The sequence below is a fragment of the Tauraco erythrolophus genome, chromosome 1, assembly GCF_009769465.1.
Source record: "Tauraco erythrolophus isolate bTauEry1 chromosome 1, bTauEry1.pri, whole genome shotgun sequence".
Lineage (NCBI taxonomy): Eukaryota > Metazoa > Chordata > Aves > Musophagiformes > Musophagidae > Tauraco > Tauraco erythrolophus.
The window spans coordinates 40,318,063-40,606,420 of NC_141465.1; the positions used below are offsets into that span (position 1 = coordinate 40,318,063).

The following is a 288,358-nucleotide window of genomic DNA, read 5'->3' on the forward strand; positions in this document are numbered from 1 at the left end:
TGCAAGACGCAGCAAGGACTACCATCCTTTGCTGTATATTTTCATAGAGGAATAGAACCATATGAAAATAAACCCCTGGAAACGTTGAACTCCATTGTTCACGTGCTACGCAGCAGATCTATGCACGTGTTTTAAAAATGTCAAGGGGATTCAGACGTCTGGCATCCTGCTCAGATTCCTAAGTCTAAAAAGAGTCTGCAATAACCTAGATATACATTAGCTCTAATCAGAGCACAGAGAAGCACGGGAGTAGCAGATAATTGTTAATGTTCACCACGAACATCTAACAATAAAGCTTCATTATTATAAATCTCTCTGGCTTCACTGATAGTACATTAATCAACACAATAAAACTGATATTAATGTGTTTTTTATGAAAAGACTAGCAAAATGAGTTGTCTTACTTTCAGCTAGCACTAAAATCAGGTTAGTAAGGATATCTATAATTCTAAACACTTGAACAGCTCATGAGCTCCAAGAGGGCCAACCATACTTTTAAGATTCTTGCTGAACTGGAACCTAATTCACAAAGTAGGACCTAATACAACCAGAATATACTGTATTGCATGCTTTTTCCTTCCCATACTAAACTTGGAAGTAAAACATTGATTTCTAGCACAAACCCTATTCCTCCATCATTGATGCAGCAAGATCTCTGCTGAAGTGTAAATGATCACTGAATTATTGAAACCCTTGTGATTTTGTAACGAAAAATGTTAATTTTAACAAGAGACACACAAAGGCCTGCAAAACCAACAAATCAATCGTAAGTGGGTAGATAAACAAATGTACTTTTATTTTTGTTTCAGTGATCTGTGTAGCCCAGCAGCAAACTCCGATTTTGAAAGGAATTAAATAATGTTTTGCAGCTGGTCAGAAAATGTAAATCCATTTGCAGAGTTTCAAAAAAATCACAGACATTGTTCCAGTCTTATAGCAGTAAAAAAATCCACAGATTCTTGAAACTAATTAGAAAAAAACAAAAAAGGTGTTATTTAATAGTACTCAAAGCTTTACCTGAATTAAACACACACATCCAGCCATCATAAAAGCTACAAACATCATAGATCTCTTTACTACTGAGAAGGACTAGCTGAAACGTACACCATGTTACAGTGGCAAACAAAATGCAGCAAATTCTTTCTGCAAAGGAGCTGTATACAGTTCCATCATAAGGTGCCTCTCATGTTTGCTTAGAAATAAAGAAATAGAAACTTGCTTCTTTAGCCGAAATTCTGTTTAGGGAGTGAAGGTCTAGGGAAAATGGACAAAGAATGAACCGGTTCCTTCCAGCCGTCTTTCTCTGCCGCATCCAACTCTGCGGAAGCTGTTCTATTCCAATTCCGCAACAATATCCTCCTGTGCCAGCCCACAGGAATGTCATGGAGGAAGATAATGAGCACAAGGTCTCTGTATTTTCTATGTCAAACAGGAATGGGATTTGGAGGTTGGCTGGAGAACAGGAGCAGGAGCCACGGTGCCCAGGAAGTGCAGGCAACCAAGGCAAAGAGTAATGCACTGCTTCTCTGCGCACACTCCATGAGATCAGCAATTAAATGGACAGGTTTAGGGAGAAGGTTATGTCTGTCATACTACACTATACGAGTTCCAACACAGCTATGTGTAGACTATGCTATGCCTATGATGCTGGTAGAGCCAATCATTAAAGTACAACCTTGGAACATTTCCCATGATGCTGATCACTAGAAAGCATAGCAAACTTGGAGCAGCGAGATGAAAAGCAGCTTTTGCAGTGGTGTTTATTGTCTTGAACATTTTCACGAACGTAATGCAATATTATCCAGCTAACTATATGGTTTTATTAAAGAATCATTCATTGCCTTGATCCCTTCTGAAAAAGATGTATGTATTTGCAGACCAGAATATTCTGCCGATGAGGGATATTTTTCTCTTGGCAGGAATCCAAGCATCAAAATGTAGGCTTTTGTAGCTGCGGTGAGTAATCTGTCAGCAGGGAAACCATGACAGCCTAGAGGAGGAAGAAAAGAAAAAATCCAATCACATTGGAAACAGATACTCCATAAAAATAAATAAGGGGGAAATATTTTCCAGCTTTGAAGTCTTGTGCTGAAAATTACTGTCCTGACAAAAACTGCACATTTAGATTTATTTGCTAGAATTTCTGATGATGAATCAGGAAAGGGCTGAAAATCAGTTAGGATGTTCTGTATTGTAGTTGATAGGTTTTCTCAGTGCGAACAAAATATATTAACGGACAGCCTAGGAGAAACTCGGAGCATTTAGATCAAATGCTGAGGCCTTTTGGGCATCTTATATTGAGTCCTCAGCTACTGCTAGGAGATCCTGTAGGGATCCAAACAGCACATGGGCTTGCTTGTGGATTTCAGCAGAACTTCCGTTAGCATCAGTGAGAGCCATACTAGAATAAGACTTTGAAATTTATCCCTGTTTAGCTATACTTTCTGAGGTAAAACATGGAGAATCCTCACGGAGGTTAATAGTGTGTCACCTCCCCCTCCTGCCCTTCCCTAGTACTTCAACAAACCTTATGTATGGCTGTGAAATGAGAGTAATGGGAATGTCAGCTCAATAAAACATGGTGTTGTGGCAGCTCTGCTGTTGTCCCCACACCAGTGTACATAACAAGCCCCGTGCTTGTTTCGTTTTGACAAGGTATTACCTGGTTCACACTGTTTTCACAGCAATATCTGACTGCAAATTGTTATTTTGGCACACAACTGGATTTACAAAGGTTCTCCAAGGGTTGTGGTCTTGTTGTCTGTCCTTCTTTTCCCTTCAGCACTGCTCAGTATGAGAAGCTGTCCCAGGCACACAGTAGGGACTGAACATGCAGCTGTGCAGTCCCTCACCGCTACCCATGACGTAGCTACACTCAGCCCTGTTTGGAACTGTAGCTGAGCAAATAATTTATTTCTCAGTTTGTTGTCTGAGCTGAAAGCGGTAGAAAATAATATATACATTCATTATATTTATAACTTGATAAAAAACAAATATGACATTTTTCTTACCCCAAAAAATGTGCAGCGGGAACCCAAGGTAAAAGGTTTATTTTAATTTGAAAAACTAATACTTAGGGCAATTAGAAACATTGCAAAATTAAAAATATGAGCACTTTTGGGAATTTTAAGGCCAAAACTATGAATTTAACACAAATTTGTTAACAATTTTGACCGTGTCCAAAATCTGAGTTTTTGGAAAATAAAATGATCATACACTTACTCACCTGGAGCACATCTAGAGTTCATCTGAGAGCTATGACAATGTCATTTCTGTGGGTTTTTTTTCACCTCTGAAAGTTTTCACTAGCTTTTGTCAACATGATGGTTCTAAAGCTGACGATAAATGACAGGCTACTGAGATCTGGCAGTAATATTCTGAAATTCTAGGAATGCTGAGAGGGGAGTTATAGTTTATGTTAAATGCCAAGTGTCCTCTCATAGTTCCCATGGATCACACACTATTACCCACACCATAACTTTTCAGGGCCTTTCAAAGTTTTGCTTTTGCAGCACTTTCTCAGGGAAAGTTCCCATTGGTGTCAGTGGCAGTTTTTCCTGAGAGGAAACTGCAGAACCTAGCTTTAAGTGTTTGGGAAATTGTAATTTCTAAGATCAGACTCTGGGACCTCAGCATTAACATGTTTTAAAATTGAGCAGCTGAGTTAATCATTAGAGTAAACCCAGTGATTTAAATACCAAAAAATTACAGTTTATATTGTAAATTTCACTTAGTGATAAAAATTGGGTCAAGCAACAGCAGATTATCATCAAAATAGGTCACATTTGTGTCCAGAAGTATTTGTGCTACATAAACATGCTGCCTATAGTCAAAATTGTGGTGTGCTGTGGGGTGCATTTGAAACATATGTATTAACATTTACTATTTAGTGAGGAACTAAGCTGAATCCAACCCTGTAATGTAAGACAGAACAGAAGCTGACCCTAACTTCTAACTACTGTTATCTTCCTTTTTTACCATAATTGTCCATTTTCTGTTTTCAGCCTCCTGGAAAACCAATGACTGTGGAGAATAAAATACTTCATCATCAACTTCTTCAGGTTTTCTGGGTAAACAATGTAAAAATGTCCAGTTGGAAGCAGCAGATTTTGCAGTCTGTAGATCAAAAAGTATATAAAAATAAAGAAATATGTGAGGATATTAATAAAATCTTTAACTAGTTAAAAGATTAACAAATTTTGTATTAGCTCCCACTCTAGTTACTTGGATGATGAACTCAGAAGAACTCCACTGACTTTGAAAGAATTCCTCATCTGTAAGTGAGATGGCAATATCCCTATTTAAGTCAGTAAGAGTTCAGTGCTGACTTCATAAAAGTCAAATATTTAGTCCTATTTCTCTGCCTTTAGTAGGGGAGTAAAAACTCCAGTGACCTAGTGTATCAATGAAGTGCAATCTTTATTTGAATGCCATTGACTAATATAATACTATCAATAACTGCAACAAGAACATACTAAATCATGATTTAAAAGGCTACATTTTTTTTCTTTTGATATTGTCACTCATAATATATTGATCTAATACGAATGAATAATGAATTAAACCATTTTAGGCCAGTTCAGAGACATATCCGTCAATAGTATTTTGAGAACTTACGTTAAAACACATTTAATTAAATCAGTAATTCTTTCAGCAAGGAAAGTGTCCTTTTTATCTTGGACAATTAATAGTTTACGACTTTAAGTTTTCTAACCGATTTTGGGCTGATAAGCATTTTAACTACATTATTTTAAAGACACACATTTAATGCTTTATTCATTGACAGATACACACGAAATTGCCCCAAATGCTGCCCAGGCATTTAAGAGTTAATCTGTGAGCTGCTCATTCTAAATAAAATATAGAGGATCATTTGCTGTAGCAAAGAGGAAATGCAAAGTTAGAAATAGTTTTTAGGTCATAAAAAAGTAAAGGGATAGCTCTCCTGCATGTGTTCTAGAGTTAGATCTCACTGGGAAGCTCTGAAAGAGGTCAAGCCATGTGAAGTGTATAAGATAACTCAAATTTTGTTATCTTTGTGAGTTTTTCAAGCTGGAGGGAGGTTTGCATGTGGTTGTTTCATGGCCCTACTCAAAAAAATACCAAACCCATGCTTTGCTGATGTTGATTCTTATAAATGCAAACTGTAAAAGCATCAACAAAAAACTCAATCTCAATTTTTACCTGCATTGTAATCTGATAACCTTGAAATGCCTTTAGTCTTTCTTTCTTTTCCTCTTCTTGTCCCATACTTATCCACGTATCTGTAACTAAGACATTGGCACCATCTGCAGCTTCCAAAGGATCTGTCGTGAGGAGTAACTTGGTGCCATACTAACGTGAATAAAATCAGGAAGATCAGGAAGACAAAGAACTCCAACTCTGTTCATAACAAAAATAAACTCTATTCAAACTACTCTACTAGGCTATTTCTTAGGCTCCTACCTCTTTGGAGTACTGTTCAGTTATTTCAGTTATTCTTGGGTCTGGTTCAAAGCCCTGCCAAAAGAGATGGTAGGTAACATATCATGGAACATATATAAGATCTTTACTGATTATTAACACCAATTAAAAAAAATACTGATTGAACCATTTCTATGGGAAGAACAATGTCTTGCAGAACTCTAAAACTTGAGGAAATTATGTTGATTTTGTTGAAAGTTTATTTTGGAGATAAACTGGTCTGATAAGGTAAGAAAAGTAAATTTCAACAGTTACAGAATGAAATGCCTATATATCATTTAATTTTTTGTTCTAAACTGATACTTTGTTTTATATTTTATATTGTATTACAATGCAGTATTAAAAAGCTGCATCACCAATCTGAACCAGCCAAGATCCAACACTTCCACCAATCTGAAACAACTTTCAAATTTTTTGAGGGGGGAGAGGGCATTGGATGACTTTGTAACACTTTCTCAAATGGAATTATCATCCCTCGTAATTTATACTGCAGTCATGAATTCCCCTTCTTAAGTCAGACTCAGTAGAATTACTCCTGATTTGCATCAAAATAACTGAATCAGGATTCTGAACCTTGGCTGGCACTTAAGATACAGGCAAGCACCACTAGCTGAGGCCCTTGGGAAGTATCCAAGCAGCTGAGACAAGAACATGCAAAGTTTGCCTTCCTTGCTCCATGCGCATGGCTTTCTTACCTTGGGAGTTGCAATACGCAGGTGCATTCCCAGCTTTGCAGCACTCATCATGATGGAGTGGAGGACGTTGTTTCCATCCCCAATCCAGGTGACAGTGAGCCCGTTCAGCTGGCCATAGTGTTCCTGTCGAATGGATCAGACAGCCCTGGGGTTATGTTCCAGGTGAGCTGAGCAAGCTGATGCCCTAGGTAGGAGGGGTTGATCAGATGGGTCTGGTGCAAAGAAGGCTGGCCACCTTCAAATGCCAGCTGCATGGAACCACACCTTTAATTGAACCTGCTGCAGCGACAAGATGGTCAGGGAGGGAAAGCCTCTCGTGTTTTACATGAAGACCCAAGTGCTGCAGCTCTCTCCAGTGAAGGACACATTGACAACTATGCCATAGGGTGAGGCCCAGGCTGAGAGACACAGCGCCGGACACGCAGTAACTTTAGCACTGAAGCTGTACAGCTGTGGATTGGTGCTCATACATATCAGTGAAAGGCAGAAATTCTTAATTTAGAGGCAGTCCTAATGCCTAGGACAGCACTTCTTCCAGCTCTCCTCCCAATTGTGAAAATATCCCTGTTCAGTTTTGTTCTGGCTTGGTTCTCTCTACACGATGTCATGTCTCTCCCTGAGGCCATGGCAGTGGCTGTGCCCGTAGAGTGTATTTTAACCATCACAGCTGTACAGGACAGCTACAGGATGTCCCTGCCCATGGCAGGAGAGTTGGAACTAGATGATCTTTGGGGTCCCTTCCAACCCTAGCCAGTCTATGATTCTGTGATTCTATGACAGCAAGGAGTAACACTTTGAAAGCAGCTGTGCCACTCATGGCATGCAGGGTTTGCTCTCCATGGAACAGTGCAGTGATTTCTGTAACATATGGATCACCCAAACTTGAAACATCACTACGGCATTAACTGTAGCTTTGCCTGACGGTACTGACAGTCTGTACATGTTCCGCTACTCTGGCCCTCAGCCACAAACAGATAAGGCCTGAGGAGGAACAAGAGTAACAGGAGTTTCATGTTTCCAGAGCAGGACAATTTAAGGCGCTTCAGTAAGCCTTGTTTTAAATATGCTTGTTTATAGGTACTTAAGGTGATACTAGGAAGTTTGCAAAGGCATAAACAAATACTTCTGTATGGCTGCTCTGTACAACTCCACCTCATGACTTGAAAGACTAAAGACACATCGGAGAGCCTTTTATTCTTAGTTCAAAACTGGGCCGTGCTACAATTGCATTGTAGTAGCTGGAAGCCAAAGAGTGTTTCAACACTTTGTGTGACATGATTCAATGCTTGTCAGAGAGGATAAGCACCCACATTGTAGAGCTGTACTAACGGGCAACCTTGCAGGCAGTCGCAGTAAAGATACCAAAAGACCGACCAGGAAAAGGGCTGAGACTACCCCCTCCTCTCCTGGCAGCAGTTTCTCCTAAACAAATAGTTGTGAAGTTGTTCCAGAACAAAGTTATTGGCAGTTCTGCCAGTGACCACAATTTTGAGGCAAAAATAGCAGCACTTGAAACATTAAACGACACTAAAATGTCGTTGAAATCTAAACCTAATGGAGTACTAGGCTGCCTACAGTTTAAAGGCTAAAACTGTGGTTTTGTGAAACTATTGCTTTTTCAGTTGAAGTTTGTTAGCAGCAGGCTCATTGGCAGATGGTTGGTGCAAGCGCATTCACAGGACAGCAAATCAGGACTTTGTGGACATAGAAGTTATTTCAGTATAACAGCTCTGCAGGTCTCTAAGGATCTTTCAGACTCCTTCTACATCTCCTAGCAATGGTGCTCCTAGGAGAACGCCAAACTAAAGCATTTATTTAAGAGCTTGTTTCCAGCTAGGTCTTAGTGATAGCTGAGACATGAACCCACAGTCAGGAGCAAATGAGACAGCCCTGAGTTCTTTTGATCTTACTGTTTAAAAATAGACATTGCAGCCTCTAATGCTCAAAGCACTGACTAGTGAGTCACAAATATACTGCTATGTTAAATAACTTACACCTTATTACCAGCTGCTACTCTGCATTAAAAGAAGCACAGTGCATACTAAATACTTTTCTCTGTTTTCGCAAGCTACTAGCTGTTACAGATAAAATACGAAGTACTGGAGATGTCTGTATAATGACCCTCAATATACACTGCCAATTGCAAAGCCACATCTGCAGTGACTACTGTATAGAGTGGACATAGCTGAGCTAATCTTAATGAAGATGTTTAGCTAATGGAAGAAGTTGTAGACAAGGCAGAATCAAGCTAGTAGAGCCCATTTTATATCCTGTGCTAAGCTTTATGCTGCCACTGGTAGACTGCTGCTGTAACTGAAACCTCTTCATCTAAAGTCAGCTCACTATGACTGTGACTGTTCTGTTTATACACACACATCCTCAGCTTCCAAGAAAGATGAGAGGACTGTGTTAGTCAGAAGCAGAAAGCTTAGAGGCAACACAAAAGCTAATGAGATATTTTTTATGTATACTGCACAGAGAAAATCCTGCTAAAAGTGTTTTGCCATGATGGTAACTCTCTAGGTTAAACCAGAACCTTTACAACACATGCTGATCACCTGAGCCTCTGAAGATATTTTTCCCCTTACATTCCTCCCTAATTTTTCCAAACTCTTGTTATATTGATGTAGGCTTTTTACCTGCTTGGGTGTTCTGCAGTTTCCCTTTACATTTGGAACCTGACTTCAAAATATTTATACTCCTAGTAAAGCCATACAAAAAATAACATATTTAAAAAGTCTACAGCTCTTCTCCCTTATGAATGCCTCTTTGGTAAACTAGTGATTGCTGCCGTAATGCCACAAAACTCGGCTTTGCTATTATCGTGAAAAATCCCTGCTAAATAATTAATGTCAACTTTACAGTCAACTTTCTGATCCTCATGCTGCTTTTACGATGTTTCATTCTGTTCTTATCCATGGTTGCAGTGTATCACTGTGTCAAACCCTGGGAAAAAATAAGCACGCTTAGTGATTTAGTACTGTTGCATGTTTAGAGAAGACTGGTTTAACTAACCAGGGACATTCGTGTCTGCCTCTGTCTGGACTTGCTTCCAGCTAGGCTGAAACTTTGACACCTTTATAGATTATCTGAAATGTTTGACCACAACAGTCATAACAACCCTCAATTAAAACAAGCTTTTTAATAATGAATCAATAATCTGTCAAAATTTAAAATGGAAAGCAGGGGACCAGTCAAAGCTTTAGTCCTTTGGGAGACAGTGCAATCCAGTAAATTAGAAACCAGGCAAACTTGGATCTACTGTCTCTCAAACTGAGCTGAAGACAGATGCTGGGCCGGTTATCTTTCTTACTCCCACATTGGCTTTTGTCACGGTTATTGAAACAGTATATTCTAGAGGATCAGTCCAGATCTTAGCTGGGATTTCTAATTGTTAGAATAATGATGACGATAACAATGGTGATGAATTTAAAGACTACAATAAGTTGAGGTCTTTGGGTCACACATCAAGGAGTTGAGAATATATGGCAGTCTTCTTCAAGCTAGGTAACACTGTAATTAGTTAGGTTTTTAAGAAGGAATCACTGGTGGATTTCTTATGCCAACAATTGCTTTCTGAAAAATACATTTCCCTACAGAGCAGTGACAAAAAAAGCTAGTGGCATATGGATCCACTCTAATTATCAGTCTGGCCATCCTGCAGTCAGCTACAAGCTAGCTGATTTGGCCAGTGACATTAGTATCAATTGAATCAATGTCAATACCCGGTTTGTCCCCGGAATACAAATTGTGTGATGCTGCCCTTCAGGCAAGCTTTGCAGAGCAGAAGCTGTGGCTCACAGCTTCTTCCCAGGAGACTGAGGGGCACCGGGTGGACTCAGCAAGTGGCTGTTACATGCCTTCAGCACAGAGAAGTAAAGTGTCTCTGTGCATGCCCAGTACCAGCACACAAACTCATAGTCTTTAAAGGTCAAATCCCCAAACCTTCAAAATCAGGTTGCCTAATGTTTACAACTGTTTCTTGTGTGTTATAACCCAAGCACAAACTCAGCTCAATCCAACTTTTAAGAGAGTAGCACGTATGCTGAGAAAAACATCCCTCTCGGCATAATAGAGGGCACTAATCCTGACCACAGTATTGAAGGGCAGAGCCAGCTTAGAAGTCAAACACGTGAAGGGCTTCAGGTTGCTCAGGAAGAAGGCATCGGGCGAGAGAATGTTGAACCCGAAGAACCTCACTCCAGTATTCATGACAGGAGGGCACTGAGATCTGACAAGAACATCCTGAATACAGAACAAGAACTGACAGCCCTGAAAATAAACCACTCACATTGTCCAGGGAATGCAACAGACTATACTAAAGTAACCACACTGAAACGCACCTGTGAAAAGGGAATCAGAAGCCATAAGCAAGAAGACATTCTCAAAAACAAACCAGAAAATTAGGCAGTTTCAGAGCAAAGAGAAAGTGCTAGAGCAGGATTCAAGAAGGCACATGACAAAATTATTAGGATTTCGAAAGTGGCAGAAGAAAAATGTGCGAAGCATGAAGAGGGCCAGAGTGCATGTAGTACTCCATTGGCAAATGCAGCAGGAGAAAAAAGAAGAGAAAAAAAAAAGTACATTTTGCGTATGTACTGACAGCAGGGAGGAGCAGATACAGGCAGGAAAATATTTACAGAGCTAAGGAAGAGACATTTTTAAAGAGAACGAAGCTACACAAATTCTGTAGTTACATTTAAATATAAGAGTAGCGGTCTGTGCCACTACCGTAGTTTACATGTATGTGTAAATCAAATAAAGTGCCTTTGCATTGCAGGAAAGCAGTCCAAATGTTATATATGAACTTTCAACTCATTTAAAGAATCAGTAGTACTACTCAACATCCCTATATTAATCTTCTTGCAGACAGCACTCGGATAATATCTTTTTTTTACCCTGCTGCAAATCGCACAAGAAGCTTGATTGTGGTAAGTAACAACTAGATCCTGTGGCTCACACTTCTTCAAGTGTTAATTCTACTTCTGTGACCTGGTAAAGTTCATTATATGATTAAAATTCTGTTTCATTACATGCTACTGGCTATAAGACCAGTCTTCTCCACCTCAGTGTACTGTGAAGAGAGGAAAAAAGGCAGCAGACGGCCAGGTCAGAAAGGGAAAGAGCAGCAGTGCCAACACCCACAGCGCACCGCTGAGAGCTCCCCTGTGCCTGCCCCCTCTCTCCTGGGTAAGAAAGCAAGAATGGAAAGTGGGTCAGAAACCAGTGGCACAGCATGCCCTTGGCAAAGCGGGGCAGCCACCCAGCTGCCCTCTAAAGACCTCCTGACAAAATCTGGGCTAAGGAACATGCTGGAAAGACTGAGGGAGAAACAAGCATAGTTAGAGGAAACAGTGCTCTGCTTATCAGGCTGACTGGGAAAGTGCTGCAAATTTTAAAAAGCTTCCATGGCTATCCAAAAGCTGAGCCTTTCCTTGAGATCTCTGTAAGTGCTTACTTTGTCGTGATACCTCTTCATGTCAAATGTTTCTTTCATTTTAGCATCAACTGTTATGGTCTTGTTTCCTCATCATGTAAAACAGGCAGGGACACTCTCTCCAAAGATGTCCTCCCCAGTGCTTGATGCAACAAGGACACCCACCTGCTGTTGCTGCTGTGCTAGGTATTCAAACCAAGGAAAAGTCCAGCCTGTGAGCTCATGTTCACATGGAGCTTCTACCATGGCTGCACTACACAAGGACGCCATGGAGGAGGAGCAGAGGATGATCAACAGGGCATATGTTCATTCTGCTCTCTCTAAGACCAGTGGAGAAAGAGATGCATCTCTAGAGGGTGACTGAGAAGCTCAGTGATCTCTCTTCATTGACTTGAGATGGAGTACAGGGCAATAGCACTCTTAACTTTGGTGCCAGAGTCAGTGGCCTGGATAAGATCAGGTTTAGGGGCAGAGATATCAATAGTTGTGTAGACTATGAGTCACAGATTATTCCCGAAGCCCGTTATTCACAATTGATAAAATGCTAATAACTAAGGTGTTTGCAAGATAGAACGTCCCACAAAACACAACTGTACGTTTCTCCTGGTTTACAGTTACATACAGGGTTTAAATGAAATTGTGACATTTAATGATTGATGACATCCTCATTACAGCTCACTGTCTTACGTAATTTGAACAGTTCATTGAGCCCTGGCTTAATGAGATCTCGCAAATGCATCTTATCCTGAGGTATGTAAAGCATTTTAGTCTCAAGTTCACCAATTTTTGCTGGCATCTTCACTTTAAGTATTGACAATTTTATAAAAAATACGAATCAACGTAAGGAAAAATTAATTTTCACTAAATATGAGTCTTTCAGTATTTAAAGTTTAAGGCATAAATAATTTAATATTACTCTCCTTAGATCTTTTCCACATACTGAATGTCCCATAGCAAAGTCTTTGACAGCTAAGAAACACAGCTGAATGAATCAGGAAATTATTCTGCCCTCCCTTTTTCAAGCAGTGTGATTTTTATTCATTCAGAAAGTAAACAAGGTCAGAGGAGTTCATCATAGTTGTCAACCAGCACTGCAGTATAATAATCTGTTTTATAAGCCATTTCCTCAACTGATTGTAAAACAGTATAGTCCTTCTGTTCACAGTTAAACATCTGGTATTCTACGTGTAAAATATTATCCTGCTGTCAAATCAAATATTTCATTAGATTAAACTATAAAATATGATCTTTTTTAACTATTCTTTGATGTAAGAAAAGTTTAAACAGGTTTAAGTGTCTGAACACTAGGTGATTGCACTGGTAGCATTAACTGGCTTTTCAAAAAACATTTGTTCAACCAATTTTCTAAAACATGGATAGTGATTCCTTTTGAACTGTTCGTAGGTTAGTAGTTCACAAGAGGGAACTACTGAGTTTTTTAAGTCAGTGAAAAGACTTCCACTGGCTTTGGCTGAGCCAACATCTTACCTTTATCTTAGTATGTAAAACCTCTTGCACATTTTTTGAATTGCGGCCTAATTCCAATGAAGTACTTAATTATATGCTTAACTTCAGTCCCACTACAGCTGATAGGACTAGGTAATTGTTTTAAATTAAACAAGTTCTTAATTATATCGCTGGATGAAGATCTCTTTAAATAACAAGTGCCATGTAATTACCACTTAGAAAAACCTAGGAATAAATTATTTTGAACTTCCCAAAATACTTACCAAGACCAAGACTTAGCAAAAAAAAAAAGTTATGAAACGGGGATTATATTGTTACCTGAAGAGTTAGGTAATCAGCTAAAATCTGGAGAGGATGGTATAAATCGGACAATCCATTGATTATCGGGATCGTGGCTTCTTTTGTCATTAGGTCCAGATCGTTATGCTTATAAACTCGAGCCAAGATTGCATTTGTCATGCTCGACAGCACCCTAGAGGATGGCAGAAAATACCCAAGTCAAACATATAAACATATCCCTGTTGTACTCTTCGGTGTGCAACACATAAATATTAATGAGAAGTGGTAATGAATCAAATTTTTTCAGCTCTCTGAATAACTTATCATGCCTGCATAACACACTTAAAAGCAGACATTTAACAAGCTGCTAATAAGGAAGCAGTTTTACCTACTAACAAACTATAGTAAGCAAATGAAAACTGCTGCTGTATTTTAAGCTTTTTCTCTTTAGCGTTGGATTGTAGCCGCAGATGTAACATCAATAAACGTTACGGTGTCTGAACTAAAATAAGAGATTGCGTGGCACCGTAACATTTGAAGAATTTGATAGCTTTAGAAGAGATAAGGTATAAGATTTCTGGAGTCTTTTAGCAAAGCGCAAAGGTAGCATTGACTGAATATTACAGAGTATCTGTATATGCCTGACCTTTGTGAGGATTAGGAATACAGATCTGTCTTAGATTACCACAATAATTTACTGATTTTAATGAACACGGAAACAGGAGGCCAACAAAAGCAGCCTGTTCTTTCTCCTACCTACACACCTGAGTACTGACACATATGGTATCAGCATTAAAGTAATGCCCAAATTTTAAACTCAGTTTACGGATAGGGGCATGCAGGAGTCACTGTACCACTCTGGCCTTAACCTCATTTGCCAAGATGTGAAAGGCTCAGAGATTAGCATAGTGTATTAGCATAGTATACTCGATATGCTCTGAATTCTTTAGATAAATTAAATATGGATTGGAGCTCTGCATTTCTCTGCATTTCTGTGTTTTAATCAGGCCCCGAAGCCTGACTTTGAAGTAGCATTTTGTGTTTTCATGCTATCTCTAATAGGACCTTAAAACAAAACAAGGAAGAGACTGAATAGAAGAGTAAGAAAAATCCTTGCAGTATCTGTCTTCCTGATTAGCCATGGAGAATTCTTGTATCACCTCTTGTAGAAATACAGCTGTTATTGCCAGAGCCTTTACATAGACAAATCTCCTGATGAAGTCAGGAACAAGTATTTTCTACCAACACCAGTCATTCCTCACACAAGCAGAACTCTTATAAAATGTTACAACATTCCCTGTAGAGCTTTCTCTGAAGAAAAGACTGCCAATAGCAGCTACAAGTGAAAAGGAGGAACTGAACAAGGCACTTACTAATTGCAAGGTATTGGAACAGTTGCTGTTTGTGCCACTATTTCTTCTTAGCTCATGAGTTTCTTCTCTTTGTGTGTGTTTATTCTAGCATGTGACTGTGGAAAACCTGTTGTGTTCTGAACTAGTCATCAGGGAAGGGATGCATGGTCCCTTTTGTTAGCCATCTAACAGGTGTCCACCCTAAACATGATACAGTCAGTCCCACCAGTCAAGAAAAGAGGCAATCACACTGGGAAACTGCCCATTTTTCTCACACTTTTTTTTAGGATGTCAGGACAGCCGTTTCCTACCTGACATGACTGATAAAGAATTTTAAAAAGATGGTTCCTTTACAGGGTATGCCAACAGAGGAAATTCAGTCATAATCAATTACTAACTACTGAAAACTGCTGGATTTTCTTCTTTAATCTCTTGAAAGTAGATACTAGATTTATTGGACACTTAACAGCAAGACATCAGACAGTCGTTCTGCCAGCATTTCTAGATGTCATATCTTATAGCAGGGAACCCAAGTGGAAATTGGGTTTATCCTTTGTGAAATCAAAATCAAATTGAACTCAGCAAAAAAAAAAAAAAAAAAAAGAAATAGACCTCATCTGAGGAGATGAAGTCTCCTGTAATCAAATCAATTTAAAGGAAACCATGTAAGTCCAGGATTGCGTAGGAAAAAAGACCCAGCTAAATAAGAGTCTTTAGTAAAGGTGAAGTTTTGGAAGGTGAGGGGGAATAACTGCAGGCTTGTCAGGTGACTTTTCATTTAAGATTCCTGTATTATCACCATCTACAAGGTCTTTTTCTCTTTTTGATCTTTTTGTAAGACTGTGAGCCTATAAATTTCAAAATCCCAGAACCTGGAAATATATAAGTGTATCTTAATGCTACGTATCTCTTTTTTTTTTCAAAATAACTTTTATTTCTACAGAAAATAGCCAGAATTTTTTACTCAATTGTATCCTCTGAGGAATCCAAAATTACACACAAATGAAAGTATGCCTTTTTGGTGTGGCTGATCTCTGCATTTGCAAATGAGGCATTTGCATATATTTCAGGTGGAATATTGCTATCCAAGGTAGTTTTGGGTTTGTTTTTTTTTTGAAAGAATGTATCCATTCAAAAGGTTTAAATTTCTGACAAGACTACCTCATTGTCATTCATAGTCTTACAAGGGCATATGGTAGATGTGTTCTCAGTAAGCGGTGAGAAGTAAACCCATTCCCCATAGATGCAGAGATTCATCCCCTAATAATGTCAGTGGACTGGTAAAATCATCCTGTGAGTTCTTCAGTGCTGTCACTGAACCTTATGGCCACTGAGCTACAGTGGTGCACAATGGAACTGCTCTACAGTGGAAAATACAGATACAGCACTTGTATTTCATTTCACGTAATATATCAGACATGCCAAACAGCACTGAAAGGCTTAGAGCTCCTTAATGGGTGGTAACTTTTTGCTACTGTGTCAGCGTAAATGTAAATGTCTTGTGAAGCATAGAAGAACTGTATTATGAGCAGGTAATAAGTCACTAAAAATATGTTCACAGCAGCAGTCCTTTCAACCCTTACCTGCAGCAATTCTAATAAAAACTGGGACTTATATAGATCTGTGCCCCTTTTGCTTTAAGTCTCAATCTGAAGTACTTCTAAGGCCTTCAGAGCCCTAGACACATGGCTGTAAATATTTGAAATACCCTCTGGGTCTACTACAGGCATTCTTTTTTATTCTTGAATGAGGTTGGCCTGTTGTCCTTCATTCACAAGAAATGCCAAGGAATTAACACTCAGGTTGTTCTTTTGGGTAAACTGCTCAGCCTTCATTAAGCAAAGTCAATAAGCAGAGCATGTGAGGCTCTGTAAGGACTTGGGAAAGCCCTCACTTCACTGTAGCAGGCAAGTGCTGCAACTCAGCAGAGGAACAAAATCCTCAGGTCAGGGTCATAAATAGGGACTTGACCTGGAAGATCAAGCAGTGACAGAGAAAAGGAGGGCTGAAGGTTTGCATGAGAAGCAGATATTGTGGGAGCTTTCTCCACAGAATGCGGACTCCGCCAGAGTGACTGGAAGACTTTATTGCTTCCACTTTTTGCCTTTTTTCTTGTAGCTTATTGTCTTTCTTTTTCCCTTTTGCTTGTGCAAACAGGTCATTCAAGAGACTGAACCAAAGATTTAATGGCCCTGTATTATCCTATTTGGGAAGAAGAAGAAATGAAAACCAGCCTATACAAAGCATGTCAATTTGTGTATCAGAACACACCTGGATTTTCTGCAGAGTTGGCATCTGAATGGCAGCGAGCCTCCAGGGATGGAGGCTTATCTCACCAGGGATGGTGCTTGGAGAGGTTATTGCAAGGGAGCACTGCATAAGGGTTTTGACCACATCCTTCCCCTCCCAGAGGTTTGGCTGCTGGGGCTCAGAACCAACTCCGTAATAGTGCAGCTGAGGGCACGCTGATATCGGGGGCAGGGGCGGGGGAAGAGGAAGCTCCCAGACAGCACTGCAAGGAGCCTCCACCAGAGCAAACCCCCTTCTCTTGAGAATCTGTCATAGTTTGATGTGGAGGGGGTGGGGATTCTGGTGGCAGGAGAGGGGTTTTGCTCCCTGCGACCTCCCCAGTTTTGGAACCGGGTTAGGCTTAGTTCTGGCCACCAGATCAGACTGCCATCCCCCTCGGGGTTGAGCCAATAGGGCGCCTCTGCGAATTGCCCTATTTAAGTCAGGACAAAGGAACCGGAAAAGGTGCTTTGCCCAGGATCGAGCAGAGAAGGGAGGAGGGCACTGCCCCCGCTCCCTGGCTCCCGGCCGGGCAGCTGCCTGCGTCGGGCCGGCGCCGCCCACTGAGGATGGCAGCGGCAGAGCCAGCTGGGGAACTCGGGGGCACCCCACTCCCGGGGTGCCCCCTGGACTGAGTTCACCTGGAGAGGACTGAGATCTGAGAGAAACAGCTGCATCGACAGCAGGTCAGTGAGGATGGAGCGGGAGGAGGTGTGCCGGAGCCGTTTTCCCTGCAGCTGGTGGTGAGATGGCAGGCGGCCCCCCTGCAACCAGGACGGCCTCAGTGGAGTAGAGACCCACTTGCAGCCCGTGGGGAGAAGATGCCTGAGCCTGAGGATGGTCGTGTTGGGATACACGACAAGGCAGAGAGGCATCTGGAGTCTGCGTGACGACCCACGCCGGAGCGAGTGGCTACAACTCCCTAAGAATCCGAGACTGTGGTAAAGCCCACACCGGAGCAATCTGTGGGGAAGGATTGTTTCCAGTGGGCTGGACTCACACTGGAGAAGTTTGTGGATTTTTCCTCGTGGGTAGGGGATCCACTGGAGCAGGGGAAAAGGGTGTAAGGACTCCTTCTCCTTTAAGAAAGAGGCAGCAGTAACAGCACGGAATGAACTGACCTGCACTCCCCCAGTCCCTGCCCCCTGTGCTGCTGGGGGGAGGAGGTAGAGCCGGGAGGAAAAGGAAAGGGGGGGGGAAAGTGTCGGTTTTAAGATCTGGTTATGTTTCTTTCTGTCCTCTCGAGTAATCGGTTTTGTTTCCCTTTGTCCTTCTAAGTAACCATTAATAAACTGTTTTGCTTTGAGAAAGCCCTGTCTGTTTTGCCCGGGACCATGGTTGGTGGGTGCTCCCTCTGTTCTTGTCTCAACCCTCAGTCCCTTTGTTTTTTTTTTCTCTCCTCTCTACTTTACTGGAGAAGGAGAGACTATGTGAGTTTTAGTTGCTGGATCAGCCTAAAACCACGACAGAATCACACTTGTGCTGCGCTGTAACCATGCCCATGCTGATCCTGACCTGGACCCCCACCTGCAGGCTGATGTTGCAGCTTCGCCTTGGCCCACTCCCATCCCCACAGAGATGTCCTGGGCTGTGGTTGCTCTGAGCTGCCTCCTGACTGCCCTGCTCCCTGGCTAGGGGCAGGGGAATGGATGCTGGCTGAAGAGGCCCTGCCCTGCCTGACCCAGGAGGAGCTCCTGGCACCTCAGCCACCAGCCGACATGGCACCCTGACATACTGCTCTGAAGACTCACAATTTGTCCTTCCCTTCCCATTCACAAGTACAACAGTGCAATTTCACACTGGCCCTGGTAAATCAGCCCTTTCTTTGTCTTCACCTGCCACCTTTGGTGGCATTGTAATCCTTGCACATAATTTTGTCTTGGAGTCTGAAGTCACTCCTCCCCAAATGTGACACCTCTGCACTTTTTCATTAATTAATTAATTAATTAATTAATTAATTAATTAATTCATTCATTCATTCATTCATTCATTCATTCATTCATTCCCCTCTGCTCTGGTGTGTCCCACCCCTTCCCAATTTCAGTTTCTTTAAGTTGATGTAAATAGCTGATCTTTGTCTTTCCAGCCTAACGTGCCAGTACTCCTGCTCACCATGTCAGGTTTGGTCTCTTCAGCCTCAATCTCTCAGCACCAGCCTCCCATCTCCCTCCTACTGCGCCTGCTGTCAGCATCCTCTCCTCCTCCCACTTCTCTGCTGAGAAGCTCTCTGCTTACAATGATCCAGTAAGAATGGAAGAAAAGGCAAGACGTTTGGAGAATGATACTTATTTACATCAGTGTGAGGGATTTACCTTTGATACGTTTCCCATTCACCTTTAATATCATATGGTAACCTATGTATGTTTGACTTGACAAATCCTCCATCACGCCGGTAGAACTGTAGCTGGGATACATGCGCTCTGAAGCATTTAAAAAGCACACTTTGATGAAGCTACAGCTGTCCTGCTTAAACAGGGGCTATGTCTCATGATGTATGAGGAATTTCTTTTAAGGGGATGTATTTGAATCTCATGGCAGTGTATGAGCTCTGCTGAACCGGGCATAGCAGCCACTGGACACAGTGCCCTAACGTACCTCAGACTTGACTGTTAAGTTTCAGATTAATTTGCTCACTTTGTAGGCCCAGAAGTTTCAACTATTTTTGAGTCTTTTAAACTTGTAGTTACTAAAGCAAGGCAGTGGGACACACTTTTGTTGAAACATCTGAACACTATCGTTGCAGCTTACTTTGATACTGACAGAGTTATGTATCTAGCAGGGAGTGAGAGCTAAGTACTTTCAAGCTTCAAGAGACTGGAATTTCGACTTTCTACTACCAACACCAACATGTCTTCCACTTCAGTGGTTAAAAGTAAGAAAGGAAAATTTTAAATGTTCAAATGTTTGGCCATTTCCTTACATTTTCCTTAGATTTCGTCACAGAGAGAACAGCAACATAGTTCTCAAACAATCTCTCTGACTGACTGTTAAAATTGTAGTATAGAGAAGAGGCAATGCAACCTCAGCTGGCCAATTGCATATTTTGAATTGAGCCTGACGAGCTTGATACTGCGCATCTTTCACCAGAACAAAAAGGTCCTTTCAGACACTACTAACCTTCCAACAACTGAGCCAGACTGAATCGACCTCAGGCTGCAAAAGGGCTGCCTAGCAAGCAGTACAATACTGAGGTTGGATGGGTCTTTAATACATGAAGTGCTATGAAAAACAGCAAGAGTAGCAAAAGATAACCTCATGTTCTGCCTCCTTTCTGCAACATCGGAGGGAATCCACTGGAGAAAAAACCTTGAGCTCAGTCTTCCCTGCTATGGCTATAGGGATAGGCTGCCAGCTACCCATCCCTGCAGGACTGGGCATGACTAAGATCTTCCAGGGATGCCAGTAAAAGAACTAGCCCAGGCTCCACAGCAGTCCTGACAGTGGGTACAGCTGTGGAGGAGGGCACGTGAAATCAGAAACTGGCTGCAGAGTGTTGGTCAAGTTTGATGCTGCTGAAATAGTGGGACCAGAGTGGTCTTCGGTGCCACCCTGTCATTGCAGCTAGGTTAATGTCTATCTGCCCCGGCTTAACTAGGGTAGATAAAGTCTTTGCTTTTTGATTTTCCAGTCAGCTGTACTTCTAGCTCCATGAGGAGCAACAGGATTGGAAGGTTCTAGTCTTGTTTGAATATGTCATCAGCGGACCTATATTGCTAAGGTTCATAAAATGTTTCTATTTGTGTGACTGTCACTCTCATTAACACTCTACATGCCAAATTTGGTAAAAAATCTCATTGTGAGATGTTTTAGAGAGCTAGAGTGGATGGAATGATCGTGTACTGAAGTACAGATTCTGTGAGCTGATCACTAAATATTTAAGAAATTTGGAGTACCTTCTGACATTTTCCAGAAAGAAAATATTAGCTTCCAAAATTCTGTAAAATAGGTTTCGGCCTGATCAACTACCAAATACAGAGTAATCAATCAAGTGACATTTTACCAACCTTGCTGTATCTGTGAGACTCTCATTAGTGCCTAGATGTATGTCTTGTGTTGTAAGGAAGGAAGGATGTCCTCCAAGGAGAGCAAGTCCTACAGTGATGACAAATAAAAAAAGAAATTAAACACCAGCACCTCATGTTTGCAGCCAAGATTCAAAATCTTTTTCATGTAAAAGACATTTACAGCAATAAAAGTAAAACTCAGCAGGGCATCCAAATGTTTCAAACACTTAAAAGTCAGACACAAAAGACACAGATAAATGCATTTTGGAATAAAACCACTCAAATGTGATGCTTTGCTGAAATCCTTAGGCATCCGTTCTCATCTGTGTTCATAGGAATAGTCATTCAAGCTGCAAGGCTACATATTGCCAAAAGCATCACTGTGGCTCCCTGTTAAGAGATAGGTAATCTACTCATCATGCTGAATTTCTACTTCAAGGGACTTAGCACCCTAGAAGGTCATCTGAGTCACTAGGTGTAATTCCCCATCCTTGCAAGAAGCTTCAAGTATATTCACTCAGATAGAAAACCCTAAGTCTCCTCATACACTGTAGCAAACTTGAGCTATGTCACAATTTTTAAGGGCCTTAAAAATTACAATGTGACAGAGAAAAGGAAAGATCTCAGGAACTGCCAGCATCCCTCCACCCTGCAAAAGCTAGGAATTTAGAAGGTAAGACAAGAAACTGGATGAATTAGGCCTGAAGAATGAAATCCATTCCTGACCGGGAAACCATGGAAAGACCTGAGCATCATTTAAGAATATGAAACACTTCGGAGAACTTAGAAGATGTCTGGACAGTATTTTGGATAAAGACAAATTACATGCTAAGGGCAACTCTCAAATTCTGTCCTGCCTTATTTCCATTGCACCACCACTAGAAAGCTACCACAAGCAACCAGCTGACACAGACAAGGAGGAAGACAGCATTTTTCACCAGCACTTGAGTCTCCCAGCCTTTGCCTGGCTTAAGTCTAAAGCCTTCCTCCACTCAATCTCAGTGTAAAGTCCATCGTGGGCATGTACTGGGAGGATGAGGCCTGAGGGGGGCTGTTTTATGAACTGTCACAAATGGTTTAGCACAATCTTAGCATAGGACACAGAGTTCTACAACAGGGCACGTACAAAGTGTAGGATTTGAACTGGGCTGTAGGTAGCCCTGTAAGGCATTTTCTGTGTGCTGGGGAAGATTTTCTGCATAAGAACATCTCCCTTCTAGTAGAGAAATTGCCAGGGAGGTCTTGCCCTGTCACTGATATCCATGATGAAGGAAATTTCCAGAGCATGTCGGTGTGGAAAAATCAACCCTGTTGACAGAATGCTGTGAGGGAAGGAGTCTTTTATTGTGACAAAAATCTAGAAGGAAGCCCATCTTGTTTTTATTGCTAGGAAAAGAAAGGCTGCATACAGCACAAAAGAGCAGAGATTCCTCTTCTCTAACAAACCGTGATCTCTTGGAGGTGCTAACAAATTCCGTGCTGTCAAAAAAAAAAAAAAAAAAAAAAAAGAGAGAGAGAAAAAAGATTTAAAAAAAAAAAAAAAGATTAAAAAAAGGAGGAAGGTGGGAAATAAAAGAAAGGAAAAAAGGTTCCAAGCTGCTTGGGCTGGTTGTAGCCAGTAGATGGCACTGCAGACATCGTCAGGACTGCAGCCTCAACACGATGTTTGTACCAGCCTTCCAAAGGCGAAAAAGTTGATCCCACAGCTGCACTTCGAAAAAAGATTAAACCAGGAGCGAACACTGAAACCTTTCACCAAGGTGAAACCAAGCAACTAGGTTCAGGCAGCAGGCCTGGGCCCCTAATACAGAGCAGCCCTTAGTAACTTCCATCCCATGTGGGCAACAGGGTTGAGGTGAGGTCTTCCACTTCGCACCAGTTCAGCCAGTCTCTAGACTTTAAAATGCAACAGATAAAAATACTCTAATAAATACTCTAATAAATTCTACTCCATCCACCCAGTGTATACTCATTTTATTGAATAGATCTGATTTTAGTTTTCCTTTGTCATCGTTAAGGTTTGCTCCAAATCTCAACAAGACTAGAGACAGATACATCAAACTTTTAAGAATGAAGCATCACTTATTCTACTACTACTATTTGCTGTTAGAAAAGCACTACAAATTTGCTGGTTGCTTTGCCCTCCTTTCTTGGTTATTCAGAAGCATTTTTGTATTAAGGCAGGAAAAATACTTAGGTTTCCTCAGATGCTTCCACATCCTCTCTGCAGCTCAGACACAAACACTGTATCTTTGGGAATGTGTGTGTAAACTGTTGCCTGGACACTACAGCCTATCTATTCAACACAAGTTTTTTAAGTCAAGATCTCAAAGATGAAATGCCATTTGTAGTAACTTTGCCTGTCCAGCTTCTTGGTTGGTTGTTTGGGTTTTTTTTTGAAGTCATATACAATTATGTCAGTGATTTATCCCCACAAGTTCTGCACAATAGAACAGCACTGCATTTTAGGCTTCTAAATACGTACTTTGGTAGATGTTTCACAGTCTGGACAGGCTCTCATGGACATGTTCTGCTTTCTATAAATGATGTCCAGGTAGAAAAAGAGGAATCTGGCCATTTATTCAGAATTGCCAGATGTCAGGCAGCCCAGTCAGAGCTACCACCTGGAGTCTGTGTACATAGCAGAGTCCTAATGTGTTGGGCTTTCTGCTTGTGAACTGGCCATCTGTGCAGGTCCTGGGAACATATTTCTATCCCAAACTTTCCATCTGGAAATACAGGAGCTCTGTGCCCTAGCTTTGTATATAGTTGCAGAGGAAGAATCTAAGCTTCAGATTCTTTCATCCAGACTACTAGTAGAAAGAAAAAAATGACGACTTTTGAAGATATGCAGGCACCAATTCAGCAAATGAGCACACATTGGAGTGCTGTGTTAAACTGGAAGATCTAATCCTCTTTGTTGTCACAAGCTGGTCATATCCAAAGCCACATGCTAAGTGTTTATATGAATCTTGGCATCTTCAGCAAACTATATTAAATGTTCATACTGCAGACCCAGAAAAAATTATTACCTCATGTCCACAATTCTTACTACTGTTAGTTTTAAAAGTGAACAGTTTTATGCCTCAGGACGTAGCACATTATTGAGCCCACTTATGCAAACTCTTTCGTGTAGGACATGAGTGCTGGTGGTTGCACAGACATAGGTTAAATCTCCATTCTAGCCTGCTACATTGGGTAAGTAAGTGGGCCAAAGTGAATCCTCTAGTTCACACAGTTGTGCAGCTATCCCGTCATCACCAGGAGACATACACTGCCATCTTCTCAAACTCAAAGGAAGGATCCTTTTTCATATTTCAAGACATCTGGATTTGAATTTGTTAGTTTCCTCACCGTCTGCCAGGACTTAAAAACTAGAAAGCATTTTTCAGTTTAGACTGATAACAAAGAACTCTTCTAGGCAGCAATTACGGGAATATTCCTAAAGTAGAAACTTAAAAACTGGTAAGCCATTTTTTAAAGCTACCCCTCTAAGTGGAGAGTAAGCTAAAAGAGTACTCTCTCCCCTCTGTAATGTAGCCATGCTAAATAATACTAGCCATTCCAATAAGAACCATACCCTGTATTCCTGCCATGCAATACCATCCCCACTATATTAGAACATATGAAGTGATGCAATTATTTCTGTGACTGTACGTAGCAGTCTTCAGGCATGGATATCATGTTCCTCTCACTCCGCCGTGTAAAAGGAGTGAGCTGGGAGTAATTCCACTAAAGCCAGAGGCAGCGAATCTCTGTAAAGCTGTTAAGACCTTGTATATTCCAGTGCACAACAAAAGAAGGTATACAGAGCTTTTCTGCCTGTGCTGTTTCATCTCCATTTCTACCCTGTGAAGTACTGTCTGCATTCAACATCTGTGAAATGGTTGGATTTATTTATGACTTGTTCACTAAAACATAACTGCAGCTGTATATTTTAAGAGAAACAGTGACAATCAGAATACTTCACATCAAAGCTATAACAAACCCAGGGCATTCACCTTTATGCCATGCCCAAGGATGTTATTTTTACAAGTAATATATGAACATGTGGAATACTTTTGTTTTCAAAAAATATGCAAGATTTTATGCAGAATGAGTATGGGATTCTGACTGCAGACAGATGACATTTTCCAGAATAATAGCAGAGATGTCACATTTTCCAATATAACAGTCAGTGACAGCAATAAATCTAGTAGGCTCCACAAAACTGGATTTACTTTGCCAATACTCTACGGAAGTTACTTGTAGTTCATTAAACTTACAACACCACTACTACTTTTAGAAATGGTAAAATAATACAGGTTCCAGAAATTAGGACAAGATTATATTTGTTCAAGAGAGTAAAGGGACAATTTATTATATCACAAGGAGCTGTACATTATCCAGTACAGTTGCAATGTCATCAGAATAAAACAGTTTAAAGGTATAGTAAGTTGGAAAAGCCACAAACGTCAACTGTTCTCTTATAATGCATTATAAAGTAATGTTTTGATAATCTTTGATCAATCATGGTGACTGAGAGAAGTGCTCAAAGACTGGAGGAAAGCAAATGTCACCTCTACCTTCAAGAAGGGCAAGAAGGTGGACTCAGAATTACAGGCCAGTCAGCCCCACTTTGATTCCTGGAAAGGCGATAGAGCAGCTAATCCTGGACACCATTTCCAGGCAGATTAAGGACAAGAAAATCATCAGGAGTAGTCAGCATGGCTTCACCAAGGGGAAGTTATGCTTGACCAACTTGATAAACTTCTATGATGAAATGACTGACCTGGTAGATGAGGGGAGAGCAGTGGGTATTTTCTACCTGGACTTCATTATGGCCTTTAACACTGTCTCCCATGAGATCCTCATAGACAAGCTGTTGATATATGGGCTGGATGAGCAGACAGTGAGGTGGGTTAAGAACTGGCTGAATGGCCAGGTCCAAAGGGTGGTGATCAGTGGTGCAAAGTCTAGTTAGAGGCCAGTGACTAGTAGTGTACCCCAGGGGACAATACTGGGTCTAATCCTGTTTAACATCTTCATTAATGATCTGGATGATGGGGCAGAGTGTGCCCTCAGGGAGTTTGCTGATGACACAAAACTGGGAGGAGTGGCTGATACACCACAGGGTTGTGTTGCGATCCAGAGGGACCTCGACAGGCTGACAGGAGCCCCATGAAGTTCAGCAAAGAGAAGTGCAAAGTCCTGCGCCCAAGGAAGAACAAACCCGTGCACCAGTACATGACGGGGGCCACCCAGCTGGGAAGTAGGTTGACAGAAAAAGACTCGGGGATCATGGTGGACACCAAGTTGAATATGAGCAAGCAATGTGCCTTTTCAGCAAAGGTGGTGAATGGTATTCTGGGCTGCAATAGGCAAAATATTACCAGCAGGTGGAGGGAGGTGATCCTTCCTCTTTACTCAGCACTGGTGAGGCCATACCTGGAGTGTCCATAGAATCACAGAATCATAGAATGTTTTGGGTTGGAAGGGACCTTAAAGATCATCTAGTTCCAACCCCCCTGTCATGGGCAGCGACACCTTCCACTAGACCAGGTTGCTCAAAACCTCATCCAGCCTGGCCTTGAACACTTCCAGGGATGGCTCACCCTCAACTTCTCTGGGCAACCTGTTCCAGTGTTTCACCACCCTCACTGTAAAAAATTTCTTCCTTTGATCTAATCTATATCTACCCTCTTTCAGTTCAAAGCCATTGCTCCTTGTCCTATCACTACACGCCCTTGTAAAAAGTCTCTCTCCAGCTTTCTTGCAGGCCCCCTTTAAGTACTAGAAGGCTGCTATAAGATCTCCCTGGAGCCTTCTCTTCTCCAGGCTGAACAGCCCCAACTCTCTCAGCCTGTGTTCATAGAAGAGGTGCTCCAGCCTTTGGATCACCTTCATGGCCCTCCTCCGGAACTGCTCCAACAGTCCAGTTCTGGGTTCCTCAGTATGAGAGAGACATGGACATATTGGAGAGAGTCAGTATGTCTGTGTTAACAAAGGGCCACAAAGATCACTAAGGGACTGGAGCATCTTTCACATACCGAAAAGCTGAAAGAGCTGGGACTGCATAGCCTAGAGAAAAGAAGGCTCAGAGGTAATCTTACTAATGTGTAAAAATACGTGAGGGTGCAAAGAGGATGGAGTGAGATGCTTTTCAGTGGTGCAATGGGCACAAACTGAATCACAGGAGGCTCTCTCCGAAAAATTACGAAACACTTTTTTACTGAAAGGATGATTGAGCACTGGTATAGGTTGCCCCAGAAGGTTGTGGAGTCTTCATTCTTGGAGCTATTCAAAAGTCTTCTGGACAGGGTCCTGGGCAACTGGCTTTACATGACCCTGCTTGAGCAGGGGGGTTGGATCAGATGACCTCCAGAGATCCCTTCTAACCTCAGCCATTCTGTAACTCTGTTTGTTTATTTTTCAATAATGGTGTTCTTTATAGGCATAGGGACAGCAGGACTTCTGAAAAGACTTTCATGGTGTTGTATATGGCAACAATCTCCTAGACACTGCACAGAGCAGATTTTGTAATCAGTGCTTTCGAAGTCTCTACTCCTTCATAATGAACCCATTGATTTTCATCTAGTTGTTCCTGAGAGCTGCAAAGTTTGTTTAGACTAATCTCATCACCAGAACCTTCCCACAAGTGACCTCTTCGAAGATATTGAAGGTGCAACTTGTAGGAAATGCTATTTGAGATGACTCGGGTATTTTATAAACAAACAGTCTGCACCACTTCAATGTCCACTTTCAGTGGACATTAGAAAATTGGTATTAAATTAGCTTATTTAGCTAAAAGGAACACATGCGACCCCACATTTTTTTCGAGTTAGAAATTCCAAGAGAGAAGCCATGTTTCTTAAAAAGCAGCTGAAATGTATAGAGTTTCCATGGACAGAAAAAACTTGAGTCTGCCTTTGAAACAAAGTCTTAGGCTTAGGAGACTTAAGACCAATTAACTGGAGGTGTGAAGTTAATGCACAGAAGTTAAACTGCGTTAAACTCCCTTGTGGAAGTTCTCACTCAGAAATAAATTGGTTTTATTTCACTGGAGCTTAATCCCTCTTGGATGAATTTATGTGCATTAACTCCCATCCTTAAATTAATTCATTTGAACTTTCCTGAGCTTCCCCCTTCCATTAGCCTTCAAAAGCCAAGGACTAAATAGTGCTTCCCTCTGAATTTAGAAGCATGAAGGATAAACAGATTTAGAGAATTTGTCGTTACCTGTCCATTCACCAGTATGACAGGCAACTAGAAACTGGACTAAAAACTCTGGAACTAAAAGGATGGTGGTATTCACAGAGAGGGAACACACAAGAGAAACCCATTCACAAGTCCTGCTTATCTGGAGAAAACAGAAAGCAACAACAAGTCTACATGAAGAGCAGGATCAGCAGGTAAATGTCTGTGCCAGAGGATATAAAGGCAAATTCAGAAATGCTTGCAGTTAACATATCTGCTTCTTCCTTCCATTATTTTTATCTTGTCCCTTACAGCTTGTAAAGAAATGTGAACACTCAACAAGTTTCCTGTCCTTTCAATAGGGAGAAGTCAGCCTAAGGGATGCTGGGTCAACTTAAGCATGAGAAGGTCAAGCTTCTCCTTCCTTGATGGGTCATCAAATCATGGTTACTCCTTGTTAACATGCAAGCACATGAATAATTTATTTCAGCAGTCCCACTGACTTCTGAACAATCAACATGTAGACAAAGATATGTATGTGTTTCAATGTTTGGAGGACTGTATCCTAAAAGAATAATGTTGCAGTGCCTGATCTTATTAGGCAAATACCCTGGAGTCTCCATGAAGTTATCTTCCCCTGTAGGTAACCATGTTAAATATTTTTTTCCCCTAATTTATATGAAGGCATTACTATGATTCCCAGCCTAAACACATAACTTGGAAATGTGACAACGGTAATGCATAATACATTGGAAAAATATTTCTTAGAGCTTGCACAGAATTAAATTTGTGATGCTTACTAAAATCTAAAATAGATGTTAGGAAATGTGCATCTTGCCAGTACAACTATGAGCTTACACTAGAAATACTTACTTCTGCCTGTTACTTTATTTCTGATCTATCATGTTTTGGAATGATCTGGTGAAATTTCAGTGACCAAAAGGATGTGCTTGTGACATTAATATGCAAGGTGAAACACAATTAGCTACCATTCCTTTCCTATTTTTGCTTTCAAACTTTAGGTTTCTTCTGAGTAGAAATTGATAGATACAAAATTATGCAGTGTTTTTCAGTACATACTCACAGTATACGATTTCACATAAAATCTGTCTATGCCATCGTTCAGACCTACCTGTTTCTGCAGATAATCTTGTTCTTGTGCTTCTCTTCTCAAAAATCATGGCCAAAGATTTTCCTTGCATCAAAGGCAAATACTGGAACATCAATATTGAAGGCATTTCAATTTTATAGTCATTATACACTTTATAGTGTGAAATACTTCTTTCACATTTTAATTCGGCATTGGAAAAGTTACACAGGTGGCTTTTTAACAGTAGCTTTGTTCTCCTGCCTTTCAAGGAATTTTTAGCAGTAGAAAGGTTAAAGTGAAAGAAGTAATGCTAGAGGCAAAAAGCAACTGCATTTTGGCACTCAATTTGAGCTAGCATTAAGGAGAACTCTGATACTAATTTAGTCCAACGCAGGGAAGTATCTTCCATTTCCCTCATTTCATGCTGCATGTACACCATGTGTTGATGGATGGTGTTAGCGGACAACAGGGAGTTAGCTATGCAAAGCTGTTTAACTTTTTCACTTGCAAAGTCCTCTGAAGTATTTAAAGAATATCTCTGAACAGTTTACATGAAGGCTCTTTGATTTGCAGCACAAGATTTACAGTATTTAAGAGCTCAGGTGATGTTGTTTAGGACAAGTCAGCTGAACAGCTCAATACCAATACTCTTCAGAACAATATTTATTCCAACATCTGAGTGACCTAAATGACAGTCAAAGCATTTTACCTCTCCATTGTGCTTTATCCTTTGTTTCAAATCTGAGGCCATCCACAGCAAATACTTCAGCTCATCTGCTGTGTAGTTCTGTAGAGTAAGGAGGTCACGACCTTTCAGATGAACATTCTTTTGAGCTGGTGGCCCATATCTGTGTCAAAAGAGCAAAAAATATAAGCTTTTTTGTACTCTAATGCTACTAAATTGTACTCATGCTAAAGCCAATGAGCAAGCAGCTGAGATCTCTCCCACTCCCTTCACTTGACCCAGCTGGATCAGCTTGATGGCCTGTGTTAACTTTTACTGTCAGAGACAACATGCCATTACACATTATATGGGCCACTACTCAATCTCAAACTGTATTATAAACTGTGCATTAGATGTAGTTTCTTTTTCTTTCAGATATGCACGTGACTTGACTGCATGCTGCCTAATCAAATAAAAACAAATGCATAAATGCATTCAGAGCTTGGTGAAATGGTTTATGCACAGACCGCAAAGCTGCCTTTTGGGGGCACAGAATACAAGGAATGGATCTTGGTGGTCTCTCTCCCCTCTTCGTGCTTTGTGGATGGTAGACACTTGCCATACTCCACCTCCCTTGACAAAAATTGTGTCATTTCCATGTATGTGTATGAAATCTCTTGACTACACTGTGGAAGAGGGTAAAAAACCCCAACAAAATAGACATGTGCCCTTCTCCTACCACACCAGAAATGTTCCGGGCATATGAAGTGTATTTATTCAGTGTATTTTGGCCTCCAGCCAGATTTACAACTTCAGAATCACATGAAATTGGATATTGATAATCATCCGCGGAAGTTACATGATCAAATCTCCTCTAGCTTAGATGAGATGTCTTAACAAAAGTCACATCCAAGCCCACGTTTCCACAGGCTTAAGATTAGCTTAGCCCCTTCTCTGGCACTCTATCTACAGCCCTCTTTAGCACAACACAGCCCGCACTGTACTCTTGCTAAGGTTTGGATGGGTACACACTAAACACGTCTTCTTAATTAAAGGCAGCATTTTTAGACTGATCTGATGGAATAGAGACCAAAGCAATGCAAACAAACGGACTGAGTGCAGCTACTGGTTCTGTACTTCCGAGTAGGCTTCCTTTTAGCTCACCTTTGAGGCCAAGCTCAGTTACAGCACCTGTCAATTACCAAGCCCTGGAACTCACAGATAGGAAAATTCAGGGGGAAAAAAATAGAATTTCTGTTCATTCTTCTGTTAATTCCAATGAATAAAAGCCCTGGTAGTGGATACGTCTATTATGGCTTCTGGAGATTTTGGGTTTATATTAGTTAAATCTGGAGGGGAAGACTTTTTCTGCAGAAGTTTATGGCATAGGCTCCAACTGAAACTGGAGGACGAGAGCAGCTCTTAAGGGAATGGTACCGCACATTATTACTGTCCATTTGGCATCACAGTACAAACTGCATGACTTTAAAATCATGTAGCAGAATATTTTATTTAAATGAAGATATCTAAACGGTGTGTGTTTTCCCTCTGGACACGTTAGAAGTGCTTTAGATACACATTATACCACAAGCATTACTAAGACTCTTTTCACAGTGGAAAGGATTACGTGTAACAGCAGAAACATGGAGATTATATGAAGAAGTAGCCCATGCAGATGCTCTGCAGATTAATACTGCTGGAACTCAGTATATACTGTCATAAATCAGGGCAATGTGCTCCAGAGATTATGCAGACTGCCAGAGGATCCACCACTAAGCACCACAAAGATTCCCATCAATGTGCTCCATCAGAGTCTGGTCTCTGCACAGGCCCCCAGACTGCAGAAGGGCTGGACTTTTCTGTAGCACTGTGCAAAAAAAGGAGTGGATTCCTTGTTTTCTAAGTTTAGAGTAACGTTGCCTGTGTATTTTCTAAGAGTGTCTCTGAAAAATGATTACGTGAAATACAATGTAAAGTGTATGTGTGACTTAATAAATATTTGTGGCAGTACCATTTAAAATAATAATGCACATTTCGAAGCCATAAATACTAATCTTCATAACATTACTATCATCAGTAAAACAAAGTTGCATATTTTGCTATAAGTGTTATCCTTCTGTCCCCATGCTCGCCCCTCCAATCTGAGGTAAACAATCTAGAAACACTTAGGAAGCACCCAAATGGCCCATTTTTGAATTCAAAGTGGGTGTTACAGAGCTAGCAAAATTATCTTCTGTACTTCTTTATTCAATAGCTGCAGAATAGAACATACCTGAGATTATAAGAAAGGCTGGGCATTTGTGGGTCAGGTAGCTTCCACCATAACATGAAAAACAGCCTAGCAAGGTAAGCTCCTGAAATCCAGCCCTGAATATCAACGCTCTCAGTTGACATTCAAGGGATTGGCTCTAACTTCAATGTGTATATTCTGAAGGAAATTAGTTTCATAATGCTGAGGTTTCTATTATTATTTTTCAAAACAGGAATTTGCTACTCTATCCAGTTTGGGGGAACAACAAAAAAAAACCTGTCCTGTTTTAATATCTATGCAATTGCTTCTTGCTTTGTCACTCTACTCTCCTTCCCTGCATTGTTTCCAGAGCAGCTTTGGTGCTGCTTTTTGAGCTTCTAATTGCAGCCTACAATTCCTTCCAAGGAGATAGATATTGTCTAATCTCAACTTGCCAAGCAAGAACTTCTGTACACTGGCCTTGTTTTACCACCCAGCGTGATTGAGAAGTGGACAGAGAAATATTCACCTCTAATTTCTGCACTGGTAGATAGTGAAGCACTGAAATTGGTTACCCAGAGAGGATTTGGAATTACCATCTGTGGAGATTTTCAAACGTGGCTAAGTAAGCAAAACCATAGCTGACCTCATATGCTGTTGTCAGGCTACAAGCAGAAACTTGGACTAGAGGTCTGCTCCTGACCTCTATGCTCCCGTGATGATTCTGTTTTATTGCTATGACCTTCAAGAACTGTGTTCCCTTCCCTGTTGTCCACATCCTCTGAAAGAGAGGCAGATGTGGACAAATAAATTCCACAGAAGGAGCATGAGACAACATACCAAAGTTAAAATGTAACAGGCAGAATTGCAAGGTCAAGCAGTTGCCTTGTTCCTTGCTGAGCACGGTCAGCAATTACTTTGGCTATTAGCACAGACCGATAGATATTAAGTTATCCTGCAGTATAGCTTAACTTGTGTGCTTAACTTGCAATGCTCATAGACAGTGGTGACAGCTTATGCCAACATTATGCTATAATGTTAAAAAACCCCTAAAAATAATTAACAACATTATGTGGGAAGTTTAACAAATCGGATTACTTTATTGGAAAACCAGCTTTACTGCAGTTGTTTTCCGAATTTGCTTTTCTATCACCTCTGCTGAGCAGAGAAAGCTCCCACTGATTGCCAGCAGTGAAAATCCAAAATCCTTTATCAAATTATCACCCAGGTTTCAGGATCACTTTAAAACTGTAGCAAATAAATCACAGAACTTGGAAAACATTTGTTTTTCATCTGATAGAATGTAGATACAATAAATAATAATTATTTGTTGCATATTAAGATTCCTGTGAATGTGAAATTCTCGTATATTTTTTCTTTAGCACTAATCATTTGTTACATAATGCTGTTAATGTTATTCTTACTGGCACCAACATGAGAACATAGGCAGATATGGAATTAAGTTTCAAGTCTTTAATTTTAACCGGGTTCTGGAGACGTGACAAGCATGAGAAGCAGCTTACTGGAACACTGTCATACAGGTGCTTCTCTGAAGGCATGTGGGACAGGTGCATCTACGCAGCTGAAGAACAAACCCAAAACCACATCACAGAGCCAGGTCTACCTGGTTAACTTCAAACCTTGCACCGCATCATGCTTTTCTTGCACACCTCCAGTCTATATAGAAACAAAAAAATACCAAAGTGGAGATTCACCTTGCAGCTTCGAGGAGAGAATTTCTTCCTCCAGTGTTGAGCACGATAATTGCCTAAATGCATAAGAAATTCCTGCACTTTATTCAGATAGTTATTTATTGGTTACAGTACTTGCAGTGTACACTGACTTCAAGAAGAAACATTCCTTCTTGACTTTGCTGTTAAATCCCACAGAAAGAATTAACAGCATTTCACAAACATTAAAAGGGAAAATCCTCCAGTCTCTTGAAGATACAGAGCCTGCTGCCTTGGCAGGCAAAAGGGCGCTAAAAATGAGAAAAAAAAGTGCCTTTCTCTGAAACACTCACTCCTTCACAGGATTCAGCTGCTTTGTCTCCAGGTTTCTGACTAAATGGCACTGAACGTCAGACAGAACTAAAGGATAAGCTCACCGAAACTGTCGCAGCAGCTGCTTGCTGGTCCCTGTTAGTTTTGCAATGCCGAAGAAGTTCCTCGCCTTAAACAGCATCTCCCGTTCGCGTTAGGCTTCTCCCAGTCCCAAAAATTGAGTTAACAGAAGCGGAGGCGTATGAAGCAGAGCACAGGCTGTGCTGCTGTGCAAACGAGGGAAAACCCAGAACCAAAGTCTTCACTTTGGCTGTCCCTGGGCCGGGTGGGGGTTGGCACTGGAGCTTTTCCTTGGTCAGACTCGTCTATAGACAAGAGTTTTCTCACAGGTTCCATTGCACCACTTGCAGTTTGCGCTCTTCTCTGGGGGCCCGTCATGTCGTACCTGTGTCAACACCCTTTCAGAGCAATTTCATGTCTGTTAAATATTTGTACAGGAGCATGAGCTAGTAGAAAGAGGCAAAAGATTTGTCTACCTTCAAATATAATTGTCAGATAAGACTTTAGGCCACTGACACTGTGGGTAGCTTTGAAATACGACCATTGCTTTCTATTTCCTCCTCTGTGTAAGGAGAAGTGTACTTGTGTGAATCAAGGTGATGGCATATCTGTCAGAGAAGGTGATATCTTCAAATTGCAATGTGAGGATCAAATAATTAAAACACATAGAAAAAAGTTTGACTTCCCCAGAAAGAGAGACTGCCGTGAAAAAGTCATGCAGAGTGATAGCTCTTGGTGGGATTTGTTCAGGACCAATCACACCAAACCAGCCCTGAGATACTTGGAAAATGCAGCAGTTGCCAGGGAAAATGTCAGGTGGAAGCAAAATCCAACAGAAATTAATGGGAACGGAATGAAAGTTCCAGAAGAGCTGCACATAGAAAGGAAAGCCGAACCATGGTTTCCCTCTTGATTGCCCTTCTCTGGCAAATGACTCCCATGGCCTTCAAGCCCGGCTCCTGAAGACTGAGTGTGTGTCACTAGTGGTATCGGGGAGAAAAGACAGCAGGGAAAGGAAAGGTGGTTGAGGTGCCAAGGCCCCCAGTCTCATCCTGCAGCCCTGCAGGAAGGGGGCAGTGCCAGCACCCCTTTGTCAGGTCACCCCTGAACAGGGACTGCTGGACCTCAGTTCCCAAGTGGATCAATTTCCTCGTAAGCTCCTGTGAGTGAGCAGCAGTGCCAGGCACGGGAGGAGAGTCAGACTGGTGTCAGCATTGCTGTTGGTGCGACACACTTCTCTGACATTTGGGGTGACAGCAGCATCTCTCAGCACAGAGCCCCGGAGCCACTCTCCATTCCTGCTAGCTGCCTCCTGTCTGCCAGGACTCAGTGTGCTGCCATGTGAAAAACTGACCCAATCGTCTCAACACCATGAAATGCTTCTGAAATCGGGATTGAATTGGTTTGGCATATTTCTATATTCCAGGGCTTGGTGTTGAAAATGAAGTAATAGCATTACATAGGTTGAGACATGAAGAGAGAATAATGTAGTGTAAGAGAAAATTAAATTAGGATAAAGGAATTATATTGATATGCTAATCTAATATGAACATAAGGCCTCCCTCCTCTCTGAGCTGACAGGAGACTGAGCCTTGACACCTCCTTTCTTGAGGCGAAGCAGCAGTCAGGGTAGGAAAAGGCAAGAAAAGTATTTATGCAGCAGTGGCTGTGGGCTGGTGCCCCAAGAGCGCCCATGTGGCTTCCTTTTGACCCAAAAGAAATATCTTGGGAGGTCAATGCCCTTTCACAGCTCATCCGCTCCCCGGCCTCTCATACCAAGGAAGCGCTTGACCTCAGTGCCTCTCTTTTGCAGAGTGAGGCTTCAGCAGCAGGGGCACCCCTGAGGCAGAGCAGCTCCCAACCCGCTGCACCCTGCCATGCCCACAGCTGTTTCTTCCAGCAGTACGTGTTTGTTTGGATAACTGGGGCAACATGGCTTAACTGAACTAACTGAATCCCTGCCAGCATGACTTCCACTTCATCTGCATGCAGTGGTCGTCCAAAACTAAATGCCCACTGTATAAACAGCCTTTCCCATCCATCCTGCACTCAGTGGTGGCCAATGAAGACTTCCAGGAGCTCAGTGTTCAGCCTCTCACAGACGCTGCTGGTAACTCTGTCTGTCCTTTCCCTGTCAGTCTTGTTCAAAGACCTCCTTACCAGGTCAGCCAGAGAGATACATGCCAGCAGAGATACATTTGTCCCACTTTGCAAGGTGGTTCCCATCTCTCCCAACTAGACGTCGATCCTCAAATAGGATCTCACAGTCATAGAAAGCAAAACCCTGCTGCAGGCCCCTTCTTCCTGTGAATCTTCCTAATAGTTTCATAACCTATAATCTTGGCAACCACAGTGTCTGATAACCACAATCTCAGGCATTGGCTTCGTGGAACAATGTTTGTTCAGTTTCATTTTCAACAGCTTTTGTTGGATATCCCCTCACTCCAGACTTAAAAGAAGCAGTTAGGGCAGAAAGCATCAGAGGAATATTGGGATTCAAAGAGATGAAATCCCTGCCTTATGTAAGGGCAACAATCACAAGCACTTTGTTCCCTCTTGAAAAAGTGGCCACTCTTTGTGTGTACTTAAATGCACACCTCATCTTATGCACCAACAACTGTATTGATTAAACTCTGCATAAAACACAGCTTAAACTGGTGGTTCAGGCTGCCAGCTGCAGCCTCTATTGCAGTGCTTCATCTTGAAAGTGTGATCTTTTTCTTTGGTGATCTAGCATATCTGAAACATGCAGGAATAGCAAGAAAATGGAAATCCATAAACGACCATAGATTTTCTGGAGGGGGGAGGGAAAAGCTCCACTGGGATTTTGGGACCGCACATTAAATACGGTTAAAAGGCTACAAGCCCCTGGACATATTCCAGTGGGGTCTGCACAATTGCCATCACCCAAGTGTTCCTGTCTGGGTGGATGATTGAACACCTTCTTGTGCAGCCGACCAGAAAAATTTACACAGACATCTTGGTGAAAGAGAGACCATCAAACAGAGGAAACTTGTCTTTTGGGACAGCAGAATCCCAGTGGTGACCCTTTCCTCTCTGAAAGGGTTGTCAGCCACTGGAATAGGCTGCCCAGGGAGGCGGTTGAGTCCCCATCCCTGGCTGTGTTTAAGAAAAGGGTGGATGAACTACTTAAGGATATGGTTTAATGGGAGATTAGGGACAGTTGGACTGGATGATCTCTAAGGTCTTTTCCAACCTAGAAATCTATGAAAATAAAGTTTCTGAGTTCTGTGCTGTTCATCCGGCCGAGGCAGGGCAGCCCCCCCAACCACCCAGCAAAGCCAGCAGACGTGTCAGGAGCCTGGCTCGGCTGAGCAGGGGGTTCGAGGCAAAGCCCCGGTGCGAGGTGGTTGTTTTGGTAGCCGGAGGCACTGGCAGGCTACGGAGGAGGGAGACAGAAACGACGCCCGGGCACATAGGGATGGTGCCAGGAAACCAAAGCTCTGCTGGAAACGAGACTCGCACGGGGCCTTCAAGGTGACTCCTGCCTCCTTTCACCACCCGTGAGCCCCTGCCCGGCGTGCTGTGACCGATCTGCGCTCCCCGCACGCGGAGCGGCCCGAAATCGCCACCGGCTCGATGGAACTTTGAGATGACGGGACGGGAACCGGAGGTCCCCGCCGCCAGCCCCACCGCCGGCCGCCAGGGGGCGCTCCCCGCCGCCGCTCACCGCCCCCCCCCCGCCCCCCGGCCGAGCCCTCTCCCGGCGGCGGGCCGCGGCGGCGCCGCTCTCTATGGCCGTTGCCCGTGGCAGGGCCTCTGTTTACTCCGGGCGCCGCGGCACATGGGGCGCGGCCGCCCGCCGCCAGCTGCCATGGCCGAGCCCGCCGAGGAAGACGAGCTGCCGGTGCCCGGTGAGTGGTGGCGGTCCCTCATAGGGGACGGAGCTGCGGGCCGGGTAAGGGGGGATCCTCGTCTGCCTGTGGCGGTGCCCGCCTTCTTCCCCCGCCATCGTCGGCGCCCACGGCGGCCGCCTCCCTGGCCCGGCGTGCGGCTAGGCCCCTGGCCGCACCGCTCCGCTCCGCGCCCGGCGGCTGGCTCCGGCCGGCCAGCGCGGGCTGCCCGCGGCGCAGCGCCGGGCTGCGGGCCGCCAGCCCCAGCCGGTGTCTTCCGCCGTCCGGGGAGAAATACGTGTGCTGACGTCAGAGATTAGACGGGGGCAGCCTCGCTGCCGTCACCGGCATGGCGTAGCGGTGCGGTGTTGAGCAGACAGGTTTTTTTTTTCAGTTAGCGAATGAGTTTCGGTCCGTGGTGTGACCTACAGTAGTTTTGAAACGTTCGCTGGGTGCCGAGGCAGCAAAAACCTCATTTAGGCTCTGCGGGACTTAATTTCGTGAGTTGGTGGGATTCGGTTTCCTAACTGGTGTCTGAGGTGTCAGTCGTGAAATGGATGAAATACAAAGGGCGTTTGTGAATTGAGTCACAGAATCATAGAATGGTTAGGGCTGGAAGGGACCTTCAAAGGTCATCTAGTCCAACCCCCCTGCAAGGAACAGGGATATCTCCGACTAGATCAGGTTGCTCAAGGCCTCGTCCAACCTGGCCTTGAACATCTCCAGGGATGTCTCCAGGAGTCGTCTGCTTTTTGTGTACATTGAATTAAGACTATATTTGTGTTTTCACGTCAACACTTGCGAAATAAAAAGAAATGAACCAGAGAGGTGTACTTTGACGTCATCGCCCAAGAGATCACTGTGAGCGCGTTCAAATGTGCAGCGTGGCTGTTTGGCTGTCTGGCTGAAGGTTTAAACCTAGAGTTTTCAGACGCCTTTTAGCATGTCTGTGGTTGTAGTTGTGTCTACATAAAATGAGGAAAAACAACCCTTTCTTTAAAAATTTATTTGCACAAGGCTTGTTTTTAATATAACAGTAAAAAACGCATCTAGAGATGTAGTAAATACAATTTTATACATATCTGCTGAAGCCGATACATAAAATAACATGTCATTTGCAAATATGGGAAACTTCTGTATTAAAGAATCATTTCAAAATGAACATCAAATTTACAGTATAAGAACTTCGGGTTTTGGAGCTGGGGTGCAGACTATTGATGAGATTGTATTCATTGAAAATAACTGCATGCAGATGACTCAATGTTGCTATCAAATTATGTGTAATGTTACACGAGCAGTCTAGTGTTACTATGTGTATTTGTGTTATCATAGCTTACATATTAACAAAAAGTCTGCAAGGAAAAGTTTTGTTCTCTTTTCCAAAAAATTACTGTATGCTTAAAGTACAATGTTTGACGTTTTAAAATAGGTCTAATTGTGCTTTGCCACATTGTCTGCATGGCTTTTGGCAAAGTATTTAACTTGTAAGTTCATTTATTTTCCTCTAAAATTTAATATTTTCTGTGTCAAGCCACATGCTTAACCAGAAGGGGAATGAATAGTTAACATCTTATGTTTTAAAATAACATTGCTGACACTTTTGAAAGGGGGAAGAATTGAGAAAACTAGACAGATTACAAGGGCAGAATAGCAAACTGGACTTTATTTTGGGTTGAGTTTCTTTTGGTCATGGTCTTATGATCAAAGACAGTTGTGCCAACCCATGTTTCGAAGGCTGAGAGTTTTGATTTTAGGGAGCCATTTTTGGAGCACATGTACCTTTTCAGATGGATGAGGAAGAGTGGTCCGTTTGGAGCCTGTCACCTCTTTACAGTGTGTGTCTCTCTCTAATCCAATTTGGAAAACCTGTTTGAATCCAAGTGTAAACGTAAGTGAGAACTCTTTGTCTCGACCTGCTTTCAGGATGAGCTTTTTATTTTACTTTCTGCGGGCAGTTTTTCAGAGTTCTTTATTCTTTCTTTTACACACCTAGTAGTTTCTGAGAGGGTAGTGAAGAAGTACGTTAGTGTACTTTAAAATAAATTACTGTATCCTCAGAACACAATATTCCAGCAACAATACCTATTCTATTAGGAAATTCATGGGGGCGAAGAAGAATCAGAAGGACTAAAATGTGAGCCTGAAAATGAAGTAGTCTTGATGAAACAGAATAGAAGAAAATGCTTCAGCCATTTTTTAAAAAAGAAAAAGATAGGAAACTAAAATGTGCAATTGAATTGATAGGAAATGACTGTTTCAGAATGTATGAGGCAAAGTTGGTTTTCATTAAAAAATTGATGTTATGTTTTTGTGTTTTAGAATCAGGTGCTGTTTTCACATTTGGAAAAAGCAAATTTGCAGAAGATATTCCTAGCAAGTTCTGGTTCAAAAATGACAAGCCTGTGCTTATATCATGTGGAGATGAACATACCGCTATTGTTACAGGTCAGTATTGGAAATGGACTATATGACAAAACGTTATGTAGTTGGACTGCTTGGAAAGTTATGAGTCTTATTTGAATCCTGAGGTAATATATCAAATGAGATTATGGAATGGAGAGAAGACTGTTCTGTGGGAACTCTCGGATGCCTTTGAAATTAATGCGAGGTCACTGAAGGTTTTCACAACACATGCCCAAGAACTGTCATGAGGGAATCTGTAATAACTGAATGTATCACACAGGATTTAAAGTAAGCATGACTTTGTTCAACTTGAACGTTTCTTGTGAATCTAACAGTATTTATTAGGCAATCTTAGAGTTTTGTATTGTGGAAGTAAACAGTATCTGTTGAACACAGTCAACAAGTTCACTAGGAATTTGCCTGAAGCAACAGATGAAATTGTGTCTCTGAAATGAAGATTTGGATTACTGTTAACTGTCAGCTGAAAATAACCCTTGAAAGAGCAACTCAAAAAAACTTTAGAGGATCCTACTAAAATCAGAAATAAATTGCAAAAGCATTGAAAGAAGCTCAGATGCAATAGAACGAGCAGTATTAATGTTTATTTTCATTTCTTTGAAATTATGGAAACAGTACTCATTGAAGAATTTGTTCAATTTATTTTATGTGGAAGAGACTACTTGTTTGTTGATGAGCATGCGTGTTGATTGTTTTGACAACAACTGCTGATAGATAATAAGGCTTTGTTGTTACAAAATTTATATGCATGTTTTCAGGACTTTTCTTATTGGAATGTATTTATTTCTTGTCAATGTCCAACTGGTCATTACTTATTAGATCATCTGTTGAGGGTTTCTTGCTATGTCCCCAAGCACAGTTGAAGATGCTGGATTTTTAGAATGAACTATTCTAGGCATGATGAAAAAAGCTTACAGATTTCATGGACTGCAGAACATTTTGAGGTGAAATTATACAATTAATTTTTTAAGCCTAGCTTCATAGAGGATGAATTATCCATGAATAGTTTATTTTGAACAAAACTTGACACTTTTTCTTAGATTGAACCGGTTCTATTAAATTGCCTGTTGCATAAAATTAATCAGAATATAACCTGGGGCACTGTAAAATTTTCCTTTTGAATATTTTTTTTTTATTTCCTTTCATATGCTCACACCCAATTCGAAATAACACTAGTATAATTCTCAGTTTAGACTAGTGAATTTAAATTGCCTCCTTGAGTTCCCCCAGCATGTGCCTGTGCCAGCACTGTTACCCTGATCAGCAACAATCCCCTAATTTCCATGTCACTGTAATAGTGGCCCCATAGATAAAGCTTTTGAAGAAGTCAACTTGGAGAGGTGTGCATGCAGCACCATTTCTCTACTATCTCCCCTTATCCTGATTATTTTAATATATATAGCGTTTCAAAAATGTCTGTGTAGCTCGCCCTTGCTGTTATAGTGTGCAGATACATCACCAGGGAAACTTCTAGATAATCAGATATTATTTTCTCAAAGCTTTTGAGGAGAAGGAACTGTAGAAGCAAGAGTACAAAATTTATTTGATACCAAAAGCTTTTTTGGGACGTTGTAAAGTAGAGGCAAAAGTGAGGGTGAAGTACTGATCAACGACGAGCAAAGGTAGGGAAACTGCAAGAGTCGTACAAAAAAGTGAAGAAGGGAGACGGAAGACCTTTGTCCCTCATTTGTTCTTCACACCCGTGCATGCCCGTGTGCACCTCGCGTTTCTGCTGTTAGATGGAATTGGATGATACAGTGGAATTGCAGCCCTTGGTGAATGACACTGAATTGCAGTAACACCTGGAATAAAAGCTCCAGAAGTGCATGTGGATAACAAGTTTACTGAGAAGGGTACAGGCATTGTGGGAAACCAGGAGCTTCTTGAAATCCAGTTGAACCTGACCTGGAAGAGATAAAAGACAAACACCACTGAGGAGGAAAAGTATCTCAAGCAGGTGTGTGTTAGTGCATGCTTCATTTTATTTTCAGTCTTTATTTACAGGTCACAAAAGTCTCCCCTCCTTTTTTTTTTTTTTTTTTCTCTTCTCCCACCCCCTGAAAGAGGTAGTGGGACCTATGTAAATAGGGGACAGTGGCAATATGAGGTAGATTCAAATGTAATAGAAATATATCAGTTTTACACTAACATGTCTTAATGGTCATAAGTAAAACAATCACCCAAACTGAAACAAAACATTCCTTAAAGCTGGTGTTGAGCAGGAGAGACAGCTACGTCTTGCACTGAATCTTGACTGAATGCAAGTGAAGAAAATGTACAGCAACTAATATTTAGCATTCAAACAAAATATTCAGAAATTTTCAAATACTTCTTTCATCTAATCCAGCATCAATATTCCCATATGACTTTTAGGAAGAAAAGTGTAAAGTAAATATAAAAAAACTGTTCTTTGGCTTTCTAGGTCAGGAGTTGAAGTCCAAAATTTTATTTACATACTATGGCTATATGTTGGAATAGAAAGGATCAGTGATAGTTACTTGCTGACTTTTGAGTTGGTTTGCTGAGCTAGTTGGAGAAACATTTCCTTCTCCAGTTTTGGAGTTTGGGATCTAAATTTGTATTTCTTTATTCATTTGCTCTCTACCTTTACCACAATCTTCATTAAAATGTTCAAGCAGGAACTTTTTAAGTGATTGTCTTCTTTAGAAAGAAGTAAGAAGTGCTTAGAAAGCACTGAAAGCACTGGATACTCTGTCCAAAATATTACATTTTATGTTTTCTTCAGATGTAGCTTCTCAATAGAATCTTGTAATAAATGCTCAAAGACTGTACATTGTCTCCCCATATAATTTCCTTTCCACACTAATACGATTTAGAAAGCAAGGAGGGGAATATGTAAAACCTACCTTTAAACATGGATGAGAGGAATACTTGACTGCCTGCTATGATCATGAAGCATGTTGAAGATTTCAACTGGTATTTCCCAGCTGCTGAATGAATGTCTTTAGTAGCACTTAATGAACTGGGGGATCACATGACAGATGGAGTTCCCAGGAATCACAGTTGTGATAGCAGCTATTCCTATGAGAAACGTACAGTGTTAGGAGACACCCTCTTCCTGAAGTCTCTCACAAAATCTCTGTTCCTAAAGATGTAAACATCCTGTGGCTTCCCTAGTAGTCCTGAATTAATGTTGGTGAAAGATCTGCCAGTGATAAGCCAATGCATGCATACTTTTGAGAAATACTCCAGTCTTGCATCAGGATGAAGGGGGAAACTGGTGTAGGAAGTATGTTTTCATCACCAGAATAGTCTGAGTAGTCCCTTTCTTCATATCCTGTTGTTTCCCTTCTGTTGCCCGCAGTCATAATCTTACTCTACCGGACCTGTCTTCTGCCAGCCATTCCAGATGGCAGATGGCCGCGGTCTCTCTATTTCAGCACCAAAAAACCCCCGAGTTTGCAAAGTTTTGAAATATGATCCTTGCCTATTTGTTTGCTGTTGACTTAGTTCTCCCTTCAGTGCGTCTGTGGTGATGACTGGAGTTATCTTGGTATGCGATTGTGAAAATAGAGCTTTTGGCATGCAGGATTTTGTTATGGCTCCTGGACAGCTTAGATTGCATCATATCTGTTCCAAAACCTGATTTGCTGTACAGGCTCAGAAATGTTGCTTCATTACAGGCATTTGTTTATGTTCCTCTGTAGTGCCTGTTAGTTTTCGTTCACTATCTGAATTACCTGCTTCCCAGTTTTCTTACTTTCTGTTACACTGCTGAGTGTTGGAAGCCTGAAATTACAAAAGACTGTCACTCGGTTGTAAAAGAATTTTAAAAAATTCCTCTCATCTATTAAGCTCCTTGACTTACAAGGCAATGCCTGAGAATATAAAGGCTGCTATAAGAAACAGCAGATTATGGGATGAAAAGCGTGACCTGTCAGAGTTTTGAATGGATAAAAGAGAATGTACTGAAATTTAATTACGGCAGCTTGGCATCATATTCTCACAGGAGTACTACTGTCTTGTAAAGGCAGTTAAAAAGTGTAAACCAAGGATACAGGAAGCATATACCAATATAGGATGCCATTTACTAATAAAAATTCTTTCTATTGAGGTGCGTTTTGCTCTCGATGACAGACAGGTCTGTGTGTGTTTTGATGTGATTGCATTATCAAAATTGGGATGATGATACAAATGCTATTAGTAAAACATCATAAGTATAGACTTGACCTCAGACTTTCTTCCCTTACAACTTTCTGGGAAAGACATGATATTGATACATAGCCATATGTTCCAAAAATTGTCAAATCTAACAATTTGTTTGGGACTTTTGATACTAGTTGTTAGTTGATGGTGGTTTGTTTGTTTTTGTGGTTTTTTTTAACTATGTGGTTATATTTAAGAAAATAAATGGATTTTTTTAACAGAGTAAGTATTTTTGTTATATTTTAAACACCTCAATATTATGTTTCAAAGCCTCTGTAAATCACATTCAGAACCTTAACTGGGAACACTACTGAAGTACAAACAGCCATAATATTTTGGCTTTATGATGTGGAATTGCTTTTATGTGTTGCTGTCATGTGATAACTGTTGATGACTAGGGTGACAAAGTTTATTTACATGACAGCCTTGTGATGAAGTCTAACTCACAAAGCTCTGCAGACCTTAATCAAAAGTAAACAAACTCCTTTTAACAGTTGTAAAGGTGTTCGTTTTTTTTTTTTTTAAATCAGTTTCTATTGTTTTGCAAAGATTTCTGTTGGAACTAGGGTGTTATCTTTGGGTGTGAACTTCACAGCTTTACAGAAGTTGACAGTTTGAAAAATGAAATGAAATGAAATTTGTTCATTTTAAGGTATCGTCAGTCGTCAGTTTTGTCTGTCTGATTTGCATACCCGATGACAAAAGTTTCATCTGTTCATATACCATCCTCTTAAAAAACCACTAGATATTTGGAATCACAACAGTTCATTGTTTGTAGTGGTCAAACCTGCATGTTCAGTCATACCAGTTCCTGAAATACGATTCTAGCATTGCTTCTGTTGACAATTTGTAATCTAATGTTTGCGTTTAGGTTTACGAAACTCCCTGACTATGTGGTGGTTTTGCGCAATCCTTCTTTATATGCAAAGTGACATATCGATACAATTTGTGAACACATTTGAAAATTTATCACGAACCGTATTCTGTAGAAGTGCAAATTTGTAATTCATTTTAAGAGAAGACATTTAGCAGTAAAAGAAATAGCCTCCCCTAAACAATAAAATAAGCTGAATATTGCAAATTTATGTTTATATTAATCATACAGCTGCGTTGTTCATTCCTGTCTTTGGGGTAAAAGATGTGGATGCTCAGTTAAATGTGCTGTTATTTTATAAGTAGGCCTGTAGATACTGTGGTTTCCGAACTGCAGGGTCTGTCCAAGGGTGCAACACTTTATTTTCTGAAGAGCACTTTATTTGTGCTGTAATTAAAGGAGAGGATGTTTGTTCTGCTTTTTGTCCCTTCTTCTGGCTGGGAATTTGTTACTTGAACAATGCAATTACTACTTTGGTACAGAAAAATTGCAAGAATATTAATTATTGTTTACACTTAACTATTGAATTGCCTAATCTTAAGCCTTACATTAAAAATCAAGTAATAAGTAGCATGATGTGTGAATGACCGTCTTGTCTCGTATGAGGTATTCAGACACTTGTATGGATTCTGACTGTGGTTTTTTTTTCAGGGAATGGTAAACTATACATGTTCGGCAGTAACAACTGGGGCCAGTTAGGACTAGGATCAAAGAACACTGTCAGCAAACCAACATGTGTTAAAGGTTTGTTTACTTTTTCTTTTTTTTTTTTTTTTTGAAAGGAGATCCTTGTGAAAAGGTGCTTTGTAAGATGCAATTCCAAAATAACTGATTCTGCCTTCTTTACTCATCATGTGTAGCATATTACTACACAACCTCATAAAAGCAGCTTAAAAGGATCTCTGATTGATTTTCCATTAGTTCCAGATTCTGGATCCTTTTGCATCTGAAGATTACTTCAGATACAGAGGATCCTGTGTTTTTTGAGGGCTCTCATTTTATGCAGCATTTGCCTTTTCTGTCAAACCACATCTTGTGACTGCAAAGACCTTAATCAGATGCTTGGTCTCTACAGTGTTGTCTGTGCATTAGAAATCAAAGTTCCAACAGCACTGTGTAACCTTCATATCACTTTCGTCTTAGCACCTTCATAAATGAAAAAATCTATTAGAAGCTTTCTACAAGTACTGCTACATTTCTAGCAAGTATAAGCAGTGCCTGAGGGGGCATAAATGTTAATATATTTGTGTGAAGCAGTAAAATAAATGCCTATATTCTTTCATGTGTTGTAAAATATGTTTTCATTGCAGTTATTTTCTTGATCTTTCCTAGCCAGTTTTATCTTGTCAAACAAAACTAAGTCAATACTTTTTCCCTATACCCTTACTTATGCCAAGTCAGTTCTATCCCATTAACACATTTCTTTTCACCATTAAATATTTATCCTCATCCTTTCTGCCAGCAGATTGATCTGTTAGCTTATTGTTAGAAACAAATTATCCTGCTTGTTCAAACTCTTTTCTTCCTGATTCAGTTTATTTTACTGTCCTTTATCTGCTCCTCTCTCTATTTTACTTAAGAGGGAGAATTCAGCTACTCTTAGGTTCACATCTTCTGCCAGCCATGTGAGAGATTGGTTCTTACCTTGGCTTAAACGGATTGGTTGTCAGGTGTTGTTTTTACTGTCAAATTGCAATGGAGAATAAAAGACGAAAAGAAGATGACAGCAATTCAAACCAGACCTGGTATCTATTGGAAAAAGTCTCAGGGAGGGTACCTTTCTTCTCTTGGCAGTAGACAGCAGGAGAAAGTCCTGGACCTTTTCTCACTAGCTTTCAGTTATCACTTGGCTTTGGGAATGGGCTTGCAAGGACACATTTCGGTTTCTGCTTGGGGCCAAACGGTTGCAGCTGCGTGTTTTCTGGGAAAATATCTTCTGGGACTTGACTAGCGACTGATGAAATTGGTTATGAAAAATTGCCAGCAATGTTATAAATATAGCATGGCTCATCAAATACCTTTGATTAGCCTAGGTGGGAGGAAGGTTAGGGAGCACAGGCTTCTGAAGAGCTGATTAAGATCATCTCTGAAGTTGGAGGCAGAGTTTTGGGATATAAAGCAGCAAATTAAGATTGTAGGAAGAAGCCAACACTGGAAGTGTTCCAGCCTGGTGGTAGTGGTAGATTTTGGATAGGATAGGCAGGAATCCGAATTTGGACAATTTATATTTGTGTCTGTGCAATGGTCCAGAGACAGTTCATGCTTAAGTAGATGGATTTATTTGGTGACTTGATAGAAAGGACTTTAATCTGACTGTTACGGAGCTGATGAAAGTTGATTTGGAAGGACTGAAAAAGGATTTGTGAAAGAGATGGCTTTATCATGGACTAGTGCAGTGGAAAAGCAATTAAAGATACATTATGTAAAAATAATGCTGGTTTAAAAGTGCTATATGGAGCACATGGACATGACTGAGAGAAGAGAAATTGTTGGCAACGATCAGTAATTGGAGAGAGGATGGAAAAGTCAGTGAGACTTTTTCCCTCTGTTTCTGAAATGGAGTGTGCTTGCCACGGGAGAAAAAGCACCTCTGTTTTCTCTCTTTCCCACCAAAATAACTCTTGACTCCTCTCGTGTACATTCCCAGTCTTTCACCGTGACCAGACTACAGAGAAATACATGCAATGGGTGGGTGTGACTGAGCTGAAGCTGAAACAGGATTGTATATGCAAAATTTTAGGCGATAGTCCAAATGGGAATGTCCTTAGCAGTTGAGTTTGGGATCCGTAAGAGGGCAGTGCAGAGCAAAAGTCTGGCAAAAAAAAAGTAGCTGTGCATAACAGAGGAAGGTGGGGATGATAAGGCAAAAGAATGGTATGGTTTTAAAGATTCAAGATAGGGGGAAAAGCCTAAGAGGGAGTTACGAGTAGTGCTGTTATTGAAAACTGAAGGCAGCTTTAAGCGTGCATTTTGTCCTGCAGCTTGATATGTTCTTTGCAGCATTGTCCCATGAATGGTAAATTCTGGGGAATGTGGCATTGGGATGAAGGAGCCAACACAAAGTTAACCTGAGTAGCAGCTCTAAGTTTTTAAGATCTATATCTGTTTTATTGTCTTGAGGGAATTCTGATTTAATAAGTCATGTGCTAGGTTCAGATGGGCAACGAATCTTGTAATTATTCTGTTGGTAAAAACATGAAAAAAATCAGAGCTCCCTCTAGAGCATAGAACATTTTGTTGTTGAACCAACTATCAGCTTGTTTATAACATTTCCCCCTGCTTTGGCTTTAATTCATAGCTTTAAAACCAGAAAAAACAAAACTTGCTGTTTGTGGAAGAAACCACACTTTAGTTTACACAGGTATGTAACCTATATTATATACATATTAAAGATAGATTGTTTTCTTTGCTTTCATGCAAAATTACATTAGGAATCCCAGGAGAGTTGAGGAAGGAAAAATAAATGAAAATGGGACTGATAAAACTTGGGGCTTTGATATTCAGTTCTTTGAATGCTCGATTTATTCTGAGCCAATGCATTTATAAAGCAATATTCTGTAGGAGTTTTCTAGCAATGGACAGATAAAAAAATTTCTTGCTGGTATTTGAGGTGTGGTTAGCAATTATCAACATTTCCTGTAAGCCTTGTGAAGGTATATAAGTATTTTTTATATATCTGTACTCAAATTTACCTTTGACAAGTACTTTATCTTTATTAGTGTGAAGTTATATATTTGAGTAAATATAGTAGAACTGAATGTTTTTGAGTCTTCAAATGTTGTTGCATTTTGGTTAGACAAGGTAGTCTGCTATTTCAATGACAAGTTGTTTTATTAAGCTATAAATAAATAAACTGTAAATTTAAACTAAAAAATAAATTTTTAGAGAGGCAGTATACAGAGAATTGATGCAAATTCTTGTCATGCTTCTAAAATTTATGTAATGGAATATTCATTTTTGTGGTTGCAATCCTTTCGCTTGCAGTAATGTTATAAAGACGATTGTTTGATTATTGGAAGGTTTATATATGTGGAGACCCTGAGCGCTGTAAATAAGACTGTTAGAATAAAACAGAACATTTTAATAACAGTTGAGGATGCAAGACTGCACAGGGTAAATATTAGTCACTTTTAGTGTACACGCTGGCTAGATAATTTGTGGCCATTTATATAGCTAGGACCATTTATAAATTGTATGTCGGTTGCTTTTCACATTTGTGTCTGGATTTGTGTTATTAATGGGCCTTATCTTTTTCATCATAGATGAGCACTTTGGATATAAAACATATAAAATTAAAAATATAAATCTTAAAGTTCTCTGAAGTTGAAGGTATCAATCATCAGCTTTAACTTCAATTTTAAAACAAAATAAAGACCTAGTTAATTCAATTGAAGGCGATTTAAATATTTAAACGAGTAAAATATTTCTAATGAAAACCTAAGCAAAAGTATATTTCATTCACAGTACTTAAAACTATCGGGTTATGCATCTCTCAAATTTATGTACTAATATGACATCAGTTTTTTTGCTTGCGACATCATTCACCATTTTCCTCCTGCTTTATCTTAAAACATACGTTGTTTGGGGAAGGAGCTGCTTTTGGCTGCCAGAGCTACTAGTAGTCATTTTCTCCGGACTTTTGCAGAGCTTCAAATTGTAATTAGTTTTTAGATCAGTCTCCAGAATGGTGGGAAACGCAGTCAGTCGAAGTACATATAAGGCCCTTAGAAAGTTCCGAGCCAAGCGTATGCAGGAAAGCCTTCTTGCTAGCTACAACAGAAACTGCTAATGTCAACTCGGGAATATTTCAGGGCAGCAGACCCCGACTTTTCTATAGTGTTTTTCCATTGAAAATTAAATTACGTGCTCCAGTTTCTCTGACTTTTTACCACTGATGAGAATGTCTTCATTCTATGTATTACATGTGCTTTTCTGTATGCAGAAAAAGGAAATGTGTATGCTGCTGGAGGTAACAGTGAAGGTCAGTTGGGATTAGGTGACACAGAGGAAAGGACCACATTTCATTTAATTAGTTTTTTTACCAACCAGCACAAGATCAAACAGCTAGCAGCTGGATCATACACCTCAGCAGCAGTAACTGGTAAGAGCAACCGCTAATAAAATCTATTTATGTGTGTCCAGTGTGGTGTTCCAGGGAAGCATTTATTCCAGCATTCTGTCTGCGTATGTGGGTGTATTTTCTGTGTCACCCTGTCTTCTCTCTCTAGTAACCATAGTCATTTTTTGATGTCTCATTTCAACACAGTCTGGTAAGGTGTGGCAGTCTCATTAACTTCCTACAATTTTTGTGAAAGTAGACCTTTTCCATGAGCAATGGCCTGCAATGGGAGCTCAACCTGTACTGCTTTAGTAGGAATCCTTACAAAGGAGAGATGATATGAATACCCTCAAAATGGGAAAAAATCTTCAGTTCATTTTCAGGGAAGCAAGCTACAAAACATGAATCTTGGGAAAACTAAGTTTCTCTAATTCCATTTCCTACTGCAACTGTTTTGGTCTGCTGGTACAGGCTACACAGCTGTGTCATTAGTAATTCTGAGAGAGGTCTAACCTATGGGCTCATTCCCTGATGGCAAAATTATACAATTGCAACATGACAAAGTCCACACAGTTGTAATACTTTCAGCCGTTGGGTGATTGGTCCTTTATTACCCTACAATGTAAATTCTCAAGTTTTGCTATAAAGTAGCTGTTTCTGTACATGTTTAGGATAAGTTATTGAGGCTGTCATTTCAGAACGTGACACAGAGCGTAAGAATGTGTGAGAGATGCTAGCGTGCTCGTTTGGTTTGTAATTTTTTGTGACAATTACTAACGTTCTCCTGAGATTTGTAAGTCAACTTTGAATGATTTTAGTTCCCAACAGCATCTCAGTAGCACTGTAGATGGTATGTTTTTTTATTCACAACTCATTTTCTACCAATAAGAAATACGCATAGAGAAGACATCTCTTCTAGAAAAAGCTAGAGATTTTTCATGTTGTTCACTACCTTCTTTTATTTTTTGCTGCTGCCATTGGTCTTTGTGTCAACAGAGGCTGGTCTTAATAAACCTGGAACAGCTATTGTGACAGTTTAAGGAAAACAAAATGAAGCTGGGCAATATAATCACGTGTAAAGAGAACAGAAATATAAGGCAAGAATAAGTGGCATGTGCACCAAAGTCAGAACAGAGAATAAGTTTGGAAGAATGAGAAAGTGGTGACTTGCTACTAGAAATTAGAAGATGCTTTAAATTCACTGTAAAATTTTCATACTGACCTCTGGCAACTGAATTGTCTTATACGCTCAATCTTCCTCTTTTTGAAGGGATGTTTTTACATAGTACTTTTCCTGTTGCTATTTATGGTCTGACATCATAGTTGATGACTAAACGTTCTGTGTCACTTTTGAAAAGCTTAAGGGATACCCTCTTACTTCAGACTGTTTTGTTGCGTTGTGCTAAATACCATTTTATGACCCTGAGATCATTACATTTAGTAGTATCATACACAGAGTTTATGAAATGCTCTTAAATGGGTAGATTAACTTTTTATTAGTTTTGGTTCAATATCTATTAACTATCTGTGTCTTTATTTTAGAGGATGGGCAGCTTTTTGTGTGGGGTGACAATTCAGAAGGTCAGATTGGCTTGGCTCAGGAAGCCTGTGTCAGTGTCCCTTGTCAAGTCGATGTTGGAAAACCTATTTCCTCTGTATCCTGTGGATATTATCACTCTGCCTTGATAACAGGTAAGAGAATGGGACTAGCAGTTAGTTGGAGACAAGTCAGTGGTTCTCAGATTGTCTTTGTAAAGGTTGCTAATGAGGCATTCATTACTTCTGAAACTAGATATGCCATACTTGTTAAAAACTGCCATGTGGCAGAAAGTCATCTATGTAGTTTTGTTTCACATTGGGAGATTTTACCAGAGGCAGGTTCTTCAAAATGTGATTCTAATTGATTTATTTGTTTAACTTGTATGTAATCTACTATATAATTGTATATTATTGTTGAATTAACAACGCTGTGAGAAAAAACTGCAGTTAATTTTCTGCATTTACACATTGTTGTGCAAAAGTATGTTAGAAAGAATGACTATCTTGCCACACTTGAAGGTTATAACAAATGTTGTTGGTTAATATTACAGTTTGAATAATTCCAACTTTTCTTGAGATTATTAATTTTTGTGATGATAAAATAATAATCTTCATCTTCTCTAGAAATATAAATATTGAATAGACTTACTATGTTTTGAGGAAAAATTAATCTCATTTGTTAGCAGTGCAAGATTGTTGTCAAAGTTCAATGTTATGTCTTAAATTTTAAGATTTGAGGTCAGTTAACCAGGCAGTATACAATATGAGGAGAAGCATACACTGCAATGAGTCGCTGTCGGATCTCCAAACCAACCCACCTTTCTGTTGCTTTCCACCTCTCTCTTTCCACCTCTCTGTTGGTTTCCAAAGTAATGATGCCACTCATTTTTTAATAATGCCAATACGGGTAAATTTATCAGTCAGTACCGGTGGTATTATATATGAGCAGCCATGAATTCCTCTCAGCCGTATAGATTTACTTTATTAAGCTTTACAGTTTAGTCCCCTCAGAGTAATTAAAGATTTCAAAGGATCAATAGTTGTAAAGCCTTTAATGGATACCCAAGAACTGTTCCATCAGATACTTTTCTTAGGTTACTTAATAAATGTTACTTTTCCACGTTGTCCTGGTTTTAGCTGGGACAGAGTTAGCTCTAACTTCTTTTTAGCAGCTAGAAGAGCTCCGTGTTTTGGTTTTACCCAGAGGCTCTCTCTGAGAAGGATGTTGATAGCAAGCTGATGTTTGTGGTTGGAAGTGAAACTCCAAGGACTTTTCAGTGTGCCGTGTTCGGCCGGAGTGCAGAAGCACGGCGGGACAAGGGGGGAGCATAGCCGGGACAAGGGGGCCACGATTCCCCTTGTGATTTGTGGTGGAACTTAAGATTGAGGGCCAAACTGGCCAATTAGTATCCCATATCGTGCAGCATCATGCCCAGTATAAAAGTGAGGGTCAGCCGGACAGAAGGGCTTTTGCGCTTTGGCTCTTTTGCCGCTTCTGCTCTTTTGCGCTTCTGCGCTTTTGCTCTGTTGCCTTTTTTCTTCCTCTCTCTCCCAGTACTCCCACTCTCGGAGTACTCTCTCTCTCTCTCTGCCCCTCTCTATTTTGGGGCCTCGTGTTCGTCCAGAATTGCAGCTTCAGGACGAGACGGGCTTTGCATAAGAGGGGGTGGTGAGCATCTACACTGTGTATTAAATCATCTGTATTAAATTGTTCTTATCTCAACCCACAGGTTTCCCGTTTCTCCTTTAATTCTCTCCCTCATCCCTGGGGCTGGGGGAGGGTGAGTGACCGGCTCTGTGTGGGGTTAGGTTGCCAGAGCGGCTTAACCCATGACACACATACAATATCTATACAGCTCCCTGAGAATATGCTATTAACACAACGAGGGCTTCCTGTGGTGGACAAATACTAATTAGGTGTTATATTGGTAGTGTGCAACTTTTATTACAGATGTTCGATTATAGTAGATGAACAAAATACCTCTGACCAATCAGGAGCTCAGCACCTGTTAGGAAATCTACAGCTTCCTGAACTTGAAATAAATGGGGGAAAAAAAAAAAAGGAAGATTCTTACTTCAATGATATAGTAAGGAGGTGTGTATTTCTGCCTTAGAGCCAAGAGCTGAAAATCTGACAAGACTGCAGTGGGATGTGACAAAAGTTCTCATTAGAAGAAGGGTTGACGAGCATCTAAGAGCAAGGAGAGAACAGTGTGTGCCAGATGCTCTAAGGAAGTGGAAACTTTTAATGGAGGGGAATGAGAAAAAAGGATTAGAGTAGCAGCTGCCTAAGAGACATGGAGACTCTTAAAATATTAATAGGAAGATGAACTGGTTATCACCTGTGAAAATGGAGAATTGTTGAACCTGCTACTGTTTAAACAGGTCTGGGTGTGAGATGGAAAATCTTAATTTTCGGCTGTAGTATCTGCAAATTCTGCACAAATTTGGCTTCAGTCTATCTTGCTGAAACTACTGACACCAAAGATGACCTCTTTTGTGCTGAAAGGAGAAATATTTTTTGATTGTTTTCATATAGGCACTTGCTGACAGTTTTATTTGACTGATAATTTAACTACGACAAAAATTTAGTGTTGGACATCCAGGTACTTTTACTGAAATGATCTTCTGTTGTACTAGCATCAGTGTATATCCAGACAGTGTTTATAAACAAAACTTATGCATTTAATCTAAGTGTACCATAATCACCCATTATTTTAGCTGTTAAGTTAGCCATTAAGTTATGAATTTTGAAGTTCTGCAAGGTGAGTCCGTTTCAGTACAAATGTTACTTTATTTTTCTTACAGCCCTGTTACGAAGGAAGTCAAGGCACTATGCTGTTAAAAGATTTTGCTTAAAAAAAAAATAGATCATTCTTTTAGTATTATTAGGATTCTTTCTTCACTTATGGAAAACACTTACCTGTAGAACTTGCTAGACTGACTCAGAACAGTGGTTCTTATCCTCAGTAATCTGCTTCTGAGGGTGGTAGAATATAGCAAACTAGATAATTAAGGAGTATTTGAAATATTCATATTGCAGGGATAGGAGTTTTTTACCTCAAATTGCCATTTAGTCATTGAATTATGCCTTGAAGTATGTTTAAAAGTTTGCCTAGCACAAAGAGTTCTCCATGCATTTTTATTGTATGGTTTTGTCTTGTATACTAGAACTTAAAGTGATTAGTGTAATTTTAATATATACTTTTGGAGGAAATATCTGGAGAAGAAAGTGCTTCTGTATTTCCAGAAATAAAATTTGAATTATTCAAGTAAGTGTATAATCTGTATTAATTCTCTCAACATCAACAAGGTATAGCAGAGAAACTTTTTTAGGTTTTGCAAAGAAACGGGAGAAACTCTTCTAATAGAAAGCTTTCACCACCTGTAACTTACCAGTTATTAGAATACTATAGAATTACTACATTTTGACTTTTAAACATGACTTGTATATAAAAAAGCATCAAATAATAATCTGTCCTTAATACATAGTTGCAAGATGTAGGACTTGATACATGTTGCCACACTGAACCTATGAGCTTGGCACCATATGGTTCCCTTTCTTAATACATTTACGTTTGACATAAGTTGTTTACTGGCTAAGCAAACTGCTAGAATAACAAGCATACCTGGGTTAAAACTAAAAGGTGGTTAATGAGGATACTAGAATACATAGTGTGGTCACAGAGTGCCCTCTCCAGGGCAGGATGTTCATTAATAAGAGACTAGTGAGAGAAAAAGTGGAGAAGTATGGATTCCAGCATTTTTATTTTTAAGCTAAAGTTGTTAGATCTTTGAAGCAACTGGTTTTATGCAATATTTTTAGTAGGCATTTGGCTTTAAGGTGTTTAACTTCTATAAAGCCAAGTACAATGTCAAGGAAAAGTAGAGTGGAACCCTGACACAAACCTTTAGTAGATAAAAGCATGTTTTATGGAAATGGTACAGCATTCAATCCTCTGAATTTGTACTTCAGTTCTACAACTCTCCCCCCACCCCCAGAGTTTCTCAAATCTAGTAGTTCCAGAAAGATGATTTGTCACTTTTCTTACTTTTGCTTTTTAGAACACCTTCTTTGCAGATGATAATTCAACTACTAAACATGTCAGAGTCACTTGTATTGTACCAGGTACACGTGGGCCCCACTGACACCAAAAGTGGTTGTACGATAGAGGAACAGAATATATCTTGAATTATTTTTAATAAAAAACACTTCTGAAATAGAGATTAGGCACGAGCATAGGCAGTGGCTAGCTCATTTCCATATGCAAATTAGGAGGCTGGTCTGGGTACTCACTTCATGTTTGAAAGACGATTGTTTCCTTTCCTTTCCTCTCACTTTGTACTCTTCAGAGTTCCACTGGAAAGAAGTTTATAGTTTCCTCTTAAAGGCTTGTTCCCAGTATGTTTGCTTTCCTTTCTTTTTGCAGACTTGGGATGTTAGATCCCCGTATTAGAGATATGTCTCAAACAAAGCAACAGAGAAGGAAAGAGCTGAAAGAGTGTAGGAACAATTTTGAGCCCATATAGAGATCTTTACTTGACTACTCTTTGACCACATTCACTCAAGGGGGAACAATTTTTCCGAAAGTATTAAGCTTGGCAAGCGTATATAGCTCATTTGTCCACTGGAGGAGATGGAGGGCAGGAAAACCCAAAGTATCTAACCAATAATCTGGCGTCTGCGGTAGAATTACATTCGTGAAGCCAGAAAGGAATTGAATATACTAGACCACTTTTGGTGTTTCCCCTGCCTGAACTTTTGCTGTAAGCAAGGTAAAGATAGATTCTCACTGAGAAGATATCTTTTCATAGAGCGCTTCGCAAGTTCCTTGAATTCCTTTTTTTAATGTAGAGATCGTCCATTTCACAAACACTTCTGTGCTCAGAATTTCAGTACATGAGAATATGACTCATATGAAAGGAGAAAATGAAATAACCAGATTCCAATGTGAAAAGAATGTCCTTAAAATGCAGGTGTGCTGCATGCATGCTGTACTCAAAATTTATTTGGGTTTGAGTGGATTCTTTTTATGCTTGATAGCTATTCTTCATAGTTTTTGGACTACGATTTCCCTTAAAGGGATGTGTAATGTATTCAAAAAATGCTTTAATAAATGGGTTTATCTTTGTTAGCTGGATTATTAAGTTGAAAAAATGTAATAAACTTGAGTAGTTTGGGAAGTCAGTGGAAGCTTGGCCATTTGAATCTCTAATCCTCTTAATTAGATTGTGATTGGATTAATATTTGCAGTGCAGTAGTGTTCTAAAAAGAAGTGCTGGTCTCTTCAAAGAGAACTGCGTAAGTAGTTAACTCCCAAGTGCTTTTAGTGGTTTATAAGCTTGTTTCTAGAAATATATGGCAGACCCAAGAGTATTAAAACAATACTTACCTTCTGAAAAATACAGGGCTCTTTTTGTTGTGGGATTTTTCTCTTTCTTTTCACTAGGAATCCCTAGTAAAATATCTTTTTTGTCAATGGAATGTTTTGGTTGTACAAAGCCTCCCATTGCAGTTGATTTTTTCATTGTTAATTAGGCTACTGTTTTAGAATAGAAATTTGATGCTGCTGCAAATAACTGCAAAGTATCAGCCTGTTCAGAGTATTTCTGCACATAGGTATGAGAATAAAGATCAGAGTTAAAACAGAAAATCAAACCGAACAGAGAAGCATAAACACAGTCCATAGTTCAGAAATGAAATGAAATATACTTTTCTGCAGCTGAGGTAATTTGCTGTTTCTTAAAAAACACAGACAGGTTGAAATGACTGCAAAACACCTCTTAGAAAATAAGAGTAGAAGAATGCAGCAAAGGTATTTCTGCACAGATATATGAAGGTAAATGAGTGTTATAATATTATTTGTGTAGCTTGTGTGTGCAGGAAAGAAAATGTCAGAATGACAGAAAAAGTAAGGACAGCTGGGAGGATGGATTACATCTCTGGTGATGATAGCTGGGAGATACAGCTGCTCTCCTGTTTCATTGTCTTGCAGAAGAGAACGTAGCTCTGTGAATAGATTGTGTGTGGCTACTTTTGATAGCCTCAGCCCTGTGAAACCTTGCAGGAAGCTTGACATGGAGTAAGACTGTATTATTGTCATTCCCCAATTGCCTCTCTGTGCAGTTAGAGCATTCAATAAACATAAGAAGTCCAGTTGCTAGCCTTAGTGGCCCAGGAGCATGGTACTTGAAGAATCTGTGCTGTTGTGAGTAGAAGTGATCTTGGAAAATATAGAAACCATATAAAATAATCTGAGATTTCTTTGACTAAGGCAAAGGCTAAATTTCTTAAGTCTTGTAAACTTTACAAATAAATATTGTGCCATTGAGGTTCAGTTCTAAATCTTTGGTGGAAGTGCTGGGTTGCAACTTCACTTAGAAACCATTTTCCATTTAAAGCAGGAATTTAGCTTTTATGAAAAAGTCCTTTTTACAGTTTTTGGTCTTTAAGTATGTCATACATTTTTTTCAGGATTTTCAAGTTAAGTTATAAATCAATGCATTTAAATAAATTTGAAGCTGAGGTATCTTAAAAAATGTGTAATATCTTTTTTTTTTTCTCCCGACTGAACTTTACCATAAAAAAGAGAAATACTTCAGATTCTCCCTATAGTTAAAACTCATTGAAAACCTATCCTCAGGCTTTCTTTGAAGAAAACAGACAATAATTTAGACCTTTTTTTATTTGCTTATTGTGGACTGTGCGTACCAAAGGTAAGATACATCACAGATGAGCATGAGTGCTCCAGAATTACTTCCTCTGAGAGGATGGGAGGAGGCGCACTGCTTTATTAAAAGACATAGTAGTTTAAGGGTTTTCAGAATGAATCAAAGCCCTTCTGATTGAGAGTCCTGGCAAAAGCAGTCTGTTTTGCAACCTGAAATTCTTGCTTAGTTTTTGTTCATGCAAAAGGAAATTTTAAATGAGTATGTTGCCAGAGTAAAGCTCAGGAAGATTCAACAGAAATGACACATTTCTTACTGACACCAGTTTTGACTTTCTCATCATTAAAAAATCAAAAAGATAAAATGCCTTTCCTATCTTGGCTCGGTATGCCCAAATTTTAATAAACTTCAGTTTAGAATCACACCCTTAAATCTTTATTAACTTGGTTTTGGTAATTTGGCTGATCTCATTTATTTTTTAGAATGCATATGTAGCTTCATTTTTTTCTACTTCACATTTTTATTCATAGGTTTACTTTACCTCTTCCATATATCCTATTTCTGTCTAGGCTTATTTTTTTGGTTGTCGCCATTGTCCTTAAATTCCTAAATTTTAATTTGTGGCTAACAAGTGCGAGGAAAAGGCAACAAATGGGGGAATATTCACAGAGGCTAACAGAAAACTATTAATAAACTTGTTTTCTTATGATCTGCCTGTGTTCAATGGAGAGAGGGATGGACTTCTCTAATGCCTAATCCTGAACACCTGAATAAGGCTTCAGCTTTGAAACTTTCTTTGAGCTCATCTGTTTTCATTGTCTGCGGGAAAGGACAAGCATTTCTAAGGTTAACCCAACTTTCATATTGTCAAGGAATTAATCGCCTTTGAATAAGAATCTCTCAGATACTTGAGCATCGTGCAATAGTAATGTCTCTAAATGCTGTAAATTTGTGAACACTAGACGTAGCCCTCTGAAAACACTGTATGTATCCCTCTGAAAGTAAAAGTACATTTTGTACTGAAGTACAAATCTGGATGTTTCCAGAAATATTGTAAATGGGTGCTTCTGACGACTGAGCTTTAATAATGGAGTATTATGTCTGGGGTTTGTTATTATGTTAATTATGTAACTGTAGCTATCTCTTCGAACTTCCTTTAGCAGAGAGCTCCTACACTAATTTAAACATTTCTTTATCTTGGACTAGCTCCGTGTGAGAGTTTTGTTTATCCTTGTGCTTTGTTATATCCAGCTGGGATTATAAACTAAACTTTTTTTTACATAATAATGTATAATGATTTTTTTTTGTAAGTAATTACAAATTCCGATTGTGGGCCACAATTTGCTGTGAGGACACTCCTCCACAGATAATCTTTTGAGGAGTGGAGAACACTCAGCCATTAACTTGAAGCTTTCCTGGCAGTAAGAAAATATTTTCTACCTAAACTTCACTCTGACCTATTAGAATAGTTGGGGGCCCTTTAGCACAGAAAATCAGGAAAGTAGAAAAATAGTAAAAAAAAAAGATGTAATGTAGATAAATGTAAAATGTAGTTAAATGTAAAAAAAGTAGATAAATGTAGAAAAATTGTAGATATAGCAATGGAAAGTGCATTTTACATGTTCCATTTTTAGCTATGATAGAAGGATATACAGAATGCTGTCTTGAATGATAATTCAGACTTACATAGCAGTGAAAAAGCAAAGGAAGTGGTTGGAAAAGATAAAGCAAAAGAAACTTGAAAGTAAAATGAATTACTCAAATTTGGGATTGAACAGGTTTTGAACTTAAAAGTCTGGGTGAATGAGAAGGGTCTTGTATGATTATGTAAAAGATCAGAAAGAAGTTACAGGAAGAGATCTGTAAAGACCTCTCAGTATTTTTTAAAACTTAATTCTGGTGAAGTTACTGCTATGGAAGCACTGTTATATTCCTGTTGTTAGATATATAGCTCTCTCCTTGCTGTCCAGGCCACACACAGTTTCATGTTATTTACTCTGCTTTTTTCATTTTTCTATATCTTACAAGAAGAAAGTGTGGATTTTCCATCAAAACTCCATGCAAAATGATTTTCTGTTTTAATTGAGATTCTTACAAGCAACTGCAGTTTACATAAATACTGATTACAGAGGGAATTACAACCTCTCAGAAGCAGGATGTATTTGGTTTTTGTTTTCCCTTGGCTAGATTCCTTGCAGGCTAAATTTTGCAGTTCTGGTCTTGGAGAGGGGCTAAAATTTAGCTCCATCTCGTCCCATTAAAGCAAACTGCTTTGCACAGCTGTTTGGTCTTTGTACAAATATGTTTAATTATCCTGTGCTGTTCATATACTTTTCTTTCTTACTGATTTGTGTCTGCAGCAGTCTTGATAACCCAGTCTTCCTTCTGAGTGCATGCTGGAAATCCTGCTCTGTTCTGTATTTTCACAGGAGATGGTGAGCTCTATACTTTTGGAGAACCTGAGAATGGGAAACTGGGATTATTGCCTGAACAGCTGAAGAACAATAGAGTCCCACAGCCTGTACTGGGAATTATGGAAAAGGTTAATAAGGTTGCTTGTGGTGGAGAACACACAGTGGTGCTGACAGGTATGCAGTCTAACTGGCTTTCTTTACAGCCCTGTAACTTAATCTGTAAATTCAATTTGCTTCATAGAATTTACAGCCCGTTGAAATGTAAGGTGCTGTGCTGATCCTGACTGGAAGAGCGTTGTACATCAAGGAGATAGATATCCACTGAACAGTTAACCTAAGTGCAGGATTGTGCTGTGCTGTGCTGTGCAGCACGTATCTCCTTGCTGCAGGATAAACTTTGCCAGCTACTTGTAACAGGAGCTTACAGGCGGCTCCTAATTGGTACCAGTGGTTACATCACATGCGTGTCCTTGCCTTTATCTAAAACCTCAGCAGCAAGTTGCCACGTGAATATCCTTTTTACTTGACAGTATAAATGTTGAATAGAGTTGTTTTGCTTGTAAGAAAATCCTGTAAGAGCTCAAATGACCAAATGTGGCAACCTTCCATGGATGGGATCTGCATAGCATGCTGAACATGGCTGGTGGTCTGTTCAATTCCATACAGCTCAGGATTCCCAGCATCTTAAGGGACGTAAGATTATTGATACTATCTTCTTTTTCTTTATAGTTTCTTTATATGTTAGCTCCAATAAATAGCATTTTAAGAGATACTTTACAGAATCTGAGTGCCCTTCTCACTGGGGTTGTAACGAGCCAGTGCCTCCTAGCGCAACACAGATGATCGATGTTTGTTTCCTCTGAGGAGCTTGAAAGTGGTGTTGGTGTGTGTGTGGGGGGGATATTTTAGAGGAAAGCTTTAGTTCTGTAGTAAATTTAAATGACCCTGAATATTTAGGAAGGTATTTAGGAAGTCACTTTTTAAGTAACTGTCTGTTAATCATGATGAAGATGCACAATCTACTGAATGCCTACATGGATTAAATATCCAAATATCACAGAATTTGCCTATGACTTTAAGCAGAATCTTTTACATGCATATAAAACTAGTAGAGATACAGACGTTCAACATACCATACAAGTTATAAAAATCATCAGATACAACTGTTATATATTAGTTCACAGGATTGAATGTATAGTAATTGGAAGATGAAGTATGGTGTCTGTTATTGTACTATTAAATGGTAAATTAGCTTTTCAAAGAGATATATGCAAAGCATTGCTAGCTATTTATATCCACAAGTTCTATCCTGAACTATAGTAGTATAGAAGCAGGAAAGGGAAGTTTGACTTTTCCCACAGATGATTTAAAAAATACCAGCTTTGGCTTGTAATGAATTTCACAGCTGTATAATATGCCTGAATTAATCTCCTACCAAAATGCAAAAGCTATAAAAACAAGTAGGATGTATAGATATCAGTCCTTAAATCTGTGTTTTGAAAATACTAAAGTCATCTCTTGTCAAGTCTGGTGGAGTGCCTTCAAGGTTATGTAACCAAAATTTCTAAAATGTAAATTGAAAATGTAAATAAGGTAGATTATAAGTAATATGATGTGGTGGTGTACTGCATGCCACTATAGGGAGTAGAGGTGGAAGTGATGTGCTGGTAAAGGTTATGTGTATTGATGAGTCAAGCTGCAAAATTCTGGCTAGGTTAAAACTTCTTTGGGAAAACTATGAAGAGGAAATAACGGTGGCCAATCCAGGAAATAATGCAAACATTTGTCTACATTTCAATGCCTTTGTCTCTCTTCTTCCACCAACATACAGTCTTACTCTGGCAGTATTCTATGTCATAAAGTAAATTTATTTACATGAAATCAGATTATCATTATTGGGAAAAAAATTACCATAAATTTGGGGCCAGCAAATGTATAAATCATAACATTATTTTATAGGTTATAAGGTGAAGTTCTGCAGAAAGAATTTGATTATCATTATTGATTGTTTTTTTAACCATAAATCTGAAGACAACCAATAGATATTTTGCTTTAGTGGTATTTCATGTGATAAAATTTTGTTATAACAAATGACTGTTACAGAAATTTAGTAGGAAGATGTAGACCTGGATGACATCATCATTATAGTGAAATCTATACAAGAGCTAGAACAAAGAGGCAAAATATAAATGCCAAGAAAACAAATACAGTGAAGAAAACACTGTAGTAAATTGTTGTCTTAGTATGTAAAATTTACTTGCCTGTGGAAATAGATTTTGTAGTAGAAGGCAAAAAAGACATTCAGTGCTGGCTTAGCTGGCAGTTGATGATCAAATTGTTGAGTGCCAGAAGATCCATTTGAGTCAAGAGAAGAGGAATACAATATTCTCCAACAAAAGACATTTTCCCGAAGAATAAGAGCTGTTGTGATACGAGTGAAAGGTCAAACAGATGTTTTTAAATGGGATTCAGCTATTATTGCTTAGGCTACAGCTAAGAATTTCTGCCTAAGACACACTGAATGAAAAAGTAGAGGATAATGGAAATACTGACTCAAGTGAAAGATACTTTGTCAGGAGTGTTGACACAGGAAATTTTTCTGACTCCAAACAAAATTTGGAGAATAAATTGGAAAAAGAGATCGATTTGGACACTGCAATCATTTAAAAAGTGAGTGTAGCATACACACATTACAGGCTTTGCACCAGAAACTTAACTTGAAATTAGTACTGAGGTGTATATTGCATCTTGAGATGAAGTGATGTGACCACAAATTGAGAATTCTGATGAGGGATGCATCTTTAAAGAGGAGCAGAATAATTAATGCCTCTTTTAAGCTTATTTTCCTAAATTAAGAAGGTAGTAAAATTTTGAAGAAATTCTGAATTTCATGTGTCATCTTCTGTGAAAATGCGTGCTTCTTGGCTTTTGTAACACAACATATACTGATGTGGTGTTCATTTTTTTAGATCTTTACAGTTTTTCAGGGTGTGTCATTTCAGTCTTAAAAAATAAAAAGTGAGTGTGTGACTGTTGTATATTCCCCTGTTTCGTCTATCTCATTTAACATAGGAATAGGATCGGAGAAAATGTCATATGGAGAAACTGTTGCACATCTTGGCCTGTTTCTTGTCATCAGTTCTACTTAGGGTTTACCAAATTAGAAGAATACGTAATCCAGTTATCTTACTGAGTACAAGGAGAGCTTCTTCCTGACTTTCATAATTAGACTATTCCAAAGGACTTCATTTGATTTCTTTTTAATGACTGTCTTATCTATTCTATTGGCAATTTGGTATGGTAAGAACTACTGTTATCTGGGTAATTAAATCAAACCACTGTTTAGAATCTCTCCAGCAAGTATCGAAGTAAATGGTAGAAAGTATATATTAAAATAATTTTTTTTTCTCTGAAACTCCAAAATGGGAAACTCAATTTTTTTTTTCCCCCGGAGAACAAAGAAGTAAACTGTTGAGAGGAATGATTTAAAGATACGAGGTTTTATAAACGTTGAATATGGCATTGGAAACCATCTTCTTCACAAGTCTTATTGCTACTTCTGCCTTTAATATTTGCAGTTGGTCTAGAGTATAAATAGAAATGCAGTTAAAAATTCTATCATGCAAAAACTTTCTCTTACTGTAGCAGCACAGACCTGTTCATTTCATGATAGTCTATCATCCAGTTCAAGAACATCATGTTCTCATCACAGATGACTTCTCTCAGAGACTAAAAAAAAATGCATCCACTACCCACAATGCTTGCAAATGCTTCCCACTGAAAATGAAAGCTGTTGTTATCGTCACTTGCAAAAGAAATATGAGAGCAGCAATCCAAATTTGCGTACTATTTCAATGAAGCTTTTAAAAATGTAGAATCACAATAACTTGTGAATCTAGAAATGGGAGAAGAAACAGATGATTGGAAGTGGCCTTAATATCTTCCATTTTTTAAGATGATGACAGGTCCTCTGGGAATAATCCTCTCTATAAAAGGATATATTTACCTCTTTTTATTTTCCGAAGGGAGGGAAAGCAAAGATATATCTTCAAAGGAAAAAGTGAAGCAGTCCTTCGAGAATAGATCATTTGACATAACAATACAGCACATTAGTGTGTTAGTATGTAAAATGTTGGATTTTTTGTCTTCTGTCTCAAGGTCTTTTTAAAAGAAAAGAAAGTCAAGATACCCTTTTGACAGAGAATGAAAAGAATGAAAAAGCTCTACCTTTTCATGACAGAAATGACTGTTCAAACCGTATAGGATTGTTTTTGCTGAAATCCCCGAATCTGATTGCTAGCTCTTGTAAAACTGAGTATTGTGTTAACAGCTGGTTTTTACAGTAACATTTTTCAGGATAACCTGTTTAAAAATAAAGCTAAAGTAAAAGTGAATAGCCCATTAGCATAATAGTAGTAGTAATAATAATAATTATAATCATAATAATAATTATGTTTAAGGGAAATGAATCTATGTGGAGAGATATAAGGATATAAGCATACTTGTGTGCTTCTGTTTTTCTTCCATGGATTTTTGTCTGTAGACTTAAATATAGAATCATAGAATCATAGAATGGTTAGGGCTGGAAGGGACCTTCAAAGGTCATCTAGTCCAACCCCCCTGCAAGGAACAGGGATATCTCCAACTAGATCAGGTTGCTCAGGGCCTTGTCCAACCTGGCCTTGAACGTCTCCAGGGATGGAGCATCCACCACCTCTCTGGGCAACCTGTTCCAGTGTTCTACAACTCTCATGGTAAAAAATTTTTTCCTAATATCCAATCTGAGTCTACCTCCCTCTATTTTAAAACCATTACCCCTTGTCCTGTCACAGCTGGCCCTCTTGAATAGCCTCTCCCCATCTTTCCTGTAGGCCCCCTTGAGGTACTGGAAGACCGCTATAAGGTCACCCCGGAGCCTCCTCTTCTCCAGGCTGAACAGCCCCAACTCTTTCAGCCTGTCCTCATAGGAAAGGTGCTCCAGCCCTCTTATCATCTTCGTGGCCCTCCTCTGGACCCTCTCCAACTGGTCCATGTCCTTCTTATGTTGGGGGCTCCAGAACTGGACGCAATACTCCAGGTGAGGTCTCACGAGGGCAGAGTAGAGGGGAAGAATCACCTCCCTCGACCTGCTGGCCACGCTCCTCTTGATGCAGCCCAGGACGCGGTTGGCCTTCTGGGCCGCAAGAGCACATTGCCGGCTCATATTGAGCTTCTCGTCCACCAAAGGACGAGATTCCTTGCTTCCATGTAGCAAGGAATGCATGGATCTTTAAAACATTCTTGGAGCTCACTCAGTTCTTTCAGCAAATAGTATGTGTTAAAAAAATTCTGAAGGCTATATAGATTTTTGTCTAGGACTATTTTATTTATAGTGACAATGGTCATGGAGACTAAACAGCTGTTATGTACTCCAGAAGATTCCTGCAAAAGTGGAAGATACACGTTTACAGGGAAATATCCCTGTTCTTCCGAAAAAAGAAAACGTAGGAAGTAAAGGAGAAGCAGTCCCAGCACTCAAGTGCTGGAGGTCACCTGGAACAATGAAGCCATTGGCTTCTGTGCGAGCTCTGAAACCATTTGTCTTCATCCTTCAGGGGCCCTTCTCATGGGCTGCTGCTGTGGAGGCAGCAGTTCCTCCCTCGAGGCCAAGACAGGACTTGTGCTCAGTTTCTTCTGGGTCCTATTAATACGGCTGAGCCTTCCTTGTGATTCACTGACGCGCTGGAGGCAGTGCTGCGTCCCTCCTGCCGCTGTGGCCATATGTCCTTCGTCTCCCCTTGTACCGCTCTGGTGCTGCCTTGACCATTCCACAGGAAACTATATCAGTAAAACCCCCCGAAGCCTGGCTTACTGAGCTGAGCTGGCTCACCACGTAGCCAGGTGGACAGCAGAGACAGTGCAAGTGGGGACTGAACAGAGAGAATGGAGGAGCGAGATCTGCCCTTTTGCTGGCAGTACGTTTCATTTGTCTCATCCAGCCGTATCCTTGCTGGGACTGAGGACAGTAATAAGGTGACGGTGGGGCTGTATCTGCGTTTGGATTTGTGCTGTCAGCAAATTCATTTGCAAATTCAAGCTCAGAATGATGAAATTCACCTCTTGTCATTTTATCACGAGGTCTATGGGGTTGCTTTGCCAGAGAGTTCTCTTTCCATGTATTTATAAAGGCAAATTGGAGGAAATACCTCATTTCTGCTAAATGAGATTATTACTGTGGTTTGGCCTCACTTCTGCACCAGAGCAATGAATCATTTAAGAAAGGTGCGAGGTTTTTGTCTTCCTATGCCTTGATAATTGACTAATAAGCAAATTTTAGGAGGAGCAAAATTTAGGTGCCCCTGGTCTATAGGGGCAGTAGAAAAAATAATTCTTCTTATAAAGGCTCTCTGACCTGGTTTTGGATTGGCCCGTTCCCCTCATTGTCACTAGAAATTGGGAAGAGAAAATTTCCTGTGGTTTTAAAGTCATGAATTGAGAACATCTCCCTCTAAACACAAATGCCTTTAGAGGTCTAACTTGTTTTATGAAAAAGGCATTGCATGTTTCAAGTTAGGAATAAAGATAATAAGAAAAAACTCCAACTTCACTCAAAATAATTATGCTAATCAGATCAATCCATGAAGTTTGAAAGTGACAAGATCTGCCTATTTCCAAAGAAATATTAAGACAAATGCAGTGCTTTTAAACAGTTTATGGACTAAGCCATTTACTAAACGAGAAAGCCATTTACTAAAATGAAGATGAGACTTTGGTTCATTTAGAAAAAGCTCCTGTCTTTCAGGAGTAGTTTCCTGATTCTTATGCAGAAAGTCTATATATTACAGAATATTCCGTACAACTTGCATTATTTGGATCCTGAGGTGGTGTTGCTTTCTTGCACTGAAATTTCCAGCAGAGGGAGCTTTACTATTACAGTTAGTGAAAAAAAAAAAAAACAGCTTTACTGAATATTTTTCAGTTACAACCTGAAAAAGTGTGAGCCCATTGGGATTTTTTTTTATGATATGAATTCATGATATCATAATATGGAACAATTTAAAAGGGGCAGAAAGGGCAAACCATTTCCTAGAAAGAACTTTTCCATACGTAGTGTTACAGTATTTCATTGTGGTTCCTTTGAAATCAGAAAGTTCAATGTAAGTTGGTAAGTGTACTATGGTAGCAATGTGGAATCTGGTCTGTTCTCTGCTTTCTCTTTCGCTGATAGTAGTGATGGATTAGCTTGAGGGAATGGTAGCATAATTTGGTTTTAATACTACTCCAGTTTGTGGCTGCTCTGAGAATTTGGTCACATAGTATAAACTACTTTTGTGGCACTGAAACTTACTTTGCTGTTCTGGTGACTGTTTTTTTCTTGACACAAAGAAGTGCTCAAAAAGCAAAGACCCTCCATTGATTGTCGTTCCACGCATTCAGCTGTGGATACCCATTCCACTCTTGCATTTGAAGGTGATAAGATTTTTGACCTGACGGCATCTGTGCAGCAGGAGCAGGCATGCTCTGCACCATGTTCCTGACAATGATGTAATGATTTATTGCTCCCAAGTCTCAGTCGTTTTTGCTTGACATTGAAATTTTTTTGTCCTTCTCAAATCTTTCACAGATTTTCATCAAAATTTTTCAAGTTTTAATTAGTACTTCTCTAGCTTTTCCTTTGTTGCCTACATGTAGAACAAAAAGGGGCAGGGAATAAAATTCCAGGAAAATGTCTCCTTTTCCCAAAAAACTTGATCTTTGAATTTCCCTTTTCAAGTGTGATCTCATCAAGATTCCCAAGCTTAATAGTCTTCCCCTGTTGTGATGGAGTGCCAGGGATGAACACACCAAGAATCTTTATTGCTTTGGAGAAGCTCTCTTTCTTTTTCCTGGCACAGACAATCTATTAAATGGACAAAGTGTAAATGGGGAAAGATGATTATTCTGTCACAAGATAATGCAATTATAGTGTTCTCTGTATTTAATGCAGGGCTGATTTGGTAGCCGAACAGAATACTGAAATCTATTCTGTTATCGTTCCAGTCTCTTCTCGCAGACAAATTAGTACTGGTTTAAAGAGGTGCACTCTATTAAATTTAAAGTCATACAGTGTACATGCAGATAACTAGAAATTAAGATGAGACTGTTCTACTTGAAAATGCACATATATGTAAACACGGTGGTCTCAAATTAATGACAGTATGTAAACTCCCATAAATTTTTTGTTAGCTGATGTTTTGTGTACATGTGATCAGTGGATTATTTTGCAGTTGTGCTAAAAAATATATTGCGTATTGAACCATTCAGAATTCTTTTCTGTATGTATTTTAGTGCTTCATTGCCTGTTTTTTTATTTTTTTTTTATTTTGTTCTTATTTGATAAATTTAATTGATTAGTTGGTACATTTTTTAATTGATGAAACATTGCTTTTTTGATGTTGATGTCATTTGACTTTCACTTGGCTAACAGAAAGCAGGTTATAATTTATATATCAGCATATTCGTTGTTAACTTTGCCTGTACATTTTCAGACACAGATGTATATACTTTTGGACTTGGACAATATGGGCAGCTGGGACATGGTACTTTTATTTTTGAAACTTCAGTACCAAAGTCTGTGAAACACTTGAGGAAGCATAAAATATGTAACATTACATGTGGGGAAAATCATACTGCTGTAATTGCAGGTATGTAAGTGAAAAATTCTGAAATGCACTTCCAGTGACTCTATTATACTGTAAAAGCTTTATTTATAAAAGGAGCAGTTAGAAGAAGACGTATGGAGACTTACTAGTTCTAAAGGTTAAGTGAGCCAGTAAGAAAGCCGGATTTGATATTAGGAATTTTGATTCACAGCCATGACATTTATAGTCCTGTACATGGTATCTTGTGGGCAATTATAACCTCATAATCATGCCTTGCTAACAAGTATTCTTGTTAAGAAGCCTTTGTTTTGCTATGCAATTTCAATCTTAGTGTTTTGTTGTTGGTTCAGTTTTTTTCCCCCAAAATTGTCTAGACTAACTCTAATCTCTGACAGTACTTTGTCTGAAAATATATATATTTTTGGATCATATTCATCTGTTGAGTATCTGAAAATAATCGTTCAGGATTTGCTTTTGGAAGAGAAGTATTCCTTACTCGCATGGCCTGTTACTTTGTTTGTAATGATTTTGATGATTTTGTCCTGGTTTTGTACTGAATCTCTGCTATTAATAACATCCTGTTTTTTGTTTTTTTTTTTCTTCTCTATATACAGAGAATGGCCTCATGTTTACTTTTGGAGATGGACGACACGGCAAGTTAGGACTTGGAGAAGAGAATTTTACAAATCAGTTTGATCCCACTCTGTGTTATAATTTCTTGAGGTTCACAGTCCTTTTGGTAAAACTTTTTGTTCATGTTTCTCAGACATCAAAATGTTTATATTTTTATGAAACACATTATTAATGAGAGTTGAAATCTCCTTATAGTAATTTTTTTTTCTACAACACGTAATTACTAGACAACACAAACTGAAAGAAAAAGGAAATTATATTTCACACGTCATTTAGTTTAGAATGTACTTGGCTTGGACTACACACGTAGACTGTTTTTTAGACTTTTACTCAGTAGTGTTGTGCTATAGTGTTTTGTTCTATAGATTTAGTAGTAGCCTATAAAATTAAATATTTGTTGCTCTTAGATTGTTTGCAGTAGAGAGGAAACTAATATCTGTTGTGGAAATGGTTCACCAGAGTGACATCTTTTTAATTTTAACAATTATTTGTACAGTGGAATGTGTATTAAATCTGAAGAAAATTTGAGGAGTTGCTTTTTGGAATGCAAACGGGATGAGAAAGGAGAAATACTCTTTTCTTTTAAGAGCATTGTTTTAATCTATTTCCTGAGCTGTTTAAGAAACAAATATCACAGAATTGCCAGCATCAGAAGTGCAAACATGACTCAGGATTGAGCAATATTTGGGACTCACTTCTGTTTGTTTACTGGACTTAAACTCTAAGGAAGTTTTGTCAGAAGTGGTAAGGGATTTAAACTTTTTAGGAAGTGAAACCTCTGATCTTTATATAACTATACTTTGTCTATTGGAAGGTGTAGGACTTTGCTTTACATTTTGTGGATTTTGTGATAAAATATCTAGGTTTGTGTCACTGAGGTTATCGGTATTGCCAGCGTTTGACTTTCATCAAAATAATTAGCTCCAATCTTTTCAAAATCAGTAGAAATACCTTTACTTTCTTCTGTCTCGATAATTTGATAGATCTTGTGTTCTGTTCAATACAAATATGTCATATTTAAGTAAGAAGAAATTAATCTAAATCACTAGTCATTAGTAATTGTAGTCATATACTTTTATCTTGCTAACATCATTAGGAGCTGAATTTGAAGCAATTCAACATCTCTTACTTTTATTATGTTTTTCTTAGAATCTAAATCCCTAGAGATCCTTGTATTGATACTTGCAAATGAAATAAGCAGATCTTTTTTGGCACTGTAGGTTGCTTGTGGTGGTTGTCACATGCTAGTTTTCGCTGCTCCAAGATCTGAAGGATCTGAAGAAATACTCTTGGAAGATTTATGTGAGAGCCGTTTGACTGCTACTATCTCTAAAACGAGTGGAGACTCACTACTAACAAACACCTTACAACTAACATCAGCACGAATACGACGTCGAGAGAGGGTAAATTCTGAGCTGTTTAGAGTTGCCATACTTGTTGTAGGAAACAAAATAACTTTTTAAAGTAAAATCACAGCATATACCCAGCAGATAAATATATCTCCTTAAAATATGTGTTTAATTTTAGTGTATAAAAAGAAGAATGTATGTGTACCCTGGTCTCAAAATGGGTGCACATAAAAGGTAGATATTGATCAGATTTTATTTATTTCTTTCTATGAAAAAGACTCAAATTGGCTTTGTATTTTTTTTACTCTAAAATGTAAAGCCTGTTCCTTTGCATTTTAAAAAATATTTTAGAAATATTAACAAAAATAAATAAAATCTGACTCTTTTTGGTGTTCTCTTTGAGTCCTTGAATAGATTAAACAAATTTATAGTTTATAAAATATCAAAGGGGAAAGTTTCACAATCAGCTTAAAATGATCCTAAGATCCTGTAGCTACAGGATTTTCTCCTGTAGCTCCACCTCTCCTTTCTCTCCACTACACATTCCATGTGATTTCTTTAGCAGCACAATGAGTTGAATTATTTTACTTACCTCTCTGAAAACTAGCTCTACCACAAAACCCCATTTATTTTCTAAAAATATATTAATGCTGTGGATTAAGTAACTTAGAGTTATTTGAGAAACTAGTACTTTAAGTAAAAATCAAAATTCTTTTTATCCTTTGTCTATATTTTAAGATTGCTTGAGATTATTGTGTAGAAATGACCTAAAATATCTCACTGTATCTCTCCACTTTTTATAAATATGAATATTCATAGATTTATATTTAAATATTTTATAAATAAAATATTAAAGAAATGTTGTTTATGCTTTGCGTACAAAGTTACAACACTGCATCATCAACTAAACGAAAATACCGCTGTTAGGTGTGAGAGGTTGCTTACATTTATTCTTTTATTCTTCTACTCTTATTCTCAATAATTATTTTATTTTAATCTTCTAAAGGAAAAGTCACCAGAACAGTTTATTCGAATGGCACAAACTCTGCCTCCACTGGGAGAAAGCTTCTTAAAATCTTCATTGCCTGTGACTAGCAACACTAGCCCACTCTGTTTTTCTGCAACAAGTCTTCCTAAAGCTCAACCTATGAAGCATAAAGACCATGAAAAAGGTGAAGTTTCCTCACATCTTGTTGCTGTTTTCTTAGGATTATCTAGTTTGGCTTTCATCATTCATAAACAAACACTTAGTTTGGACATGAAAGGAGATTTAAGTTCAGTCTTACCTCAAGAGGGTCTGGCAAAATACAGACATGAAAATTGAGGAATGTGTACAAGAAATTGCCTCTCACTTCGTTCATGTTTGGAAAATGTGCCTAAAGAATTAGAGGAGGGTTCAGTGAAAGAAAAACAACTTCTGAATTGTACCTGAGGTTCCTCAAGCCTGTAGAAATATGACTTCACAAAAATATTGTAATATTAGTAACCACATTCTTCATGTTCACAAAAAAACCCCCAAGAATTACAGAAAAAAAATTTTTAGGGATAGTCATAAAGACAAAGGAAGGCCTACCTTGGATAAGAAAAGAGGTCTACTAGTTCTTATAGGAGCTTGCTTCTTCACTTGGAAATGCAGAAGTACTCTTCACTCTATGTTATCTAAGTTAATAAGGATTTGCAATATTCTAGCTAATGTAAAAGCCTGGATAACAATGATACTGATACAGTGCTGGACTTCTGCACAGATTCTCTAGAGCAGTTCTGGACTTCATCTGGGTTCTTGGGCATGCGTGGTTTTCTGGGAAAAGCAATGCTGAAGAGTGCAGAACACAGTGATTCTATATAAAAGTCAGCTCAGATTTATTGGACGGTCAAATCCAATTTGAAAGTAATTAATTCAGTTAGAATTAAAGTAACTGTTTGTAAAGCTGCCAGCACGTCCATTGACATTTCTGGTTCCAGGAAAGCCGTGCAATGAAATTTGAAATGCCTTTATTGTTTTCTGAGGCCTAAAACCTCAGTTTTGTGCCATATGAAACTGGTCATATACCTGATGAACTCGAGATGAACCTGAAAATTATGTAGGTACGTTTTTATGATGCTACATTGGAGTTAAATTCACTGTCACTCCATCCATTACACAGATAATGTGCAATGTAGCTAATATATAACTGCAGCTAATTTAGACTAACTTGTACACTAGTATTAAAGAAGCTTTGTCTCATGTAGTAGCTATTCTTTGAAAGCCTGCAAAAATGGTCAAAGATTTACAGTGCATTGAGGCCAGATTGCTGAGCTACCTCTAATGTTAATACTGACAAAAAGGAGGTGGAAGTGTTTTTGCTGTGTCTTAGGCTGGGGAATGAGTAATCTCAAGACTTCAGTCCTGTGTCAGTAAAATAGAGATGATCTCTATTTTCTCTATTTTACAAGAGTGGGGGTTCTGTTTCTATATATTGCTGCTTCTTATGGTATTTGTTTACTTCCCCTATTTTGCCTTAAAGAAAAGACTCATCAAAAAGATAAACCTGGTGAAGGTCCTGCAGAAGAAGATTCAGATAGTGAAAATAATGACAGAAACCTTGGAGATACAACTGACATCCTAAATATGGTAATATATTCCACTAATGAATCTGTGATTCAATCGGTTTTACGCAGGGCCAGAACAAAGCAGCTAAATAATGTTTCAAATTCTAGTACAGAACTCCTGGCTATCCCAAAACTTCATATGTGGCATCAAGAAGTACTGACATACTGTTAAATGAGCATGCATTTCATATCGTCGTTATCTGATGATAAAATTTGTTTTCGTTTTCCAAGTAATGTTGTAGTATGAGATTGAAGCAGTCCAAGTAGTACAGCCCCTCCCAAAGCTTCAGCTCTGGATATCAGAAAGAAAAGGAGAAGGACATTGGGTACCACATGGTGATTTCTATCTCTGACCATCCTCATCTTGATGATTTCCAAGAGAGAGAACTGCACAGGAAATGAAGCAGAGAGCTGTCTTTTCCTGTTCCTAGAAAAGCGTTTTTGGTACAGATGGATCATATTAGAGGGAAGACCAAAATGCAGACATTTTGATTATTTGGTGATCCCCAAGCATGTTCCTGCGTATTTCTTTTATTTAAAAAATACGTTCACCTTATGACTTGTGCACCTTTCCAAAACATTTTGTTCTGTTGGCAAATAGGGCATGTCCTGACCTTAACACAGTGCGCTGGATAGAGTATTGTATTTTATCTTTTTTTGAACTTCAACAGTATGGAAACAAATGAGCAACTCACTGTGGACTCAGCTCAGGATACATTGTCGGTTATGCTGGAGGGATTGCAGATGTTACAGGAATTATTACTTGTTTGTACTTAACAGTACTTAGTAATTTAAAAATCTGTTTGTGCATACCATTTATTTAACAGTTATAAAACTTAATTTACAAGAAAATATTGTTTTCAGATATGATGCACAATGTGACCTTCATTAATTTACTGAGGCATTATTTATAACATCTTGCACAGTTTTTGTGTTAGACTTCCTTCTCCTTTTTGTTATTGTAGCCATTGCAAATCAATTTTAAAACATATATCAGAATGAAACAGTAACTTTGAAAAAAGTCTGTCAGGCAAACTTGTCAAAGTACAAAGAAAAATGATTACTCTTCTTGAATCTGAATGAAAATAATCTTACAGCATAGTTGTTTCAATTTTTCTAAACTGTGGTAACATACATCGTATTGACAAGTGTGACAAGAAGAGGAAAAAGCTTTAATATCTTATTGATGATACAAATTCGTGGGTGTCAGAAAGCAGAACTGTCCGTGCTCACTGTGGTGAAAAAGAATGTGGTGGTTAAACCATAAGCAGTTAACAAACAGTAGCAGAAAACGTGATCTTGTCATTTGGAGTATATGGGAAGGGATGACCCAAATCTCACTGTACTAGCCCACCTAGTAGTATTCTGCATTGCCTTGCCTTTTGGGTTTTTTGCATTATGTAGAAGACATAAAGGCATTCATTCCAATGAAAATTTCTGCTGTCTAATACTTCTTTGAACATGTTCTTTCAAGGCCATGGTATCAAACTGGATGTAAAGTTGAAGGTTGTGATGATAAGGGAGTAAGGTGTTAACGTTTGTAGCCACAACTTCACAGTGAGTGGAAGGTGGATCTAAAATGTGCTTATGGGCGGAAAGAGTGGGCATGTAGCTTTCAGTCTGTACAAACAATTTAGATGTTGACATCTAAGCTGGTTACTACTCTCTCTCTTTGAAAGTAGTATATGAGGGAGTGGAAGTGAAATAGGTCAGTTGAGTGATCATACAGGTTTGTCTCAGCCTGACTGTGCAATAATGTTAAAATGTTCATATAATAGCTCTGTTTAGTAGAACTGGGCTTGGATGCTTCTTTCCCTATTAGTTATATTTATTTTTTTAATAGAGATCTTATTTTTCGCAGACACATGCAATGAAATTGAATCCCAGTGACCAGTCCTTAAAATTATCACCACTCCAAAAGCAAAAGGTACTGTAACTAATTATATGTATACTTCTACTGATGTTTAAAAGATCTGTAATTCTTGTATTATCCTTGTACTTTATTGTTTTGCTTTGACTTTTAAAAAAGCTAGGCAAATTTTATAGACCTCCTCTTGCTAATCTTCTAAATATTCACAAGGTAAAATTCTAAGAAGCTGACTGAAGTCAGAGAGAATTTGTGCAGGCACATAGAACTCATATCAAGCATAGTTTGAGATGAGAGTGTATAATACTTCACCAGTTTAAGGAGCAAGAGACTATCATCTACACTTTGTCACTTAAGACGATAACAAAAATTTCTGCTGGTTTGTTGCTATTAAAGTATTTTATTTGACTCTTGGGACACAATGTAGGTAAGGATTTTGTTTACCGTGGAGTATGTTTAAAAGAATGATAATACTGATTTTAATTACGAAATTAAAATACTTTTGTATTATCTTTCTATTTCACTCCTAAAGTGATCCCAGCATTTTGGCATATATCATTATAATTTTATTTTATATTTAAAAATTATTCTGCAGAATTTTTTAAATAAGTGTGAAGTTTAAATCAGAAAGCAGATTTTCAAACTTATTAGAAAAAGCCTAACAGTGAGTGCGTCAGAAGATTTCCTAGGGGGAAAGCTGGATGAAAGTTTAAGAGAACTGTTATTTTTTGTTTTCCGTCTCTTCACACAGCCTCACACTTTCCATGTGCTCTGGCTTATGGGACATGATACTGGCGGCACAGTTCTTACTGCATTCACTTTGAGTGCTTGGATAGTGAAAAAGACATAGTAGTACATTTACCATCAACAGAATGTGACATTGTTCTAATATGTGCACTTGTAAATTCATTTTGTGTGAAGTACTCTACCTCTTATGTTGTCTTTTAGTCCTTTCACACAAATGGTTTCTTTTCTTGTTCAGATGTTTTTGTAACCTTTTTCTTTTACTGTCATTTGTCCTTAACGCTTTCCTTCTTTCTTTTTAATTTTCTGCTTCTCATGTGGAATAGAAGAACAATAAAAATGTGAAACTGAAAAGAGATGGTAAGGGTGGGTTGAAAAACAAGGATTCTGATTTCATGAAGGAGGGCTCAAAATTAGACTCTGGCTCTTTACAAAAGCAGTCTTCACTTTCAGAGTCACTGGTACAAGATTTAGAAAAAAGTAGTGCCTTTGTAGGGAAACCTGTGGTCAAAAAAAATACAAAGAAAGGTAAATCTGAGCATACACGAAGTGTTAGTACTTTGAAAAGTGGTGTTCAACAAATTGCTAGAGACAAATGCAGGTTAGTTAAAAGGGAAAAAGAATACGCGGAAAATCCTGAATTTGTCGGAAAGAATGTAACTTATAGTCTTCCCACTGAAAAACAAATTCTGACTGAAAAAACAAATTCTTCCAATAAAAAGTCAGAACATGTTAAATCTAAGCAATCCCTTAAAATAGAAGTACTTCCTTCTACATCCAGTGATCAGCCCCAGACTGATTCATTAATTGTACAAAAATACAATGCTGTTAAAAAGGAAGAAAATCAAGAAGCAATAGAAAGTCAAAACAAAAAAAGAGATATTATTAAAAAATCTGATAAATGTGAAAGAATATGCATCAGAGAAGAAAGTAGTGAAGAGCAGAGACGGTTTAAAAAAAAGGATCAATTTTTGAAACAAATAGCTGTAACTGTGTCATCATCTTCAACTGAGGAAAGCAGTAATGATCTTACAAAATATGTACTTAAGTGTAGGGAAAAAGAAGGGGACTACTATGAGGGCAGAGAGGTCCAGAAGGCAATGAAAACAGTAGAAAAAGTGAGAGATTTGGACGTAGAAAAAGAAGACAGTGAGATTGAGGAGATCCAGGCTACAAACAATGAAAAAGAAAATGTAGAAGAGACTGATATAAAAGGCCTGAATGAGGAAGAAACAAACTCTGAAGCTAAATCTGATGAAGACAGGCAGTTAGAAATTAAGAATGAGGAGGAATCTAATCAAGAGCAGGAGAGTGAAGGCAGTGAAAAGGCTGAAAGTGAAAAAGAAAAACTAGATGAAACAGTTGACAGTGAAGGTGAACTAGGAGAGGAAGAAGAAGGGAGTGAGGTTAAAAAAGATAGAGATGAAGCTTCAGTAAAAAGAGATGAAGAAGAAGGGAGTGAGGTTAAAAAAGATAAAGATGAAGTTTCAGTAGAAAGAGATGAAGATGAAGAGGAAAAAGATAACGAGGAAGAAAATAAAAGAGAGGAATCACAGACTGAGAGAGACAGTGAGAATGAGAGTTCAGAAGAGATTAATCAGGAAGAATGCAAAAAGCAAGGAGGTGAGGAGTGCAAGTTGATGGAGGAAGAAGAAATGCTGAGTGAGGGAGAAAAGGAGGATGTGGAAGAGGAGGAGGAATATGCAAAAGGGGAAGACACTGAAAAAGAAAAGGAGGAACAGGTTAAAAGTGAGGGAAGAGATGAGAGTGAGGAAGGAGGTGAAGATAGAGAGGGGGAGGAAGAAAAACAGGTAGAGGCAGAAGAGGAAGGAGAAGATGAAAAGAAAAATGAAGAAGAAAACAAAGAAAGGGAGAATGAAAAAGACAAAGAGAGTGAAGAGGAGGAGTTTGAAGAATCATTGGCAGGGAGGGAAGAAGAGAAGGTATCCGAAGAAGAACAGGAAGAGGAAGATGCAAATACGATGACTAAGGAGGTGAGGGAGGATGGAGTGGAAGAAGGAGAAGAGGAGGAGGATGAAATGGAAGAAGAAAGAGAAGACGGGGAAGAGGAAGGAGCAGAGGCAGAAGGGGAGGAAAAGGAAGAAGATGAAAACAAGGAAGAAGAGGAGTGGGAAAATGAGGAAGAGGAAGGTGAAGAAGACGAGGGAGAAGGGCTGGAAGAAAATGAGGGAGCAGGAGAGGAAGAAGAAGAGGGAGAAGAGGGAGTTGAGGAAGGTGAAGAAGACGAGGGAGAAAGGCTGGAAGAAAATGAGGGAGCAGGGGAGGAAGAAGAAGAGGGAGAAGAGGGAGTTGAAGAAGGTGAGGAGGGAGAAGGAGTGGAAGAAGAGGAAGAGGAGGAAAAAGAGGAAGAAGAGGAAGAGGGAGAAGAGGAGGAAGGAGGAGAGGGAGAAGAACAGGAAAAGGGAGAAGAAAAAGGCGAAGAGGGAGAAGAGGAACAAGAAGGGGAAGAGGGAGAGGGGGAAGAAGGAGAAGAGGAGGAAGGGGATGTGGAAGAGGAGGAAGAAGGGGATGTGGAAGAGGAGGAAGAAGAGGATGAGGGAGAGGAAGAAGAGGAAGAGGAAAAAGCAAAAGGTAAAAGACAAAATTATAGTAATAAGCTGCCACAAAATAAAAGCAAAACCAAGAAGCCAGAGAAGACAGAAGGTGCTGCTTTACCAAACAGCTCCAAACAGAAAATGAAGTCCAAACAGCATGTAGCAAATGGTTTACATAATTCAGAACAATTTTGGAACAATGTGCTACCTCATTATTTAACACTAAAGTAGCATAGACTACTGGAGATGTATTTTAAACCTATTCAGGAAACTTTGGAACTATGGCAGGTTGATTTTTAGTACTTTTTAAAAAATATAATTAAAATATATTATTATGCATGTATTTTAAGTGCCAATTTCTTGTAAAAGATTGAAGAAAATCATATAAATTGTTGATACAGTCGTTTACACAATCATCTTTATCACGAATGACACAGATTTTAAAAAATAATTTCTGAGGAAGCAAAATGTGTTTACCTCTTAATGAAATTATGATGTCATTCTGACAACACGAATTATACATGGTAACAGTGCAATCTTCTTTGACTTTGAATCAGATATCTTAAGGTAATTCATCAATTTTAGTTGCAAGATAGCTTACTTGTTAATGTGCCTTATATGAAAGGAGAGTCAGTAAATTACCAAAGATACCTATTTTATAATTTTGGTATCACTCCATGTTCATTCTCCCTACTTTTCTTCTGTTTATGTATTGGTAAAATGAGTACTCAGTGTAAATTGAGGAAAAGACAAGTTGCCAAATTTACATGGGTTCAGTAGATGGGAAGTAAATGGAAATGCAGGCCTGGGTAAATGGTGGCCTCAGCTTTTTCAAGGGCCTTAAGATTCACTTCTTATTTTGGTGTCAAAAATGCAGACACAAGTCTCAGAATCTGGCCTAGATTACATTAGAGTCAGAATGCATCTGCTTAGGGATAATTTTTGAGATATAGTTAAGAATTTGAAAATATGCACCTGTAGAATGTTATTTACTTGTTTATACTGTGAGATACACAAAAGACTGTATCTGCCTACGAAAGACTACATTACATTAGTCATCTAACTCTAAGGTTCTCAAGGAGGGGAATATATTTTATTGCAGTGCAAAGTGTATATATGTCTTCAGGATCAGAGCCTAAGCTTCTCCTCATTGGAGGAGATTTGTGGGTTTTCCTCCTAAAAATCACATCTGTGATCTCCAAAAAGCGGACAATATTGTAAACCAAGAAGCCAGATGGAATAGTAGAGAAAGTGGCATGAAAGTCTGAATTCATTTTGGAAAAGACAAAGTATGCTAATACTTCTGAAGTTTCCTCAAAGTACACAAACAAATCTTGCAAACTATTTTTTTAAGATATTGCATTAATGTTTCAACTATTAGTGGTCAAACTGGCAAAAGAAGGGATAGCGACTCATCATACAGCATTATTACTTAAGTACTATGCTAATAGGTGGTCTGAGAAATTTTTGTAAACAGATTTCAGTATTGACATTCTCTAGAAAAATAGTTATTTAAATCCTATTTGAAAACAAGGACAAGAGAAAAAATGAATCAAAATGAGAAAATGTCATTCAATAAAAATGTTAATTGAATCAATACTTATGTTGAGAACTATGAAACATTTTTAATGTTGTTTTGTAAGATACTGGCATTAAACTATCTTTGACACAACGTCTCCAGAATTTATTTGCTAAAAAAGACTGTAGTAGATTAATAGTTTGCCAGTAGATTCTAGTCCAGTTCAGTCCTTCCTCCCCCAGTCACCCCTGCCACATACTGCATTTGAAGGTAACATCACTTTCAGTCTCGTGCCGTACCGAACTATAACAAAAAGTTAGTCCAGTGACTGTACTTTGTTCCTGTGACATTTGTTTCAAGCTGTGGGATTTTCTGGAATACATTGTCTTGACATCAGCATGTGTAAGTCTTTGGAAAAAGGTAAGTATCCTCGTATTCTGATACAGTGGAATATTTTAACAGTTGAATGCACTTCCCAAGAAACGAGCGCTCTCTCTAACAACAGAGTCCTTGGTTATGTCGCAGAAGTGCTGCGTTATCACTGAACTGCTGTGAAAATACTTTTGAAACCAAGTGGAGTTAAGCTGTGTTATTTTATCTTTTTTCAAAAAGATTAGGATGTTACTGTGATTAAACTTAGAGTAATATTGAAAAGTATTTTTGTAGGCCTAAAACCGTGTTTCTTGGATGTGCCATCTACCTATTTTAAAGCTGATTTTAAAATTCAGCTTTGGAAGACCACTGTGCTGTGAAGGAAATCTGTTATTTCTTGTGAAAAATATTTGCTAGAGTGAGTGGGGAAAAAAGTGAGAGCACTTTGAAGCAAGTGATTTCCAATTCCACATAGGAATGGCTCTTCATTCACTGTTTGGCTATAGCTTTTAATCTAAATCCTTAGGCAAATGGGGACCATTTGTTATTCCTCTCTTAGCATGCGCTGATAGCATAAGGCTTCCCAGGAGAGTAAAGGAAGCCAAATTACGGGCATCCCCTCTTCTTTGTTTTGTCTGGATGAAAATTCATTGAATTGAGAACTGATTTTATATTGGTTTGTGGATCATTCCTGTGGTGAGGGAAAAGCAGAGCATTACTCCAGCACTTCTAAGGGTTTTCCACAGAATCATTACATAAATTATACACTGTGCCAACTTTTCTGGGCTTTGGGGGGGACTTTGGAACTCCATTAGCGTAACGAGTGGAATTTTATTTAGTTTGACTCATACTGGTTTATGAAGTTTGGTGCTTGTGGTTTTGTGGAAATTCAGTATGTCCTTGGTATTTATTATGGGATACAAAAAGATTTATGTGCAGTGCTTAATCAACATGGCAGAAATACCCCTGAACTAGTTTTCAGTAGAGAAAAAAAATCCTGCAATAGAGAGAGAAAACAAGAGACAGCTGTTCAGACCAAAGGTCTATTTAGTCCAATATCTTTGTTCTACTAGTGGCTACTGGTGAGTGTCTGGCAAAAAAATGCGAGAATGCAAACATATAGTGTTACTTCTTCTCTGTAATTATTCACATTCTCAGTATATCAAATATATTCATTACATTGAATAATTTGTGGTTTAGCAGATGTATCTTATATTCAACAGCCATTTTTCTTCCATGAATTTCATTCAATCAATTTTTAACCCATTTAGCATCCAGTACATGTTTTGGCAAACAATTCTTAGATGACTTGACATGTTATTTGAAGAAGTAACTCCTTTTTTGTCTTGAATCTATCTTTTGGTACCTTCATTTGCTGTCTCTGTATTCTTGTATTAGAAAAAAGAGCATTTATTCCCTTTTTGTAATTTATTCCCTCATGATTGTCACATGGAAAAACTGTTCAGCTGTGTGGTTTAAATCAAATCAAGATTAGTTTATTGATTTATTAATAACAGTTAACCAGCCATCAACCAACTACACAGTCAAGATCAAGAGCAGCAATACAGTGGGTAATAACACCACTAGACATCCATAAAATGTTGATGAGCACTTGCAAATTTCTAAGCACCGGCAAGTTTATAAACACCCTTCTACAGCTAATCTCAGAAGTTTTAATCCCTCTGCACACTCTCCTATACATATTCACAGAATTATATATGCACATATTGCCTTTTACAGCAGACCTGAATCACAAGCATATATCCTATTTTTGGGGAGCAGAGTGCAAGTCTGCTTTTGCCACACAGCTCCTGTTGGAGATGAGGGTGCTCTAAATTATTTTTGAATATGCTGTAGGACAACTCTTCTCTTACATCTGCAAAATTTCAGCAGGTAAATTTTTCCATTATGTCTGAAAATATCAAACTATTTATTTAGATAAATTGCATAATTGACACTGAATAACAAAAATGTCTTTCTTGAAACTACAGATCATGTCTGGTTTTCATTTACTATTTTTTGTCTTTTATCTTATCTGTCTGGATAGGTACATGGTTATTCTTTAGAATAGGGCCTTTAGGAAGCATGCAGAAAAGTACATTTATTTTTGGTTTCCATTGTTTTTAATTTTTTTTCTCTAGCTTTTCTTAGCTTTAGCTGTCTTTTAAGATATATTTTAGCTTAATTTCTCCAAAGATGACACTACACTCTAGATCTTACCTCTCAGAATGTCAGTCTTTTATTTTTATTAATTCAATTCATGGTTTGAATCTAGTTAATTAACAGAAGTATTGTTAAATACTCTAAAACAAATGTGAGTGATTAAAGGCAGACCATCTTTTTTTAATGCAATCTGAGATTTTTCTCACATAGGCTGGATTTATCAACTGTGAACTCATCTGAACTGTTGTTTATTGTAAATATTATGGGAAGCCGAATCAAGCTCAGAAAAAACCTGAGCTTGCTATAACTGTCCAAATAATTCTTTGGACAAAAGAATGTTATCAGATCTGTAAAAAGGCAAAAAAATGGCAAAGTAAATGTAAAAGGGCAAATTATCAACTCCTTTCTAAATGTGCAATTCAAATAAATAACAGTGTTTTGTACTGCGGCGTTCTATGAGCAACTGAGCAAATATTTTGCTTGCACAAATGGCAAACCTATAGTTTTGTCCTCAGCGAAGTTCTGAGTGTGTTCGTGATCTGAAGTCACTCACTGAGTTGTAATATTTTTATACATTTTTTAATGTATTTTAATGGAGAGAGGAGAGGCTGGCTTTTGAATATTGAAAGGATTTTGGAGAGAGAGCTTTGGCATCAGAAAATTGCAGTTCTGAGCTACAGAGGCTTTATTTTTCTCTTGCCAAAAGAAAAAGCAAGTACACTTAATCGCTGTCCTTTTTAAGGATTTGTGATGATGCCCATTGCTTCTTTGCCTGACAACCTCATGCTATAATAATTTAAAGAAATATTAATACCATTATCTCAAAACCCCATACTTTGTTACGAAAATATTTATTATCAGGGCTGCGAAATGTCAAGTGTAGAGATATTTACCGTTCTGGCTTTCGTAAGTATCCCAACATTGAAATATCAGCCATGACTTTTTTTCTGTCTGAGGTGGGTTGCAGAGCAGTCTGCTGCAATGTTCCAGGTTCAACATTACAGGTTTAGAGCTTTATAATTTGTCGTGAGTTCCCTGCCTTTCCCACAGAGTTGCATTTGTGATTTGCATGAAACGTTAAGTATTTGGGTTTCATATTGAGAGCGCAAGAGAGAGCTAAACATAGCTAGCTCTAAGCAGAATTTTACGTTAAACAAAGCCTTTACTTGCACCTATACCTATAAGGATATAGACCACAGTAGTATTGAAGAGTAATAATAGATCCCACTCCCTGTGTACCAGTGATAATACAAGAGCCTGTGCTGTGCTCTTCAACTGGACAGTCAACAGTAATGACCAATCTAATGTGAGTTTGGGATTGTGAACCACCACGGCAGAGGCTGGTTTTCTTATATGAAGTTTAAAATGCTTACTTTCCTTCTGTCCAGCATCTAGCCAAGGCCTGAAACGACTCTCATAATTAGAAATGCGGTAGCAGAAGTGCTGCAAAATTTAGCTTCCTTTGCTAGGCACTTCATTGTCATCTCTGAGGAGAAAAGAACAAAGCAAATCTGCTTTGATACGTGTCCTGTATCAAGAGTATAGAAAGAAGTTAAACCGCGCTTTAAAGCTGTCCATGCAATAGCTGGAGTAGAACTTTCACAAGTGCCAGCATCATCTGAAGAACAATTGCGTGGGGAAGCTGGTGGGACTTGTGTTACTAAGTTGAATGTGCCTTGAAAAATCTACCCGTACAAGATGAGAACGGGTTTAAAGATTATTGATGGTTGTACAGAGATTGCCACTTTTACATCAGAGTATTTTGAAATGGGGGATCCCTCCTGAGAGACCCAGTCTTGCAGGCTGTGGAGATTTTAGGAGGGACTCAGGGGGCATCCCTTTCAGGAATGTATGGAGAACAAAGAATCCTGAAGAACTTTCCTGCATGCTGTAGTGTTCTTGGTGAAAATTTGCCTTTGCCCGTATTTTTATCTTAGCACTGAATCAGCACAATCAGGGCTGGATTTCAACGAAAAGCACAGGATTTTGGAGAAACATGCAGTACTCTAACCTATGTGGCACAATAAAAGCAGAAAGTAGTGACTGTCCTCATTCACTTGCAAATATGTGGGAGCTCCATGACAAACTCCAGACACTAAAACTCTTTTCTGTAAGAATTTGGAAAAAATGCACAAACTGCATCCAAGTATGGGCTAATATTCCCAAGTTAGTTTTTCTCTGTGTCTGTTAGCATTAAGAATTAATTTTATGCAGCATAATATCTTCCAGAAACACACTTAAGTTTTTGAGGTAACATCAGCATACTCTGATTCCGAGTTGCTCATTATATTTCATCTGTTTTGCCTAAGTGTCCAGGAGTTATTTTGGTATGTTATTTCCAAGCGACTGAATATTAAAGGGTATTTATGTTACTATGTAAAATAGCTCATAAGAGATTATGCTTGATGTAAACAGTCTCCAACTTGTTTTATGATTCTTCACAAAACACCTTAAAAATTCTTTCTGGTTCTATAGAGAGGGGGTGTTCCCTTTTCACCTTGGAAACTGATATTATCTATTTGTTCTCCGAAGAAAGTAAACTTTTTTGAGAAGGTAACAGTTTTGTATATGAAAGCTGTAGTACCCCTGAGCTATTTCAGATGTTGATTTATCTTGGAGAATAAATAATAAAAATTTGTTCTGAGTCGCTGGAGAAAGATAATCCTTTAGAAAACTGTATTAAAATTGGTTTTGTAGTGAATAATCAAAATCTTAAAACTAACCTGAAAGTACAAGTACTGTCTTTTTTAGAATGTCATTTTACATTAAAATTTTATACATTGTTTAGTAGTTATTTTTACTCAAACATGAGTCTGCTCAATCAGTTTCTAACAACATTATGTACAGCTATGTATTCACTATTTTATTCCATTTTTCTCAGAGTGACACCATCCTGTTGGAGGATGCAATTGAAGTATCAAAAGTACTATTGTGATCATTAGTCATCACATATTCAACATAATCAGTGTATCACTAGGTGGGCATCTGCTACTTTGAAACGTTTTCTTCCATCATGTTTACAAGAAGACATAACTATCTTCAAAGTTTAATTTTTGCTTGACATGTAACAACAGAAACTCATGCCTGACATAAAAATTATTTCCAATTGTTTTGCTGTCTGCACCACGTGCCTGAAATGATGATTTCAGCATTGCATTAGTATTCCAGGATGCTTACATGACAGAAGCATTAAGGGACTGTTACAAGTATCAGGCAATCCATCAAGTGCTCTTGACATAGAATTGTTCAACTAGGAAACAAATATAACCTAGTGGAAGCCTAGATGTTAACTTTTAGACAAGTTACAGCAACAGGCTTGGCTTTTTACTGAAAATTCTTTTAAGTGTATTCACCTGAGCTCTTCTGTTTGTCTCCATGACAATATGTAAGGAAAGCCTAGTTTGGCTTGTTGACTGCCTTACTGCTTGTAATTGATAGAATAAGTTAAGTCTCTCATTTGAGTGCTTTTGTTTGAGTGCTTATGTCTTTGTTAGTTATCAAACTGGACAGCTCTCTCTTTAGTAATCATTATAGTGAAAGATAGTTCTCTAAGGTTTAGAGTAGTTGAGCTAATAACTTTTCTATGTTAATAGCTACAAAATGAAAGCCCAGTTCAAATTCCTGATGACAAATGGCTAGTACTATGTGGATTTTAAAATGTTAAGCTTTCACTGTAACTGCTAAGTGAGAAACTACAAGGTATGTATCTTAGCTTTACTAAGACTTTTGTCAGGCAGAATTTCCAGTCACTTCACGTTAGATAACTTGACATCATGACAAGACCAATACTAACAAAATGTTACATGCCTACTCATCCGTGTATCTCCAACCCACAAAAGATAAACAGAGCTGGAGCGTGTCCAAAGAAGGGCAACAAAGCTGTTGAAGGGTCTGGAGCGCAAGTCTTATGAGGAGCAGCTGAGGGAACTGGGGTCCTTTAGCCTGGAGAAAAGGAGACTCAGGGGAGACCTTATTGCTCTCTGCAATCACCTGAAAGGGGGTTGTAGAGAGGTGGGTGTCGGTCTCTTCTCCCAAGTAACAAGTGATAGGACAAGAGGAAACAGCCTCAAATTGTGCCAGGGAGATTTAGATTGGATATTAGGAAAAATTTCTTCCCAGAAAAGATTGTTGAGCTTCGGAACAGGCTGCCCAGGGAAATAGTTGAGTCACCATTCCTGGAGGTATTAAAAGATGTGTAATTGTGGTGCTTAGGGGCGTGGTTTAGTGGTGGACTTGGCAGTGCTAGGTTAACGGTTGGACTCAATGATCTGCAAGGTCTCTTCCAATCTAAACTACTCTGTGATTCTATATTTTTTTTCCTCTCATCCACATGCAAAATCATGGTTAATATTGTTACTTTAAATGCTGTTTTAGTAAAATGTTACCACAGTGCATTTTCCTAGCATGGACAATTCAGGAGTGACATTGATGGGCACTAGTATTTTGGAGAGCAAAACATTAGCTAGTGGAGGATATGATTACCTATTCCTCTTCAGTCCTGCATCAAATGAGAAGGATGCTCTGTAGAAATGTATTTTGTAGTTGTCTTTACCAGTGCTGTACAAAGGGAGTGTTTTTCAGTCTCATATGACAGCATTATGCTCATTGACCTACCTCCTTAGACCTGATACCTATCTACTAAGAGTTTTCTACTTCATAGTGAAACTCCTACTAGATATGTATTCCATTCAGTTGTGGTATAGGTATGTAAGAGAGCCATGGCATGCTTTTGGGCATGTAAGGATAATGGACTGGACAGGTAATGGGAGAAATATGTTCCTTAACTGATGAAAAACTCTACTAAGCAATTGCTGGTTTTTGGCTACTTGGCAAAACAACACCAAGGAAGAAGCATGTAGCTAACTACCTCATTCTCAGCTCTCTTTAATAATCTTCTCTGTAGATTGTTAACAGTTTCCAGGGCAAATAGAAACAGAAATATGTTTTCTGTAAACCAGAGCTTCCTAGAACTCCATTTCCAAGTGGTATACATAGTAATTACAGATTTCTCTTCTTCACGGAGTTTTCACCAGATTTTTAAAAGATCTGCAACTGAATTTGTCTCATCAGTGGTTTTGAGATTTTCTTCCTTAGAAATATAAAATGGTGGTGGCAAACATAAAATATTTTGACATCTTGAGGAGGCTTGGAAAGATACCATAAGCCTTTCCTTCTGAAATGCTAATTATGGACAGCCTGTCTGCCAGAGCTCCATTTCCATAAAGTACACATGAGTGATCCACAATGAAGTAGTTACAGCAATATAGAGAAACCTACTTCCCAGTTGTCATTTGAGCAAGGTCTACCATGAGACATATCTCCAGTGTTCAGTGAAACTGTCTTTCAGCCAGAGCTTGACACCAAGTGAGACAACGGTATGAAACAGAGTGAAACTTTTTCCACTCTCCTGTAGACATAAGACCACATTTTTATAGAGCATTCGGAAAATGCTGATTGTGCTCTGCTTTTTTATTCAAGTATTCTAAATATATGTCCACCTGATTCTGCTTACCACATGATAGGCAAATTCTAGAATGCTGACAGTAATTTTGTACTTTGTTAAAAAGTTGTTTTATTCTTAGAATAATGCTATTCTAAGTCCCACCAATCAATGTTGGCTCTATAAAGAAGAAGAAAAATGGTCTTTTTTGATGTTATTCTATGACAACTTTCCTTGCCATTTGGAGCATTTAATTCTGATGAGAGATCTTCACAAAATTTACCAAAAAGCAAGCGTTCTTGTTTCCTATCTTTTTAAATTTAGGACTAGACTGTGCTTCTAGGGAGTATTTATGAACAGCAAGTTCTGGTTTTCGTGGTTACTTTCAGTAGATTTAGCTGCCAGCACTTAATTTGAGTGCTGTTCCTTGTTAGAGACCATATTATCTATGCAGAAGGAATGGCTTTGAAAGAAAATAAGGTTTGCATTTCATAAATTAAGATTTGAATATTTAGATGAGGAAGCAAACAGTTGTCAGTGGATAGAAAGCTGGAAATCAAGTGTGCCTAGAGATGAGGCTAGAAATATGGGTCATTTCTGAGATTGGATTATGTAATTGAAAAGGTGAGGCTTGGAAGAGCTTTTTTCATATCAGTTTGACTTTGGGACTGATTTTCATGTGTCTATGACATAGAATCATAGGATTGTTTAGATTGGAAGAGGCCTTGAAGATCATTGAGTCCAACTGTTAACCTAGCATCGCCAAGTCCACCACTAAACCATGTCCCTAAGCACCACACCTACACGGCTTTTAAATACTTCCAGTGGTGGTGACTCAATCACTTCCCTGGGCAGCCTGTTCTGATGCTTGGCAACTCTTTTGGGGAAGAAATTTTTCCTAATATCCATTCTAAACCTCCCCTTGTGTAACTTGAGACCATTTAGACCATTTCCTCTTGTCCTATTGCTTGTTACTTGGGAGAAGAGACCGACACCCACCTCTCTACAACCTTTTTTCAGGTAGTTGTAGAGAGCGATAAAGTCTCTCCTGTGTCTCCTTTTCTCCAGGCTAAACAGCCCCAGTTCCCTCAGCTGCTCCTCATAAGACTTGTGCTCCAGACCCTTCACCAGCTTCGTTGCCCTTCTCTGGACGCGCTTCAGCACCTCAACGTCTTTCTTGTAGTGAGGAGCCCAACACTGAAAACAGTATTTGAGGTGCAGCCTCACCAGTGCCGAGTACAGGGGAATGATCACTACCCTGGTCCTGCTGGCCACACTGTTTCTGACACAAGCCAGGATGCTACTGTCTTCTTTGCCACCTGGGCACACTGCCAGATCATATTCAGCCGGTTGTCGACCAACACCCCCAGGTCTTTTTCTGCTGGGCAGCTCTCCAGATGCTCTTCCACAAGCCTGTTGCGTTGCATGGGGTTGTTGTGACCCAAGTGCAGGATCCAGCACTTGGCCTTGTTGAACCTCATGACTCTTTGCTATGTAATTAAGAGAAGTTCCTGCTTCAGAACTGAAATCCTAACTACTTTTATTGCCCATGCTGTATGGAACATAGGTATTTTTGTTGTTGACTAGTATCTTGACCAGTATCTCTATATCAGCATAGGTAGAGGTACTTACATTTGCCTATAAAGTGAGATAAACATTTTCAGTAGTTCAAAGCTGGAGTAACTCTTCTTTTACATTTAACTGTCGTTACACATTTTGCTGTGTTTTGTAGATGCATGTTACATAGTGCAAACGTGCCCTACTAATCTTAAATTTCCTTCAGTGTGAAACGGCTAGGTTGAATCTCTTCTATAGGCAATAACTGTGCTGAACATCTTTGAAGACTGTCTTAATTTTGAAGGAACTAAAAATAGAAAATTCTGGCTTTCTCACAGATGTCTAAGTAATTCCATGTCAATCTGATATTCCTCTGGAAGACTGTGTCAGTGTTTTATCCAGTGGAAGGTTTTTACATTTTTTTACAAAGACAAAATCCTGTGCATGTGTTACCTCTAAACACTTTTGTATTAAATATTGCAGTGTGCCATTCAAGTCTACAGATAAACTATGCCAATGATAAATAACTCCACTTCCAAAGGAGTTTACATGAGAACATTTTCAGGTTTTATTGTTCATTGTTCCTTAGATACACTGATATGTAAGAAGCAACCTTTTCTCAGCTCCAAGAAAGGTGGAGGAATTATTAGCTCTTGCTTTCTATCATAGATGCTGGAATGTATTATAGAAGAGTCAAGTTTGTAAAGAGTTTGTCATGTTTAGCTTCATAGTCAAGTCTTCTCATTAGAACAACAACAACAAAAAAATCAAGAATGTTTCAAAAAAGGATCATACTCTTCTGAAACTTGCTGTCATTTTCTTCCTAGCTGTTTACCTGTTGGAAATGCTAGGAGACAAGATTCTTCTAGTGGTTGCACTTGTTCTCAGAATGACTTTCCACTATGTGGAGCCCCCAGGACAGGACAGTGGGATCTCCACTGGGAATCTTTGTGCGTTACTGTCAGGAAGCTGCACAACAGTGTGCAAGGGCACATGATCAGATGGTAATATGAAACGGTGTGCTCTACCCTGAACGGTATTGTGTGTGTCAGCACTGCTGCTCAGTCTACTTGCTGTGCAAGGAGAAATGAAGGGTTATCAAGCATTGGAACAGGCTGCCCAGGGAAGTGGTTTAAATACCTCCTTGGAGTTATTTAAGAGACATGTAGATGTGACTTTTAGGGACATGGTTTAGTGGTGGACTTGGCAGTGTTAGGTTTATGGTTGGACTCAATGATCTTAAAGGTCTTTTCCAACCTACAGGCTTCTATGATTCTATGATCTCACCAAAATATTTTGCACTTAATTTTCTTTTGTTAGAGTTGAAAGCAGATCGACTTGTTCATTGTTTGCAGTGAAATTCACAGTTACAGAGACAGACTGGAAAAGCCTCTGTTCAGGAAATACTGGAAGATACCTGCTAGGAGGTCTTTTATCCAGTAGTGTGAGATGAAGTGAGATCCCACCTGGAGTACTGCATTCGGCTCTGGGATTCCCAACACAAGAAGGACATAGAGCTGTTGGAGAGGGTCCAGAGGAGGGCCACGAAGATGATCCGAGGGCTGGAGCACCTCTCCTCTGAAGACAGGCTGAGAGAGTTGGGGTTGTTCAGCCTGCAGAAGAGAAGGTTCTGGGATGATCTTATAGCAGTCTTCCAGTACCTAAAGGAGGCCTACAGGAAAGCTGGAGAGGGACTTTTTAAAGAGTGTGTAGTGATAGGACAAGGAGCAATGAAAGAGGGGATATTTCGATTAGATATAAGAAAGAAATTTTTTACAATGAGCGTGGTGAAACACTGGAACGGGTTGCCCAGAGGAGTTGTGGATGCCCTATCCTTGGAAGTGTTGAAGTCCAGGTTAGATGAGGCTTTGAGCAACCTGGTCTAGTGGAAGGTGTCCCTGCCTGTGGCAGGGGGGTTGGAACTAGATGATCTTCAAGGTCCCTTCCAACCCAAACCATTCTATGATTCTGTAAGTGTTCATCTGTTGCAAAATGCCGGTTATTTGGCTCACTGTTGTGCTATGCTAGAAAAGGTGCTTTCTGCCAATGGCACATGGTGATTTCTGCTTTGATTTCATTCCTAAGATTTCTAAAGCTGGAATATGTAGCTGGCAATATAATATACTACCAGGGTACCTTCAGTTTCCCAGGTTCTCTGTAGCATCACTGTGCGTGGCTAATGTGTAGCCTGAACTCTGTGCCGGATTCGTCTTTGCTGCTAGCCCATTTCACAGCGGTTCTCAGAATGTGGTGTGTGCCACACAGGTGCTTGGCACTGTGGAGAACTCCCACGAACTGCTGCACATGCTGGTGTGCAGAATGAGGCTTCTTATCCTAAGTTTAAAAATTTGGTCTTCGAAGGTGCGAAGGGCACCAGACAAGCCTGTGGATAATGGGGCAAAAGAGAACAATGAAAGTGGTACAAGCTGAATGTCTGTGGTGTCATTGTGATTCTTAATTACAGGTGTGCAGTTCTGCTTAAAGTGGCAGAAAGCTTCTAAGTAAGGTCTAAAAATACTTTCCTACACAGTTAACTCACCCAGAAGAGTAAAGGCCAGGAAACAACTAACCTGTTAAGCTTTTGCATGCCTCTAACCTTCTTAGCTAGGCAGCCTTGTGTTCCAACCTCTAGAAATAATAGCTAATTGTCTCCTCCTAACTAGCTAGTTACCTTCTGATGAGAGTAAAAACAGTCATTGTGGAGACAACAAGCAAAAATTCAAAAAAGTAAGAGAGAGTAAGGAAAACATTGGTAAAAGATAGGAGACAGCGTTTGGACCCGAGTATACAAAGGTTTAGAGTAAGACCCATTCCTCTAACACACTTTCAAAAGAGCATGCAGATTGTTCACTCCAGTTCCCATCCTGACCTAGGCTGCAGTGGAACAGAAGAGTTTTGTTGCTCAGGTTTCTTTAACATGAAATACTGCTTCAATACCTATGTTCCAATGATAAAAGAAGTCAGAAGAGTAAGAATGCAAACATGTAATAGTACATCTGGGCACTTAAATTGAAATTATAGTGTCTATATCGAAACATATTAATCAGAACATTGTATCTGGTATCGTTTTATTAATTTTCTTGGGAAATAGATTTTAATGATTTTTTCAGTGTTGGTATTACCACTGATTATGTCACTTATGCATATTTCAAACATTTAAAATAAGTTTTGTTTAAAAAAAAAAGTTTATTTTCATTGCTTTTCCATGAAGAAGACACGATAGCAAAACATTAAAGTCATCTGTGCTCCTCATGTTCACTGGAGGTCTGTTTTTTTAAAATCTATTAAAATTGGCAAACCTTGAATGAGGACTCCTGTCTTTGTCCTTATTCTATCTACTCCTTGGAACATTTTCTTTTGAGTTTTCCTGTTCTTAGTCAAATTATGATGTATGATGAACTGGAGTAGGATGAGGACCTCATTGTGCAGCATGAGTTTCAAAATTATGTTTTGGCCATTTTGTCAAAGGAACAAAACTTGTCTGGAGATGAAGAGACAGATGATGATGATGAAGAAGAAGAAGAAGAAGAAGAAGGAGAAGAAGAAGGAGAAGAAGGAGAAGAAGAAGAAGAAACAGAAGGAGAAGAAGCAGGAAGAGAAGAAGCAGGAGGAGAAGGGGAAGGAACAGAGAAAGAAGAGGAAATAGAGGAAAAATATGAAAAAGAGAAACATAGTAAAACACCTGAGGGCGAGAAAAGCAGTAATAGCACAGTGGAAACTGTAGAGGTAAAAGCATTTACTCCTATTAAGTTATTGGTCTCTGAAAGAATTTGGTTCTATAACTTACATTAGTTTGAATATATGTGTAGCTATCTTGGAAATGCAAAGTTGTTGTTTGGGGTGGTTTTGGTGGAGGGAGGAACAAATAGGTAGGTTATTTTTTAATAAGTTTGAACATAGAGATTTCATTGTTTTGTCCCTATAGACAGAAGAGACTACTCAGAAAGAGACCATCATTCAGCAGGGTAAGAATGCAATTTCTAAGAACTGGACCATTATGGACATTCTAAAAAAAAAAAACCCACCACATTTCAAAAGATAAAACTTTCCTAAACAATCTCTATTATAAAAATACTGAACAATACAGTTATTGTCAGAAGCTGATAAAGCAGTTCTGGAGAGATGATGAAATTTGAGAGGCAAAACCCCATTACTAATTGTTAATGATTTGAAAGAAGAAAATACTTTTCCCAGTTATATCTTGGAGGAAGTCCACAAGAAGGACTTTCTCTTAGCAGGACTGTATCTTACTTCCTAAGAGCAGTTACAGCTGTGTGATGACAAATTTGTAATAATTGTATCATCTCTCAAGCAACTTGTTTAGGTGCCATGTTTCTTCACTTCAACAGAGAAGCTTGTCAAAAGTCTTTCTCATCTCTCTCAACTGATGTTTGCTCTTTACATTCATAGACAGATTATTTTAGGTGAAATGTGGTAATTACTGCAAACTCTACAGAGATGCTGAAGATGGAAGTCTAGATGTTGCTTGCAGTTCTGATGACAGTTTGAGTGAACTGTATATTCCTTTAGAAAAGCTGGGGAGCATGAAGTTGGGTGCAAGACAAGTGAAAAATATTTATTTTAGAAATTCTGAAATAATACATAATTGTTCTTTTGAAAGAAAATAACGTGGTATAAAAAAAAAAAAAACCCACTGCATTAATAATGAAGAAGCTATGCAATTTTTTTTTCAATATTATAATGGAAATAGCTTGTCCAGAATGGATGCTTAAATATTTTTCCATCATCCAGGGATCTGGAAGTTTTGATATTAAGTTCTAAATTTATATCATTCATATAGAGAGTATAGGAAAATTTAAACATAGGAACATCAACTCAGATGGAAAGTTTTTCCTTTCCCAGAATTGTTTCTATGGAATAAAATTCATGCTGAACCATAACTCCTGCCCTAAAAGTCAGCTTTTCCAAATTAGAGTATACTTTCAAAATCAGTGTGCAAGACATTGTCTTCTGTCAGCAAGAGGAAACTATGAGTGTCAAGTCAAAACATTTTATATAATGTCACAGCCGTAAGTGTTCTGTTATTGAAAATCAGGCATCTGGAGAATAACATAAGGACAATATGCAGAGAGGTTAAAAAATAAAAACATTCTTATCAGGCTGTGGGCATCACGTTGAACTGAATATTCTTATGGCTTTTTTTTTTTTTAAGATCCACGTTTTATTAAGTGACTTTTACTTGAAAAATAATTTGAAGAACAGTATTTTCTGCTCTTACTTTGCAAGAATCAGAAGGAAGTAAATGTAAAGGTTTATATTATTGTAGAGAAAGAAAGCACTGACAATCACACTGTGAACAATTCTTCAGAGAACACTGATGACCAAATAACTGGAGGAATCCTTGGGAGAAAAAAGGTACGTGGCCCGATTTTTCCTTCTGGTTTTATCAGTGACCGAGAAGGCAGTGGGCAGTTACCAAGGTGAAGCAAATACCCCAGTTTACCTGATCTGAATAAACAATTAAACTGCTGAGCAACCTGTTCCTTCTAGTTAAGACTTTATTTTATTTTGTGATAAAATAACTTAAAATTATCCAAATAATTGCTCTATCAAAATTAATCATAGTACTTCTGTCAGTAGAAATGAGATAAAGCGCATTATCACCTGTTCATGTATAGCATGCCCTGAAAAGACAAGTTGTTAAATCACATCAGATTTTGATGAGGTGAAAATTTAGGACTTGATTCCTGCAGGACGTTATCTAAAAAAAATTTTCCACCATTTCTCTCTGAAAGCAGCAGCTGAGCTAGTTGATCTTGTATCTATTTCCAACATGCACTGATTTAAAGATTGTGTGCATCCATATATATATATATGCATGTTGTGGAGTACCTTATACGGAATTTCTTACAGGTTTAGGATCCAAGGGCTTCTGCAGACTGGCTGCTGTGTTTCCTGGTGAACAAAGACCTTAAGCACCAGTTAACTTCGAGCACGTGTGTAGTCTCACTGACATCAAACCACATTGTCATTAACTTTAATGGGACTACACACATGTTTATAAATGAAGCATCCTAAGCATTTGCTGCTCTGGGGCTTTGCAAATCTGAGCCTGTATTTTTGGACCTTGCCTCAGACTCATGTTTGAAAGAAATGCAAATAATCGCACCACTTGCAGTATTTTCTGTGTATTCGCTGCAGTACAGTGTGTAATTTGACAAAATGCAATCATTTTAACTCTGATTCATGTGTGCTATTTCGACACATTTCAAATATTGCAGCAGAATGTTTTTGATTAACATTTCTTAAGTAGTCATTTTGTTTTGAAAAAATGATTTATTTTACCGAGGAGGAACTTGTGACCTAAGTTGACCTGGGTATATACAAAAGGCTTTGTGTGTTTTTTAACCTTGAATTTCACAGCTAACTGTTTTGGGCATATTTACCTGTTTTTTACTTCAGTTTTCCCTGTTTAAGCGAAAGCCACTGACAGGCCAGAAGAATGTATGTAGCAGAAAGGAAGATGAGTCTGGAAGGCCAGTACAGAGTGAAGAAAAAGAAAACGAAGATTTATGTGGTGGAGACAGTAAAGATGAAAACCAGAATCACACATTGGAGAATTCCAGGGAAACTGTGACTAACCAGGACAGAAAGATGAAATCTTCTACTTGTATATTACTCTAACACTGTTGTAGTTTGTAAGAATGTGACAGTCTTAAAGCACATAGTGCAATTTTTACTTGAAAACAGTTATGACTCACTAGAGATGTTGATGGTTGCTTTTCTGACTGATTTGATTGCTGTGATTTTAAACATGCGGACAATTTTCTTGATATTTATTGATAATTTTAATAGTTGCAATTAATATGCTTATCAGCATCTTGCTGGAGTTCTGTGGCCTTAACTGTTAGTGTTGTAAAACAAAATATATTTTTTTATGTGAAAAGTTGAATGCAGGCATTTCATGGGTTTTTGCTAAATAATTTTATTCTGTTTCAGTCTACAGAGTACCACTTTCAGTATGATACTCTGCAAAATTATAATCTTTGATGTAAGATATTATTTGGTTTAACAACCTAGGTAAGAATATTGAAGTTCACATTTTAAAGAGGATATTCAGATACTTACAAATACATATGCCTCTTTCTGTTTTGACTTTGAAAAATAGCAATAAAACTTTCAAGTTGACGTGTAGGCCATTATTAAGGAAGTTACTTAAGTACGTGCCTAATTTCATATATGACAGTAGTTCCATTGGAAACAGTACCTAAGAGTAGTGTAAGTATACAAATAAGTATCCTACTAAACTGGGACTTGGAGGAACCTTTCATTGCTGAGAGATGCTGAAGACCTTCACTCCTGCTGAAATCAACATAAGCTGATGGGACTTTCTCCTCGCAGAATCAGGCCCAATGAAAACTGGACATCCTCACTGGTGTTTCAGTTGGATTCTAATCCTGTGTTCTTTGAACATCCATACCTTAATGAGTCTCTAGTGAAGCTTTTCTTACAGGAAAATAATGTAACCAGAGTTACTATGGAATACATTGGTATGAAAAACAGATCATTTTGGGATACATATTCATGTTTTTCTCAGGCAACCTGGCTTTTCTTCAGATGGCGACTGACCAGCAGGAGTAATGAATCCCATTACTGGTATGGATGAGCAGAATGTTTGGGGTTTTAATTAGTCTAAGAAGCAGAAGTGACAAACCCACTATTCTAATTACCAGCATTCCTTCTAAATAAAATTTGATTTCTGAAAATTTAGTCTAGGCGAATAAGAAATATAACCCTTACCATGATGAATCTGATCCAGGATCTGTGTTTGCCCCTAAACTGAAAACTAAGCATACTAAAATATGCTTAGATTTTATGAATATACAGAAGCTTTACAATAAATATAAAATAAAGAATTATTTGTAAACTGAGTACTTTTCAGAATACTTTACAAGTGACAGATGATCTTTGTGGAAAACCTAGGAAAACGTTACTTAATTTCACTCACATACGAACACATTTTAATATGCCTTTGGCCATATTTTGCATTTGGATTATCAGTTTTCCTAATTTCAGAGTTGCTGAAGTTTTGTGTCTGGAGTTGTATTCGACCTAGAAGTTGATTCAGCTGAACACTTTGTCCCTGTAAGTATGACAGGTGCCCACATTCTTTCATGGGACCTCCTCTGTGCTACAGTAAGCATCATACTAAAATCCTGGATGCTTGGATCGTCCTTTGATGGAGTTAATTAAGATCCTTTTATTTCTGTTATTTTTCTTTGGGCTACTCTTGTAGCAATGAACATTACGTGAACTATTTTTTCTGCCCATGTGCATTATATTTACATGTTTTCTTGTTTTCCTGAATGCACATGTCATTTCTGTTCTACTTGGATAGTTGGATGTGAATAGTAAAGAAGTGGAAAAGGAGAAATAAAGTAAATACTGTCCTCGTTAATTTAAATAAGCTTTAATTATTTTAGTTGAGATCAATCACAGAAATTGTTACTGTAAAGACAATTTCTTTTTTTAAAATGTGAACCAATTTAGTGAAAAATATTACTTTAAAGTGGGAATTACCCTTAAACCTAATGCTACAGAAGTTTATGTAAAGGAATCTAATCTGATGTACTCCAAAGGAGTTTCAGGGACTCGTACATTTATATAGTCCATACACTTTGCATAAGAAGAAGCAGGAGCAAATTAATTCATTCAGATGTCTTTTTTACATGTCTTCCTCAGTAATAAAAAAGATTAAACAACTAAAACAAGTTACATGGACATGTTTATTAATTTAAAGGTGGGAGTTTTTAACAAATTCACAGCCCTCATTATAAAAGTGTAAGGGGGTTTTATTTATTTCTGAAAGGCTTTCATCAACTGATGAGTAGCAAAAAGTTGTAGAAACATTTATAGTACTTTTTTCTCTGTTTTTTCTTACTTTGCCAAAGATAACTGTATCAACTTACATCTTTATTTCTAGATTTCACAGCTCAGTCATACAACTGAGGTTGTGCTCTAGAATTGCTGGTTTTCTAAAATTTCACCATCGAACCTACCAGTAGGTGGAGTTTGTGCTCTTCCAAGGTGTCACTGTCTCATCCCACCCAGCCTCGGGAGCCAGAAATTTTCCTTCCCCTGGGCCCTGAAAAGCAGTTGAAGATATTTACGCTGCATCAAATTTTCTGATTCAAAATTCTCTGAAAACTTAATGTTTTCTGGTATATCACTTTTGGTGTTAAAGTTTTAGACTATATGTATTTGTAAAAATATAAAGATAGAAAAAATACAATTACTCATGTATTTCTTGAATACATAAATAATACTAAGTCTAGGTATACGTATTTGATCTAAAAAGAAGTGCTGTTAGTGCATCTTGCATACATATATACGTATATACACTGATACATGTGTGTTTATATATATGAAGATATGTATACATGTATAGACGTATGTATGTGTGTATGTATATGAATGATCAAACGTGTACCTGACCTCCTGAAATTTCCATTTCATCCATATATTTACATATGTATGTTTACTGATTTCCAGAAGCACAGGGTTCATTTGTACAGCTACTGTTCCTGTGCAAGGTCGCGGTGACTGAAGTAGAAAAGGAGAGAACATGCTGTTTAGACAGTGTTTGGTATACCCGAAGATGATAATAATATATCAAATGAACTTTGTGCAACTTTTTCCTTTTTCTTCCAGGAAATGGTTGTATAATATGCAAACTACGTCCAATCTTTGTCCCTGGAGAAGATTTGAAGTCATGCTGTTGACATTAGAGTAGTTGAAGTAAATTGAATTAATATCGCAACGGTAAACCACTGTAAGTCCTGAAAAGCATGTATACACACACTAATCTTACATGACTATTGATGAACTAGGCAGGGGTTCACTTAAAATGTACTCATGAATAAGGCATTAACTTGTCCAGCTTTTGACAACATCTAGCATTTTTGACATTCACTTAGTGTATCAAAAATGCTTTCTTGCACACAAAACCCATTCTGTACTCAATTTCTGTTGAAATTGCTGGCCAGGCTCCTTGCTGACCCAGAAAGGGGTGGTTCTTAAAGCAACATGCTTACTCTCCACTAGCCATGCTACTATCACTACTCTACATCTAATACCCCCAGGTGAAGGAGTAGCACTTCACTCAAGTTTATGACATGCACCTAGGAACACAGATGCTTAACAACACAGAAAATAAAAAATGTTCCAAAAATGCCTAAAATATCTGAATTAGCAATAGAAAGGAAATCTGTTTGAGTTAGATATTAAAATCCAATATTGAGCACATTTTAAAATACCCAAAGGTTGTATAGGAAAATGATAAACATTTACTGCATCTCTCTTTAAAATATAAATAAACTATCTCTAAATCCCCTCTGAGTATTTTGAAGAGCTATATTATTTATACTATTCACTTACAAGGGTTTCCAACATTTTCACACCCTGTTACATCTAAATTCATTTTAGAACTTAAATAGTGTCCTGGTTAAGAGTGATGAGGCCAATATTAGTGGTGAGAATTGGAGAAACTAATGCTTTGATAGTGGGTCTACTTTGCTCAATATCTCATACTGATGAGAACTCAAACTTCACACCTATTTGCCTTCTAAGACTATGTTGGAATTGCATTTTAATCACATATATAATTACCAGTCTCTTTTTCGGGACCAGATAGTAACGACTCAACAAAAGCATTGCAAAATCAAGATCTGGCTAAGTTGTTTTTCTTTTATTTGTACACAAAGAAGTCTTTCATTTTCAAGACCATTCATTTGATGTTGAAACAGTTTAGACACAGCTGTTTCCAATCACACTCATCAAAAGCTGAAGAGATACTAACAATTAGAATTTTTTAAGATGTTAACAGCTTAAAAAAAAATAGAGGTTTTGTTCTTTAGTATATCTGTTAAACATTAAACCCTATATCTGCTGATATACCACATACTATTCTTAAAAATGTGTATGCATCAGTCAGTATCTAACTAAGAATGCAATATCGTCTCCCCCCACAAAATTTCTTGTTTGCTGGCTGCCTAAGATGCTCTGTGAGTAGCACACATGCACCCCGCCAGATGGAAGGGGGGAAAAGGCAACTGGTGTTCTCGAAGACTTGCTATGTATGTATACTATGCATATGCTATGTATGCGCCTGACTGGGACTTCATCTTGAAATTTTCCATAGCAAGGTTTTTGGTAGTGGAGGAATTGAGGGAATGTTAGTCTAGCCAGCCTCTTTATGCCATTGCTGGAAGGGAAGGCGTGAGGCCACCATTAACCGGAAAGACCCAAGGAGACTTCTTCAGATCACTGATGTAGGGAGCATGTAAGTTCTCGGGGATGGAACACATAAAGAGTGCTGCCCTGAGGAATATCTTTTTTCCCTTAAATATGTTATTTCTACAGCCAGGGCAGTATATTCTTTTGTATTTTTGTCAAAGAGCATACTATTAAGGCTTAGGTCTGACCTAAGAAAGAGAATTATTACGATATCATTTAAGATTGTTGTTTCACACAAGAAACTATTTCGTGTTTATCTCTGTTATTTAAGCTTATAGAACAAGAATTTCCATTGGTCTACATCCTTCTGACGTTTTTAGCCGGTGTTGCCTCCTTGTTAGGCCAGCCTCTGGTGTTTCTTTTCTCTCTGTCATCTTTGGAAAACCAGCTTTCTATTAGAAAACATGACTATATCACTTAAAAATGCAAAATGAGCAAAGTCTCTGACAGGCACGCTATCTGTGGCAGAGGTGCCTTTTGAAAACGGCACTGATGAAGCTTCTACACTGCGTGAACCCATGTGCTGGCAGCAGGGTTTCACAAGCACATGCCAACAGCAGCAGCTTGGTAAGATTGAGGAATCTTGTCTGTCATTCCCCAGACAGTATTCTACGTGACACACATCCACCCGCCTCTTTCTGACCACATCTTCCCCCGACTCTTTTTAGCCTTTTTTCCTCTTGGCGCCCCCAGCTCCTCACCACAGCGGTGCCTACAGCAGAGCTTCTCTTCCTGCCCATTATCTCCGCAGGTCAATCCCAACCTTTGCTTCCATTTCAGTCTCCCTCTCCTGGACTCTTTGTGGGAGCTTCAGAATCGGCCCAACACTGCAGTGCTCTCCACCAGCCTGCAAGCAGGCAGAACACCTCCAGAGCGGGATGCAAACAGAGACCAGTGTCCTAGCAAAGTTCATACGCAACAGGCCGACATCCAGAGGGAAAAAAAATTGGCCCCAGGAGCTGGCAGTCACAAGCAGCTGGAAGGAAGGTCTGATACCACCAAACATTGAAAAACAAATAAGTATTTCTAAGTGTTGCTGTCACTGAACATCTTAAGAAAGTAATTAATAAACTTCAAAAATTCTAAGAATTGTACAGAAGAATTCCTTTTTTCAAATTATTATTATTTTAGGAATATCTCTATTTCTGCAGATATTTACATGAGTAACTTTAAGTATCAGAGCATTCTCATTCAGTAAGGCTATTCACCGGGCTTAAAACACTGTGTAGTTTGGATTGGGCCCCCTGTTTGTCATCCTCTTATCGTGACTAATCAAATCTTAGTTGGGGCTTCCAAAATTTAATTACGCACAGCTGGGTTGTTGGGTTTGTTTTTTTTTTTCCCTTGTCGTTCTTTTACTATTTGGAGAAAAATTATTAGACTGTTAAACATGATTAAAAATTGTACTTTAATTAATTTCTCCTCTCCATCAAAAGCTGTATTTTTATTATCACTGTAACTGTAGTTATATTACAGCTATTCTGGTACAGAGTAATAAAATTATACTTCTGAACTGCTACTAAAAAAAGCATGAAAGAGAAATTATGTGCTGAAATTAACTCCTTGGCATAATAATATATCTTTAAGTCTCCAACAGCACTTATCTTCACTTTGGGTGTTAACTGTTTTTTCAACTAAGACATTCTCACACACTTTCATTCTGTACTGTTGCTTAATTACTATTTTGAAAGTTTTCTTTCTTTAATCTGGGACTGCACTTCATTTACCTCCGAACAGTCAAAACCTGTGAATATTCAATGAAAAGCACACTGGTCAATTCTTGTGTTACGCCAGTAGTGCCTGGAACTCCAAATAACCACAAGCTTAAATATTTGGAATTTTTTCTATGAAAATTGAAAGCTCAACTGTAAGGAAAAAGTGACCAGGAGAAGGCTTTCAAATTCAAGAAATGTGACATTTGTTTAATACAGTCCTAGTTCCAAATGCTTTCTCCTATTAAAAGATCCCTTTAAAAAATTACTTTACAAAATCTCATTTATGTTACAAATTCGAAAAAGTTTTTTAAAGATGACTTGAACTTGTCTTTCAAGCCCCAGTCTTTTGGCTGTGTAAAACCGTCAAAAAAATGACAGTTTTACACAGCTGTCGTTCAAACAAGGACGTGCAATAAGGGTTACATTGCACAGAGAAACTCCAGAGCCAACGTGCATCCAAATGAAGGCACACCTCAGTATTGGCGTGTTTGCAAGGTTAATTTCAAGCAGTCCATGAAGGATACATTCACACAGCTAGTTATGCTTATACTTGCATGTAAATTTGAGTTGTAACTTGCAGACTGTGTAAACTCTTAAATCTCTTGCCTTTCTTAGGGCAGCTGGAACACTCCAGGAGTTGGATGCTAGAGGAAGACCAGCATCCCAGGCGAGCTCACGCACAACATACATAGTAAACTTTGCAGAAACCCATGCAGTCAACAGCCAAGACATAGCAAAAACTAGCCTGAAAATACTCGTAGTTAAGCTATTTGAATGGATGGAATCGTGCCTACACAATCAGGAGCAACACAAAAACAGTTTAGAAACTCAGCAATTACAGTGAGTCAAATGGTTTGCATGCCTGTACTAGTTTGGACACCATAGTGGCAGTTAACAGATGGCACCTATCATTGATGACTTAGCTCCTCACACAGACAGGCTGACCAGACAAGGAGGGTTTCTCACCACCGAGTTTCTGTACGGTGGTAATGCAGTTTTAAATGGCCAGAAAAAGCTACTGAAGAAGGGGACTGTGACCTCTATGGTTTGGATGATATTGGGACAGCTGATGGAGAAGCTTGTGCTTGCACTGTCCCACATGACATCCTTGTCTCAAAATTGGAGAGACATGGATTTGATGAATGGACCACTCAGTGGATAAGGAATGAGCTGGATGGTTGCACTCAAAGAGTTGTGGTCAATGGCTCAATATCCAAATGGAGACCAGTGACGAGTGGCGTTCCTCAGGAGTCAGTATTGGGGCTGGCATTGTTTAACATCTTTGTCAGCAACATGGACAGTGGGATCAAGTGCACCCTCAGCAAGTTTGCTGTGATGGACATGCTGGAGGGAAGGGATGCCATTCAGAGGGACCTTGACAGGCTTGAGAGGTGCGCCTGTGCAAACCTCATGAAGTTCAACAAGGCCAAGTGCAAGGTCCTGCACGTGAGTTGGGACAATCCCAAGCACAAGTGCAGGCTGGGCGGAGAATGGATCAAGAGCAGCCCTGAGGAAAAGGACTTGGGAGTGCTGGTGGATGAGAAGCTCAACATGAGCTGTCAATGTGCACTTGTGGCCCAAAAAGCCAACCGTATCCTGGACTACATCAAAAGAGGCGTGGCCAGCAGGTCGAGAGAGGTGATTCTGTGCCTCTGCTCTCGTGAGACCCCATCTGCAGTACTACATTCAGCTTTAGGGACCCCAACATAAGAAGGACATACGTCTGTTGGACTGAGTCCAGAGGAGGGCCATGAAGATGATCCAAGGGCTGGAACACCTCTGCTATGAAGACAGGCTGAGAGAGTTGGGGCTGTTCAGTCTGAAGAAGAGAAGGCTCTAGGGAGATATTCTAGCAGCCTTCCAGTACCTAAAGGGGGCCTACAGGAAAGTTGGAGAGGGACTTTTTAAAGTGTGTGTAGTGATAGTATTATCCAACAATGAAAAAATTAAATTTTTTGAAATAATTGAATGAAAGGCTTAGCAGGCCGTTTTCACATATCTAAAGACAGATAAGCTCACAAGGTCTGAGAACAGGATGACCATCCTTGAAGTTATAAAGAGTGACTCATTGAAAAACTCCCTATCAAGAGTTTGCCGTCCTTGAAGGGGGAACATCCCAGAAAACATATAAACTTTGTTATCATGTTTTGGATTGTCAGCATGTGCAGCAGTAACTGGGAGAAAGATAATTCCAGCAGGGGGAGATCGCAACCACTGACTCATGGACAACTCACCCTAAATGTACCCCAGACTCAAAAGAAAAAGGCAGAAGCAATGGACTGAGCATGCGAAGTAATTTACATGCTAGGCAAGAGAAAATTAACCAATTATTTAAGAGAACAACTCTGAATATGTACAATTTTGGGGAAATGTTATGAATATAGAATCATAGAATGGTTTGGTTTGGAAGGCACCTTAAAGATCATCTAGTACCAACCCCCTGCCATGGGCAGGGACACCTTCCACTAGATCAAGTTGCTCAAAGCCTCATCCAACCTGGCCAATATGTATGATTACAATGTATCACTAAGAGTCTATCCCAGGACCGTCTGTTCATGCTAGGTGGAGATATCCCCCATGCACTCAGTGCCAAATAAAGTATTCCCTGCTTTCTAACACTACAAATTGTGTTGGAGAGTTTCTGTCCAGAGTTTTGGTGACAATCGGACAAGGGGTAATGGCTTTAAACTGAAAGAGGGGAGATTTTGATTAGATATAAAAAAGAAATTCTTCACTCTGAAGGAGGTGAAGCACTGGAACACGTTGCCCAGAAAAGCTGTAGATGCCCCATCCCTGGAAGTGTTCAAGGCCAGGTTGGATGAGGCTTTGAGCAACCTGATCTAGTGGAAGATGTCCCTGCCTATGGCAGGGAAGGTTGGAACTAGATGATCTTTAAGGTCCCTTCCATCTCAAACCATTCTATGGTTCTATGACAAGCTGCAGCTGCATTCAGACTTTTACTGGCAGCGGTTTCTCGTACAATGCTATCATATTAGTATAGACCTTATATTCTCAGGAAGACTATCTAAATGAAGGCCAGTGTTTTGAAAATAGGTACCTAAAAGGACATGCACAAAGAGAAAGCAAGAGATGTCTAACCTATTAAGATCTGCTTCAGATACTTCTATTGTTCCAGCACATTTGAGCACTGAACTTCTACCAAAGCCTTGCAGCACCGATAAACCACAGAGATTATCACTATTTATTACAGATTTCTAACATTCTACTTTAATCTTTTCTATGATATCTGTGCCAATAATAATAGCCTAAAGGACTCATTTTTCCTTATTTTCTACTTTCAAACAGATTAATGTTAGTCTTTTTAACCTCTCCTCACATGGAAATCTAATCTTTCCTTAGGCTGTTAAACTCATGGCTCAGATGATACTCCTTTAGGTTTTGTTACTATCTTTTTTTTTCTAAAACAAGGTAATCAAACCTGAGCATTGAAGCCTAGCGTACTGAAGCTGAATCTGCACTGGGCAGAGCAAGATCAACTTGGAGAAGAGTCAATGCTGAGGATCCAGTACCTATCCAGACCCATCCAGGTATTTTACTCCAGAGGAGCAACGAGCCTGGCCCTGTGGGTGCAGGAGGTGCACTCACTCTGGGGCATGTTTCAGTCTTGGACACCAAAAGTAGTGCATTTGAGTGGGGAGGTATACTTCAAATGCACTCCTGATCCAAATGTAAACTCTGATAAGAAAATGTTTTGGAGAAAGCTCCCAAACGCCGCACCCACCCACCCAGATTTTTATTCTACTTACCAGCAAGATCCCAGTTCTTTCTTAGGCCACTTTGGTATAGCCAGTCTCAGAGGTTGGCAAAATTGGCACCTCTTCTTCTTCTGTTTCCAAACTAACATTTCCCCTTGAGATGACTATCCTCCTTCTGAAAATTGGTGTCCCTTATTTTTAGAGAAATATTCCTTTACTTATTAGATTGTATTTCCCTATTTGTCTGTGATGGGTGGGACCCTTGGAACTCCCTTGTGATCTCTGCCCCTTACTGCCCCAGCATGCAAACTCTTTACAGTAAAGACAGCATGCTGGCTGGGGCCACTGCTTTCCTGCACTTTCAGCAGTTTATAGTGTCCATTGGACACTACCTTTAATGGTGGAATATTAAAAAAAAATAATTTCCAAGCTGTGGTCAAGCTACAGCGTTGACAGATCTCAAACTTTAAATTTGATTCTCTGCCTGAAGCCCTTGCTTCTGTAGGCTAGGAGGGACTGGCGAATTTGCTGTTGTCTGGAAGGCGGAAAATCAGCCTCTAGTCTTTGTGGTTATGGAGGAAAGCCTGAAAATGTGACCCCACAACACCCTAGCAGCCCAAAAAGTTAACTGGGAAATGTAAAGACTTCCAACTTTTTTTCTTAACCTCATGACTTGAGGATCTGACTCATGATTTTTGAACACTTAAGGCTGGCCATCTGCAAACTACTGAGCAACCAGAGCAGCTCATCTTGAAAAGCGCAATCTGCTTCCCTGCACTGCTGCCCGCAAAACTCTCCAGGCCTGCGCCAGCAGCCACTGCCACCCTGGACGGGACGCGAGCTGGCAGCGGCATACCTTCCAAGCGTGGTCCCACGTTGCCAGAGAAGGGACCGAAGCGAGCGCAGCTCTCCCTCCCCATCACGCCCTGCTCAAGCGGAGTCCCAAGGCTGGCACATGCGAGAGGGTGCAGCCAGGGCTGGCTCCCTCCCGGCCTTGGAAGGAACGCTGTCCCGGCCAGCTCGGTGGCCTGGCTGAGGGTCGGGAGAGCGCAGCAGGTCAGGGCACACGGCGCCGGGCCACGGCACTACCGGGCGGTTCCTGCAAGCCACGTCGGGAGGGGAGCTGTGCCGCCGCCCGCCCGCGGGCGGGCAGAGCCCTTCGGGGAACAACGGCGGGGCACACCGACACCGGAGCTCCGGGGCGTGTGGGGCAGCGCGTCCCTTTCAAACGCCCGGGTCCCTTCCCGCCCGCTGCCGGTCCCGGCGGGAGGCGGGGCGGGGTGGGCGGCCTGCCCCGGTGGCGGCGGGAGGAGGAGGAGGAGTCTCCGGCGGCGCCCGGGAGCCCGCTCGGAGAATGTCTCCGTCCCACTCCTCCTCCTCCTCCGCCTGCCCCTTTGCCGCGCAGCCCTCAGCCGGGAAGGGCCGCCGCCGCCGCCGCCGCGCAGCATGGGGAGCTGCTGGCTGCGCCTCGCCGCGCTGCTCGCCCTGGGCGCTTGCCCCAGCCTGGCGTACGAGGGTAGGGAAGGGAAGGAAGGGGAGAAGGGGGCGGCGGGGGCCGGGGAGCCCCCCGCGGCGGGGCAGCCGCCGGGGGCGCGGGGAGGGAGCGGGGAGCGCGGCGGCGGAGCCGACTCCTCCCGCCGTGCAGGGGCGCGCTGGCCGCCCGCCGCCGCGCCTCGGCCCGGGGCGCCGGTGGGAGCCGCGGGGGGAAGAAGGAGCGCCGCGGTGCCCCCGGCCGCCCGGAGGGCCCTGAGGGTCGGGGTGCCCCTTGCTGCTCCCTCGCCGCCCGAAGCGCTTTGTCTCGTCCTGCGTCTTGTCCGTCCCTTGGCTCTTCCCGGGGCGGCCGTCAGCTCAGAGGAAGCCTTATCCTCGGTTTAGAGTCCCGGGTTATTAGGCGCGATTAAAACTTTAATCCGTTTTGGGTTTAAACATGCAGTGGTAGCCCATCGCGTTTTCGCATGGGGCATCACATTTGCATCTCCATGCCGTTATCCTGGCAAATTTACAGAGGACCGAGAAGAGAGAAGACACCCACTCGAAGTTGCTTAAGCAGAATAGAGGCGCTGTGTTGTGCTTAATTGTAAAGGGAGGGAGAGAGAGTATATGCCTGAACTACCAGCCCTGGCTCCAGGACCTTGGCACTTACAAGTCTTTCACCAGTTTTTGTTGCCCATATGTGATTGCACATGCAGAAAGCTAATCTCAGTTTTCAGTGTGAAAGATGAAAGGTTAAATCTGGCTAGGCTCTTATGCTTCTAGTAATTTTAAAAGTGTGTGCTTATGCTATTTCACTTGTAATTATTTTGATTTCCTTTAGAAAAATTTGAAATAAACTCAAATTTAGGTCCATTTCTGTGGCAAAAGGAAATTGGCATGTAGGTCTGCCTGTTCTTTTAAAGCAGCTGCATCTTGTCAGATTAGACATTTGTGACTTGGCAGACATTGCGAGTAAAGCCAGTGTAAACTGGCATGTAGTGGTGGTTTAACAGGTGTAGTCAATGAAAACTTGTGGTCAAAGCAAGTGGGTATTGCTTCAAATTGAGGTGTGTTACTGCGGGCTGCTAGTGAAGGGAGGCGATGAACAGGTGAGAAAGGTGTCTGATACAATTCACAGCTGTGCATGTGGGGAACCTCCGTTTGTCGATGGTACTTATCTTTTGTATCTGGGAGCCATCCCTGCTTAAGCCATAGTTCTGCCCGTGAAGGGACACAGAGTGGCATAATGATGGCATTTGGGAGTTGGAGTTTGCTTTTCTTATTTTTGTTCGTGTGCTTTGAGTGGCGGCTTTCCAACACAAAAGATGCTGAAACACACGTTTATGTTATTTCTTTGCAAAACACTAAGGTATTGGACGCATCAGTTGCTAAATCAACAAAGACAACAGAAGTTTCTGTCCTGGCATTTCTCTGAGGACTATTGTACTGCCAAACTCTCTTTATTTTCTTAGGAAGATGACTGAATGCTTTACTTTGCGGTTCATGTGCATGTTAGTCTTCAATTAGTTTGCAGAGGATGCTAATATCCTGTCCTTCCCTTTCTTCCTAAAAGGCCAAATATAACTTCTCCAATCTCAAAAATCCAATTTTTACATGTAATCTTCAAGTTGGCTGCACAATAGCCTGCTTGTTTCAGCTTTCGCTCATTTGAAAGTCCAATTTTCCTCTTATGCTTATTGTCAAAGGCTCCAAAGAGCTTAAATCATCAGCAGATGGATTTGTAAACCCTAATATAAAGTTAAGATTTCATGTTCCATTTCTTTTGTTTGTTTGTTTCTAATAGGGAAAATGTGATATTTCTTCAAATCTTTATTCCCAATATGAAATCTAGTGAAACTGTAGATAGGTATCTTTTTTAATGGTACTATGTGCATATGTAACTGTGCACATTAGGTACAGAATGCCATTAAGTAAACTAAAACAGACTTTGAAAAATCTCTGTGGAATAGGTGTGTATGTGGCCCTCTTGAATAAGGGTTATACATGCATATGTGTTTGAGTGAACTGTTAGCAGGAAGTTAACGACTGTTTTGTAGACAAAGCCGAACAGTCCATTTTGCATTCATATGAAACGCTTATTTCAGTAGTAGTTTGTTACCTAAACATGAGAGAGAGCGTAATCAGTTCTTGAATTCATAGAATCATAGAATGGCATAGGCTGGAAGGGATCTCAGAGATCATCTAATCCAACCTCCCTGTCATGGGCAGGGACGCCTCTCAACTAGACCAGGCTACTTAAGGCTCCGTCCAACCTGGCCTTGAACACCTCCAGGGAGATAGAATCATTCATAATTTGATACCACCGAAGTTTTTAGTGTAGAGCATTTGCGCTCTGTAACCCAAAGACTATGGTGAACACCGCACTAAATAGAAATAATTTACATGCTGTAAACAGAATTTAGTGATTGATATTTGATGGTAGGCAGTAAAAATCAAGGCAGTATTCTGTCTGTGAAAATGTCATTGATTTAACTATCTCATTGGCATTAGGAAGGCAATTGAAAAATACCTGAGTGCTTAAGGTTCTTAAAATACTTGAAAGCATTTAAAGCAGCTGGTGCGTTACCTGTAACTGTAGTTTCAAATCTTGAAAGGAAGCCCTTGGTCTTTTTACATTATTCCATTCAAAGCCCGTGATGCACTGATGAAACTCTCTGATGGCACCACTCAGAGAAAAGTCTGTTTGCTCTTCAAGAATGTTTTAGAGGTGCATCTTTTGGAAGTTAAAACAGCCTTAAAACCTTTTCCCTAAGGACTAAAGAGAGAGAGAGAGGGGACTTTTGAGCTCTTTAGTGGCTCTTTCTCATCAGGTTCTACTCTTCCATTCTTTTCTGTTGTTTTTTTTTTTTTTTTTTAGCTGTGAAAAACCAGTGTAGGTCTTTACCCATTTGGGCTTGGGCAGAGCACTGCTGACTGTCCAGTAGTGCTGGGTGAGCGTACAGGTGTACATACATACATATATTCATACAGAAATCACTTGTTTGTTGTTGTGAGTACATGGAGATTAAATCAAGTGGCACTGCCTGGTGTAAGACTTTTATTCGTGTCTTTATGCTTTTAGTAGACAGATGAAAGGAAAAGCTAATCTATGACAAAATTAATGGGAAGTGGTTATACTGTATGAAAAAAGAAACTGAGCCTCAGAACAGGATATTGGTGTGAAGGGACCATGAACCTCAAGAAAGATGTCATTAAAATCACTTAAACACTATGTAATATTTGAAAATATGTATGAGAGTTAAATCAATGAAAAACAATATATACATGTGGAATGCTTGCAAATATATGTATATATTTGGATTAAATATGAGTAGATAAGAAGTCTGTTTGGTTGTGGAAAGGGTAGCTTTTCTCAAAGTTGCATTGTAGAGCAAGGGGTGCATCTGCGGGCGAGACTTCTCAGTGCTGCAGCGGTGCAGAGAGAGGCAGTCCTAGCCCAATTGAGTTTATACTGTAAATAGACAAACGATAGGAGGACAAAACTGAAGGAAGTCAATATTTAGGATTGCTTATAGTCATATGATAGGTTTCAAAAAAATGCAACATTTCAATTTATATCTTGATTCCCACGTGTAGCTCCTATCCATCAGACCAAGCTGTAAAACGGTCAAGAAACAGTCTCCAGGCCCCTAAGCAGCTGGCGTTCCGCACTGCCAAGGGTGGGGCCCGTTGTGTCAGCTGAGGGTTTTTTTTGTTGTGTGGTGTTTTGTTTTTTTTTTTAATACAGCTTGCTCTCTGCCTATTAACCTTAGGCGACAATTTGTGTAGAAGTACACACAAGATCCACTTCTGTGCTCAGTTCTATGTATGCTGGTCCTCTGAAGCTTAGGGCACTGATAGGGAGCTTGTGGTGGACACAGATAGAAGTGTTGTGCATGGTGGCTAAACACAGAACAGAAAGGCAGTGGCTGCCCTCAAATTGCTTGCTGTCCAAGTACAAGACAAAACCCAGCATGTGAATACAAGCAGATAAGTATGTCCTAAGGCACAGCTTTCATAGAGTCATAGAATGTTTTGGGTTGGAAGGGACCTTAAAGATCATCTAGTTTCAACTCCCCTGCCATAGGCAGGGACACCTTCCACTAGATCAGGTTGCTCAAAGCCTCATCCAACCTGGCCTTGAACACTTCCAGGGATGGGGCATCTACAGCTTTTCTGGGCAACCTGTTCCAGTGCCTCACCACCCTCACAGGGACGAATTTCTGCCTTAGGTCTAATCTAAATCTCCCCTCTTTCAGTTTAAAGCCATTGCCCCTTGTCCTGCCGCTACACGCCCTTGTAAAAAATCCCTCTCCAGCTTTCTTGTAGGCCCCCTTTAAGTACTGGAAGGCTGCAATAAGGTCTCCCTGGAGCCTTCTCTTCTGCAGGCTGAACAACCCCAACTCTCTCAGCCTGTCTTCATAGCAGAGGTGCTTCAGCCCTCGGATCATCTTCGTGGCCCTCCTTTGGACTCTCTCCAACAGCTCCGTGTCCTTCTTGTGTTGAGGTCCCCAGAGCTGAATGCAGTACTGCAGGTGGGGTCTCACAAGAGCAGAGAGGGAGAATCGCTTCACTCGACCTGCTGGCCATGCTTCTTTTGGTGTAGTCCAGGATACAGTTGGCTTTTTGGGCTGCAAGTGCACATTACCAACTCATATTGAGCTTCTCATCAACCAAAACCCTCAAGTCCTTCTCCTCAGGGCTTCTCTCAGTCTCTTGCTGCCCAGCTTGTACTTGTGCTTGGGATTGCCCCAACCCACGTGCAGGACCTCACACTTGGCCTTCTTGAACTTCAAGAGGTTCGCACGGGCCCACCTCTCAAGGCTGTCAAGGTCCCTCTGGATGGCATTCTTTTCCTCCAGCGTGTCAACCACACCACACAGCTTGGTGTGATCAGCAAACTTGATGAGAGTGCACTTGATCCCACTGTCTATGTTACTTTATCCAAAGAGTTGTACTTTGGACAGGTTGGCTCCCTCTAAATAAGCTCCAGTTAGCTGGATGGTTGCGTATGAATGAATAAGACTTCTAGCAATAGAGAAGCCTAATAGAAATAACATTTTCATGTGTCCTCAAATGCAGCAGATATGTCATATTTATATCAATCAATATATTGACTCATCCTCTGATGCTGCTTTCATATTTTCTCATGTGAAGTGTGCCATCTTTGTGAGCTATAGTAATTCCCTATGGAAAACTCCTCATGGCTCTAAGTGTTACCAAAGCACTACATTTCTTTCTGAGTAGTCCTTAAGTAATCAGGTCATCACATCCTCCGTGATAGGCCTGCTCAGGCTGCTCACTCTTCAGCAATAGCTGGGGCTTTGGTGCAACTGAAATCTCCAGGGTGAGATCACATAAACAAAATGAAATTAAGAAATTTTTCTGAGGTGCTTTTGATAAGTTACTCAGCTGTTCTTTTTCCTCACCGTGAAATACACCTTGGGAAAGAGCACAGGCAAGCTAACTGCGTATAACGGCTTGGGTAGTTAAGTCTAGGCAAGCACTCAAGATGGCACAGGAGGTACAATAGAACAATCAGTGGCAGTTACTCTTCACGCCTACAAGCTGTTGTATCCCTTTTATTATTGGTCCACTGGAGTAGTAAATGCTAGCAGAGATGCATAGGCTTCCTGAACATGTAGAGTGTAATAACACAGTGTTTATAAAAACTTGTAATTGAGATTGCCATCAGTACAGGTGAGGCTCTCGTCTGTGAAAAGTGTGAAGAGTAAGTACTGTGGTGCTGTACATGAGATTAGGTAGTGTAAGGGTCCCAGGAGCATCTTTGTTGGGACATGTTTCCAAGGATGAGTTCCCCAGCCCACTAGTGTGATTGATTGGAGTGGAGAGCAATGAAGAGGCAAACACCAACACTCCTATCCCTCCCTACCTCCACCGCAATCACACTACTAATTTTTTGGCCAAAAAGCATATCAGTAATCTAATACTTCATTAAATTGTAATGTATACTGTATTGTAATACAGACTGTAATTTAATACTGTCAATCTTTATCTTTCATGGTACTTCTGTGAAGCTTCTCAAAGTAGAAATGTTTTTTCCCAGCTCCAGTAACAAATTACATGTTCCTCTAAATACTTGGCTAATTTTTCTGCTTTTGAAATGGCTGTGTGTTGATTATTTTTTTATTTTACTGTCTCAAGTTATGTTGCATGTTTAAAAATTATGGTGTGCTGGTGATTGTCCGTTTCACAAGGCATTCACTTAAATTTTTTTAGCACAGTAGATGAACAGCTCAGACATGGCTGGCTGGCCAGCACTCCTCTGCCACTATTTCTGACTATTGATTATATTTAAAGGGCACTGTTAAAGTGGTTCAAACTGAAAATTTATGCAGCAGTACCTTGACAGTAGCTCCAAATTATAGGTTTTAACTTTAACAGTTCTGATCTTTCCTGTAACTTGAAATAGCCACTTAAGAGCTCTCTCTGCCAGAGTTTGAAACCACTTCAACTTGTCATTTTGGCATAACTGTACATGAAGAGAGAAAGCATTTTTGTATTTCTTGAGAGACCCATGGAAATAAATTGAATTTCCCCAAGTTAATACATGTGGGAAGCTCAGCTTTGCCAATGTCTTCCTTTGGTTTGCCTGAACAATCTTGACAAGATTGTGTTGTGCTTGAGGAAATAAATGGTGTCTTTGCCATGTATGTAACACACAGAAATGTGGAAGGAGTAGTTACATGGAGAGTAAAGCTCTGTCAAGTGCAACATCAGCATGATAAGAAATCCTTCCCCCACCCACCATTATCTCTGACTAGTGTTTCTTGGCAGCTGCAGGGATTTTTCCCTGAGAGAAATGTCTAAAATTACATCCCCCTCTCCAGTTCTATGAAGATGGAGGGAGAATTTATTTAGTATGGGAGCGCATTAAGAGCCCGCTCCCAGCATGCTGAAGTGAGTCTGTCAAAATATCTTCGTGCTGGGCTACTGCGAAAATGAAACTTTTCTGCTAAAAGGCTTATTCGAGGAGAAAGTGTTGCTCATGGGTTTTTGCTTGTTTCCTAAACAGGAGTTTCTGGACTGGCTGTGCTGCAGTTCCCTGATTTGGCTGGCTAGTCTTCATCACCAACTCCTGGTTTTTATTTTTAGTGCTATTTTTGTGTTTTCTTCTCTAGCGCTTCATAGGTGCTACCTTGCAAAAGCAGCTACTTTGCATTGCTTCATATCCCTCTCAACAGCATCTCTTTTTCTGATTACTTTTGGGAATTGTGCTTTCCCTCCAGGAAACATTAGACAACTGTGACCTGTTTGTGCCCATCACGGTGGACTCCTTGTTCTCTCCCTGGCCGTCCTGGTTTCATCCTACCCAACTGTGCTGCCTGACTCCTGGTGTGTAAGACCTTGGGCAGGGTCCCTCGCCTCGGTCCCTATTTGTTCAGGTGCTGACTTGGTAAGGTCCAGGTCCAGACCTTGGCCAGGGCTCCTGGTCATGTCTGCAGTACAGGAGAGACTTCCAAAATGGCTTTCTCCCAAACCTACTCTTGTTCCTGTTTCACATTGCTGGAAACATCCCCTCTTCTCTCACTCCGGCAGCAATTTTCAACTCTTTTCTACTCTCCGGGTTGTGTTTTTTAACTTATCTCTTGACTTTGAGGTGGGCTGCTCAGCTTCCTCCACTGCCCCTGACTGTGAGTAACGTGGTGGCTTCATGTGTGGTATCACAGTGAGTTGCTGCAAGCCTCTGGGGAGAGGGAAGCCTGCTGGCGAGGCCAAATCCGGACATGGCACTCATAAATTTGTATCTAGGATGTCTTCTTTTACCCTCTTGTGCTATTTGGTGTGAAATACGCACCGAGGGTGGGACACGTTTTATTGCTTTGGATGGTGCTGTCTCTTTCCACTGGCCTTCTGGTGGGTCTTCACTGCCCTGGTTTCAGCTGTCAAACAGCTTGGTAGTTGGGAGAGCTGCTGTCCGCTCCCGGCAGTGTGCAGGGCAAATTACAGGCTGGGAGAGGGAAACACCCCCGGCTGTGCCGGAGCGCTGAGCTTCTGCCAGCCTGTGCCACTCAAGCTGGGGGCAGGTGGATGTTTTTGGCAAAGGTTTTTGCCGTTTGAGCAGATGTGGTTTGTATAACTTCACGCTTTTTGCTTACTCAATGAAACCATGTCTTCATCTGAGAACAGATGACATTGGTGGGGTTTAAGTTAGCTACTTGGAGACATCAAGTTTTGCTCGGCGCATAGAGCTCAAAAAGAAAATGAGAATGCTTGAAATGATGCATGTTCTGGGTCGCTCTTGTGAAACAGGTCATTATGAGCTATTTTCAAGGTGGGGAGGGTGGGATGGGACCTCCACAACCAAAACATGCAAGATGCCTATCATAAAGATTCTTGATTGCATTCAGTTGTTTGAAACTGGTGAGTAAGTATCTATATATGTGTATATAGTCTTTGAATTGTGATACGCAACTGTGTCCTTCGAGGGGGCACAGAAGAAATTTCTACACCTTCACAGCAAAATATAGAACAATACATTTTATGTTACTGCTATCTTTTGCTCCAGATCTTGCAGTGGGTAAAAATACACATCTGTGAGAATAGTCCACATATGCAAGTTGGATGATTTAGAAGTTTGTGTTATAAGGAGAGTTTGTTTTGGAGTTTCTGAAATTACTGTGGTGGTGTTACAGAATGAAACTCTTTTTTTCCAGTCATGTAAAATTTAAAATTTGTCCCAACTCTGAATAGATGGGTTTTCTTACAATTTGAGCAGTGTGATTGAAGACATCTGATTTTATTCTTCCCTACTTCTCACCCTCTTCTTCTTCTTTTCAGGAAATGCCATTGTCATTTAGGGTACTGGATTTAGACATGTTGTATATCCACTAAGAATAGCATTGCAGTTTGAAAGTAGTCATGCATTTGGACTTCTCCAGCAGTCCCTTGTCATGCTGCATGGTTTACCCAAAGCCTACACTTAAACCAGTGTGGGCTGGCAACATGAGTCGCTTAGCAAAGTCTGTCTCCTTTTAGGCTGTACTGTGAGAGTTTTAACCTGCTAGGATCTGTGGTCCATCGTGATGCCCCTCAGAGGTCTTTCATCAGGCTTCCTGACGCTGACTGGCCAGACTGGGGGAGATGCTGCTTCCAGCTCCTGCCTCAGAGTTAAGTTATAAGCCTGTGCCAGTTACTTCTTCAGAGTTGTCAACTTTCGGGTGATGCATTTAAAAATAATTACTTGATTTGAATCTGCCTGTCTTGAGTCCGTCCATTGTGGCTCTCTAGTTACACTGTGTCACTCATAAGTAAAACACACCAAAATTAACATGCCTCTATCCAGCTGTTCTTGAAGATTAAAAACACGTTGGCTCGCAGACATTCACTGTTTTAAGCTGCCCAGGGGCAGATATGAGAAACAATACGCCTGGCACTGAGTTACAGTGGCAGTGAAGTGTTTAAATAAAAAAAAACAACAACCCAACACATAATAAAAAGATCTTTCCTATACTTTACTTTTCTGGGAAAGGAATGGATGTGAGTGCTCCAGAAGGCTACTTGGTGCTGGAAGGGAGTATCTTTCTTACTTGTAGTAAGGAAAAAAAGGGCTGACTGGCTGAAGGTGTTTTTTTGTGAAGCATCTGACAGGTAGTTTGCTTCAACTTTGTACCACTGATTTCTTTTTGTGACATTAAGGCAGCTGGTTAGCCTGTGTCTGCATCCTCTTTGTAAGATGGTTTGTCAGGAGAGCTTTGAGTGAAAACATTCACATCGGAGCAAGTACGATTGCTGCTATTGCACGTGCAGTGCATTGTATTAAGGAAAGCTGCATTGGTGTGTTGAGTTATGGAACTGTTACAGGTTGCTCTTGGGTCTCTCTAAAGCTGAACAGGGGTGACCTGTGCCTGGTTGTGGTTCAGGGCGTACCTGTGCGCTCCTCTGGCTAGTCTTTCCATTGCCCTCGTTACTGCTTCCATCACAGCTTCTGACTGTGTTCCCATTTCAATAGGTCTCAGGAATCACATTTTGAGTGTCTTGTTGGTACTTGGCGTTTATTGTAATTAGATAGGAAATACGTGTCTGTGTGAAACAGGAGATAACCGTATCTGTAAACTTGTTTTGACTTTGAATTTAAGGTCATTTCCAGTCAAATGCATCCAATCCTGAGTAGTTCTGCAATAAAGGAAGGCAACTTTTGTGTAAATGCCAGCAGTGCTGTTGGTGTCACTGACACCTTTTTGTCCTTCCCACCAGCACACTGGAAGCTTGCAGTGGTTAACTGGCTGATAACTTGTCATCTTTTCAGAAAATACAAACATCTGAATTGGTTTTTGGCTCTGTTTTTAAAAGTGCTTCTGACTGGGGACTCTGTGCCTCTCCAACTGAATGTCGAAACCAAGAATATTAAACTGTATCTTTAGATGGCTCCAAGGCATTTCAGACCTCATAGATACCAGTAACAGCGCAGGATGTGCGCTGCAGCCCTGGAAGGTATTTTGGTTTATTCATATCCAAAATCATCCTTTTGCAATATTTTGTCTGCCAGTTTGTAGGGAAATCTTTGATATGTGGCATACTTACAAAATGACTCAGACATTTTAGCTATAACATACATTAAAAAACATATATCGTGTGTGCAATAGAAGACAATCTTGTAACTCAATAGAAAGATAATATGATTGATTTGTAGCTGATTTCCCTGTTGGAAGAGTAAACCATTTTGCCAAAACAGATCAGTACAAAGGAATTGAAAATAGATTGTCCATTTGAGTTATAAAATATTTCCTTATTTGTGAGCCTCTCACAATGAAATGGGGTTTGATTTATTTGCAGTGAGTGAATGTCATCTCTGAAGCAAAACCCTGGTCTCTCTTTACTCTTTTGCCTTTAACAAAGATATTCTTTATGCACAAAGACAATGAGAAGGGATGGGGAACAGAAAAAAAAAACCATATTTTAGTACATGACACATGAGAATAAATTCATATGTTATTAACGGTTTTTGTGGTGTAGAACCTGATGGTTCTCAGGGTTCCAGTTTGCTGGAAGCTATGCCCTCCAAAATGTCCTTGGTCTTTCTTGGGTGAAGACACTTTGGTAAGTGGGACTGTCAAATGGCAAGAGGTGCAAAAGGAAGACATAAATAAGACCTCATGACTGCATAGATTAGTTATTGCACAATTTAAATAAACTTCAGCTGGAAAGCCCTGCACACCAGGGCTGTACTCTTCAGCAGACTGCAGGCTCTTCTCCTCATTATCCTCCTCCTAAGCTGTGGTGAGAGCTGAGGCAGCAGTTTGTTTTGGATTGTATTTGCTCAAACAGTTTTTCTAAAACCATCCTGTTTAGTTCTTAGTCACTTCTAGTTTCCACTGTGGAAGGAGCCATGAGGAATCCCGGCCATCGCAGCGAGATACTCTGTGTGTGTGTGTGTGTGTGTGTGTGAGCAGGGAGGGAGGAAGGCTTGGCAGGCTGCATGATACACAGCAGCTTACAAGTTCATACAGGATTGCATCTCTTTCAGGCTTTTAGTTCTCAGCCGCCTGCAGTGAGGGTTCTCCGGCCCCATAACAAGCTCCTGAATATGTTTGAAGCCTGGAGTGTGATTTACATTGGGGAGCTGGCTGATGGACTGGTCCTGCTAACAGCTTCTTGCTGAGGCGTCGGGTTGTTGAGGGATGCCTGAAACAACCTGTAATAAGCTGCTTTTTCCCAGAAAATGATTTCTGTTTTCAGAGCTGGCTGGGTGAGGGAGTTGGAACCAGGGAGCTTATTGTCAGATCTTGTCAGAGGTTGCCCTTGGCCTGATTTCTTACTGGCAAATGTTGGCTTGTCTCAGGCTGCTGTTGAACTGGTGCCTTTGCAAATAAGAGATGCTGAAGAGCCTGTCCTCTCTCTGCAAAGGGGCAGAGCGCTGAGAGGCAAATGACTGGATGAATTTAACCCCTTGCCTTCTGCTAGGAGTTCATGCTAAATGTAACATCTCATTTTCTTTGATGTAAAAAGGCCAGTACAGGACTATATATAAGCAGTGGAGGAGTAATGCTCGTTGTCTTTTGCACACAAGACGCACAACACTGTGGAACTGATTGCATGGTATGTTTCCAATTTTGCATATCATAGTAAAACTTCATAGGAAAGAAGGGGAACTTTAAATCCTGAAAAGCAATCAACAAAATTGAAAAGCACGGTTTGTAGATAGGCAAGTGAATGGACCTATTGGTTATTATTTGGTCTGTCTGCAGTGGAAATCCATGTGAAATCTTTCACCTTTTTTAATAACATGGGGTCAGATTTGCAAATGGAAGGCCAGAGCACTAAATCAAGGAGCCTGGGCACTTGATTTTATTTTTTCGTCTGAGTGGTCCAAATCATTAAGGCTTTTTCCAGAAGCTATGCAGGCTCCCCACCTGAAAATATTTTTTTTTCAATTTTCTGTGAAACATCATGTTTGGTTGAGAGGCATAGAAAACTGTGGAGTCAGTATTTTTCAATTTTTAAAAAAAGAGGGCAGCTTTCAAGTTTCTCGTTTCTACATAGAGAACTTCAGGGTTAGGGCTATCTTGGCACCATGAGGACTGGCAGAGGGACAGGGTCCTCTCTCAGCAGCCCTGTCTCACTGTGCCCAGAGGCATCGAGCAGAGCTGGGATGGGGACCAGCTCCCGCTGCAGGGACAGGGTGGCTCCGAGGCCAAGCCAGCGGCACCGATGGGCGAGAGGCTGGCAGGGTTGGAGCTGATGTGAGTGTTACGGGGAGATATGTCTCATATGTTTGACCTCCAGCTGGATTTTGGGTTAAATTCCATATTATTTACAGTGTATTAATTCCTAGTAGTGACTTAGGAAATGGTTTCATTTTTCTATGAGAATTATGAGGTTAGTAGTTTTTGTGTAGGTTATTAATTTTTTTTCTCCCAGTGTGTTTGACATGCTCCCTTTTTGCATCCATACCTCTGGTCTGTATGACAGACTTGCAGGTTGTCAGTCGGCATTTAATGCAAGCCCTGAAATCTCATGAGTCAGTTTTTCAGGCTTTGGTGCTTCTATGAGGAGGAAACAGAGGTACGATGGCATCCCTATCCTGTCTTAATGAGACAAAACAACAGATCTTTGCTGTATGCCCCCAGTTTCTCCAAATAGCATATTTTGACACTGAGAAGAAACTTGGTGTTACAAGAATGCAAATGAATCCATAAATCTGTTATTTAAAAAGGTCTATTCTGCTGTGAGTTTGGTTTGCTCTTGCTGAGAGCATCTAGTTACCATCTTCAGGACGTTTATGAAACTTGAGCAATTTTTCGGTACTAAACTGCCTTTGTTGACAATCAAAATTCATAGAACTGGCTATTAAAGGATTGTATTCTAATTATGTTAAGTGAACCCTGACCTTGGTAATTTGAAGCTGTCTGCCAGCATGCTAGCTGGAGCTGGTCATTCTGGCCAGATGTTGTTCATCAGTGCTTGGCATCAGTCTCCCCTTAACGAAAGGGACCCACAGCACGGCCATCCTGACATAACCTAGCAACTTCATATTTTCCTGCTTAACCCTGCTGCTTCCCAGATCCCTCTGTCCTGATGTCAGGCAGCTGGGACTGGACTGGCCGCTGTCAATGGCATGGCAGCTGCAGGAGATATTTCCAGGAGCTGCAGGAGATGGAGCATCATCATTCTTGCTGGGGACCATGGTGCTGGCCACAGCCTCTCAGTATCCGCTCTTGGCCTCGCAGGATGAGAGGGATGGGTAGAAGGAAAAGGGGCGCTACTGGATATTTGGTAATGGTGTGATGCAAGCAGAAGGACAAGAGAGGTAGGCACATATGGTCACTTTCTCTGTTGCCGTGCGCTAGTCAGGGATGTGCTTCGGGTTTCTGCTTCCCTGGTCGCTCACTGCCTGGCTGAGTGGTGCAGGGGGCTCTGCTGAAGCTGGGGCCAGGTTACCAAGGGACAAGGAGAATCCCTCAACACTTACAGAAAGGATTAAGAAAAATCGTGTTTCCACTCTGTCTTCAAGGTCATACCTTTTGAAAAACTTACAGGTTGGCCACGTACACGTTTCTTTTCTCTCCAAACAAAACTTTTTGTTTCTTTCAGGGTCCCGCTTTAGGTGCTCTAGTCACCTCTCCTGTTTCTGGTAGTGCAGTGAATTTTCAGTGCCCCTTTCCCTCTCCTGAAAGAGCAGAGTGTAATTCTGAAAACGTGGCTTCACTGTGTTGGGGTCATTAATTTTGTTGAAGTTACTATATTGCCATTGCCAGATGTCTCTTTACCTTAAACCAATATTTAGGGTTCCAAAGACTGACAAAATTTAATTTTATGTTGATTTATTTACTTTCTAGTTTGGGGCATTTGAAGTTTCTGAGCATTGTCTTTGGCAGTATGGCTATATACCTATATATTTTAATATAAAGCTAATGCTGCTCACAAATCATGTAATTTCAGCAGATATAATTTAAAAGAATCGCCAAAAGATCAAAGTCTATTGGATCAAAAGCCATCAATACAGTATATTTCTTTGTAACACTCTTGTGACTTTTGTGATATGTATGTATCATTAGTGAAACTGGGGCATCTAAGCTAATATGCTTACAAATGACCTTGGTAACCACTCTTTCGGAAGGAAGCTTGTTTACTCTCTTGTTTTCAATGGAATTGAGAACTTGGAGAACATCTTTCCAATTGGGAGTTACCACTGACATGAATATTAATGAAAAATGAGCAAGGGTTTGGAGGGAGTATCTCAAATGTTCCTTTAAAATCTAATCAGCATTATTTTATGCTGGCTGTAGCAAAAAACTTTTGAATCTGCCTTAGGATATGATTAACATTTATTATTTTAAACAAAATGAGCAAGCTAGTTCTCATCAGTTGGTTTATACAACTTCTGTGCTTTTGGCTGTGAACTCCATATTAAATACTGTTTGCTTTGAGGCTATTTTTAATACTAGTCTTCAGAAATAAATTAAACTCCTACCTCCTGAGTCTTGACAGGAGGTGTTTACTTTATCCTTCAATTAGTTTGCTATTAAATTTTCAGTTCCTCTGCACCTCTTGGGTTGGTTGGGTTTTTTTTTGTTCCACCTGTTTTTCTGTTGTCTTTGCTCCGTTTTTGACCTGCTGACTGCCCTACATGGCTCTGAGTTGTTCCTTCAGCTCTTCCTCCCTAGTGTAACGCCTGCTTTTTCTCCCTCATGCTACCCTTGCAAAACACTAGTGAAGCATGAGTAGTCCTGGAGTCCTTAGAAGTCTATATTTTTCTTCCAAGAAGAGCCTCCAGGATTAATACCAACAGCGCTTAATGCTTTTGCCTGTTTTCAGGGTGTTTGCAGGTGTCATAGATAAAATAACATATCTAGAGCAGGGACTTTGTAAACCAATGTTTATGCTTCTAGTTTCTCTAAAAGGAAGCTGCTCACATGGAAGTGGGATGTAAAGTATGCTGTGACAGACTCCTCCTGAACTGCCATTGCATTTATTCGTAAGATGACTAGTGAGAAACTGCGAGCTGGCAAGTTGAAGCTAACTAGAGGAGAAGTCCTGCTTGAGCCAGTTGAGGATAATGATCCGCAATAGAAGATACATTTTTTTTTTTTTTAAAGTGGTGATTTAAGCAGAGAAGGTAAGGAAAAGTTGCGCAGGGGAGAAGTCCTCAAGAGAGCTTGCTGCCAGCATAGGGTTTACAGTAGTTCCATGTCGCTTCTGACACTGTGTGACTCCACTTATTAAAGAGCAAGAGGAGATCACAGTCAGTAACTTTACATTTTTCCACTCCAGTTCTGTTTTCTAAGAACTTGCTGGAGAGTTTCCTATGATTACAGGCAGCTCCAGATGCTCGTTTTTAAGTGTTGGTGTAGTGTCTGATACTTAGAGCTGAGACTCTTTTTCCTAGGGAGCCTTTCTTTTAGTGTCCTCATAAAATCTGAAAAATATTTTTTAAATGGCAGAGCTTCAGAAATAACACATGACTCAAGGATAAAGAGAAGAGAGGAAAGCAGTGTATCTGGTGCTGTAGTATTAGAAGTTAGATACTGAGATGTGCCTGTTTCCACTGTCAGCATTTAAAAAAAAAAATAAATTCTTCCATCTGTCACCAATTCGGAATAGATCAAGATTAGTTTTCAGTCTCTTCCTTTGGAAAGTTATCCCAAAGTCCACTGGAACTTGTCATTAAGGAGACTTTCAGCTTAAATGTTCTTTACTTAGTTAGCCAGTTACTAGTAGTTGTACCTCTTTTTGGTTACCAGTAGTAATACTTTTTTTCAGTTCCTTATTGTCTTCTATAGGTGGCCTTCTGTTTTTCTGCCTCTTTAATTTGTTCCTAAAACATAGGCCTACATTAAAGACCTTGTAATTTCTTAATGTAGGGGGAAAAAAAGCATATTGAAGTATGTTCATAGGAATTATTTCTCTGGACCTTAAAAGATGATAGTCTTATCTATACATGGTAGCGTTTGTTTGCCTTGTCAGAGTCCTAGTTTGCTTTTCTATCTTTCAGCATTCTAGTGCATCTAATGGCGCACTTGCCTGCAACATACCTTGTCCTCCTGTCCTTTCCCATTGAAAGAATCAAAAAACCCTTGTTTGTGTAGGGCTTTGTGTAATTCGGGCTTGATTTGTTATAAATTCAGTTTTATAAATTTCATGAGAAAAGTCTAAAAAAAAGCTCCAAAAAACCTCAACTGCTTCTGCTTAGCATAGAAGGTAGCAATGGCCTGTGAGAACCCTTTGTGCCAGAAGAGTTCGTGCCACAGGTGAGGGCTAGTCCTCAGGATCTGCTGTCCTGATGGAGGTGTGCCCTGCCGTCAGGGATGGAAACCACTGCAGCATCAAAGCATGTTCATCTGAACAGGGTTTCATCCCAGCACCTGAGATAGACTTTCACCCTTTCAAGTAGCCTGGAGGCAGGCTATAGTCAGTGCGGCTGTTGTGTGAGGGTGGCTGTTGACTCCGCTGCTACGCAGCTTATCCAGTTTCCTGGAGGGCTCCAGCCATCCCAGCTCCTAGGAAACTCTGATGAGACCAGGTATGCACAGCTGAACAATGCTGTCAACAGAGCTGTGTTGAGAGCTTTCACCTCACGGAAAGAAAGCAAAGTCCCTGCCAGCACATCATTTCCTCATGAATCCAAATGCACGCGTCACTTTGATTTTCAGGATGTGTAATTAAGATCCATCAACAAAGCAGCTTTGGAAATAGAGTGCCTCTGGGTGCTGGTCACACGTATCTCTGGGGGGGGTCACGTGGTCTCCAAAGTCCTGGCAGAAAGGAGGGGTTGCTATTAGGATGGAGGTGGGCAGTTCTCAGCTCAGGCTGCTAAACCACTGTGGAGGAAAGGGTCAAACATATGTCAGCAGCAGAAGTGCTGTGAGAAGCTAGCATAGAAAATAGGGCAGGTGGACATGTGCTGCAGGGTTATAAAACAGCTGAAATTGCCTGGAACTTTGTGCTTAGGTAGATGAGGCTACTATAGTCCATTTGACCAGTGACAGCGCTGTGAATAGTTGGGATGAGCTGCTGTCTGACAGGATGGGACAGTCCGGGTTTAGCCATAGACAAGTATTGCGGGTGGACGATGCTGCGTGAGAGCAGCAAAGATACCAGTAATACTTAACAGATGCTCAGGCCACGGACAACATGTGGACAGCCTTTGCAGAGCCTCTTGTAGTTTGTCAGGCGCAGAGTGTAAATTCTTCTGTATCAGGAGCTGACTATATTTTCCATGCACAACCTCATAGCTGCTGTAAATAAGGAAAGCTTTACTTTCCTGATATGCTTGACCTCTGGCTTAGACCACGCATGTGCTCAGAGTAGCAAATATATCACTGTGCAGCTCTGGTAGCTGTGTTTTATGTAGATGTAATACAGTGTGTTCGCCCTCCTTAAACCTATTGATTAAAGAATGTGCATCTTGTTCGACTGAATTGATTTACATTTTAGTGCTCATGACGCTTTTCATCCTTTCATTGATAACGGTCCGTGGTACTGTGACTGTTTCCTCATCATAAAGAGAGATGTTACCACTAGGTTTCTTTAGCATTATTTATTGAAGAGTTTCTTAAGCAAAAATCAAGCTTCAAGTTCCCCATGGCCTGAACAATGGAAACATTTTTCTCCAACCTCCTCAAGGTCGATCTCCTGCTGGCATAACTAGCTGCCATTCTAAATATTCAGGGACTTCTTTGGTTTATCTATTTTTATTTTTTTTTTTAGTTTTTATTTTGTTTTGCTGGATTTCATTTTGTTTTGAGATCCTTATCAGGTGAAGCCCTTTAAAAGGGAGGGCGAATGCTCTTGGGCCTTCTCTTGCCAACTTAAAAAAAAACATGGATGCTGACTTCTGCCTGTGCACCTAATTATTTAAACAAAAAACGCCTTCACCGATCATGCTGAAATCAGCATTTCATGAGAGCACTGTTCATGTACATAATGTTCGGATTTTTCCCTTTGAGCCAAGCTCCCAGCTTGACCCCCATAGCCCATCTACTTGATGAATCATTGTGGCACCTTTGTGGGTTGCACCGTTCAGCAATCAAGGGAAAATGGCCTATGTGGGAAACCAGGAACAACACAGAAGACTGATATTTCTCTTGAAGATGTACCAATGTCAGCTCCCAAATATATCATTATATATATATATTATATATATATATATCTGTTCATCCACTTTTTTTTTTTCCACAAAGATCAACACTTTTTTTCAATAGCAGAGGCTTTTGTATGTTTCACCCTTTTTGGCTAGATTTTCTTTAAACAAATTTTCTGTTGAAAACCAGCTGTAATGTGTACTTATATTTTACAATTCTGAAATTGCATTTTAAGCATGATTTGATTAAATCCTCACTTCCCATTGAATCACTCAAAACGTTGGATCGCAAGAACAATCTCGAGTAAACCTGAATTTCGAGAATTTAGGATTCTGGAAAAGCCTCATTTGTTTTCGTTGAATATAAGGACACAATTTTCATTAAGGATATTTTTTTTTTTTTTTTACAGCTTCAAGTGAATAGTATTTAAAACACACTTACTCAAGGCCTTTGGTCATTTTATGTGTGTATACCGCAAGCAGTATTTGGATACACTGCTCATCTTAACACCAAACACACTGTTACAGTAAAAACAAACGCACTGGCGATGGAGCAAGATATCTGGGAGCAGCCTAGGACTGCACTAATGTTCCTGGACCGTACGTGTGTGTTGGCAAAGGTGTTTGTAGCCTCTTGTTAAGTCTGCCAGCTTTTCCCTTGACTGCTGCTGTGTTACGGGACTTCTGGGTTGAGTCAGAGCCACTCAAACAACTTCCACTTTTATTGCCAGTCTGGAGAAGGAAAAATAAACCAAAATCAGTGGTGGAAAGTGTTTTGCTTTGGGTTTGCTGTATCTAAGATATGTACATGTGTACATGAAAGGAAGCAGAGTTGAAATGTACTTTACAGAGCTTTTCTGGACTAACTGTAACTTTTGCGTCCATGCAGTTTCCATCCCACCACTGACTTTTGTGAGAGTAAGCTGCATGGGCATGGCTGCCTACTTCTGGATGTGCGACTTCATTGAAATGAAAGAGACACCTTATGCCAGGAGTTGTGTTTTCTTTGTCATGCAGTATTTGCCAACACATGAAACGAGTTTTATTTTGTCAGCTGACTTTATGTAAAGCAATAGTTTTCTCAATGTGTGTAATCTGTTTTGAAACACCTTCATGGCTTGGTGTTAGCTGCACAGTTTCTTCATAGTCAGATTGGGTCACAGATGGCAAGGGAGGAGGGAAGAGATTATCTTTTGGGAAAAGAACCTATGGCTGCATTTGCCTAATCAGATTCGTGATTTCTATGTAATTGGACAGCTTTATTTCACAAAGCATAAGCTACTGCTGGCATGCAAACTTCAGACATCTCTGACCTCTTTTGAACTTGCTAATTCTGAAGATTTCTGTTCTGCATTTCAGTTGTGCTTTGATTATGACGACTTTGAAAGAACTGTTCTTTGATGGAATCTTGTATGAGGCATCTCTCTTGAAGCAAGTTAAAACCTGTGTTTTAACACATGGTGTTTGCATCTTCATCGATACTGAAACACGGTGAATTAATCTGTGTGTAGCCCTGAGGGGACCTTCTTGGTGTAGGATTACTTTCTGTGCCTGAAAGACCTTACACCTGCGGGGAATAGAAGCTCAACAGTGGTGTGGAGCTTACAGGTGTGCACTGAAGCTCAAATCAGTGCTATCTACGTGTGTATTTCCATAAATACAGGCAGGGAAGTTTCTAGACGTCTCTGGAAGTTAATCATCTGGGCTACTAAACTGCACATAGGATTAGTAACTTGATCTGGATGAGTGAGCTATGTTTGAATTCAGGAACATGCTGTAACTGTCATGATATCTTCTCAGCTCAGCACAACTCTTGCTGAATACAAGATTGCTGGGGTTTTGTGCTTTAACTTGCTTTCCCATGCATTTCATGGTTGGGACTGCTGATTGAGTCAAGCAGGAGACTGAAAAGTGGTGTGGCCAGTGGGAACGTCCTCTGAGGAAACAGGAGGGCAGATTATGTCTTTTAAAAGAGTTACAATGCATGTTGAAGGCTGCTTAATATGAGTAGTTGCCATTAGATTCTCTACATTTAAATGTGTTCATTAATAATTGTTGCATTTCTGTATCAATCCACCTCTAGGAAGGTTCAAGGCAAATCAGTATCTCTGGCTATTTTTTAATTGATTTTGCTGCCTCTGCCTCTGTTATTTGTTCTGCTCTGATTTCTGTAACAAAATACATTTTATATTTGTTATTTGTTTTGTTGGTTTTTTAAGCCTTACGGACTAGACGCAACAAAACATCTGAGCTGCAGTGCAGGCAGCTTTTAAATAAATAGTGAAATGCCACTAAAGCCAATGACATTTAAGCATGAGCTTTGCAGAACTGGGTGTAATGTTCAACCAGTAAAGAATGAGATGAAAAACCTGCCTTTCCGTTTTTACTACCGTTATAAAATGGGTGCAACTATTTTTACACACAAAATAAAGCCCCCTAATCTGAAGGTTGTGACCGTTTTTGATGCCTTTTCTGTCTCCTCATGTACATCTTCCATGAGTTCTGAGGTCTTAGCGTGACCTAGCCCTGCCATACTGCAAGAAGCTCTACAGTCTGCTGCATGTAAAGCTAAGTTTTTAAATTCATATATTGGATATGGCTTCAGGTACTGTGGAATGTAAAACTCTGAGGCAAAACATTGGAGGAACTAAATCCAGATGTTACAAACTTATTGGTAGAAACTGGTCATCCTCTTCTTACACATGCTTACACAGATCAGCTGTTTAAATATGGAAGGAATTCCCAAGCACACTCCTCTGTTTCGAAGGATAGATCACATGTGGAATAAGCCTTTCTTTTCCTCACAGTATCAAGAGTAGCCAGTGCCTGCAGATGGGAGAAGATGCCATCTAAGCTCATTTAACTCGCATTGTTTCCCTGTGCACAACACAGTTGTCATTACAGCCACTTTTGGCTTGGGTTTGGTTTTATTTTTTTTTTCCACACAGTTTTCCTTTTGGTTATTCGGTGAAATATACTATGCAACTGAAATTGGAAATTATCATTGTATTTTTAGGATTGGTTTCTTTTGTTCTTCATTTCCCAGCAATGTTAAAAAAAAAAAAAAGGAAATGCAGTGATCTTTTCTGAAATACATATTTAAGTAAATTTGTAGAACCACAGAATCATTTAGTTTGTGAAAGGTCTTTAAGATCATCGAATCCAGCCATTAACCCAACACTGCCAAGTCCACCACTAAACCATGTCCCTAAGCACCACAGCTACATGTCTTTTAAATACCTCCAGCGATGGCAACTCAAGCCCTTCCATGGGCAGCCTGTTCCAATGCTTGACAACCCTTTTGGGGAAGAAACTTTTCCTAATATCCAATCTAAAACTTCCCTGGTGCAACTTGAGGCCATTTCCTCTTGTCCTGTTGCTTATTACTTGGGAGAAGAGACTGACAATCCTCCTTTCAGGTAGTTGCAGAGAGCTATGAGGTCTCCCCTGAGCCTCCTTTTCTTCAGGCTAAACAACCCCAGTTCCCTCAGCTGTTCCTCATAAGACTTGTGCTCCAGGCCCTTCAGCAGCTTCATTGCCCTTCTCTGGACACGCTCCAGCACCTCCATGTCTTTCTTGTAGTGAGGAACCCAAAACCGAACACGGTGTTTGAGGTGCGGCCTCACCAGTGCTGAGTACAGGAGCGCGATCACTCCTCTAGTCCTGCTGGCCACACTGATATGAGACAGGATGCTGTTGGCCTTCTTGGCCACTTGGGCACACTGCTGGCTCGTATTCAGCCGGTTGTTGACCAAATTGGTACTATATTTAAGACTTCAAGCTTCAGCAGAGCATTAACTGGAACATTGACTTTTGCTGATGATTTTTACAGTATGTACCTCAATTTTAGGTAATCCTTTAAACCCTGAGCAAAAGAGCATGAGAAAGGAGGGGGGGGGGGTGGGGGGAAAGGCTTAAACTCAGTGGTGTAAATTGACAAAATAGTATTACCTAAAAAAATCTGAGCTTTTATTAATATATTCTGCAGGATTTTAAGTACAGTAAACATGAACTCTTCAGTCTGTTTGGTGCTAAATTTGTGAGGAGAGCACTCCTGTACAGAAAAAAGCCTTATTGCAGGCTAAGTGCTGTAGCCTCTTGTACTTAAGTGCCTGAACTTGTCTGGTCTCAGGGCAGTAAACTGTAAAAAGTTTCCAGTTGGTTTCATAAACTATGCTGTTGTTGTCTATAGCTTATTTTCAGTTGATCCAACTCAAAAAGAGTTAAGAAATTCCCATGTCAGTCAGGGAAAAACATCTTTGCATAGTTATTCTGCCTCTTATAGCCCACTTTCCTTCTTTTTCTCAGTTATAAAGGATTTCTAACACAGTAGCATGTTAAGTGTTGTTCATGGACACACCTGCGTATGCAGTGCCTGCCTTGGCATTATATTCTTGTCTCTTGATTCTACCAGCAGACGTGCACAGATGAACCTTTGCAACAGGGAGAAGAGTCCTGTGCACGTGACCCTGAATTTAGCCATGTGCAATCACTCACAGAATCAGTGGCATCAAACAGTGGAGCTCCAGAGTCCTCATTCCCTTTATCTGTGTGGGTAATCCCAGTGACCATGGTGAAGATCTTAAAGTGAATAACTCTGCTAAGATTTATATGCAATTACAGGCTTTAATCTTGTATTTTTCACTTACTGGTGCTTTGCTTTTCCTTTTAACTTTTTAAAGAAACCTTTAATTCTTCTACTGGTATTGGTTTTTCTTTTGTGCATTTTTATTATTATTTTAAACCCTCCCTTGCTGCTGCTTGTCAGAATTAAAAGATCCAGTGAGAAAATGCCTGGTGTCAGGTTGGAGAAGGTGCAAAGTTTTTTGTTGTTTGTAGGATCAAGATGGCTAAGCAGTTATTTATAGTTCATCCAGTTCTGGAGACCTTTGAGGCAGTAAGGCTGAATGGAAAGATTGTTTTCCAATTAAAGGTCCATACCATGTAATATCTGAAAAGTTTTATTGTGAAGGTTACCTACCCATTAGAGAGGTTTTGCTGACCATGGTATGAATTGGTGTGCCTGACAAGTGTGGTGAAGCTTGGCATCTTGTTGTTTGGAATGGTGTCTTTCTATCTGCTCAGGGATCTGCAGTGGAGTAATGCACTTAAGAAAGTCAGGTTTTGAGCAAAACTGAGGGACAGCAGATGTACTCTTAAAATTTACTCTGCAATCTGATAGCATTTGTCTGTCTTCTCTGGCTCAGCAAACACCAACAAATTGATTGTCACTCTTGCGTAGCAATCAAAGTATTCTCCTCTCAAAGCTTTTGTAGACTTATTAAGAAACAGAGGGGAATACGATCAGATCCTAGAGATATAGGAAATATCTTACTCAACGCCTGTTTGGCTGTGTGTGTTTACTTTATCTATCTTGGACAGTGTGTAAATGAGAACATGTCATTGTAATCTGTACTCGTTCATGAACACAGCTATATGGTTCGCGTTCTTCCCTTTCTTTTTCAGCTGACCAGGGCCCCTGGCCAGGAGAGCAAACACTGGGCCGTAAGTGGCAATGGAGCCGTCATGAGAAACTGTGAATAGCAGCCTCCACTGGATGTAGACTGTGGTACTAAAGCAGCAAAGTACTTTATCAAATGCTTGATGATGAACGTAAACATCTGTAATCAATTCTGAGTGGATTTAGGGTTAAACAAGTGATCTCCTTGAGGCTGGTGAGACCACTTCAGGAGATACTTCAGTGTTTTGCTGAATGAGATTGGCATGAAGGCTGACATCAGGACACTTGAAGTGGATGCGGCAACCTCAAAACACAGGCAAAACTGATCCTGAAATGATCTGATTTAGGTTTTGTGCAAATGGGTAACTGTCGTGTGTCTGAGTGTGCCATGAGCTTGCTGGTTTGAGTGCTAAAAGTAAATGTGTTCTCTTAATAATGAATTCTTCTTGTATGAGGATTTTTAGTTCGTCAGAAGACTTATCATCTTAGCTCCTCCTGTCCTGTCAGGCAGCCATATTGCTGGATTTTTAATTTGGCACAGACTATTGGAGTTGTGGTGACAGACACAGCTACATGCTTTCTACTGGGTTGCATATAGTTTCATTAAAACTCTATGCCTGTGTGTAAAGAGAAAGCTTTCCTATGCGTCCCCCAGTTAGACAAATATAGTGATTATTTTGTGAATGAAGAAATCTTTTTTCTTAACATAAACGGAATTGTCTAAGTTCATAGATTAATCTCGTAATAGATTAATCTTAAAATGAAAGTGTTATTTTGTGCATTTTCGTGGTTGTCTGCCAGAACAAAATCCACAGCTAGTTTTTGCAGGAATCCTGAGCTGTGATGTGGGACATCTGTCAAGCAGCTTGTTGTTCTTGTCATTCTTCCTCAAATACCCAGTTTTTGTACCATGATAATTTTAGCACTTTGAATGCAGAACAATGCTTTGTCCTTATGTGGCTTGGCAGCTAATTTTGAACGTATGTGAAGCAGAAATACTTTGTTTTGTGGCTGAGAAAATGAAGATGAAATGGCAGTTTGCTCAGGGTTCATGGGGTGGCATCAGTGGGGAACGAGGCTCCAGGTCACACCTTATGGCTGCTGGGACAGAAGCCATCTGCCGAAGTGGGACAGTTTTGTCGGTGGGCTGCGGCGTAACGTGTCTGGGTAACACGGCAGCGTAACCAGGTCTGTCAGAGCAATGTAGGTGGGTGAATGTGGGGAGAGGTTGTGGAGAGTACCAGATCCAGGCACACATGAAAAGGACATGTGGATACAGGAGAAAATCCAGCACCTCTGGGTGAGGTGATGCAGCAGTGCCCAGGAAAGTGGCATGGTGGTGTAGATACATCCTCTCAGATCCAGCCTAGCTCTTCAGGGACAGCCCTCTGGATGAGGTTGGTTCTTCATGGCATGGCCCTGGGCTGGTGGGTGATGCCCAAACTGCCTTTGGTGCTCCCAGCTGGCACAGGCTCTGCCAGCCCCGCTGAGGCTCGATGTCAGCCAGTGGGCTCTCTGTGAGAAGACGTGGTGGGAAAGTGGGAGGGAGGCCTTCCCAGGGTAGCTTGGGGACAGCCTCTCCTGTGGTTCTTCAAGCCAGGCCTGTGGTTTCGAGCTAGAAAATGAACTGGAAATGAGAGATGTCAAACTCCTCATTTCAGGGCAAGAGTAGCGAATAGCTCTTTCAGGCCAATTTTTGTTAGAAGACTTTCAAAAGCACTCAATTATTTCTTGTCTACAGAAAGATAAAAATGTGGGAGCTCACATAGCTCTAACATTTACTGATTTTTAACGGCTAAAGTCACTGCACTAAAATTTGGACAATTAAGAGCGATAACACTGAGATAACAGTTTTATAACCCTCAAACTGAGTAATTAGCTAAGAGTATCCCAATTTCTGACAGAATAATTGATGCTTAGAGAGGTGTTCGTTTACATATCAAGGTCTTTGCGAAGCCCTCGAGGATCGCAGCTTGCTCTTTATGTTATACAGTCAGATTTCAAGTGCAACAAAGTTTAACGTTTTTATGTTGAGAAGTTTCTCAGCTGTCAGTGTTTAGGCATCAAAAATTCAACCACAATAGTAAATATAAAAAAACACAGAGAAATGGCTCCTAAGTGATAGGAAGCCTGTGCTATATATAAAGCCCTTGATTTCAGGGGAGAAGCTGCTCAGAAGTTGACCTCATCAGATCCCAGCCCGAAGCCTTCTGAAAATTGGTGGAAGGATTCCCAGTGGTAACAGCAAGTTTTGAATCAGGCCCAAGGTGAATTGTGGGGTTTTGCTGCTTACAAGGTACACGCAAACACAACTCTCATGATTTTTTCACATGGGCAGCCTAAGTGGTTCACAGAGCTGCAGTATCAGCGGAAGGTTTTGGTCCAACGTGGAGCGCACCCGTCTGCCGCTTCCCTGCGGTTCCCAGAAGGAGCTGCCGAGTGCTGCGAGCTGGTCGCAGATCCTGGGCGCTAGCGCCCGACACACAAATAACGCGGCGAGAAGGGTCACGGGAGATGCAGAGTCTCATCTTGAGGCGGTCTGAACCCTCACGAGCAGTGCTGGGACTGATGCTGTGGAAGGCACTGCCTTTCTGTGCACGGACCCTGTGCACTAAAGCTACTTCCCTGGAGCACCTGCAGATATGTGGGCTGGGTTTTCCAGAGGCTGTGACAGTAAAAAGTAAAGTTTCACTGGTTTCAGGACAGTTTATTTTGTTTTTGTTTTTTTTTTTTGTAAGAAGTGGAATCTGTTGATAGGCACTGACAGTAATTTTGGGGAGACAAACGTTGTTTTGGTAGCTCTTTTATCCATATGCTAAATCATTCTAGCCATTAACGTGTCTCGGGTTTGATTTCTGCAGAAAATTTGTGTGCTTTGCACATGAAATTAGTCGCTTGTGGAGATGCCTGAATTATTTAATTTAGCCTAACTTTAAGCAGCAGCTTGTACAGACCATGATCCCAGACTTCAGCAAATGGTGATGAAAGATCCCCTTAGCTGTAATTTGAAATACCATATGTGAGAAGCTCCTGTAGCGTAGTGCTGAGCCTCCTTAGCACCCGCCTGTTGCATGCAAGGTTTTTAGAAAGATTTCTCAGAGGGGAAGTTTGTATAAGCCCTTCTTCTTGAAGAAGACTTACCTAGAACTTAGACTGGACTTTGTGCTCTGAACTTGCTGATTTTAAGTAAATGTCACTTAAGGATATTTTGAAGGCTTTCTTTCTGACTGCAGTGTTTTATTGATGAATTACTTGAATGGTGGTACTCCGAATGGTTTCCGATGTTTATAAAGCAGTTCCTACCTTTATTTTAAGCTTTTAGCCATTGCACAAGTTTTTAAAAGTACAGAACTGTACTTTTTTTTTTTTTTTAACAACCCTAGAAGACTGCTTGATACCAAACTATGTTTTTGATTTGAGTGTAACTTGTGTTTGCAGGTAATGTGCCTCAATGTTTTGTTCTTGATATGAAGATCATACAGGTTGTAAAAGAGGGTTGTTCTGTAGTTACGCACATTTTACTTCTGCTGTTTGGCCTGATGGCTGTTAACAGCCACTGACACTATGGAACCACTTTATAGTGAAAACTTTGATGTGCCCCTTCACCTCTACCTCTTCTGTTCTCTCTGCTCAATAGATCAACTTCATGGTAGGTGGGCTTTCTGTAACAGAGAACCTGTGACTTGACATGTGCCACACGGCACTGCACAACATCACTCTAGGAGCAGTGAGAGAGATTTACCATTTTGCTTAATCATCAAATTAATTTGCCCCTTCCAAATTCACTATAAACTGGGTCTGCTACGAATCTGAGCTTCAGAGAAGCCCGCGCTGATGGCATTGCGTAGATTATTGCATCCTAATCTTGCATGTCTTTTGCAAAGCTTGCTTTTATTCCTAATTCATATTTCCTTTCTTGCTGCAGTTTTTTTCTCTATTTTGTATTGTAGGATCGGGATATTCACCCCTTGAAGATGACGAAGATGTGTATGCACGCAATAGATATAAAGGTGAATGCTTTGCTTATGTGCTTAAGAGGATCAGCTGATTGCTGAGAGGAAGCTTCGTTCTTTTTCTTTTCATGAATTATAAAGTCTTGGTGATCCAGCTCCATGTTTTTTCTCATGGATTTTTAGGTAAAGATTTAACTTCTACTTTTTTAAACAATGGAAATTAGACCAAATAGTGATCACCACTCTTATGCACCTGAGTAAGTAACTTTTGCACTGCCTTTGCTCTTGGAAGATCAAGTTGTTAAATCATGAAAACCTAGGAAGAGCTTCTCTTTCTTCATACATCCTAACAAAACCATCAATGACAAGCCGACTTAGGCTACTGATGGTAATGTATGGAAGTACATGCAAGAGAACTTGGTTTTCATGACTTTTTTTTTTCTCCATAGAACTGTTTGCATTTCAGGTTAACCTGCTACCTGAAATGCCAAGTGAAGTGTGTTTAATGAACAAACGTGTACATTCCAAAACAAATTATATTGCTGGATGAATGAGTGAATGGGCTGTCATGTTTATAAAGCAAATTCAGGTTTTCTTCCCTGTTCTAGATGATTTTGCCATTCAGCAAGTTTGAGAAGTTTTTTGCCACTACTGGTGAATCTTCCATTTACTATGTCCATTTTCTTAAAAAGTCTGCTTCTGGTTCAATACCTCTCTCAGCCAAAATCCCCCAAAAGTAAAGAAACTTAGCATTTAATTTGTCGCTTTAAATGATAACTGTGTTTCTTTTTAGTAAACTAATCTGTGGACATGCTAGAATTGTAATGTAATAATTTAGATTACTTGAAAATACTGGACATTGGTGTCTTGTACATTATTGATTCTCTGCAAAGAATCAAAGGGCCTTATAAGGTAAGTCATAATATAATTCATACATTTATGAACAACAAAGAGGAAAGCACAGATGCTGTGGCTATGTTGCTGTTTTCATAAATGTCTTATGTTCCAGTAAAACACTTCAGTATAAAATTTTGCCTTCAAACACATGCAGAAATATTTCTCTAAAGTTTTATTTAGGTAAACTCACTTTTCTTTGCCTTTTAACATGTAACTCTCTGCAGACACATAGAGAAAGAATTCCAGAGATCATGAAGATAAATCAATGCCAATTCATACCAGGGCAGGCAAGTAGTTAAAATGCGGATCCTGTATAAATTCCTTTTATACGGTGATCCAAAATGGATTATACTCATGTCAGCCAAAATGTCACCAGGGTAAGTGAAACATAATGACTCATTCACGCAGATATTAAAAACTGCCCTGAATTTGCAAGCACTACTGCCAAATGTTGAAGATCAGACAATGTGAATCTAAGAGTATAAAGCGTTGGAGTAGAAAAGGCTCGCTCTTCATTAGCATACTTATTTAAGTTGGTATTGGGGGTAAGGGGTGGAGGAAGAAAAGCAAGGAAAAATGGGCTGCGTAGCCACGTTCGGAGCTTCTCCTTCTATGTGCAGTCCAGCATTTTGGGTATGGCCCATTGCTCGGCAAATAAACCTTCCCAGTAACAAATAAGTAAATGAATTTTTTTAACTGATGTTAACATACGTAAGCAGCATTGTTTTTTCTTTGCACACATACTCACTAAATGGTGCAAGCGAGCACGCAAATTGGTCCTCTTTGGCATCTGCAAACAAAACACTGCAGTTTATTACAGGGCGGACCTCCTACCAAACCCTTTTGTCTTCATCTGGATGTTTTTCAACTTTCTCAGCTTTCCAGAGAAACATTGCTGAGACTTTCTGTGCCCACAGCATTTTAAAAAACTTTTTCCCTTCCTCCATGGTGAACCCTCAGCTCTGTTGACTGGTGTAGGGCTTCCCGAATGCAGCAGTTTTCCTGTGTTCATCACAACTCTAGTGCCACTGCTGTGATGATCCTCATTCCTAATATTTTTCTCAAATGCTGTAAGGATCAGATGGTAGCCCTAGCTGTAGAGGCAACATTGTGGCTTCAACCATTTCTGTATGCTGCCTGTTTTCCAGTGGTTTCAAACACAGGATTGAGCCTCTGAAATGTTTTCCTACTAAGTGATAATGCAGGCTATTGTTTTCACGGAGGAATGGCACAAACTTTCTGTTAAACAAAAAAACTTAGATCCATGGTACCTAAACCCTCAAATTTCAATTAGGTGAACGGAGCCCAGTACAGATGGTGAAGCTTCAGAAGAGGTGCCTGGGAAACCTGTAGCTTTTCTTATTCCCAAAGTCTTCAGGAACATGGCTGATCTTGTCTTGAGGCAGGGAACAGCTTGTGTGACCTCTCGGGGTCCCATCCAGCCCTAATATTCCATAAATACTCCATGTAGCTGCTTAGCCTTTGAAAACCAATATGTGCCTTCACTTAAAAATAAACAAACTTTGATCTAAAACTTTGTTGTATTGTTTGATGTGCTTTCAGGCATAAAAGCTTTTTAAGTTAGCTGGGTTTTTTTCAGTGATATCAGTTGGTCTAAACCCAGATATTTGCCCTCTTTTTTAAACTCTGCCTCGCCCACTTTCTTCTAATCACATTCAGTTCTAGAGTAAGCATAATAATGTTTTAGATCACACAGATGTTCCTCCTAAGCTCTTAAAGTTATCTGCATCAAAAAGCATGTCTGTTTTTGTTTTTCTTTCTGACAGTATGATTTGGTCCAGTAAAAGATGTATTACCCGTCCCTAAGAGCCTTGCTTTGTTTCTTTCTGTAGACCACCATAGCTGCAGTGACACTACAGAAAGGGCTTTTTCTTTTTCAGTATTCCGTTTCTGTGTTAAACTGCATTTGTTAGCTGTTAGCCACTTTTTTTTTTTAATATATGTGCAGCTGTTTACTCAAGGCAAGCATGTTTGTAAAGCCAGAAAAATTGCAGAAAAACTCAGGCAATTTGTAATTCTTGAAACAGCTGCTTTGTCTTTTTTTTTTTTTTATATCAACCTCTTGATCACGTTGCAAAGTGCGTTTGTCGTAACACCCTTTACAGAGGAAATCAGCCATGTGTGTTTGCACCTTACATGTGTAGAAAACTCGAGGCATAAATATCTTGAACTGATTTGCTGAAGGATTGCCTAGCTGACTGGGGCAAAAAACCAGTCTACCTGAGTCTTCATCCCCCCTGTTGTGCCCCTTCAGCCACTGTTCTTTTAGTAACCAGGTTTAAACCCCTCTGCAGGAAAACTGAGGCCTCCTCCTTAGTTAGATCCTACAGCAAGTGGGAAAAGTTTTTGGCTTTTTTTAATTAAAAAAAAAATAAATATTGAAGTTCAAGGTCTTAGGGCATGAGAAGAACAAGTGGGACAGAAAAGTTGGAAATGTTAGGGGTGAGGCCACTGAAGGGGAGATAATGGAAAAGCTGTTGTTAGCTCAGGAGGAGAAGGAGGACTTCTTCAGGAGGTGAATGAGACAGAGGCTGCCTCCGTGAATCTGACATGCGTACCTTCCCCTAGAGAGTGGTCAGAGATGATGCTTGAGGGGACACCAGTGGCAGTGGGTAGGCAGCTAAGGAGGCTGCAGAGATGGATGCTCTCATCACTCATTACTTCAGCAGTAGCTGATTGACTTCTGTTCCCCACTAGCTCACACTCCTCACCTGCTCTTCCAGTTTTAATTTGGTTCACAGCAAGCATGAAAAATGTAAAGCCACTGTGATATAGCCCCTCAACAAAGTGGCCTAAGTCAGTTGATGGGTTTTTTTTAATGTCTTTTGGTAACTAGGATAGGAGCCTGGTTGACAGAGTCACTTGGGAGGCAGTCCTGAAGGACAAAGGAGTCCAGGAAGGCTGGACATTCTTCAAGAAGGAATCTTAAAGGTGCACGAGCAGGCCGTCCCCATGTGCTGAAAGATGAGCCAGCGAGGAAGACGACCAGCCTGGCTGAACAGAGAGCTTTGGCTGGAACCCAGGAAGAAAGGAGAGTTTATGACCTTTGGAAGAAGAGGCAGGCCACTCAGGAGGACTACAAGGATGTCGTGAGGTTATGCAGGGAGAAAATTAGAAGGCCCAAAGCCCAACTAGAACTTAATCTGGCTACTGCTGTAAAAGCCAATAAAAAATGTTTCTGTAAATACATTAGCAACAAAAGGAGGGCTGAGGAGAATCTCCATCCTTTATTGGATGGGGAGGGAAACATAGTGACAAAGGATAATGAAAAGGCTGAGATACTGAATGCCGCCTTTGTCACAGTCTTTAATAGTAAGACCAGTTGTTCTCTGGGTACCCAGCCACCTGAGCTGGGAAACAGGGACGGGGAGCAGAATGAAGCCCCCATAATCCAAGGAGAAACGGTTATCGACCTGCTACACCACTTAGGCACACATAAGTCTATGGGGCCAGATGGGATCTTCCCAGGGGTACTGAGGGAGCTGGCAGAAGTGCTTACCAAGCCACTTTCCATCATTTATCAGCAGTGCTGGCTGACTGGGGAGGTCCCAGTTGACTGGAAGTTAGCAAATGTGACACCTATCTACAAGAAGGATTGAAAGCAGGATTCAGAGAGCTACAGGCCTGTCAGCCTGAGCTTGGTATGAGGGAAGGTTATGGAACAGATTATCCTGAGTGCCATCACACGGCACGTACAGCACAACCAGGTGATCGGGTCCAGGCAGCATGGGTTCATGAAAGGCAGGTCCTGCTTCACTAGCCTGCTCTTCTATGACAAGATCACCTGCTTAGTGGATGAGGGAAAGGCTGTGGGTGTCATCACCTGGACTTCAGTAAAGCCTTTGACACTGTTTCCCACACCATTCTCCCAGAGAAACTAGCTCCTCATGGCTTGGATGGGCGTGCTCTTTGCTGGGTAAAAATCAGGTTGGATGGCCATGATCAAAGAGTTGTGGTGAATGGAGTTAAATCCAGTTGGCAGTGGCCCCAGGGCTCAGTACTGGGACCAGTTCTGTTTAATATCTTCATCAATGATCTGGACAAGGGGGTCAAGTGCACCGTCAGTAAGTTTGCAGACGACACCAAGTTGTATGGGAGTGTTGATCTACTTGAGAGTAGGAAGACTCTACGGAGGGATCTGGACAAGCTGGATTGATGGACCAAGGTCAGTTATGTGAGGTTCAACTGGACCAAGTGTCAGGCCCTGCACTTGGGTCACAACCACCCCATGCAACGCTACAGGCTTGGGGAAGAGTGGCTGGAAAACTGCCCGGTGGAAAAGGACATGGGGGTGTTGGTCAATAGTCGGCTGAATATGAGCCAGCAGTGTGCCAAGGTGGCCAATAGCATCCTGCCTCATATCAGAAATAGTGTGACCAGCAGGACTGGGGAAGTGATTGTCCCCCTGTACTCATCACTGGTGAAGCTGCACGTCAAACACTGTGTTCAGTTTTGGGCACCTCACTACAAGAAAGACATGGAGGTGCTGGAGTGTGTTCAGAGGAGGGCAGTGAAGCTGGCAAAGGGTCTGGAGCACGAGTCTTATGAGAAGTGGCTGAGGGAACCAGGGTTGTTTAGCCTGGGGAAAAGGAGGCCGAGGGGAGACCTTATCGCTCTCTGCAACTACCTGAAGGGAGGTTGTAGCCAGGTGGGTGTTGGTCTCTTCTCCAAAGTAACAAGCGACAGGTCTAGAGGAAACGGCCTCAAGTTGTGCCAGGGGAGGTTTAGATTGGATACGAGGAAAATTTCTTCCCTGAAAGAATTGTCGAGCATTGGAACAGGCTGCCCAGGGAAGTGGTTGAGTTGCCATCCCTGGAGGTATTAAAAAGCCATATAGGTGTGGTGCTTAGGCACGTGGTTTAGTGGTGGACTTGGCAGTATTAGGTTAACAGTTGGTCTCGATGATCTTCAAGGTCTTTTCCAACAAAACAGTTCTATGATTCTAGGATTCTATTTGCGTTGATTCAGGACCAGCACAGCAAAATGTAGGTGCAAAATGTAGTTTCCATTGAGAAAGTGTAAATGTAAATGTGTCCTAGAGACACTCTACACTGAATATAAATATCTCATGTATAAGAAATATAATAGGCTGTATTGATTTTTGTTTATTTATGTAAAAATAAATACCCTCAGGGGTCCGTGTTGGGCCCGGCCCTCTTCAACATCTTTGTCGGTGACGTGGACAGTGGCATGGAGTGCACCCTCAGCAAGTTCGCCGATGACACCAAGCTGTGTGGTGCCGTCGACACGCTGGAAGGGAGGGATGCCATCCAGAGGGACCTTGACAGGCTCGAGAGGTGGGCCCGTACCAACCTCATGAAGTTTAACCAGGCCAAATGCAAGGTCCTACATCTGGGTCGTGGCAATCCCAGGCATAAATACAGACTGGGTGGTGATTGGATCGAGAGCAGCCCTGAGGAGAAGGACTTGGGAGTACTGGTGGACGAGAAGCTCAATATGAGCCGGCAATGTGCTCTTGCGGCCCAGAAGGCCAACCGCATCCTGGGCTGCATCAAGAGGAGCGTGGCCAGCAGGTCGAGGGAGGTGATTCTCCCCCTCTACTCTGCCCTCGTGAGACCTCACTTGGAGTACTGCGTCCAGTTCTGGAGTCCCCAACATAAGAAGGACATGGACCAGTTGGAGAGGGTCCAGAGGAGGGCCACGAAGATGATAAGAGGGCTGGAGCACCTTTCCTATGAGGACAGGCTGAAAGAGTTGGGGCTGTTCAGCCTGGAGAAGAGGAGGCTCCGGGGTGACCTTATAGCGGTCTTCCAGTACCTCAAGGGGGCCTACAGGAAAGATGGGGAGAGGCTGTTCAGGAGGGCCAGTTATGATAGGACAAGGGGTAATGGTTTTAAAATAGAGGGAGGTAGGTTCAGGTTGGATATTAGGAAACAATTTTTTACTATGAGAGTTGTAGAACACTGGAACAGGTTGCCCAGAGAGGTGGTGGATGCTCCATCCCTGGAGACGTTCAAGGCCAGGTTGGATGAGGCCCTGAGCAACCTGATCTAGTTGGAGATATCCCTGTTCCTTGCAGGGGGGTTGGACTAGATGACCTTTGAAGGTCCCTTCCAGCCCTAACCATTCTATGATTCTATGATTCTATGTGTGGAGCTATCCAAAATTGTGTAGAAAAACGCACATCGTAACTGCAGGAATTAAGAGCTAGATGTGAACATCTGCCAAAAATGATCTAGAAATTATTTTTAAGTGCTTCCTGTGACTTTTTAAGGATGAAGGCTAAAACTCTTTGTGTTTTGTTTGTTTGTGTTTTTATTTTTCATCTTTCTTGCAGACTTTGAAAGTTTTGTCATGTACCTCCTGCATGTCACACACTGTCACACAGGATTTCAGGACCTGTCATCATTGTCTTTTCACCTCGTAGTCCCTCCTTCCCTCCCTCCCTCTCTCTCTCCTTATGTCCTTTTCAATCTTGGAGCTGAGAAGGGGCAGGCTTAGTCACTCCTTGTGTAGGAAACTTCTAATGAGAATCTGCCTGCTGCAGAAAAAGCACAGCTTTCTTGGTGCACCCTATTGTCAAAGCTAAACAAAGATTTTGAAGCTTTGGCTGGGAAGAGGAAGTCCATGTTTGATTCTGCACCCATCAATATCACAGTATGGTATTAAATCCTCACAAGAAGACAGTACCCATATCCTGAGTATTTTAAAAGTGTAGCCCTGACCACTTATTAAAGGTTCAGTTTTATGTACTTGTGTTTCCCCTTTTTGTATGAGTTTGATAGGAGCATTAGCCATGAAGTCCCAGCCAAATTCCAGCTTTCCTGTGATTTGGCACATACATCCATTTCACTGTCCTGCATCTCGGAGCAACTAGAAGGTGGTTCTCGTACTTCAGGCTACCTTTCTGTGGTATTGGGGAAAGGTAGTCCTGCACCCGTCTTTTGAGGTGAAGAGTGCAACACATGAAGTCCAGATCTTTGAGAACATTTAGAATTGGATTTAAATTTCTCCAGGTTGAGTTCCCTTTTCTGAATATGTGCTTAGTATATAGGGTGCTCATGAATGAACATCAACAGTCTCTGAAGGATTTGACAGTAGGAAGTGCAGGGGTTTGTGCTGTCAAATAATATGCCTTGTGCCTGAACACATGTTGCACTTGGAAGTTAGAAATTACTGCCAAAAAGAGAGGAATAAGGTCAGCTCTTTCTTGAAAGCTCTTCAGTTAGTCTGTTGGATTGGACACTTGCCTTCAGATTTAATCATGGCAATGGTACTGTGCCCATTTGCAGATAGAAGGCTGTTTTGTTGACAATATAAAGACTATTTGAATGTTTCAGTGTGGCACCGCAGAACTGCCGAGAACAGCCAGGGAGCTGCTGTTCTTGCACACTTCCCAAGCTCCAGTTCAGGCTTAATCGCCAGGTGCTAACTCAGGAAGTATCTTTGCAAAACTTGAGCCGTACTTAAGCCCTGAACAGTTGTTCTGACACACGGAGGATGTGTACAGACTGGTTTGACATACTGGCAATATGATTTATGGAAGTTGCATCCTTTCTAACTGTGGGAGAGTTCGGACTATGACAGAGTTCAGCCAAGGCAATGTCCTTTACTGCACAAATTATTATGGAAGATTTGATTTTTTAAATGAGCAGTAAGAGAGCTAAATGTTGTAAAGATGACAACTACAGCTAGACTAAATGTGTTCCTAATGCAAATTTCTGTTACTGAAGGGAAGTTGGATGTATTCAATTAAAAATAAGAGGGGAAAAAAGATCCGGTTGTCATCGAACTGTCCACGTGGTGGCACACTTCTTCCATGGACAAAAGAAAAATAGAGCACCCACCCACCCCCCCAATCTAATGGCTACAGTCTTTAATGTTTGTAATAAAAAAGAGCTGCCAGTCTCTGAAGGGCTGACCTTCTGGTGTATAAGACTTAGTGCACCTTGCTGCACTGTTACTTTGCCACTTTGAGGATTGGTGGCTTTTTAAATAAGACTTTTTTTTCCCCATTTCTTCTCTGTGACCTTGAATAAAGAAAGTGATTTTATGTTTGTGTCTGACCTTTACATTTTGCAAAGTGTTATGAGTGGTTTCTTGTTCTCTGTGCTAGAAACACCGTGGTGCTCCCCCATTAAGGTGAAACATGGTTATGCAAACTGCAGGACACCTCAAGGGGAATATTACAAGAATGTATTGGGGACAAGATGTGATATTCGCTGTCAAAAAGGCTACGAACTGCATGGCCCTCAGCAGCTAATTTGTCAGTCAAGCAAACGCTGGTCTGGGAAGGTGCTCTGCAAACGTAAGTAGCTGTGAAATCTGTGCGTGCGGCTCGCGCCTCCGGTTCAGCAGACGATAAACTTCACTTCCCTTTGAAACAGTGATCTTGAGTTTGTTATTTGCATTTTAAACATTGACAGCATACTTGGATATGTATATTGCCTTGTTGCTGAGGATCTCACAGTGGTACATGTCATGATGAGTATCATGAATGGTACAAATACTCTTGGCAGAGGACAAAGATAGGGAACGTTTTATCACTATGGAATATCGATTTGTGGGAATAATTTTATGACAAAGCCATAAAGCTGCTTTAAGATATCACCCATCTTGGATTTTGTAAGCTGACACAATTTGTATGAAGTGTCTAAGTGGGCTCTTGCAGTAAAGCATTTTCTGAGAAGTGAGGAATAGGTACTTGTCATCTTTTTCTCATATGAATATTGCATTAGGCCACTGTGTATGTAAAGTTAAATTTGAAACGCAGCTAATGAGAAGAATGTGAAAAGCCTCATGTGCAACATGACTTTCACTCGTCATTTGCTAGCTGCATTATTATTTCTGTGTAATACCTCACGTTCACATTACTCTGAAGAGGGATAACAGGTTTCCAGAAATCTTTGTTTTCTATTCCAGAAAAGCGCTGCCCCACCCTGTCCATGCCAACCAATGGGGGCTTCAAGTGTTTAGATGGTGCCTACTTTGGCTCAAGGTGTGAGTACTACTGTTCACCGGGATACCAGCTGAAAGGTGACCGTATAGTAACATGTATGGACAACAAAGTTTGGAGTGGCCGGCCAGCATCCTGTGTTGGTAAGTAGGATGGTTAGTCTGCATCCTGGAAAGTCTACATCTTGAGGTACCTACTGGTGCCCAAATCCTCCACATGAATTCCAAAATGCTCTTTTATCCAGTTCCTGGGGAAAGAAAAGGCAACTGTCTCTTTTGAGGAAGCTGAGAACAGTTTTGTAATGGATAGAGAGTGCTCTCTGTCACTTTATACAGAGAGCAAGTGACTGTCTTCCTTACACACATGCTGTCAGGTCCCAGCATTATCACTTTAATAAAGGTGAGGCTGGTGTAAATGGTCAGTGCTTTACAGCAGTGCTTATAACAGCCTTCGCTGATGTCCTGGGTGACTCGTCGTTAGTCTGTTAGTTCGTAATTACTGTGCTGCTCTTCTAGCATGTTCTCTGTGCTGCAGTCTGTCCTGATCTCTGCAACTTAATGGTAAAACAGGTTTGAAACGAAACCCTTTGACCTCCCCTGTTGCTTTTCTTTCTTGGGATCATGGTTTCCAAATATATGCAGGGAATATGAATGGATTGTAGTTACCAGCATGGTTGCAGTGAACTAGACTAAATTTCAGCCTAGTTCACATAAGTTATGCCAGCAATTTTCGTTACATAGTCAGCAGTCTCCCGGTAACCTGACCTGGAATAATTGTTTTTATATACATAAATCAAAAGAGAGATGATAAACAAATATTGAGATTTAACTTTCCTTCCTACTAATGAGATTTCAGCAGATAGTGAAGTCTCAGCTGCTGCTTTTGTTTCTGGGAAGTCTCTGATAAAAGGTTCAGTAGCCACCCACAAAGGAAAGTATTTTTTGGCCATGTGAATTGGCTATCAGTAATTTAAACTTGTGGGTGGTAGAGTATTTGTGCTCAGTGTTTTCTGTATATGATAACTTGGTTTTCCTCAGAATGCCTGTGGCTCAGTCTAGGTTAGCAAATGGCTTTGGAGTCTCTCCACTGTGGCCTGACATTTGCAGAATTTTGTTCTGGTTTCCTGTTACTTGGTATGTACAAATGTAGAAATGAGGCTTCTGCCTAGGTCTGGACTGTTTGTGGTGTCTCTTGTTTTTATTTGCAAAAACAAGCTTTGTCCTTCTCAGTGGTGTAGGCAGAGGAAGAAAAACAAAACCTTTTAAGTTTAGAAATGATAAAATGTTGTCTTCTGTATTTCCTGGCACTTTCAGAACCTCATCTGTTTGCAGCAATAGGGTGCTTACAACAGAGAATGCTATCTTGCACAGTAGAGTAAGAAAATATGTCTTAAGCAAAAAAAAAAGTGGCTAAGTTAGCACTAACACTTGTTTTTGATTCCAAAAATGCAGGATAGTTGTTGCATAGGATACGATTGCAAGTCCCATGTAACTCAAAAAAAGTAATACTATTATTTAAGTTCTGGTAATACACCAAGTATGGAGAAGACCCCTTCAAAATTTGTGTGCACACAGTTCCTATATGCAAATAGCGAGTTATGCAGTTAGCAAACTGATTAATAAGGTAATCAGTAAAATAAGGTAGGATAGAGATTTTTTTGTGACCAGACATGCCCCTAACAGTATAATGCGGTTTGCAATTAACACATATTCCTTACTGTAGTTGAGTAGTTACAGAAGGGTCAACAGTGAACTGCAGCCTACGAAAGCTTACCAGTGGCCAGGGGAGAACTGGCTGAATGGCTCACTTTCAGCTGAGGAGTAAAATTAAGGTGAGGGGACCAATGAAATACAAAAGCAAAGAGGCTGGTTTCTTTCTTACTTTAGCATATATAAGCAATTAGATGCACTGTGCACAGCAGGGATGTTATGTGTGATTGTGGGCACAGACTGGTAAAGTTCATGTCATTGTGAATAGGTAGGGAAGTGGTCTGGGGACACTGCAGTTATTAGTATCAAGTATGAAAACATTACTGCAGACCTGAATTTATAATCCTCTTGAAAACAAGGGGCTTTACTCTACCCTTTTGTACTGCAGTTGCACTGCTTAGCATTTCTGCACAAAACTATGTGGGGTTCAAAGTGCAGTAGTGAATATCCATGTAGGAAAGCCATCAGGCTAACGTCATTGCTGAAACACGTATTCATTAAGAGGGTGGGAAAAGGATATTTTTTGTAATTTAAGAAAATGAGGTATGTTTTAGTAGTCGCTTACAGAAGCCCTTACAGATCATGAGTATTCTGGCCTAACAAAGCAGCCTATCTGTTCCCTGTCGCCCTCTTGTAAGAGAAAGGATATCCTTCAAGTTGCTGAAATACCTTTGATTAAAAAAGATCAACATATAGCTGGTTTTTGTTATCAGTCAGCTAAAAATGCCAATACTCACTTTCCATTAGATCCTTAATGCACTGTAACATAGATTGAAATAGATATTTTCCTCCAGAAGATTGAAAAGTGTCACCATCTTTTCTTCTATAGAGGTTTCATTTTCCTGCTGATTGTGTAACAGAGGTTGTGGTAAATGGCTGTCACCATGCTAAGTCATCCTTTTGTCACATCCTAAGACTGCACTGATAGGTAGTTAACTAACAGCTTCCAACTACTGATGTCTGAAACAAGCTTTGTGCTCTGAGTCATTAATTATACAGGTCCTGGTAATGGATGTTTTGAAATACAGAGCAGTGCCTTGTGGGAGGAGGATGGGGAGAGCAGGACAATGTTTTTCATTCCCCTTTTATGATTTCCAGTCTCTCCATCTCTTTTTGCTTTTGACAAGACTAATGTTTTGAATTAACTTCCAGCCATCGTTTAATGTCATCAGCAATCAGTAATAACAGGATGTTTGTGTAGCAGCGGACCATTTACGTATCCCATATGGACTCTTGAATAAGCAAGCAGTGAGCATTCAGTACCATCCCTCTGTTCCTTTCCTGTTGCCATCCCAAATTCACAAGCAAATAAACATAAACCTTTAACAAACTATGAGAAATGCAGTTGACAAGCCTTTTAAATTTTGTTGAAATTGTTAATACGGCCAGTACCAGAAGTATGTTTAAATAAAAAATAAAAATAATCTAAAATCTATTTGAAATCTTAGCATTTTTCTCCACAAAGCTCAAAAGGCTGCTTTAAAATTCAGTATTCCCCTGCTGACCTCCTGATGCCATGTCTGCACTGCCGCTTCCCGCATGGAGCCAGTGTACCAGTTGCTGCTGCCAAGTAACCAAGAAAAGTTACAACTTAGAAGAATGTAAGAGAAGTAGCTGAGCAGTGCCAGTTTTCGACTGAAAACTCAAGTTTCCCTGCCCATGATGTAAACTTTGCAGGTGAGATTCACCTGTTTAATACATAGCCCTGATAAACAGCTTAAATAAATCCGCTTAGCTTTTCATCGGTCTTTTGGTAGCAACACTGTAGTAAAAGCTTAAGACCAGCTGTACAGGGTCAGACACCTTGCAGCACGTCCTGGCTCCGACTCTGGCCGGGAATACTTAATAAGCAAGAATGCCTGACAATCCGGCACTTACAGGATGATTTTTCACTCTGATAAAATCTCCCCAGAAGTCAGAAGTCTTGTGGGTTCCTCCATTGGGGTTTGTTTTGGAACCAGTTTAGTTTTCTAACCTGCCCCTGGACACCTTGCTCACATCAAACCTTTTATTGGAGGTTTTTGCAGGGGAGGTTATGTGTCAGTTTTGTCACTTGTGCGTTTGTCTGCATGTTCTCTGGTGACCTTCTCTGCATTTAAATGGGCTGGGTTTTTTACACCTGTCTTCCTTCTGCCAAGCTGTGACCAAGGTGCTTAATACGCTGTAGATTGGCTGCAATTTTGTACAAGGGCACGAGGAAAAAGACCTGAGCGCGGTTTGGTTTAATGCGTCTCAGTGGCCACTGCAGTTAAAGAGCAGCTTTGGTAGACAGCTCCTTTCTCTTGGTCCATTTTGAAGCAGAGCTATTCTGGTGGGGTTCGTTTAGTGCCTGCTGAATGCTAAGAGGCATCTGAAATGACCAAAGAAAATACCCTTTCCAGGAATTTTTAAGTCTGGCTAAAAAGGCTGCCTGGCCCCTGGGTGCTTGGTGAGTTGGTTCCCGCAGTAACCATATTGTTTGTCTTTACTATGTGGAAGTCCAAGTCAGTTCATACCAACCAGTCTTCTCTGCACTAAATAGCATAATGAGCTTTCTGATTAATTAAGTGCTTAAAACACTGTGTCCTTAAATGCCATTCTGTCTTTTATTCTAGCATTACATTTATTTAACGTATACTGTCCATAGCACAGGGGTGAGCTGTCACCACAGTAAACAAACCAGAGCCAGAAGCAGCCTTGGTGAGACCGAGTTATTTCCTACCCTAATTCAGCTACACTGGGGGAGTCACTGAACACAAAGTAGTTTTGTAGAGGAGAGCAGAGCTCTCACTGGCTGTGTTGTGAGCAGGTTTCCACACATAATGGGAAGGTATGCTAAAAATAAGGGAGTAAGAAACATGAGGAAAGGAGACAAAGTGCTTCCTACAGCCAGAGTGGATGCTTGAAAATCCTGCTCACTTGTGTACTGCAGCAGATGAGGGAAGGAGGAGTGAAAGACCTCAAAAAGTTAAAGAAGCTGTAAAGAAGAACTAAGTGCCTTATGTATCTTTAGTGAAGGGTCTTCTTGTAAAGTACAGGAAGCTTCAAAAGCTCTTTGAAGAATTCTGCTGTTCATTTGTGATTGCTCCACTCCCTCCAGTGGGAACTCAGTCTTGCTAGCTTCACCTTCTAGTAGGATCTAGAAAGAAATCAAAGGCTATCCTCCCAACACTATAGGAAGATACATTTTTTTTCATTGTTTATTTACAAAAAAAAAAACAAAAAACGCAAAAATAAGAATTTGTGTAAGGCAATTTGCAATATTAGTGTTTTCTCAATAGCTTTGGTATGACACTTACTTACCTATGCCTCCCCCACTCCCTCCTGTGCAAAATTAGGAGCTTTTCCTATGGAAGTGCCTCACAAAGCTGCGGTGTTTGGGCTTGGAGGAAAACTCTTACAGAAGAAGCAGAGATAAGCCAGTTTTCAAGAAGAGTCCCAGGCTCTTGGAATACCATTAGAAGTTTGAAGGGGCTATAGCAAGGCTGCACTTGCCCTTGTTAAACTGGTACAAAACATTGTGTGTTGCTTGTAGAATATAGGATCTATGAAATTATTTTGTATATTTGATGCTTTTTATAAAGACCTACACCTTTTCTTATTGCTATTTTTTTTGACAGAAATCCAGATTGTACTCTTTGTATCTGCCTTGCAAATGAAAAGACAAGGCCTGCCACCCCTTAAATTTCAGCAGCACTTTAGGGATTGTTTTCTATTTGCAGATAAAGAGCAATCCTGTCTCTGTGTTCATTTTTAAAGCTGGTATATGACTCCATGGATTTAGACTTCATTGAGGATATAACCCAAGAGATGGTAAAAAACCCTGAGACTAAGCTATTAAAGATAGGGTTTTTTTAATCAATAATTGTGATGGTGTTTGGACTTGGTTCACCCATGTGTTTCTGCTATGCAGGCAGGATTGGTAACAGAAGCAGCTGAAGATGTGTAACTGTGCCCTCCATCAGGGTCTTTTATCATCACCATTGTTCCTTTACTCCTGAATAATAGTCACAATGTTCTGGTAGTAGTTAAACAAGCTTTCAAAACTTACCTGGTTTACCTTTTTGTTTTATTACTTGTAAGGCATTGTTAAAAGAATTACTTGAAAAAAATCAAATGCAGCAGCAACTCCGTGCAAAATGACAATTTTGTCAATCTTCTGTTGTTTCTCTTTTCGCCATTGGTGCAGGAAAAATAACCAAGAATTTAACAGTAACATGCAAAGTTATCATATGGAGAGAGATTTATGTTCAGAGTGCTTTACGAATGTTCTTAATCACAATATCCACCACACAGATGACCAAAGAGAGGCAGAGCAGATAAACAGAAGGGTCGGGCTCCTCGGGTACAATCTTGGGTGTCCCTCCTTAGAGTTCAAAGCTAAATACAGTTAATTTGTAGACATTGCGTTTTAACTGGGGACTAGATAAAGAGAGTTATGATAACTACATTTTAATTAGTTTTTTACATTGGGAGGAGGCGTTGATCATTGCCATCTCTTACTCTTGCTACAAAAAGGTGAGAAGTACAGACTCTACTTGCCTTGCCTGGGATGGCTCCAGTGTTGAGGTGGTCCCAAATTACACTGACAACAGGGCAAGAGCTGTGGAGAAAACGCGTAGCTGTAACACGTGCACACGTGCCCACTTCTGTGACCTTTATTTCAACAGATACTGAACCTCCAAGAATCCAGTGCCCGAGCGTGAAGGAGAAAACTGCGGAGCCCAACAAGTTGACGGCCAGAGTGTTCTGGGACACCCCGGAGGGACGGGACACTGCTGATGGGATTCTGACAGAGTAGGTGCAAATCTGTACATGTTTGCATTTTCTCTTTTTTATTCCTGGGGTTCTTGGTTAGTAATTCAGCTGATGAGTGGCCAGGTACCCTTTCCCCTTGATTCATCCCAGATGCTTATTTATAGCTGTCACATGTCAATGGCCTGGAAAGAATTGCATGTTTAATTGAAAAATTAAAAGTTGACAAATTGTATCATTCCAGACCTGGCATGTAGAAGGGTAGCAGATTATTGTGGTTATTTTGGAGCTGATGGAATAAATTACAATAGCATTTTGACTGCACCTGTGAAATTTTCCAGAGCTGCTTTGTGGGTCTCACGTACAAGTTTTCTTGCAGCAAGTACCTTTTATACATAACAATGGAAACATAATAGTGCATTGGAGGTAGCAGCAGAGGCAATTCTGACTGTCTTAAAAAAAAACAAGACGAACTGTCACAAAACTATCTGCAATCATCTTTAGGTTCCTTCCTGGAGTAGTGCTGAGCACTGATGTCACAGTGTTCTGCAGTTACTCTCATTTGAAACTTAGGGAGCTTTAAACATTGGATTTAAACTTAACAGTTTCTTCAAAATTTTGTTGTCAATTTTTATGATTTCACAATCACATTTTCCAGAAGAGCAAGGTGCACTTGTGATGGTACCACTGTCTCTGATTTTCCCATCTTTATCATGCAGGATTTATGGCAGTCTGTCTAGATTATTGTAATGGAAAGAGCATAAAAAATCTGCTTTTTTCATTAAGCAAGTTACAACTTTTAACTCTGTATTAATGTACTGGTTAAGCTTAAAATCTCAAAGTTATAAGCTTAAAGATGTTTACAGTTCTATGTGGATACCAAAAAGCTATTGAAAGACAGTAACATTGTCTTTTTGTTGTTACAGTTTAAATAACATCAGAAAAAAGAATTCATTAAACAATTAAAACCAATATTGCTGTTAAGGTCTAATATGATACTTCTATGGCAATTAACAGCACCAAAAAAAAAAAAAAAAAGCCTGATAAAACTTTTGAAAACTATCACAATAAAGACATTCCAAAGTCTTTCTTATGAAATAATGTCTAGCAGGCAAAAAAAAAAAAAAGGGGATTATCCCGTATAGACCTTGTCATATGAGTAACTGTTCCCAGCTCTGAAAAGGCTAGCTGTTGAATCTGTGGAAGCTTTTCCATAAATTTAAACTGTGATGTTTTATGGAGTGTACAGTGCTTTCCTTAAATGCAGTGGGTCCTGCAGTCCCGTGAGAATGCAAGCCTTCCCGTTACATGGAACACTGCTCAACCTCATTGCTTCAGTACTGAGGTTACATTTAACACGTCTGAATTCTCCTGACACATTTGCAGGACAGGAACAAGTTCCAGGTGAAAACGCTGCTGTGGATCATCACACCATTCTGCTGCGACAATAAATCTTGCTTTCTATTCCATTTTCGTACATTATTATAATCACAGGAGCAGTGCAGAGCAGCCAGATGGGGTATGTCCCCATTGTAAGAGACTGGAAGTTTTCTTACGCTCTGCTGGCTCTGGATTATGCTGCAGCCCTAACGGTGGGTTATTCACGATACAAAATGAGTGAGGATCAATCTCAATTTTTCTTTCTGTAAGGAAAAGGAAGCTTGAGGTCCTTTGGGCATGGAGTGATGCTTGGCTACACTATGGATTGTCCTTTAGGAAGTGAGCAGGCCCTGCCTGGTCTGTCTCCCTTGTGTCAGCAGAGTGAGACCCTTTTGTATGAATCCAGGGTGGGCTGTTGGTAGCAAATTTGAATACTCTGGTCTCAGCTGTCCAGCTTCTTCCTTTGCTTACTATCAGTCTTGAGTCACGTAGTGCAGCTGGACTATCTTAGTATGCCAAACCTTCATTCTTCAGGCTTTTACAGCATTGTCAGCAGGAAAATACTGATGAATTTACGAATGTCTGTCCCATTTTATCTCTTGTTCTAGTGTTATTTTGAAAGGCCTGCCACCAGGGTCGCATTTTCCAGAAGGTGACCACAAAATCCAATATACCGTGTATGACAGAGCTGAAAACAAAGGCACTTGCAAATTTCTTGTTAAAGTCAGAGGTAAGAATGATGTTTTACCCTGTATGAATAGAGTCACTGATTTGCATCTGGCTCAGTAGGCAGTTTGAGCAATGTCCTCATTTCTATATTTGTCTGCATATGTATGTGTATATAAACTGTATGTTGATGCTGAAAGGGAGAACACCATCTTGCTCAAGCCCCTGGGGCCAGGCCTACATCAGGGTGGGTGGCTGGCACTCTGCACGTCGGGGAAGAGCTTCATATGATTGGTCCTGCCTCCAGCTCTGCAGCCCTTCCCTGTTGCTGGCTTCTCCCTGATACTTAGCTTGTGAGCTGCTGAAACAAGTACGCAAAGGCATTTTTTCAGCTGTGACTCACATCTGCCAAGCAGGGCTGCCCTTTCACAAGTCCAGATCTTGAAATCTGGAGTTGAATATACAGAGATGAAACCTGTAGGTTTCAGCTTCAGCTCTATTTGTGCTCCATGAACTTTTGTCACTGTGTACACATCTATACATCTGTATCATTTTAGTTTACGTATTAGTTGAGGGGCTTTTTTTTGGTTGGCTGGTGGTTTTAAATACATGACTCCAATAATATAGAAAGCAAACAGAAAAACGTCTTTTACATTGGTATTCCACTGGCCAGGCTACCCTAATAATAAACCAGGTGATTCATGCCTTGGTTTTGGTTTTTTTTTTTTCCTTCCTTTTGCTTCAAGTCAGGCGCTGTGTGAAATTAAATGCCCCAGATAATGGCTACATCAAGTGTTCAGGTGATGGAAATAACTATGGTGCTACATGCGAGTTCTCCTGCATTGGTGGCTACGAGCTGCAAGGAAGCCCAGCTAGAGTATGCCAGTACAATTTGGGGTGGTCAGGAGTGGAGCCAACCTGTGCACGTAAGTGAGTATTTCACCACTTTGCTGGAAGGACTGCCAGATGAATGGTTCTCGTGGCAGCGAGAATTTGGGAAGGAGGTGTGGGGTGGAATACAGCTGCAAACTTTAATGCCCTAGAGGTAAGAAACTTAACATCTTTGTCTCCTCTGCCAGTTTGCACTTAGAGCTGAAGCCTTTGCCACCTTTGGCTGCTCTTTCCTAGGATGATGATGGTACCTCACAACTGATAGTGTTTTAGCCCAAAGCTCTCTACAAAATTTCACATTTTGGAGTCAATCCATCTTGCAAGCCAGAACAGCTTAAGATAAAATTGGGCAGTATTTCACCCATATCTTCTTTATTATTCTCTTGTTCCTGTGCTTCTGCTGTCCAGCAGTTTGTGCTTTTAGAAATAAATAGATCTGTTTTCAGTATGCTCTATAACTTTCGTTTTAAATTTAATTCTAGCTATGAATATTAATGTGAATGTGAGGACTGCAGCTGCACTTCTGGATCAATTTTATGAGAAGCGGAGACTGCTAATTATTTCAACTCCTACTGCAGCCAACTTCTTCTACAGGATGCAGTTGGGAATGCTGCAGGTAAAACACAGTTTGAGAGGAGGGTGCAACTATTGTTTTTCTTTAAAGAAAGACACAAGAAGACAAGCTGCACTTTTTGTGCAATATAACAGCCAGATCCTCCAGTGGCTGCAATATAATTGCTGAAGTTTGCAGATTTCTATCAAACAGTGGTTCTGGATTAATCCTTTTTACATGGGTTTGAGTTTAAATATCTCCCCAGTCTCTAATTCAGCTCCGTTCTGCATTGTGCTGCCTCTGAATGACAAGTCACTGAATCTCAGGCAGTTCTGGCCTCTTCTATCCTCCCCGTATTAATTTAATATTAACTTTTGCTCAATAATAATTCTCTAACTCAACTCCTGAAGAAGCTGAAAAAACCACCATCCAGCACTTCAGTGGTTGCACTTCATGCAAACCAGTCTTACAGACTTTGTAACTACAGCGCAAGGAAGTGTGAATGGCTTCAGAAACAACCAGTGCACCAGCAAACAAAAGGCTGGAGACTCAGCATAGAAGTCATCCAGAGTGCTGGAGTATTTTGTTTTAAAAAAAAACACAAACAAAACACTTCTGATAATTGTCCTTCTTATGTGTTGTAAAGGTGATGCTCTTGTTGGGTTCTTGCTAGACTTACGGTTGTATGTCAGGGAAAGAAGTCAGTCTTGTATTTTTTCATTGAAGCAAGTGCTTGTATCTTGTTTCTTTTCCCACAACTGTAACAAAATTCAGTATGACTAGTCATTGGAATATGAACATGATAATGTTTGTACCTGCTGGCTTAAGTAACAGTTATATTTTTTAAAAAAAAGAAAGGTTTGTCTTTTCCTCTGTTAGGTTAACATTGCAAGAAAATTCAATATGTTGATCAAAATGAAGTAGTTTAAAATACAAAATTTAAATGGCCATAGTACTTCTGCCACTGCTTGACAGCAGTCGAACAAGTTGGCATGAAAGAAAACTTTCTGGAGTCAACTTACATTTCGCATACCTTGCTTTGATTGCCAAATTAGATTACTGGCACGATGCTTAATACGCTGGCATCTTTTTGTGTCATTACAAAAACAAGTTTATATTTCTCCTAGGTGGTCCCTGTGTGGTGGTGTTCTTAGAGTAGCTAAGAATCTGTTATTTGACATCCCCTGGAGTCATGAGGCTCTAGTTCTTTGCAGTGAGAATTAGAGACACTTCAAAGTATGCCCTTATTTCAGTTTAAATCATCTCACTAACATAAGATGATTGAACTCTTTATGAACACTCGCTGCACGATCAGAACAAGCCCCCTGTTCTCTCACTGATAACTAACACACCTCTCTCTTCTTTTAACCCTTCCAGCCAGCACAGTGTGGTTTAGACCTGCGACACGTTACCGTAGTTGAATTGGTTGGTATCTTCCCAGCACAGATAGGAAGAATAGGCGTAAAGCTGCTGCCCCCGTCACTTGCCCTGCAACTCAGGTAAAGTAAGCTCTCACTACTGTTGTGTTTGCACCTTAGAATGTATGATGTATTACTTTCGCTTCCCTGCCTCTTATTCTCTAAATATACATATTCTACTGTAATGTACATAGCTAGACCTTAGAAGATAAGGTTGATGAGAAATTTTTGGATTAATTTGCTCCCTGTCTGTGGCAATAGCTACTGCAAATTCATGGGCGTTTGGTATTTATGAAATTAAGTGCATAGACTTAGCTTATGTCTCATTTAAATGGGGGCTGTGATCCATTTCAATGTGAAACAAGCTGAAGTCTATGTCACTCTTTCAAGTGCTATGTCTTCCTTGCCCCTGTGCCCAAACTGAGTGAGTTTCTGAGTTCACGTGAACTCCCTGTGTGTCCCTTTGATCATGTTGTAAGTCTCTATTTTTGGGTGCTGCTATTCAAAACACTTCAGGTATGTCTGTATTTGTGCTGGAGCTGGTCTGATGCAGTCGTGACAGGCCACAATCACTTTGCAAGGACAGCTCTGGAGAGGCTGCCAGCGCAGCCCCCAACGGCAGCGACAGCTCCTCTTCTCTGCGGTGCTGCTGGTGGTTGTGGCCAGGCCAGAAGGGGAAGCGGTGGTGGCTCTTTGAAGTCCCACATGTAGAAATGATATGAGCAGTATTTCAAAGGGGAAGTGATCTCAGCCTCCCCAGCCTGACTACAACATTCAGCAGTTTTACAGAGGTGCCTAAACTGTTTTGATTTGGTTTTAGACTGGCAGGGGGTTGGTTTTCACTTGAAAGGGAGACTTCAAGTGCCAGCATTTCCTAAGGACAGGAGGACTACAAGAGCCAGAAGTGAAGGCTGGGGTGGCAGGGAAAGTAGTAGTTACTTAGGAAAAAAGTCTGGGAGCATTTTAGGCAACATCTTCTGTGATATGCCTGAGGAAATGGAGTGACTTTTAATTTAGGACAATAAAAAGCGCTGACAAGTCAGAGAAGTTTTTCTTTTGGATTGCAAAAAATAAACACATTTGTTTGCTATAAAAGGAAAAAGAGAGTACAAAGAGCTTCTCTTTACTAAAAGTACTTATACTTTTTCAAATAAATGTTGAAATGGTTTTCTTGTGGCTCTGTAGAAAATAATAAGCTCTGGTAACACCTCACTCCCTACCTCTCCCGCAACCTTTAATGGAGCTACATTTTGGAAATTGGTATGGTATAATCTGCCCTGCACTCATTGAAAGTTAGTTTTCCATTTGTTTTGTTTTTTTTTTCCTCTATTGTTAACTGCAGTGTGTGAATTATAGCATTCCAGTTCTGGAAGGCACTTAAATCAAAATGAAACAAACCCTTAAACATCTTCAATAAAGATGCTGTCCAGAATTGGCACTCAGTAATCTACTGAGCTCAAGTACCCTAGTTGACACTTCAGAAGGTTAGCATTTGGGTTTGTAGAAGGTAAGCGTTTTTCATAGGTGAGATGAGGCACAAGAGGAATATAGTTTCCTATCACCATAGCTTAGCTTCAAACTTTTAGTTTGAATTTAATAGCTAAGCTCCCTAATGGCAACAAGATGACACCTGGAGCACTCCAACTTGTTACAAGGCCCAGGAAGGTCAATTTTGATGCTTACCACCTTACTGAAATCCCCTACAGACCCTCTTCTTCATGGCAGCTTTCCTGTCCTGACATCATTCTGTCACAGCTGCCTGAATTTATTTTCCCCTCACCAATGATGTTGACTGACTGCATGTCTAAGGATCTTCTAGTTCATTACTCCTTCAAGCAAAAGATTAAAAGAGCACCAGGGATATACTTTTGTTACTGTCACACCTCCAGAGGAACTCAAATGACCCTTTTTACCACTTGGAAGGCAAGAGCTCCACCATGATTAGCGGTGGCTTTTGTTCCCCTAAATCAGAGTTACCACCAGGCAGGTGGTTATTATTAGGAAGCGATGGAAACTAACTCCAATAATTTTGTCCTGTCTCGTGGTATAAAACCACACTGAGGTTTTATACCATGTAGCAGCCAAGAAAGGGAATAGTCTACTTGTAACTCTTGTTCCATCGCCATGGTTTTCTTTAGGCAATGCAGATAGTACTTTTTCGCATCTCGTGTTTTTCCTCTCGTGATAGCAACAGGTAATGGCATGGGCTATACTGACAGTCAGAGGTCTGAGAAGAAAACAGAGCTGAGTGCAGTTACCTTGACCCTTCCCTAATGCAGAGGTACAGCCTGCAGCACATGCAGACACTTGCTCTCTCTCTGACACCTTGTCCTTACAGCCGAAACAAAGCAGACCCTGTACAGCCCCCTCTGACCATCCCCACCATCCTCAGCGTAGACCCGACAGACCGGTTCTGCCACTTATTTGTTTGAAGTGCCCAGGCGGTAGATGATGGGCTTTAACAAAAGGAGTTCCTTATTTTGCAGGCTGCTGCTGAGGATCCCCCATTACAATTTCAACATTGTGGTGATGGACAAGCATGGAATGGACAAGGAACGCTATCCTTTCCCAGCAACGCCAGCTGAGCTCTTTGCACTTATTGACAATTTTCCCTTAAGAAAAGAAGAGATGAAACTGCAAGCAGAAATTGGCCAGTCATGTCCCTAATTCAGGATTGCAGGGCTTGCAGTTGTCAGTGAATTATTTTTTTTTAATCCACGTAATTCTTCCCTTGGTGCTACACAAAGCATGGCTTTTTTAATCACTGATGTACAGATTTATTGTGTGTATTGTTAAGTCTGTCTGTCTGTGTAGCTACTCTGCATAGAAGTATGCATGATGCTTTTTTATACTTTCAGCCATGTTTAGAGAAATGTGCACATAGGATTACTACCCAATGGGATTTCATGTACAGACAGTGAAGAACGGAGGCATGTCTCCAGGAGTTTATTTTGGATTTTTCATTCAGTGTAAAATTGGGGTTTCTTTCTTACTAAGTCTTTTTATTAATAAAATATTGTTTTGCAAACAGATAGTTGTCCAAAATTCCTCTTGGAGATAAAAGTTGATCAATTAATTCAAAAGTTGGATCAAAATACCTCTCTGCAAACCATTATAACACAGACATAAGCCTCAGATTTAAAGTATACAAGCAACCCAGCAGTGTTTTTCAGTTCCACTAATAATATGGTTGATTACAGGCACAAAGCATAGGCCGAAGGCAACACAAGGACCTGTTTCCAGCAGCAGTGAGGAGGAAATAGCTGATAGCAGGAGTGTGGAAGTCATTGCCAGAAGGAATACAATAAAGGAACAGTGAGCAGTGTAGAAGATGGGCAGTAATTACTAAAGGCCACGTACTGCAGTGCTTGATAGAAAAATATGCTCTTACCTGGTATGCTTCTGCTTCTGGCTTTTTGTGTCCAACAGACTTAAGAGTAACAGATTTCTTTCCCCACTTCATCTGGGAGACAGACTAGGCTGTTGATTTGATGCGAGGGAAACATCACCGCAGGGAAACTTTAGCAAGGATTTGTCATTTCTAGATCTGTGAAAAATACTTGTTTGCAAGTCATCACTTACAATTTAACAAAAAAGCTCCCTGGACAGTGAAAAGTGTTGAGGGGCAATCAAAAAAGGAAGTTTTCTATTGTTTTATTACAGCCCACAATCTTGCTAATCCACTGCAAAGACTATACATCATGCATGAATAACATAAACATAAAAGGAGTGAAACTTGTGAGCTACAGCTTCAGGATCGGATGCGTAATTTGACATGCCCGAAAGCAGCACTCCAGTGCCTGTGCTGTTCATTCTTGCCACTCTGAGCACAGCCCTGTTTTTTCAGCCAAATGCTTGTTTGACTGTAAGGTAGATTGTTTAATTTTACACTCTGGTGTCAGCATCTTTAAAGCAATCCTTACCAGAATTCGGTCTCTCACACTCTCTGCAATTAGCAACTATCTATTTAAAAGGTTGCTCCTGCAAGTGAATTAATGAGGGAATGAATATGAAGAGAGGGAAGGTAGCCTTGACACTCGCTACCAAAAGCTAATTTGTGGACTGAAGCATGACAGCACCAAGAGTTGGGCAGGGGTGGGGGGTGTCTTCTGAACAGCACAGTCTGCTTCTGAGAGCGTTAGGAGACTTACTGAACACCCAAGAGTAGGTATGAAAGCATGGCACTGGCTGGTGATGACTGCCTGCAGTGCTGATGCCAAAAGCAAAGACCACCTGGATACACTCTGTACTCTGCAAGTCGTTGTGCCAGGTTTGCAAGGATGAGCAACTGGAGGGCAAGGAAGCCCTGACTGAGCTTTCTGAGTGTTGCCCTTAGGAGTCCGATGCAAGGACAGGATCGGTGACAAAAATCACAGAAATAGCCTTTCTGTTCCAGGCCTGGCCAAATCAAAAAGATTCAGTCTGGGACCCCCTACAGAGGAGCAAGGAAGATAAGAGCCAGCAATGCTGATGAACACAGCTGTACTTCCAAGTTGCCTTTCCTCTGCTGCCTGTCTAACACCTGTGGTGAAGAAAACTAGACATGGCTGGAACAGAGGCAGCCTGAGGACACATCCATGCACATTCTGCTGAGGCCACAGTTCTCTGGCTCAGGTGCTTGGTCATGCATATGCTTATAGCACGAACACACACAGGGGGACAGGTTTTTTTCCCCTCACTTTCAACATATAAAATCCACATCAACTGATTTCCAATGATTTAAATTTTTTTTAAAAAATATATCTCTAATGGCTCTGATTTTTCTACTGTATTGCTGCAATTCCAATCTGCTGCTGCTCCGTTTTGACTTAGGTACAGAATCAGTGCATCCAGCCATCTTTCATCACTGGGTGAACAAGAGTGAGGCTTTATGATTGCTGCAATCAGGAAAGTGATTGCAATCGCTAGGCTGTTACAGGAAATTGAATTAAGTGGAGGAGAGTGCATGAGTGATTGGATTACTAGTTCTACTCAGAGCATCTATTAAAGCCTTATGATTAAGAAAAGCTGTTCTTGATTAGTAATATAAGGTTTTTGGCATTTTCTGTTGTACATTTTTGTGGGGAGGAATGGAACACTGAAAAACATGTGCCATCTCTGTTTTGGAGTCAAAACGGCCTGCATGTATGGTATGCAGGGATGTGGCAGACTGGCTTTTTGGAAAAGGAGTGTTTGAACAAGGGACTTAGTATTTCTGGCTTTAGCCCAGCACTTATATATTCAAATAAACTCAAAATATTCAAATATATTCCAGTAATTCATGTTGTAGGCTTTTGGTCCCAGAGAAATAACGCTGCCTAAACAAGGTGCAGTATCTATGCTAGTGCACTTTTTTTCTTTTAACATTTAACAGAAAATTCAGCTCCCTCAAAATCGTGCAGGCTGGAGTCTTTATTGCACTACCAACATGGCTCTTCTTGCCATAGTTCTAATCCTACTACTACTGTTAAAATGTAAATCCTGTTTAAAACATGATTTTTAGTTGAGAGGATTAAAGGCTGTTTCCAAGCAGCAAGTCCTGCCGTGGGTCTTGTCCTTTCCATTCCCACCTCCAGGCTATTCATTGCTGGAGACGTGACAGATCACAGTGTGTGGATATAGCCACGGGCTGGAGGTTCCTACATCAATCTGGAGATACTGTTCAACTTTGAATATGAACCAAAAGACTTCGATCATTTTAGACCAGAAAAGAATTCGTGTTTCTGTCATGCAACATCTTTTGAAACAAAACTACTGGGATAAATTGTGCGAGGCAGCAATTTCTCACTAACACAAAACAGTTTTGTAAATGACCTAATTTTCCCCGCATCCTACCCAACAGTCCACCTAATTTGATGAGAATAACCCCTGCTATTACATACCTCCTCTATGGCTGCTGAGGACAGACAACATTGGAAGTTGCACATCCCTATTCTTGAAGTTCAAACCATCCCCTCTGGGACAGAAAGCGTCATGTTTTAATGAAAACACCAATGACCCTTACAGCTCTGCGCTAAATGACTGCAACATGCAGCTTCGTTACAGCTCAGTACTTACATAAGAGCATGAGTCAGACAGCCTAACATAATTAATTGAAACGCAGAGGCTAAAAAGTAACCTGAAGTGCATTTAAATACACTTAGGATCACAATCCACTTTTTAAATTGAGGTGGTGAAATAATGGCGCTTAGGCTGTGCAATCTCAGCGCCAGATCACCTCCAGCCACTCACCTCAGTCTCTGTTAATGCTGCACATCCGCGGGAAGGGAAGAGGGAGTCACTGCTTCACACCATCAGGAGATGGCACGGTTCCTCTTGACCATGTAGGTGCTGCCCGTTTCTCCCTCCCCACCTGTGGCTGGAGGATGTTTTTATGGCAGCTCGGTGAAGGGAAGAGTGGGAAAATGTTAGGAGACACTGGAAAGCAGAGAACATGGAGGCCACCTGGGCTAGAGGAGCCAGTGAGGATGCTGGCATTTGTGGGTAGCACATGCATTTCTCTGGCCTCTTCCAAGCAGTGATCCAACTGCTGCATGCTCTGTAAAATGCAAGGGAAATAAATGGGATAACCAGCATCCATGCAGAATGTGCTAGCGCGTATGTAGTCACCGCCATATCTCCCATTGCCACCCATGAGCGCAGAAAGTAACCATGACCTGAACTTCAGTAATTAGGTTGGCCCATACTTCAAATTCGTAACGCTGTGAACATACAGAATCCCAGAATGTCAGGGATTGGAAGGGACCTCAAAGGATCATCTAGTCCAATCCCCCTGCCGGGGCAGGACCACCTAGTTCAGATCACACAGGAACGCGTCCAGGTGGGTTTGGAACATCTCCAGAGAAGGAGACTCCACAATCTCTCTGGGCAGCCTGTTCCAGTGCTCTGTTCCCCTTACTGGGAAGAAGTTCTTCCTCATGTTTAAGCAGAACCTCCTGTGTTCCAGCTTAGATCCATTTCCCCTTGTCCTATCATTGGAAGGGGATGTCCTATCATCCCCCAAAGAGAAGGGGAGGAGAGACTGCAGTTCAATCATACAGAAGTTACAGAGGTGTCTTCCAGACCCCCGAGCAAATCCTTAAGGACAGTCCCAAGCAAAGGTGCAAGGAGCAGAAGAATGGCAGGAGGGCTCTTCCCCACCTGCAGCAGCCTTCCAGTTCATGGGTGTTTGACCTCCCATCCCCATGAAGGCTAGAACCAGCATGGAGACAAATGAGACAGGAGTGGTGCAAGGGCAAAGGAGCCAGCTGCTTGTGCCCACATCACACCGAGAGACCCGTGAACCCCACTGAAGTGGTCCCCCCTTCACCTGGCTGCAGGAGCTCAATGCACGGAGCCAGAATGTCAAACCACTGCCAAGCCAGGAGAAGTGAGCACAAGCCCAGTGTCCTGCAGTGTTATGTACCTCCTAGTTTCTCAGACAGTCGGGACAGCAAGACACAAAAACCCAGGGAACTGGAGAACCAAGAGAAGATGCAAGACGGCCTTCAGCTCTGAGAGGAAAGTTGAAGTGAACGTGACTCAGCTGAAGTATAAATTGAGTGGTCGGATGCTTTTTGTTTTTTCTTTAAAAAAGAGTAAAAAGAAATTAGGACCACTAATTACAGAAAAGCTGCATTTTGAACATACCTGGATTTTCAGGTGGGCAGGACCTTAAACTAGGGAAGAGGTAGGAGATTCAGAGATGGATGGGAGGACCATGCAGGGTTAAGGCACATGTAAAATAATTCTCTAGCAAGGGGGAAAAGAACGCTGCTTTTCTCTTCTTCTTAGAATTACATGTTAAAAAGAAAACAGGGTTAATCTTTATGAAATAAAAATTAGCTTAAAACCACATAAAGTGTAGAAATTAAGACGAACAAAAACAGCAGAGAGGGAATGTCAATGAAGTTCCATCTCTGATGACATGCCAGGCCTCTCGCGTTATTCAGCACATAGTGATGTCTTCACCTCAGTGAGATAATATGGGATATTCCTGGGATACATACTTATAGTTTGATGTAATGCATTTTAGGAGAGACAAGGACACAGCAACATTTCAGTATTTTAATTTAAAAGATAGAACAGTAATCTTGACAACAGCTGCAAATGTATTACCAGCCACCTTTGTCCACAAAACTGAAGGTTCAGTGCAACAGTACAATAATGTTCTAGGCAGGAAACATTTTATTTTGTCTAAATTTGGGCAGAACTTAACATACTGCAGTGCCATTTACTGCTACGGCTGTTCACGTCCAGCGGAATAATTAAACAAATAGCTAGCAACAGATTTTAAGCAGAACAAAGGCAGAATGAGGGATACATGACATTTTCTAATTGCTGCTACAAATGACTACATTTGGCTTTAGGCAAACCTCAACAATTAGAACTATCCTCAAAAATGCACACCAAGCTCTCAGGAGCAGTAGCACACAGCCATAGAGATGTTATCGCCGCAAGGCAGAACTGTTGAAATAACTAATCTAAATAAAGGGCCAAGATGCAGCAGGGGCGAGTTTCAAAACAACCTGAAAAAACACCTAAAAATAACTTCAGATTCACCTTCCAGTGTCAGTGCCAATATACACAGTATAAATAACACTGTATTATTACCACTTATCAAACACCATTTGCAAACATGAAAACACCAGGCAGGAAATCCACGGGACACAGTGGTAAGGTTCTGCTAGTGTGCTTCTTGGCATCTCCTGCTGAGTTATAGTAAAAAACATCACTGCAAATAAAAATCTGCATCCTATTTTGGAATTCATCACACGTTCTTACCACCGTTTCTCTAGCGTTCTCAAATGTTAACATTTCTGTGTGTAAAAATAAATAAATAATAATCTTTAAAAAAAAAATATTGAGGGAAAAAAAAAGAAAAGCGTCTACGAAGCGCAGGAACAAGGTCTAAGGAGATGGTTATTTCTGTCATTGTTGCAAACTGCTGAAAATCAATACTGTATGTTAGGGAAGTAAAATTTTTATTTTTACCTTGCATGGAAAGCAGGGCTATCACTTAACTGCTGTTTGCTGCCTCCTTCCAGATACTGGAGATTAACGTTCAGGTGAAACGTTCTGATGAGGGTTGCTGAACCGAAGGGAGGGATGAAGGAAAGAGACCCTTGTAAAAATTCAGGTACAACCCTTACTGTCTTGTGTGAATCCACAAACTAGGCAACTGTGGAAATAGGAGACTCAGCTCTTTTTCAAAAGGTGTAGAAGATTCAGGCAACCTTTCTCTTCACTTCAACAATCCGCAAACTTTACATGCCTGAAGCTGAGCAATATGCATATCCCTCAAGAAGCCAAAATTATGCCAGTCTAAATGCAACTCTCTCATTACCTCTCGTTATCAATTAGTACCAGTGGATGCTCAATGGCTGCTCTGCTGTTATAGTTCAGTTGATATTTTGCAGAATACAACTTAAAATAATTGCACTTGGCAGGACCTAACCAGGCAGGGAAAGAAAAATAAAAAATTAATAAATAAAATGCTTCTTTCCTGCTACCTTAGCGTAATTTGCATTGGAAGAGGCACAGAAGAATAAGCTTCCAGTCTAATATGCCATGATCAAAACATACTTACCCTCCCAATGACTTCCCTCTTAAACCATCTGCTGAAGCATCCAGCCAGGAAAGAAAGATCAAAATGTGGCATCTAAAAGGCCTTCAAGGAAGGCAATGGCACTTGGATTAGCACAGGAAGATGGCAATGGTGTCTCTCAGAGTCTTTACAGCTTTCCTCCTGCCCTTGCTCAAATGTAGCACGATGGAGGCGGAGGAGATGGGGAGGCCATTTCAAACCTATTTTAGATGGCTTTTGGCATCTAAGCATGCAAGCAAGAGCATCAACATTTAGAAGCCTAAAGTCCCCACATGGCTGATAAACCAAGCAGAGAAGCTTCCAGAGAACAGATCTGGATACCAAAGTCTCATGTCAGGGCTTGGAGAGCCCTCAGTATCAGCTCTTTTCGATGGATACCGGCAATAACTACACTGCCTAAAGATGTATTCACTGTTCCCGTTTGACATTCTACAGTGAAAGTTGCACTTTCATTCTTCTTTAATGGGTCAAACCCTCAAAATCTAATCACAAGGGGGAAAAAGATAGTAATGAAAGCCCTGTAGTCACCTAGCTAGAAAAATATCTATCAGGGTAAAATGCAGTGTGTAACACATTTTCAAAAACCGCTGTAGAGAAGATTTCTTCTCCACTGACGCATCTTCTGTCATTCAAGTCTATATGGAGAAATACTTTAGAAACATCAGCTCTGCTACGTGTAATTACTCAAGGCAGGAGCTTATGAATCAATGTTAAAATTGTGGCTATTTTGTCCTAAAAATTAGCCTTGAATAAACCATTCATGCACTTTCAATACCATAAACATACATACAAAAAGGAAGGCTTTAGCCTAATTCCTGTCTGTCTTTTTGTTCAGCCTGGTAACACACAGTACGTGATGACGCATAATTATAGGCAATTAATTCAAATATCTGGGAAACAAGAAATCACATCTGCAGTTAATCATCTTGTGCTTTTTCCGAATGAAAAATCATTTTTGTAAAGGAAGAGAACAAAGATATGAGAGATATAATTAAATGTGACATTTTCCACAAATCAAACGCTTCCTACAAATGTGCCGATAACATCATAGAACGGCAAAGCTTTCCAAATTGCTCTAGTGTTTATATGATGCCCATCATCTCTCAGAGGCTCATTTCAGGCAGAGTGACACACCTATTATACGCTGTCATAATGCAGAATTGTTACTGCTAACCTAGGAGGTAATTTCACTGTACTACTCTGAATCTCATCAATGGCAAACACCATCGCCTTGGCCAAAATTACTTCCCCGGTGAAATTGTTCCCTGCATGTGCTGAACTGCAACTGACACCTACAGTCTATTCATAGCCTGGTCTATAATTTCAAGTGCAGGCTCACAGTGAAATTTTGGCCCTTTGGATGGAAAAGGCAAAACTTAAAGCCCACGTATGATCTAGGTGACGCTTCCCAGATGAGTTCATTCATCACAAACTCTAACCTAAGACCAAAATGGGCAGGAGCCGCAGTAGTAAAGCACAGACTTTTTGCTTTCGAAGCAAGACTTGATTTAGTTAAAATGGTCACGCTTAGAAGGTTGGAAAATACCATTCAAAAATTAGACAGGCTCTTGTACTCTGTGTAAAAGTAAAAGGTTTAGTTCAGTTCAAAATTATTTTCAGGTTTTCAATTTGGCAAGAGAAAAAGGTGCCCGTTTTGGGGTCCAACAGGGAGGATTTTTTGTGTTATTATTTTTCCCATTTTCACCATCAAAATGAAACAAAATGAAATCATCCCACTGCCCAATGTTCCTCTATAACGCCAGCTGGACTTTTACTCTGCAGAATGATTTTCTTTAGATTTAACAAGCTTTATCTTTCGAACTCATCTTCCAGCAAGTGAAAAATCAAGCTTGTGCCTCCATGTCAATATAATATTATTACTCTCAAAATAAATGCAGGTTTGCAGGACAAACAACTAAGACGTCTCAGACTGATTCTTTTAAAGAGAGAGGTAGTTAAGGTGCCAAAAGTTAGGTTTGGTTTCACTTTGGGGGATGCTGATACAAAAAAAAAAATCTGTTACTTAAAAAAAGACTATTATGATAAGAAAAAGGTCCTAAAATATACATGCTTGATATTTGTGCTTTAATTTTGCAGCTCATGGCATCTGTGGCATGAAGTGGAAAGCCAGCTAAAACTAGACTAGACTTGCTTCACTGCCCAATTTGAGCAAGACTTCAGACAAAAATGCAGAATATATGAAGAAGGAAAATTAAGTCAGTTTTCTTGAGCAACTGCTGGCTTTTAGTTCTCAAACTGAGATTCTCTAAGGGAGTTTTATTTTCAAAGATGACTCAGTAATTTCTGAAAATTGTGGGTCTCAAACTGGGCAAGCAGTACCTCCAATGACTTTTTAAAGTCATATCAGAATTCTCATAGAAAATATTCATAATGAAACTAATTGTTTTATTAAAACTAAGATAGTATTTTTAACTTTTTTTTTTAATCTAATAATGTTAGGATTTTAAAAGACTGATTGAAAACTTCCCTGCAGTTTCAAGCCACTCAAACCAAAACAGTATAAAATACCTTAAAAAAAAAAAAAAAAAAAAAGAAAAAAGAACAGACATTAAATTTTAACATTTCGGATTCAGCTCTAAATACATGTACCTAACTGTACACTAGGGCAGCTACAAAGGTCAAAATTTCCAGCTGTAGCTATCAGTTCGTATTCTATTGTTTTATCTATATTTCTTGCAATTTCTGGATTGTGAAGAACAACATTTGTATCTCTCAAACAAGTTAGATTTTATGGTCTTTATTCTTCACAGAAATCTTTGAATACTGGTGTTTTGATCTACAGGGAATGATACATTATTTGAAAGTTTATTTTTTTCCCAGTAATTTATGTAAGGATTATGTTTCCATATATTTTTATTTGTTTCCTCAGTGCTAATACTGCCTTCCTTCCAAAAATAAAACATTTGGGGAAAAAAAAAATTAAATTAAGAATACCTACAGACGAATTTACCAGTTCAAATAGGAGGCTGTGTTCTAATTCTTAAAAATTCAGAAGAAATGTTGTTCACTCAGTTTAATGATCTTCCTTTGTCTTATACCCTGAGCAATCACACACCATGCAACTATATTGTTATCCAATGTTGCAAGCAGACACGTGCTGTCCTTGAAAAAAGATTATAATCCTATCTCATTATGGTAGGAGTAGCCCTCGACAACTATTCAAAACAGCATGTTCTTCACATATGATCTGGGTAAGATCCCAAAGGATGGGGGATCTAAGTAGGTGTAAAATCACTTTAGGAAACCACGTGACAAAATTGCTGTTGAACCATGTTGAATTGTCATGGTTAATAAGATTAATGACCGAATTGGCCAAAACCCACTCTTATCATTAAATCCACTGTTAACTCACAGGGGGATGTTCAGGAGAAAAAAGTCCTACTCCGGTTAATAGTTAACATGCATGGGCATGCCTGAATGGGATCCCAGCCCATTCAGAGAAAATTCTAAAATTGCGCAAATCATTCCAGCATTTGCTTTAATCATGTCACTTTCCTACATGATCTGTTGAATCAAGGTCTTAGTTAACTGTGTCCAAACCCAGTATGTGTCTCATCTCAGTGACGTATCAGATGAGGACAGGCATGTGAACATATTCCCTCCGTTCAATGATACCAGAAGATCTTAGCTAGAGCTGTCAATTGAATGAAAACCACAGTAATACCATGCAGTTCTGAAAACTGGGAATTTGTTACAATTTATTTTTCATTAGAGGCTCTTTGATTACGTTGAATCAAGTCTTCCTTTTATATAGCGCATGAAAATAACCCAGAGAATGCCAGAACACCAGCACTGTACACCAGCTCACCTGCTGCCTGTTTCTAGTATGCAACACAGGGGACTGGCCTTCCTTAGTGGGCTGCTTGGTCCCAAGCCTGTCATCCTGCACACTGCACAGCCCAACAAGCACACATGACAAAGCAACGTTGTTTGTTATCTTTTGTAACGTTATGGCTTCTTATCTTTCCAAATAAAAAAAGCTTTCTAAAGCACAGACTCACTCTGAGTCTGCTTGTACTGTATCACTGCTGTCTTCCAGGCCATCTTTGACCCAGAAGGAGATAGGTAAACCAGGAATTACTTACTAAATAACTAACTTGAGAATTCGCTCACTCCATGACCCCCCCCAGGCAGAGGGGTTCATGAGCTGTGCACCAGTCCCCAGAAGGGACAGAGAAAGCCGGTCCGATCTGGTCAAATTCTCACTGGCTGCAGGAGAAACACAATCCAGACAAGAAACTTGGTTAAAAACCTGCACACGAAAGTGCAGAATACATTAAAATCTCACTCGGAGCCTTAACATCCAAGGCAAAGAGTATAACCCTTCCCCACTTTCAACTGGACAAGATGACAAGAGCCTGAACACCACTGAAATCAGGAGTACCTGTGGTACCCCTCAGTAGTCAAAGTCTTTCAGAGTCTGCGTTTTCCCATGCTGGATCTCAGCATTAATATCCCCTCCACAGGAGCTCCAGGACTGTCAATCATCTTCTGCCAGAGGTGCTGCTCTTCGCCTTGAGAGTCCATCCAGTCAACCTCCTTGCCATTACTTACACCTGGCAATTACAAAAACATGAGGCATTTTGGCATATTAGCAAGCAGTTAACTTGCTCATTTGCTGCAACAGTCTATAGAAAGATGACAAGCACTTCCAATGACAAGCTCTTCACACTACCACCTGTACAGGGAGTTATATCGAAACAGGTGGCTCCTGGGAGAGCACCAGTCTGTCCTTACACTCCTTTGTGGCACATGGACAGAGGTACATAAATCTCCCTGCTCTGTACCAGAAGCAACTTTCTCCTAACAGAGGAGAAACGGATTCACGGCTCTTCCAGATTACACCATCAGCAGCAGAAAGGCTGCTGCTGGAGAACAGTAGCCATTTCCTTCTCACTGGGATGCTAAGAAATGCTTCCAAGGTATTCCCAGTTCTTCTAGACAGTGTGGAGGTAGAACTGGACACCAAATTTTTGTGTCTCACTTAATGGAGGAAAGAACTGAATCATCATTATATGTTGCCTTCTCTCCCTTTTTAAGTTCCTCAAGTTCACATATACTTTCCATACACTCAGTAACTTTTATGTCCTTCATACACATGAATCACTGTCGGTGAGAAAGGAGAGCAGAATAAGAAAAGCAATCACCAGTCAGATGGGACCTTACCATTTCCAGTGCTCAAGCGGACACCTCCCAGAAAAATATTGCTGGAGAGCGACTCCTTGTCCCACACAGTCAATTCTAGGCAGGCGTTACGTATATCTCTCGAATTCAAGCCACTGAAAGCAAAGGTATGATTCCACTGGGGGTTCACACTCTTTTTTATTATGGGAGTTTTGTGTTTTGTAGCTTTGCTGTCATCTGGAAGCAGATATCTGGGAGATACAGAAAAGGAAAATTGAATATGTAGATGGTATGTCACATAATATTCACAAAGAATTATAATCATGTAGAGGCTCAAACGGGATCAGGACCCCATTTCCCCACTGTCAATAAATTAAATATATACCTGAAATGCATATTTTGCATTTGTGCCCCATTTGTTCTTATAGTTACAATGTCAGTTATCACCAGCAGAAACTGAAATTAGGTCTCCTTGCCCCATATCTTGGGTCTTAACCACAAACTTTTTATTTCAGTGAAGACTAAATATAGACAGGATCATAAAAACGTTGGCTAGAAGGAGCCTCTGGGGTTGCCCAGTCCATTCTCCCTCACAAAGCAGGACAGGAGGTCCTCCAGAAAGAAATGGAAATGACTGGTAAGTAAGGAACTTCAACAGGTTAGCGTCATTAATTTGAGTTGCTGCATATTGAGTGCAGAAACACTAATGCTGTAAAGTCTGACAAGCTTTTCATGTTTTAATTTTAGTGGAGAATTGCTTTAGTGAAACTAAGTGAACTTAATACTCGTAAGTTTGAAATCTTAGAAGCATAGAATGGTTTGGGTTGGAAGGGACCTTAAAGTTCCATCATCTAGTTCCAACCGCCTTGTCACAGGTAGGGACACCTTCCACTAGATCAGGTTGCTCAAAGCCTCATCTAACCTGGCCTTGAACACTTCCAGGGATGGGGCAGCCACAACTTTTCTGGGCAACCTGTTCCAGTGCCTCACCATCCTCAGAGTGAGGAATTTCTTTCTTAGATCTAATATAAATCTGCCCTCTTTCAGTTTAAATCCATTGCCCCTTGTCCTGTCACTATAGGCCCTTGTAAAAAGTCTCTCTCCAGCTTTCTTGTAGGCCCCCTTTAAGCACTGGAAGGCTGCAATAAGATCACCCCGGAGCCTTCTCTTCTCCAGGCTGAATGGTCCCAACTCCTTCAGCCTGTCTTCATAGCAGAGGTGCTACAGCCCTTGGATCATCTTTGTGGCCCTTCTCTGGACTCACTCCAACAGCTCCATGTCCTTCTTATGTTGAGGTCCCCACAGCTGGATGCAGTACTCCAGGTGGGGTCTCACAAGATCAGGGGTCTGAACAAATTTTCACAGTTTCTACCTTCATCTCCTCCAGCAAAGCTAATGGAATAACTATGTGGTTGCACATAAATACTAAAGGGTCAGTCATACAACCAAAACACATCACTAGGCCTCCAACAGGACTCCTGTGCAGGTTTTTACTTGACAATAAACAGGAGCTAGTTTACTGCAGTGGGCTAATCTTTGTCAAATTATCTCAAGCTAACAGTGCGGATTAGACCACTGCAGCATCTCAACTGGTTCATGGCAACTTGATTGCACATTTAGCCAAGACACGTGACAGACCAACGGTCCAAGGAAAACAGACTCCTGTTCCACTGTACTGAATAATCCATGTCAGCAACAGCAGACACCACTAACTAAAGATAGTCCTGAGAATTACTGGCCACACATTGCGACTGCTAATGTAAAAAGGTTTTGACAACATTTTCTCCCTGAAGCCTGTTGCGAGCTCCAGGTGGGAACAAGCCATAGTGGGATCAGACAGCCTATTTTCAGTAAAAATAAATGCCCTCACATATATCAGGAAAAGAGACATGGCACGGGAGAACAAATACATAGGAAGAATAGCTCAAACTTTTTTTCTACATGAAGTGTAGAAGCTTAATGATAGTTTGAAGAATGCTGCAAGATCAAGGTAATTTCTCAGCTTCCCCAAGGAATTAAACACAGGATGTTTTCTATGGTCACTATTTAGTAACAACACTCAAACCATTATTAATGAAGTAGAGCATATCTAAAAATCAGCCATTCTAACAGCTAGCATAGCAAAAACTGGCCAAGAAAAATATTTTAAGTTATTCATTATTTACTAAATTTAACATTTCAAAATCATAACTTACATTTATGAAAAATCCAATATAATGAGGCATACAGCAGTCTGTTAATTTTATTCAAACACAAGTATATCCTATATGTAGCATTTTCTACATATTCTGGATTTTGACTGTCCAACACAAAATGCTGCTTATCTAATAAAAAGGTGCATATATGTCATAATATATATATATATTTTACGTACCCACATGCATACAGGCACGTAAGTGACACAGATCTTAAATTTTTCAAAATGATGCATCTTTAAAATCAAACCTGAAAGCTATCAGAGCAGAATTTTAAAATATCTTCTGTCAAAGAATATTTAATGTTAACTATTGTCATGGTTTGATGTGGGGTGGGTGGGGGTTCTGGTGGCAGGAGAGGGGCTTTGCTCCCTGTGACCTCCCTGGTTTTGGAACAGGGTCAGACCTGGTTCTGGCCACCAGATCAGACTGCCATCCCCCTCAGGGTTGAGCCAATCAGTGCCTCTGCAAATTGCCCTATTTAAGTCAGGACAAAGGAACCAGAAAAGGTGCTTTGCCCAGGAGTGAGGAGAGAAGGGAGGAGGGCACTGCCCCCGCTCCCTGGCTCCCGGCCGGGCAGCTGCCTGCGTCGGGCCGGCGCCGCCCACTGAGGATGGCAGCGGCAGAGCCGGCTGGAGAACTCGGGGAGCACCCCACTCCCGGGGTGCCCACTGGGCTGAGTTCACCTGGAGAGGACTGAGATCTGAGAGAAACAGCTGCATCGACAGCAGGTCAGTGAGGATGGAGCGGGAGGAGGTGTGCCGGAGCCGAGTTTCCCCTGCGGCTGATGGTGAGATAGCAGGCGGCCCCCCTGCAACCAGGACGGCCTCAGTGGAGCAGAGACCCACTCGCAGCCCGTGGAGAGGAGATGCCTGAGCCTGAGGATGGTCGTGTTGGGGTGCACGACAAGGCGGAGAGGCATCTGGAGTCTGCGTGACGACCCACGCCGGAGCGAGTGGCTACAGCTCCCTAAGTACCCGAGACTGTGGTAAAGCCCACACTGGGGCAATCTGTGGGGAAGGATTGCACCCTGTGGGCTGGACTCACACTGGAGAAGTTTGTGGATTTTTCCTCGTGAGTAGGGGATCCACTGGAGCAAGGGAAAAGGGTGTAAGGAGTCCTCCTCCTTTAAGAAAGAAGCAGCAGTAACAGCACGGAATGAACTGACCTGCACTCCCCCAGTCCCTGCCCCCTGAACCGCTGAAGGAAGGAGGTAGAGCCGGGAGGAAAAGAAAAAGGGGGGGGGAGAGAAGGAAGGTGTCGGTTTTAAGATCTGGCTTTGTTTCTTTTTATCCTCTCAAGTAACCAGTTTTGTTTCCCTTTGTCCTTTTAAGTAACCATTAATAAACTGTTTTGCTTTAAGAAAACCCAGTCTGGTTTGCCCAGGACCATGGTTGGTGGGTGCTCCCTCTGTTCTTGTCTCAACCCTCAGTCCCTTTATTATATTTTTCTCCTCTCCACTTTACTGGAGAAGGAGAGACTGTGTGAGTTTTAGTTGCTGGATCGGCCTAAAACCACGACAACTATGAAACACAATTAGAGTTAAGACACTACGTGTGAAGTCAGTCATAGACTTCCTGAGAACCCTCAGTGTTTAAATGTGCCCCTCGACACTGTCAAAGAGCTTTCCCCATTAAGCACCAGAAAAAAAAACAACAACTATTTATAATATAAGAGAGGAAAATATTTTTTCATTTAACATATTTACTTGAATCAAAATAGAATTTGTTTACATGCATAAGAAATTGTCTCTTTCTGTATGTTTCAGGTGATGTTCATTAGAAAGAACTTCAGCTGGATGGAGCATGCCAGCTTTTGTAAGTGTTATTTGCAGTTTTACAAGGAATCCAAACAGACTGTGTTTTCCTGAAAACAAATTTCTAATTCAGGACGTAGTGTGGTTATTCCTCTTAGTAAAAAAATATGTACTGTTTCAATTTCCTGAAAATGTAAATGTCACCATCAGATCAGGTATCATCTCCAGTGTGAGTGCCGTAATTTACAATTTTTTGCCTCCAGGAGTGATGAATATTCACTCTCTGCCAACTCAGTGGAAGTGTGTTCTTTCAGCAAACATATTCTATAACAGCATGCACATTAGCACACTAGATACTTATGTATGAATGGAGTGATATGGTGACTGGAGTGGAATGGAGTGATATGAATTACAAACTGGTTCTTGACTGAGTGGTATTTAAGAACAGTTCTATTTAACCACTGAGACAACTCAGACCTCTCTGCCCTTATTCCATAATGTCCTTCTCTTCAGCATACCATTTCAATATGACAGTTGCTTTTCAGAACTGAAACTCCATACACATATGTACAGATACATTTGGAAAAAAAAAAGTCAGCCAAAATATAATTCAATTTAGCCATTAAAAACAAGGGGATCAAAAAAAATAAAATCACAGACCCTTTCACAAAAGTGTCAGATGTGCCTCCTGATTTCACTGCTGTTAAATTCTTTGCTTCTTTGATGAGGACTTCTAATATACCTCCAGATGGCATGTGAGAGACTCCCTTCTTTCCTTTTTTAAAGCTCTTCTTTCCTATATATAGAATAGAATTGCAACATTATCCTCCGAAATTATATATACACTGCAAGACTGATTTGGAAACGTAAGTTTTCTTGGTTAGATTCTTTCACTCATTTCCTGCAATGGGATTAAAGTATTTCTTATGAGGAGATCCTGATTTTCTGTGGGTAGAGAAACTAATCACGCAGGGGCAAAAAATCACTCCACATTTAATAAAGAACTTGACCGTTTGACTAAGAACTGCATGTCCTGTAAGTCTTGCCTTCTTGTCAGAATCCACTTCCACCACTGATGTTAAACAGTTACGACACCTAAGACGCCACAAGCAAGGTATAAAACCTCTGACTCAAAGCTTAAAATGCAGAAATACACCACATGTATTCCATGCAGTGCTCTTTGGAGACCATGACAAAGGACGTGGTGCTCACTGACAAGCTATTGCTTTTGAACAGCAGCATGAGGACACGTGTACTTGCTGCTGCTGCAGATTCTAAGAGGCTTATCAAGAGGAATCATACACACTGATCAGGCTGAAAACATCAGAAAAAAATATCAGGAGTGATGTTAAAATGTACTAATTTAAAAAATGCAAATAGAGTATATCTAGACTACTCAGACAACAATTAGCGTTTAAGAGAGAAAACCTTAGAATTACTGCTAGCAGAGGCAATATCATCTGTGGAAAAAAAAAGAAAGAAAACGAAAAAAGTGTAATACATCTACCAAATCCTAATACTAACAAGCAACACTGTCACTAAGACAGGGATATATCTGTGTCTAGTATATCCATGTACACTCAGATGCTACCCAGTGATTGCTCTCACTTCAGATGATTGCTATTTCTCATGTTACTACAGTGCGAAGAGTTACTAACTGTTTTCCCCTGTTCGTTGTTGATAAAAATAATGGCTTACCCTAATATTTTACATGACTGAATTAGAGCAGTAATACAGTAAAACTGAGTAGAGGTAAAGCAGTGTGAAAAAGAGTGAAAATGAGGAGATAGGTAAGCTTAAGGACAATTAAGGATGAAGAACTAAATGACATCTATAACTTCAATCAGATATACACTGCATAGAACTAGCTGAACAAAGAACCCACAGACTATGATGTAGACAATTTATTTCTATGTGGGTGTCCTTGATCATGTGATTTAACGTCTGATTTTTTTTTTTTTTAATTAGGTCACAATCATGCATCAACACTTGACTGCACACTCCCCTTCTCTCTCCCTAAGTTCAAGAGGAGAGGACTGAGCAGCAGAAACCCACTCAAGATTCAAAACTTCCACAGATAAAGACAACTAGCATGTTTAAGTATGATTTCAATCTTCACTAATACCATTACTTCACCCTAGGTGAGGATTTTTAATACTCAGAGAGATGTTATCACATGCCACCTTTAATGTTTGTTTTACCTTGAAACTGCCCTAGAGGAAGCATTAGGTTTCTGTCTGGGGGAATGTAACGTAAAACAACTGTCAGTTCTCCTTTATATTGAAACCCAACATCTGTCACAACCTCCACCTGAAAAGAAAAAACAAACAAAAGAACCAGAAATCCAGCTAAGTTTAATTATTCACCTTCTCCTTTTGATTTTAATTTTGTTAAACTAATATAGCATTTGAAACACTGCTGAAATGTATCAAGACATACCAGCCCACTTTCAGATAATTAGACATTCCGGATTGAATGCAATCACATTTCAGAAAACTTTATGAGCTAGGGAACGACAGCTCTCAGAAGAATAAAGCCATGTGGCATTAGACACTCTTCAGTGAACATACAGAGGAGAGAGATATCTAGCAGACATGAAGCAAACAAACAGAAAAAACCCTCAAACTCATTTCTAGACATATAAACTGTAGCTGATTTAAGCTGACATTCAGTCCTTATTTCCCTCAATCAGGACTTTAAACCATAATTGCTTTCATGTATTTTAGAGGAGTCACTTCTGAGTCACTCTTGGAATAGAGGTGTGGGGAACGAAGGCAAGGGAAGAGAGCAGAGCCCAGCTCTGAAATAGAAAAACTTCTTGAAAACTGTTATTCCAGTGTCCTTTTCCTTTTCTACACAGCTACTATTTCTGCATCTTTTTGTTTTATAAATGTTTGACTCTTGCCCAGACGGAATGTACTGAGAGCTCTTCAGAGCATCCTTGTTAAAAGAACATTAGGCCTTCACTGATGTCTGCTGAACTTTCATTCATGTGGTAAAAAGTTGGAAACCACATTTTAAAAAAACAATAGATGCAACACAGGGGGAACATGTTATGCCAGTTCAAACTGACTTCTATAAAAATAAAGTGCAGTGAAAAAAGAAGTCTTGTACGTTTACATTAGAGATCAGGTCTATGAAAAACTTAGGCTTATGCTAACCTTGTGCAATGTTGTCCACTAATGGAGGTGGGTCTACTCAGATGCTCAGATTTCTGTACATGCTTCAGTGCTTAGGTTTGAGTACAAATCAACAACTCTTCCTGATCTCTTAACAGAGACAAAGCACATGTATAAAGAGAGAGGACTCTTGAGTGCTGAGACACACACACCCCCCAAGGCACCACACAAGCCTGTAAAGAACTGCTTATACACTAATGTCTGATCTGTGACAGAAGTATTTCTCTGAAATGCTTTCATCTTGTTCCCTGTCTCCCCAGGAAGGTCAAAATTCTATTATCAAGACAAAACAGAACCAAAAAACCCTCACCAGAAGTACACATATGGTGATATGCACAGTCAGCACTGCCTTCATATCACAGGCTCTATGCTAAGGCACTATATACATGCTTGGTGGGGCTAAGTCTGCATACAAGGATGCAACAGGGAACAAAGCAATTTTAGTGATAGCAGCATCGCCCTTTTGAGACTTTGAAGCATTTTTACAGCAACACAGGCATCCTTGCGCTGACTCGGAGAAAAACGGTCCTGTCTCCACCACTGTCTGATGCCAGTTGCTAGAATCAAGAATAAAAGAAAATCTGTAGTAAATGTCTGTGGAATAATTTGCACAACATCTAAATCTTGCCAGTCAGGCAGACAACTTATGGGCTAAACTATGCCAGTTCAGAATCAAGTTTTCCATAAAGGCAGCAAGGATTATTTTTTCTGTCCTACTGGTGGACAAGCGATGGCATAAGTTCTTATGTCAGGAACAATTTGTCAGCCTCCCCCGCAGCGCCACGTATAACATGGCTCTAGACTCTGCCTCCTCTTTAACCACAGAACTATTTTCTCTTCTTTTTCTGATTTAACCACATTCCTCTTGAAAACAGACATTCAATGCTCATAGAAGAAACAGGTCTTAAAATCTCCAACCTTTTCACTAAAGCTGCTAAATGATTCATGATAGAATAAATAAAGTGCTGCAATAAAACCCAGGAAATGTTTCACTGCCATTCCTGTCTCTATCAGGCAGATGATATGGAAGAAAAGCATGAAATTTGTATGTGTATTAAGCTATGCTTTTTTAAAAAAAATTAAAATGTAATAATTGATATTTTTAAAAAATATACTGTCTTTGCTGATCAAAAATCTTAGTAGCATTTTAAGTTTAGAAAAATTATTTATAACAACTTAGGAGGCAGACAAGACCAATTCTGTGTTTGCTTTCTTTGGTAAAAAAAAGAACTCATTTAAAAATCCTTTTAATGGTTTTGGAAATAATCAGACAACGTCTTCCAGCTGGAATGGCTGAAATGCTTAGTGCCTCATTCCTTTTGCCCGAGCAGGAGAGCTTCGTGACCTTTTTTCCCCTGTTAGGATTAAAAGAAACCACCCAGGAACACACAAAACCCTGAAGATTGAAATGAGATCACAAAGAGACTACTGCACGATAAGAAGGTAAATTCCAGACCAAAGTTGCATGCAAACTGCAAGCAAAACAAATACTAGATGTTCATCATCTTGTTGTAAATCGGTGGACACTAAAAAGCATCTGACACCAGCCAGAGCTATAATGGAGATGTAGTAAACATTTCTTCTACTTCAAGAACAGACCCAACGAAAGTAACTTACAAGAAGCAAGCTTGTACAGATGGTATAATCCTGTTCTGGACACAGTGCTGACTGAAACATGTTTGCCATCATCAGCTACTTTCTCTTCCTGGTGCCACCTTGGCTGGACCATGAAGGAGGAGCTAGTGGTCACCCTTAGTAACAAAACTGAACTAGGAAACTGGGAATGATTTTCCTTGCCACTTACAAAGCATGAGGTGTGCCAGTGTTCAAAGAAGAGACCAATTTCCTTATTCATCTCCTGGAAAATTATTTACTAAAATATAAATTTGTGTCAGTTTAGATGTAAGCATCACAAAGGGCTATACCTAGAAATTAATTATACAGCAATCAGATCCATCACTCACCTGAAAGAATGGCACAAATCAAACACTCCCTCCTAAAACCCTGAAAGTAATGCTAGTTCCTTAAAAGTAATCATAGAATCACAGAATGGTTTGGGTTGGAAGGGACCTCGAAGATCATGTAGTTCCAACCCCCCTTCCATGAACACAGTGAACAAGTCATCTGAGTCTATCTCCACATCACTTGCAGTAAAACCTTGAAGTTTTCTGCAGCGAGAAAAATACACTTTCTGAAATGGCAATATAAACCACTGGAATTTCTGGGGATTCTGGCTGCTGCAGGAGCAAGCAAGGCAGAAGTCTTTAATCCTCTAGCTTAAAATAGCTCTTTGAATCTCTTCCAAAAATAAACACCTTTGCCAGAGCAGGGGATGCCCTAGAGACAGAAGGCATCCTATCCTTCGCTAAGTACAATGGAAGTCCTGTTTCACAGACCAATTGATTTGCCTGCAGAGGAGCCTTATCTTGTACCTTTCTAGTTAAGGTGAATAAGAGATTAATAAGTCATCTTGTCAGAGCTGAAAAGTGTGAAGCACTTTGAATCAAAACAACAAAAAAATCCATTTCTTTCATAAACTGTTAAGGGTTGGGTAGGGGAGAGTGGTAGAAAAGTGCTTTGGTTTATGAGCCATTTTTAAAAAATAATCGATTTCTTTACTAGGTCATTTCTCCACGCAGTTTGTTACAAGACAAACATAGCTTATTTAAAAAGGTGGGGGGGGGGGGGGGGGTCGTTTGTTTTTAAGCAGCCAATCATGTATAAAGTTTTCATGAAGACTTTAAAACCAGTGTGTTTTGGTTGAATAAAGAACAAAGATACTATTTTTATTACCATATTGGATACCCATAAAGTCACTGTTTCATAAACACGTTCCAAAGGAAAAACAACTAAGCCTTGCTAAATTTGCTTTGCAACCCTTTCACCAGCCCCTGGTAACCCTTACCTTGGGTTGGAGCACAAACCACTCATCGCTCTGATTTTCAAAGTCCCAGGAATCAAATGGAATTTCCACCTCCCCAAGGAAGCTGTTGTGTCCAAATCTGTCATAGTGCCAGACAGAAAGCTGCAGCGTCCTGGTTTCTAGCTGTGTGTGACTGATTACATACTACCAACAGAAAAAGAGAAAGAGAAACTCTCAGAATAAGCATAAATAATAGTTTCTACGGAGTCTTTTTCAGCTCTAGCTCAATTTCATGAAGCCCACAGCAGCTAATAAATGAAGCATGAAAGAGAGATTTATTTTCTTTGCAAACAAGATTGATCTAGCTAGAAAGCTCATAATGTTCATGTTAAACTTAAGTCTTTTCTTTGCAGTATGCATCCAATGGTAATTAACGTTACTATCATGATTGTGTTTTTTTCTGTATTAGTTATTAGTTACTGGGTATTTATGACTATAAAGTAAATTACAATGCTTAAAACTATGATCCTGTTAATTCCTCAGAAGTTTATGTAAAAGAAGCAGATCAACATCGAAGTTCAGTTTGTAAGATGAAACCCCACCAGTTCTTTCATCCCTAAAGAGAGTCTGCTGTCTGCTACTTTCTAGAAATAAGTGTTCTTTTCTCCTTTTCAGTTTTATCTTTGTAACTCAGGAAAATTGTCCTGAAAACAAGTAAAACTGCATCTGCAAAGCATTCACCAAACATCTCAGTAACAGTTAAAAAACTCCTCTGAAGAAACATCATATTCTAGCAAATACACAGAAAATTACAAACATCTGGAATTCTAGCTCTGCACATTCTGCTTTTAGCAAAAGGCCCATTAATTCCTTGAAATTCGCCCTTCCGCTAGTGTTAGCTGAGGAGACCCAGATGTCTTCTTTTTTGCATCAAGAACAACGTCTGGACACAGAAACATATTCTCCACAAGCTGAAACAGTCGAGTCAGTTGACGAGCCACACATGTAGGCTATTCATGTACAGGTATGTCTACAATGCTTAATCCTAGATGCCAACAGTTCCACTGTGAGAGATGTCATATTTAGCAACAATGGAATAAAAGTCAAAGAGGGATGATACAGACAGATTTAATTATTTTTCTTTCCTCACAGTAGTTAACAGCTGGGACAAACAGATGTAGCTCTTGCTTATCTACCCACAATTCAAGTAAGCCCTCTTTGTTACAGTTTACATTTTAGCAAGCTGCTAGGTCCTATCCTCACTGAGTTCCCTACTAGCAAACATGTTTAGTGCTATGTTCCTTGCTAAATAGAATCTAACACCTTTTTTTCTTTTTTTTTTTTTTTTTTTTTTCCCAGTTCAGGCAAGTCTTAACTTTACTATAAACCATTTAAAAGTGAGGCTATACAACAGACTCTCCCTTGGCAAGCAGTCTGGCCAGACCAACTGTGTGTGAGTCTGCAAAATGGTTTTGTAGCCAGGTTAAGCCAAGTATACTGGCCAGGGAACATCTATTAGTCTCTATTATAAGAAGCTTATTTGAAACATCATTGAAATTACTACAAAAAAAAAAAGAAGTATATTTCAGGAGAAACTAAAAAGAGTTTCAAAAGAGTTTCTGGCGTCATGACAGCCAGCTGGGATAATTCTCATCAACTGACAAGGAAAGGGAATCACCAGGAGCCTTGTGGTCTAGATGCCAGTCAGGCAGTGAATCGGGCAGAAACTCTGCCATTCCCACCTGCACCACAGAGCCAAGGGGGTGAATAAGCAGCTCTTGAGGAGCTCGAAATAGTTCAGCCTCTATAATGGACACAGGTAAAAGGCAAGGAAGGAAGAGCCTGAGTGCTCTCCTTCACCAGTCCTCAAGGAAGTAATCTGTCATTGTCTTTTGCAACAGAAAAAGAACTTCTCCACAGCTTTCTAGGACATGCTTTTAACATCTTTGAGCTCAGGTTAGATGGGAATATCAATAGTTTTGAAAGATATCTATGGAAACTAATAGAAGTTTTACCTGTAAAAGAGAGAACCAAACAAAAACAATTCCTCAATGCTGAAAGCCAGAAATTATAACTCATGGGATTACTAGATGGTTTTGCTTAAATACATTCCCTTTTGAGGTATCTCTTCCAAATTCTAATCCTCACACTGGAACACACATAGAAAATGCCTGTGAGCACAAGCGGAACATTCATCACAGCCTGAGAGAGAGACAGTGTTCTCACCTTCAGCGTTTCATTAAATTCTGGATTGATGCTGTTACTTTTAATTTTGGTCTTGCGCTTACTTTGGCGGGACTTATCAGGCAGAAGGTATGCTTTGACATATCTGCAGATCAAGTAGTAAATTATTAGCAAGGAATAATAATGACTAGTTTGAGCAATGACCTGCTACATCAACAACACATACGAAGAAATTAATTTTTGCAGTCTAAACAATGTACATATGTAACAGAGGATATGTGAGACATGGAAAGGTGTGGTCTTCATCTATAAACATAGCAATGTTAGTCAGATAGGATCAGAATGACAAAAGGCAGAGCTAAATTAATTTACTTATCTTCAGAAATGCAGAAAACTTTCCTAACACTGCCCCTTTTGTACTATACAATTACTGACTGGTTACATATGACAACACATACTCTGAAAATATAAGAGAATCAAAAACTTCATACGTTACATACCATAGGATCGCACATTATTAGAGACACTAATTACTACTTCCTGATGAGAGAATGTACATATTATACTGAAAACTATAATGAGAAGCTCAGAAAACATGGTTCTTACAAAGTTAATCTATGGATGCATGAAACCAAAGTTAACTCAATCTCTCCCTCCCTCCAAAACTCACTCCTCTCATATACTTTAGTTTTCATTCTAGAAGAAATCAATTCAGCCTCCCTATTGCTTCATGGTTTTTGCCCTTTTACTGTCAAACAGGCTGATGTTTTAAATAATCTTATTGTTTCCCCAGAACAGGCACACATAACCCTAAGAAACATATTGAAAATGCGTTTCCCACAGGGAATCTAAAACCCTATCATCAAAATGCTGGCTTGTAGCAGCTGGATCCTATGAGTTCTCAGGCTCATATCGCCTCAAACTACAGCACATGACGTGGTAGAGGACACCCCTAGCAGAGTTTAAGGAAATTCTTCTCTGTGCTTACGGATCGGTCCTTTGCTTCTTCTCATCTGCAATGGCCAGGTTTCTGCAACTTTTCACCACGATGTTGAGGGCACCTGTTTTGTAGCTGTAGTTGATGTTGAGAAGGATTTCACCACTGACCTTCACGTTGCCATAGTCACCAGTTTCACTATATACACTCAGCATGCTGTTAATGCTAGTCTGGAGGGGGAGAGAAAAAGCACTTAGAGGCTTAAAGAAATTACTGTTTTCCAGAATCTGCTTTTTCATACAGCTACAGTCTTGCAATATTGTCCCACTTGTTAGGACTTACTATGAAAAAAAAATATATCATAGAACACAAATACCACTATTTAATGTAAAAGGGAGTAAGAACTATAATTAACAATAGGTTAAATGTCTAGACAGTCAATGTTTTTCCATGCAGGACTCAAACCTACTCACAAACATGACTAAATCTAAATTACCATAATTTAATTCATGCACGAACTGAAGAGCAGACATAAATGTAAAATATAAATGATGAGCTATAATATTATAATTTATGAGCTATATAAATTGTAAGCTCACATAAGTTCCAAGCAGGGGAGAAAAAAAAAAAAAAAAAAAAAAAAAAAAAATCACCTCTCTGGCTCAGCCGTCCACCTAGTTTTCACTGAGTCTCATAAGACAACTGCTGACAGAACCATTAGGAAAAGCTATAAGGATGTTCCCCATAATGGAGGTGATATAAAACCATGTTTGGTTTAAAGTGTCACTCACCTTTCATTAGCAACTCTACAAGAATGAGAAAAGTTCAATACCCACCATTCTGCAATTTTCTTAAAGGCATAGAAGTTTAGCAATAATCCCACAAAATTTTTCACTGTAACATAATATATCACCCCTCAATCTCCTTTTTTCACTTACACCATGCAGAGTATTACTATGAGGATTTCCTCTTCCCGAAGATTACAATTAGGAAAGAACTACATATTTTTAAAGAAAACCAGAGCAATATGCACGCAGCCAGAACCAAAAGCATTCGAGAAATCTGGTGCACGTTCTCTTTTGAGTCATTGAGCAAGATTGTTCAAAAACATATATAACTATCTAAATCCTAACACACTGGAATCTTGTAAGACACATAGGTACAGTCTTCAATAAAAAAACAAAAAAAAACACAAACAAAAACAAACAAACAAAAAACAAACAAACAAAAAAAAAACAAAGAGAAACTTTAAAAGTAAGCTAAGCAGAGGATTCAGGAGAACTCACAGTATCACCATCTGTTTCAGGCACATTTAAATATGTCCACTTTCTGTCAGAGCCTTCTGGGGAGTTCTTTACAGAAGGCAGTGAAAAAGATTAAGAGAAGAGAGAATTAGATAGCTGCAATAAGAAAGATAAGCGCAGTGACAAATATTTACCTACACAGACAGGTAAAGGAAGTTTGTATTGCAAAGGCACAGCAAGCAAAACAGAAAAAGATATCACCAAATCGGAGAAATGCTAAATGTTTTCCATATACTTCAAGTATTGAAGGACACATGGCTCGAAGTAATTAAATAAAAATGAAGTACCTGCTGCATCAAAATAAATTACATTTTTGAATACCAATTCAGCAGATTTGGATTTATTTTGGATTAAGTTTAGATTTTTCCTCATTTACGTCTGCATGAAGTCAATCCTCGCTTAAGCTAGTAAAACACTAAGTATTCATATAGTTGCAGGATTGGCACCTTTGTAAGAAATTTTAGTTCCTCTGTGGGGTTTGTAAGAATAGATGAAGAAATGCACGCAAATGTTGAAACGTGTTACTCTGGGAAAAAAAATCCTGTAATAGAATATTGAGGGAAACATTTTACCCCCCTCTGCTTGTTAGAGCAGTATCTGGAAATTTTACCAATGACCTCAAGCACTGGCCACGTTTTCCTTAATTTAAAAAACAAAAAATGCTTATCCTTTTATTCCTTTGTACAATCGGCTGAAAATCCATGAACAGGACTGGTTAAAATTACTGGAGAATTAGCAGCACACACTGACAAACATGGCATATTTCCTGCTATTCCTAACATGCCTCAAGCTAAATGCCAGCCTTTACCATTTATGCATTTCCACCTCTAACGTACATGAAAGTGTGTATCCTTGGACAGTGTTAGTGAACTTCACAGTCCAAGTATGCGCTACAAAATGCCTAAATTATCCCTGTAACAGGAAAGTAACAATTTGTGTGTCCACTTCAGAAAACAAACAAGGTTATACCAACATGAAGAGATGGACAAGTTTTCTCTGTTGAATTATTTTTTTTTTCTTGATCTTTAGATGAGTGGGAAGTGAGGGATAAATGATTGGAAAAAAAACTCAGCAGAAAGTCCTAAACAAATACATGACCTCTGACTCTAGAATTTATGCAAACAATTTCTGAATTGCTTACAAACCACAAATAAGATAACACAAGTTTAGTAGAAGTATTTGATATGCTTGACGTTTTTCCTCACAGACTCTGCTCTGTGGCATTTACACTAGACATACTTCATATACACTAAATGTAATGTCCTTAAGAGATCTATTCATTTTCCATTTTCATAAGTAGTAAACAACCATGACACATGGAGGATGCAGAGCTTCATTTTAGTACCTCACTAAGAATTATATTTGTTTTGCATCGTATCTTAATGCTGCAGTAAGGCACTGGAACAATTCAGTCTTACTGATGTGATGAGTCTTGACAACACCACGTTACTGCGTTTAGGAGAGGAATCGGTGGAGGATGCAGGGAAAACTAAATACGCAGCTCATGCATTAGCTTTGGAAAAACACAAAGAAAAATACCCTAATGCTGCGATACAGTTCTTGTTTGATGTCACTTTCCATTTCTGCTCACTCATGCTACAGGTAGATTTCAAGTATCTTTACCCTTTGAGATATTTTTTCCTTTACCTCAAATGCTCATTGTCAGAGTACCCATACTATACTTTAAATACTCATATTCAAAAAAAAAAAGAAAGAAAAAACAAAGAAAAAGCATGCAGTTAGAGTCTACTGTTCATTAATAACATTATTTCAACGTGACTTAATAGTATACTGTCATTTGACAGATGAGTATATGAAAAAAATCTGCACAGTGCAGAAGGCTCAAAGACTTACAACAAGCAGAGTAGAGGCAAAAATAAGAGAGAGGGGGAATCTTAGTAAGCAGTAATACACACTTAAGGGGAATAGAAAAGACCTTGTAAAATTGACCTGCTCTTGCAGGGAGAAGCAGCTTGCCATTTGAAACTTTGCCATTAACATAGCATTGCAGTGACATAAAAAATCATGCCACAGTGAATACAGAGAAATGAGAGCACTGAGATGTGAGATTATCTCAAACCCACAGCAGTGGAAAAGCTACACTCTCCTTAAGAAAAAGGTCAAAGGGAAATCTACAACAGAGGACAAAACCCAATGCACAGACAGAACTCTGCCTCCAGTACAGAGGGAAGGCTCTCTAAATGCAGTTCCTCAATTAGTGGCCTAAACAGAGAAAGCACTTAAACATTTGCAACCCTCATATCAATATTCTGAGGAAATAAAAATGATTGTCTATAAAATCCATGGGATCAGCAAGCATTGGAGACAATGAGTCATAGTCAACCTCGGGTAAGTGGGTCTAATTAGAGCAACGTCAACAGGCTACATTTGTTCAAGTCCAATTTGAAGTGCCACGTCTTTGTTGTGTCTGTGTACTACACAAATCAGAAAGGAAAAGGGTCTGGACATGGCCAGATCTGAGATACCAAAATGCCCTGTGATGGCAATTTTCTCAGCCCTTTCTCCTCCCCAGGTAAGTCAAGCTCGGATTCAGCCAACTCCATCTCTTTGGGGTCAAAACTTCAGTTGGCATTTCCTGGGCCCTCTTGTATGGAGACCAACAAGGACACAGCCTCAAAAGGACAGTTTGTTGGTTACTGTCGTGGACCAAATTTTCTCTTCCCTCTTAGCATACAGACTCCTCATCTCTCTTCATCCTCTTCAACTCTCTCATCTTCTACCTGGAGTTTGTTGCAGTTTTCTGGTACTCTATATGCTATTCTTAGGCACAAGTCATGAAGAATAGTAGCCATAGAGGGCTCCAGGACTTTTCTGAAGATGCCAGAAGTTGCCTACATCTTAAATGTCAGATCCCAAAAATTAGGTACACAGCAGGTAGTAATAAACTAGACATGTTAAAAGCTACTTTTATTATTATTTTTCTTTCCCAGTGAATAACAGACTGCATATTGAACTGCACAAGGCTTGTTATATCAATTTTGTTGAATTCTGAGCATCAGTTACAACCTGAAAATGCAGCTATCCTTTTAAAACCAACATTAAGTTGCAACAGTTACACAACTGCTAGACTCAAATATCTGATTTACAGTATATAGTTTGTGGGTACGACAAGAAACAAAAGGATATAACAGAAAAATACTACAATTATCGCAGAAGATAGAAAAGTTGTCGACAATTAAAATCCCCAAGTATCTCCCTCCTCACTGTAAAGAGACATACTTTTCAGATGTGGGTGGCATAGCAATGATGTCATGAAGAATGGGAGAAGATGGGTTGGGGGATGGACAACAATGCCACAGAAGTGGTATGTATGCAAACACACAGGCGAGTATTTGTGTCCCAAGAACCTGAACAACCAGAAAGTCGTTTGAGATGGAAGATCTTTTCATTTCATGTTCTCTTCATTTAAAGTAAATTAAGATTAAGCACATGTCTACAAAGTTGAGGAGTTACATACTGCAAATACCTATGTTTTGCCTTCTCCACATGCAAGCTTGGTAGTAACCTGAGCATGTAAGGAAATCTGCTAATGAGTATGCAAAATGGTTTTATCTTTCCATATGCTGCAGAGAACAGTATTTCAGAATTGAACAGCATTAAAAATATAATAGAAAATCTAATGTTAAAGGATGTTTCTCAAGCGCAGGATGAAAGATGATCTGCTGCTGAGCGATATGAAGTTAAACTTCTTTTTGAAGGAACAATGGGCATTTGTGGAAGGAAAAAGCAAACGTTTTCTACTCAAGATCTTACTGTTGACAATCCACTTGTCAAATGTTCATGTTTCCTTGAGTAACGAGAGGCCACTATGTCATCAATATCATCTTCTGTTTCATCCAGATAATCCTAAATGACAAACAGGCATTTTAGTCGTTGCGTTCTGCTCCATATTTGGTCAGCCTCTGTCACCTACTTTTGTTTCATATATTTTCCACTTTAGGAAGATGGTGCAGGATGCATTCAAAATTCTAATCTCTAGAGGAATTTCGATTTACATTTTCCACATCTTTGCACAGGCACACAGTACAAGGGGAAAAGATGCTGTTAGGGTTTCAGGGTTCAATTGCTTAAGAACTGAAAAACTTGACACATATACTTCATATCTTATTCTGGAGGTGCACACTTCTGCATGGCCAACAACTGCACACATAAACAAAACCCACTTCCATACCTACTAACAATCCCATGTGGATTACTTTATTCTACTTACTACTATTTGCATTCAGGAGTTCAGGTTCAGAAATCTTAGAGGGGCACAGTGAGAACTTTTAAAATCTTAATGAAAGAAATGAGGGAATTAAGATCCCATACCAGGGACCAGGGGATCATCGATACTGGTTTACTGGAAGACATTTTGTAGCTAGAAGCCAGCAGATGATTAATTCCCTGGTTACAGCCCAGGTTCCACGTTTTTATGGGACATATTTTTTTATAATCAGCCAATTCAGTTTTCCAATTATTATCCATATTTATATCAGTTACTCTCACACAAACGAACAAGCACACAATTTGCATTGCACTTGCACGCTTTCACACTGTCATTGATGACAGGTGACGATTTCATGAACATGATCATTAACACAGACCGACTTTCTAACAGGCAACACAGAGTTCCAGGTTACTGTCAAACCACAGGGGAAGAAACTTGTCCTGCCATCATACACACTGAATATATTTGAGGGGTAAACAAAAATCCAGTTGATGTGCATGTTTTAAAAATAATTAAGTTCCTGTATTATTTTAATAATTTTTAAAAATGGAGGAAAAAAATCAGTAATTGCACAGCTTCATATATACACTTGAATTTTAATAACTAAGACTGAACTGTAACATCTTTAGCTTATATACAGGAAAAAATAATTTTCATTTTTTAAACACAGCAATAAAGTAAAATCTAAAAAAAAATCTGGTCAACGGTCTTAATAGGACTGTTAACTTTAAGTAAAAGTTACAGAAAAAAAAAACAACAGACAGCTATCATCCTATTCAGTGTAGCTTGGAAATGTCAAGTGTTTCCTTAAACCTTATGGCAGGTATTTTGAAAGACTCTGCTTTTAGTTTTAATGGAAGTCAAACGTTCAACTTCCTTATATCTGCTATGCAGCTATAAAAATATCCCGTGGTGACCTACCTCACACTATTGCTTAGTCGCTCTCACTCTTTTGAACTAAACAGAGAAGCACTGTTTTCAAACTCAGAAGCTTCAAAGATTTCTGTGCTAATCAGGTAAAACAGAGCAGAGAAGTGCTGCTGGAGAGTTGAATTGTCACAGTTCATGTGAAGATCTGCAGAGCATTTGTCATTAGCATGCATAAAACTGTTACATCTCTTCTTTGCTCCAGTGACTGAACTGAAACAACATCAGCTGAATGTGATATAAAATTTTCTATTGCTACTTTCCAATTGCAATTGTGTATTGAATATTGAGCAAATGGAAATCAGGACAAGTCATCACTCTATTTGGGCCCAAAATTTACATACTGAAGCAAACATTCCTCTTAGCTTCATGTTCTTACAATGAGCCTCCTCTGCTGGTCTTTTCCTCCTCTATTCAGCGCACTGCTACCACTCCACGGATAAAGGAGTCACAGAAATCTTACACTCTAAGGAAAAAGTTCATGGAGACCCTAACTATTTCAGGAAGACAGACAGAGCACTGAATCCTTCAAAAGTAAAACGCAAAAAAAAACTAAAATAAAACAAACAAAAAAAAACCACCCACCCCACTCCTCCCTCCCACTGTCCTCATTGACTTCAGAATTCAGACCAAGTTTAAAACTCAGCACAAGAATACACAACTTACTCTTGCCCATACAACGGGAAGAAGCAATTCTGGTAACACATGCAAAACTCTTTCCTTTACACTGTTGTATACATACCTGTGGACTTTAAAATGAAAATGCTACATTTATATTGCTGAATAATTAAATACAGGACAAAAAAAAATAAGGCAACCTCTTTAGATTGGGGTGTTTCAGGTTTAGACACTCAAATATTCACAGGGCTCCACAAAAAGTCCTGATGACAGCTAGCTAAGTACCAATTTTTGTCTGCAAGCAGATATCTAAAACTAAAAAAAAAGGTAAACACTTAACCTATGCTCATTATTCGTTTTGCACCACAATGATTATGTTTCTCAGGAGGTGTTACAGAACTGCAACTATGTAATTGGTTAGTGTTATAAGCTTATTAAAGTTAGAGCTAGCAGGACATTAATCTCACGGTCTCCAGTGGGGGTTATAAAACGCATATTATCCCATTACTTCTAATAAAGCAGCTGAGCATGTAATGAACACTACTTCGTCAGGAATTCAACACACGCCTCTCCAGATAAGGTGCTCACACTTGAACGCAACACTAGATTTAACTGGTTCCCCATATTCCTTGACAAAGACGTACCACAGTGGGCAGGTTTCTGCCCTTTTCACTATCAAGGGCAATACGAAGTTAGAGAAGCAAAATACTCATTCAGTCCTCCAGCTGATCTCTTGGTATGTGTAATGGGTTTTCCTGATAAAGCTGGGAGCAATGTGGCTAAAAGGCTTTTCCCACCCTTTCAGCTGATAAATTCCAGCGATCTGCGTATTCTATCGACATGTGCCATCTCCCTCACCACTGCCATCAGCTCCCACCACCTCTGAATAAGAGACTGAAGGACCTCAGCTAGCTCCACCAGCTGTCCAGGAGAAAAGAAGGTGTAACTTTTCTCAGGCTGCAGAAACCATTGTTATTTTCACCAGATATCTTTCTTTTGCCTCTTATATCAAGCATCAAAGAAGCTAAACTCCAGCAGGAATACAACCTTTACCTCAAAAGTCTGAATCCATAATGCATATGTCTGAAGGACTCCTGTGAGTCAAACTACCCTAAAAAACACAGTAACAATAAAGCTGATGAATGCAGCCAATTGATTTCATAAGACAGAGCAAGTGAGAACATGGGTAGAATCAGAGATCTATGAACCCCGTTAAGAACTAAGTTTAAAGGGGAATTAGGATTCTCGCAGACCCCAGAGCAACTAGATCAAGTTTATGCCACAAGAGGTCCCCTACATTAGCAAAGCAGCTAGAGAGTTGCTGAGATGCAATCTGAAATGTCATTCAGAGTCAGCAAGAAAAGAAAGAGGAGGGAAAAAAAAAAAAGAAAAGAGAAAAAAGAACAAATCTCTGAATATGAGGAAGATTAAAAAAAATAACCAAAGAACAGAAAACCACTCTAGACTTGGCATTTCTGGCACCTGCCTCGGATAAATTCCTAGGAGATAACTACCGCATCCTGTCACTTAGAGAAGGAAACTAACATAAAAATATTTAAAGGTTGTCTTTTCTTATTTTGTGCTTTTCTTCTGCAATCTTTTTCAACTTCTTAATCAGTAACACATCCTTTTTCTTTGCAACAATTAAAAAATAAACCACTTATTCTTGAAGTTTTTCTTCTGCAGAAATCTGACACACAGGAAGGGCTTGTTTTGTTTCCCTGAAGATTAACCCAAACACAGCAATGCTGCAGGTAAATTCTTTGAGTGCTTACAGTACAAGAAACAGATGGGAATCCCAACATATTGTTTTGCACCAAGTCACAAGGATCAAATGCAAGAAGAAGGGGAGACATTTCCCATGGCCAAGGCTTTTCTGAAAGAGCAGATGGTAGGGAAGTACCATGGCAATAGACAAAATGCATAAACCATAACAAAGAGGGTTATGGGTTTTTTTAAGCCACAAGCACACATTGGAAGCTTCAATAACAAACTATGACTAGATTAAGAACTACTTAAATAACTTTTCTCCCTCCTCACACATATTTAACAAGCTGGGAATTTTTTTTTTTAGCATTGATGCACATCTGCAACTTATGTATCTTGGATTCCTGCATAAGAGGAGAGGGAAGTTGTGAATCACTTTAGGAAAAGCAGCCCACAGAATACATAGAAAAAGGTGTAGAGATGTATGGGAGAAACAGTGAACAGGAAGAAGAGGCAAGCAACAGTGACAGAACAGAAAGCTGGGGCTTCAATTGCTAAAAAACATGTAAGGGGAAAATCAAAAGCAGACAAAGATTAAAATCTTTAAAGTATAGTATTTCTCAGCATAAAAATTAAAATCTAAGAAAGTATGAATCAACAAAACTTTGGACCATGTGTAACATAGTGCCTTGTCCTGGTTTATTTTCAGGCCAGATTTCTTTCACCTGTAAACTCAAAAAACAGCAAATCAATAACCAACTGTAACCATGACTATTCATTGGAATCAGTCTATAGGCTACATAATCAAAAGATGAAGCTGTTTAAAAACTCATTAAATATCCCTGAAATAATGTTCTGCATTACTTTTATTTTATATAGATATACATATAGTGCTGATTTCTTATATCTGAACAAACAGGATTTCTGTCATGCAAACATTTACGTATTTGTAACTCACCAGTTCCTGATCTAAGGCACTAGGTACAGATTTGCTTCTTGTGCTCAGAGTATCCTCATTTCCTTCAGAGAAAGATTCACTCAAATCAATCTCAGATCGACTACGGTCTGAAAGATAAAAACAATTAAAATGTTTGCTATAATTTGTACAAAAAACATTCCATTTCATCTTCTACACCTTAATAAGTGCTGCCCCAAACCCAACCGTTTTTTAAGAAAAAACATCAAAACAATATTTTAGGTATCTGTCTCAAATTCTATGACAACTGGACATCAACATGATAAATGGAAAAATATGCTTTCTGATGCTGTTCAGCCTTCTGGTCAGTACTTTTTCCCCTGCATTATTTATCTGCAGTAATTGTCTCCCATGGATGATAATACAGATCAAGCTTTTGACTTTCTCTAGTAGGCCTGTCAGCCTGGAATATTGCAAAACTTGTGACAACCACTGTGAACACTTGGAATGCATCTCCCACCACCACCAAACTCCCCCCAGTGTCTGCTTCACAATCAATCAACTAGGGACACAGATGGACATAAAAAGTTACTTCTGCCATTACTGGTGCTCCCTGTGCAGAAAGGGGGAGGAGGCAAACAAGTTTCAAGACCTGAAGAAGTTTGTTTCTGTCCTACAGTGCTCTCATCCACTCTATAGGCAGAAGACGTATTAGATGTGTTTGAGAAAGATTTTCTTAGTCCTCCACATTAAAAATTTTTATGCTATTGTTCAATACATTGATTAAAAAAAAAAAAAAGAGAGGGAAGAGAATACTTTTAGATTCTACAGGTATGAATCTGGAAAGTTTTTAACTGTTCATCTTCTACCTGGGCTATAGCTCATGTGACAGGAAAGGTCACTCCCCAGAACTTAATGTCTTTGAGATCCTCCAAGAAGGAGATAATGAAGAGTTGTTCACAGGTTGCCGGCAATTTTGTTTGGCATCCATCTGCTTTGGTCACATGAGTTCAGTTCTTTTCTACTAGGAAAACCTTTATTTGATAAGGCAACAGAAACACAAGAATCATCACTTCATAAAGAAGTAGCAGTCCATTATACCTCTGCCTGGAGTCACGCTGTACAATATTCTCAAAGAAACTGATGCTTTCAAGTTGAAAAATCTAAGGTGAAGAACATTAGCTCTGTGGGATATGCCACTAGGCTTCTGCTATGGCTAAATTCAGCTGAAATAAAGCGAGCCCTGCTGTGTTTCAGAGAGAAACCTGTAAACCTGAACCCACTCTGTAAGAAGCCGACCAAGTGCTTGGGAGAAGCAGAAGAGTGCAGGGCGCTCCTGCCTCCTGTTTCAGATGGGAACAGGATCACCTCCTCCCACTGTTGCAAAGTGACTCTGACAGCACTTTCCTGGGCAAACCACATGTATGGAACAGCCTTCAACGAAATGAGGTAAATTACCGCTGAATAGACTGGTTCATTGCATCATGTATAAAATGAAATGACATGAAGTCTGTAAGGGACTTGTTCTCTGACAGCTCATTGTTTTCCAAATTTGCCAAATAACAGCAGCAGTACAGTAGTATTTTGCACAAATTGCAAGTAGGTAGTATTTTGTACAGTTGACCATGCAGAAAATGATTTAACAATGTGCAATTATGAATGAAATCTTGTAACGATTCTAAGAGCATGTGATTTACCCGATTGTGCCAATATTACTGGGGTTAGGATTACTACTTTTTCAAATGTAAAACTTATGGTAGAAACTTGGTCAGCAAAAGGGAAGACTTTTCAAAATGAAATTGAACAAATTTATGAAACTTACATCTGCTCTTTCAGCATGCTTTAAAAACAAAAGGAGCAGAGTCACAAGAACAGGAATAATCCTTTGATGATAAAGGCTGGCAGAAAGAAGGAAAAGACTTAATACTTGCCTGATGACAAAGATACCCTAGAAACTGCAATGGAAGGTGTTCCAGATGCTTTCCTACAGTGCTGCTTTACTAGATCTTCAGGTACGCTTTCACTTGTTGGAATAATCATGCCATTTTCTAAGCCAGTGTCCTGCCCAATAAGAAAAATGTATATCCCATAAATGCAAAAAGCAAGCTTATTCACTATCAGTCTACAAAACTGTCATTCCTATTATGTCCCACTCCAAATCTCCTTTAGCATCAAGTCTATTACTGAATATATTTAGATTACAATCTAATCTGCTCTGCTTACCACAGATCACGCATAAGATTTGCACAAAGATGTGATTTATGCATAAATTCTGAGTTTGCAACTGAAGAATCAGAGCAACACATCAGAAGTGAGAGGAGGGAAGTGAAACATTCAGATCTATTAAAAGTTCACTTAGCCTGGAAATTAATTAAAAAAAAAAGGAAAAGAAAAAAGATAAATCATGTTTTTATACCAGCATAATGACTTCAGTCAGGGTAAAACCGAATGGACTTGAACCAATTAAATGATGCCAGTATAACTCATTAAATAAAGCAAATATGATTGACATCATTATGGCTTTTTGCCTTCCTGTAAAGGAATAACTAATGACATAACTTCATCTTAAATTAAATGGATTGACCTTTTTCAACCAAATCTAATGCACTTGAAATCAAGTCAGTCTGTGTGCCCAGAAGAACATCAATAAAAACAACTATTAGTTTATTTACAGCTCCCAAAACTGCCCTCCATATATACTAACTTAGTTTTTAATAGAAAAGACAATACATTAGACCAAGTATTTGGAAGTTAGAAAAAAAATGACGTGTTCAATAGGGCTCTGAGCTCAAACACTCATCCACATTCCTCCAAGCATTAATGGTAAAAGGCATTACCTCTGACTATAAATTTCACTTTCCTTGTACATTCAAGTCATGGCAACTTAGAGTAACTTGTTTCTTAGGAGGGGTGACCGAAACGCATTCAGGATGGGTGTCTCAGTGCACAGCCGGGAGGAGCTGCTTGACAAACAGGCAGGCTCTCCGGGAACGAAGACAGCGCCTGCTTCTGGCTGAGATGAACCACATCCTTCTGGTTGTTATGAAACGGTGAAGGCAGCTAGCTCAGATGGGGCCACCTACATCTCAAGAGGCCTAACGGCAGGCAAGAGGAATCCCGCCTTTCATTTTGGTAAACCACCTAGCACACGTTTTGTGTTATTTCATAATTTATGCAGAGTCAAGTGTCCAAATCAAGAAAAAAACTAAAATCAGTATGGCCTGATTTTCTGTAAATGCTGAGCTTGCAACGTTTCCCTTAGAATTCAATCAGTGCATACTGGACCCACTGCATGCTAGAAAGTCACATCCTTTCTTCACAGCACTTACTTAAGTCCTTGAAGTGCCAAAAATGCTTATTCCCATCCCTTGTGCTTCCTACTTCAGAATCTGTAACTCATTATGTAATGCTGGACATGAACAGCAATTTTTAGACATAAGAAAAATGTCTGTTAAACCAAAAACCACATCACTGACAGAGCATCACAAATTCTGCTCTACTAGAGATCTTCACTGGTCCCAGCAGACTTAAGGAAGAAACAAAAATCTTCTCTGTCAGGCTTGTCCTTTCTGGGCTATAAATTGATCCAACAGGGCAGATGCCAAACAAGATGACTTGGCTGGTGTCAGCCGTATTTGGTGTCAGCTCTACATGACTGTACTTACCCTGCTATAGTCCATGGTCATGCTCCGCGTGCTGAGCGCCGGAGACCTCGAGAAGGAAGGTATGGAAACATTGCCTCTGTTCATAGGACCCATGGCCCCTTTCAGATGGCCTGTGGTGGCCTCTGCATCACTGCTGTTCAGTGAAAGAGTGCTCCCTCTGGGATGGAGAGAAGAGTATTAAAGTGTTATTACTTTGAGCAAACCAAGGCAACGCATTTAGCAAACCAGTGCAAGAAAACGGCCATGGTAACATTCTACTAGAATAACATGGCCATGGGTGAACTGTGTGGTCCACTGCAGGGAAACGATCACCTGGAAAGAAAAACACAGGCAAGGGTGAATTACAATTACTTTATACATACACCTGGTTTTAGCACTTCTACCCGAACTGCGAATAGCCCAAATGGGCAACTTTTGTCCAGGCTGTAGAAGCTGCGTTCATTCATGTTCATTTCAAACTGCATTCGCATCCCAACAGTACATGTGACAACTCATTTAACACTTCCTACCAGGCTGCTCCTTGGTTTAAAGGAAAACTACAGTGACATGACAGTTCTGGCCACTTCTACAGCCAATGTTAACATCAGTACTATCTCCAGATATTCTAAAATCCTTGCCTATCTGCTCTCTATCCTCTCCAGAAAAACAACAATTTGCTCACTGTTCTATTTATATTGCAATAATGACTTTTTACCCAAACTGATTGATTCTTTCAACCAGGTTGGAAAGCTAGGAAAGCTGGACAAGTCTTTTTGCCACGTTTCCTGTTAGTAAAGGTGACAAAAAAGCATCTGTGATCAGCATGCCAGAACCCAATTGCCGTCTAATACCACAATAGGCAGAAATTTTTCCATGGGACATTTTCTACTAGAAAACACTGATTAGTCCATGTGAAGATGGAGGGTTAGAAAGGGTAAGCTGTTGCACTTTTTTGACCTTTTGAAACAATGAAAATTATTTTAAAATGTATTTCCACACATTTCCAATTAAAGTTTTATTTTCCTTTGAAATTTGATTAGCAGTAAAAATACAAGTTCTTGGCTGATCTAGTCGTCTTTCTCCACAAACATCAGTTCAAGTTTTTTCATTTTTTTTTTTCCACAACTCACAGAAACCTCAAAAAGTCTTGCAGGGCAGTAACAGTTCTGCATAGATTTCTACTTATTACTTTTTAAAAAATTACTGGTAAATAGGAACAGATGCAGGAATTGCCCCCTTTTCCATATGGAAAATACATTGTCAGAGGACAATAGTGGTGAACATTTGCTGGAGAAAATTTTTGGAACTTACAGCGGATTTTCAGCCAAAAAAAGGCTTGCTTAATAATCTTCATTGTGTTAGGCAACAGCTGAATTTCACCTTCACTTGGTTTAGGCTGTCATATCATGTTTACAGTAACTGCAGTAAAAATCTTCTCTACCACAATGGAAATTTTAAGTAGAGCTACTGTTGAACCGAGAAAAAATACCCTGGAACACAACAGCTCCTATCTCATCACTGCATTAAGCAGTGAGCACAGGCTCTGAATCCACATCGGTGGAGTTATTGAAAACAACAAATACAAAGAAAAACCCCAAACACCAGGCCTGTCTACAAATGTTGTGCAACCATGTTTTTGCCTTTTAGTGAACATATGCTAACCTTTTTAACAATCACTATCCGATTTTGTATATTGACAACAGTAGATAATGTATAATAAACACACTCTCATGCACGTGTACTTCACATACATGCACTGTTACTTTTTAATTTGATGAGCTAATGATCAACAAATCCTGCTAAATGTGCTTTGGTTTAATTTTAGTCCTATCTGTTTACAGAAAGATGCGTCTTTGGTGCTGCAAAGTCAGAAAAATCAAGGTTACTGGCTGTCATCTGTATTTTATCAAAGCTGTTGGACTTAGATGAACATACCTTAATTTCCAAACCTGCCAGTGTATGGAAGTAGCCAAAACATTGAAAACCTGAGTTTTATTGCATGCCACATCACTTTTGATGGATTGTTGTGACTCTGTTACAAAAATTGTTGTTACAGACTTTTTTCCTCATTGTGTGAGCTAATGAAAATCAAGAGAAATGTTCCGAAGTAATAGTGGCCTGGGACAAAAGATTTGAAAACATGTTACAAGGAGTTCTACAGGAGTCATCAGTTAGACTGAACACTTGCACATCAAACCTGCTTAAACAGATCTCTTCTGTACCTTGCTTTTATTTCAGTCTGCTATTAGAGAGAGGTTCAACACATTTTATACACATATTAAGTAGACAAGAAAAGAAAAATGTTGTCATAAAGTGACTATGCCAGGCATTTCCATGTGGTAGACAAGTCCTCAGTACAATGGGGTAGTGTTCTGTGTAGATGAGCCTGAAATTCCTACACTCTTTCTCCTAGAAGTATCCTGAGGCAGGCTCCCAGTTCATTCAGCTGCAAAACAAGTAAACATTTTTGCTGGAGTAGAAATGCAACTCCAGAGATGAACTCGTGGCCTGGGACTCCCTGTTCCCAGCTCAGTACATCTTCTCTTACACAAAAACGTTTAGAAAGAATAAAAATTTTCTCTCGGTTTCCCTGCTGGTAGGTGAAATACTACCAATTTTGGCAATGCAGCTAAAAAGATGAGGGTAATTACAAAAATCAGAAATACACAGGTAAACCTAGGACAGCTACTGTGTCACAAGGTGGTGTTATATTCCTTTAATTTGAAACTCAAAACGGTTACAGAGAGCAGCCTGGGAAGTTTTGCTTTTATTTTTAATAACAACTACTCAGTTCCATAAATTAGCAATAGATGAACTAAAGCAAACATCCTCAGCTGATGTTAATTAAGCATTTACCCATGCATTCACAAGATAGAAATTTTCATCCCTCTACTGAGAAACATAAGTTGCTCCTCAATTCTTCCACAAACTAATATTTTGAAAGCGCATATTTTCCACAGACAGTAAAATAATTCAGCCCCCCTACCAAAACCATCTCCTGGCAAAACAGATGAGTTACTACGTACTTCGACACAGAACATTGATTTGGCCAAGTGAAGACGAGATGACAGGTAGAGAAGGAAGCTACCATAATGACTCAATATCCCTAATTTAATAAATCCCACACCCTGGCTCTGGGTGAAAGCTAGAAATTGATGCTTTATGTGAAAGTCAAGCAGGGCAATCAAACCTAAAGGCTATTTTTACAGACTACTTCACTCTACTTACCCTTCTAAGTCTGCACACAGAGCTTTATCAGCTGTTGAATTCTACCACCCCTAACAAAACTATTTTATTTCATTTATGGCTAAATTGCATGACAACTTTCTTGCAGTCTGGCACATCAGAACAGCTGCACAGATCTCTCACAAGCATTCTTTTGTCCTTATTCCGGTAAACTCTTAGAGTTTAACTTAGAGAAAGTTACTTAATATTGCATACCCTTAATGTTAAGCAGCAGAGACACCAGATTCTTAAGTTTTTTTCTCTTAGATCCTTCAATCATCTCTACTCTATTCAATGAAAGGAAAAAAAAAAAGGGGGGGGGGGGGGCAGAAAACCAGCAAAAATACTACTTCTGTTCTCATAAAAGTCAGGTATGAATCTGGTTAGATATAGAAGGCATAATTAGCTTAGTCAAAGAAAATTTAGTGAACTGTGTATCGATTAAAGAAGAAAAATTAGCTTTAAATCTGATTTGGCTAGTAAGTGCTGAAGCATCAAGTGGAAAAAAAAATCAAATTATCAAATTTCAAGATGATCATCACCATCAACTTCAGGCATGTTGCAGAACATGCAGCACTTGGGCTTTGGAATTGTAGGTAACAGAGGGAAGCAAGTTCTTGCTTTAACAAGAAAGCTCATCTGTTGGTGAATTAAACTTCATGATGTTCCCTTTACTTGACATCCTGCGTTCTTGTATACCTATTTGGAGTCTCCCAGGAAAACTGTTTGAGAGCTAGAAATTTCTATTTGATCTTATAGCAAATTATTTTTCAATCCACGTTGTAAAATTTCTAGGTGGGTGCACCTGAGCAAAGAATGTGGGTCTACATCCAGCATAGACTTTCCAATCGAACAAGAAAAACGCGAGCTGTTTGTTTGGCTTCATTTTGGAGGTGGGACGTGAGAGGAATGTTGCATCTGGCATGTTACAAGGCTATCAGAGACAATAACAGAGATCTCTTAAGCCCAGAAGAATGATAAATGGAATTCTATTAGAAATACCTGGGACAATAATCATGGAAAAAGAAGAGCAAATGGAGCCTTTGAAGAAGAAAATATAAATTATAATCAATTATCATGTCATTACTGAAGAAAAACCTTGGAACAAAGGGCCTCAGTTCTGTAACATGAACACAGTTCGTCAATTAAAAGCCAGAAAACAAAAAACAACATACTGACAGCAATCACCAATCGAGCACAAGGAGAGAAAAGGAAGATGGATGGAGATAATTTGTGGGGTTTTGTTTTTTTGGGGGGGTGTGTTTTGGGTTTGTTTTTTAAAAATAAATGCTACTTCTCAGATAGTATTAATGTTGAGCATTCAAAGACAAAATGCAACACAGAGGACCAGCACACACCCCTCCTAGGTCAATCCCAGCATGAGCTGTACCAAATTTCTGCTGCTTACCTCTCAGAGCAAGGCGTTGACTTGCCACTGTGCAGACTTTGAGCCTCAGCATCTGAGCCTGCGTACCTTTCATCTTCATCTTTTTCATTTCTACTTTCTCCTTTGGTAACTGCCCTAATTACCCTCCTGATGAAAACAGAGAATAATAGATTTTAAAATTGTAAGGTTTCTCCAGGAAACGGCAGTCTGACTGAAATGCCGTGATGTGCGCATTTGATTAATTTCGTCTATCTGACATACAGACGCCTTTGGATATTACGGTCAATAGAGCAACAAATCTGGTTACCAAACTGATTTCTGTGAACAAGAGAAAACACCATATTTGCTATAAACTGCATTTTAAGACACAAAGCATTAAAATATCCCTCCTACTCAACATGAACCAGAAGCGCCTTTTGTGAAAATTCCTCTCTCAATTTTATTTTTCTTACAGTTCACACATAGCAACGTATTTTTGACTAAGTATGTGTATTTTCCTCTAGCAAATTACACTACATGCATTTTCTCTTAAATATTTCTTTGCAATTTCCACAATTAAATGCATCAACGGCCCAAGCATGCTATTTTTGGAAAACATAACATCACCGCCTTACCCTGCAACATGTGGCCTAATAAGACAGAAATGAAAGACATTAAATAAAGTTTTGCAAAGTAATAGTATTCTTCATAGACTTACAAACAACAGCAGACTGTTAAGTTATCCCACAAGACCAAGTGTCAGGAGGCGTTGGCCCCAAAATGGCTTTGCTAGAACAAATCCACTCATGAGATACATGAATGTGGAACCTGAGGGAGTAAGAAGGAGCAAGGAAGGAAGAGGAGGAATAATGAACTACTACTAAGAGAGGCCACAAAATATAGCAGGAAAAGCAGGCCTAATTGTTTTAGCATTAAGTTTTCTTTATGGAGAATGTCACCACCAGAAAACATTTAAGGCCACAAACTGAAAAATGATGAACATCACTAAAATAAACAGACAATCATAAAAAATAATTGTTTCTCATAGAGGAATATGACTAACAGGTTCGCACAAAGGATTTAAATGAATATAGGATTAGAAAACTAAACTTTGATGCACTCTTACTATAGTTGCCAATTAGAATGATTTAGACTAACATCTAGGGTCCTGTTATAGTAGATTCCCTAAGTTGGTTCTTTCTTCACCTTAATTTGAGAAGCCAGAGGCATTCCGATGCTTTTTTTCCAATATTAAAGAGAGATAAATAACTCATGTTAATTTGTGGAGTCATTGAAACAAGTCATTCCATACTCAGCTCTCTTCAGAAGTAAAAAAGCTGTAGAAAGCTATCTACCTACCCTATATTTAGGATTCATAATAAAACGTGTTCTTTCTTCCAACAGAAGCAAAGTTTTTCAACCACCAACCCATGGAGCTCCAGCTACAATATGAACATTCATCCGATTTTTCTTCTCATGCACCCAATAACCTCAGGTTACTTCCAGACACCACCTAAGCAATCTCATATTCATTCAATGCATCTGTCTAAGTCCCCTAAGAGTAAGCATGCACGCCTCTAAGAGTATAGCCAAACTGGGGTTACACGCATCAATGAGACTGCAAGATGACCAGCAACATATCTGTTTATTCACTGTCACACGCACAAAGAAGGAGCACTGCTTGACTGTTAGACTGAATTTGCACAGTTGGAAGTTAAAGGAAAATTTCACTTGTGAATATAACCAACCAGTATACATAAAAAAACAGGCCCTCTGAATGCTATTTTTTGCATTTGCTTCTTCAGCAAACCAGCCTTTAGGGACACCCCAAGCATAAAAAAAGAAAAATCCAGGAGTGAAATTGCCTTTTTTCTGCTCCCTTTATAGCTGAAGAGTAATTACTGCTGCATTTCCTAGGAAACAGCAGTTTAATTATAGCACTTTTAAATGAAGACTGTTTCTAATGGAAGTTTGAGGCTGATGTTGAATGCTGGAGAAACTCAAAATCCATTCGGTCATATACAGCTAGTACCCAATTTATTGGTTTCTAAGAGAAAAGGCTTTACCCTATCTTTTTAGGTCCACTGAAGACTGATTTATGCCCAGTTGTGGAAGAGACCGATGCTTCTGGCCTTTTTTCTTCATTCTCTTGGGGCTGATCTTTAAATGTTCTTCTTTCATCCTTACTGGAAACCGTATCTTTCGTGAGAGGGGAAAAAAAAAAGAAAAAAAAAAGTGTCAATGTTTGCTCAAAAACCCAGCACATGTCAAATAACCTACAAAAATATATTCTCCATTTTTCAATATTAAATAAAACCATATGATAAAATATCATGCAAAAAACACCCTCTTAAGTTTCTCATTATCAACTCTGAATTTATCACTGACAACATTTAATAACTGAAGGACCTGAAATATAATTTTGTGGTGTACAATACTTTGTGTTAAATGAAATTATGATCTCCCAATTAAAATGCTTGTTCTACTAGGAGCAAGGTGTGCGAAAAATGGCTTAAATATATTTTTTAATATATCTATCAAATAACGACGTAACAAATCAAAAAATACCCAATTTGACAGGCTGTAAAACATCAAAACCCAAAGAATGTCAGATATTTGCTGGTTTGGCAGTTTCTGAAGGACACTGATATTGGCAAGATCAGCATTTTGCCAAGCAGTATATTCGCACCAGGCATTTTTCCAATGGCAGTAAACCAGTCCTTCTCCCTGCGAACCACCCGTAACCATCATCTTCCTACTGAAAGTGATAAATGCTACATCTGAAAACAGGCTACCTAAATAACAGCTCCTGTGCAGCGTGAAGTAGTTAAGTGAAGACAGAGGCATCAGCACTCAGGAAAAACTCCTGTTCCTTAAACCAGTGGTCCTGTGGTACCATGCAAGGCACATGGTACGTTTGCTGTGCTTGGTCAAGACAGCACGGTCTTCTGTACTTAGAAGCACAGGTGCAATTTATTGGAGATATATGGGCAAAAGGAAAGCCAAACGAGAACTGAGAGGTACCAAGTAGTCTGGATGTAGCCCATGCTCCAGCATACAGGATAGGATATAAATGTTATCTTTCTTATTCAGAGTTGAAAAATAAAAATGGAATACTTTTTACACACCAGCATCACAAATTGAGAGCCAAAAACAAAAAATGGCTGAGTTTAGATCTCTGCATACTGCCAAACTTCCTGGCAGCAATTGAGAATGAACTTTTAGAGTCTCTGCTTCTGGCTTCGGAGCTGAGTAATAATGTCCACCTGTTTGGACAGTGAGATTTTAAGCAGCACTCTATCTCCACAGAGTTACTTCTTCATTCATCTATAGTCTACCTTTCCTAAATATTAATTATTCACAAATTACTGCATAGTAATATCTAAATATGAAATTAAGATTAAAATACTGATTATACTTACACCTTCAACAGTGAAGAACAAAATTCAACACAAGTTAAACACTCTGGAAACAAGGTTTGAGTGTACTAAGTGCAAGCAAATCTCTTTTTTGTGGTCCCTACCTGGGAATTTGCGTAGGATAGACTGTCTGACAACATCAGTTCCAAGAAGATTTGATTGTTTGAAGCGCTTTGCTCTCTCTTCAAAAAACCATTCTCCTGTCACTATCCGCAGCTGCCTATATGGGAAAAATGAAGAAAGCCAAGGAGAAGTGCACATTAATGAACTTGCCCAACCAAAGCTACTTCTTAAACCCTTAGGTCATCATTCAACTGTCATGCTCACAAACTCTGGACAACATCTGCACAGTTCAAAATAAAGAGTAAAAAGACTGATTGCAAAGCTTGGGACAGTGGGATGTGTAGCAGAAAAATAATATCATCTTGCCTTGTGAATGAAACATAATTTTCAGTACACGGAAATTTACTTGGCAAAAAAAAGTGTTTCAACCACATTCACCAGATTTCCTTAGAAAACATGTAATATACTATCTCCCTAGTCTTACGGATAGCGAACTACTCAACCGCACAGTTTTCAGTATCTCCAAAACAACAAGAAATGTAGAAACAACAGTGGATGGAGGGAGAAAAACCCCCTACCAAAGCTCCTGCCGGACATGTCAGCAGTTCATGGACACAACCTGGCTATATACAGCTTGCTACAAGCATATATAGACATATATTTCATCTCTACATTTCATATGCTGCCCCTATATGTAGTTTCTTCACATGACAGTGATGTTATGAATTCACTGTCTCAGAGATTCAGAACAATGAACTTTTCTCTTTGCTACTGTTCTGGATAATGCTGCTTTTTCTGGTTTCGAATTCTCTTATGTATACTAGCAAAAAAGAAAACTTGTACTGGCATTGCTATTCTCCGTAGGTATATTTTTATCCTGATTGCTAGCCTTTTCCTGAATTAGTTTCATTATGGTAAAGCATGACCATTGCTACTGCCTCACTATGTATAGTTGATGGCAAAATGCTACTAATAACAAAATCATAGAATGGTTTGGGTTGGAAGGGACCTTAAAGATCATCTAGTTCCGGTCCCCCTGCCACAGGCAGGGACACCTTCTACTAGACCAAGTTGGTCAAAGCCCCATCCAACCTGGCCTTGAACACCTCCAGGGATGGGGCACCCACAACTTCTCTGGGCAACCTGCGCCAGTGTTTCACCATCCTCAGAGGGAAGAGTTTCTTTCTTAGATCTAACTGAAAAAAGCCGTTGCTCCTTGTCTTATCACTAAATGACTTTTTAAAAATCCCTTTCCAGCTTTCTTGTAGGCTCCCCGTAAGTACTGGTACGTTGCTAAAAGGTCTCCCCGGAGCCTTTTCCAGGCTGAACAACCCCAACTCTCTCAGCCTGTCTTCAGAGGAGAGGTGCTCCAGACCTCAAATCATCTTTGTGGCCATTCTCTGGACCTGCTCCAACATGTCCATGTTCTTCTTGTGTTGGGGACTCCAGAGCTGAATGCAGTATTCCAGGTGGGTCTCACAAGAGCAGAGTAGAGGGGCAGAATCACCTCCCTCAACCTGCTGGCCACGCTTCTTTTGATACAGCCCAGGATACGGTTGGTTTTCTGGTCTGCAAGCGCACATTGCCGGCTCATGTTGAGCTTCTCATCCACCACCACTCCCAAGTCCTTCTCCTCAGGGCTGCCCTCAATCCATCCTCTGCCCAGCATGCATTTGTGCTTGGGATTGCCCCAACCCACGTGCAGGACCTTGCACTTGGCCTTGTTGAACTTCATGAGGTTCTCACAGGCCCACTTCTTCAGCCTGTCAAGGCCCCTCTGCATGGCATCCCTTCCCTCCAGCATGTCCACACCACCACACAGCTTGATGTCATCAGCAAACTTGCTGAGGGTGCACTCAATTCCACTGTCCATATCACTGACAAAGATGTTAAATAGCACCAGTCCCAATACCAGACCCTTCATCACAGATACTCAAATAAAAATCCTAAAATCTAATACATTAAAAACTGATTTATCTCCAGACATGATACTGCTTTCTTTAAGCTCAATAAGAGAACTTATTTTCAAACCTATGCCAGAAAAGAAATCATGCAGTCTCTTGTGCATGAGAATTACTACAGATGGATTTAGAGCACTGATCAACATCTTTGCTATTAAATTACTTTCGAGTCATGCTTGAATGGAGAGTCTGACTTGGGAAAATAGTAAAAATTATAGAACAAGATCCTGTTATCAGTAAAAAGACCCGAATATCATCAGTTCTTCCTAACCTATTAATGAATCATGCATCTTTGCATGAGTCATTAAAAAAAAAAATCGAAATCCAAAACATGTGCCCACAAGAACAGAAATAGAAGATTATTGCCTTATCTTCTTGTTGCAGACTCCTAGTGACAAAGCCCTATATAATTCATCATCACAATCAGTCAGTCATTAAGCAAGGCATTAAATAAAATCTCTGCACTTCCACTCAGAGTTTTTAAATTACATTTGTTAGACACAAACACTGGAAAAGATTCATTGCATTAGAACCTACACATGGTCTGGCTAGTATGATAAACATTTTTTCTCTGAACATGTATTCTTGCAATTCATTTACAGCATGTATTTCTCTGTGCAGTTATTTTTACATGAAGTTTTACAGCAAGTGCAATGCTTTAGATCAAAACATAAACCTTTCAGACCTTTGAGTACATCATCATATTCCATTGCAATATAAATGACACATTACACTACAGTATGAACTACATGGTTAATTCATTTTTTTCCTCAGTTACTCCCAGGTTTGACCATAAAACTCTGCAAGTGTCATTTTCTCCCTGGATACAGATTTTATTCATCCCTAATAAGTTACAAGCAATGTGTAACTTGATTGAGGTCAATCCCCACCTCCTTATCTAGACAAGTGCCTTCACCCTTCTCTGAGCTCAGGACAATCCGAAGGAGGAGTGACCTATGCCCAGGGCTTCAACAGTGTGGGAGGCTGCCCCATGCAAAGCTCTAGGCTTTTAGAAGCAAAAATTTGTAATTATTTCCATACTCAACCTTGAACTGTGCCACCCGCCTGGGCTGCTGTGGTTCATGGAGAGGCAGCCCCTCTGCCACAGGGTCCCCGGAGAGCCACCTCCTACATTTTCTGGCCGGATGTGAACAGTGATGAAAGAAAGAAAACATTTCTGGTGTCCCCTGTGTCACAAGCACCCAGGGGACCTCAGCCTGGGCAGAACAGTGGCTGAGACCAGTGTGCCTGCTTCTTTTACTGTATATTAGTCTTATAATCTGATGAAGAGATTCAATCTTGCAGCAGCACCAAGGGCTCAAGGAGGGTCATGGGGGCTGGAGAGATCAAAGATGCTACAGCCAAGGGAAGAATGGTTGAGACAGTTGTAGGAGGAGGCCAGGAAGGAAGAGGGTGGAGGACTTCTGGGCTGTGCAAGGGAGCATCAGTGGGGGTGCTGTTGGTGGAGGGAGGAGGTCCTCCCACAGTATCCATTCCTGGGAAAAGGCCTTCCTTTCCTCCTCCTCTCCACTATGGTATGCGTCACTCACATCCTTAGAGCTCACCATCAGTCTTCCTCTCTCTGTCCCCATTCATCCTCTGACATCTCAACAACCTCTCCTACTCCCCAATTTGGGAGTGAGGCAGGAGTACTGTGGAGAAGGACTTTCTCTTCCTCTTGCCATCCCCTTGTAATAGTAACTGCTGATCCCATACTCATCTTCTTCACAGTCACATAAAGCTGTTCAGGGAGGAGACAGGTTCATCTATTTGCGCAACAACAGTTGATCCCTGTATGTTCTGGCAAAGGATAAATAAGCAATCTACTTTTCTTCGTAATCTCTCTCTGCAGGCAGTAACCTGCCACCATTAAATAGTCCCAAATTATGCAGCTGGTCTCCTCTTAACCAAAGAAGCCCAAGGTCATTGCTTCATGCTCTGGCAAACACAGATCAGATCCCCAAGAAAAGAGGAGGGTGCGAAAAATCTCTTTTTCAGGCCTGAGCAGGCAAGGGAGCACAACAGCCACTGCACCAACAGAGCTGAACCATGTGCTGGTTCAGCTAATGATGGTAAACTGAATTGCCCATCTTCATGTGGCTGATCTTATTAAGTAGTAGTAAGATCTGCATTTTATATTGAGGTGCCAGCTCCTTGGCACGGTTACTTTAAGGAGACCCACACCCATTCTGCTCTGACTTCACTGAGAGAACCAGGTCTGAGGTAAAACACAGACAACTCCCTCAACCGAGGCATCAAACACACAAATAAAGAGAGCCTTGGCTTGTTTTAGTCAAGTGCTCCACCTCTCTAGCCAATCCTGCTATCCACAGCAAAGGGGAAAAAACACCAGCCATCAATAGCCAGCCATTGCAAGCATCACACGGAACAAGTCTAGAAGCCTCAACTTTCACTTCAGACCTTCATCCTTATTATCATCAATGTTACCATTAGTCTCGGGATCCTAACTTCAGCTGGCAGTCCTCTTTCGTGAAAGTATCCTTACCCAACAGATCACCTCCACAAAAATAACACATTCTAATGAAATAAGGGGAAAAACCCTAAGCTCTGCAGCTTTGAATTTCTAATGCACTAATATTGGATGTATTTTTCACATATACTGAACAATTCACAGAAAGATTAATGTTCGTGTTCTCTTAATCATTCATGCATGTCAGGAGAACCTATTAAAACAATTTTTGTTCTACACATAAATAGAAATTAATTTAGATTAAACGATTGCCCAAGTCTCTGACTTGAAGTTTGAATTTCATAATTACATTTGACATTCTGAATCAAAAATTGAAGAGCGAGAAATAAACAGTCTTATAATGTTATTTTCATGCATTTATAATTATGAAAAAGGGAGACTGTCTTTCCTACTGAGATAGCACATATTTCTTCTATTTCTGATACAGGACTTAAATGAACCTTTCCCTCCTAAATAACTGTTTCAGCAGGAAAAGAAACAAGGCCGTTTACTCAACAGTACATCAAACCAGTACTTGCAGGTTTGGGTTTTGTTGGTATGGGTTCAAGGGCCATACTGACTGTAAATCACAGTATGTGCATACATTTTCTTTACTATCCTTTCTCAGTGTTAGCATGTAGCATACAAAGTAAAACATATGCACGTGTTCTACCAAAACAGTGTTTAGACCGGCCTTCCAAGGTGTGCAACAGTTACTGAAGTCAGTAGCTTTAGAAAGATGGAAAACAGCATTACAAATTGTAATGGTAGCAATTTGTGCATGATTGCTCTTTCCTATACCCAAAACAGGTAGGAATTTTTTTTTTTAAAAAAAAGCTCGTTCAAGTAGCTAGGCTTAGTACCAAATACTTTAGGTATCTGCTAAAGTCCTTATACGTTAATTACTGATCCATCTACTCACATCATCATGTGAGAGGGAGTATGTTAGGTTTCACGCTTCTTCTCCCTCTATGATCTCCTACTAAAGGGATTAACTTCACTAACGCACTGCTCAGTTTAAAAACGCAACATAACCTCTGGCCTATCCCTGCCAAAAACTCAGCTTGTTATTTTCCAGTCTCATTTTTGCAAGACACTTCATGGTTAAATGCCCTATCATAAAAATTCCATTTAAGATGGAAAGTCCCAATAGTTACTTTTAATAATTTCTTTTGGGAAAAAACCCAGATTGGTAAAACAACTTCACTGTCTGATCACGCAGCCTAACCCACATCCACAGTAGAGCACAGAGATTTAGTCTATCTTCCTTTCCCTCTTATGTTCCACAAGTTATTCTACTTCCTCCATGGCAGTGAAATTTGGAAACCAAACAGCAAGACCAAAGGTTGGCTAAAATGCAGCCTATACATGAGCGTATAAACACACACACATCTTTGTATGTATTCAATTCCACAGAGTATTTTCTACAACACAAATTAATTCCAGAGTAATTTTTAATATGCTATGAGGCTATTAAATAGAAATTTTTGACCCTATTAAAAGAAAGCAAACTTGCTCAGAAGTTACTAAAATATAAATTATAAGAAAATTGAAAAGCATTTGCATACTAAAACATTTGAAATGCCTCTATTTTTAGGCTCCTAGTGGGAATTAACGTTACTATGATACTGATGAATTTTCGTGACACTTTAAGACAACTTAAGTATTTCAAATATGACAATAAATTTCCAATTACTGCTTTGTTCTGCTGTAATAACTTGGACCACCTAGGCATTTTATCTCTCTGAAGAACTCAATCAAAATAAAGGCATTGTTCGCAGATATCTAGACACATTCGTAATGAGAAATACAGACAGCATCAAGACGTAAAATCAGCTTCTCAGCAGACTGCTTAAAGAACGTGATTTCCCTTAACCTATTGATCATTTTAAACGTCAAATTTTAAAACAAACTCACACGTTTTAAGAAGATGCAGGGAAAAAAGTGACCTTAATGGAAATTTTCTCTTCTGGCACCTAGGTTTGAAAGCTCCTGATGACCTCAGTTCCTGTATGCAGGGAATGGAACAGAAACCTTCCTCTTTCATAAAGTGCATCATTACATACAGGCTTGCTTTACCTCATTAAATACTACAATGTGACCATCAAGCACACAATCATATAAATAAAGACTGTCTTGTTCTCCACCCTGACTAACTACAGAATTAAGTGTTTGGCAGAAGACTTAGCTCTAACCTTTCTTCACCTTTAAATGCTTTATCTTGCAACTTTATATTCTGGCTGGTAATAACCTCCATGGTGGGGAAATCCCTTTAATTTTCTCTTTGCGGACATTCAAGAGGAATATCCTTTTTCAGTAACTGTAAATTGTAAGACAATTTATGTATCAACCTCAGTTTGACATACTCAAAAATACTGATGAACATCTCTCACTATTCACGTTTGAATACCTTTCCTTAAATTCACTAAGGCTCTTTTTGAAAGTGTTTTAGAGTGTAATCAATGTGTTGTAATGAGCTTCACATTCACCACAAGCTGCTTTTTAGGCAAGTCTGACTTCAGAGAAATGGCAGATTAAATGCTTTAAAGATTGCTTTGAAGGAATAAAGATGTTCTGGTTGACAGATAAACATTTATATAGTATTAGTAAACAAACATACTACTATGTAATTTTTCGTAGCTGGGCTATGTGACAGTCCTTTTGCTGTACTACAGGTATCCCAAACTCTTGTGCTATGAGTAGATAGGCAGGACTCAAGATGCCTCGAAGGAAGGAAAGGTCAAAAGGTATTAAATGAAGCAACAGGCAGAAGCTGGTTGATATTATTTTCATTTCCTCTTATTGCCTCAAGACATTTTTGTTTCAGCAACCATTTTGAATTCTGTGTAATTCAAGTGATTTCTGCAGTAATTTCTGTAGTACTTGTCATCCTCTCTTTGAATGAGCACACTCAACACCCAGTAGCAGACCTTCATCACTGATACCAGATGTGATGCAGTAGGCTTTCCAACAGCTGAAAAACTTGCTTCTGAACATATTGCTGCACGCATAAGCGAAGACTATATAACAGGACTTACAGAGGTTACTATCATCACCACCACTTTAAGTGGCACTTAACAGACATTCTTGAGGACAATTTTGGCAGAACAGCCAAGAACTAGTATAGCACCAAGCACCAAAACTGGAAAGAGTTAACGAAGGCCATGAATCCTTCTCCCTGCCTTTTCAGGGTCTCACAGTATGTACGACAACATACATATGTGTTAGCACAACAGTATAATCTGGCTCTGCTAATGGAACAGCACAGCAGGTGCTAGAGTCTATACAAATATTGACATTAACCAAGTCTCATCAAGGTTGCTAAAAGAAAATGACAAGGGAAAAAAAAAACAGGTTTCCTAACACTTTTTGCAAAGCCACTAGTGTGGCGAAACATTTAAATTTAACAGACAAAAACCCTGTATGCAGATAAAAAAAAAACAACCAACCAAACAAAAAACAACAGAGTTGTTCTCCTCTTCTGCCTTTTGTTTGCTACTTATACAGCATAACTGTCTCTTAACACTGGATTCCTATTTTCTTTTCCTTGCCATCTGCCTTTTAATCTTGCCAAAAGCCCTATTCAAATTAACTTAAACAGCTCCTCCTTTAAATGTAATTTAAAATGCCTAAAATTTCCAATTTTCCCTGCATTTCTCACTTAAATGATGGAGGAAAGCATAACTGAAAGAATTTAAATTACACACAATGATTTAACCGAAATACCCATCTCAAACTTTCATCTCTATACTGCCCACACAGAAGATAATCTCTCTGCGTACTCCTAAGAGTGTAAAAGGCATTTTACAGATCATTAACTGTCACTATAGTCTTGCAAAAACACTGGATATGAATAAAATGAAAGGACAGCTGGAGTGCATGGAGCTGCACCTGGGAATGGATGAGGTGCCAACTGAAAGTTTATGGGTTAGGATTAAAGGGAGAGCAGGGACAGGGGACATAGTAGTAGGGGGTCTGTTACAGACCACCTGACCAGGAGGACCGAGTGGATGAGGCCTTCTACAGACAGACGGGAGCTGCCTCACTTTCACAAGCTCTGGTCCTCATGGCGACTTCAACCACGCTGATATCTGTTGGAGGGACAACACAGCAGGGCATAGGCAATCCAGCAGGTTCCTGGAAAGCATTGATGATAACATGCTTCTCCAAGTGGTAGAGGAACCAACAAGGAGAGGTGCTTTTTGCTGGACCTTGTTCTCACCAACAAAGAAGGGCTAGTGGGGATCGTGACACTCAAGGACAGCCTTGGCTGTAGTGATCATGAACTGGTGGAATTGAAGATTCTTAGGGAAGCAAGGAGGGTGCATATCAAGCTCACTACTCTGGATTTCAAGAGAGCAGACTTTGGCCTCTTCAGGGATCTCCTCGCTAGAGTACAATGGGATGAAGCCCTGGAGGGAACAGGGGCACAAGAAACCTGGTTAGTATTCAAGGATCACCTCCTCCAAGCTCAGGAATGGTGCACCCCAACAAAGAGAAAGTCAGGTAGGAACACCAGGAGGCCTGCATGGATGAACAAGGAGCTTCTGGACCAACTTGGACACAAAAAGAAGGCCTACAGAGGGTGGAAGCAAGGACAGGTAGCCTGGGAAGAATACAGAGAAATTGTCCGAGCAACCAGAGATCATGTTAGGAAAGCTAAAGCCCTGATAGAGTTAAATCTGGCCAGGGACATCAAGGGCAACAAGAAAAACTTCTATAGATATGTCAGTGATAGAAAGAGGTCTAGGGAAAACTTAGGCCCTCTCCGTAAGGAAACGGGGGACCTGGCTACCCAGGATATGAAGAAAGCTGAGGTTCTCAATGACTTCTTTGCCTCAGTCTTCACTGGCAAGAGCTCCAGCTGCACAGTCCAAGTCACAGAAGGCAAAGGCAGGGACTGGGAGAATGAAGAACCACCCACTGTAGAAGACCAGGTTCTAGACCATCTAAAGAACCTGAAGGTGGACAAGTCCATGGGACCTGATGAGGTACATCCACAGGTCCTGAGGGAACTGGCGGATGAAGTTGCTAAACCACTATCCATCATATTTCAGAAGTCGTGGCAATCTCGTGAAGTTTCCAATGACTGGAAAAGGGGAAACATAGCCCCCATCTTTAAAAAGGGGAAAAAAGAAGACCCAGGGAACTACAGGCCCATCAGTCTCACCTCCATGCCTGGCAAGATCATGGAGCAAATCCTCCTGGTGACTATGCTAAGGCACATAGAAAATAAGGAGGTGATTGTTGACAGCCAACATGGTTCCACTAAGGGCAAATCCTGCCTGACTAATTTGGTGGCCTTCTATGATGAGGTTACAGCATTGATGGATAGCGGAAGAGCAACTGACATCGTCTACCTGGACTTATCCAAAGCATTTGATACTGTCCCACACGACATCCTTGTCTCTAAACTGCAAAGACATGGTTTTGATGGATGGATCACTCAGTGGATAAGGAATTGGCTGGATAGTCACACTCAAAGAATTGTGGTCAACAGTTCGATGTCCAAGTGGAGGCAAGTGAGGAGTGGTGTTCCTCAGAGGTCAGTACTGGGGCCGGTGCTATTTAACATCTTTGTTGGTGACATGGACAGTGGGATCGAGTGCACCCTCAGCAAGTTTGCAGATGACATTAAGTTGTGTGGTGTTGTGGACACGCTGGAGGGAAGGGATGCCATGCAGAGGGACCTTGACAGGCTGGAGAGGCAGGTCTGTGAAAACCTCATGAAGTTCAACAAGGCCAAGTGCAAAGTCCTGCACGTGGGATGGGGCAATCCCAAGCATAAGTACAGGCTGGGTGGAGAATGGATTGAAAGCAGCCCTGAGAAGAAGGACTTGGGAGTGCTGGTGGATGAGAAGCTCAATGAGCCAGCAACGTGCACTGGCAGCCCAGAAAACCAACTGTATCCTGGGCTGCATTCAAAGAAGCGTGGCCAGCAGGTTGAGGGAGGTGATTCTGCCCCTCTACTCTGCCCTTGTAAGACCCCACCTGGAATACTACATTCAGCTCTGGAGTCCCCAGCACAAGAAGGACATGGAGCTGCTGGAGCAAGTGCAGAGGAGGGTCACGAAGACGATCCGAGGGCTGGAGTACCTCTCCTCTGAAGACAGGCTGAGACAGTTGGGGCTGTTCAGTCTGGAGAAGAGAAGGCTCTGGGATGATCTTATAGCAGCTTTCCAGTACTTTTTTACAGTGGAAAATACTGTTGATTCACGCTCAGCTTTTCATTCAGTACAATACCCAGATCCTTTCCTAAGGAACAGCTGCATAAGCTGTTTTTATCCTCATCTTATGTTTCTGCAGCTGTGTTTTTGCCCAACTGTAGTACTTGCACATGCCCATAGGGAGCCACCACTCGCTTTTCTTCAAATCACTTATCTGAATTGTAAGCATCACTTTGAATCCTAATCCCGTCCTTCAGCATGCCTGCAGCACCTCTCAGTTTTATGTCACCTGCACGTGTTAACAGGCAAACTCATCTGCTGCATCAAAGTCCTTAACTAAAATACTTAATGGTAAAAAGCCAGGAAATATTCTGCTCTATACCACTGCTTTTGGATTGCTTTGGGTTTTTTTGATGGTGAAATGTCCATAACTACTCTGAGAACAGAGCTCTATAATTTTCCAGGCAGGTCTGCAATCACACTGACAGAATTTATTCTAGGGCATAGCTCCCTTTGTTTATCAGCTTATTAGAATGGCACAAGAGAAAGTATCAAAAGGTTCATTTAAGTCAAGTTATAAGATATCAACAGATCCTCCTCTATTCATGGGATCTGTCACCTTATCAAAGGAGGAAATTACATTGGTTTTGACATTATTTGTTCTTGAGTCAGCTCTTACTCATTGTCCTGTCATCTTCTCTCGGCTTTCAAACAGCATAGCAATAATTTGTTTCAGTATTTTTAGAGAAATTAAGTTAACCTGACAGGGTCAACAAATCCCTTGTTCTTCTCTCCTTCATTTTTAAAGAATAGCATTGTGTTTGCCATTCTTCATTCTCTCATCTCACCTCCACCCCATCATTTCTGAAAGACACACCACTGAGTTCACCTAACGGACTGACTGAAGCATACTACAAGGACCTCAGACAGGCACATGCCAATTTAAAAGCATTTCACAAAATCAAGCACTTGAACATGTTTCATCTTAAGAAGAGGTGAGACATTGTCTTCTGGATGTGCCCCACCAGCTGCAAAGAACGTTAAGGTATCTAGCTAAGCACAGATGTTAAACTTCTAAAGCTAAAGTTAGAAGACACAAATCCTAAAACTCCATGTCCTGCTGTATTAATTTTTCACTGACTGTCTAGGTAGCCAAAGTCTGACATAACTAGCAATTTGAGTTCGCTCTCTGATATAATTTACACAAAGCCTCATTTTTCTGATCTCATTAGTTTGATTGTCTTTTAAAAATATCCCTCTGAAATTATTCTGATTCTTTCCCCGTTTAACATGATTATTTTATCATGTCTTTTTCTTATATCATCCAGTTCTTACATCAGGGTATATAACTGAGTTTTATTACCAAATACATTTCTTCTTTTCTTCATAGTAATCTTACTGAGTCAAGGTACAAAATCCCATATTACCATACCAATCGGGTGAATTATTCTTCTAAGTATATACAAAATAAATATCTTTGAACATCTCTTTTTATTTATTCACTTGATATCTTATGTTAGAATACTGATTGCCTGCTTTCAGCACTGCGATCTGCTACCCTCCTTCGCCATTCCCCATGCTCAATATTCCAACAGTGAGAAATGCGAAGATTAATCTATCCCCTTTTGTTTTCCCTCCCACTATAGCACAATTTACTTTAGAACACTCATTATAAATACAGCTCTGTCTCTTCATGCAGAGAAGTTCGGTTACTATAAACACAGAAAAAAAGCAAGGATAGAAACATGGATTGAAGTGCTTGGACTCAAAATTTTTACATCTCTCTCCTTACAAATCCACCTGCCACGTCAGTCAGAACATACAGAACTTACTTGTTCTTAATTCTGTTTTGTTAATTTTGAATTACTTGATTCTTACATTTATGTCTTCATAACGTCAATAGACTATCACCGGCTTATATATGATTTTCCATAATTTTCAGAGTACCTTCCACCAACCGCTTAGTAGAATCATAGAATCAAAGAATCATAGAATGGTTAGGGTTGGAAGGGACCTCAAAGATCATCTAGTTCCAACCCCTCTGCCATGGGAGGCAGAACATCACTAGTAGCTGTGATGCTTGCAGCTTTCTTCCGAAGGCAAGCTAGTTGAAGCTAGCTTTGAATTGGAAAAAAAGATACCGCAAAAGTGCAACAAATAAAAGCACCAGATAAGCCTCTTCCCTTGTGTACTTGTTATGCATATGCTTTTGTGCTAAGGCGATGTAAAACAGTAACACCAGCACAAAACTACTTACTCAGCAGTAATCTCTAAACGTGTTTATGAAAGCTGCACAACTTACGCAATCTTGGCACACACCGAGCATTTCCACTGCCCATCAGTTCCCACAACACGACACTTATTGCAGACTCGAAGTTTGCAGGTTTGGCACAGGTCTCCTCTGTCAAAGATTAAGCCCAGGCTTTTCTGACAGCGAACACAGACCCTGCTGTCATCCTGTTGACAATGACGGTTTCCACCTTTCCTTTTCACTTCCAGCAGCTCATTTTTCAATTTCCTAGAAGAAAATAAAATTTTTTAATTTGGAGATACAACTCAATGATCTGTAAGAACTTTTTAGCAAATTAAGATTTAGTGCTAAAAACTAAAGAAACAAATAAGTACAACACAAACATGTTTGTTTTTTTTTCATATTCGCTGTATTTTTTGACACACATATGACAAAGAAGAATAAGGCTATTCTCCACCTCTCAGACACACAGTCAAGAGAAAAATCCTGTGGTAGATCACTATAAGTAACTGCAGACAGCTGAGCAGTTCTGGACAATTGGTAAACCATTTTTGCTTGTCCCTTATCAATAATTCAAGTCATGCTGAGCCCAGGTTGACAGCAGCTCAAAACTGGGACAATCTTGTGCATCCACAGAAGGAAAAGAAAAAAACTGTTCCTGTAATTAGTGTGCGTTTAATACCATGCCAGTGTACAGTTAGCTAGGACTGCATATGCAATTCTGCACTGGCTATTCAAAGCCTAAAAAAAGCCCCAACCCAAAATATCTAAATAGATAGTGGTATTAAGCTATGATACCACAATTGAAGGAAAAAAAAAAAAAAGAGAATGTCAGTTTAAATAACGTGACTTGCAGATTACCAGTTCTGCCAGTGACTCTGCAAGATAAAAATATTTGCATTTAAGAAGACCTAATTTTGAAGGCTGTGATTTCAATGGTGCACAAATTGGGACCTTAATGAGAAAACAACCATAAGTGAGATATACTAAAGTACTATAAGTACTTAACATAAGTACTTATAACATAACTTATACATAACTTAAGTATTATACATAACTATAGTATAGTACTTATACATAACTTAAGTACTATAAGTACTATATTTCCAACAGCAAAAAAAGTAATTTGAGAGTCAGGAAGGATGACAGGAGAGGTAGTTTTCTATGCCTGTCTTTCCAAACCAGGGACTCAAGAAGGACCCCGTCATAACCCAAACCTCTCACTAATCGCTCCTTGTACCTTGATTCCTGACCTCAATTCCTGAACTTTCCCTCCCACGCCACAGGCTCTAGCTCCAACTCCTCCCACTCCAGCCCACAGAACCATCTACGTTGGAAAGGAGTATTGGAGGTCACCTAGTCTAAACTCACAGCCAAAGCAGGGCCAGCCAGACTAAGTTGATCAAGGCTTTGTCCAACTGAATCTCGAGTAACACAGTAATTAAGAGTAAAGAGGTTATAATGTCTCTAGGCATCTGTTCCAGAATCAGACTAACTTCATGGGTTTCTTTAAAAAAACAAAAAAACAAAAAACAAAAAACAAATAACCCAAACAAACAAAAAACAACACCACAAACAAAACACAAACCAAAAGAAACCAAAACCTTTCAAATATCTCACCAGAATCTCCTGCATTCTAGCTTGTTCCCATCGCCTCTTCTCCTTTCACTGTGTACCTCTGAAAGGAGTCTGGCTCCATTTTTTCTATATCATCACACTAATGGCTTAGAATCATAGAATGGTTAGGGTTGGAAGGGACCTCAAAGATCACCTAGTTCCAAGCCCCTGCCATGGGCAGGGAAATCCTCCACTACACTAGGTTGCCCAAAGCCTCATCCAGCCTGGCCTTGAACACTTCCAGGGATGGGGCAGCCACAACTTCTCTGGGCAACCTGTTCCAGTACCTCACCACCCTCTGAGTGAAACATTTCTTCCTTATATCTAATCTAAATCTGCCCTCTCTCAGTTTAAAGCCATTTCCCCTTGTCTTATCACTACATGCCCTTGTAAAAAGTCCCTCTCCAGCTTTCCTGTAGGCCCCCTTTAAGCACTGGAAGGCTGCTCTAAGATCACCCCGGAGTCTTCTCTTCTCCAGACTGAACAGCCCCAACTCTCTCAGCCTGTCTTCAGAGGAGAGGTGCTCCAGCCCTCGAATCATCTTCATGGCCCTCCTCTGGACCCACTACAGCAGCTCCATGTCCTTCTTGTGTTGGGGACTCCAGAGCTGAATGTAGTATTCCAGGTGGGGTCTCACAACAGCTGAGTAGAGGGGCAGAATCATCTCCCTCAACCTGCTAGCCATGCTTCTTTGGATGCAGCCCAGGATACAGTTGGTTTTCTGGGCTGCCAGCACACATTGCCGGCTCATGTTGAGCTTCTCATCCACCAGCACTCCCAAGTCCTTTTCCTCAGGGCTGCTCTCAATCCATTCTCCGCCCAGCCCGTACTTGTACTTGGGACTGCCCCGATCCACATGCAGGACCTTGCACTTGGCCTTGTTGAACTTCATGAGGTTTTCACAGGCCCACCTCTCCAGCCTGTCAAGGTCCCTCTGCATGGCATCCCTTCCCTCCAGCGTGTCCACAACACCACACAGCTTGATGTTGTCAGAAATCTTGCTGAGGGTGCACTCGATCCCACTGTCCATGTCACCAACAAAGATGTTAAATAGCACCGGCCCCAGTACTGACCCCTGAGGAACACCACTCCTCACTTGCCTCCACTTGGACATTGAACCATTGACCACAACTCTTTGAGTGCAACCATCCAGCCAATTCCTTATCCAATAAGCTGAAGACAGCAATTATATCTCACCTTTGCCTTCTCTTCTGAAGGCTAAGCAAACCCAGTTCCTTTAGCCTTTCCTTCTGCATCAGGTGCTCCAGTCCTCTAATAATCTTGACGGGCCTACATTGAATATGCTCCAGTATGTCAATTCCCGTCTTGTTCTGGGGAGCCTCAAACCAGAAATTGTACTCCAGATTTGATCTCACAGTTGCTGAATAGAGGGGATAATCGCTGACCTCAACTACCAATGTAGTCCTGTATGTGTTCAAAATCGTTATGTCCTCTCAACACTCGTCAGCTGAAGCTACATCCACTCAACCCCTAGGCTCCTCTTACCCTCTCATCTATCTCAACCTTTTCAATAAACAACCTACAGGTCCCCTGCTCTCTCTAGGCCCTGTCGGGACTCTCCCCTTCCCAAATCCCTCCTATCTCAAGCCCCTCCATCCTTTCAAACCATTTCTGCACTCCACTCTAACCCAGGGATACATGCTTCCCAGGGCCCCAGCTCAGCAGCTGCTAAGTTCTTTCAGTTTTACATGCCTGAGTGTTGCTGTGTCCCCATTCCCTCATCCTTCCCTATGTTCTTTCATGCACTGCCATCAGCCAAGAGCCTCCAGAGTCCCTCTATCACAGAGCACTCCAGGTCACTGAAAAACACAATCTCTGCATACACACAGATGCTTTGAGGGAGATTTAAAAAAACTGGATACTAGCTTCACCTAAAGATCAGTAAAAGGGTGTCAGGAAGAAAAACACTTTGGGAAGATAAAACCAACAAAAGATTACAGGTTGCACCCCAGTGAAGGAGGCTGGGAACATTGCTTAGGCCAGCAGGGACTAAGCTCTGACAGATTCAGGTTATTTGTGGATAAATTGCCTTGCTAAAAGGTTGGCTAGCATCTTGCTTCCCACTGGGATCCCACAAACAACAGCTGCTCTGCAGCCACCTGGCCTGCAGATGCTCAACTTCTGACAGCTTTTGAAAAAGGGCATGTCCATTCCCTCCAGGCAGCTACCACAAATCCTGTCAAGCATTTTCCTCTCCTAGCCTCTATGCAAAAGAGATTTTTTCATTCTGCTTTGGACCCTTCTTCTCCCACATTCAATCCAAACAGCCTTTCTCTCATGCCATAGCCTTCAAAAGCCTGTCCAGGCTTCACGAGCTTTCTTGGTACTTCGCTAAACGTTCTTGCAGTCTATTGATTGCATCTTACATCTACCTACCTCCTGCAGAGATACACTTAGTTACAGGTCCACGTCCACTTTCTTCTTCTGTCAGTCAGCCAGTTCCAAATGCAGACAGATGACCTACACTATGCTGCAATATTGCCATTGCGCACAAGGAAGGCAGACGATCACCACTTTTGCTACCCCCTCCTTGTATCTACCTCCTAAATAAGCCTGCCTTCAAACAGCAAAAGCCAATTTATCTGCTGCTGCTGAACTGAAAAGTGCAGCCAAATAAACACACATGGGCTCACTGAATTTCTCAAATCAATATTATTTGTCATCATAAAGCTATATCTTTTCAATAAAATAAACACATTCTTATTTAGAACCAGCTAAGTTATTAATATGGAAAATTCTTAGGGTAAGTCACAGCATTAGGGGATGAAGAGCATGCACAAGAACAACTTTTACAGTGCACTGTTCCCAAACGTTGCTAGGATCTTTGGAAGTTTTTCTACAATTAAACACACCCACTGTTACATGTTTCATGCTAAAACCAGCATTCAACAAAGCCCTATTCAGTAGGGTCTTATTTTAAAACATATAGAGGAAAAGAACAGCTAGACTTTGCCAAACTGCTCCTTCCCTGCACAAGCTTCACCTTTCCTACACTGAAGTCCACAACACAAAAACACAGAATAGTTGAGGAAGGGTTGGAAAGGATCTCTTTAGACTGATCTAGTCCAAACCTCCTGCTCAAAGTATAGTAAGTTGTATTAGGTTGCCCCAGATTGTTTCAACTGTTTCCAAGGATGGAGATTCCACAGCCTTTCTGCACAGGCTCACCCAGTATTCAACTACCCTCACAATAATAACTTTTTTTATTCTGTTCAGATGCAACTTCCTGTACTTCAGTTTGTGCCCACTGACTCTTGTCCATTCACTGGATACCGCTCAGAAGAGTCTGGCTCCATCTTCTTTAATGCCCATTAGGCATTTACACACATTTATAAGATCTCCCTGAGCCTTCTCTTCTCCTAGGCTGGATAGTCCCAGCTCTCAGTCTCTCCCAATAAGAGTGAGCCTCCAATCCCTTAATCATCTTTGTCTCTCTTCACTGTACTTGCTCCAGTATGTCACAGAATCACAGAATGGTTGAGGTTGGAAGGGACCTCTGGAGGTCATGTGGTCCAAGGCCCTGCTCAAGCAGGGCCACTAAGAGCCAATTGCCCAGGATCATGTCCAGTCAGCTTTTGATTATTTCCAGGGATGGAGACTCCACGAACTCCCAGGGCAACCTGTGCCAGTGCTCAGTCACCCTCATAGTGAAAAAGTGTTTTCTGATGTTCAGATGGAATCTCTTGTTTTCCAGTTTGTTCCCATTGCCTTTGGTCCTGTCACTGGGCACCACTGAATAAAGCCTGGCTCCGTCCTCTTTGCAGCCTCCCTTGAGGTATTTATGTATATTAATAAGATCCCCCTGAGCCTTCTCTTCTCTAGACTAGTCTCAGTCTAGTCTAGAGACTCTAGACTAAAACAGTCCCAGCTCTCTCAGCCTTTCCTCATATAAGAGATGCTCCAGTCCCTCAGTCATCTTCATGGACTCTGTCCAGTATACTCATGTGTGTCATACTGAGGAACCCAGTAACATTTTATCTATGAGGATCTTATGGAAGAATTCCCTGAAGTCTAAGCAGACAATACCCACTGCCCTCCCTTCATCTACCAGGCCAGTCATTTCATCATAGAACTTTATCAAGTTCGTCAAGCATGACTTCCCCTTGGTGAAGTCATGCTGATTACTCCCAATGATTTTCTTGTCCTTAATGTGCCTAGAAATGGTGTCCAGAATTAGCTACTCCATCACTTTCCCAGGGATCAAGGTGAGGCTGTCCATGCCCTTCTTGTACTGGGGAGCTCAGAACTGGACTCAGGACTCCAGATGTGTCTCACCAAGGCTGAGTAGAGAGGAAGGATCATCTCCCTTGACACTTCACCTAATGCAGCCCAGGATGCTACTGGTCATCTTTGCCACAAGGGCATATTGCAGGCTCACAGTCAACTTGGTGTCCACCATGATCCCCAGGGTCTCTTCTGCCAAGCTGCTCAGCACGCAAGACTATACTGATGCATAGAGTTATTCCTCCCCAGGTGCAGAACTTGATGTTTCCCTTCGTTGAACTCCAGGAGATGCCTGTCAATCCTTTTCTCCAGTCTGTCAAGTGTGCTAGGTTTCTGTGGTGAGGTTTTGGAAGTGGGGTGGGGCTGCAGAGATAGACCCTGTAAGGAGCTGCAAGAAGCTTCTCTTGTTCCAAGTTGGACCTGCCTCTGGCCAGGGCTGAGCCGATCAGCACCTCTGCGAATTAATATATTTAAGAAGAGGACGAAGAAACCCACGCCATGCAGGACCTGCAGTGAAGAGAGAGTGGGAGGCGGAGGGCCTGTCCCTCAGCCGTGCAGGCAGGCAGCTGCCCACGCTGGGCTGCTGTGTGGCTTGGAGCACGCTGAAGTGCCCCATTCCCAGGGCACGCACTCAGCAGTCTGTCCTGCTGGGACTGCCCAGGTTCGCTGGGCCAGTTGGGCCTGATGTGGCTGCAGCAGAGAGAGGACTGACATGTAAGAGAAACAGCCACACAGACACCGGGTCAGTGAAGATGGAACGGGATGAGGTGTGCTGGAGCTGAGATTCCCCTGCAGCCTGTGGTGACACAGCAGACGACCGCCCTGCAGCCCGTGGGAGAGAACCCCATGCCAGAGCAGAGCCCATGCCTGAAGGAGTTCATACAAGGCTGTCTCCCGTAGGAAAGGACCCCACGCTGCTGGGAGAAACAGTGGAGCAGAGATGCATCTGCAGTCCATGGAGAACTCTATGCAGGGCGGTTGGCTGCACCTGAAGAAGCCATGAAGTTCAGCCAGTTCAGTCTTCCTCACTATCTATTTACATAGTCCGTACTTCATCTCTAATATGTTATTGTCCTCATTGACAAACTGGTGGTGTCAAAAACCTTGCTAAAGCCAAAACAAACAGATTATCAGGTTGGCCAAGCATGACTTCCTCTTGGTGAATCTATGCTGACTGTTTCTGCAGACCTTCTTATCCTTCATGTGCCTGAAAGTTGTTTCCAGGATTAGTTGCTCCATCACTTTCTCAGAGGTTGAGGTGAGGCTGACCAGCCTGTAGTTACCTGGGTTTTTCTTCTTGCCTATTCTGAAGATAGGAATGACATTTGCTTTCCTCCAGTCCTCAGATGGCTCTCCCAATCACCATGATCATTCAAAGATTATCGAGAGCTGCCTTGCAATGACATTGGGTCAATTCCCTCAGCTTTTGTAGGTACATCTCATCATGGCTCATGGACCAGTTTGGTCTGTCCAGTTTGTTTAAATATTCCCTAACCTGATTTTCCTTCACTGAAAGCAAAATTACCTTGCCCTGGACTTTCCCAATGACCTGAGGGGGCTGGGATTCCTGAAGACCAGTCTTACCAGTAAAGACTGAGGCAAAGAAGGCATTTGTTCCTTTTGATGTTAAAAAGGCATTATTCCTACTATCCAGCAGTGGTGATTGCAACAGTATTTTCCACTGCTTATACGACACAATCTTGAATTCTTATCAGATGATAGCTGACCTGCCAAGAGCACGAATTCTGAAAAGTGTTTGTTTTCTTGTTTTTTAATACAGAGCTGCCATTGATGACTTTCAGGGAACCGAGATAAAATAAATCAACCCACAGCTTCTCTGCTCAATTAATCAAACAAATAAAATAGAAAAATTAAGAAAGCAAGCAATGTACGGACAGTTATACTGGATTTGAACTTTCTTTTGGGATTCCCTATACTATTTGTTGAATTGAACTACTGACTGACTAACAAATAAATTCAGATCTTAAGAAAATAAAGAATGAAACATCTCAAGGGCTAGGAAGAGTAGGAGGAAGTGAGTGAATCATCAGAAAAATCCATCATCATAATACTCTATAAACAATCACAGCATAGTTAGTGACACAGCACTGTATAACTAGTTACACAGTATTGAAAAAGAATAACAAGTGCAGCATGTAGCTGGCCTGACTTACCACTCACTACTCTTTATTCCCCAAGACAGGAACCAGCTGTATTATAAACACCCAACTTCCTTTTGCCATTCTAACATTTGAGGCCTCCTTAATTTTACAGGAATCTAATTAACCATGCAGTTAGATATTTTTAATCTCAAATATTAAACAAGAATTAATCTTTATCAATCCTCTCCTAGTCATATGAAAGAGAAAATAAACTCAGCAGAAGCCAATTTAATAAGCTGCTGGAGAAAAAGAATCTCATTGTATACTGAAGTTTCTAAACCATCTATTACAACACCTGTTTTATAGAAGATAGCTATTAAAAAGAAATTTGTAACTGTCAAGGATAGCAGAATATTTAGCCATTCCTCTATCTGTGAGTTTATATTAAGATCCCTCTACTGTCTGAGAAACTATGTTAAGTGCATTGGAGAAGAGTTCTGTTCTAACTAGTATTCCAGGTAATATTGAATGACTTAATCTAAACCTTTCCAAATGGGGCCTAAAAGGCTCATATAAAATACCAAATCAGGAAACAAAACCCAAAAGAAAACAAAAAAATACAAACAAACAAAAAACCAAACCAGACAGCCAACACTGAATTTGAGAAATGACTCAGATCCTAGATTAAGTCCATCTAACAAGTAAATATGAAAACTTGATGCCTTGAGAAGATGAGAAAAAAAACACAGGCAGCAAGGACTGCAATTCTCCAAAACCCCAACCGAGGAGTAGAAGCAGTTGTAGCTCTTGGCACAGTTTCCCACCACCTGCAAGAGGCACAAAAGAGGCCCTAAAAGAGTCTGACTCTCCTCTACTGACACTAAAAGTCACGAGGTAAAGGCATTCGTTCCCTCACAAATGCAGCCTCCAGAGATGGAGTATTCCCAAACTCTTATCATCCTACAAAGAGGAAGAAGCAATGAGAAGCCTTAACAGATCCATTTTTTTCTTAATAGTAAGCGTTACCCTAGAGAACATTTGCACCCCAAATACAGAAAAGCAGAATAGCTATAGTGCTGCGAGAGGTAAGGCACTCACTGCTCAAACCATTCACTTAAATGAATGCTATCATTTCCTCTAATTCTGTAAACATAATTGACTTGCTTTGAGTCCAGGCACTTTTTTTTTTTTTAAATACCAAACTGATTTTTTTGTTTGTTTGTTTCAGTAGGATTTTGGAAAACTTCATTTTGAAAAAAAATGTCTACTTCATCTCCTCTCCCCTTCTTGAAAAACTATTGTCAAATGGAATGCTATACATGATTCCTCAGCTTGATTTTCAAATTTATCCTGCATCTTTCTTCTTCCCATTTCTAAAACCTTTTTCATCTTAAGATGTAGAGTATCAGAATCCAAGTATGCCTAATTTTATTTTGCCATTCTGAATTTCCAGAGTTCGAAGAGTCATAAAACATTACAGTATGAAAAAAAAAAAAAAAACCACCAAAACTGTACTCAACCAACTATAATTAAAGAGTTCAGAAGGAAAAAAGTTTAAATATATGAAATTGCTCTAGTTTTGCACGTGTTCTTAAATTCTGTTTCCCTTCTGAAGCTGTGCAGCTGTTAACTTAGATACTAGAGAAGTTTTCTGTGCAGGAACCGGTATCAACATACTTCTGGAGACCAATTCCCAGTACCTCCTCCAAATTCAACCAGATTCCCTCCACTGTCCGACACAATATGTAGAAGTAACAGTAAATATTATTGATAGTTCACAAAAGGACGGGCTATTACCAACTTCCATTGAGATCTCCTTGCATTGTAAAATCTAGACATTTGAGTACCTCGAGTGGTTTTTAGGTTCTTGTTCTATAAGCACAGATTTTTGCATTTTGCTTATGTAACAGATTTGTATGATAAAGACTGTCTTAAGAATATCTGAGTATGGAGGTATATTGATGGCAACAAAAGGAAACAAGGAAAGGCAAAGAATATATTTGCAAAGGAAAAAAGAACCAGCATAATGAATGGCAGAACAGAGCCCAGTGAACAGAAGGAAAGGAGGCATGGGATCTGAAATGACATTGAATACTATAATGATGACAAACTTCCACCAATTAACCTTTTTCCGAGTAACTCCCTCATCTGCTCAACTAAAACCTGTTACTAAGATTTAAAAAAAAATAAAATACAAATTGCTTGTTGGTTTCTTACCAGCCTCTGAAAGAAATAAATTGTACACAAGGTATGAAAATGAATGACCTTTTCAGGTCTAATCAGAAACGCTTTCACCAAAGGAGGATCTTCATTCTTGAAGAATATTGGAGAGCAAAACAGGTACCTCTATCCTTAGAGTACTGGCAACAGTAACTACTTTTGATGGAAAAGTGTCTGGTTCAAAGAATAACAATGTGTTAAATTCACTTGACAAATGAGATAGCTGCCAGACAAGAAACCTCCTAACTTCCCATACACATATGCATGAACAATTTGCTTTAACTAAGGACTCTTTCCTTCAAATATTTATAGGCAGTTTTGCAGAAACACAGACCATTTACCATACTATATACTATCTTGCAATAATTTTGTGCTTATAAACAAGTCCAAATGTATACTCAGCAGATAAGTCAGTTCCCGTTACTCATTTTTTTTCTGAAGTACTTGCCTGTAGTTACCACATGGTGGTATCCACGCTAACAGATTCTCCTATATTGTAATGAAGTTAATACCCTAAATTGCTTCTGTGGATCTCTTCAGACTGATAAGGAGATGCCATTTTAGTTAACTGAAAAGACAGGAATGCCAACTTTCCTTGTCAATATAGATCTGGGGCTGGTGCAATTCTTACACAACTTCTGGCAACCTAAATGCTGAGGGAACAATTCAAGTAATAACCCAATAAAGTTTTATCCTTGAAAGAAATCGGCATGTTCCTTCTTTGTTTTCCCAGTTCAGCAATTATTACACTGGTATCTCTTCTTCTAAAAGCATACTATTCACAGCTTTGCTTTGTAAAGAATGAAAAGAACCTTTGTATTTTAAATGCTGCCTAGGCAAATAGTCAAGGTAAGAAAGCAATGTATATTAGCAGTAAGTGTGTCATGAGAGTTTGCTCTGTGGTAGCACAATAATATTGAGATGAAGAGCTAGCTCCAAATGCCAAATGATATGACCATCAGACCCAGTTCTCTGTTTTAACACCATAGCTGGGGAGGATGCAGTGAGGCTGCTGTTGGAACAGAAACAAACCAACAACAGTTAGACGAAGCACACCTAGTACACGGTACACCCCCCTTTCAGCAAATATATTCTTTCAATTTAGTATTGATTTCATGACTTGTGACACTACATATCAAATGTGATATGGGTTTTCATAAAAAGGGTCTTAAAAGAACAAAATTATTTTAAAATAGTGAAAGGATGGGGAAATAAGCAAAAAGATACGTGTTTCATTCCATAATATTCAGTTCAAAATGTCTTGACTGACATTATGTGGATGCGAGTTTATCCCAGAAACTCACATGTTAAAAACTCCTACTTTTTCACCGTCAGTATGGTCAAGTTCACTATTTTTAGCTATTTTAGCTCTACGCAATTTAATTATTTCAGCTAAATAATCTTAGCATTTGAAAACAATCATGATGGTCATTCAGCTGACGTCTAAAGCATCATAGACCAATGCTTACAACACTGTAGGTTATTTGCACAAGTAATCTACTAACAGCTTTAAATTAATATTCAAAGAAAATTTCCAGTCATACAAGATGCACACTTAAACTTAAGAACATAAACCCTGATATTAAAACCCTGATATTTAAAGCCTTAATACAAATAAGCAGGTTGCTTATTTGTAGACTAGACTAGACTACAAAAACAGTACTTGCTGCTTTCTGTGTTTCTCTCACACGTAGGTGAAATATTTGTACACTGAATAAAAATACAAGAACAGCTACCTGCACTCCAGAACACAAGTATGAGCACTGACAGTGAAAATAACTCTTAACAATTTCATTATTAGGACATACTTCTACACTTACTATTGCTTTTGTATTGAATAGAAAGAGCCTTCAAGTTATGATGGCTTTTGAAGACTAATAGGAACAGAAAAAAACAATTATCAAGATAGATTCAGAAAGAGTGGAACAGTCTAGTAAAAATTCTTCAGTACAATGTACAAGTAAGCATCTTGCCAGAATCAAAAATGCCTTGAAAAAAAATACAAAGGGACTTGTTCTTCTGTAAAGTACTTCAATAAAATATTTAACAGATTGCACCAAATGGAATTCTAAACACAACAAATGTTCCTCTGAAGTATACTTACAAGCCATAATTAAAGATATCCTTGCCAAGCTGTATTCAGAAAGAAAAATCATGAAGTTTCTTAGCAAGTGGTTACCCACCTAGTTCTTTATAGTTTGGATATCTTGGAAGTCTTTTAGTCTTGGAAGATGACATTCCACCATTACCAGGCACAGTATGATCTAGAAACAATTCTCCAGATACGCTCTGAATGTGAAACCAACTGGTTCATATACAGGTGCTAGAAGTATTCACAAGCATCACATTGCATCCTTAGTTATTCTAATTAGCATTATATTTCACATTAACTTCATTTTCAGCCTTTTCTCAGGGTGCCCTTTCCATTTGCACCAAAACACAATATAAGCCTGTTGCTTTACTGAACCGCATCCTCAGAGGTGCTTTGGGTTCTCAAACTCAGTAGGTTTGGAAGAGCAACTTCCAGTAGTGCCAAAAAAAAGCAGAAAATTAGGATTTTAAAGACATCTTATTAATAAAACAACAATAAAAAAACCAAACCAATCAAATAAAAAAACACACAAAAAAAAAACACCACCACAAAACCTCAGGGGGTTCAACTTTCCACTTCAGAATGGGAAATAACAGTAGTAGAAAAGAAAGCTTTCGGGGTGGAGGGGGGTTGGGAAACTAGTGATCTGATACACTGCTGCGCTTCATACCGACATCTTTGATCAATGACTGCTGGCACATCACACATTTCTAAGGCCACCACCTCAGAAAACTGAAATACTCACTTTGAAACGCTTATCCTAATACAAAATAGAGCACAATGCCTGGAACAAACAGTGCTCCATCTGTTTTCTTGTGTTCTGTTTTCTTCTTCATCTGACAAATCATGAAGGAGATGAAATGATTCATTTGCCCATACCACCATAAAGAAACACCTTTCCTTCCAGTCTTGCAGCAGAAGCAGCAACCAGTTTTAGCCCACTCTATTTAGATGAGCCACTACATTTCCCCAGTTAAATGGACTGCACACCAACAGGGGCATTGCACTTAGACTTGGTTCTCTCGAGGTAGAAAGACTTCCAAAACCAGTAGCTAACTCTGCATGGATTTCCAAGTAAAGATTTCTTACAAAAGCAGCCTCAGCAGATGCTGAACGTACATCTCTGCAATGCACAATGGCTAAAATGCTTTTTAGCAAATGAAAGGGAAGAACAATGCAGCCCGACCTTGGAATACATGGACAGAAACCAGCAAAAGCTAGAAATCTTTCCTTTGTCATCCATTATACTCAGCACTCTCGCCAACACCAAGTGCTGCATACATCCAAGCTAAGCCTGTTTCTCAGAACCAGCACTTTATAAAAGTTTAAAAGGGCACTGGGGAGAAGCGAGAGGAAGCAACAACATACTGGAAAAGCACATGAACCTTTGCAGAATGAATACTCTGCTGAACTAACCGAATTTGAGTCATCTAAAAGAGCTGAAACTCAGTCTGCCTCCACACACTGTTCTCTGAACTTCGATTTTTACCTTTTTTTCATCAGAATATATGGACTTTATTAATACCCTGAGTCTCTACTTCTCCCATCAGTATCTTTTGAGATCCATAACTGAGATTTTCATTTTATTTATTAGTAAATATAAGCCATTTGAAAAATGAAGCATCCCTCCTTCTCCCTATTTTGTAAGTACTGCAACAGGAAGAAAAAGGTCACTATCTCATATTTGCCTCATCTTGTATGGACTTCTGTACACAAGCATACACCTACTTTCTCTCCCTGTGATACCTTTCAAACTTCCCGTCCCACAGTCAGCTCCAAAGGCACAAAGCATACAGCTCCTCTCAGAAAAAAGTTCAAGAGCCTTACTAAAGCCTTCCATTCACAGGGGGAATATTCAGTCAAACTGGGCAAGACCTACAGAATCTGAAATTTAAAAAATCACTGCTGTGTATTTTTGCACTTCTTATCTTCCTAATTCTTTTGCCTTGAAGCAATGCATATAATCTTTTGTTTACAGGGGGCCACACTAGCAAGTAATTTTCTTTTTAACACACTTTACTTTGACTTATAATTAACTGTCCCACCTCCCAACATTCATCCTTCTCTTAAGGCATGTAGGAAATCCTCACTGGGTACCACAAAAACATCTACACTACAGATCATATTTTTAAGGACAATAATAAGAAGGGTTACCTTATCCTTTTATCTTCAACTTTTTTCAGATACTCATCTCTCTTCAATACTCCCAATATTGTTTCCCTTTCATGTTCCAATAAAAATGACAAATTGATGATCTCCAAGTGCTTTGTCATGATTCTTCAACAGCCACTCTTCCAATGACTGCTTTGCTCAATCAATTCTTCCAATGTTTTTTTGCACAAGTCCAAAGGCACGTTTGTGTCAGAGTTACAAGATCCACACAGTCAAAAGGTACTTTGAAAAACACTTCTTAAAGTTAACCAGGTGTCAAGATTGTATTGCTTTGCCTTCCAACTACACAAGAAATTAAGGTTTCTTCTTTGTTTCTTCCTCAAGAAAGCCAGTAATTTTCCTGGTTACTGAATGCCCTTCTGTCCTGGCCAACGCTCACTGGCACAATGCAAGCCTTCAAATTGCATTCACGAGCAGCTGTAGAATCAACTTCCTGGCATAATTGTAGGTTGGAGCCACAAAATAGCTGAGTATATTTATTTCAAGCTACCTGAAAGTCAAAACAAACAAGTGTAGGTGATTTTGACATTACCATCACAGTCTGATTTGAGAAAGGCTTAATCTAGTAATGGTTTGAAAGCCACCAAAGAATGGCTTGCAGACTATCAGATTATCTCAGAGTCATATTTTCTACATTGATTTTTATTGACTCACTAATATTTGATTATTGTGATCCCACAAGGGCTCTGCAATTATCTTCCTACTGCAATACATTTAAATGACTACATACACCTTGTATTACTTCCATCCTGATAGTAATAAGCATGATGGTGGGGGAGGAACGATTCTCTTCGTTTCCCTGAGATTACTTTACAGGAAAAGTAAAAATTAATACGTGGAAGGGCTTCAGAGGACAGCACTAAAGGTAAGACTCACCCCAAAGCAAGTATATACCTGCATCTCGGCAAGTCACCCATTACACTCACTTCACAGTCAATTCAGAGAAATAGGAACTTTCAATGAATGATTTATCTGCTTACTGCAGATGTTTTCATTTAGGATTACATGTTCTAGAAATGCCCATTCCTTTCCAGTAAACAGAGCAAGAACTTAGAGTGACTTAACATGTATTCACCCAGAAGTAAGACAAATTTCACTTTTTTGTCTTTTCTAAACAGAAAACAGCTTCCAAACAAAACCAGAAAAGACACCCTAGTCCATACTGGAGCTCTGAACTTGACCCTATTTGGAAAGCATCACCAGGAAGCTACTTGGAAAATATCTAAAACTTCTAGTTAATGGGTAGGAACATCCAGCCCTCACAGTCTCATTAACAAACAGAGTTTCACATCGAAACAAGGCATGACCTCCAACACGCTTTTCCTTAAAAAATTAAGCTATGTGAACAGATGAACATTGTACTTTGAACCATACACACTATAAATACAATATAGAAACATAAACCCATTTATGCACAAAAATTGCATCCACGTCATCATACATACATCCAAATACATGTGTAAATACATAGGTGCACAAATGCTGTAAGATAATGCAGATTTATTTTATATTATGTATGCTGGAAGTACTAAAACAGCTTTTAAGAAATTTAAAGGGTTTTTTTTAAAGCAGAATTTGCTTCCCTAGTTTTCAACAGTTTGGAAAGGTTTTGACAAAGATAAATAGCACAGAGAATTGAAGGCGTAGTGTTCACAGTCTAAGACAATCACAGGTATAAACCAAAATATCCTTCTGTTTCCTGTCCTAACAACCACTGAGGAAGCAAATACTGTTGCTAATGGCATCAAATGAAATTCTTCTGTTGCTTTTCACCAACTACTTCAGAATATGTGTTTTGAAATACTCCATTGCCCTAAGTTATCTGACTATTCATTATTAAAGGATAAAAATGTCGCAATCTAAGTTCAAAGGAGATTTTTCCTCGTATTAGTCTTACCCAAGCATAGGAATTACTTCTGATAACTTGTAACCTATTTCAATTAATCTTTTAAATTTTCAAATTAATAAAAGAATCACAAAGTATACACAACTGAGATATAAGTATTTTCTTTTTTTTTTTTCCCCCTAAGAAAACAGTAATATAAAACTTATTGTTTCTCCAAGACAGAGTCAACTATCAGTGTCACTTTCACCAGGAAAGAAAATGGAACAGAAAGGTCATACACAAACTGAAAGCATACAACAAGTCAGCGCAAGGCAGAAATACCAGTCAGGATTGACAATTATGAGCTTAGCATTACTCAAAACTGGGAAACAAACCACAGACTACTACTTCTAGCCGGATTGTTATCTTAAAGATATAAAAGCAAAGTAATAAAAACACACATGGAAAGAAACTTACTTTGATTCTCTGCAATTATTTTAATAGAAAAAAATAAAACACTGAACCATTATGTTTATTCTTAGGTTCTTGAAAATGGTGTTCCTATTAATACCATAAGACCAAGTTACTTATAAGCAAAAGGAAGAAATCCAGCATGCGAATTATACTTTGTTATTATCAAGAAGGCTAGCTTCTTTCTTGGGCTGCCTAGCAAAACGCCTGGTGAAAACAGCACTTTCATCCCAATTGGATCCTAATGTCAGTGGGCTAGGGAGCATGGGGCATTGGCATAAAACAGAGCTAAAGTTCAGCAGTCAGAGAATAAGCTAAGCAGCTTGGGTGGTCAAGGTGCTCTGAATTTCTGTTCGCAATTTTTCCTTGCCAGGGTAGCGTAGGTGACACACAGCATTATTCTGACAGGCATTTATTTTTTCCAAATAAGAAAAAAACCCACAAGTTTTATTGAAAAATGGAAAACCAAGAAGTTAAGTGGAAATAATGAGCAACACAATTGCAAATTTAGGACAACAAAAGTGTTAAAAATGGTCTCTGACAGAATCATTATTCTCTTGATGATGCACTACAGGTAACTCCGGTTCTTGCAGAAAAACAGTGCAGTGGCACAACCATCAAGCTGACAAGAACACCCTACCTTGCAAGGTGTATTCTGGTATTGGGAATTCAGGGAAGAAAAAACACACTTAAAAATATTAACTTGATGTCCGGCCATATTTTCTGAGTTTTCTTTCTTTTAACTCTAAAGCAGCTAGTACTCTTACGAGAATATCCAAAAGCCACAAAAATTCCCTTAGGCTAAGCATATCACCTATCCTTCAATCCTTCAATTTGCTGGAAGATTATTCTCTCAATACAGGGAGGCACATATGAAACCCAAAATTACTAAAGTGACATGCCATAATTGGGAATCCAGTTACTTCATTTGCCACCTGGAGCATAGTGTCAAATACGTAGACTCCAGAGCAGAACTAAGCACTGGTAAATGTGATGAGATCACAAACTGTCAGATTAGATGGATTTAAAATTTAAGAGAGTGTTACACTCTTCTGTGTCAGATGTAGATCAGCTGAAAGATCGTTCCATTCAGTTTCTCACAGCTTTAACCAGCATGGAAGTCCTAAACCACGGAGCATGCACCATTGGCAGCAGAGGCAACACTTGCAGGTAGAATCTAAATTCCGCATGAATGGAGAGATTCTTCTGAGCCACAGATCAAAAGGCAGTCAGAGCAACCCCTGGCCACATCACGAATAGACGAGGAAGAGGCTGGATTTAGGGGTCAGCACCAGAGGCAGTGGTAAAAGGTTTGAAGACACGGAGAGCAGAAGCACGCAAGAAGAGGTTAACGAAGCAGAGAATGGAAGAACCATTCTTACTGCCACAACCTGACATTGCAACTGATCTCTGAGTTACCACTGCCTTCCATGCCAGATGAGACTGGCTTACAAACACCAGAGCAGACTCACTGGACAGTGGTCTAGTCGGCAAAATTCTGGTATCTCATGCTGACAGCTGACCTTTTAGGTGAACTATGTGTATCTTGAATGCAATTATAGTCTTGTTTGTAAAGAAAACAGAAACGATGTTCAAGTTTGCCATATAGAGAATAATGCAGAGTATTATAATGTTTAGTGAATAGAAAGATAGACACAAATTACATTCATGTTACCCACATTAAACAGAAAGATGTTTGTAGTAAAATCTATTCTTATAGAAAGACTGCAATCAACTGAAGTTTTATTCTATTCACAATGGGTTTTGTCACTTTCTTTCTATTTTTTACTGAATATACCTGGAAATAGATCCTTCAGTCCCATTTATAACCAAAATTTTGTGGGTTTTGACTGTCTTTATCATGTAACAGTGGGATTTGGCAACTGTCAGAAAATACAATTTTGTCCACTTATGTGTTCAACCAACTCTATGCAGGTTAAAATATCTTGTGAATTAGCAAAAATATTCTCTTATAAAAAGCCAGGATGTCAGCCTGTTTAATGATCCCATACTCATTATTAGCTAGACATAAAACCCACCAAATGACAGTCTTAAAAGCCAGCATCCTCAAATTTCCCTTATCGCTTTGGTCAGGGAACACAGTCTCCAGCACAACACGGAGCACGTCAGCAATATAGCCTTTGTGGTCAGGGCTGAAGTAACATATCTGATGCTGAAATCGCCCAGTTTTTCTGTCTGCCAGCTATCCAGATGTCATGGTTTAGCCTGGCTGGCTACTAAATGCCACACGGCTGCTCACTCACCCTCCCCCATCCCTGGGGAATGAGGAAGAGAAGTAAAGGAGAAAAGGGAAGGAGACTTGTGGGTTGAGATTAGAACACTTTAATAGTCATATTAATAGTAATAAATTAATATATATATGTATAATGATAATAATACATACAAGCAAGTGATGCACAGTGTAATTGCTCACCACCCAGTGAGCCCTTCTTTCTGGTCAGCCCTCATCTTTATACTGGGCATGACATTGCATGATATGGAATATTCCATTGGCCAATTTAGCCCTCGATCCTAAATCCAAATTCAAATCATAAGGGAAGTTGTGGACCCTCTGTCCCTGCCATGTTTCCCCCAGCCTGTTGTGCTCCTGCACACTGGCAAGAACATGGGAAGTTGAAAGGCTCTTGAGGTCTCAGCACCAACCATAAACATCAGTGCGCTATCAGCACTCTTCAGCATTAGCGCTACCAGCATTCTTCTCATAGCGAATCCCAGGCTAAAACAAAAAAACAGAGCTCTTCTAGCTGCTAAAAAGAAGTAACTCTTGTCCCAGCTGAAAGCAGGACACCAACGTACATGTATCAACCAGCTAATTGACATTAAGATTCGGAGCCACCTCACCTTCCAGATTTTCTCTGCACTACGAAATTGCTACTCAAAAATAACCAATTTCCTAAGCAGACACTGCCCAGCTGCTGAAGCTTCAGCAAATATCTCAAGAGAAGCTTGTATTTGTTCAGATAGGATTCATTCTAAATACATTACACTCATGACCTCTGCCTAGATGACATTCTCTACCCCAAGTCGGCTGAAGTGCTAACAGCAGTTAACTTGGCATAAACCAAGTTTTCCCAATTCTTAGATAAAGCTACTCTTGCAAGGCTATCTATTGGGTCTGAAGATAGTGTAGGTATCTTTAATCCGCATGAAGCAGACCTAGTGAAAAATCCCTTACTCCTGCAACCTGCTTCACTTCTGCCTGATTAGACAAATTGTGTACTGAAACTCAGATAACACTGCCTTCATTCTGTTGCGTTCTGGTACAAGGGGTACCAAAACATTCCCTCCCTCACAGCAGGAGACCATCTGGTTTAGCTCCCATACCTTCTGCAGCAAGTGGTGGGCATTTCTCTTATACACATAGTTGTTAAACAAAGATTGCAATAGCAAAAACAGCAGGAACACTTGCTCTATGGAAAATGAGACTAATAAGTAATGAGATACTGTTTTTAAACAAACTACCACTTAAGACTTCCCTGCTTTAGACAACACATGATTAGAGACCAGGCCTGTGTTTTACATTAAGATTTAACAGGAAAATTTGCTCTTCTTTCCTGCACTACTTTTTGCTCTCTCTCTAAATAGTCCAGAATAAATCTGCTCACTAAAGATGAATTATGAACTAACTTAGGGTTTGAAAACAGAAGAAGCCAGCCAGCATTTAGAAAGTGACAATGATCCTTTTAACAGACTTTTGATGTTTTATTAAGCAGCCCTGTGGCTGGTTAGGAAATTTAGTTGTCTTTAGCCTAAACTGAGTAAAGACTGCACGTAACATAGCATTTGGAGAATACTAAAATGCAGATTAGGACACACAAAATTATGCAAAGCCCCCTAATAGGATGGGTTTGTTCTAATCTACATTGGATTTGTAGTGAGAGCATTAAGGTCAGACTAATGCAATGATCTAATATTGGACTTGCAAAGGAAGTAGTGAAAGAGCAGGCAAGAATGAAGAGAGACAATGCCAAGACAGTATGTAGGTGAGCCTCTCGAGTGTGTGGTTGTTTTCCCTTGCCTCATGGAAAGGCTTAGAAGAACTGCTCATTGGGACTCTCCATGCACTTTTCCCATTTCTCTCCTCCCTATAGAAATGGATTTCTAGAATGGAGTCTTCCTCTCTGCAGCTATTGTTGAGAAGATATGTTAGAAATAACAGACTTGTTAGCACATAACAGCTCTTGCAAAATTAGAACTGAATAAGGTGCAGTTTATCCTGCAGTATACCTTCATCCACTTTATGTAGGTACCATGTTGATCCAGAGAGCATTTGCTCACTCTCTCAAGACAAAAGAATTACTTAGTTGTTGTGGGGTTTTTTTAAAGAAAAAAAAGAAAAAAGTCGTTACAGTGGGGAAGAATATGCTAGGCCTTTTTGCCAACTGGTAGCACAGCTGCTTATGACACCTGGAAACAGAGCACCCCAAAACTGAATCTTCATGAGGGACATCAGTTAAGAGCTACAGGAAGTGGTGAACCCACTGCAATCAGCTGCATTTGTAGTTACCACAGGTGCAGTGACCACTGCTCTCACTGCCAGTCACATCCTCCCAAATCCAGCAAATCGACAGCTTCATCCGCACTCCAAAATGCTTTCCCCTCATCTCTCCCCCATATCCTCAAGGAGGAGGAGAAACATCCTGCCCTTAAGAAACAAAGGTAGAGCTGAAAGGAAGCGAAATGGAGAGGAATTATCCTCTTTTCTTCAATGGCGCTATTACCAAATTGCTTGATGCAAGAAATTACTCCCACAGCCAAGCCATTATGTTTACTTTGCCAGAAGCCAGTACGTGGGATGATTTAGTGACTCAGCAACAGAGGCAGCATTTTCCACATGCACTACAGTGGTACAGGAACCACGACATCACCTCATGTTGCTTGAGTGACAGAGTCTTCACCTACTGCTGGTGGGAAATTGGGAAATTCTTTGCCAGAAGAGAAGTGTGGTCTGCACTACACATATATATTAGCATGGGTGTATCTGGGACAGGCACAAACAGTATTTCCATACTGGTAAAGATATTCCTACCAACAGTAGTTGAATGCAGTGTGGCGTCGTGGACTGTCATTGACTTTTGCCACATGAGAAGCTGAGATATGTCGTGTCTCACAAAAGCATCAACGACTGCCCAAACCAAAGCTGCACAAAGCACAACGGCAAAGTTTGAAACTCAGCAGGACCGATGGCACTGCTGCCTCTGACACACGCATCAGGAGGCCACAGTTCCCACCTTCCAGCTCGGTGCGGGCACTGTGTATCACAACATGCTCCATCTGGATCCAGTGCACCCAGCTTTGACACTCAAACAAAGAGAGACATGTTTTTTATATGCAATGCTTAAAATACACCAGTATTATGTGTCATAAGTTCACTCACATGGGGATCTGAAATAAAATACAAAACTAAGATGACATCACTAAGTAGCCATCAAAACATGTTCCATGTTGACTTTTATCTTTTCTGAGGCCCACAGTTGTATACAAGCCTAAGAAGGGGGAAGGGAGAGAAGTACTGCCACCATTATGTCTAATAAAATGGCAGACAGACATAAAAAGGTCCTTGTCAAATCAAGAACCCTTAACAAATATAAAGCTTACCATGTTGAGAGTGTAATGTCCAACTCGTCCCTCATCCTGTTTTAACTAAAGCATATCGCTTGCAGAATACCATATACAGGAGCAAGAAAAACCAGCTTCACTTCTCAATGAAGTGTTTGCAGAGCGCACACACCCAGGTGAGCAAACTAAGTGCCAGCAGGTACTGAAGCACCAGGAAACACTTGTTGCACAAAAACAATACGTTTGCAAGGTAAGGAAGAGCGGCTCAAGACACTGAAGTCACGCGGCAAGAATTTGTCGAATGTGATTTTGGTTAATGGCACTTGGATTAGACTGAGAGATCCAGCCAGTATCACAATGCAAGTAGTAAGCAAACAGATTTTTTTGCCTAAAATCTTAGATATAAGAGCTGGAAGTTTTATGAACTGACAAGTCATATATTACACTAAAGAAACTGTCACATAAGTGGCAGCAACATTGTTTGAAGAGACATTAAAAGCACAGAATACCATCATACAAATTTGTATCAGTGCACTGGAATGAATACAGGCCAAGAGAAAGGCTGAAACTCTTGGTTTTTTAAGTCTAACCTTTTGTAAGCCATGCAGTATAAGTGCGTTTGACTTCATAGCAGAAAGAAACTCAGATTCATTAAACAAAACCAACAGATTCAGAAGTAGTTCATTTTTTAGGTCAGGCACAATTCCAGCTTTCTGGTAATATCTTGGCAAAGCTGTTGTATACCTACTGGACTACAGATCTCACTCCAACCACAGTCAATGCCTTCCAGCTATAGGAAGTTTTTAGCGCTGGTGTAATAACGTTTCAAAACCAAAATCATAAGTGTTTAAAGACTAAAGCAATAATGTTAAAGCTCATTAAGTCTATGAAGTATTCCACCTTACTGTGTAAGAAAGCAGTAAATTAACATGCCTGACTTGTATAATAAGAGAGCTAAGACCAAGCTTAGCACTGCCAGTTTGAGCATTCATTAAACCATGCTCCTATTACAGGTCTCCCTTTGCTTGTTTTTCAGCCCTCATAAAAATCTTCAAGAAACATGAAAAAGCATTCTTAAAAATAAAAAAGACAAGACATTTTCTGTTTCATTGCTGTAGAACATCGGGCTCACCCAGCTCCCCAAATGATCAGGGACATTTGCAGGGACACTGCACACAACAGGGAACACAACTGCCCAGAGAAAGCTTCCTACAGAGTACAACGCTTGGTGGCTGCCCCAGCAACCTTGTGCTACTTTTCAAGTGTGCTACATTTGGAGAAAGGCAGCATGCAGGCAGAGGAATAAGTGCAGAACAGACCAGAGGTAGAGAGCATAGCAGACAGCATTGCTTGTGAACACAAGCCCACACTCCCCAGAGATCCTACAAAACCATTAAACGAGAGAATTTAACCCCTTAGGTGATGCTTTTAAATAAACAAATATCTAAATCTTCTCTATATTGCACTGCTTTAGCTAATATACGCACAAGCAAGAGGCAAGGAGTGGGAAGAATGACACAACAGGGTGGCTACCTTTTTTCTTTTGTTTCGCTCATCACTGAGTAAGCATGGTTCACTTCTCTAGTTGAGCATGTAACCGAAAAAGATTATACCTCCCAGGGTACGAATAGAAATAAAAGTCAATGCATCAGCATGCAAAATTAAACAAACCAAACAGATCAGAACAAAAGAATGAAGGAAGGAAAAATATTTTTGCTATTGTTAAGCAAAAAAAAATCTGTGCAATGTTAAATCACCCACAAAAATATGACTTAGGGCTTGAGTCATCTCAATCTTATTGCTTAGTTACATCATGTACGAAGGCAGTATTTATTCACTACCGAACATTACCTTAACATGTTTAAGTTATTCCCTATGTGTCTATACTTTCTGTGATTAAATGGAAAGAAAAGCAGTGAACTGAGCTCTAGAACAGAACAGATTTATACACAGTTGTAAAGCAAGTTGTAATATACACCTTACATACGTTTTGTTTGCCATGGCAGCACTATTACAGGAAGCTTCATCTGCCATGAAGTACAAAATGCATGGAAAAAACAGAGGATTATTTTCATTACCTAACAAGATGTTCTCACAAAAAAAAAGTATGTTTCTTTCAGCTGCACCAAGTGATTGACTGAAATATCAGTAGGTTTGCTTAATTTTTTTTCCCCTCCAACAGAAGTTTGTCATCAAAAAACACCAGCAGGTGTGTTCCATGGAAATGGATGAGGATTCTTCAAAAATTTCAACAGAAACTTGTTTGTAAGTCTTCAAGTTTTCACTAATTTCCTGAATTCAGAGTACTCCAAAGAAGGTGCCTTGACTTTATCAAACATTCTGTTTTGCAGAAAAACTCATGAATATCAACCTGAGGTTTAGTCCACTTGATAAAATTCTGTTATTGACTTTGCTTTCTTCATGAATGAAGAGAAACGAAGCCATCTCTGAGCTTTGCAAGAGGGCTCCAGGAAGACTGCTGAGGAACTGCAGCCAGGCTGCAGAGTCAGAGAAGAGGGAACTAACATTTAGAAGAACAGCCATTTGGAAAAGCATGCACCAAGCCAGTGAAACTTCCTCTGGGTTTGAGGAGAAGGGAACTCAGGAACTTGTGTGTGAGTGCTTTGAATGATGCAATGCGTGTGCCTGGCTTGAGTGTGTGTAGAAGGTGAGAAACCCAGTCCTCCATTATTTCAGCCTGTTGGATGCTGAGTGCTCGTTTGCCTTTCTGTAACAACCATATGGTGTAGTAACACTCATTATCCACTGTGCATGATAATAACTTTGTTTGATTTGGCAAAGCAACTGGATTCAGATTTTAATGAAAAGAAATAATTTTTTTTCATGAACACTAAAAGTATATAATTATATATTATATGACTTATCTCTACAGAGGTGTGAAGAATCTTTAGGAGATTCATCTGCCCAAGGCAGAGGAGTGGGGGTGGATGTTGGCTTGATCATCTTTAAATGTCCCTTCCAACTCAAACCATCCTATGATTCTGTTCTATTACCTCTCTTATTTATTCTGATCTAGTCATCCCAGCCTCGGTCTATAAGCAACGGAGAGCAATAGGCATTTCTAGGGCATGACTCACCTCATCTTCATGAGGAGATTTTAAAAAGGTCAGAGGAATTCTTGTCTGGTAGCACCCATTTCTCTCCACTGACTGTGAAGGGGAGGCATCATGACTACCTCAAATACAGGCACACAAAACGTGAGTAAATGCATCCTTCTTCTCATTAGCAGTATAAAATGAGCTGTTCACAAGGACACTTGTCCAGAAACCTACCAGAGGATATAAACAGCTTAATCAGAAAGTGGTATGAGCTTGGAGTGTTGCCTTGTTTTGTTTTTCATTAAATACATTGCTACAATGTTTTGCTCTACAAACAGCAAATAAAGCTAACAGGCGGCTTAAATCTTGCCATGAAATGCATCAGTGCATTGTCCCAGTGTGTCTACCTCGAAATGAGCATGGCTGGGAAGTCTGCATTTGTAAGTATACCAGTTTCCAAAATTCTTGTGGCAGGCAGGAAAAAAACACCACAAAAATTGATTTAGAAAACATAATCTCACTTTCACAGGTTACACTTCTGTCTGTCTGAAGACGGTTGTGCATCAGCTATCAGTCCTAAGGATAACTTTCAGCAGAGAAGAGGAGGTAGTGGAATATACGGAGGCTTCCTTCTGCTTCCCAAGGTGAGATTTGTAACATAAATGTTTATCCAAGACAGCTCAAACTAATAGCACAAGGTCTGTGGGGAGCAGCCATGCAGATCATCTATGACTGAGGACCGGAGCTTAGATCAGTGAGAAAAGAACTGCACACTGCTGTCCGATCTTCTAGGACCCCAATCTAATCAGTAACTTCAGCAAAAGCCTATATAAACTGCCTGACAGCAGCATACACAGGATCAGCATCCTTTTTTGTACACTGTATAAGAAGCAAGGAAAAGTGACCGATTGCTCAAAAAATACTGTTCATCAAGCAAATGGAACATCTGACATGGTTTTCTTTGCTATTTTAAAACTCTTTGCCCTCTCAGCACAGCCTACCCAGTGTCTCAGTTCTATCTCTCCTGAGAAAAGGGCATGCAGCTGAAGTTGCCAGTGCTGAACAGACTGTCTGGCTTCAGTCTAGTTGGCACAAAAACCAACAGCAGACATTCGTCTGCACAGTCTGCAATGAGCAAGCAGCAACCAGACACAGGGCTGCAAGAGTGAAGTTCAAAGCTGCACGATGGATCATTGCATGCGAAGTGCTCCAAACTAGAAAGAAGCAGCTGTCCCATAAAGTCATCGTTAGCACTTACATGACAGATGACACAGATTTCCATTGCAGAAATACCTTATGAGACCTGAGGCCTTGACCAGTCTTTGATAGCTATTTGATCTTTTTTAACATAAAGGATGCCTAATGCACACTATACTATGATACTTCACGCTAACTATAAGAAAAGGATCACGGGCTTTCTCATCTATCCTTCTGGCTATGACCTGTTAAGGTAATTCCATAATATACTACTAGTGGGTGCTGTACAAAGAGCGGGAAGACACAGAAGCCCCCAGGAAGCAGCTCCTACTCTGACAAAGACAAACCCTTAATCATTTCTCTCCACTTCACATTCCCTTTGCTACCATACTTTAAACTCCTCCCCCTCTTTCCAGACAGATGTGTTATTCCCAAAGCAAAACAGTTCAGAATCTTAGAGGTGAGCTTCCCAAGTTGCTACCTGTTTTGGAGCCACTCTTCCAAGCTTTCAGAAGAACAGGTGGTAGGCACTGGCACCATATTACTGGTACACTGACTTTTAGGTGAAATGGCAAAACAGAAATTATTCAGGAGAAAGACTATGCAGACCTGCACTCACAGGATATTAATCATAACCTGACCTTTCTATAGCAGCTTTCTACCTCATTTTGGCCAAGATTTACTTCAGCAATTTGCATAGCAAGTGTTTTGGCCTTTTGATTGCATTTGCAATACAGACAGTTTATATCACTTGAAAGAACACCAAAACATACCGTTACATGGGGGTCAAACTACTCTCTGCTCTGGGTTTGAGATGGAAAGTATAGTTGGTGCATACTTCCAGTAGGTAATCTATGAAAGATGTTTCAGAGAGGAACAAGTCATTTCCGAGATGGTTCAGTGTACACAGAGTAGGCAGCCAAAGTTCGCCAGCATGGAAAGGATGGTGGCTCCATGTCCTAACCTGGAAGGCATATGCTCTCCAAGATGATGGGGACATAGTCAGGAGATGCTAACAATAATCTCTCTTGCTACCGCTATTGCCTCTTGCTGACCTACAGTAATCAGCCTATCACAACCTGACCTGTAAAGCCAAGTTCCTCATTTACCAATATAGGTTTTAGAAGTTAAAGATACATTTATGGAAGTTGGGTTAATAATTTATCAGTTTGAACAGAGCTACATTTTTTCCAGTGATCAAATGCTGGCTACCCACGTTCCACAGCTGAACGTTTCTTCTTGCATATCATGTGCAGCAACTATAGTTTAATAGATGCTCTCAGGGAGTATATAGGAGTAATAAGGACAGTTTTAGCTTGGGACTATTGAAAGGTTAGTAAGATTTATCTATTTGATCACTGACTCACTCGTGCAGAGATCTGGGGTAGGTTTTGTTATTTTACCCACATTTATTAGTATGTCAGCTTGCTGTTGCACACAGCTCATTCTCTTTAGTCTAGCAGGCACCCTCAAAAGGATTCATGCATGCACCTTGTCTGGGGCAGACGAGCTTATCTTCCAAGAAAATCTGGAAAAAAATGCCTCCCTACATGATAAACCCAGATGGCTGAGAAAGAGAAAAGGATGTAAATGTTTCTGTGACTTATTTCAATACTAGATCAAGTGACCTTCCCATTCCATCAGCATTGAAACACCACTCACAAGCAAATACTGCCCCATGTTTCCATGTGTAGACTATCGGGTACCGATTATAACCATTTGGATCCCCTCAGAGACTGAAGAGGAAGAACTTCTCAGGATTGGATGTTTGTCATTTTACAAGAGAACAATGAGTATCCTCAATTTTAAAAGTGCATGGTTTTGACTCTATTTAAATCTCTATTCTTTCTTTTGTCATTATTGCAAATTAGCATGCTCAAACACATCTTTTCCTCTTTTCTTTAAAGCCCCTAAAGTTTCCAGAAACCAGAGTCAATAAATTAAAACAAAAAAGAGGTCTTGACAAAAACTTGACTTTCTGATCATCCCAAGCTAATATTCTATAGCTACTACTGCCTTTACCACTTGTGAATATCAGTATCATTCCTACCCTCAGCAATTAAGCTCGTGTTTGTGCACAAAACCCCTAGGCAATTATAGCTATATTGTGAATGCTATTCCTGGAATTCTTTAAGAAAACAAACAAACAAACAAACCCTAAGCCATGAAGTTTTAGGCACAGTCTTCAGTACTACATCAGACTTGCAACTGTTAAACACCTTAGAGATGGGTAAATTTTTATTCTGCTCACTTGGCAATATGAAAAAGTTTTAAAAATACACAGCCACAAATGTTATTTTCCACAGGACTCCTGCTCCATTCAAGATGCAGGAAAGATGATGGCATGGCAGCTGCTCAAAATTTCTTCCTAGTTTCACTATGCAGCATACAGCCCATGCCTCATTTGTGGCACATTTTCTCACTCATGAAAACAGAATTAATAGAAGACTCAAATTTTTCTATCGTACTTGTACACATGAATCAAAGTACCTTACCAACACTGATCTATATAGTATTTTTGATGTATTATCTTAAGTTTCAGATAGAAAAGCAAAACCCTTGAAGTTAATGACAGGACAGGAAACATTTTGGTAATGTATCTTGATAGCTGGACACTTCAGTTATAGACAGCCTGATTTTTCAAGCATATTGAGCATCCATAATCCCATATGATTTTAAAGAAACTTACAGACTTCCTGCACCTTCGGGTGTCAGGCTCTGAAGTATAAAATACTTCACCTTGTTACAGAGAGCAAGAACCCTTCACGCATCGTCTTCCTTCCTTGCAAAGGCTTCCCTGTGCCCTCCAAAAGCCACAAAACATCTTTTTAATAAGAAAAAAAAACACATTTATCCACTACATATTTTTTTATATATATATATGTAAATATACGCACACCATTGCAGAACTGTAGAACAATGACTGTATTTAGTATAAAGTGATAGTGACACAGGTAAACTGATAAACTGGGAAATCAGTTATAAGCAACATTATTACATTTCTATATTCAAATTCAACAGAGCATCTAAAATGAACTGGAAATCTGAAACTGTTCTCTGCAACATTTGTTTAAAAGCAGCAGCACTATTGTAAAACTAATCATTTCCAACAAAAGGATAGCAAGAGACACTAGAAAGTCAGTCCCAGAAGCTAAATGGCCTTTCCAGCTGTGAAATGACATCTTCTTGGAAGACATTAAGGAATACATATTTCTATAAGCTTTTTTTTTATACAAGCTTTTAAAAGACAAAACCAAAAAAAGTCAAAGTAAACTTGGAGTGACTGTTACTAGGGCTGTAAAATCCAGCTAATAACAGCATTACAGTTCCAAACTGCTGTTTGAAATCAGAAAGTATAACCAGAATCTAACAGCATAAATAACAGTTTTGTCTTTACCATGTATGATCTACTGAATGAAAAGCATAGCCTTGTGAAGAACACACCCTCAGGCTATTAAAAGCATATAAAAGGATAAAATATTCTCCTCCAACCTGAGGGGACTGTACTTAGTAAGAGATTCTCGAACTTTTTCCTTCTCTACTGCTTCAAACTTAACCCAAAAAACTACAGACAAAACCCAACAACAAGAGAGGCTAGCCCGATCCTTTTTATCAACCTGCACTCTCTCTGTAGAAGTAGTTCAGCATTAAATACTTGTTAAAAATAATATCTGAAGACAATATTTTGAGTACTTTAATCCATTACTAAGAAAATCACAAGATTTTACTGAAACAGTAGAGTAGATCACCCTTAGAAAGGGAAGTTCCTTCCCCCGTTATAATGAGTCCTAGAAACTAAGTTACTTTTTAGCAAAATGTATTTAGATTCACATCCTTCCTCCCTCCACTCCTTCACCTCTTAAATCCATGAATAAACCACCTGTAGCAATAGGGAATAGTGTCTTAAAAAAAGAAGCACAGTACATTTCAAAACAATACAGAATGGCAGATGGAAGAACTTTCTAATTGGATTCAGTATTGTTTAGCAGCCCGTTTGATCACGCAGCTCTGCAGTGCAGTTGTGCCAGTCCATAGGTCAAACACAGTATGAATTCAAACAGTCACAGAGAGACCACGGGATGCAGAGCTGTTTCCATAGAACATCCTCAGTAAGGTTTCCTGCCATAAAGAAACATGTGGTGTCCAAGCAGGGAACACCACTCTATTAAACAACAACAAGTTTAAACTTTCCTTGAATTAAATTAGAGTTCGGGTGCTTTCGTTGGTGCATAGCAGGGGTAAGAGAAAAGGGGTGCAGGTTGAAGTGTACTTTCATATGAAAAGGATCAATCTTTAGATCATTTAATTTTATCACCAAGACATGATTAACTTTGATATATTTTGGCTATATTAACCAGTAGATTTGGTAAACTAATAAACAGATGCACTTAAAGTTTAATTATACTACAGTAATGATCATTAACCCGTGGAAAACAAGTGGATGGTCTCTCTCCACTACGTAGTTCAATCTTGCTAGCAGTACACTGAAAGACTGAGTGCACGAAGATACTGAATTTCAACCAGCTGCAAAAATAAATTTTTAAAAATTGCAGGACTGGTGTGCACACAGAGTGGTGGTGATATATTTTTACTTTTCTCATACTACAATAGGATTCAAGCGTCCCAGCACTGCAACAGGCTATGGGCACTACAAAACATCTTAGGGAACAAATTTCATGAAAACGCAAGGCTCACACACACAATTCTTCGTGTCACTTGGGGGCGGGGGGGGAGGGAAATCACATCATCTGCAATAAAGCTTGAATGTAGATGCAACATGAAACTCCACAAAAAAGAACTGAGTTTCTTCTTTATAGCAAATACCTAATTTCTCAACAGCAGCAACCCTTTTTGGGGGGAATTTTACTATTGGAGATGCAGACCTGTCAAATCTCACCTGTAAGATTCATTCAACTCCCATCTTAGGCTCCCTTATTGTTACATCTCCTTCGCAGCAACACAAGTGCTTTCCTCATTTGTGAACTCACACGAAGAAACGCGCCTGGTCAGCTCATCACAGACCTGGCAGATGAGATGATAAGGGAGCATAAAACCTACTGTGCTGCACCACAACTTAGCATCTCTCCTGGTCATAACCCACTTAGGAAGCCCGGTTCTCGGGTGTAGTTTCCTTGTGCCAATTCGATCCTTTCAAACGACCTGACATGCACAGGAAACATCCATCCCACGGCTCAAGGCAGGAGCACGTGTTCCGGTGACACAACAACAGGCAGAAGCCTGCACATCAGAAGAAGAGAAAGCAGAGGTCTGGAGATGGCCTGGGCCAAGGACACCTTGCCCACATGTAAGAAAATCCAATTTGTTCCACCAGGCCAGACTGCAAGATAAGCATCTCCCTGAGGCTGTAGGCAGACCAAAGAGAGGCTGTCTCTGAGTAGTCACTCAGGAGCTGGATGAGAGATGATCTCACCCGTGCGATGTTCCCCTCACTGTTTGTGAAGGGAGGATACTGAAAAATATTGAGTTTAAATAATAATAATAATGAAAGAGCTGAATTGCTTATACACTGTCCAAATGTTTGGAAATAGGGAAGTCCTAGCCATGAAGGCAAATCAGGAGAGGTACAGTTAGATTTCCATTCTCTAGGTGTGGACTAAAATTGGTTTAATAGTGAATCCACTGTTCCTAGACTTATAAAGTGCAGGCCTTACTGCTTTTACAAACCATTTGACAAGAAGATTAGTCACAACCTACCGTGGAGACAAAGAGAACAGAAGTATCTGAATGCTTTCAGACACTGGAACACACCCTCTAGACTAGAGAAGTAGATGAGAAATCAGGATTAAGTGACCACTTAATTACTAGACATGTATTACTCCACTAGACACAGATTACTTCAGCTGCTGCAGAATTAAGCAAGTAGGACTCAGCCTGTCAAGTCCACCAGAAGGCTGAGGAATACATAATACTCATCTTATATGAGTTAATCTATATAACACCACATGAAACTATCTGAAAATCCACCCATCCACCTGCTCTGACACCTTGCTTGTATTGAGCTCTCTGAAACTTTCATCAGCTTTTCAAATATTCTATTCTCCTGTAGTAGCAGGCAAAGCTTACTACCATTCATTTAAAAGCAAGACAGGTTTAATAGTTTTGCTGTCTAACTCTTCAATCAGATTGTGTCTGCTCAGTAATTATTATAGAAACTTCTAAAATAAAAGTTCCATCTATATAAGTAATTTCCTTGTAAATTATTATAAAATCCTATAATTCTTGGGAATTTTCTTAAACTCTTGTTCTATTATACATTGTCATGTAAATCATCAGTTCACCACTGCTCAAGAGAATCTGTATCACCATGTAAAAATATGAAAGGAAATAATCCTCCAAGAGGAAGAGCATAGGGCTACTAAGAAGAAACTGTTTCCAAAACACGTAAAGTGTAGCAAATCTATTAGCTTATCTATACTTCAGCTCCCACCTATGCAGGGAGAATCTCTTGTCTCAAGAAGTGATTTCAAGGAAAAAAAATACATCAAGGATCATGAGGTTCTCTGACAACATGGGTGTACCAGACATTTCACTAAAATGTACATATTATGTCAAATTATACAGTGTTTTCTGTGGCAAATAGGGTCTTTTCTTTCTTGGTTTTCATATAACACTAGGTGGGTCAGGAAGTATCTGCATTAAAGACCAACCAATTTCTTCTTTTTCCATTATAAAAGGTCATTTTCCTAACAAATTTGCCAAGTTACCTATCAGAGATGAAGTTTTCCATGGTACTCACACTGATGTTTTGGGACATATTTTAATTAAAGTTTCTGAAAAGAGCAAGGAAAAAAATCCCACCACATTGTTCTTACTTTGTCATAGGTGTAACAATTTCAGTTTTCACAAATTCATATACGAGTTGCAGGACAGGCACAGGATAGGGAGCATTTTCTATCAGGGAATATCTTTTTGCAGATGCTATTAAAATTATTCTGGTTAAAACCACATTTTAAGCTTCTGGAGGAAGGCATAGCTCACACAAATATGAGAAAGACTTGCTAGAGCTACCAATTACATGAAAACAGAAATTTTTCAAGGATCAAATTTGGGCTGATTTTGGGGGGAACGGGACAGAAAATTTAAAAAAGCCCACAAAAACAACAAAATAAAATAAACACAAAATGAAAAACACTTTATGCACAAGACATACTGGGCAACCTGACCTATAAGAATTGCTGGTTATGCCACTTATAATACATCCAAATCAACTAATTCCATCTGTTCTCACCCTTACCAGAAGTGAGAGTCTTTCAAGACTTTTCCATAAATATCTGTGTCATTCCTTAAGCAATGAAATTCAAGTTTCTGGAACAGCTGAAACTATTTGCTTTGCAAAAAAAAAAAAAAAAAAAAAAAAAAGGAACACTACACATCAAAACAAATAGTTCATTTGATGACTTTCTTGTCTAAGTCAATACTATAAATGGTTTAAAAGTTTAAATGGGTAGATTGAGAAAGCAAGGCACTGAAAGCTAAGACTAATACCCCAGCGTAACAATACAGAAACAACTCCATTCTGGAGGTTTCACAAAATTTAAAAAGCTTGCTTTGATTTTTAGACATCTATCAGGTCTACTAATAGCAACAGTCCAGACACAAACTTAACTGAGGAAGCATAGGGGCACTGGTTCCATTTAGTTGTGGAGTTACAGAAAATTGTGGGGAGGAAAACAAAGGTATTAATTGGTATTTGCACCATTCCTTCTGTTCTTTCATAGTCAGAAAGGTCTGCCTCCCTGAGCCTTTTTTCCTGAACCTAATGTGAGTGCTCTTATGCTTTCTTCTCAGAGAACATGTAAAACTGCATTAGCATGGGTTGTGAAACCTCATTGCAAAATATCATGACTAATAGTTGTAAGCCTTAAGTACTATTCTACTGTTTTCAGCTTGGCTGACTGCTCTCCTTCAGTAAGTGGGTAACCTGTTGCCTTTTCTTTTGGTCACAGCTTGCATTTTTTCTCCCCCACTTCCCCCACCCTTTGATTTTCAAGCTTCTCATTAAAATCTGTCCCCATGAACATGTCCATATCTCCATTTCACATGATTTGAGATTTTACAGAAGATTGAGAACTACCAGCCTTCAGTTCTGCTACCAGCCTCTAGCAGATTTCCAGATGTGCAGGGGTGTGCATGTATGAGTGAGGGCTCATGCATGTGAAGGAATTAATCATTTAAGCTACTTTGTGGAAGGACACTAAAAAGACTCCTCCCATCCATTGTGCCAGACAGAATTCTGCATGAGAACAAAGAGCCCAGTTTAAACTGCTTTAAAGACAAGGATTCAGCTCCTCCAGTAATATAAACTGATACGGCTCTGTTGAAGGAAAAAGAATTGTCATTATATTGTTTGCTATCAATGCCTCATTGGGTTCAGTTTGGTTCAACTCCATTTTTACTTTCCCCACAAACTCAATGCTTTAACACAATGTTTTCTCACAACAGTTGGGGGGAGATCAAACCAAAACAAAAGAGGTCTCAGGTAGCCAGGGAGTTGCAATAAACCAGCACAGCCTCTGAGCACATTAAAGCATACTCTTCCTCTGCTAGAATCGCTGGACACCTTTTCAGCCGAAGTCCCCCAAAAAGCATAATTGGTAAAATTTCTACTTATTTCCAGCGAATGCTGGACATCTCAAGTACTGCGCAGCATTTCATTATGACACTGTCATGATCATTACTGCCTGTTTCTACACACTGTCTCTTGCTGATCTTCCATTTATGTTTCTTTATACAATAGGGTTTCAAAACAAATTTGAAGTTAGTCTCTACTACTGAAGATCATAGTATTATAGTGCAACAAAACCCACAGGCAGAAAGCCAAAATTATGCTGTGTTATGCTGTGTATTTTGGAATCAAGATCCTCAAAATCCAGCCAGTATTAACTGGAGATGCAACAGCAATAAATCAGGTGGATCGACACTGTGAGATTCCTTATATAAAAACAGAAAAGTTGTAATATATTAATAGTCAATACAAAGAATATAGTCTTGGTCCCTTAATTTGAGAATGTAGAAATTTTATAACACGAAAGTAATTGGCATGTGGCTAATTCAGGAACACTTGCTTGAATGCCAACTCTGAGCAATTGGAAGATTCTCCTTATTTTTAGGGAGCCATGCACTAGGCCCATTTTCTTTTTGCGTTATTCATCAGTAAACAAAGAATATCATATCACAGGGGGTATATTTTAATACTAGAGGATTTTTTTGACTGCTATTTTAAGATATTCTTTCAAAAGAGCAAGCTTCTCTCTATGCTATGTAGCTTTTAAAACTAACTACAAGCTGCTTAGGTATACTAGGTCCTTCAAAACTAAATTGAGAAACCCACTGCGAAGCAAAGAAACTCTTTCTAAACCACAAAACACAAACTGTTAGTTGTCTCCTGCTTATTCTCTCCTGCCCCTTGAGACATAATACTGCATAATCCTGCTGCTGCTACTCTTTTGCCTAAAACCTGCTATTTGAGTATGCATGTTAGTATTGCTGCAAAGGAAAACACCTTACAATCTGTAAAAGGATGCCAGAATTATCTGCAGGAACCCAAACATAACACACTTTTAAAACCTCATATACGTATTTTTACTGCTGTCCTTCCCAAAATTTTGTTCAAATATCTGCTTACATTACTGAAATAGGAATGTCTTGCTGTGTATATTATCCTCTATGATTCATAGGTCTTTAGATTTTCCTCCCCAAAACAAAACAAAAAAAAGTGAAAAGATAACAATGCAGAACCTTACATTCACAGCAAGTCTCAAGAATGTTTGCAGTAATGGAAAGAAAGCTTTCAGCCTTCTCTCACATAGTTTGTGCACTAATAACTGAGTATTACTTAGTTGCTGTCCTCAGGCATAACTGTCTGAAGACATTTGCATAGTTATCTAACAAAAAATTCTGTTTGTGAGTTAACTTGAGAGAATTTTCTATGTATATAAACATATGCATATTCATCCTTCTTGAATAAAGCTACAGCTTTCATACTATACAGACTACAGTTAAAAATCTCATGTTGAACTTCTGAGAGTCTTTTATTGTCTCAATCCATTTCATGCTCATGCTCTCCTCCCTTCAAGGTCAAAGTGACATGATTCAGTCATCTGGGACATGTAATAGACCCCAGTATGTTCTCTGCCCATTATCACTGCATCTTCACCTGATGCAATGAGACCACAGGAAGGACAGAAGCACTCTGAAGCCAAAAAGGGAAAAACACTCTGTCATTTTTCCTCTAGCTTCAGCTTTCACCCACGCAAGTGAAAAGCATCTCCACTGTAAAATCAGTGACGACAGTAAGACAAGTAGCTCCACTCCATTTAGTGACTCCTGTCCTGTTACTATTTTGTTATTTAAATTCCCTATCGAATAAACAAAGTCACATCCCTGGCTCTGTGAGGCTGCCACATAGCAGTATGTTATTCTATCCCTCTTGCCATTTCTCTGTTCCTCAAATGTCACAACGGAAAACTCCAACCTTGTCTCATTCCCTCACCATTAACAAGAACCAGAAGATGAAAAGGGGCATTTTTGAGAACGTCGAAAATAAATGCAGTTTCAAAAAAGTGCAAGTTTAGACATCAGGTGTGGTCTACTTCCAAACAGAGTCAGATGGATTGTATCAAGTCAAAAGACAGGCATATTAAATGAGGTTTTGATCACTTCTAGCTTTTGAGAATAGGGCAATCAAAAAAAAACATGTACCCCACACAGTACTTAAAATAAACTATTCCACCATAAACATCTTGTGGAATTAAAGTTCTTTCTTTTTTTTATTAATTCATGGAGTTTTCAAATTCGAGATCAGCTGTTTACATGCTAGCGATACAAATTAATACTCTTCCCCCAGACAAACTTGCAACCCATTCTATATCGTCTGATGGCTATGATTTTGGTATCAAATGAAATATGATGTTGCCTAGATTTAAGCTTAAGAAACAGCTACTACTTTTCTAACATTACTTTTTCAACTAAAGGGAGAAAGATCAGGCTAATTAAACATCATTTGTTATATTGTTACGCATTTTAAGGTGGCATGCTAGAGATGTAGCGAGTCTCTGAATTGGTCCGCACTATTAAGTTAATAAAATTAACCTATAAAATTAAGTTAATGAAATTAACCTATGCTTAGTAACAGTACTGACTCAGACCAATCTCATCAGAAGCCCACATGTGAATGAGTGCAGAGGTTCACTGAATGAAAGCCAGAACCTTCACGATGGGAGCAGGAACAGGCCAGAAGACAGACTACGCTTGTTCAGGAAGAGGACTTTCAGCTAGATCACTTCAGTAAAGCAGTAGAAGGCAAATACTTTTAGAGAAAAATAAAAGAAACCCACTGTTCTTTTTGCTTGCTTTTACCCAGAAGCAAGTCCTTCAATCTTGAGTCTGGGAGAGAAAGAGAATCTTCAGAAGGTGGCAAACAGTTTGGAAAACAATTCTACACCCTTGTCTTTGAATCAGAAGTCTTACTCTTACGTGTTAAAGCATGAAATATGTAGAGTACTTCTAAATAACCCCAAGGCTTAAATCTGTTCTGAAAAGTTATGAACTTAAAACCACTACCTCATGACTGATTCACAAGTTTTGCTACTTGACATCGTGCATCCCTGCTTCATGTGGGGAGGTAGATTTTAACTGAGTTTCCTTTCCTCACAAGAGAGATACCCTGCTACTGGAACACTATTCGAAGCAGAAAAAGGATTCTGTCCAGGCTTGTGTCTCGGTTAAAACCACCCACAATCTCACTGTAAACTGAAGGATGTGGACAACGAACACAAATACTTTAGAACATTTTCTTTTCCCTTGTTTTCCTCAAAACTCAACTTTACTCTGAAAAATGACAACATTAGAAACACCTGTGGCAATCACCAGCCTTATCCTCACTAAATTAGTGAGAAGGCTTTCGCAGGTACCAATGGTTCATGTCTTCTTTCAAACCTAAAGCTGAATGCTTGATTGATTTTACTTCAAACACAGTCTCTTCGTATTTGGAATATGATTTGGTGTGGCAAACTAACATTAAAACGTTTGCACAAAATCAATCAGAAGCGAGCTCATAATTTCAATTCAGACATAAACAATACTACATTAATTATTTAAACACTTAATTGAGTATGTGCACTTTCAAAACCCACACCCCACAAATCATTTTGAAATGTTTCTGCTCCCTTCCACAAGAGAATGAAACGTCACCCGCAAGGTCATGGTTCAAAGCGATTTCAGAGCAAACTGCAAATACCTGTCAAACCAGAGACTGTCTTATTAAAAAAAAAAAAGAAAGAAAAAGGAAAAAGAAAAGGTTTAATCAAGAGAGACCTGTACCTTATTGTGGATGATACTCTTTAAACAATTTCCTTAAAGCTTCTCACAATCATAACCAAAACAAACTGCTGCCTAAAGACATTCAGGCAAAACAGGAAATCCAAAGGAAAATCATTTCTAGTGTGAAATGCTGAGGGCCCAAATACTGGGAGAACGTGCAGTTAAATTCGCCCAGATGGGCTCCATTCAGGTTCTGCACTTAGAACAGCCAAAGCCAGACAAACATATACTAATGAAAGAACAGGGTTTACAAATATACCAGTAGCACCATGGAATGCAGAATTCCTCACATCCGTCTTTCAGGGCACTCCTTACTCACCCCAGCACCAGCCAGATGACACCTGTGTTTGCACAGGTTACTCATATTCTCCACCTTTCTTTGCTGCCATAATCATTTCACAGCAGAAACAGAAAATACCAAGGAGGTATAGCCTTCTCCCTTACTAGTTTTCAGTCTTACCTAATAAATCGTTATTCTCTGGTGCATTAATCGTTTCTCTTCTCCTAACTGCATCCTACCCGTCCATATTCTTCTGACAGCAAGGGTTTCAAAACTAGACAGCATTAAAAACTACAGTCCCATTGAAAACTTAGCTATGGCTTCATTATTTTCTCTACCTCTAAAATTTAACATTGGTAATAACAATAAAGAGGGCTCTAATCTAGATAAAGATTCCAACAGTTAACAGATGTTTTCACTACTATATCATTTTAGTCTACTTAAAATACATCTGCAGAGCAAAGGGATAGAAATACTCCTGGAGAGAAGCATATACACACACTTTAACTCCAGAGCATGACGAAAGTCAAAGAAGCTGTTCTGTAGTTGGCAACTGTGAAAAATGTTACAGAAACAACTGCTAGTGTAGAAAAAGCTGTTAGAAAAAGTGCCTTCATGGCATGCAACATAACACTGCAGGCAGCCATATTGCAGTGTTTTACTATTAATCTCCGAAGTAAAACGCAAATATGTCTCAAACCTACATGATTCCAGAATGCTCACTTTCATCGTATTTCAGTCTTCTGGATTACTTTACACAAGATGAAAATTCCCCATTCCCAATATAAATCTCATGTTCTCACTTGGCCATGTTAACACACTCCATAACCCAGTTAGTACTACTGCTGCACTAATGCCTACAGTGAATGGATGGTAATTCCTACACCAGATCTTTATCTAATTGAAAGTGTGTATGAGTTATGCTTCTCTTAGCCTTCTGAAGTCACACCTGGCATCCTTGGCATCATTAGCCTATTCATTATCTTACACAGGTTTAATATTGTGAGAATGGTAATTCAGTTTCTTATTTCCTCCATTTTTCTCTTCCCCAGCCCATCAGGCACTAGGGATTTTGTGCAAAGGTTCAAGAAAAGGAATGAGGTTTTTAGAAGTCATATTAAGTACATCTCTTCCTAAGTCTGACCTTTTCTACAGCTCTACAATGCCACCCGAAGTAAGGAGACAAGCTCAGATTCAACCCACATACTATTGCTCAAAAAGCCATCAGCTATGCCATGTAGTAACTGCAAATGAAAAATATCATCTCCAAATGACAAATGGCTTGCTTTCAAACAGTGTTTTCTCCCAGAAACCTGTCTAATAACAGAATCCTTGGAAACAATTTTCCCATGGTCATGGACATTTGCTTCCACAATACTCAGGTAATACCCTGCAAGTTCTGTACCATACATATAAAAATACATTTCCTTCAAGCTCCAGTCTCCTGTTCAACCCCTAGAAACGCACTGGTGCTCTACACAACTCCTGCATTGTCCTCATCCCTGTCACACATTATATAAAAACTTGGAGACAGTCATGCTGCGAACACGTTTTCCTCCCATCCGCTGATACACTGCTACTTCCACAGTTCACAAGGCTCTACAGGTCAAAGGTATTAGTCTAATCCAAAAGTTACCAGAGTCCCAGTGGAGAGACACTAATAAGCACAGCTGCATTCAGATCACAAGTTATCCCAATGCATAATGCAATCATTCCTAAAAGCACAGTCTTCCTCACACGAAACGGCTGTGGTGAAAGGTAATTTCTCGCAAAAAAAAAAAGCTATGAAAAATGTATCTGGAACCAAGACAGAGCAACTGAGAAGAGACTTGCATGTCAACAACGAGAGATGCTCCAGATAATTGAAATATTCCAGAGATGCATTGAAATGAAGATGCAGAGCAACTCTCTTACAAATAAAGAAATAAATAAAATGTTCATTTAAGCAGATTCCTGTTAATACTCATTTGTGGAATACAGTACAAACCACGATGGAATTTTTTTTCATTTCTGATATCCATTTACGTTTCTAAGCAATACAAGAAGCATACCCAGGGAAAAGTTACAGTGAAAATAAAAAGGTACAGATTAGAGTAATTGAATTATGAAGAAATTTCAGTGCAGGCTGAGGTAAAGATTAAAAAAACGGACAAACTCATTTTGCAAGCGATTGATTCTGCTCTGAAGCTGTGCCTCAGCATATGGAAAGCCACACAGAATGAGGCCACTCAGTTGCACCCAGGACAGACAGATACAAGCTTAAAAACACTTTTTTCTTACAGAAGAGCCAGGCTGTTTGGAATAGGAAGAAGGCAGAAGGCTTCATTGGCATATATTGCATTGCATATGTTATACGTCAGTACACATTATCTGTGTATGTTTATATGGCCCTTCTATATACATAGACAGCGAAAACTCTCTAAAGATCCAGAAAGAAATGCAAATACATCAGCTTCCTGTACCTACCACAAATATACTTCCTACCTACTGCCCTTGGACTCAAACCCACAGTGTTCTTCAAGGTCTACTCTTCCAGCTGTTCTTACCTACTCTGCTTTCCTAAGTTTCCAGACTCCGGGACAACACATCAGCGCGTTCATCCCTGGTATGAAGGAAGTTTGATTAGAAGGCAGAGTAAATGTAGGCAAAGCAATCACAATAAAGAACTGGAAAACAAAGTGCTCAGTCACAGAGCAATCCTGCACTGCAGCTGTCTTCAGCTGTTGCTCTATCAAGTAGATTCTCTTCCTCCGTCCCCGCCCCGCAAGACCAAATGTCTTACTAATAGACAGCAGTTAATCATCAGATATGAAATTCGCCTCTCTTTATCAAGAGATTTAGAAGAGAGAGCATTATGTAATATGAACATGCTTTGTAGAGAGGCAAACAAATGGATGACTGCAACATCACACAAATGTAATAAGGTCCTCCGTACCTACTGTTTTTCCCCTTTAAAAAATACATCGGCGACCCAAAATTCACACAGAGTTTTGGTTAAACAAACATTTCTCCATACCAAAAGAACTTCAGATTTCAACTACAATGAAATTTATGAAAGTCAAAACATACTGATAAATATTTCTTAAGGGTAAATGTAGTGCTGAAGACAGCTTAGAAACGTTAACATGTTAAATTACTTCAAATGTTTAAACACACTGATGCTGTCTGGAAATCATACCCACACCTCTAGTATTACAAACGACATTCCTCCAATCTTACTCAGATTTACAAACAGCAACTCTCATCACAACTCTCACCTTCCAGAGCTTCACTATAAGTGCTTAGATGCAAAACAGAAGCACAGAGACCCCTGCATCTAATTGCATTTGGACAATAATTTACATTAGAAATACACAGAAAAGCATGTAGCCAAAGGCTAATCATCAATATTACCAAGCCCTTTTACATCAAGAAACTTGGGGAAGCAAAAGCAAGTAAAGAAAGTGAGCTCTCAGAGATAACACAGCTTTCCTGAGTATATGCCTAATAGAGGCAGGCAATAAGGGTTCATTATGATCACCTGTTCCAGCCTCCTCTAAGCGTAGCCCACAAGATTTTCCCATACTAAGTCTTGTTAAAAAACAGACCTGCCTTTAGAAAAAAAAACATTAGGGTTTCAAGTTTTTTAACTTTTAATGGTGAAAAACTTTAAGAATTTATTAGTGTAATGAGTGCTGTTACTTAAAAAAACTGCATCCCCTGTCTAGTCTCAGGATGCCCAAATTTCCAACTCTGGATGTTGTTAAACATTTTCTGGCTTGAGATAAGAGCCCGTTATTCCTCATCCTGGCTTTTCTAGGCAATGACCCAATCACTTCTTTCATTCTTTTGGATCCACTCAAGACAACATACACTCCGAGAGGCTGTACAGTAAGGAACTTTTGAACATTTTATATACCGCAGTGAGCTGCACCTTAACACACAAATCTCTCACCTGAAGTGCATACAGCAAAACAGAAACACTTGTGCACCTCACAGGTAATTTTCCCACCTGCTCCTCTGTCTTCTCACATTCACATAAAGGGCTACTCCCTGGCTGACTGCCCATCAACCCTCCCAAGGGTTTCCGAAAATCACTACCTCTGGGGTGCAGAATCCCCAACTAACTGTTCCTTGCAGTGTGACCCCACAGCCGGCGTGCTGAAATGCATACTGGCTAGCTGCACTCAGTAACTACAGGTAACCCCAACTACTTGATATAAGTGGTTCTCAGTCTCCATTGTTTATTCATTTCTTTGCATAGCCATATAATAAAATTTAAGTTATATATTATTATATTTAATAATCAGTAGACAATTTTTTAAAGCAAAAACCTGGAAGAAAGATTTAGGCAGCACACAACAAGAGCTGATCTTCACCCCAGCGCCACAGAGCCGCTCACCTGCTCGGTGACGAAGAGGACAATTAGGCGCCCGTTCCTTATCATCCCTTCCACTGAACAAGAACCACAAACGGCATCAGTGACGGGCAAGATCCACCACCTTCAATTTTCATAGTAACTAACGCACAGTAGAAAACATTCAAAAATGAAACCCAAGCACTTCCCGTCAGGTTATTAACGCCAGAAGCACCTTCTGTCCGCAGGGGGTGGGAGCCAGGCTGGTGCAGCCGCTCCTCCGGGACAAGGCGCCGGCGAGAGGCGCAGCACCGCGGCCGGACAAGCCCGGCGCGGCTCCCCGGACGCGGCACTCGCTCTCCACCGGGACCGCGCCGCAGGCTCCCTCCTCCTCCGCTCCCTCCAGTCCTTCTCACGAAAAAAAAAAAAGAAGAAAGAAAAAAAAAATAAATAAACACCCAAAACAGTTGTTATTAAGAAAGAGGGACTTACCGAGAACCTAGGCAGGAAAAGAAAAACACATGCAAGCAGCAGTATCCCCGCCGCCGCCGAGGCAGCTGAGGGCTGCGGATGTCAACTCGGCAGCTCGATGGAGCTGGGAGGCGAAGTCCCGCTCCCGCCGCCGCGGGGTTCAGCTCCCGGCTCCGGCCCGGAGCGCACACGCCACGCCACGCCGAGCACGCCCAGACCCGCTCACACGCACACGGGGGACGGGCAGGCTCGCACCCCCGCCCGCAGGTGCAGCCCTGCGGCAGCCGGCCTCGCCCCTTCCCCGCCCGCAGCACCGCTCTCCTCCCGCAGCCGAGGGCTCCCACTGCGCGCGGGGAGGGCGGGAGCCGCCCGGGGCTGGCTCATCCCCCTGTCCGTCCCCGCCGGGAGGGGAGCCGCTTCCAACGCCCCGCGGGCGCCCCGCCGTACCTCTCCGGCTGCCGCCGGGCGAGCCCCGCCGCCGCTCCCCAGCGGCCGCCCTCCGGTAGCGCCCCGCCAGCCGCCCCGCAGCGCCCCTCGCCGGCGGGAAGGGGCCGGGAGCCGGGGCGGCCGCCGCCGTCCCGCGCTGCCGGGAGCGGGGCGCCTCCGCGGCGGCCCCTCTGCTTTCCCTTCCCGCTCCCCCTTCGCGCACAGAGGGAAAAGCCCCCCCCACTTTCCGACGGGGGCTTCTGGGGAAGAGTGCGCATCCCGCGCATCCCCTTGATATCACCTCCTCGTTTTCTGCGGTGTTTTAGTTGCGTGGAGCTGGCAGCTCAGGAGGCGAGCCAGGGATTTCTCAGAATGGGCTTGGAAGGGAGGAAAAAAAGGTATTTACTCTACAGTTTTAAGATTTTTCGACCGTTAGGAAACAGTAGCTGTGTCTGTTCTGCGCACTGAAGGAGGGAAGTGTCCAAAGGGTAAAGCAGTATGGAAGTATATCATTAACGGCACTTGGCCCAGCGGTGCTCCCTACAGCTCTATACAATGGCTCTTAAGCTTTAGGGCCATCACGTTTAATGGTTCAAGTGAGCCAGGTTTATGAAATAGCTGCAAGTATTACAAAACATTCCAAATTTCAAAGGTGATCAAGCAAAACAGCATCTTGATTCATCCACATGAATTAAATGATTCAGCCACCCTCCTCAGCATCCTCGGGCACCTGAAGAGCTCACATTATCAGGCACCTAAGAACGATACGGAAGCTATTTAAGCACTTACGTGTATTTCCTGACATGTTAAAATATGGTTTTGAAGCTGGTGCAAAAAACAGGTAGGCCACATGAAAATACCGAAGAGCTTTTCTTTTTCACAACAGTAACTGACTTTAGAACTGATCTACTTTTTCTCACTTTCAGAAAATTCCGATGCATGCAATAGGAATCTCCTGCTCTGCATTCACACATAAGATTTTAGCATAAAAATTGCAGTTTATGCACAATAGCAATGTAAAGTTACTCGTTACCTTCAAACTCCGAGTCCTGCATTTTCAAGAAACTACAGAGCTTGTGTTATTCTGAATGATGCGTATGTTGGGCAGTGCATACCTAGGTCTGCTGGTTTTGACTGGGATAGAGTAAATTTTTTTTCATAGAAGCTAGTATGGGGCTGTGCTTTGGGTTTGTCATGAAAACAATGTTGATAACATAGAGATGTTTTTGCTATTGCTGAGCAGCGCTCACACAGCATCAAGGTCTTTTGTGCTCCTCATCCCACCCCACCAGCAAGTAGGCTGGGAGCGTACAAGAAGCTGGGAGGGGACACAGCTGGGACAGCCGACCCCAACTGGCCAAAGGGACATTCCACATCATATGATGCTGTGCTCAGCACATAAAGCTGGGGGAAGAAGATGGAAAGGGGGAGATGCTTAGAGTGATGGTGTTTGTCTTCCCAAGCAACCATTAAGCTTGTGATGTGATGGAGCCCTGCTTTCCTGGAGATGGGAAGTGGTGAACACCTGCCTGCAGATGTGAAGTGGTGAATGAATTCCTTGTTTTGCCTTGCTTGTGTGATTGGCTTTTGCTTTACCTGTTAAGCTGTCTTTATCTCAAACTGTGAATTTTCTCGCTTTTACCCTTCTGATTCTCTCCCCCATCCCACTGGGGGAGTGAGCGAGTGGCTGTGTGGGGCTTAGTTGCCAGCTGGGGTTAGACCACAATACTAGGAGGTGCAGTGTTTACTTGTTTGGAGTATAAATACGATGACTTTGAAGGTTAATCTGAGTTTGCTCCATGTTACACTCACAACCTCATTCTTTCACTTGTTTAGGAAAAGCTATTGAATGCGTCTGCTCTAAACTAAATGCTCAGGTATGTCGTTTGGCTGTACTTACCAGAATAACACATTGGTCTCTATAACTGTGAATCACTATCAAAAAAGATACGCAGGTGAATATATTCTGTAATGTTTGGTTTAATCTTAAGTATTAAAACAAGAGCTTCAGATTTATGTGGGTTTTTTACAGTTTCATCTCATAAATGTTGTTTGGGGGGGCTGATGAAAGGAAGGGCTAATATCCCTTTGCACAGCAGCCTGAGAGCTCAGACACAGCGTTACCAAACAGGATACCCAAGGGCAAGGAGAATTTCTGAGAAACATCACAGACTGTTTGGTTTTGAGGCCCTATATTGTTTTAGTAGCACTGCCCCATACCAATCCGTATTTATTAAGCACCCTTTGTGATCTGTAACAGACCACATGAACCAAGAGCTTTATAAATCAGGATTACAGAAATTTGTGCCCCATTTAGAAGAAAAGTAAAGTGTTCTTGCTACTATTTCTTTGATGACTTCGATCTCTGTCAGTAACACTTGCATCACTGTAAACAACTACTCCACTGCGGTCCCAGGCTGCAGCTTTATTGGGAATGACTCGTAGTCCTCATGGCCCTTTTCCAGAGTGCTATGGCAACTCTCTTGTCCTCTGGGACAGCAGTTTTCTAGTCAGTTTTCTTCTCTGGACACAGAACTGCTAACTCCACACACCAGAAATCAAGGAACTTAAACATTTATTGATATCCTGTTTCACACAGATGCAACATCTTCCAAAAGTAAAGAACTTGCACAAATTACACAGAGTTCAGTTCAATAACATTAATTAACAAAACCTAGTTTGCGTTCATCTCGGGTAGCATTACAGAATGCTCTGCAAGTTTTTATTTCTCCTCATCTTAATCTAATCTATCATTAAATATCAGAAAACTAGGCTATTGATGCAATTTGCTAAACCAAAAGATTTTGAGTTAAGAAATTACGTGGCATGAAATGGAAAAGAGATTTCTTAATGATCACCCATGGCTGTTAACAGCGAGAGCTGCTCTGGGATAACTATTCACATTTTGCCCCTAAATAATGCAGGTGCTAAGAGCAGAATTTGAGAACAACATTTTAAAAGAAAGCTTTGTCAGGGAAGCTGAGATATGCAAGTTCTCACCATCCAGTTGAGCACTCCCTGGGCTATTTTGCAACAGTATAATTGCAGCCATAAGGAAGACAGAGGATTCTGCTTTTTACTGACTATCATTGCTCAAGGGTTTGAGCTGTCAGTTGATAGAGGTCTTCATGAAAAAAACAACAGAGAATTCAGCAATGCCTTCTGTCGGTCAGAAAGTTATGGAAGCTACTTCAATAGAGTGTCCTATTTCTGTGTATTTTTTTTCAATGGTTTGACATCTTGTATGTTTTGCATTTTAAAAGAACTTTTTTGCATTAGTGTAGCAAGGCTTCCTGTTCAAATTTTAATGTGGCTCGTGGTACTGATGTGCTTCTCTCCACTGCCAGTTAAAAGGAGAAAAAAGTCAGATTTATCTTTTGAAAAAAATGCCTGTTCTGATGCGCTAATGAATAATAAAGCAAAATAACATCTCAAGAAGAAATACAGTAACTGCTGCAGAAGAAACAGCATCACTACGTTTCTTTAAACCATCCATCAGCTCATTCAAGTTTTCTTCTTGAAAGAAGACAGATTTAGTCAATCATTGTTATTACGCCATATCCTATGATTTTTATTAAAACATACATTTATTTAATTTCGTTTGAGACTGTTCCTTCTCAGATCCTGCTTGGTGAGTGCGCGACATATGGCGTTGGAGGTATTCTACATAACCCTGTCAGCTATGGCTTTTCCAGTGTGCATAAATGTTCATTAGATCAGCCATGAGATCCAGACCTGGTTATCTTAGGTCTTGGGTTTTGTATTTATAGCAGTGGTATTGGGCTGCAAGTCAGAGGTTCTTGTCCCTGAGCTTATTTGCCCCACCAGTTTCACTTATGCAACATGAAGAGGTTGTTACAAAGCTGAGAAACTTACCTCTGAGAGAAAAATAAGTAATATTTTTCAAGCTTTATTCCAGTTAGTCACTGTCATCTTAGCCTTCTCTTCCTCTCTATGCTGAACAAATATTGTCAAAAGCAGGATAAGAATGCAGAAAATGTTATACAAGAAGAATGAAGTCTTCTCTTCTACAAGAGGGCAACATGTTGAAAAGGCAATTGTTTAAGGTTTTTCGTAATGTTAGTCACTACATGAACAGGGAAAGTATATGCCACAGGCTTAGAAATTAAAAAGGAGGAACCAATGTCGTTAGCTGTTCTGAGACAAGGCCATTTCTGTTTCAGCCAGTGAAAAGATTTAGAAAAGCAGGTATTTACAAGAAGCTTGTCAGGGTAATTACAGTGTCTCCTGTTCTTTTTACAGGAGAAGTTAAAAGCAGACTTAGAGATATACTGAATGCAGCAACACATTTGTACTTCTTTCTCACACACCATAAAACAAGAAATCTATTTCCTCACTCCTGCTTCTCTTTAGTACGCTTACAAGAAAAAAGAATAGGAGAATGCATTTATTGGCTTCTCACTGTGCTATGTTAAGCCCACATCTGAATTACTGCCTAGAATGAACCCATGCAAGCTAAGGGAATGCTCTTACAGCCCCCATTACTGTGTGTACTATTTACTTAAGATAATTATTTTGATGTCAGCTACGCCGTTCTTTCCACAAGCAAGAACTATGCAAAGTGAGTAAGAGCTGTAGAATGGAGTGCTGCATAAAGAAATGTCTAGCTAACATCCAGGTGCCCTGTGTTCCACAGCAGGACATCAAGAAATGTTCCTCAAGGCAACACTGAAGGAGCCATTAAAAGAACTTGAACTGTATGACGCACCTGCAAAGCATAAACTGGAAGCACAACATGTAATTTCATCCTAAATATACTGAGATTAATTCTTAGAATTACTCACTGGTTTACTTCATAGCTAGCTACGGTTCTATCAATTAGCAATTCCATCAGCAAAATATCTATATTTTTCATGAATGTGTTATTGCAAAGGCTTTTAATGGCATCTATAAAACACAGAAACATTTCAGAGATTTCATGAAACCAGTTGATTTCCTGTATATAAAATTCACAAAGTTCATCAAGAAGAAAGCTCAAGTCACCTAAATGCTAGTGATCATCTAACTAATTGTCAATTGACAAAATTTAGGAATTTTTAAGAGGAAAAGAAACAAAACCACTCCTCAAATTTCCCACAACAGAGAATGAGCAGAAAGAGTCTTTTAGCTCATTAATTATTTTTTCTCATACTTAACCTCAACATTTTTGCTGGAGCTGTGAAGTGTTACCCCATTTCTTCTAACAAAACCTTCCTAAAACTCTGCAAGATTACTATAGTTACTTTGACTGGGAATGAATACACAAGACCCCTAGAACCTGTCAATAATATCTGGCTTGCAAAAATTTCTAGGGTTTCAGGCAAAACTCATCCTTTTCCTCTCTTTGCTGTCACTGAACTGCTTTAGGGTCAAGATGTTTCACTAATGTGTTTGCATCATCTTGACTCACTGTACCACTTCAATATATGCCAACCGGAAAAATGAGTCCATGAAACTACAGGGTTCATGCACTGGATTAACATAATGTAGCAACTCACTGATGCTTGAATTTGTCTTTCATCTATGGAAGTATTCTGCCGCAGGCAAAGATACTGGTTAACACCAACACCAACCATTTAAAGCATGCTTTATAAGCAATGCTTTCCATTCTGGCCAGAAACTGAAAGGACGTTTTAGCTCAAATAAATTGGTTCAACTTGTCCTTGACAAGAAAAACAGCTTACGAAGCGAGAAGCTGAATTCTGCATCTGAAACATGGTTTGGAAAAATAACTAAGGTGGCAAACTTGTATCTTCACAGCAAAAAAATACTTCCATTGATTTTATAAAAGAATTCTTCACCCTTTGGAAAACTCAATTACATGGCAAGGGTCACTAACTTATCTTTCTTTCGTTTGTATTACGATTTGCTCAAAGCACTTGTTCACGGTTGTAGCCTTATGCGGTAATTTTTGCTAAGAGAAAAGCTGTCATCTTGAATGAAGTGTTTCTTCAACATGGTTTAAGTGACTTACAAACACAGCCTGTGTTGTCTTGAACACTATAGAAAGATAATACTTTCTATACGCACTTTTTTATGCAGGCATCCACTTTTGTCTTTGTAGAAAACACATTTTCCAAAGTAAGCTCTGCTTCTTAGAGTCCTTAGGGCACGATCATGTCTCTCTGCTCGCTCTCCCTCCCTTAGCACATGAAGACAACTGCTAGTCCCCATATTTCCAGCTCAGAGAAGCCCTTTAGTCCAAAAAATGAGTTTATTTTCATGCTTTTCTGTGCTATATTGGACAGTACTCTGGACAATGCTTTTTACTGTTTCAACCAAAACGATGAAAAGGGATGTTGAACATCGCTTTTAGCTGGAATGAATATTCATTGCCTTAAAGCAGCACTGTGACAGGCAAGAATCATTGAGACTGCCTAACAGTAGCTCCTAGTACAGGTATAGATAGACAATTACTATATAAAAAAGATTATTTTGGAAAAAAATCTTTTGATACCTGGGAAAAATGAGCTTATGTTTGGTTAAAAGGCTATGTTCGTCTAATAGCTTGCAGCCACTGAAAAATGAAGCCCACTATTGTCTACCTTTTCCTCTGTTCTTCAATGATCTCCCTTGCTCTACTGCCTGTCTGACCTCTCAGCAAGCCAGGGCAGAAAATCAGCAGAAAGTGACTCAGGTTTTGTTGCTGCGGATTTAGTGAGCCACATCCCCAGGGTGGGGAGTCAGTGGAGCACCAGAACCTCTTCCAGGGAAGGCAAGATTGTGCTGCTGAGGAAGGAAATCGAAGGGAGAGGGATTGGACCACTCCATATGCTGGCGCTGAGCCTGCCCATCAGTCAGTTGTCTTGTGGTGGTTGCTCCACTTTACAAGTAATGTGTTTGGGCTTTCCTCCAGACAACAAGAGAAAAATAAGACCCCCAAAATGTAAATGCATCCATGTAACATTCTTGCCAGTTTTTAATTTAACATCTAGTGGTATGGCATTTTACATCAGCTGTATGAAAAACAATGTCAGGAATGTACCCCAGTCCTATAATGGTTATTTTCACCTCAGCAAAACAAGTAATAGCTTAAGAGATAAGTGCTCTGGTCATGGTAAAGAAACACATGTTTAATTTAACTTTCTTGCAATTAGGTCTTCCATTCAAGAAAAGGAGAGCAGTGTGCCTGCTTTCAGCAGCTGAAACTGCAACATTTCTAAATTTTAAAAGACTGAGATTAAGAGGGTCTTATGCATAGTACACAATAACGAAATTCACAGACTAGATGTTTTTAAACAAATACTTTTAAAAGCAGTTCTTATTTTTACTTAAATGTTTATACATCATAAAACCTGTTGTCTTCAAACATGCATGTTGTAGGAGTTTTTGGACACAAACTCTCATAATTTATAATCTTACAGCAGAATTTTGATGACTGCTTGGATAACATTTAAAGCAACACCATATTCCATGCATTTTAAGATACTAGTTAATATCATTTAACAAGAGTAAATGAAGAGTTAAAAACATGTAACCAAGCAGCCTTGGTACACTCTCCTGTTTACCCAATAAGCTCACAGAAGGTCATTCTCTTTACCACACGTTACCATTTTCAGAAATCTTAACAAATAAAACAGTTGTCTCAAAAATCATGGAAATTTATGAGCCTTCATAGTCATATGGATAGCCTCACTAAGACTTTATTCATTTCTAGTTCTTTGACTTCAAAGGTTACCCAGGTACCTAAGTAAACCAAATAGCAACTGGGAATTTCAATGCAGGGATCACACACTGTTCGTGAACCATCTGTGGTGAATTTTAATTTGCAAGAGGAAATAATTTGATAAATTTTGAACAAATAGATCTGGAACCATTCTAAACTGAATCCAGAAAACTTCTGGTTATAAAAAAACAAACAAACAAACAACAGCAAAACCAGCCAAACTAAAAAAATAAAAACCCACCTCATGTGATTTATTTGCTTTAAGGTATTTATTTTAAAATTCTGATCACTAGCAATTCCTACTGAATTGCCTTGCAGATTGTTTTGCTAAATAATGTTTTGGAAAAGTAAAATATTTTCTATAATGGTCATTTGATTTGCTTGGGAAACCAAGTCTTTTCCACTCACACACACAATACTGAATTTCTAAATCCAGAGTTACAGCTATTATTGGGTCAAAAGATGTTAATACAGAATAATGCTTTATAATTGATGTAAAAAATTAGTAATGCATCCTAAATATCGTGTGCATTGCCATTGACTGGTTAGAAATATTCTCAGTTCCTTATCTTACTGGAACGAAGGCGTCACTTTCAGAGCAAGGTGAAAAAGACACAGGATGGAGAATGCCTAGTCATGTCATCTGTGCTAGGTTTTTGCTTCAGTGTTCTGCTCTTTAGTTGTTCCTGCTGTTCCTGTTTTGTATTTATCAAATCATCAGAAAAATGACTGAAGCTGAACAAACGATAAACAGCGCATGCATCTTCTTCTCATGCTCTAAGAAAGTTGATATTTGAAGGCCTTTAAATAATTCCTTCCTCCTGCCTTTTTTGTGTCTTTAATTGCCAAGTATGACTGAATAAAACCATACTGACATTTATTCTGTAACACTTACAGAGTGCAGCTAGTGGTTTGCTTTTGGAAGTGCAGAAGGAGCCCTGACCGCAGCACTCAGTGGGTGGTAGGTGTGCTGGGCAGACCCCGGCCGGCTGCCAGACCCCCAGCCAGCCACTTCATCACTTGCCCTCCTCAGGACAGGGAGGCAAAATAAGACGGAAAAGCTCATAGGTCAAGATAAGGACAGGACAATTATTCACTAACTGCTGTCACAGGCAAAACCGACTCAACTTGGGGAAAACTAATTTAATCTATTGCCAGTTAAAAATAGAATAGGACAGTGAGAAACAAGGAGAAAACTAAAACCACTTTCCCTCCAACCCTCTCTTCCTCTCAGGCTCAACTTCACTCCTGCGTTCCCAACTCTTCTATCTCCTCTCCACTGAGCGGCGCAGAGGGATGAGGAACAGGGGCTGTGGTCAGTCCGTAACAGCTCCGCTCTGCCGCTTCTTTCTCCTCGCTCTTTTTCCCTGCTCTAGTATAGGGTCCCTCCCATGGGAGACAGTCCTTCATGAACTTCTCCAACATAGGTCCCTCCCACAGGCTGCAGTTCTTCGGGAATGGCTCCAGCACAGGTACTTTTCCAGGGGTGTAGCCCTTCACAAACAGATGGCTCCAGTGTGGGCTCCTCTCCACAGGCCACAGCTCCTGCCAGGAGCCTGCTCTTGCATGATCTCTCCATAAGCTGCAGCCTCTGTCCGGGCATGGCCATCTGCTCCAGCATGGGGTCCTCCACAGGATGCAGTGTGGATATCTGGTCTGGCACGGGTCCTCCATGGGCTATGGGGGGAAAAACCTGCATCAACATGGTCTTTTCCACAGGCTTCAAGGGAATCCCTGCTCTGGCACCTGGAGCACCTCACCCTCCCTTCTTCACTGACCTTAGTGTCTGCAGGGCTGTTTCTCTCACATTTTTTCTCACTCATCTCTCAAAGCTGCTGCACAGTGTTTTTTACTCTTTCTTAAAGATGCTGTCACAGAGGCACCACCAGCTTGGCTGATGGGCCCAGCTTTGGGCAGGGGCAGGCATGGTTTGGAGCAAGCTGGAACCAGCTGTATCTCACATGGGGGCAGCTCCCGGTGTCATCTCACAGAGGCCACCCCTGCACCCCTCAAGGACTGCCAGCACCTTGCCACATAAACCCAGTACGGAAGGTTTGCGCCATTATTTGCTACCTCTGATTGCATCAACAAGCCTGAAACCCTTCATCTCTTCCTTTGAGGCTAACATTTATATTTAAAAACTAGAGAGATTAATTAGATGTGTCAAAAACTTTTCTTAAGTTTGGTACCAAGGGAAATATTAAAGAGCTTGTTCCAGGAGAGCCCTTCTTCATATCCCCTTCTCCTCCATTTTTTTCTCCTCAGCTTTAATTTTGGAGAAAGTAGAAGGTTTTATAAACACAAAAATACTGCAAGCATCCTTAAGGACAGGTAACAGCTTCTCCTGAAGTAGTTCATTGCACGAGTGAATTCATAGATTCATAGATTCATAGATTTCTAGGTTGGAAAAGACCTTAGAGATCATCGAGTCCAACCATCCCTAATCCCCATTAAACCATATCCTCAAGTAGCTCATCCACCCTATTCTTAAACACATCCAGGGATGGGGACTCAACCACCTCCCTGGGCAGCCTATTCCAGTGGCTGACAACCCTTTCAGAGAAGAAATACTTCCTAACATCCAACCTGAATCTCCCCTGACTAAGCTTATGCCCATTTCCTCTTGTTCTATCACCCGTCACTAATGTAAAGAGCCCTTCCCCTACCTCCCCACCATCTTTTCTCAAGTATTTATAGGCCGTAATCAGGTCTCCCCTCAGCCTCCTCTTTTCCAGGCTAAACAGCCCCAACTCCCTCAGCCGCTCCTCATAAGTTTTATTTTCCAGCCCCTTGACCAGTTTGGTCGCCCTTCTTTGGACTCGCTCCAGGAGCTCAATATCTCTCTTAAAGCGAGGGGCCCAAAACTGGACACAATATTCCAGGTGCGGCCTCACCAGTGCCGAGTACAGGGGCAGGATCACTTCCCTGCTCCTGCTGGTCACACTATTCTTGATACACGCCAGTATCCCATTGGCCTTTTTGGCCACCTGGGCACACTGCTGGCTCATATCAAGCCGGTAGTCAACCAACACCCCCAGGTCCTTCTCTGCCAGGCAGCTCTCCAGCCACTCCTCCCTGAGCCTATAGCAATGCTTGGGGTAATTACTGCCATGTACAGCATCATTCGTTTCTTCAGATAATCTTATTCTACATTTTGCTAGTGCCTCATCCGATATTCATCAAACACTTTTTCTTCTTTATTGCGAGATATGTTTGGTGGTAGTAGTTGGCTGCTAGCTCCAGGGTGTGCGAGCAGTATTGAGCTTTGACATACATACATTAGATGTGCAAGTTGGTTTGATCATGGATTTTTTTGTTCTGTCATTAAAGCAACATCAAATATATCCCCTTTAGTGAGCAGTTGATCAGTTCCCACAAATTACATTTCATTTTGAAATTTGAATTGCTGACAAAACTGTAAGGTCTGAAATGTCAGCATTTCCCATGAAACAGAAATTCAAAATGTCCATCGGTTTTTATCCCAAGTGAAATATATTTGTGTAGCTGCCTTGGCTCAAGGACGTGACACTGTTCTGTCTGCTTCATGCTAGAATAAGTTTCAAAGCCCAGGAATTCAAGGAGGCAAGTGCTCTGCTCCCTTTCCAACTCAGTAGTTTCTGTTTGAATAGTCACGTTGTGTAGGAATGTTTCTGATTTGCCGTATTAGAACAGCTGTAGCATTAGTTTGTGATAAGCCTTTACAAGAAACTCAGTCCTAGGGTTTCAAGAAGAGGTGTGACATTTTTTCAGTGCTAGAGTATCTTTCATTTTGCCAGTGGGATTCACACCTATTTGTTGATAGGCAGAGGCATTTTGAAATTCAGGTACGCTGAGCTTCATGTTCCTAAATGCTCCCTGCTGGCTGTCAACTTCACGTCCCCTCCTCACCATGTTTCTGCTCCCTTGTCTGTCTGTCTCAGGCCTATCCTGTCTATACCATCTTCAGATGTAACACTGTCCCTCAATTCTGTTTCTCTGATGGTGGCTTTTCTTTTCAAGCCAGTCAGGTTACTTCCCCCTAGTTGCTTCTCTGGTTGCCTGAACATACAAGAGTTTTCAGGAGTGCTTGAGAAAAGAAGAGCTCCAAGTGCTTTCTTTTATTACTAAGCAGCACAGACTCTTCTGCAGCTACTTGTTGATATGTCGAAGCACGTTACAGGGGCTGTGGTCCACCAACCGTGCAGGCCACTGCCATGTTTATCAGTGCCACAGTTTTGCCGGGGCAGCGTGCCCAGGGCGCTGGGAGTCAGGGTGTCCTGCTTTCCACAGGGACAGAGCCAGTTTTGCTTTTTAGCGGTTAGAAGAGCTCTGTGTGTTGAATTTAGCCTGAGATTTGTTATGAGAAGAATGTTGATAGCGCACTGATGTTCATAGTTGGCACTGAGACCTCAAGGACTTTTCAGCTTCCCATGTTTTGCCAGTGTGCAGGAGCACAACAGGCTGGGGGGAGCATGGCTGGGATGGGGAGTCCACAACTGCCTTTATGATTTGAACTTAGACTTGGGATTGAGGGCTAAACCAGCCAATGAAATATTCCATATCATGCAACATTCTGCGCAGTATAGAGATGAGGGTTGACTGAGAAGTTAATTCTTCTGAGACTGAATTCTCTTCTGGGGGACTCTTTCAGTCTCTCAGAGTGTGGTGGGTTAGGCCACTCCGGCAACTATACCCTACACAGTCCCTCTCACCCTCCCCCACCCCAGGGATGAGGGAGAGAATCAAAGAAGAAAAAGAAAAGAGACCCGAGGGTTGAGATAAGAACAATTTACTACTACCGCTACCAACAAATATGTACAAGAATAAACATACGCAAACGAGTGATGTACAGTATAATTGCTCACCACCCCTTGACCGAGGCCCGTCTCTTCCCAAAGCTGCAATCCCAAAACAGATAAATCCCGATACTGCAATCCCGGATGAACGGGAGGCCCAAAATAGAGAGCGAGAGAGAGAGAAAGCACTATGAGAGTCCGAAAGTGAGAGTCCCGGAAGGGCAAAAGCCCTTCTTTCCAGCTGACCCTCACTTTTATACTGGGAATGACGCTGCATGATATGGAATACTAATTGGCCAGTTTGGCCTCAATCTTAAGTTCAAGTACAAATCACAAGGGGAATCATGGACCCCCTGTCCCAGCTATACTCCCTCCTACCCTGTTGTGCTCCTGCACACTGGCAAGAACACGGCAGCTGAAAAGGCCTTGAGACCTCAGTGCCAACTACAAACATCAACTTGCTATCAGCATTCTTCTCAGAGCGAGCCTCTGAGTAAAACCAAAACATGGAGCTCTTCTAGCTGCTAAAAAGAAGAGCTGACTCTGTCCCAGCTAAAACCAGGACACAGAGTTCTATCTCTCTCACTTTCTTTTCAGGTCTCTTGCTTGTCCTGGATTGTGGTGTCAGGTCTTCTCTGTTTCAGGATCGCTTGCCAGGACAGGACAGGCATTTGTCACCGGGTGCTTGTATATATTATTGTCATTATATATATGTATTCATATATTATTGTTATTATTATTATTTTATCCTCATTACTTTTAATTTTATATTATTATTATTATTAAATTGTTATTATCTCAACCCATGGGTCTCCTTCTCTTTTTCCCTTTAATTGTCTTCCCCATTTCTCCGGGGGCGGGGGACAGTGAGCAAGCGGCTGCATGGCCTTTAGCCAGGCTAAACCATGAGACAGGGGATCTGAGCGTGGGAAAGGGAAGGCATTTATTTAACACACTCCCAAGATGAAATAAGGATGCCACCCAACTGCACATCAATACCTGGGAAGCAGGAAGCATGCCCATAAAAGATTTAGCCCTAACGGCCTTCAGAAGCAGCAGCTGAATGCAGAGCCATGTTGTGTTCATGTAGCTAACAGGTAGAGCATAGATCAGCAGCATATTCAGTATAAATAGAATTTTTAATTAAATAATGATGGTGATCTCTAACAAACTTACTCTAAAAATGTGCAAACATTTTCCAGAGATTTTTAATTAGACCCATTTAGGTGAGTTTCATAAAATGCTTCTAACATTTGCTCTTTGGATGTTCTCCTTGCCAAACAAGTATTTTATTTTTCTTCTAGAGTATAAAGGTGCTAAACTTTCTAAAAATAAAATGCTGTAAATATTGTCTGTCTTTTTACTGTGACAAAATAAAATATTTTTTTCTTACTTCATTTTAGGAAGTATCCTAGGCAGTTTTGTTTGCACTCATCTTCAAAAAATATTCAACACAAAGTAGCAAATCACATAGACAGTTCTTGACCAAATAGCTGAAGTTTGGAAGCATTCTCCATAATTTAACGGAGCCGTGCAATTGAAACTCTTAAACAACTAGCAGCAATACTACCAAATGATACATACAAAAGCAAACATTTTGCATATCAACGCATTAGGAAAGGAACTAATTCTTCTTCCCTCTAAAGCTCATAGCACCATACTTTTGAAGACAAACAGCACATAAATCAAAGCACCACTTAATGCATAGGGTAAGAAAGCATGTCCTTTTAATTTGTCCCTTTGAAGAGTTTTCATGAAGTCATTTGCTTTTATTTATAATAGTTTTATTGCCCATTTTAAAAATGTGTAGCATCAGAAAGTTATATGTCGTTAAAAGAGATATCTAACTTGAGTGAAATATTTTTGCTGCATTCTCATTTCAAACATATAGTGGAAGCTATGCTTACAGAAAAGAACACTGTAAAAATTCAAGTAATATTCATCATGAAACAGAATTAAAACTTTGTATTTATTCATTTATCAGATGTCATAACACTAATGTTAATGTTTTGGATCATTTAAGCGGGTAAGCCACTATAGTGGGTGCTATGCAAACCTACTAGCACTGGAAAGTCATTCTACCTCTGAGGAAAAGGACTTGGGAGTGCTCATTGATGAGAAGCTCAACATGAGCCGGCAATGTGCACTGGCAGCCCAGAAAGCCAACCATATCCTGGGCTGCATAAAAACAAGCGTGGCCAGCAGGTCAACAGAAGTGATTCTCCCTCTCTGCTCTCATGAGACCTCACCAGTACTGCATTCAGCTCTGGGGACCTCAACACAAGAAGGACATGGAGAGGTTGGAGTGGGTCCAGAAGAGGACCACAAAAATGATCTGAGGGCTGGAGCACCTCTCCTATGACGACAGGCTGAGAGAGTTGGGGCTGTTCAGCCTGGAGAAGAGAAGGCTATGGGGAGATCTTATAGTGGTCTTCTAGTACCTGAAGGGGGCCTACAAGAAAGCTGAAGAGGGACTTTTTACAAGGGCATGTAGTGATAGGACAAGGGGCAATGGCTTTAAACTGAAACAGGGCAGATTTCGATTAGATAAAAGGAAGAAATTTTTTACATTGAGGGTGTTGAAACACTGGAACGGGTTGCCCAGAGAATCTGTGAATGCCCCATCCCTGGAAGTGTTCAAGGCCAGGTTGGATGAGGCTTTGAGCAACCTGGTCTAGTGAAAGGTATCCCTGCCTATGACAGGGTGGCTGGAACTAGATGGTCTTTGAGGTCCCTTCCAACCCAAACCATTCTATGATTCAATGATTCTATGTACGTCTTAAACACTGACTACAGACAATAAATATTTCGGGCATTTAACAGTGGCAGCTGGTCAAGCTTAACTCTAAAACTGGCTGCGTACATTGTCATATCAAAAGCTCATCTGACAAATCTAATCAAATCAAATCAAAACAAATCAAATCAAATCAGCACCTAAGCAGGCCAGCATGGACTTGCAATACAGCCACTCCAGTTTGAGACTGAGCAAACGCCCGGCTCCCAGCAGCCGAACAGACTGAAGGCAGCACCGCACGGATGCAGCAGCAGCAATTCCAGTTCCACACTTTGCTTCACAGGGCTGGACTAAGCCGCTTGCACAGCCTAGGTGCTGCGCTTCTGTTCTTGCTCATGACCGCCATGGGGTTTTCCAATACCGTGACAATTCCAGAAATACAGAATCGGCTTTGACAGACCGTTTGTAGCTACGGAAATAGCGATGTCTCTGACAAGTCTCTAAGAATTTTTTAAACAATTGTTTAGTGGGCATTCTGCTCTTCAAAGGAGTTCCAGCAAGTCACTGCAGTTAACATTAAAACATCTCTCAGAAAATAAAAAAAAAAAAAAATCGGACAAGCAAATCATCAAAACCTCTGCTAGGACCAAGTGTCCCTGATCTGGCCAGTGCAAAAGCTGCCATATTGATCAGCCCAAGAGTCCATCTAATCCACTGCTCCATTTCCTGTGGTACCAAGCAGTGAGCACGCAGGAAGAAAGCAAAAACAAGGGCAGCACACACTATCCTTCTTTCAGCATCCAGCCACAAGTAGCTTAGGAACTAAGTCAGGAAAATTAAGTACCAGAATTATACTGACTTTATATACGATAGTTTAAGGTAGATATGGAGGTTTAAAAGGTTTACAACAATTTAAAGGAAAAAATGAGACAGGAAGCATACTATTTTAGCTGCATTAGTATTCACATTTTCTACTGGCTGTGCTCAAGCAGTGGAGGATCTGCACAGCCTGCACAGACTGCCACCTCTCCAGGATGCCAAATCCTCTTCAAATATTTGCTTTTTAATCAACGATTGATTTGAGTTGCTTTTCTTTATTCTCTGTCTTTTTAAGAGCTCCTGTTCTGCATTTGAAAGATGAAAGACTACAGCTCTTTCAAATTTAGGGTTGTATTTCTGAGCCACTTCTTTCAGCACTTTTCACGTTTCCTACTACAGTTCACAGAACTAATTATACTGCCAATCTATTTGCATTCTCCTGTTTACAATTCATAGTAGTGTAATAAAGAATTGAGAGATGTTACCAAGTAACTCCCCCTGAAAAGAAGCATACTGGCTCCTTGTTACAATTTAGCATTGCTCTTGTGAAATTGGTAATAGCATTAGTCATTCTCAGGGAAAAAAAAAAAAAAAAAAGGAAAAATATTGGTGATTTTTGTTATTGAAATTAGATAAAAAGCGAATCTGTTAGGAAAGAAAGGAAAAGAACCACTCAATAGTTGTGAAAGTTGAATAAATCTAAGTCTAAAACTATCTCAAAAGATTATTTAATACCTCCTCTTCTCTAAAGGCTAGCTGGATGCCTGGCACATGTTATGTGTTATTGATCCAGTGAAGGTGATTCCAGACCCACGTCTGCTTCAATGCTTTATTACTCTTTCACTTGGATTTATTTTTTCCTAATATTTAACATAAATCTCCCTGAGCTCAAATTAAAGCCATTATTTCTTGTCCTACCTTTCATCATACATTGGCCCGTTAATCACCTTTTTCAGTAAATCGCTACACAGTCAGAGACATCTACAAGGCAAACCGAGCAAGGGGTATAAACCAAATGCAGCTCCTTCACAAATCGCATTTTCTAAGTCTCCTTTCAGTCTCGCTCCCTTCAGGAAGAATTACTTTTCTGCCTCTGCCCCGCCATCACACTGGGCTGTTACATTCTATGCCTGATCAACACCAAGCAGAACAACATAATTGCCTTCTGTGCCCCTCATGGTGTTATTTATAACAGCATACTTGGGTTCCTATTTATTGTAATTCCATATATTTTTCTGCAGCACTACTGCCTAGACAATTAGTCCCCATTTTCTATTGTGCATTTCATGTCCTGGTTTTACAGATAGTACTTTGTATTTTTTATGAAATTTCTTCTTGTTGTTTCCTCCAACCTATTCAATATTTTAAATTGTGATCCTGTCATTCAATGTGCATGTAACTTCTTTCAACAAGCTGTCATTAAAAAGCTTTTATAAGCACCATTTTTAATCCATTATTCCAGTTATTGCGACTGATACTGATTAGCCCTTGGGGCAAAAACCCATCCATCTTCTTGCATTTATTCCTCCTACTTTGATAGCACTTTATTAGGAATGATTGGTTACTTTTTCCTTAGATGATATTTTCTTATGCAGGAGAGCATAAAAAGACAAGTTTACTACAAAATAACACACCTACTATTTATTTCCTCTCCATCCATTAAACCTGCTGTCCTACCAAAGAATAAAATCAGATTATTTGACATATACTCTTCACAAATCTGTGTTGGCTGTTCATGGCTGGTGCTGGGTGTTTATTTGTAAACACTTCCTGGATTAATATGGTTTTGTAATTTGGGTTTTTTTTTTCTAATGGCTCTCTGGATGTTGAGCTGAGCCTGATGGACGCAGAACTTCCTCAGGCCTCCTGCTATCCTCCTATCTGAAAAGGGTAGTGGGGAAGAAAGGATAGGTAACTTTTTTTGCATTAGGACCTACACACACACACACACACACACACACACTCAATGGTCATTCAGGAACCCCCCTCTATTTTCCATGGAATTCACTGAGATAATTGTTGCTAATATTTCAAATAATGTATTTGTTTGACTATTTCTAAATAGAACAACAACAAAAAAATAGTCCAGAAGCTATTTTCATTTGATAGTATACTGCATCCAAGGATATAGATGTTAAGATGGCATGGTCTCTGAAAATACAGGGAATAAAAAATGCACAGGATCCAAGAGAAAGTTATTATAGCACTGTTAGCTTTGTCTACAGGATGCCAGTGCGTATGCAACACATGTTTCCACTAGCTCTTATTTATTTAAAATAAACATGCAATTTTATCCCTAGCTTAGCCTCTGAACATACTGCAGAGGTCACAACAGAAAAAAACTTTATACTGAAGGAGATTTTGTTTCATATGTTTTCCTATGACTATAGCCATCTGCGCTTGCTCATAAAGATCTGCTCTTTAAGAGATGTAGTCTTCATGTTCAGGCTTCTCCTCTGACTCGACCTATTAGCAAATATTAAACATGAAAGCTAGTCTGAGAGCAGGGCAATATAAAAGCGTTCACATTTGCTTCCCCCTGTACTTTCACGTTTTTCAAACAGAGTTTTTCCAATGAGTGTACAACACTGAACAAGAGACACTTTTGTAAGGTAAACGTGTATCTGTCCAAACATAGATCCACCAAAACTGAAACTAGAGCTGAAGGCAGCCTTGGCCCTCTCTCTCATGTTCAGTCTGGTGTAGAAAGATCAGCTCTCACAGGAGGTAAATCTATGCAAGACATTCCTCCGTAATAATAATAATTAAAAACAAAACAAAACCAAACCAAAAACAGCATTTGAAAATTCAGCATTGTTTTGTACAGTGTTTCCTATTTCCTAAGCAGCTTCAGAGAGAGAGAAAAGATTTATTTTTATAGAAAGAGTCAAATAAAACTCAGGATCAATTCTTTAAAGTGGAATTATCCCGAGGTTGCAATTTGCCATTATTAATATCTGATGGCAACTTTTTGTCAGATAATTCATATAAACTCAACCAGAAACAGGCAAAAAAAAGGAGGGGGGGAGGGGCGGGGAGCAGGGATATTAGTGCTGCTGTGGAGGAACTTCCCCTTCACGAACTATGTCCAGCAAAAGGCATACAGACACCAATAACGCTACAAATACACACTTCACCGCTTTTATGCGGGACCGTAAACGCCGGGCCGCAGGATCGCCTCGGCCCCGCGGAAAGCTGGCGAACGCAGGGGCGAAGCGCACCGGCAGCCACCGAGAGGCGGCACCGCCCGCCGGTGCCGCGCCCGCCGCACCGGGAGCCGGGGGAGCCGCTCCAGGCCCTGCACGGCAACGGCCGCCCCGCCAGCCTGACCGACGGACCGGAGCTGGTTACTGCCCGCCCGGCTGGGACCCTGCGGGCAGGCAGCCACGCCTTTCGTTTTCAGCTCGGCTCGGCGCGGCACTGCCGGCGGCAGGTACCCGCCGGCCCGGCCGGCGCCGCGCTCCGCCCCGCAGCGGCCGCCCGGGCGCCCCCCGCTGCCCGCCGGCCGCTGCCGCAGGAGGCGCCGCCCGCCCGGCCCGGCGGAGGCGGAGCCGCGCAGGACTCGCAGCCGTCGCTGCCGCCGCCGCCGCCGGAACAGCCGCCGCCCGGCTTGGGGCCATGGAGGAGTTTCACCCCCACAACGACGAGGTAGGGGCTGCCGTCCTCCGCCGGGGCGGGGGTCTGTGGGCTGTGCCCGGGCCCCACCGGCAGCGCGCCCCGGGCCCCGCGCTGCCTCCGCCCGTCCCCGCCGAGAGCCCGGCGCGGCGGGAGGAGCGCGGTACCGGGGCCGCGGCCCCTTCCCGCGCCGGGACGGGCAGGGTGAAGGTCGCAGTTGTACCGGTGGGCTGTGCGCGGAGACCTCCCGGTTCCCCCCGACGCTTCGCGCCTCCCCCGGGAGCGGTACAAGACCCGGGCGCCCGCCTTGGGGCGGAGCGGGCTGTCCGTGTGCAGGGTGGGCGCTTGGCGCTGCCCGCCGCCTGCCTGCGGCTGCAGGCGGCCCGTTTGGTTCTGGGAGATGGAAGTTCCTGCAGGGGAAAGCGGGAGCGGTGTTGGGGGGTGCTGCCGCCCGCTGTGGTGCTCAGTCCGCGGCCATTTTTCTTATATCACCTCTGGAAAAAAAAAATAAATAAACAAACCAACAAGCGCTGGGCCCAGTCTGCGCTGCCGGCTCACCCCTGCCAGCCACAACTGAGGAGCCTTTCCCTCCCCACAGAGCCTTACCTCGGGTCTCCGGCCACCAGTTTTCATTAAAAAAAACCTCACAGAAACATTACTATCCTTGAGGTTTCTGTCCTCGCCCATGTGTTAGAGATTGATGAGTGCGAAGAGGCAGATGGCACGTGCTGTGTTTCCTTTGGAAGACAAGCTAAACGCTGGTGAGCGGGAATGAGCGGAAAATAGGAAGCATTAAAACTTGTAAGCTTTTTCCGCACTTGCAAAAGTTACTTGGATAAGCTAATGACTATGGAAACCAGCCTTTCTGATACCAGGGTTACGAAACCTTGTGGTATCATTTGGCGCTAAGATGTAACCCAGGAGTTAGTAAATCCGTGGCTCCAGTAAAAACCTGGATTAAGACGCAGAGGAAAAGATTTGCCATTTAACTTTTTGTCTTGGAGAATATTCCCATGACAAACATAGACGATGGTGGAGTTTAATCTTTACAGATAGTGTAAATTGAACCTGTTTCCAGGCTCACTGAGGTCGGGTGTTTTTGGACTCACTCAAATGTAACTAGCAAAACAATACTAAATATTGTATGTATGGAGCTAGGGAAAAAAGTAAGATTTTAGAATTACACTAACAGACTACGCAATGCAGATAACCAGACACGGGGCCTGATCGTTACGTGTTACTTAGAGTGAAACTGCGTCATTTGTTTACTTTTCTATCAGAAATAATAATAATAAATTTTTATTACAGATGATCTTCAATGCTGATGAGGCCCACAACATAGTTAAGGAGGTAGGTTTTAGCTAACAGCTGTATTTCAAAATCTTCACCTTGCCTTGCACTGTAGTGAAAGCAGTTACTTTCATTGACCATCCCAGGTAAATTCAAACTTATATGAAACTATTATTTATATCAAATAAAGATAGAGTTTCATTTGGACCTGCTTTAAGCTTCATCTAACTGGTGTCTTCAACTACCTGAAGAGAAGGTAGATTAGAGAAGAGAGAGCCAGGATTTGCATTGCAGTGGAAAGATGAGGGGCAGCAGGCACAAGTTGCAAGGGAAATTCACTCCTATTTTATTTTTTTCTCCCCTTTATCCAGCTAGAGAGTAGTTAATCACTAGAGAGGTCATAAGGAGAGCTTGTGGAGTCTCCATACTTAGAGATTTTTAAAACTTGACTGGACAAGGCCTTGAGCAACGTGACCAAACTTAGAAATTAGCCTTGGCTTGAGGAGGAGGTTGCACTCACTACATGATCTCGTTATTCTAGCGATGCTTTTGAAGAACAGTTCTTACACAAAACGAGCAGGCTGAAAGTGAGTAGCCTGATGGTCTAAATTAAATACCTAGTAACTGGAAAGTGATTAATGAAGAGCCTGTGGCGTACAGATGCTGTCAGGTTTTGCAGGGAGATACCGTTTTGAGAAAGGAATTCCTAAAGGGGCTCTGCAGGTCCTTTCTCACCTGTCCTGTCTGGAAGGGAAAGGGCTGGACTTTTGGAGCTGCTCCAGTACACAACAGCGAGCTCTTAGATGTCAGATAAATGACAATTCAACCCTTTATATAACTGTCCCTGCCTGGAAAGGCCAAATACAGTATGAGAGTGTCTCTTTACTTTCGCACCAGGCTCTGGGAGTATAGCCAAGTGATTCTGCCTCAGACTGAAAGCTTAACTGGAACCAAGGAGTTCTAGCACTGGGTACATTTCTGGGAAGACCAAAATCCCTGAGGGATCTTGTTGTCTCTCTACGATCTGTTTTGCGAATGTTTGTTTTCATTGAGTCCTTTGTCCAGCTTTACACACTGTGATCAGAACTAATTGGGCTTTTTAAGATCTGGGGCACAAAACTCTTACACAGCCTGTTAATGGGTGGTTAGTGCATGGGATTTGTCCTACTGAATCAGAGGAGAACATAGTTTTATTGTACTTACTTTTCCAGGTGTGCATTTCTTAACCAAATTTCTCAATTTTAAGAAGTATCCATCAGCACATCATTCTGTGTTTCTTGGGAGTAGAGAATGCAATTTAAGAGTTACAATTAGAGACAAGGCTTTCTGTTCAGTCATTCTAAGTTTAAGCAAGAGTTGGCCAATCTGTACCTGTGGAAGAATATGTAATTTTCAAACTGTTCAGATATTTCTCATGCTGCAAAATATGACCCTTGAGTATCTCTTGCTCTTCTGTCTTCCTCTTCTTTTAAGCTGGGGTATGCGTTTCACTATGGCTTTCTGGCTCTGTGAAGATTTTGGTACGTTGCTCACAGGCTCTGAAAGGCTTGCCAGCCCAAGCTGACATTACCAATTCAAGTAGTACCATTTCCAATTCAATAGCTTCTGAAAGCCAAGCTGGAGCAGGTGGTCATTAGGAACTGTGGGAGGTGTTAGTATCTTCATTGGTAAATAGATTCATTCACTTAACTTGGTACTTAAAGCATATGGCTAAGGTCTTTCCTACAAGAAACGTTTGGTCAGAGCCTAATTTTTCTCCATATAATAATCTGATAAATATGTATTAAACATAAGTTTCTGAGAAGACTCATTTTACTTCCTGTTCAGCAACTGATACCTGATGGCTCAAGTGATTTATAGTAATCCTGTTGCCAGACAAAATTCCTCAGATTATGTGAGACATTCTAAACCTCTACCTTTTGAAGTATGTTTACTGTAACTATTTTTTTTTTTTTTCTCTATTTTAGTGCATAGAAAGTGTGCTAGGCAAGGCAGATTATAATCACAACAAAGTCAACCAGTGGACTGCTGCTATAGTAGAACAGTCACTGACACACCTGGTAAAACTTGGAAAAACATATAAGTACATTGGTAAGTACAAGTGGTCATACTTCTATCATGTACAATCACAATAAATAATTGCTGAAAGGTTTGTGTGAATGCAGTGCTATATTCAATAGAAAGTTTTAAACTGTAAAGAAAGCAGAGCAGATACCTGAACTCTTCATTTATATAGATTTTTAGTAATACCTGCGGTTAAACAATGGCAGTTTTGCTTTGGCCAAGCATGCTAGCAAAACTTAGTACAGATGACATGTTACAGTCTTTCCTGACTCTGAAGCAACCCAAAACTATTATATCAACTTTTTGATAGCATTTTAGGAAATATATTCTGTTTACCTTAAATAAAATTTTCAGTGGGGTGTAGCTTCCTATAAATACAGACATTTTAAACACTTTAGTCATAGGCTGTCATGGCCCTTTATATTCATATGCATGTCTGTGGAAGGGAAATGGAAATAAGTAGAAGTTTAGCCCACTTTGGTCCTTACTGGGAGTGTTGATTTAACAGCAAGTGTTGGCACTCTGTTCTGTATGGAAGGTCTTGGATTCAGATTGTCACTGGTTTTATGACCATTGCAGGGCAGTGTAGAAATGCTGCATGTTACTGCAGTGTGTTTTCAGAGAGCAGTCAAACAGCACTTTTGGGAGACAACTCTCATCAAAGTGTGACTTCTGCTGTACCTGTGACGACAGCACCTGCAGTCCTGTTCTGAGGTGCACTCGACACGAGCTATATCTAAGTAGTTTAAAAGATAAACCCCATAATCCTATTAGCAAGCATTTTGTTAAAGCTGTTGTCTTTGTGTGAGTAAAAATAATTGTGAAACGAATACCAAGTTCTTGAGAAAAATACTGGGGACAAGGGAGTAGTCAAAAAAGCCTTTGACTTGACTGAGTGCTGCCTGCCAGCCGTTTGAAAACGTAACACAGGCTTGAGTTCAGAAGTAC

General features: G+C 40.3%; 6 protein-coding genes across 10 annotated transcripts in view; 4 read left to right on the top strand and 2 right to left on the bottom strand.

Annotated features, from left to right (window-relative positions):
- Window positions 1-1,930: 1,930 nt before the first annotated feature.
- Window positions 1,931-34,330, bottom strand: OTC (ornithine transcarbamylase). 2 transcript variants are annotated; one of them, XM_086608573.1, is made up of 10 exons: window positions 34,254-34,330; window positions 29,962-30,100; window positions 29,295-29,376; window positions 20,987-21,074; window positions 13,381-13,534; window positions 6,159-6,281; window positions 5,446-5,499; window positions 5,185-5,334; window positions 3,979-4,116; window positions 1,931-1,990 (listed from the first exon to the last, which is right to left on the bottom strand). In XM_086608573.1, the coding sequence occupies exons 1-10, from the start codon at window positions 34,328-34,330 to the stop codon at window positions 1,931-1,933; spliced, it is 1,065 nt and encodes a 354-aa protein (XP_086464699.1). The 2 variants fall into 2 exon arrangements, with proteins under 2 accessions (XP_086464699.1, XP_086464708.1); XM_086608582.1 differs by having other exon boundaries at window positions 29,962-30,104; window positions 34,252-34,273.
- Window positions 34,331-38,014: 3,684 nt separating this feature from the next.
- On the top strand, window positions 38,015-79,842 carry RPGR (retinitis pigmentosa GTPase regulator). Of its 3 annotated transcripts, none has more exons than XM_086608596.1 (15): window positions 38,015-38,084; window positions 40,383-40,508; window positions 46,177-46,269; window positions 48,824-48,886; window positions 50,468-50,626; window positions 52,127-52,276; window positions 61,222-61,380; window positions 69,714-69,869; window positions 70,442-70,566; window positions 71,681-71,863; window positions 72,816-72,981; window positions 74,314-74,420; window positions 76,260-76,325; window positions 77,336-78,415; window positions 78,473-79,842. In XM_086608596.1, the coding sequence occupies exons 1-15, from the start codon at window positions 38,015-38,017 to the stop codon at window positions 79,793-79,795; spliced, it is 4,026 nt and encodes a 1,341-aa protein (XP_086464722.1). In that variant the 3' UTR covers window positions 79,796-79,842. The 3 variants fall into 3 exon arrangements, with proteins under 3 accessions (XP_086464722.1, XP_086464740.1, XP_086464732.1); XM_086608614.1 differs by having other exon boundaries at window positions 38,042-38,084; window positions 77,336-78,383; window positions 78,453-79,842; XM_086608606.1 differs by having other exon boundaries at window positions 38,045-38,084; window positions 72,816-72,986; window positions 74,319-74,420.
- An 11,675-nt stretch (window positions 79,843-91,517) lies between these two features.
- Window positions 91,518-97,260, top strand: LOC147529390 (uncharacterized). Its single transcript, XM_086615445.1, has 5 exons — window positions 91,518-91,619; window positions 94,024-94,341; window positions 94,541-94,580; window positions 95,903-95,991; window positions 97,039-97,260. Exons 1-5 carry the CDS (start codon window positions 91,518-91,520, stop codon window positions 97,258-97,260), a joined length of 771 nt encoding a protein of 256 aa, XP_086471571.1.
- A 7,224-nt stretch (window positions 97,261-104,484) lies between these two features.
- On the top strand, window positions 104,485-160,586 carry SRPX (sushi repeat containing protein X-linked). The gene is made up of 11 exons (XM_086615456.1): window positions 104,485-104,564; window positions 107,073-107,134; window positions 136,731-136,790; window positions 145,729-145,920; window positions 146,535-146,711; window positions 152,927-153,053; window positions 155,000-155,121; window positions 155,804-155,983; window positions 156,431-156,564; window positions 157,879-158,000; window positions 160,406-160,586. Exons 1-11 carry the CDS (start codon window positions 104,485-104,487, stop codon window positions 160,584-160,586), a joined length of 1,437 nt encoding a protein of 478 aa, XP_086471582.1.
- An 11,332-nt stretch (window positions 160,587-171,918) lies between these two features.
- Window positions 171,919-234,561, bottom strand: SYTL5 (synaptotagmin like 5). 2 transcript variants are annotated; one of them, XM_086608628.1, is made up of 17 exons: window positions 234,443-234,561; window positions 220,064-220,279; window positions 207,205-207,320; window positions 205,748-205,880; window positions 203,724-203,849; window positions 199,112-199,268; window positions 197,378-197,507; window positions 195,489-195,595; window positions 190,822-190,914; window positions 187,030-187,095; window positions 185,795-185,973; window positions 184,849-184,951; window positions 182,665-182,826; window positions 178,782-178,890; window positions 177,241-177,376; window positions 172,672-172,880; window positions 171,919-172,061 (listed from the first exon to the last, which is right to left on the bottom strand). In XM_086608628.1, the coding sequence occupies exons 1-17, from the start codon at window positions 234,559-234,561 to the stop codon at window positions 171,919-171,921; spliced, it is 2,304 nt and encodes a 767-aa protein (XP_086464754.1). The 2 variants fall into 2 exon arrangements, with proteins under 2 accessions (XP_086464754.1, XP_086464763.1); XM_086608637.1 differs by lacking the exon at window positions 187,030-187,095.
- Window positions 234,562-284,008: 49,447 nt separating this feature from the next.
- The window catches only part of DYNLT3 (dynein light chain Tctex-type 3), a 7,751-nt gene continuing 3,401 nt past the window's right edge, over window positions 284,009-288,358 (top strand). The window contains exons 1-3 of the mRNA XM_086608651.1: window positions 284,009-284,089; window positions 285,365-285,406; window positions 287,314-287,437. Of these exons, the coding sequence (XP_086464777.1) occupies window positions 284,060-284,089; window positions 285,365-285,406; window positions 287,314-287,437 (196 nt within the window). The 5' untranslated portion in view covers window positions 284,009-284,059. The remainder of the gene's footprint in view (window positions 284,090-285,364; window positions 285,407-287,313; window positions 287,438-288,358) is intronic.

Bases quoted from the DNA above. Each gene is read 5' to 3' on its own strand.
- RPGR (XM_086608596.1), top strand. From the start codon at position 38,015: ATGGGGCGCGGCCGCCCGCCGCCAGCTGCCATGGCCGAGCCCGCCGAG. The intron at 38,085-40,382 runs GTGAGTGGTGGC...TTTGTGTTTTAG, and splicing joins AGACGAGCTGCCGGTGCCCG to AATCAGGTGCTGTTTTCACA. The intron at 46,270-48,823 runs GTTTGTTTACTT...TTTAATTCATAG, and splicing joins CAAACCAACATGTGTTAAAG to CTTTAAAACCAGAAAAAACA.
- SRPX (XM_086615456.1), top strand. From the start codon at position 104,485: ATGGCACCTATCATTGATGACTTAGCTCCTCACACAGACAGGCTGACC. The intron at 107,135-136,730 runs GTATTTTACTCC...TTTGTATTGTAG, and splicing joins ACCTATCCAGACCCATCCAG to GATCGGGATATTCACCCCTT. The intron at 155,984-156,430 runs GTAAGTGAGTAT...ATTTAATTCTAG, and splicing joins AGTGGAGCCAACCTGTGCAC to CTATGAATATTAATGTGAAT.
- LOC147529390 (XM_086615445.1), top strand. From the start codon at position 91,518: ATGTGGAGCCCCCAGGACAGGACAGTGGGATCTCCACTGGGAATCTTT. The intron at 91,620-94,023 runs GTAATATGAAAC...GAACTGGAGTAG, and splicing joins CAAGGGCACATGATCAGATG to GATGAGGACCTCATTGTGCA. The intron at 94,342-94,540 runs GTAAAAGCATTT...TTGTCCCTATAG, and splicing joins GCACAGTGGAAACTGTAGAG to ACAGAAGAGACTACTCAGAA.
- SYTL5 (XM_086608628.1), bottom strand. From the start codon at position 234,561: ATGACAAAGCACTTGGAGATCATCAATTTGTCATTTTTATTGGAACAT. The intron at 195,596-197,377 runs GCAAGTATTAAG...TTTATCTTTCAG, and splicing joins TAGGGTATCTTTGTCATCAG to ACCGTAGTCGATCTGAGATT. The intron at 177,377-178,781 runs GTAAAACAAACA...TTCTATATATAG, and splicing joins TCCTCTAGGGCAGTTTCAAG to GAAAGAAGAGCTTTAAAAAA.
- OTC (XM_086608573.1), bottom strand. From the start codon at position 34,330: ATGCTGTTTAAGGCGAGGAACTTCTTCGGCATTGCAAAACTAACAGGG. The intron at 5,335-5,445 runs GTAGGAGCCTAA...TATTCACGTTAG, and splicing joins CTGAACAGTACTCCAAAGAG to TATGGCACCAAGTTACTCCT. The intron at 1,991-3,978 runs GTAAAAAAGGAA...TTCCTCCTCTAG, and splicing joins ACAGAAAATGGACAATTATG to GCTGTCATGGTTTCCCTGCT.